The 278098-nt window shown below is 36.1% G+C and overlaps 23 protein-coding genes, 1 non-coding gene and 2 pseudogenes across 39 annotated transcripts; 8 read left to right on the forward strand and 18 right to left on the reverse strand.

The window, feature by feature from the left end:
* The first annotated feature begins 8445 nt into the window (after positions 1-8445).
* Positions 8446-13438, forward strand: LOC108984607 (probable RNA helicase SDE3). 2 transcript variants are annotated; one of them, XM_018956619.2, is made up of 6 exons: positions 8446-8712; positions 8907-9074; positions 9255-10030; positions 10132-10305; positions 10927-12381; positions 12999-13438. In XM_018956619.2, exons 3-6 carry the CDS (start codon positions 9257-9259, stop codon positions 13233-13235), a joined length of 2640 nt encoding a protein of 879 aa, XP_018812164.1. In that variant the 5' UTR covers positions 8446-8712; positions 8907-9074; positions 9255-9256; the 3' UTR covers positions 13236-13438. The 2 variants fall into 2 exon arrangements, with proteins under 2 accessions (XP_018812164.1, XP_018812163.1); XM_018956618.2 differs by lacking the exon at positions 8907-9074.
* On the reverse strand, positions 13255-16015 carry LOC108984608 (protein YLS3). The gene is made up of 3 exons (XM_018956621.2): positions 15578-16015; positions 15327-15392; positions 13255-14027 (listed from the first exon to the last, which is right to left on the reverse strand). The coding sequence occupies exons 1-3, from the start codon at positions 15972-15974 to the stop codon at positions 13810-13812; spliced, it is 681 nt and encodes a 226-aa protein (XP_018812166.2). The 5' UTR covers positions 15975-16015; the 3' UTR covers positions 13255-13809.
* Positions 16016-16422: 407 nt separating this feature from the next.
* On the reverse strand, positions 16423-17680 carry LOC108984605 (non-specific lipid-transfer protein-like protein At2g13820). Its single transcript, XM_018956612.2, has 4 exons — positions 17232-17680; positions 17120-17146; positions 16967-17026; positions 16423-16862 (listed from the first exon to the last, which is right to left on the reverse strand). The coding sequence occupies exons 1-4, from the start codon at positions 17566-17568 to the stop codon at positions 16639-16641; spliced, it is 648 nt and encodes a 215-aa protein (XP_018812157.1). The 5' UTR covers positions 17569-17680; the 3' UTR covers positions 16423-16638.
* Positions 17681-25459: 7779 nt separating this feature from the next.
* Positions 25460-30908, reverse strand: LOC108984606 (stearoyl-[acyl-carrier-protein] 9-desaturase, chloroplastic). Of its 3 annotated transcripts, none has more exons than XM_018956614.2 (3): positions 30616-30908; positions 26813-27317; positions 25460-26230 (listed from the first exon to the last, which is right to left on the reverse strand). In XM_018956614.2, the coding sequence occupies exons 1-3, from the start codon at positions 30738-30740 to the stop codon at positions 25670-25672; spliced, it is 1191 nt and encodes a 396-aa protein (XP_018812159.1). In that variant the 5' UTR covers positions 30741-30908; the 3' UTR covers positions 25460-25669. The 3 variants fall into 3 exon arrangements, with proteins under 3 accessions (XP_018812159.1, XP_018812161.1, XP_018812162.1); XM_018956616.1 differs by having other exon boundaries at positions 25670-26230; positions 26813-27354; positions 30616-30703; XM_018956617.2 differs by lacking the exon at positions 30616-30908 and adding an exon at positions 28103-28123 and having other exon boundaries at positions 25670-26230.
* Positions 30909-34098: 3190 nt separating this feature from the next.
* Positions 34099-34842, reverse strand: LOC108984604 (annotated as a pseudogene).
* Positions 34843-41203: 6361 nt separating this feature from the next.
* Positions 41204-46890, forward strand: LOC108984609 (mitogen-activated protein kinase homolog D5). Its single transcript, XM_018956622.2, has 6 exons — positions 41204-41679; positions 41769-41898; positions 44170-44307; positions 45415-45747; positions 46135-46315; positions 46490-46890. The coding sequence occupies exons 1-6, from the start codon at positions 41435-41437 to the stop codon at positions 46663-46665; spliced, it is 1203 nt and encodes a 400-aa protein (XP_018812167.1). The 5' UTR covers positions 41204-41434; the 3' UTR covers positions 46666-46890.
* Positions 46891-47335: 445 nt separating this feature from the next.
* Positions 47336-52001, reverse strand: LOC108984612 (protein FAM133-like). Its single transcript, XM_018956627.2, has 5 exons — positions 51571-52001; positions 50715-50816; positions 49218-49359; positions 49099-49142; positions 47336-47807 (listed from the first exon to the last, which is right to left on the reverse strand). The coding sequence occupies exons 1-5, from the start codon at positions 51655-51657 to the stop codon at positions 47574-47576; spliced, it is 609 nt and encodes a 202-aa protein (XP_018812172.1). The 5' UTR covers positions 51658-52001; the 3' UTR covers positions 47336-47573.
* Positions 52002-56711: 4710 nt separating this feature from the next.
* Positions 56712-73727, forward strand: LOC118348947. The gene is made up of 7 exons (XM_035691546.1): positions 56712-56912; positions 57336-60221; positions 61254-61524; positions 62030-62108; positions 62720-62840; positions 73524-73592; positions 73641-73727. The coding sequence occupies exons 1-7, from the start codon at positions 56712-56714 to the stop codon at positions 73725-73727; spliced, it is 3714 nt and encodes a 1237-aa protein (XP_035547439.1).
* Positions 73728-87040: 13313 nt separating this feature from the next.
* Positions 87041-93200, forward strand: LOC109006468 (formin-like protein 1). The gene is made up of 4 exons (XM_018985754.2): positions 87041-89430; positions 89829-90034; positions 90953-91197; positions 92037-93200. Exons 1-4 carry the CDS (start codon positions 87905-87907, stop codon positions 92871-92873), a joined length of 2814 nt encoding a protein of 937 aa, XP_018841299.2. The 5' UTR covers positions 87041-87904; the 3' UTR covers positions 92874-93200.
* Positions 93201-93330: 130 nt separating this feature from the next.
* Positions 93331-110699, reverse strand: LOC109006469 (acyl-coenzyme A thioesterase 9, mitochondrial-like). Of its 5 annotated transcripts, XM_018985759.2 has the most exons (6): positions 110354-110699; positions 109768-110275; positions 96805-96982; positions 95430-95899; positions 94059-94187; positions 93332-93683 (listed from the first exon to the last, which is right to left on the reverse strand). In XM_018985759.2, exons 1-6 carry the CDS (start codon positions 110563-110565, stop codon positions 93513-93515), a joined length of 1668 nt encoding a protein of 555 aa, XP_018841304.2. In that variant the 5' UTR covers positions 110566-110699; the 3' UTR covers positions 93332-93512. The 5 variants fall into 5 exon arrangements, 3 of the variants coding, with proteins under 3 accessions (XP_018841300.2, XP_018841304.2, XP_018841302.2); XM_018985755.2 differs by having other exon boundaries at positions 93331-93683; positions 109768-110699; XM_018985757.2 differs by having other exon boundaries at positions 93517-93771; positions 109768-110699.
* Positions 110700-111681: 982 nt separating this feature from the next.
* On the forward strand, positions 111682-113630 carry LOC109006472 (sm-like protein LSM36B). Of its 2 annotated transcripts, none has more exons than XM_018985764.2 (4): positions 111682-111736; positions 112592-112730; positions 113163-113276; positions 113397-113630. In XM_018985764.2, exons 2-4 carry the CDS (start codon positions 112616-112618, stop codon positions 113441-113443), a joined length of 276 nt encoding a protein of 91 aa, XP_018841309.1. In that variant the 5' UTR covers positions 111682-111736; positions 112592-112615; the 3' UTR covers positions 113444-113630. The 2 variants fall into 2 exon arrangements, with proteins under 2 accessions (XP_018841309.1, XP_018841310.1); XM_018985765.2 differs by having other exon boundaries at positions 111695-111788.
* A 411-nt stretch (positions 113631-114041) lies between these two features.
* On the reverse strand, positions 114042-118773 carry LOC109006471 (BTB/POZ and TAZ domain-containing protein 3-like). Of its 2 annotated transcripts, XM_018985763.2 has the most exons (7): positions 118542-118768; positions 118076-118161; positions 116788-117175; positions 116430-116560; positions 116018-116324; positions 114629-114942; positions 114042-114445 (listed from the first exon to the last, which is right to left on the reverse strand). In XM_018985763.2, exons 3-7 carry the CDS (start codon positions 117127-117129, stop codon positions 114307-114309), a joined length of 1233 nt encoding a protein of 410 aa, XP_018841308.2. In that variant the 5' UTR covers positions 117130-117175; positions 118076-118161; positions 118542-118768; the 3' UTR covers positions 114042-114306. The 2 variants fall into 2 exon arrangements, with proteins under 2 accessions (XP_018841308.2, XP_035548589.1); XM_035692696.1 differs by lacking the exon at positions 118076-118161 and having other exon boundaries at positions 114118-114445; positions 118542-118773.
* A 5056-nt stretch (positions 118774-123829) lies between these two features.
* On the reverse strand, positions 123830-141938 carry LOC108991092 (formin-like protein 14). The gene is made up of 18 exons (XM_035692695.1): positions 141780-141938; positions 141196-141317; positions 140366-141075; positions 140065-140286; positions 138136-139799; positions 137200-137326; positions 135826-135897; positions 132415-132513; positions 129875-129916; positions 129711-129791; positions 129567-129617; positions 129401-129482; positions 129217-129311; positions 126957-127028; positions 126709-126825; positions 126020-126088; positions 125868-125934; positions 123830-124441 (listed from the first exon to the last, which is right to left on the reverse strand). The coding sequence occupies exons 2-18, from the start codon at positions 141266-141268 to the stop codon at positions 124287-124289; spliced, it is 3798 nt and encodes a 1265-aa protein (XP_035548588.1). The 5' UTR covers positions 141269-141317; positions 141780-141938; the 3' UTR covers positions 123830-124286.
* Positions 141939-155962: 14024 nt separating this feature from the next.
* Positions 155963-158863, forward strand: LOC109013651 (UDP-glycosyltransferase 74F2-like). The gene is made up of 2 exons (XM_018995805.2): positions 155963-156984; positions 157911-158863. The coding sequence occupies exons 1-2, from the start codon at positions 156331-156333 to the stop codon at positions 158673-158675; spliced, it is 1419 nt and encodes a 472-aa protein (XP_018851350.1). The 5' UTR covers positions 155963-156330; the 3' UTR covers positions 158676-158863.
* Positions 158864-166294: 7431 nt separating this feature from the next.
* On the forward strand, positions 166295-175041 carry LOC109013649 (UDP-glycosyltransferase 74E2-like). Its single transcript, XM_018995800.2, has 2 exons — positions 166295-166984; positions 174163-175041. The coding sequence occupies exons 1-2, from the start codon at positions 166340-166342 to the stop codon at positions 174883-174885; spliced, it is 1368 nt and encodes a 455-aa protein (XP_018851345.2). The 5' UTR covers positions 166295-166339; the 3' UTR covers positions 174886-175041.
* Positions 175042-175407: 366 nt separating this feature from the next.
* On the reverse strand, positions 175408-191760 carry LOC109013648 (mitochondrial proton/calcium exchanger protein). Of its 4 annotated transcripts, XM_035692245.1 has the most exons (16): positions 191642-191760; positions 189733-190394; positions 189325-189637; positions 188292-188438; positions 188120-188208; positions 187880-187987; positions 186911-187037; positions 186416-186480; positions 186156-186330; positions 185534-185728; positions 185372-185419; positions 184611-184757; positions 184413-184495; positions 177571-177686; positions 175588-175673; positions 175408-175491 (listed from the first exon to the last, which is right to left on the reverse strand). In XM_035692245.1, the coding sequence occupies exons 2-15, from the start codon at positions 190323-190325 to the stop codon at positions 175591-175593; spliced, it is 2289 nt and encodes a 762-aa protein (XP_035548138.1). In that variant the 5' UTR covers positions 190326-190394; positions 191642-191760; the 3' UTR covers positions 175408-175491; positions 175588-175590. The 4 variants fall into 4 exon arrangements, with proteins under 4 accessions (XP_035548138.1, XP_035548135.1, XP_035548137.1 ...); XM_035692242.1 differs by having other exon boundaries at positions 175408-175673; XM_035692244.1 differs by lacking the exon at positions 191642-191760 and adding an exon at positions 190899-191069 and having other exon boundaries at positions 175408-175673.
* On the reverse strand, positions 190818-190950 carry LOC118349112. Its single transcript, XR_004802103.1, has one exon. It is a non-coding gene; the product is annotated as a small nucleolar RNA snoR111 (small nucleolar RNA).
* Positions 191761-192592: 832 nt separating the features above from the next.
* On the reverse strand, positions 192593-200948 carry LOC109013646 (integrin-linked protein kinase 1-like). 3 transcript variants are annotated; one of them, XM_018995797.2, is made up of 12 exons: positions 200137-200947; positions 199386-199460; positions 199205-199309; positions 197952-198037; positions 196210-196330; positions 195831-195910; positions 195518-195580; positions 195291-195406; positions 194703-194788; positions 194332-194456; positions 193630-193761; positions 192593-192920 (listed from the first exon to the last, which is right to left on the reverse strand). In XM_018995797.2, the coding sequence occupies exons 1-12, from the start codon at positions 200563-200565 to the stop codon at positions 192914-192916; spliced, it is 1425 nt and encodes a 474-aa protein (XP_018851342.1). In that variant the 5' UTR covers positions 200566-200947; the 3' UTR covers positions 192593-192913. The 3 variants fall into 3 exon arrangements, with proteins under 3 accessions (XP_018851342.1, XP_035548079.1, XP_035548078.1); XM_035692186.1 differs by lacking the exon at positions 192593-192920 and adding an exon at positions 192964-193320 and having other exon boundaries at positions 200137-200948; XM_035692185.1 differs by lacking the exon at positions 192593-192920 and adding an exon at positions 192964-193326.
* Positions 200949-211380: 10432 nt separating this feature from the next.
* Positions 211381-224744, forward strand: LOC109013645 (acetolactate synthase small subunit 2, chloroplastic-like). 2 transcript variants are annotated; one of them, XM_018995792.2, is made up of 12 exons: positions 211381-211730; positions 212589-212802; positions 213396-213479; positions 215811-215879; positions 216576-216659; positions 216838-216984; positions 217211-217297; positions 218274-218378; positions 218507-218629; positions 219260-219412; positions 223900-223965; positions 224276-224744. In XM_018995792.2, exons 1-12 carry the CDS (start codon positions 211489-211491, stop codon positions 224357-224359), a joined length of 1458 nt encoding a protein of 485 aa, XP_018851337.1. In that variant the 5' UTR covers positions 211381-211488; the 3' UTR covers positions 224360-224744. The 2 variants fall into 2 exon arrangements, with proteins under 2 accessions (XP_018851337.1, XP_018851338.1); XM_018995793.2 differs by lacking the exon at positions 213396-213479 and having other exon boundaries at positions 211438-211730.
* Positions 224745-225825: 1081 nt separating this feature from the next.
* On the reverse strand, positions 225826-229784 carry LOC109013644 (2-alkenal reductase (NADP(+)-dependent)-like). Its single transcript, XM_018995791.2, has 5 exons — positions 229355-229784; positions 228653-228830; positions 227720-227886; positions 227004-227086; positions 225826-226616 (listed from the first exon to the last, which is right to left on the reverse strand). Exons 1-5 carry the CDS (start codon positions 229595-229597, stop codon positions 226238-226240), a joined length of 1050 nt encoding a protein of 349 aa, XP_018851336.1. The 5' UTR covers positions 229598-229784; the 3' UTR covers positions 225826-226237.
* Positions 229785-234371: 4587 nt separating this feature from the next.
* LOC109013643 (chitinase-like protein 1) lies at positions 234372-236889 on the reverse strand. Its single transcript, XM_035692315.1, has 4 exons — positions 236236-236889; positions 235527-235686; positions 234707-235144; positions 234372-234575 (listed from the first exon to the last, which is right to left on the reverse strand). Exons 1-3 carry the CDS (start codon positions 236834-236836, stop codon positions 234727-234729), a joined length of 1179 nt encoding a protein of 392 aa, XP_035548208.1. The 5' UTR covers positions 236837-236889; the 3' UTR covers positions 234372-234575; positions 234707-234726.
* A 705-nt stretch (positions 236890-237594) lies between these two features.
* LOC109013642 (2-alkenal reductase (NADP(+)-dependent)-like) lies at positions 237595-240401 on the reverse strand. Its single transcript, XM_018995787.2, has 5 exons — positions 239981-240401; positions 239645-239828; positions 239208-239374; positions 238528-238610; positions 237595-238288 (listed from the first exon to the last, which is right to left on the reverse strand). Exons 1-5 carry the CDS (start codon positions 240215-240217, stop codon positions 237910-237912), a joined length of 1050 nt encoding a protein of 349 aa, XP_018851332.2. The 5' UTR covers positions 240218-240401; the 3' UTR covers positions 237595-237909.
* An 11251-nt stretch (positions 240402-251652) lies between these two features.
* LOC108981303 (2-alkenal reductase (NADP(+)-dependent)-like) lies at positions 251653-254325 on the reverse strand. Its single transcript, XM_018952417.2, has 5 exons — positions 254050-254325; positions 253618-253816; positions 253247-253413; positions 252472-252554; positions 251653-252197 (listed from the first exon to the last, which is right to left on the reverse strand). The coding sequence occupies exons 1-5, from the start codon at positions 254284-254286 to the stop codon at positions 251816-251818; spliced, it is 1068 nt and encodes a 355-aa protein (XP_018807962.1). The 5' UTR covers positions 254287-254325; the 3' UTR covers positions 251653-251815.
* A 2204-nt stretch (positions 254326-256529) lies between these two features.
* LOC108981304 (2-alkenal reductase (NADP(+)-dependent)-like) lies at positions 256530-260204 on the reverse strand. The gene is made up of 5 exons (XM_018952418.1): positions 259882-260204; positions 258947-259124; positions 258550-258716; positions 257845-257927; positions 256530-257041 (listed from the first exon to the last, which is right to left on the reverse strand). The coding sequence occupies exons 1-5, from the start codon at positions 260119-260121 to the stop codon at positions 256663-256665; spliced, it is 1047 nt and encodes a 348-aa protein (XP_018807963.1). The 5' UTR covers positions 260122-260204; the 3' UTR covers positions 256530-256662.
* Positions 260205-260689: 485 nt separating this feature from the next.
* Positions 260690-262992, reverse strand: LOC108981305 (annotated as a pseudogene).
* An 817-nt stretch (positions 262993-263809) lies between these two features.
* Positions 263810-265631, reverse strand: LOC108981302 (polygalacturonase-like). The gene is made up of 4 exons (XM_018952415.2): positions 265176-265631; positions 264641-264930; positions 264203-264431; positions 263810-264041 (listed from the first exon to the last, which is right to left on the reverse strand). The coding sequence occupies exons 1-4, from the start codon at positions 265629-265631 to the stop codon at positions 263823-263825; spliced, it is 1194 nt and encodes a 397-aa protein (XP_018807960.1). The 3' UTR covers positions 263810-263822.
* Positions 265632-278098: the final 12467 nt, after the last annotated feature.

Raw genomic sequence — 278098 nt, forward strand, 5'->3', positions numbered from 1 at the left:
AAATGTGGACTGCTAGGAAAAAAAATTGTTATAGGTCAAATTGTTACAGCAAGTCTATTTGAAGGCGAGAGGTATTATTTGCAAATGTTGCTAAATCATGTAAGAAGTCCTTTGTTGTTTGAAGATCTTATGACAGTTGATGGTGTTGTGGTTCTAACATTTCGTTAAGCAACAACTATGTATTATTTGTTAGAAAGAGATAGTAGTTTAGAAGATTGTTTATACGAAGCATCTATATATCAAATGCCATTCAACTTGAGGCAGTTATTTGCAACTATATTGGTTTATTGTAATCCAACAAATCCAATAGAGCTTTGAGAATGTTTTGAATAAGATATATCAATTGATTTTAAGTCAATGAAGATTCTTCGTTGAATGTAAGAATGCAAGTTTTGCGCTCTATCTATTCTACACTTGAATCAATGAGAAAATACATTAATTCATTCCATCTTGTTGATCAAAAAATTTCTTTTGATGAAGACAAATTCCATTTTAGGGAGATTGATGATGAATTGGTTGTTCAAATTCCAGAAGAAGATATTGCTGCATCACAAGTCCTTAATAGTGAACAACAACATGTCTATGATTCGGTGTTAAAAAAGGTTTTTTCAAATAAAACAGCTACATTCTTTGTTGATAGCTTTGGTGGGACAGGGAAGACATTTCTGTATAAGGCACTTCTCACTGCAGTAAGATCACAAAAATTAGTAGCACTTGCAACTGTTTCGTCTGGTGTGAATAGCACACTCGCGATTTAAGTTTCCGTTGGATACTGACAAAAATAACACATGTTGTGTCAGTAAACAATGTGACCTCGCAAAACTATTACGTGTAACAAGGTTAATTATATGAGATGAAGCTCTTATGTCAAGAAAAGAAGCCATCAAATCATTAGATAAAATGCTTCAAAACATCAATGATTCAGAATTAACATTCGGTGGAAAAGTTGTTATTTTTTGTAAAGATTTTTGCCAGATTTTACCTATGATTTATAAAAGAATAATACAAGAACAAATTGATGTCAGTTTGGTATCTTCCTACTTATGGCCTACATTGATCAATATTCGTTTGACTAAAAATATGCAAACAAGATTGGATCCAGCTTTTTCAGAGTATGTGTTAGAATTAGGCAACGGGATGGCATCAATCACAGTTAATGAAACCATAAAAATCTCTAAGGGCATGCTTATTCCCTATGAAGATGACTGTACTTTTTTGGATTATTTAATAAATTATATTTTTAATAATATTCATGATTATTCAATAAATATTTCAGATATGATGAATCGAGTCATATCAACACCGAATAACAATTATGTTAATGAAATAAATGCATTATTAATTCAATAGTTTCCTGGTGAGTTTAGGTGATATTACAGCTTTGAAGAAGTAATATATGCATCTGAACAAGTAGTTACGGAAGATTTTTTAAATACTTTAACCTCAAATGAACTTTCTCATCATGAATTGTTACTCAAGAAAAACTGTCTCATCATGTTGTTTAGAAAACATTGATTCTTTAGAAGGACCATGCAACAGAACACGTTTAATTTGTCGAAATTTTGATTGAAATGTCATTGATGCAAAAATTGTAATTGGTCACCATAGTGGGAAAAAAGTTTTTATTCCAATGATCTCATTCTTACCAAACGTTGATGAAAATAGTGGTTTCACATTCAAGCGAACTCAATTTCCTATCAGATTAAGCTTTGCAATAAGTATAAATAAGTCACAAGGGCAAACATTAGATTTTGTTAGGATATATTTGCCTCAATCTATTTTTTCGCATGATCAATTATATGTAGCTTTATCAATAGTTAAGACTTCATCTACAGTAAAGATTTTAATATGGCCAGTATCGAATGAACGATTTGAAAAGAACTCCACAACAAATATTGTGTATACAAAATTATTAAGATTAGCATGTTCAAATTAATGATTACATGTAATTAGATTCAATTGTATAATTTAAATTTAATTACTTAAGCACAATTGCATATTTAACTTAATTCTCTTTTCTGTATGTTTAATATTGTGTTTTTTACTTTCTTGTACTCTTTAATTCTATTTGCAATTCTTTACTTTAGCTAGAAGATTTACTATATTTATACATTTAATGTCTTTGTATATGACCATTTTTAAATATGCAGACAATTTATACATCAATAAAACATATCACTCTAAGTACAAAGAATTGAAAAATGAAAATGATTGTGGTAAACAAGTCACCCAAACGAACATACCAACGCTCACAATGAAATACCAAAGTCTAACATTGATTGATCCAGAGGTATAATATTTATTTGTATCTATTGTCTTTTTTTTTTTTTAGAGTCCCATAAACTGTGAAGGAATTAGATTATTCTTTTAAAACTCAAAAATAATTTAAAATAAACAAATTTATTATAATAAATTATTCATTACAATTTTTAATAATAAATTATTCGTTAGAATGTTTTATACTGTACAGAAAAATCGACTGTAAGTTACGATGTTTGATAAAGATATTGACTTGCGAGATAACACTTTGTACATTTTCCGATCATATTGCATTAGTAATGCATATGTGAGATCATTAGATCCAAAACATAGAATTGAAACACATCAATATCAATAGATCTTAAATTCGTTCTAATTGAGGAAGTTCCAGATGATGGAAAACAATTAGAGCCACCAAAGTACCACCTCATCCCATTTAATGAATTAGACGCTTACAAAGACTCAATTGCAGAAATATGTATTTTACTCTTTATTTTACAATCTTTAATTATCAATACATTAAAAATTTAATTCTTATTTATCAAATGTTTTAACTGTTGCAATCCATATTAAGCCATGTAAAGAGATAACCTCAACGTATGGACCAACAACTATTCAAGAAATATATATTATTGATCAAAGGTAAAATATTTTTGAGGTTCTTGGCTCTTTTATAATTACGTTTCAACCTTAATTTCTTGCATATTCTGTTAATTATTTTTTTCTCCAATTTTATAGCTTAAACCTCATATGTTTAACTATGTGGGATCGATTTGTGCAAGATGAATGCCTAAAAATCTCGAAAATAATTGTAGCTAAGCCAATTATACTTGGAACAAGGATAATAGTTGGTTCTTATAATGGTATTTTTAATAATTAACAATCTTATATATACATATATATATATATTATATCATATATGCTTGCATTAGTCGTAATCTATATTTCCAATGAAAGATTATCTCTTTCATCACTTCCAACAAATGTATTTACGATTAGTCCTATTGTTCCTGAGACAACTTCATTGCAAGAGTGGTAATTCTCACAAATCAATCATTATTTATTTATGCATTTATATTATATATACTTCAAATGTAGGTTTTGTGCCGCTTGAATATTGACGTCTTCATATTTTTCTTTCTTATGTTGCATTTTCTTTATGAATTTTAAGGACGGTGATTAATGACTCATTACTTGAAAGTATTATTACAAAATGTTTGAAATACCCATCTACATCTCTATCTTTTGCTGGTATTCGAGAAATAATCAAGAATTGTGATATTGTTGAGTTGATCAAAAGTTTGCAACCCATAGCGGTAAAATCCTATTCTTAGTAATAAATTCATATATGTATACAATCACTTTATCTAAAAAATTGTTTCTAATATAATGTAGAAAATAAAATTTTGGATAAAGGCGAAGATAATTGTGATTAACTTGCGACAGCTAATTTTTTACATGTCATGTATTGGTTCTAACAAAGGAACTGAGTATGAATACAACGAAACTTTAATTTGTTACCATTGCAAAAACTAAAGTATTTCCTAACCATGGTATGTATCTTTCAAATTTTTTGTTTGGTAAATTATGTCACAAATTTAATGTATAGTTCTTATCAATTCTAACTTAAAATGATATTTCCATCATATTTATAGTTGCTGAGCACATGTTGAACTCGACGATGGTACCAGAAGACTATCTGCTATTATGTTTGGTGAAATTATAGAAGAAACATTGGGTTGTTCAGTAATTGAGTTTATAAATCATACTAGTGACGTATGTTTTCTTATTTTTCATTGCTTTATTGTTTGGAATAAAAAAGTCTATCTTATAATCTTGAGATATTTACTACATTTTCTATGAGTACATATAATTGAGGTTTATATTAAAAATAAAACTATTAAAAGCAAATTATAAAAAAAAAAACTCATTTTAATTGATTTTTACATACTTGTGTGTCATGACAGTTTTATTTTTATTTATAACATGCACAATAATTTAATTAAAAACATTGCATTCTAAGATTTGCATTAAATGACTATACTTCAATTTTCAGTATATAACTTCTTTGAGTTCTTATTAATCATGCAAAGCTATTAAAAATTTACTTTGCAAGAACATTTGTTATATATAGAAAATGTTGTGGTACAAGCTTTTCACAAAAAGTTATATAAATTTTTTCTACATTGTAATATATAGAAATATTCAACCAGCAGCAACACAAGAATTTAAATGTCATCTCTATTGATCCCATATAGGATGACACAAAATGATCGATTATAGTAAAAATATCAAGGAACTCATATTTTGAACTAATGTTTTTGTTAGACTTATACTAAACTTGTCGCAAACAAGTTTGCTAAAACTATCGTTGTGATAAATATGTATTGTACTATCTTGCAATTTGAACTCATGTTTTTATCTTGTAATCTATGCAACCATGTTATTATTATTATACTCTACTTAACTATCATTATCCAAAAATATTTGCTAGAATTTACATTTTTTTCCTTATGCATTACATTATTAATTGAAATCAATTTTCTTTATAAAAAATAATCATTTCACCCAACTAGGCAAACGTGCTTTGAACGTTGCTCTATCCTAGTATGTATATATATACTAGCAGTGAGGTTACATCCGAGGCACGTTTGTCCTGTATTATTATTGTTGATGCGGTAGAAATTGCTCAACAAGCCGAAATGGGAGAAAGAGTCACTCTGGGCCCATTGGGGCGACTTGGGCCTCAATCGGCATTGTATAGAGCCCTCGTGCGTGAACTTGTTTCTCGAGTTTAATAAATCCTGTGCAGAGGAGTCCTGAGGAGATCATGAGGTACCGAAGGGGTAACTCCAAAGCAAGTGAGGTCATGAGGTACCGAAGGGGTAACTCCAAAGCAAGTGAGGTGCTGTCTTGAGCTGGTGGGGTGCTGAGCAGGTCATCTCCTGAGCAAGTGGAGGTGGAGGTTCCCAAGTAGAGGTGCAGAGCAGAGGAGGGATCCAGAGTTGAACTTCATTTGTTTCCCGAGCTTAACAAATCCTGGGCAGAGGAGTCTGAGGAGATCATGAGGTACCAAGCGGGTAACTCCAAAGCAAAATGAGGTGCTGTCTTGAGCTGGTGGAGTGTCGAGCAGGTCATCTCCGAGCGGGTGTCTCCCGAGCAATGTGAGGGTCTGTCCTGAGTAGGTGTTTCCCAAGATGCTTCCTGAGCCATGCTTCCCAAGATGGTTCTTGAGTCTTGCTTCCCAAGCTTAGTAAGTCCTGGGCAGAAGAGGTGCCGAGCAGGTGGTTCCCGAGCGGATGGCTCCCAAGCTAGTGGGCTGAGGAGGGATCCCAAGTTGAGGGAGGCTGCGATGGATACTCCCAAGCAGCGTGAGGATTGGTCCCGAGTGAGTTGGCTACCGAGCGGGAGGGGCTGTGATGGAGAGTAGGTCCTGTGTGGTGCACCTGAGCACTGTGCATGCACAGTGGGTGTGCATGGCACTATGCACTTTAAGTGCACCATGCCGGCTTGTGTACTGCAACCTGCTTCGCGGCCACTATGCACTTTTAATTATTTGTCCAACTCGAAAGTGTAAGTGCCCAAGCAGTGTGCTTTTATGCGATAGAGTGATTCAGGTGCAGGGATGAGGAGTTCAGTCAATCCCTCACCTGGGTGAGAAAGATTTTATCTTTCCTCGCCCGCTATCCACCCATTTTTCATAAGCGTAAAATTGGGTGCAGGGGCGAGGAGTTCAGTCAGTCCTTCGCCTGGGCTAGAAAGATTATATTTCCTCACCCGCTATCCTCCCATTTTTCATAAACGTAAAATATGGGTGCAGGGGCGAGGAGTTCAGTTAGTCCCTCGCCTGGGCAAGAAAGATTTTATTTTTTCTCGACTGATAATTGAATTAATGTGGGTGATCTATGTCCAAATAATCGAATTAATTCATAGATGATTATATGCTTGAAGGCCTAATTTGATCACCTGATTTTAATTATCTATTTTAAGTTAGTTTAAATCAGTGTTTAAAACTCTACCGTTGGATCAAATCTGGGAATTCAAGATGAATGGTTGGGATTTAAAACCCAAAACCCTAGCCTTTTCCCCTCTCTCTCTCTCTCTCTCTCTCTCTCTCTCTCTCTCTCTCTCTCTCTCTCTCTCTCTCTCTCTCTCTCTCTCTCTCTCTCTCTCTCTCTCTCCTTCCCCTTAACAGCCGCACGTCTTCCCTCTCTCTCACCCGATCTCCTGAGCTGGATTTCATTTGTTTTCCAAGCTTAACTCTCATGCGTGAACTTGTTTCCCGAGCTTAACAAATCCTGGGCAGAGGAGTCCTGAGGAGATCATGAAGTACCGAGTGGGTAACTCCAGAGCAAAGTGAGAAGCTGTCTCGAGCTAGTGGGGTGTCGAGCAGGTCATCTCCGAGAAGGTGTCTCGAGCAAAGTGAGTTTCTCGAGATGCCTCTCGAGCTATGCTTCCTGAGATGGTTCACGAACCGTGCTTCCCAAGCTTAGTAAGTCCTGGGCAGAAGAGGTGCCGAGCAGGTGACTCCTGACTAGGTGGCTCCGGACCAAGTGGTTCCCAAATGGATGGCTCCCAAGTTGATGTGCTGAGGTGGGATCCCGAGCTAAGGGAGGCTGTGATGGAGACTCTCGAGCAGCGTGAGGATTGGTCTTGAGTGAGTTGCCTACCGAGAGGGAGGGGCTGTGATGGAGAGTAGGTCCCGTGTGGTGCTCTCGAGCACTGTGCATGCACAGTGGGCGTGCATGGCACTGTGCACTTAAGTGCACCATGTCGGCCTGTGTACTGCACCATGTTTCACGGCCACTATGCACTTTTAATTATTTGTCCAACTTGAAAGTGTAAATGCCCGAGCAGTGTGCTTTTATGCGATAGAGTGATGCGGGTGCAAGGGCTAGAAGTTCAGTTAGTCCCTCGTCTGGGCGAGAAAGATTTTATCTTTCCTCACCTGCTATCAGCCCATTTTTCATAAGCATAAAATGTGGGTGCAGGGGCGAGGAGTTCAGTCAGTCCCTCGCCTGGGCGAGAAAGATTATATTTCCTCGCTTGCTATCCGCCCATTTTTCATAAACGTAAAATGTGGGTGCAGGGGAGAGGAGTTCAGTCAATCCATTGCTTGGGCGAGAAAGATTTTATCTTTCCTCGACTAATAATCGAATTAATGTGGGTAATCTATGTCCAAATAATCGAATTAATTCGTAAATGATTATATGCTTGAAGGCCTGATTTGATCACCTGACTTTAATTATTTATTTTAAGTTAGTTTAAATCAATGTTTAAACCTTCACCCTTAGATCAAATTTGGGAATTTAAGATGAAGGGTTAGGATTTAAAACCCTAAACTCTCGTCTTTTCCCCTCACTTTCCCTTTCTCCCTCTCTCTAATTCCCCTTCAGTAGCCGCACATCTTCCCTCTCTCTCACCCGATCTCCTCCCTCAAGCAACCCAGCGCCGCCGTTCGCCACCACCAAGTTTCCCTCACGCCGTGGACCACTTCCATGGAACCCACCACCCATAGCTCATTCGTAGCCCCATGCACGCAACCCCTCTAGACGCATAGATTTCTCCCCGTAGCGTCGCCATTAACCACCCCCACGCCACTGCACCACCACCACCAGCCTATTCCTTCGCCGACGACCCCTCCCCTTCCTTCTTTCCTCCAGCCCATCACCCGCTCCTCTCATGCTCTCTCTCTTCACGGGATCCCAGATCCACTGCCGTAGGACCACCACGACGCTGTCGTATGCCGCCTCTAGCAGCCACCACGAGGTCACCCACAACGCAGCTCCCCGATCTGCCTCCCTCTCTCATGAAGCCTTTCTCTATCTCACGAGTTCTTGTCGTTGCACGGCCTAGATTCATTGCCTACAGCCCTCCACGACACCTCCCCTATTCCTCCATGCCCAACAAAGCCTCTACCTCTCCCTTGCTAGGTTGTGTGGTGATTTTGTGATGATTTATAATGATTTTGTGATAAAGATAATTGTTATGAGATTGTACAGAGGAACATAAGTGGAAGAAGAAAGTGTCAAATAAAATTACTTTTCATTCATATTCATTCCTCTATAGTCTTTTTTAAATATAAAATAAAGGAAAAGAAGAAAACAAAGGAGAAAACGACGCTTCTAACTTAAGACGCAAGTTCACAACAGATTCAAACACCAATATCGCAGACCACACTTTATAACTCATGTAGTAGTACTACTATATGTTGTTCATCGTGTGGACCAAACCATGCATAGTACATAGTACATACTCTTTATATGATTCTTCACCCAGGGGTAGAAAAAGCATAATCCCTAAGATTGTAATGTCATCAACTTGGCTCTCCTTCTCCCCTCTCTTTTTCTCCTCTGAGTTCGGGCAATAGCATTCTTTTCGTCTCCCTTAATCTGCATTCAGCGCTTTTCGTTTTGGCTTTGATAGCTTATTGGGACTGAGCTTTGATCGAAGGTGGGTTCTCTCTATCACTGTCATCGGAAACCTCCTCACCATCTTTTTCGGTTCTCACTTATAACCTAACCCTCCATGTGCCTAAGTATTTGTGGCACCATTTTCTTTTCTTTCTGATTTTTTATATATGTTAATGTGTCCGTATGTGTTTTTGTTGTTGACAACGTTATTGTGTGGTTTTGATTCTTCCTTAGGTTTTGGGATTTGATGTTTGGTTTGTTGAACTTACGATAAGGAATGCCTATCTGGTGGATGACTGTTTGCTAAACTGTCTTTTTGGTTGTTCCTATAATTGGTATGCTTTTCAGCAGCCTAGCAATACGTCTCTTTGGGTTCTGCTGCTTCTGACTGTGGATTCACTGGTTACTCCAAATCTTTTCTTACTGTTGATTTTTCTCAAGTTTGATTTTTTTTCCCCATTTGTTGCCAATGTAATCTCAGAGATTGGGCGTTAAACTACTTAATATTTGAAATTTCATTCTTTTTGGGGTATTGTGAGTAGTATTGAAACTCACAGCTTGTTCATTTTTCCGTCTGCTTAGCGATGGATTCCTTTGGTGATAAGTGGGGTGATGAATGCTCTACTATTGGAGACAAAGGAGAAATCGGGTTTATTGATTACAAGGATGATGAATCCGTGTGTAGTTACAATTCAATTGAAGAGGGTCCTATTGTTATTTCTGCCCCATTCCCTTTCGTAGGGGGGCAGCCTCAATCAGTTCCTGTAGCAGAAACTGCAGCAGATTCAGTTACTATCAAGAATACTACTGGTGATCCCGTGAATCTTTGGTCTGTTACAATTTTCGCCTCAAATCCCGAGAACTCTTTTAAACTTTCTCTGATGAAGCCTCCATCAGCAAATGAAACCTCTAAAGGCTATGTAGATTTTTTCTCCTTGGAAGACAGGATGCTTCAGCCTGGAGAGACTTTGACTGTATGGGTCTCTTGCAAACCAGAGAAAATTGGCTTGCACACTACGGTTGTATATTTTGACGTGGAGAGTGAAAGGATAGAACGAGTAGTTTTTATCTTGGTTGACGATAAGATCTCACAGTCTTTGGCTTCTTCAAGGCCATATTCAAGAGGTAGAAGAAAGAAACAGGTTGTTGTCGATAGTGCATTTGTTGCAGGTGTGCGTCCTGAGAGGAAGATAGAACGGTATTTCAAAAACAGACTTCCTCAATATGGCATTCCAAAGGACGTTAGAGCATTGCTTCAAAGCAAACAGATACCCGATGCTGTCAACGAAGGTCTTACACCAGAGAATTACACTTTTTTCTTCGAAAACCTAATAATGATGGAAGAAATACAACTGGAGGTAAGTTACTAAGTCTCTATTTGTGAAGGAAAGAACATGGATAATGATTGAAGTAGATTATTGTTTTGATTTGTGGTAAAATTTCTGAATTCCGGCTTCAGGAAGACATGAGGAGTTATGGCATGGAACATGTCGCTCTGAGGAAGAGGGGAAAGCAATTTTTGTCTCTAGTGGTCCCAGGCCTTGCAGAGAGACGGCCTTCACTTGTCCAAGGGGATCATATTTTTGTCAAGCTTTCCTCTGAATATGGAAATGACACAACTCCTACATATCAGGTTTGTCTCTACTTGCTCGTGATACTTTATTTTTTGTCATGATAATGGTTATAAGTTTCAGTTTGTATGGTTCCTGCTTTTACCTATAATAAATGTGTCATACTAGTTCCCAAAATGTTGAGGTGTTATTGCAATTAACTGAGGCGTTCTTATCTACTTATCATTAAGAAGAAAAGCTGTTGGAGGTCTGGCTAAAAACATTAGTAAATTATCCTCTTCAGGCATGTTGTGCAGATAAGAAGATATAATGGAAGTTTGGCTTTGTTGGGTGCTCTCAGTATCCGTCTCATCGGTTTTCTGGACTTCAAAGAATTTTATTTTATGTTTTGTTGAAACTGTCGTTATCTTATATTTTAAACCATCGAGTGGTTTTTATTTTTGGCCATAGAACACAATTGGAGGTTTCTTGCGTCCTTGGGTGTGTTACGTGTTTGGCAGTTGACAGTCCAGTGTGAATACTTCTCTTTCGACAATTGTTTCATATTATGTACGAATAAGGCATGCTTCCATCCATATTTGTTAAGTGCCTTGTGTTTTACATGTCTCATCGTGATGTTTAATATGGATTTCTTGTTACCTACTAGTGTTATTTTTTCCAATACTTAATGCAGTGTCTCGCAGGGTTATATCCACCGTGTTGAGGCTGATGAAGTTTATCTGAAGTTTGACTCAGATTTTCACTCTCACCATAGAGATGGGAATCTCTATAATGTACAGTTTACGTACAATCGAATCAACATGAGAAGATTATATCAAGCCATTGAAGCTGCAGAAGAATTAGAGATGGAGTTCCTATTTCCATCTGAGTGCTTTAATGGGAGGCAGATTGAAACCACTCCATTGGTGCCTATATCTTGTAATCTTAATCCTGAACAGATGTGTTCAATTGAGATGATCCTTGGCTGCAAAGGAATGCCACCGTATGTGATTCACGGGCCTCCAGGTACTGGTAAGACTATGACACTAGTGGAAACAATCCTTCAGGTATACACAACTCGGAAGGATGCTCGGATTCTTGTTTGCGCACCTTCAAATAGTGCAGCAGACCACATTCTAGAGAAAATCCTTGGGGAAAAGGCTGCTCACCTTCAGGAGAATGAAATATTCAGGCTCAATGCATCTAGCCGTCCATACGAGGATATCACACCTAATATTATCCGCTTCTGCTTCTTTGATGAGCATATCTTCAAGTGTCCTCCCCTTGGTGCCCTCCTGCTATATAGGATCATCATATCAACTTACATGGGTGCCTCTCTTCTACATGCAGAAGGTGTCAAGCGAGGCCACTTCTCTCATATTTTCTTAGATGAGGCTGGCCAAGCTTCAGAACCAGAAACCATGATTCCTATATCTAAACTCTGTAAGCGAAATGCAGTTGTTGTTCTTGCTGGAGACCCATTGCAATTAGGTCCAGTAATATACTCAAAAGAAGCAGATAGTTTTGGATTGGGGAAATCCTACTTGGAAAGATTGTTTGAATCTGACTTTTACTCCAATGGGGATGAAAATTATGTGACGAAATTGGTTAGAAACTACCGATGTCACCCAGAAATTCTATATCTCCCTTCAACGCTGTTCTATAAGGGAGAATTAATTGCATGTAAAGATGATGTAAGTTCCTTTGTGGATGAGGGGAATCTCCTTCCTAACAAAGATTTCCCTGTTCTTTTCTTTGGCATCCAAGGTTGTGATGAGAGGGAAGGAAATAATCCATCATGGTTTAACCGGATCGAGGCAAGCAAGGTAGTAGAGGTCATAAGGCGACTGACTGCAAGTGGGAATTTGAGCGAGGAACACATTGGGGTAATAACACCTTATAGGCAGCAAGTGCTCAAACTAAAGAAAGCCTTTGATAGTTTGGACATGACTGATATCAAGGTTGGAAGTGTTGAACAATTTCAAGGACAAGAGAGGCAAGTCATTATTATATCCACTGTCCGGTCGACGATCAAACACAATGAATTTGACAGGACATATTGTTTGGGGTTTTTGAGCAATCCAAGAAGGTTTAATGTGGCTATTACTCGTGCTATTTCTTTGCTAGTCATAATTGGGAATCCACACATCATCAGCAAGGTAATTCTTTTTCTCTTCCAAGCTCTTATTTGAGACTAATGGAGCCAAATAGAAGGCAGCCTATACAATGCTAAATGAAACCCGGTAATGACAATGTCTTTTGAAAGATTGCATCTCTGTCTGATTCAAACTCTACACACAAGCTGTTATGGATTTTTTTTTTTTTTTTTGCCTCTTTTCTGATAAAAGCAACAAAAAACTGGGATTTCATTGTAAGTAAAAATGAGGATGGTTAGTAGTCATGAACAAACCTTTGGATATGATTAAGACCAAAATCTGATGTGTAAAACTTAGGCCTCGTTTGGTTACGCAGTTTAGATGAGATGAGATGTTTTGTTGAAAGTTGTAAATAAAATATTGTTATAATATTATTTTTTAATATTATTTTTATTTTGGGATTTGAAAAAGTTGAATTGTTTATTATATATTGTGTGGGAGTTTGGAAAAGTTGTAATGATGAGATGAGATGATTTTGTGTATCCAAACCGGGCCTTACTTACATTAGTATTTTGGGATTTGTTTTATGGAGTAACCAAATCAATTGAGTTTCAACACCAACAAAGCTAAGAGATGGTTGTTTACATTGCTAATGCTCAGTTGTCTGCATTTCTTGGCAGGACTTGTACTGGAACAAGTTATTATGGCGTTGTGCAGACAACAACTCTTATCAGGGTTGTGCACTTCCTGATAGGGAGGAGTTTGTTGATGAGGACCCCGCACAGAAGGATTGCTTGAATTGTGATGAAGAAAATGCTCTCCCCCCTCAAGGAGCTGAATGGGGCCAAGAGTCTTGGCAAGAAGAATATTCTAAACCTGCTAAAGACGAAGATGAATGGTCTGATGGTTGGAAGTAAATCTGCTTAACATCAAGGGTGAGAAAGCAACTGGCATGCCTTTTTTACCGCTGCACACCGGGACTATCTTATATCTTTGTAGAAGTGGTCTTGCATATATCATACAATCATCAATGTTAGGCTAAGACATATATTGCTTTTTGTATGCCGTGAAGCCATGGTTAACATGCAGAAATGCCTGGTAAGATCAAGACTTTCATTTAGTTCAGAGTTGCATCTTTGAAAGTTGATAAATTTTTTTCTTTGCTACGAGAAGCATCACTTTGTTTTAAAGCCCAGCATGCTACCGCGTGCTCAGATTGTGGTGCAAAAACAAAAGTAGGTGGACTTCTAAGATATTATTGTTTGTATGGATTCTGAAAGACAAATTTTTTGTGGCCAAAATTCCACCAGTATATCTAAAGATAGAGCTGGAATATCCCTATTAATTGTTGACGTACATTTAAGGAGTGAAAGAAGTACTTATGCTAACTAGCTTGATGACCTGGGTATTGGGTATAGGCAACAACACGAACTTTTGCCTACAATCTTTTTAATGCCAATATGTGGGAAAAGCTAAACATAAGATGTACGATTAGTATAGATGAGTAGAGGTATGAACAAGGGAAATTAGTACACCAGATGGAAACCAGCTGTAGCTGCTGGAGAGTGGTTCTGTGGCTGATGAACTTGAATCCGGTTCTACAGCCGAGTTCCTTGCTGGGGGTGTTGCCTTAGCAAACTCGGGTGGTGAGCTTGGTGTTGCGGATGAATTCTTCCCAGGCTCCAGTGGAGATGTAACATTATTAGTATCTGCAATAGAGCAATTCGAAACTTGTGAGTTCAAAGATCAGACCGTCTTTCCATTTATGACAAAATGCTCCTATGTTATATGGGAATCTCAGTCTGCTTTGGTCATTATAAGGTTGTGATTGAAGACAAGTCAGTTTTGCCATATCTGAGTAGGTTATGTTAATGTTAACTTTAGATGATAAGATTAATGCCTTTCGTTTGTTTTCATAACTTCACTCAATTCATCTCATCTCATTTAATTATTACAACTTTCTCAAATTTTCAAACAAAATAAAATAAATAATTCAACTTTTTCAAATTTAAAAAAATATATATATTAAAAAAAATATTTTAATAATATTTTATTCAACTTTTTAACTTTAATCTTAATACATCTCATCTCATTTGCGAAAACAAACGAGATCGACTATCTTTTGATGTTGATGTGATTTCAAATGATTTATGAATAATAGTGAAAATGTAGTAAATAGTTTGTGAATAGTAATGACAGACTACTTTACTTATCAAACACAGTTTAAATTAAAATGGCCGCATCTATGCCATGCAATTTAAAAAAAAAAACTCGTGAAAACATGCACTTTCACCCCATTCTCCAAGAGTATTGGCATTGGACTCATCAATGAGTCCAATCTTCAAAATTTGATGAATTTATATTTAAAATCATTGTATTAGATTCACCAAATACTAAAATTTAAAATTTTGAGCTACAGTGCATTTTAATTCATCTTCAAATTTGAAGACTCACTATTTATACCCTATAATTATTATTTTATTTATTTAAATTATTATTTTTCAATTTTGAGTCACAATATATTTAAGTTAGAAAATAATAATTTAAGTATCAAATTAAATTATTAATTAATATATAATTAGTATAATTATAAAATATGAAAAAAATAAATTAAAAATATTATTATTTAAAAAATAATATTATATTATTGTTTAACTAATCTAATAATTAATTCAATATAGAGTTATGGTTAGGAGAATTTTAAATTTATAAAAAATATGTAATTTTCATTAAATTTTAAAAATAAATTTAATAAAACTAATACCAATGCTATAACAATTTTAGGCTATCCAGAACAATTTGAGCATTAATGATTGCTATAAATATAATTTCTGATTACACTTGCATGACTAGGACAAAAAGGTCAGATGAATCAAACCATTCAAAGCCATCAATGCAGCCACATGAAACGTTGCGTGGCAAATGTGTCATTCAAATCTAACTGTGACTTGAGCGAAATAGAAAATTGCAAGAGTTTTTTATTAGGTGAGTGCGCTAAGCCTTTATACCTGAACCGGAAGGATTTGTATGCCCTGAACTTGTTGGGCTCCGGAGAGGAGGCAATGCCGGTGACCCTGTTCCATTATTATGTAAAGAAAGATATTATCTTTGATGTTATTTTCCCTGTAATTAAAGAGACACGAACATCCTCGCAAATCTATCCCAGATATACGCAAAAACTTCCATGGAAAGTAAAGTTTGAGTCAAGGAAATCTCAAGATTCAAGAAACCAATTAGGGCTGGGTTTGGGTTTTCGAACCTGAGCAAAGTGACTCCAAAGATCCAGTCCTGTTAGAACTGTCCTCTTTCGGTAGCGGACAGACCAAAGGTAGAGAGAGCACCCTGGTGCCATTGACCGGAAACCCCAGAATGGATGACTCCCGGACAAGGTAGCAGAGGCAAATTCCATTGTTGCTAGAGTTTAAAGACGATGAGAAGGCGTTGCAACAGTTTTCGGAGGGCGTGCCGGAGAGGTTGTTTGGCGGAGACGAGATGTAGGGCAAGCATGGGGAGAAAAGAACTAGCTCCTGGGTGCAGCTCGAAGGTGGTGGGCCGGCAGCAGCGGCAGCAATGACGAGGGTGATAAGCGGCATTGCGAAGGCGGCGATCACGGATGTGGGGAATTTTGATATCTTTGGGAAAAGTCTGAGAGTCATTTGGTGAGAGAGAGAGAGAGAGAGAGGTTCGGTATTTGGGATCTGGTAATCAGAACGGGTAGGTGGGTGGCGGGAGAGCTGCTGTTAAAAAAGTGGCCAGAATTCCGAGAAGGTCCTTTGGTTTCCGAGTTATTTACGTCAATTTTCCGTATTGTTCAATGACAGTTTCACACAAAGGCCTTCTAGTTCTAGCTCCATTTCCAAAACTGCCCCTTGCTCTTTTCCTTTCCCTTCCATCGCTTTTTGGGGAACAGGTTTGGTCCAATTTTAGTTGAAATTGAACATATTTATTATATGAATTTGCTATTCGTCATCCCCACGTACCATACATCATATTTATTTTTATTTATTTTAATAAAATAAAAAAATTATATATAATGTATCGTGTGAAGATGATGAGTAAAATTTTTCTTTATTATATGAAAATTAAAAGTCATAGCATGTTCGATTTGAACTAAAAATAAACTGAAGCTTATAAACTTGGTCGGTGGACTTTATTTCCACTAACACATGCATGTGTATTACAAAGAATACATTCTCACATAAATAAACAATCACCCAATATTGCTCTCAATTATCAATCCCAACGAGCCCAAATAATAGTGCACACCCTCGCATTAAAAGAAACTCATCAAACAATGTCAAAGCGCAAACATACTGCAAGCTACCAATAATAGTTCAAAACAGAATTAACTCCTAACACAAGTAGCATAAAGGATGGTGAGAGACTGTGAGAGGGCATGGCAGCCGATGGGGTCAGAACCGGGCGGCTTCCAGTGGTTGCAGTCGGAGCTTCAGAATCCACCGTTGGAGATGGCGGAGTTAAGACTGGGGTCGTGTCAGATTGTGGTGCCTGAGCAGGTGTTGTGGGTTCCGGGACTGAAGAAGCTGCACGCTCAAGAAAGCAAAATGATTTGGCATTAACATCAAGTATCACTAGCACCAAAAATGGAAACCATTACAAATATGCCTTTTCATAGTAGTAATAATACCTTTTGGACTAGGAGTTGGAGAGAGTCCAGGGGAAGGTGTTGGCTCAAGCGAGACAGGACCTGCAAATGAATTTGAAACATGAAAGTGTGACGTCCCAAAATTTCATTAAAAATCAGTAAAAACAGGGATATTTCCAAGTAAATGAAAGGTACCTGGAGCAGGAATAGGTGCGCCAGAGGCTGCAAATGTTAAGAAAAGCTTGCATTAGAATCTCAACATACAGCTAATTAAATTCCTATGATGTGTTCTTCATAAAGTTTTTACCTTTGCATTGGAGGGGAACTCCAGGCATATTACAAGCACGAGGAAGAGAGATGGCCAAGGACCGATTGATAGGTACTGGGAAAGGAACATTTCCGGTTACAATGAGGCACAAACAGTCCTTGCCGCCACTTGTGAGGGACTTGAGCGAATTGCAGCAGTTTGCACTTGGTGAGGTACCATTCGCAGTGCTATTTGTTACAAATCTCAGGCAAGGGGTGAAGCTTGAAATCATTGAGGTGTTGCATGGGGTACCAATCTGGCCATAAACAGGAATAATCAAGACCACAACCATGGCCAGTATAGGAACAATGCGTGAACAGGGATAAAACAACTCCATCTGAAGTTTCTTTTAACTTTGAGATTTAGTATAGGAGTCGGGGAAACCAAAGTACTAATGTGTTGAGAAAAGAAAGTACAGAAAACTTAAAAGACTTCGGGACTATGATGTTTTGGGGAGAGAAGGGTTAGGGAGTTTATAGATAGATTTGAGGAGTTCTTCACTACTGGTCAGGCCAGGTAACAGAAGTGGAGGGAAATTAGGTGAACTTGAAGTTGGTCTTGGAGTTCAACTACTTTAACTAATCTCTGTGAAATAAGTAGCAGCTTGCTTGAAGTAGGTGGAATTGGCGTCTTTTTGTTCCATCTGTGTGGTGTAGCCTCTCTTGACGTGCATTTCCGACCCATTTTTTGTGCTGTCTATCATTAAACAATTCCGGAAGTTAGAATTTTCTTTTACAATTCAGCCAATAGGACCCATGCACATCTCAGTTTTAGTTGAACTTTCTGCCCCGGAAAAGAAAAATCCATTGGTCTAGGTTAGCTTATGATGAATACCGTTATTATTAGCGTCTCCCCAATTAAACTTTTCAAGAATATTTGCAAGTCAGTCTCAATTAAATTATACAGTGCCCTCCATATCAGACTTGTAAATATAATTTTTCTTCCAGAAATGGGTGGAAAATAAAATATTGATATCCCCACAACTCTCAAACATTCAACAATTCCAGGTTTTAATTTCTACTGAAAGATTGACAGAACCAGAGTCGCTACCAACTTCTAATCTGACCTGCTGACTAAATGAAGATTATTCTTCACCAGATAAGCTGAAGAATTAACTCGAGAATATGTAAAAGTTGGGGGGCGGGGCAAAAAATGTCATCAATTTGGAGCAAACGAGATTACCATCAGCATTACAATTGCCATAAAGAACGTTTCTTACACTCGAGACAAACTATGGAGGAACAGAGACACGTACGAGATACCTTTAAAGAACACAACATCAAGACTACCCTGTCCCTATCTGCATATCTAATGACCACTACAAGAAATCAGGCCTTTTCCCTTTAATTTCCTCTAGCGGTCTCCTCCCCCCTACCTCCCGTCTCTCCCCAGTCCCTCTTCTCTCCCGATCCCCACTCTTCATGCCTCCATGCAGCAGCCACTGCACACCGTCGTCGACCCACCGTCACTGTCCACCTCCACCGTCGCCGATTTTTTTTTTTTGTTGCAAAACGCACAGACGACTACCCCTCTCTCTCTTTTCCTCTCTCTCTAATCATCTCTCCAGCGTCTCTCTCATCATCTCTCTCTCATCAACGACTCTCTCTCATCTCTCTCTCTCTCTCATCTCCGCTCTCTCTCTCTCATCTTCGCTCTCTCTCTCTCATATCCGCTCTCTCTCTCATCTCGATCTCTCTCTCTCATCTTCGCTCTTTCTCTCTCTCATATCCGCTCTCTCTCTCATCTCGATTCTCTCTTTCATCTCCGCACTCTCTCTCATCTCGCACTCTCTCTCATCTCCGCTCTCTCTCTCATCATCTCAGTCTCTCTCTCATCGTCTCTCTCTCACATCTCAATCTCTCTCTCTCTCTCTCTCTCATATCCGCTCTCTCTCTCTCATCAGCTCTCTCTCTCTCAGTCTATAGTAATTTCAAATTTGGGAGATGAATGTTGTAGGGTGTTTTTCGTTATTTTACTTATGCCACGTAGGGTGTGCAGCGGCTGCCCCCACTACAGACTACAGTGGCTGCTCCTCTGATTTTTTCTTTTTTTAATTGAACTGTTTTTTTGGGTATTAAATAATTACTAGTCTAATGATTGGTGTTGCATTTCTTCTGTGTTTTTTCGCTGAGAAGCTTAGGAAATGCAAAGAAATTAGGGCTTATGAGTTGCTTATAAAGTTTAGGAAATGCAAAGAAATTAGGGCTTATGAGTTGCTTATAAACCTTAGGAAAAGCAGAGAAGTTGATCAAGTATTATTGTTTTCTTTATTACTTTTTGGATTTGCTCTACCCCTAACCCCCTTCATTTTTCCTTTTATATATCTTTTATCTGTTTCATGAGTAAGCATGATTTTTAATGATCATATTGTACCTCTACAGCATTTGTAGCAAAATAAAATTAGAGTCCACAGAAGTGAGCATGGAGCATGATTCATGTACGTACCTTAATTAAGCATGTCATCTCCCCTCTCAATCCCCCCTGCCCAGCACAGATTAGAGATCATCTTAATTAGTTTATCACATATAGGAAATTTACATCTGCATTAACTGTCATCATCTGAGGACAAAAGGACCGAGAATGGCACAAAACAGTGATACTCCTATGAAGGGGAAGGATTACAGTCTTTGTTTCTAATGTTGATGGTATGGCTAGCATATTGGGATGTTAGCCATACCCTTTTTTCTCATGAATTTTAATCTAATGACTTGCATTACATTTTTTAAATGATTTTTTCCTATAAGCAAAATCACTTGGATCATGTTGCATCCCTACCATATTTTCTGGAAAAAGATATCTTGCTTACTTCGTGAATTAACATAAGTTGTGTGTTGTCATTCCTTTCTCTGCTAACAACATATTTATTAGAACTTTGTTCAGCTTGTGTTTTGTGCATTGTACTAGCCTTTGTGACTGCATGCACCACAAACTTCATCTGTTATGTGGTTCTGTTTTAGTGCATAATCTTTTGTTTGTCTTCTTCCTTTTTTTAATCTTTATTTACAACATTTAATATAATTATAGGGAAAAAATAAAGATAATTTTGGTTGCTAGCCTTGTTCTAGGATTAGGATTATCAACATCATATATATAAATAAATAAATATATATATATATATGCCAACATATCTAATAATATGAGAGAGAGCTCTCAAGTAGTACTGCATATGGCTGTCAATGTTTTAGGAATATTTACTTATCAATGTGTTTGTCTTTGTTTTTGTAGGATCCATCTAACGAGCTCCATCGCAAGTCTTTAGAAGTCACAGATGAGGTAACTTTCAAGTTTCAACTTTTATTTCATTTGAACCTTATTAGCGATGATCCTATACTGAACTTTAATCTAATGACTTACATTACATTTTTAAATTACTTTTTTAAATCATCGACCAATGCCCTGGGTATGAATCTATTTAACTGTTATATGATGTCAATGTTGTGTGTCACATTTGCAAGTGTCTATGGATTATCATCTTCTATGCACACCTGTGCAGGCAGACATGCTCTGGGCTTGTTTTTGCCCATGGAAAATTGGGATATATGTTTTGAGAAAATTGGTATCTCAGTTTACTTTTAGTAACTAATGTCAACATGTTACAAGTAGACAATCATGATTTGTATTTAATGTAAGGAAAAATGATATTTATATATCATCTTTAAATGATCAGTACATAAATAAAAGATAGCAAATAGTGAAAGATTACGCAACATGCATGCTATCATAATTTCCGAGATTATAATGTGATCATAGTTTGCTAATTCACTGGAAGAGAAATGCACATAGTGATTATACAATGTCAAAATATTTTTCTTTTTATTTTCTACTTAGGTGTTTCTAATGTCTTCATGTCTATTGGAGTAGCACCCATTTGTTTCTAATGTGGATGGTATGAATTTTAATGTAATGACTTACGTTGCATTTTTAAATGATTTTTTTCTATAAGCAAATTTTTTTTTTAAGATGATGACATTGCATTGTCGCAATATTGCTTGGAAAAATAGAGTATATATGGTTTTGTGTAACACCCGGATCCAAAATTTGTATGGTTGGATTATTAGTATATATATTTATATATTTTCTTTTTTGTTTTGTGTTTCCAACCACCCACGTTTTCACACGTTAACTTCAGTTCACGCATGTCTCATTTCTATTTTCACGCCAACCGTCCTTGTATATAGATAGAACTCGTACGTAGAAGACGGAAGTGATCTCTAACCTAGACTAGAGTGCCGCTACACCATCTAAAACTCAAGCCGCCTCCCCATACAGAATCGACGCAACCCGTGCAGGCACAACATCTCCACAGATCGCAGCTCCACTTCGCCGTTGCACCCCTTCTCAGCCACCGTGGTATAACTCCCACTACCCAGCCACCCTGCCTCCTCCACAGTCAAACAAACATCGAAGATACCTATGTTTTAGTCCCCGAAAACATAGCAGATTTCTTTTATGCTTGCCACCTTTCGACACAGCCCAGCTGTGCTTTACCACTAGCCACTGCCACGATCGAGCCTAGCCCAAAACGTACGGAAACTATAGTTTTCCAAAGAGGTCAGGCCGCTGCATGCTCCTCCATAACGCTACCATAGCCACTGATCTGCACCATAAAACAAGTGCGACATCCACACGAAACCGAAGCTAATCAACGTCTCTGTTTTTGCAGTCCGAAAATAGAGTAGAATCGAGATGGCCATTTTCAATTGATCATCACCTTGGCTCTCTCATCACTCTATCTCTCTGCACTCAGCCACCCAACAGTCGACGTAGCCACTGTCCACCTCCCAGCACTTTGCACAACTCCTTCCTGCGCAGTGAGCTTCCGTTCTCTCTCGCTTTCTCGATTTCTCTTGTCGTGCTCAGTCTCTTTCTCTCATCTATTGGTCTCACCCCCCTGGTGCTCTCTCTCTCTCTCTCTCTCAGTGCTCCGTCGCGATCACCACCTTCCACCACACCTCAGCTGCACCACAACCCCTTTTCCCCCCAGTGAGGCTCGCATACGTATTTCACGTAATATTAGCTTGTTTTACAAATAACCCATATCTCCTTGTAATTATGAAAATGCCATCAAGACTTTATTTATGGTTTATAATTTATACGTAACACAGCTCATACTCCTTCAAGTGTTTTTACAATTTTGCCTAATTTTGCCTTTCCAATTATAAAACTACCAAGAGTTCTAATTACATTTTATCCTTAGTATAAATTCATGGCAGAGTTATATTTTTATGGACTTTGTTTTAAGCCTCAAAAATTTATATTTTGTGTAGATGGTATTTTATTTAGATTAAACTGTGTTTAATTGGATTATATTCCAAATGTACCAATTTCTATATTGGACTACTTTAATAAAGGTTTTCGGTAAATGATATTCTTTTTGTTGGATCTTATTAATATTATGTTAAAGTATAATTGATTGTATTAACTGAGATCGAGGAAATTTAGAGATGTGACGATATTTTAGGATTACGTGAATTTAGGTTTTTGAAGAATTAAAATAGGTTATTTTAGCATCTTAGGCTTAAATATTGAAATACGTGTTCGATTAGAAATTTATGAAAATTATGTGATTATTTTATAGGTGACGACTTTTAGTTGATTTGGCATTTTGAGGAAAATTCTGAAAAGTTAAGAAGTTCAGGTAAGCGGGGTTCCTATGCTAGACTTTGCATTAAAATAAAATGAAATGAGGTTGGCTTTGAAAATAAGCATGTTTGTTTTTGAAAAGAAATGATCTGAAAACAACCTTAGATGTTTATTCTGCATATGCATAAATTCAATATAACAGAAAGTATTTTCTGTCATGACTGGTGTAGACATAAGCTAATTTGTGCATTTTGTTTCTGAACTATGCAAAAAAACGAATATGAAAATCTAAAAGTTTTGTTATGAATAAATAAAAATATTTTGATTCTGTTTATTTCAAACATATGAAGTGATCTAAAACTATTCAGTATTTTGTTTTGATATAATGTGTCATCTGAAAACCCTGGCATGAAGTTCTGATTCTGTATATGATTGTGATCTGATTCCGATGATATCTGTTCTGTTTTCTGTTAAGGCCCAGCTACGGGTATAATGGTGGTTTATAACCCTACCACGGGGGTGAAACATGGAATACGTCCCAGTCACGGGTATAATGGTGGTTTATAACCCTATCACGGGGGTTAAACATGTTATTTGTCCCGATGTGATACTATGAGATGATATGAATATAATGTTTCAGTTTGGATATGCCAAAGGACTTTCTTTTTGGGAACAAGTTTGTTTTTCTGAAAATTTCACTCTAATGTTTTGTAACAAGTTTTGTTTATACATTCTGAAAGAAAATATGTTGTTTCTGCATTATGAAAGTAAATGTCTTGTTCTGCATACCGAACTTTATAAATGCTCATGTTTACATACTAGTATATACTCTCTGCTTACTGTGTTGTTGATAACTCACCTCTTATCTCTACAATATTTTTCAGATATTTTGATGTTTCAGCTGAGGATTAAGATTTTGAGGCTTTGGGTGAGATGATTTAAGTATAGTGGTTTGAATCCAATTTTCTATATAATATTGAGAATTTGGAGTCTTTTTTTTTATATTGTTGAAATGTGAGTTTAAGTGTTACGAAGTAACTCTCCGACCCTTGCGGGACCGGGGCATCACATTTTGTGAGCTTGTGTGGTACTACTAATTATCTAGTAGAGAATTTAGTGTTTCTTTAGTGTTTGGGCGATGGGCCATGCATAAGTGCGGTGGAGAGTGGGACTGTGTTGCCCCTACATCAAATAACCCAACTCTTTAACTCATAAACCAAAGTGTCAATTGATTTTTGTCATTCAGGTCACAAGAGTTATTTCCATCATGCTTTGTGTGTTTATGGGGGTATATTATTGTTTTTTCCTTTGCCTTCTCAATCGATATTTATACTTCTTAATTTTGATTCCCTGGTTGCTAGTGCAGTTTTCCAATGATGGTTTTGTCATGCAATTTATTGCACTTGATGAATATGTATAGGGATGGGATTTGCTTCATTTTGGTGGTTGAAAGTTTGAATCATTATCTTGCATGAACACAACTAGTGATTTTCTTGGATCTTATATCTATTACTTCTCCTAACTTCTTCATTTTCAATATGTTCTGCATGTAATTTTTACTAGGATAGCATTATATAAGAATCCAAGGTTAAGTGATATGTTATATGATAAAATATTTTATAAAATCCATTTTTCATAAATTAAAAATGATTACCCTCTGCTTTTGTCATAATTATTTTTTCTTAACACATCTTTAAATGAATATGCATTGTGTGCACCCTAAGCCACATGGAGTTATTAAGTTAGCTCTTATACCATTTGTCATGAGTTGAGGATGTGTTTAGCCATATTTGTGAAATCTCTCAAGAGAATTAGTTGCAATGGGAGCTTTTTGGGCTAGCTTCATATTGGGAGAATGACTTATAGATATATTTTCAATTTTTTTAATATGATAACTGATGTCTTGCAAACTGGGCAAGAAACAGACTTTGTCATAGTTTCATGCACAAGATTAGGAATAAAACCTACCAAAAGGGAGCAAGTTCTTAAACTCAAGAGGGTTAGTTCATTCATTTCTTTTGTTTCTTTTGCTACTTTAACATATTCTTTTAGGTTTTTAGATTATTTGAAAGTCTGGTTTTGTGCTTCCCACTTGTGTAATTGTTTTTTTGAGCAAGAACATATAATTTGAATGTGTATTATATTTTTTCTGTATTTTGTTTTGTGCAATTTTTTTTTTCTAAAACACCTTTTCTAGCGGATTGGGGATTGGCGAATTTTATTCGTCAGAAATAATTTTTTTCGTGGCATAAACTTTTTTTCGACGATACAATATCACCGGGAAAATACTTTTGTGGCGAAACATCACACTGAAAAATAGTAATTGCGACAATAATTCAAAATTGCTGGAAAAATTTTGAACTATTTGCAACCTTTTTTCAACCTTTTGCGATGAATTATTTCGCCATAATTGACTTTTCTTATCAATTTTAATGATAAACAAAAATGTCATTTCTATCAATTTTTGAGATATTTGTGATAGATTAAAATCATCAGAAATAATAATTTTTTGTGATGATTTTTTTTAAACGCTAAAATTGATCAAAAATGACTTTAAGATTTCATCGAACCTACAGCGATTTATAAATCGCCAAAAATGATCAAATGCATCGATTATTATAGATATTTGTGATGATTTTGAGCGCTGAAAAATTGTGTAGCGATTTGTGACGATTTCGACAGAAAAAAACTGTATCTACAACCAAGTCACCTCCCAACAAATTATCTGCATACTAATGGAACATTATAATGGAATCAGAAACAAAACGCAGCTCGAAAACTTGCGACTCCATTCTATGATTTTATTGAGAAGGGACTTGCAGGAGAGTAGACCTTTTCGTACCATACTGCTGCACTTAGAGCTTCACATTTCTATCAAAAATCCAACTGAACGGAATGGTGGGAGCTTGCTTGGCCCTCCCTTGAGCTCTCTCCTCTAGCTTTCTAATTCTTGGAGGTAACCCACAAACATAATCCTGTGCTTTTTGCCCCTCGGCTGAAAGGCCGGTTAGCTTCTCCACTTTCCATCTGCCGACCAAAAACTCCAATATATCGGCATAGTCCTTGGCAGTGTAAACCCCTAGCCGCTGTGCAACAGCTGAAAAGTGCTCAAAAAGATTATCATCACGGCCATCATACATCAGGTGGGCTGGCATGGAGATTTTCTTCCTCATCATGTCAGCAAATGCCAAGACAGTTCCATCAGGATCAATCTCCAATAGCTTCTCAACTATCTTGGTGTAGGCAGTTTCATGGCGTTTCTCGTCTGATGCAATTGTGCCACATATTTGTGCCAAATTCATGTCCCCATGCTCCTTGGCAAGTCTGGCAGTGTTCCCATGGGAGATAAAGGTTGCCCTTTCTTGGAAAGCAGTATAGATGAATCCAAGGTAGGGACTATTTTCTGTTCGAGGATCCTACGAGGAAGATATAAAGAAAATCAAAGTCAAGGACCAACCAGGGATGGTGATAGATTTAACAAAAAGAAATTTATTAAAACAACTAGATCAGCTACTTATTTTTTGGATGACCTCCACTTTAAAAAGAGACTAGTTTGGAGATGATGCCTTGTCCTCAAGGAAGAACTCATATTTTGCTTTTAAAACAAGATTTTAAGAGGTAAATTACAGGAAAATTGTGTGAATTAAATACAATTCAAAGTACTCATCAAGCTTCAAAAGATGGAACAATAAACCAGAAAAGGTAAAAACAGACATGGAGTGAGCATGCTTGTGATTGTGTGTGAAAGCTTTACATACATTTATGCATAAAAACAAGCGTTGATCCGTGGAAGTTTCATATTTTGGCTTCCAACACACACCAAACACCAAATCCTAGCATGAATAGCAAAGGATCCACCAATCATATGTAATGCAAAGGATCTAACAACTAAATGTATTCTACAAGTCTACATGTGGAACTATGAGTGGTGGTCTGTATGTCTGCAATTGCAAAGATTTGAGAGAAGACTCTCTCAATATATGTGGCAAGGACCTTACCATTCCTGACCCAATCAAATACTGAATTGTCTTCTCAATTTGCCTCATGTCTACTCGTCCGGTAAGGTAGAGATACTTATTGAGTAGGTCCCCGTGCCTGTTTTCTTCAGCTGTCCATGCCCTTGTCCAAATTGCCCAAGAAGTAGGGCTTGCACCTGTTTCATCCCGAACTCCATCCAAGGTATTAATCATTGTTTGATAAGTTGGAAGGGCTTCTTCTGTAATCATATCCCCAACCAAAACAACAAGGTAATCATCTGGAATCTCCTTTACCCTCTCCCTTAATTCCTTGACTTGATCGTGAAAACCATCAGAGGCAGGGTCTGGCAGGAAATCCTGTGGTTGCCAACACTTCTCAACTGGCTTCAGGTGAACCAAAATATTCTGTTCAGCCCAATCTTCCATGGATTTAAAGATCTCAATTTTTTGCGGTGGCATCGAGTGGGTGACTTGAACATGAACCTCCCGAGGTGGTGTAAAAGGCTTCTTTGGATTGTCAACCTCCCTGTGCATTAGATGGAAGAATTTGATATTAGATTGTCCTACCAACCAAAATGGAAACAGTTCAGTATGTGCTTGTCACAAAAATGGCACACCAGTTTACAATGACCCAACAGAAGACAACACCTATGCAATGTCATCATCTGAAGCTCATTCATGCCACATCACATTCATTACGTGAACTGAGGCATGGAGACATAGTTACAGTATATGCCCAGGACCCTAGTCATTAGTTCAACCACATTTGATATGTACATTCAAGTAAAGCAGATATGTTTAAAAGCTTATTTAGTATACTGAGAAAGACAAAAAGTGGATTGGTTACATCACTACCTCCCCACACTTTTCTCCTCCATATGACAGCATTACAGGAACTAAGGAAGTTGAGCTATCAGATGATCTACAAGAAAATACATTGAGTTTGACAAAAGCTTTGGAGAAGTAATGGGTAAAATAAATTGTTTGATTGCATACTTTTTTTTTCTAACAGGCTGCCAATAAAGGATAGGGAAGGTTCTGATTCCCAGACTAAGCCGTTTGATGCAATTCTTCAAACAAGAAATTAGTTAGACCCCTAACAGAACTTCTTTTTGAAGGATTCATCGCATAACATCCATCAAGGATTGCTCCTAAATATGTGGTTTATGATGAACTGAAAAATATTTATTTTTTTGATTGGTACCGTGCTTCCGGGAACTGCTTTCCGACTATTCAAAACCCAAAGGAACAAGGACAGAGAAACATGAAATGACAAGGTAAAATGATTTTCAGCAGAACAGGAGAACATACTGTTATATCCATGGGAACAATATAGATGATTAAGCTAATTCCACAAAGGACTGCAGATGACAAAACGCCAAATTACCATTAAAACCAAGAAAAATGATAATAGAAGTACTGAATTTAAATCATAAAATAAAAAGGATAAAAGGAACCAAAAATGGAGAGAGAAAAATGTCCCAAAGAAAAACTCCATATTCTAATGTAAGAAGAAGTGTCACCAGCATGCCTCCATAGATTGAGATGCTAAAACACATTCTTTTGATGACATGGAACCTTACCATGGTAGGGCCCTGCGGACCCCTAAGGAGTAAACCCCAAATACAGGACCCTCCTGTCATAACCGCGTATCGGGTAATCCAGGGGAACTCCTAATACGGAATTACATCCTAGATGTCTACTAGACAGCTTAGTACCCTGCCGGGCGAGAGACTAAGACAAATTAAAAGAAAAATTATTGAAAATGTATCACATCATGTTAAACCATCAAAAAATTAAGAAGTGATCTGGTAGGAAACATTTTAAGCCTCAATAATGGTATTATGCCAGTGAGTATATTGACTTACGCACAAGTATCACCATTATGAAATTGAAACATGACATGCACAAAGATAAACCAATGGCCAAAAAGTTAAACAATATGAGCTACAGCTGCAAGCTATGATGGAAGTCAATGATTTTCCTCTTATAATGATATGGTAAAAAGAAGGGGAGAAGAGGAAGAAATGAGGAACCTGTGCACAATATATACCCTCACCAGCTTGAATATTCAAATCCAGAGAAAATTAATATTACACAGATAAAACCAAAAAAATACACATACGAAATTCAGATGATTATAAATAAGCATCTCAGCAGGGTTCTTTTCCAAAGTCCTAAAGAGAAACAAACATAAGGGTAGAGAATGGGCTAGTACAAAACAAGCCTACAGTAACACGCTGTCTAGTGTTTTTTTTTTTTTTTGGGGGGGGGGGGGGCCCACAAGTCCAACCATGGACAACTGTAGACATGCATCAAGTAAGCTTCCAGCTGAAGACAAAACCGCTCACAGCCAAAAGCATGAGAAAACAACAGCTGGGCAATCATGCATCCATTAAATTAAACAAATAAATCTAAACTTAAAAACAACCCAAATTCTAAATGATATAGTCCTTAAAAATGAATCAACTCATCAGGGGAAAACTAAAAATTTAGGCATGTAAATTGTTTTCTCAAAGCATAAGTTTCCAACAAGTTTTCCACCAAAGATGAATGAGACATCAGAAACCTACGCATTCATTAACACACACTGCCAACAGAAACAAACCAAAAAGAGGAAAAAAACTAAAGACGACAAAAACTCTAACCAAAATTCTCAATACAATAAAGAAGAAATTAATGCAAAACAAAATAGACCTTCTACGAAATGATAAAATTAATTAATATAATAAATATCCTAACCACCTCCATCCAACTAAGTGAAAAAGACAAACATATAACAAACTAGGCATCAAAATCACAAACCACATAGAAAACTAGGTAATGCAAGAGTATATGCAAACCACGAAACATCACGAAATGAAAATCAAGGTCCATGATACAATTAGATCGAGTCTTGAAAATTTTTGAAGGAAATTGCTTTAAAAAATGAAAGCATACAGGAAAATATTTGATAAGGTTTCTTTGCCAGTGGCCCAGTATCATTGTTTCTTAGATAAGAATTCAGAAAAATTGCAGATAAAACAAACATTTGAGTCTTGTAGAGAAATAAAACATCAGAGCGACTTCTAAAAAACAGCTTTAAAATTGCATGATAGAATACATTTTCTGCATCATTTATAGTTTTCTCTTACTTTCCTGGATTTTGGAGACCACACCAAGCACACATCAAGAAGAACGAGCAAGATCATTCACAACCAAATATAGAATCATCAACCGTATAAGAAGAATGAGCAGAAACAACAAAACCACGATCTCCACATGTTATAGCAAAACAATTGAGAAACTACTACATACAGCACACATACAAGAACAGGAAGATTTCATACATTTCATATTGATTGGTGAAATGGAATTAGAGCCATCAATACAGTCTTAAAAATAGAAGCTTGAAAGCTCAACAACTGTACCAACTAAAACTATCTCAATGATCTCTTGTATCAATGAGTTCAATCTAGAATAAATAAATAAATAAAGGACCCGAGAATGAATGAAAACCTATAAAAATAAATAAATGAAGGACCAAAATGGAATCAACAAAAGCTAGAAAGAAGGGAAATATTAAAAAACATAGAAATATCTCGAAGATCACCAATAATCACTTGAGAAACAAATGCCCTTGTAGGGTAATTAAAAATTAGATATAAGGCAGAAGAGGCATCATCTCACATTCAAAGCAAATAATTTTTTGATCCGTAAAAACAAATAATAAGATCAGAAGATACGCATACAACAAGAAACTATACGAAGATCCATTGATTATTCCACAGATATGAATGCGTGAGAATCTTTAGAAAAACCCAACTGAAGGAAAAATCACTCACTTGGAGCCAGGGCGAAGGGTTGAGGCCATGAAGAACTTGGGAGATCTGAGGCTGGACTTCTGTGGGAGAGCAAAAGAAGGCAGCTTTGGAGGTTGAGAAGGGGAAAAACAGAGTTTGAGAGCCATCGTAATAGGTTTCTCTTAGCTTCTTCCTTTCCGTTTTCCTTCTCCACAGAACAGACACAGAGAGGGAGAGAGATGCGACAATTTATAAGGAAGGAAGGGCAGGGAAGCCGTCCATAGTTGCGTTTCGATTTTGAGTTTACGAATTGAGTTGAGTTATTCATTAATAATAATAAATTAAAATGATAGAGTGAGATTTATTTGAGATAAGTTTAAATGAATTTAGATGTTAAGTTAAGTTTAAATATATTTATAAAAAATATATAAAAAAATTATGAATTTTATATATAAAAAAATTTTGAATTAAAATAAATTTAATAATTTAAAATTTAAATATTTAAATATTAAATTTAACTTAAAATTAAATTAAACTGAAATGAGATCAGTTTAACAATCAAACGGAGAAGGAAAGGAGAGCCACTACTAGTGGCTAAATGCATGGGATGTGTATAAAATGCTAGCAGAATGCCATTGTTTTTACATAAAACTACAATATCACCCTTTTGAATTTATTTCTAGATACTGTACTTTGAATCTATAATCAATTGGTCCTGAGTAATTAATGAGGAACTATATAAATATTTGTCTTATGATAGATGAATATGCAAAAATGACACCTAGAAAATAAATGACATTTCTAAAATATTTCCAAGTGGATTAGAAATTGTGGGTTTAAATTAATTTTTTTTATCTAATATATATATATATAATATATATTATTACCTACAAGTCTTAAATATGACAAAAAACTAGTACACAATAATTCATCATCTTTGACTAATGGGAGTAACAGGAGTGTGTACATTGTACCTTTGTACGTAGGCGCGGTGGCGGTATATTATTCCCTCCTAGGTTGACAAGTGTGCGATCCAGAGCTCTAGAAAATGGGCACGGGTAAAGCAGTAAGAGAAAATAACTTAATGATGAAGTTATAACTTTCCTTTTCTTTGTTGTTATTTATAATTATATTGTTTTGACATCATGAATTAATTAACGAAGCAGAAATAATAATGAGCTAGGGGGGGCGAGCAGAAGTGGAGAGAGACGAGGATGCGGAGGGTACTGCCGATTAGGGTTTTCAATCAGGTTAATAGATCGAGTTCGTATCATGTCAAGATATATATATTATATTATATAAATTAATTTTAATCTGATTTATTAAATTTATTGTATTAAAATTTTAAATCTTAACACGACCCATTAATATAAAGGGTCGCGTCGTATCAATCCGTTTTGATCTGTTTATATAAATGAGTTAAACAGATTTAAAATTAATCTGTTTAATCTTAAATTTAACATAATTTTTATATAAATGTTAAAATCATAATATCTATAAAAAAAATATAAAATTAATTATAAATATAAAATTACAATCTAAATAATAAAAATATCGAAATTAAAATTTTAACAATTTTATTTTTTAGATATAAGGGTATAATTATAATTTTAACTTTATTAACGAGTCAAAACGGGTTGATCCGTTTCAATCCGTTAAGCTATTGTGTCTTAACAGATCAATCCGTTTTGACCTGAATCTGTTAAGATTAAATCTTAATTTACTTTTATCGTATCGTGTTCACGTTAAATTAATGGATTATATTACATATCGAGACTTCTATTGCCGACTGCGTACAGCCAAGCATGGAGGCCAGCAAGGGGATGTCATTATTTTTTATTTTTTTGATAGGTATTATTAATTTTGTGTTGGTTGAACGAGAAAGATCATACACCACTTGTCACGCTTTCTTCCTTGCATGGTTTCCACTTTGGAAAGCAGCACCGTCCACTCGGCCTCTGTTATCTGTTCGCATGCATATATGTCCCTCTCCCAATCCCCGTCAGGTGCGGTACCGGACGTACTACAGCTGCCATGCACGAACCCTGCTGGCCTACCTCGTTTGGATCGATGCACAACTCAGCTGAACTTATACATCCAAACGCATGTTTCATTCCCTTTTAAAGTGATGTTCAAAAGTAGGATTATTGGCTGGGCCCCATATCTAATAAAGTTTAGATTTCAGATTAATACTGGACCCACCAGACAAACTCACGTGAACTTTGGCGGCAAGAGCAGCTCCCGATATTTACCTTTGATTCGTGAACCTACTTTGGTTGCAAGTGAAGCTCCCGTTATTTATCTTTGATTTTTTTTCTTTTGCTTGCAGGTTTGGCGTCGGAAGTGGGATAAAGATGTCAGTTCGGCTCAGCATCCAAATGCAGTTGAAGTTCGTCTTCTTCCTTCCATGTTGACCAGCTTCGATCTAAGGAAGCGCCCCACCTGAGCATGAACAGTGCTGCAACTGCATGCAAGACTAGGTATATTAGTCAGTACTGTAAACCTTGTGGCTATCTAGGGGCCATTAATTCAAGTCCTACTTTCCCATAATATTTTTAAATTAAACTCGATTGAGAATAGATATTCACAGATATATTATATATATATATGGGGTACGTGTTTTTTAATCAGGAAGTTTTGTTTCTTTGAATAATTTATAAATAGTACGTACGTGTGAAAATGATCAGGTACCAGTTTGTAAATAATTCCGTATTAAATTAGAATTATGCCTTGGGTAGTGAATTATTTGTTGGATTCGGTATGGAATTTGGATATAAGGATTCGCATCAGATGAAGCCTGACAACCACCAGCCTATAGTTTTCTACGTCTCCTACTCTATTAGGCTTAAGAAATAACGAAGTACTAAAGCAAGACTATTGTCATGACTACGCTTTCTCTCTCTCTCTATTTTATTAACCCTTTTGCAGACTTTTTAAATGGCATAGACAAATCGTATATAAATACAATAATCCTATATACAATTATGAAATATATAAATATAATATAATCGTTTTAAAAATTAATAAATTTTATTATTAAAAAATTAATTTTTTTATATAAATCTCATATTTTATTTATTTGTTTTTAAATAATTACAAAACAGTTACACAATTCACAATTATAAATATTTCTTTTATATAAATATATATAATTTTTTAAAAACAGCAAATAGTTCCATAGAACAATTCAAGCAATACATGCTCGTGTACGATGGCATCACGTCCAACGTGGCATTAATAAAAAACAACGCCGTTTCGGTGTTCCTTCAAACACAAGTGCAGATGCCTCTCATCCCCACAAGACCTCGTCTATGTTCTTTCTAAAATTCTCAAGTCTTCTCCATCAATGAATGCAACACCCCCACAGTTGCCAAAGACGACGACGTCTGTATTCACATCTCCTTGAAGTTCAATTTGGTGAAAGTGTGAGCTCAGATTTGAGCTAACTCTCAATGAAAAATAGAAGATGAACTCTACAAAAAACTCAAAATAGAAGAAAACTATGAGCAATGGGGATGGAGAAGGCTAAGTTTTTGGAAGTGATGAGGAGTAGTCGAAGCTCTGCAACTTACCACCCACTGGAATCTGACCACACATCCTGTTATAACTCACATTCAAGAATTGCAGATTAAGTGCCGTCATCTCCACAGGAATGCCCCCTTTGATCTTGTTATGGTTAAGATCCAACGAAGTCAAGCTCTTGGGGAACTCCACCTTGAATAGATTGAACTTGAACAAGTTCCTCGACAGGTCGACGATCTGCATGGTCTTGTTCGAGCCGAAAACCATGAACGCATCTCCTTCGAGCATGTTACACGACTGGGCTATGACGTTGAAGTCCATGTTAGCGAACGAGGTTGGGACTGGACCGGATAGTTTGTTGTGAGAGAGGTACAAGTTTGGTACCTTACTAAATGTACCGAAAGAGTAGGGGATCCTTCCGGTGAGTTTGTTACGGTCCAAGTGAAGTGCATTGAGGTTTGGAAGTAGGAAAAGTGAGGGTGGGATAAAACCGGAGAGGTTGTTGAAGGAGAGGTCGAGGAAGGTGAGGTTCTTGAGTTTGCTGAGAAAGTCAAGAATTGGGTTGGAGAGGTTGTTCCAATTGAGCTTGAGAAAAGTGAGGCGTTGGAGCTTGGCAATGGCGGGCGGGATGGGGCCGGTGAGGTTGGGCTATTTGTGGATAACGAGAGTTTCGAGGAAAGGAAGGTCACCCACCGCAGCAGGGATTTGGCCAGAGAGTGAACCTGTGACGACGGAAAGTGAACCAATTGTTCACGAGACGACGAGCAGGTTGTTCAGTTCTTCTAGACCCAAAGACGATGACGCAGAACGAATGATTGTACGGATGTGTTCTTTGGCTTTTGAAATATGAATTCTTCCCTCATTCATGTTTTGTTTGTTTTCATCTGAAATCTGAATGGCAAGGACTCCCCCACAGTTTCTTGGCTCACATTTCGTATCAACCTCTTCGAAAACAAGCAGAAAGAGAACTCTGGCGGCAAACCCATTGTAGGGAAGCATGTGGAGCTGAGAAGGCTCTCGTCTGACGTCTAATTTCAGTCGGAGGGAAGGCTTGTTTCAGTCGGAGGGAGTGCGTGTTTCAATCAGAGGAGGGCTTGTTTTAGTCGCTAGGTTCAGTCGCTTCTCGATTTTCATTTATTTTTATTTTTTCTATCAGATGCCTACGTGTCAGCCAGTTGCACGGCGGTTCCGCTGGTCAGTTGTATATAGCAAAACTGTTTATTTATAGGTTTAAGGCCTAATTTTATATAATAGAAATCTAAGTGAAAGAAATGGTGGATGCTTTTTTAGCCTTGCAAGAGCTCTCTCCTCTAGCCTTCTTATTCTTTGACTAATCCACAGAGATAGTCCTGGGCCTCTTGTCCCTCACTCGAAAGTCCAGTTAACTTTTCCACGTTCCATTTTGCAACCAGATGTTAACCAGATGTTCAACTATTTCTCTATAATTCTTGGTCGTGTACATGATTCCAATGCAAGAGGCGACATTAGCGTAACGATGGAAAAGATAATGGTTGTGTCCATCGTACATTAAGATCCGGTTTGAATAGTGAGTCGAGATGAAATGAATTAATATAAAAGTTGAAATTGAATAAAATATTATTTTAATATTATTTTTTAATATTATATTATTATTTTAAGAATTGAAAAAGTTGAATTGTTTATTATATTTTGTGTAAAAATTTAAAAAAGTTATAATGATGAGATAAAACACTTTAATTATTCAAACTAAGCCTAAATGGGATGACATTAATATTTAAAAAATGATATGTGCAGTGATAGAGTGCACAAACGTCGTGCACTTTAAAAAAAAATGAATAAATATGATATTCATTTAAAAGAACTATTTTTTTAATTATAGATCTTACTCTTTTTTAAAATGAGACATAAAAGTTTAATTTTTTAAATAATATATTCTATTCTTTTTTAAAATGAGTATACAATACTTACACAACTCATGACTATATCTAACATTACTAGTTTTAATATTTTCTTCCTCGTCAAGTCGGTAATTAAGCCCATGACTGTTTCATTTGGATCCAGTTGGAAGAGTTTCTCGACTATATTGGTATAAACAGCTTCGTGGCACTTCTCATTAAGGCAATTGTTTCACATATTTGAGCAAGCATCTTGTCCGCATGCTTCATGGAAAACTTGGCTGTTTTACCATGGGAGATAAATGTTGCCGATCTTCCTTCTAGCCCAATCCTCTGTGGACTTAAATATTTCTACTTTTTATGGTGGCATGGTGCGGGCTCTGCTTTGGGAGCATATATGGCTTTAGTACTACTAGGACGTATAAAGGAAGATGCAAAGATATTCTGGTGATAGCTAAGAGATAACATCAATAGGAATTATGAGCCAATATTTGTGCTAGACGTGATTCTAGGATCGGTTTTGATCTTGTATTAAATACTTTGTTTTTGAAATAGTGTAACATTTGTACTTAAATGTAGGATTGTAAATTCCTAATATAGCTGAGTCAAGTCTGTATAAAAACTTACTATCAATAGAAATGATCGTGTGTCAAATTTTCAAAAACCTTGCAATGTAAATTCTTTACATGGTATCAAGAGAGCCAGCACTCTAACGAGAATTTCTTTCCTTCCAATGGTTGTTATTGTTGGTTCATCCTCAGATAATCCCATCATCACTATCAATGCTGCCACCACCAAAAATGAAAACCTCACCCCTGCAACCTTCCCTCAATAGAGAGCTCAATTTGAAGCACTGCTCATAGGTTATGATTTGATCGATTTTGTCACCGACAAGAGTCAATGTCCTACCATTGATGCAACCCAGTCCGCCTCTTCAAAAGCAACGAATTCCCACTGGATTCATCAAGATAAATTAATTCTTCATGCCATTCTTGCTTCTACCTCCACAACAATCACTCCACTCCTTGCATCTTGCAAAACTTTTCATGAGGCCTGGATAGCTCTCACCTGTCTCTATGCGGGAAAATCTCGAACACGTGCAATGCAACTTAAGGAAGATTTAACCTTAAGTACCCATGGCACTATCTCTGTCACTGAATTCCTTCAAGTTGTGAAGATAATTGCTAATGAACTATCAATCATTGATCATCCTATTTCAGATGACGACTTGACTCTCTACATCTTGAATGGCCTTGGTCTCGAGTTCCGGGATATTGCAGCCCCAATCCGTGCTCGAGACACTTCTTTGAAGTTGAAGAAATACATGGTCTTTTAATTGGTCATGAAAACTATATCCGTCGAATGGAGACTCAATCGGCATCCACTTTGGTTGCTATGGTAAACTACAATCACCGAAATGGAAGCTACACTAGCAATGATGGCTCTGCAACTCAGCGTCGGTCATCTTCAAGCAAAGGGCGTGGACCCAACAAGAGGAACAATTCAGGCTCGGGTCAACATGGCTCTGCAACTCAGCATCGGTCATCTTCAAGCAAAGGGCGTGGACCCAACAAGAGGAACAATTCAGGCTCGGGTCAACATAAGTTCAAGCCAAAATGCCAGTTCTGTGAACAATTGGGCCACACGGCCAAAAGCTGCCCAAAGTTTCACTCCAATGAAATTACAGCTAATTGTGCAACTTCCTCACACGGGAAAAATAAAAAAAAATGCTCGTTGATTCCGCTGCATCGCACAACATGACCACAAATTTCTCTAATCTTTCAATACACTCTGAGTATGATGGTACTGATGAGGTGGTAATTGGTGATGGCTCAGGTTTGCCTGTCTCTCATGTTGGCTCATTATCTTTCATTTCCCCTAATCGTGTCTTTCATTTACGTGATATCCTATGTGTTCCTACCATTCAAAAAAAATCTTGTTTCAATTCATAATTTCATGAAACATAATAATGTTTACTTGGAATTTCATCCATTTTATTTCTTGGTGAAGGATCGGATTATTGAGGCAACACTACTCAAAGGTGAATGTGAAGATGGCATCTATCCTTTACCGGAATCTATGGAAATGGCTTCCAAAAAGGTTGTTGCTTATGTTCATGAGCGTACATCAACTGATGGCTGGCACAAAAGACTTGGTCATCCCTCTTCAAAAATTGTCAATCATCTTATCCATGTTTTTTCATTACCTACTAAAAATGGTACTTCCTCGCTTTGTAATTCATGTTCTCAAAATAAAGCCCACCGTCAACCTTTGCTTAGTTTTTTGAAGAAAGTTCATTAATTTGTTTTTATGAAAAATGCTTTGCACCGGTCTGGCTGTTTTGAAGGGATTACCATCCTCTAATAATAATTTGTCACATAAGTGATTCCACACAATTCACATGGAGGGTCATCACAGCCGAACAACCCAATCCCCCTGCCAAAACTAGATCTCATCTCCAGCCCGTCGAATGCCCCTGTGTCGTCAGCCATGGAAATATAGTGGAGGGTGTAGAGGAGGGGAAGAAAGAGTGGGCCGAAGCGTATTGTCGGACCCAAGAGCATATAAAAGCGATTGAAGACTACAAGAAATCTCTCTCACGGCAATTGCTTGTAATGGACCAATAAAACAATAAAACAAAGTCTAATTTAGTACATTTTTCAGTGCATGTTGCAGCAGAGAGGTAGATACATGACCGCCTTCCCCTCTCCAAACTCTAATGGACCACCAAAGCAGCACACTTTACCCTCCAGTTGGCAGCTACCCTTGTCTTACATTTCTATTGTGGCCTTTCTCTCGCTCTCAGCCAGCACAGTTCGGGGCTATTCCTCTAATTCCAAAAAAAGGGTCTCTAAATTAAAGCTTTTGTGTTTTGGGCGGCTGTATTATGCCCTGCATATTTTAAAGACAGTGATAAAAGTGGGGTGCTACTCTTCCAAATATAAAGCATTTTAGATTTGTGCTGGCATCATGTAGGCTGGAGATGAGAGGGGCAACAACGGGCTCTGGAGATGAGAAGGGCTGCAAGTTTGTGAAGGAGATGAGGGGTCTGTGAAGGAGATGACTCAGAGTTTGGGACAGGCTCTGGAAGGGGCTGCAAGGCTATATCCTCCAATGCAATCACATTCTTGTTCCAATGGACATCTACATGGCTCTCACTTATTGGTGGGCTGATTTTTGGTAGAGAAAAAACATGCCGATTATAAGATTATCTCTTTTTTGATAGGTAAAGAAAGTTCATTAAGTGGGCCTTTAATATTATATATATATCTAATATACATATATTTATATGGAAGGGATATTAGTGTTCTCCATTGGATTGGACCCGACATGGAGGCTAGGGCCCTTCTCAGATCAAGATGGGCCTACATGGAAGGCCCATGGGACCGCTAGCACTTGTAGCTCATGGGTTGTGTGCAAAGAAGGGCGGCAAACCATCCATCGTGCGGGAAAGGTGTCGACATGGATAGGTAGGACCTCACTTGCCTTGACACACTGTAGGGGCACGTCGTGAGAAGTTCACGTCGCATTAAAGGATCATATCCTAGGTGTGGACGAGGATCACGACAAACTCCTCCATCCCTGACAAATATGCACAGAGAGTAGATGCCTCACTCACCTGCCATCAAGGCTTTGCTCAAGAAAGCCACGACGCATTAAAGATTGTTGCATGGCACCTGTTAGCTGGTGACTAAGCCCTGACGCTGAATACGAAATGTCCCTCCCCCCTTCTGATGGGTAGTATAAAAGCTCGACATTAGGAAAGAGCGGGTGTCCTCTCTTTTTTACGTTAACTAATTCTATGAAACTTCTCCAAAATGAATATACTGACTTTGCCATTGGAGGCTTCTCGAAGGCTCCTAAACCCCTCCCCTCCCTCGCCTCGCCCACCCCTAAAAAAAGACTTTCTATGTGGCAAGTAATTGAGCCCAGTATCTAGTGTGCGAAATACATGTTCAACAATATATATATATATATATATATAAATACCATCAATGAATTTGTTTCAAGTATGAATTATTTTGGGTGTTTAAACTATAGTGTCATAAAGCACTATTGTCAAATAGAGTATTTAATTTGAGGCGGACTTATAATTTAAAATAATTAATGATTTTATTATATCCTCTTATTTTCAAATATAAATAAATAAAAAATTAATTTTAAAAAAGGTGAAAAATATGAGAAGTTTTATTACTCCTAATGGGCCGGGTTCCTATTTTGCTTCATGAGCAGGCTTCTGGGCCTCAACATTAGTTGGGCTCAGTACACCTCTTTTGTCTCAAAAACAAAAGCACAAAATGGCAAAATTAAATTGAAAAACACGAAAACATAAGAAGGGAAAATATAAATTTCGTTGTTATGCAGAGCTTAGATATTTTTAAACCAATTTTACTATTCAGTATCTTCATACATCATACTCACAATTTTTTTTTTTACATTTTTAATTAATTTTATTATTCTTAAACTAATTGAATTATTCTATTCATCTTCTATATATCACATATTTGATAAAATAAAAAAATATGATACATGATATGTGAAGATGATAAATCAAACTTTTCTTTTTAAGTACCGTGTGATTGTTTTGAAAAAGAATGAGGTTCATTATTAAAAAATTAATTAATTAATTAATAATTTTTTTTTATATAAATCTCATATATATTATTATTTTTAAAATAATTATGCATCACTTGCACACCCACGATCATTTCTCACGAAAGAACGATGGAATTTTCTTTTTCTTTGAAACAGATTATTAGGATCATGATTAGTCTGTTTCTGTCTGGATGATCTATCGATTCCTTATCGGTTTCGACCGGTTCTAACATTTAACAGCCGATTATGATCGATTCCAACAAGTTTTATTTCTGTCCATTCCTAATAAGTCAAGTCCCAATGGATATATATTATGAACGTAATTGTAACAAATATGTCCAAATATTCTTATCAATAAAAAAATTATGGATTTGAAAATCACTTTACCTTGATTCTTAATAAGAAAATAATTCTATACAATATATTTTAACATAAATTTTTTATTATTATTATATAATTTTTATTATTTAATAATAATAAATATGTCATATTTTACATAATGAAATAAAAATAAAATAAAAATATAGTGTGTATATATATATTTTATAATTGATATATATCATTACTCTTAATAAAAATGATATAAAAAAAAGAAAGAAATAAAGGTTTATATGTACGATTATTCCGTTATATATATTTATTTTAAGAATATAAAGAAATGCTTGGAAACTGGAAACAGTATCAGAGAGAGAGAGAGAGAGAGAGAGGAAAGTTCAGAGAGTTAATGCAGGAAGGTAATAGATCTGTTTAACTAAAGAGATAACAGGAAGAGGCAGGGGCACACAATCATTCGTTAGGGCTTTTATTACTTCTACACCAACTTTGAGAGAGCAAAAAGCTGAGAGAAGGAAAATTAAAGCCAAAAGGAAATGGACGCAGCAGGAGGGCCACCTCCACCGGCCGACGCTGTAATGACGGATGCCCAGCCTGACCCGCAGCCACAGCAACCGCAACCGCAACCGGAACAGGCCATGGGGATGGAGAACATATCGGCGACGTTGAGTCACGGAGGGAGATTCATTCAGTACAACATCTTTGGCAACATCTTTGAGGTTACAGCCAAGTACAAGCCCCCCATCATGCCCATCGGCAAAGGCGCATACGGCATCGTTTGGTCTCTTACTCTCTCTCTCTCTCTCTGAATTTCTGAGAGGTAATCTGTGATTTTGATTTTCTTTATCTTTGGATTGTGAATTTCCCTAGCTCTTTTTTGAACTCGGAGGCGAATGAACACGTGGCTATAAAAAAGATTGCGAATGCGTTCGACAACAAGATCGACGCCAAGAGGACTCTCCGCGAGATCAAGCTGCTTCGCCACATGGATCATGAAAACGTCAGTGAGTGCTTAGTATTTATTCTTTACCAACTTAGAACAAAGTAATTAGTCGTTTTCTTGTAGTTTCTCATTACTCGTTAAAAAAGAAAGAATCTTTAATTTTTTTGATAAGTAAGAATCTTTAATCATTCAGTTATCGCTTTCTTTTACTAAAGAAGAGTGCAATTATGTATGTGATGTTGAGTATGATAGGGCCTAAGTACGCGCAATCTTTATTATAACAATGTGTAGTAGCGTCGAGTCCAAAAATGGTAATAGCTAAAGGAGGAAACCACAAAGAATATTACCTGTTTGATTTATATGGACGTGAATTAAACCACATTTAAAGTAAATTTTAGTTTTGGGTGGCTTTTGGAATATGAAACGTTATTACCATTAACGTTCTTATTCATTAACAAGTACAAACCACACTCCTTTGTATACCTCCAATGTAGTAGAGAATACCCTCTTTTTTCTCCCTCTTCAGGCTATCTGTTTGAAACTTTCTTTTTGATGGGAAAAAAATAAAGAAAGAAAGTTACTAACCGATAGCCTCTAAAAGGGAGCCAAAAAACAGTTCTAATAAGACAATTATCTAATTAGTTTGAATGTGATTAATGACGTATTATAAGTCATCACTTGTTGGCCAGAGCGGGGGCACTCCCAGGTTCCCCCACCCCACCGATCCCTAGGGGCCCATGTCCCTCTTGGTCACATCCCTACTTGTTGGCTTTTTGATGTGACAAGTTACTTTTTTTTTTATACATAATCACAAAATTTTATTCATAGAAGTAAGCAAAACCCAAGTACCCAGGGAGTATACATGAGAATAGCCTAATTAGAGTTTACAATTGAAAAGAGAAGGTCATGAACGTTTAGCCCATTACAAACAATAGCCCCCACCCATAAGAACAAAGTTTTAAAAAAGAAAGCTTTAAGCTCATCCATTGTTCTCTCACGATCTTCAAAGCTTCTATCATTTCTCTCCTACCAAATGCACCAACACATGCATATAGGAACCATTTTCCAAATCACTGCCACTTGTGAGCTTGTGAGTTGCCTCAGAGGCCTCTCCGGGTTGCAAGGAAATCCACCAGTCTAAAAGGCATGACCCATAACAATCCAATTCTCGCGAAAAAATCATCCCACATGGTCTTGGCCACCTCGCAGTGTAAAAACAAATAATCTACTGATTCACCATTCTTCTTACACAACACCAGTCTAACACCATTACCCGAAGTTTCCTTAAATTATCTATGGTGAGGATCTTGTCCAAGATGCTGTCAATATGAAAAAAACTGCTTTTGAAGGAGTTTTCATTTGCCATACGCTCTTCCATGGGAACATGGTCATTCTAGGGCTCGTTAGAACTTGGTAAAACGATTTGACCGGGAATTTACCTTTCTTGGAGGGGCTTCAGTTAATCTTATCTGTGGTACCCTATGTCATGCTTACCGAATACAATGCCTCATAGATCTCTGTGATAGTCTCCATCTCCCAGTCTTGGCTGCCCTAATGAATTCTACATTCCATTGAGGGAAGCCACTAGAAAAGACCAAGAGATCGGCTATCGCTGCATTCTTTTCTCGTGCAATCTCAAAAATGGCAGGGAAAGCGTGACAAGTTGCTTATTAGAATTACTTTTACTGTCACGTTGCATTTTACTTTAATAACTCAGTTGTGATCATTGTGGCTAGGTAGATAATTTTAACATATAACTCGTTGCCATTGTTTTGTCCAGTAGAATCATGGGACCAGATGATAAAATTAAGATTTTCAGCAAAATGAATTATGAACTTTGGGGTTTTCCCCACTTTAGTTAGCTGGACAGATCTCATTATTACACGCAGTTGGGGCTCATTTTTTTTTAGCTCCATTTTGGTTGTTAGGCCTGGTGAAACCATCTCCATTTTTCTAGGCATTTTTACAACCAATTTCATTACAAATTAATTAACTTTGGATTTGGCCAGTTAAGGAAGACTAGGTTATGGGTTCGGAATCCACCTGAGTGCCTGTGTAACTTATGAATAAAAAGAAATGTTTTATTGTCTTGCCTTTGTAATTCATCATGTTTACAGTATATTCTGTAGGCATTCTGTTTAGATGTTTATTTGGTCGTGCTTGCTTATTCTCCTTATTTTCTTAAATCTAAACCCACTAAAGAAAATTTGGTTGGTTTTTGGGGGCAAGGGGGGAGCTAGGAACCTCCTGCAGGAGACATATGAATTTGGCTCTACAGAAGTTTTTATTTTTAATTTTCTGATTAATATTGCTCATATTTTCATGCAGGTTGTTGCAATCAGGGATATAATACCACCCCCACAGAGGGAGGCATTTAACGATGTTTATATTGCCTATGAGCTAATGGACACTGACCTGCACCAGATTATTCGTTCCAATCAAGCGTTGTCAGAGGAGCATTGTCAGGTATTCGAAGCATTTATTTACGTTTAACTTGCTACCATGTCTGCTGTATGATACCTTTACTTGCATTGTCAAAGACCTCTTGGACTTGCAGAAGGTATAATAGAATGAAAGCCTCTTTAAATGGAGTATTTCAATAAGTGAAAAAGGGCATGGTCCAAGTCCAAACAAGCTAGCAAATACTATGAAAAATAAAGGGGCATCATCTCTCAATGAAAAGATTGTTTATAACGATCTTGACGTTGTTCAGCACTGAATCTATTCTGCTAAAAGTTTACCTCTGGTTGAATCTCGTTGTGCATCTACTTCCTCTCGTCAGAAGTCTTCAGTCAACTCAGAAGTCTGCATTGGACTGAAATATCTCGTTACTGTTTGCTACCACTGGAGTGATTTTCACCCTCTTTCTTAAACAGCTTTCACCCATTCATTTCACTGAACCTGAACCCTTCCACCAAGAAGACAAGTGTAGGTGATCAGTGTGATCAAGAATCAAAGTAGCCTCAAAATGATCAGCTTTAAATGATTTCTTGTGGTCTTATATAAGCTACCTGAAAAAGCATTACCGAAGAACATTAATTCCTTAATAGAACGGTTTTGTTGTCAAAAGCCTTATCCAAAGAAGATAATTTTTTTTTTGTTTTTTTTTTTTTTTTGGGCTAAAATCTCTCTTCTTGAGATGGGAGTAGAATTTTTCTGATTTAATACATATGGTACTTAAACCAATTAAAGCAGTTGGATGTTATCCTTATAGAGATGGGTTGTTTAGAAAGCTGTGGAGCCTTGGATCTTTCTTTTCCTGTGATAAAGTGGTTGAATGGAATAATCTAGCATTCAATCAAGATGGGGAATGTAATATAGTGTCCGCTCATCAAGATGGGGAATGTAATATAGCGTGTCCACTCGCAATGCCTGAACTTAGAATTTCAATCACTAGTGGAAGTCCGTATTTTTTTGTACTTTCCAGTTTTTGCTTTGGCTTGTTCAGCTTTTGAAGTTTTGTGCTTCTTTCTCTTCTTCATCTTCTGCTTTTTACTATGATTTCCAAAATTCACCATAGCTATCATGTGGTCACAGATTAAAATAACTACCAGTTTTCTATGTTTTATGCAGTATTTCCTATATCAGATCCTCCGTGGATTGAAATACATACATTCTGCAAATGTTCTGCACAGAGACTTAAAGCCCAGCAATCTTCTTTTAAATGCCAATTGTGACTTGAAAATATGTGATTTTGGTCTAGCTCGTGTCACCTCTGAAACCGATTTTATGACAGAATATGTTGTTACAAGATGGTACCGTGCACCAGAGCTGTTATTGAACTCTTCAGATTACACTGCTGCTATTGATGTATGGTCGGTTGGTTGTATTTTCATGGAGTTGATGGATCGAAAGCCCTTGTTTCCTGGTCGAGATCATGTGCATCAGCTAAGTTTGCTGTTGGAGGTAATTTTAATTTTCCAGGTTTATACTGCTGCACTGTTGTTTTCTGGGGAAAAAAATGATCATTTGAAATTTGTCATTCCAATTACAGTCTCTTATACTTATTGCTTTTTATTCAAGAAGACCTACTTATTCTCCGTACTTAAATTTGGCACCGAATATAATAGCAGATGACTTTTGAAATCGGATTTTAGGATTATTCAACCGCATTATTTTAATGGCATTCTTCCACCTCACCCTTATTTAACTGTATACCGTCATAAATGCACTCGAGCACGTATGACACATTTTCCTCTCTATGGGCATGCAAAAATGCAAAATCCAATCTTTGTGCACTTACAGAGTAAATATGTCCCTTTTTTGTACAATTAATCATGCTTAATATTGCAGCTGATTGGCACCCCGTCAGAGGCTGACTTGGGGTCCTTGAATGAAAATGCTAAAAGGTATATTCGGCAACGTCCTCTTCACCATCGGCAGTCCTTCACCGAAAAGTTTCCTAATGTCCATCCTGCAGCTATTGACCTTGTTGAAAAGATGTTGACATTTGATCCCAGACAGAGGATTACTGGTGAGTTTCTGTTTCCTAATGTTATGTGCATAACAATAAGTTTTGTGCTTTTTCAGGGATTTAATAATAAAAACTTAATCCATCAAGTTTTGTGCTTGGTGCTTTAACAGAGTTATATGGGCATTTAATTTGTGCCATTGAAAACACTGACATGTAATTTCCTATTTCTGACAGTTGAAGGCGCATTGGCTCATCCCTACTTGACATCTCTGCATGACATCAGTGACGAGCCTGTGTGCATGACTCCCTTCAGCTTTGACTTTGAGCAGCATGCACTGAGTGAGGAACAGATGAAGGAGCTGATATATAGGGAGGCTCTTGCATTTAACCCCGAGTATCAGCAACAATGAGAGTCATGCTTTGTTTAGTCATCGTGATTTGATCAGTGTGGTCTCTCTGGTTTATATAACTCGGGCGATTGATTTCTTCCTGTACATATTGTTCCATTCCAAAATGGGGTGGATCTGGAGTTGATTTACTTTGGGCAGAATTCAGGGACTGGAACAAATATAATGGAATCTGCATGGCTGTTTACCCTTTCATTGTTGTTCTATTGATTGGATTAAGCCAACTCCTGATCAACGGCTCTCTCTCTCTCTCTCTCTCTCTGTTTGTTTGTGCACTTTCGCAGATCCAAAAAACCAAATTAAAACTCCCCCTTTTTTGTTTTCGAGTCTCTTGCTTGCATAGGATAAAACATGGTCAATGCTTGCAAATATTTAATTAAAAAATTGTTGACAATGTTTTATTTGCTCAAGAGCTGTACGGAAACCTCATATACTAACCTTGATGAACCTTTGTCTTGTGCTACGTGTAATACCATTTCCAATAGCAAGGATATCAGTATTTAGGGAGAGTGTTTTATGCTAAAATTAGATTGGCGTTGTCCATTTCATGCTGAAACCAGGTTGGAGATGAGGCGCGATTAGTAGTAGGTCTCGTCAAATTTGAAAAATTCAGGGCTAAACAAACTAACGAAAGCAATGACCGTTTGAGAGAGTATAACACCTTCAAATTTTCCTGCTCAACGTTATATAGAATTCTCACATGAAAGTATGTAATAAAGTTCGATTACCTAACAGGATGAATTCTAACGAGCTAGTATCAGAAACTCAATATTATCAGAGAGCTCACCAATCCAGAAGGAAGAAGCAATCCAATCCATATTTGCTAGCAGCTAATTATGAAAGAACGAATTCATATCCTATATTAGAGACATAACTTTGATGAGTACAAAGCAGCATCTTCAACAATGCTGTTAGCTCTTCACACTGTCAAAGAATCTAGAAAGTGGCATGGGACCATCAGCCTCTTCGTCGTCACTGCAAGAGTGCTTGGTTCTTGACTTGTGCTTCTTTTCTTTCTTTGTTCTCTTGGACCTAGATCTACTTGATTTAGATCTACTTGATTCTCTCTCCTCTTCATCACTACTGGAAGAATCGGAGGATGAACTTGAGGAGCTAGAGCCAGAAGATCTCCTCCTCCTTGAATGCTGCATTGACAAATGAGGGGCTCACATTTCACAGTTTTAAATATCTGTAACAACTGAAATGCAAGAGTGCTTTAAGCCTTTAATGCTATCCCCACTCTCTAGTTTGCTTCATTACCGTTCTAATGCTCCTACATAATTAGGGCATTTCAAACTTTGTATTTTGACAGTTGGTGGATTAATGAACTTGTTTTACTTATCAAAAAAAAAGTTTTGCTTCATTACCGAGTTATATTGGCATGTCATCCCTAACAGTCTTTTATTTGAAAAATAAATAACAACAAAATCTTATTTGTAGTATTTGTGATTCTAAGCTTCTTTGTTTTTTTTTTTTTTTATTTGGCACTGGGTGTCTAACTAATCCTGGTGGTGCACAAGCTCTCGGCAAGAGATTTCCTAGAAGTGTACCTTAGGTAATTTAAGGAGAAATTATCCTAGTCCGATCGCCCCAAGAGTGAGAATGTGGAGTTTTGAACCCGGGAAGTCAGGTTTATACGACTAAGCTTCTATGTTTTCAATTAGAAGCAATATATTCTAAACTGAAGTTTTAAACATTATTTTTCTTTGAGTAGTACCTTCAAGCCCTCCCAAACTTGCATGGAGTTGGCATGACTTGAAAGTTTGAAACCATAGTTTAAGTTTACATAGTTATTGTGTGGATTTGAAGGACCCAAAACATAATCTATTCAAACTTATGCATGGCTGTTCAACTGTCCCTAAATTTCTTGATCATAGTTCCACCAGCGCTTCTGATCTTATTACAAATTCATTGGTTCCCCTTGACTCAAAATAAAATGCTCTCTTCCTCTTGATAAAATTAGTTTCTCTCTCATGCTTTGCAATTTATTTCCTCCAAGATCATCACTATCACTGGTCCAACCAGAGCCATGCCAACAAGATATTATACACAAAAAGGATGGTTCCCTTGTGATAGTAACGAATTTAGATAAGTGCTTACCCTATAAGTCTAAAATTTCAAAGGAAGAATGGCCAGGTAACATTGGATTTAGCATCACCTTTCTCATATCAAGTGAGCAAAGGCTTGGCAGGAGTTCCAAAATAGGAAGGCACGCAGGGGCCTTATAATGAGAGTGAAGACTCGATCTTGTAGCTGTTCTAGAGTGTACAAGTGTTGAATCTGAGTAATAACAATTTAATAATTATTTTTTTCTTATGATGGGGGAACTACACCATGGCAGAGCCCCTAGGACTCACCCATGGAACCTAAACTCCCGGGGAGACTAGCAAAGCAAATTAAATAAATTTGCTAAACAATTTAATAAATTGTAGGCACCTTTCTCTTTCTGCTGCTTCGTTTCTTTAATTCTTTGTCCTTATCTGCAATGACACATATAACCTTCAAGAACAAGAACAAGAATAGGAGGAGGAAGAAGAATGCTTTATTGCACATACCTTTTTTGTGATTATATTTACTACTGGAGTTGGTTTTTCCTTGGGCAAGTTTGCGTGCCCTTTCAGCATCCAGTTGAGCTCTGTATTCTCTCATCATTCTATCTTTATCTGCTTCCACTTCCCCCTTTTTCATTTCGTCTTCCTAGTAAAATTTCCCACACATTCAACGGAGGAAAAATTAGCACATACATAGGAGGCATGCAATCAGAGAGTAAAAAATTCATGAACACAATGAGGTATTAAGCATAGTCAAGGAAGTTAACCAACCCCCTCAATGAGCTTCTATTTCCCTCCCGAAAATGCATCAATCAAACATAAACAGCCACTCAAATTAAAATATGAACTCTAAAAAATGGATAATCTATGATCCACTTCCATCTAATTTACCGAAACACCAAAAACTAAGTCTAATCTCTTCCTTGTTTCATTATCCATGGCCTCAATTATGACAAGATTATTCCTTATTTTCCTGCAAGTAAATTTCCCAGAAAACAAAAGAAAGGCATTGTCTGTACATCCCTCCTTGAGCCACTTTACTTTTGAAACTTGTGGCTTCAATTCATTGCTTATATGCACATCGTTTTATTCATTTTAGTTGATGCAAATCTTTTATTGGGACAAGTGTAATAGAATATTAGTCTTTTATCACATAATATATAGACGGTAGTAGAATGCAGTGTCATTCATAATTGGAAAAAGAAAACTGGTACTTTGTCTCTTTGTTGGACAGCTGCCATAAACACATGGCGAGTTCTTTCCTTGTCTTGTCCAAACAACATTCTTTATTCTCATTGGAGAAAACTATCCCACAGTAAGGTTTACACAGAGCCAACATCATTGCAGCTTATATACAATGATAATTTGTTGTTAACGCACACAACATTTTGATAACAATTTTGGGACGGATATTTGTAAATAAATAAGAAAATCAGATTACTTGCATATTTATGACAAGGTATTTTAAAATGTTTGCCCATGTCAACATGTACTAGAAATGATACCAGTTACGTAGCATTTCAGGTTTCTTGAGGTCTTATTATATGGTTTTGTATAAACAATTGAGATTAAAAAAATATGGCGGAATCCATGGTTCCATCAAACTCTTAGCACATTGCCTAGGGGGCAGAAGCACAGCGTAGTTGGCATATAAAATCATCACTGAAAGAAAATGAAAAATACAAATGGAATACTTTCTGTGGATCTTTTTTCTGTGAAAGCATAATATCATTAAGCTAGCATGACATAAATTCTTGATGTTTCTTCGTTACTAGATAACCTGTGACATTGATGAATGAGTATCAGAGCAAGTGCCCATATAAATATATACTTTTACTCTATAGAAACACACATGCATGCACAAGTGTGTGCGCACTTGTGCAAAATGCAACTGGTGTGTTCCATGAAAGGGGGACACAATAAGTTGCAGAGGAGAAACAAATATAAACTCATGCGCACTTGTGATCAAGATAAGCATATTAGCAATACTCAACAAATTACCTTTTGCTTCTTTTTAAACTCTTCCCAGGTGATAGTGTGAGAAGTTTTAAGACTGGCCAAACGAGCAGCATGCCACTCTGGCGAATGAAATGAACCATCCACCTGCGACTGTCCTCATCAGTTGCACTCCAGGAAAAGAAACACCCAACAAAAACTTATATACTGGATTATCGGATAACATTTTCTGATCTAAAGAAAGACAAACTTTCTTAAGATCTCACAAGTCACAATTGTTTGATCGTGAAAGAGAGGAATTCAAAAATAAAGTAAAAAGATTCAGGAAATGAGCTAAAACTTGATATAATCCCCAATTAAAAATAAACTCTTCTATGTATCCTAAAAATAGGGGCACCAATGTACTTAAGGGGGGGCACCAATGTGGTAGATGAAGTGGAGTTCGTGGCCGTGCCCTGTCAGAAAATCAACTTTTAGGACACTATTAGAGCCATCCTAAAGCTCCTATCTTTCCAAGAGGGCAATATTCATGTATAGAAGTCAAATGCGCAGGTTGATTAACAGGTGAATACTTCTCACGTTCAATCTATCAGATAAGACTATGCACCATGAATTGCTCTGTAGCTCGTCACAATTCAAATCAAGAACTTAAAATTCGTATCTTTTGCAGGAAATTTTTGACACCCTACTCAAATTACTGTAAGATTTCATAAAAGTAAAGCTTACCCATTAAAATCAGAGATTTATTCGATAAACAATAAGTATCTAATCAATCATAAGCACAAAATTCAATAATGTAATGGAATAACACAAATTAACAAACAGCCATAAAAACAGAAGAAGGAATGAAATTTAAGAATGAGAAATTCAATGGGGAATGGTAGTATGAAAGGGTACAAACCATGCCGTCTTCAATCTCCTCAGCCGCAGCAGAGCTGGAGCCCAGCCTGGCTCTCTGCATAGCTTTGTAAGCTTGATTTTTGCCCATTTCAAGAGACACCCAGATGAGAAAACTCCACCAAAGAAGGAAACCCAGAAAGAAAAATGAGGGAAAATATGGGAAAGTATTTGATTAAAGCATTAACGGTCAGGAATCCGTGTGGAGGAAGAGAACATGTGGGGGGATTAGTAGGAGAGATAAAAAGAGTTTGGCTTTGGTTGAGACTTGAGAAGATTTTCTTTCCAAAGGGCAAAGGGCTACAAAGGTGAGGCTGTAACGCAGAGATTTTGGCGTCCGGTGAGATCACGAGCACGTGGGTTAAATCGGGTACACCAGCCGTCAGGGCTAGACTTGTTCGGTGCAGCAGATTACGAAAGTGAAGACGACAATATGAATATTAAATTAAATATGTAACCTACATAGTGTGGTATAAATTTTTTTAAATATAATTATTCTATATTTTAATAAATAATGCTATATAATAATTTAGAGTAGGCAAATTCTATCCATTCTTTTTTTTAAAAATGATAAATTTTTGATGCATTATTTTTAACAGAAAACTCTTTTTTTTTTAATAAATAAAATGCAATGAACTTCCACATCTTCTTAAAATTATAAATATCTTCTCTCTTTTGTAACTCATTCCAATTAATTTAGTCTGTTATTTCTTCCTTATCTTAAAAGCACGTATAAAGATGAACAGTAGTGAACAGTGGCACCGTTTTGTTTTTCCCGTTGGCTTTTCTCGTTCCCTTTTGAAATTCAGTTCAAATTTCAGTGTTTCCCTTCCTCTTCCTCTTCGTTCGGTTAGCACCATTTACAGACTAAAAATATCTAATCCTTATGTAAAATATCTAATATTCACATATAAGAGATGAAATATCTCATCTAATCTACACACAATTCACATTTACAGAACAATTCACAAACTCAACTCGAAGAAAAAATTTTCCCGTGCTCCTGAGATTTCTTCTCGCCGTTGGTACGCCGTTCACTTCTATTTCACCTCTAACTTTGTTTTTCTCTTTTCTGGTTCTCGAATATATTTTTCTGTTTGTCCGTGTGCCTTTGAGTGGGGGAGACGGAGGGAGACGAAGGGCTGCGCGTGGGGGACTCCGAAGGTGGGTGTGATGGTCGCCGCCTTGAGGGGAACTCCTCGGTGGTGGCCGTGAGCTTCGGTGGCGACGTACGGCGGCGCGAGATGAAACAAATGGGTGAAACCCATTTTCGTTCGGTTTCCGTGGGGGAGACGGAGGGCTGCGCGTGGCGGCCTTCGAAGGTGGGTGGGATGATCGCCACCTTGAGGGGGACTCCTCGGTGGTGGTCGTGCCCTTCGGTGGCCGCGTACGGCGGCAGAAAACCACATAAATGGGAGAAACCCATTTCGGTTCTCTTTCCACGGAGGAGAAGCATGGCTGCGCGTGGGGAACATTGGTGGTGCCGAGGATGCTCATCGGCGTGAGGGGAACACGCCGGTGTAGGCGGTGATGATGGCCGGCGCTCGCCGGCAACGGGCTTCGCTGGAGGAGAGGAGCCGAGCTCCGGAATCGCGTAGGAGAGAGAGAAACTGTTTTCAAAATAAAATGTTTTCGAAATCAAATGAATTATTAACTATTTATATGTTGTATTATTTACAATTTTCCATCTGAAAATATTAAATAATAGTAAATTTTTTTTTTTTTTTTTTACAACTCTACTTTTGTTCTTACTAGAATTTTATATTGTTGAATTTTTTATATAGGTTGAGCTCCATGAAATTGAAAGTGGAAACAAAATATCTCAACAACTAGCTGCTCATATAAAAATATCAAAAGTATGGATCTTTTAACTTTTTAGTTTCATACTGTGAACTGATAACTGAAATAGTTTATTTTGCTTCTCTGATTTTAGAATCTTTTAAATTAATTATTTAATATCATTTATTCAATATTTATTCTTTTTTGAACTTTGAGCTGTATTAAATTATAATTTCAAATTAAATGTTATTCCAACATATTTAAATGTTATATCTTATTAGTTACATATGCATGTTTATAGAAAAAAAAATTTAAAAATTGTTATAAAATTACTCATAAAATTCTACCGACAAATTTACTTCTATATGTAAATACTTACATCAATATTTACAGTTTTACCCATATAATTATACATAATCAATTAGTACAATATTAAAATTTTTAAAAATCGAAAATTTAATTAAATAATTTGATAAAATAGAGTATACATTCAATAAAATCAATATTGTGCATAAACTTATATTTTAAAATATGCTTCAAGAACAAAATGAAATAAAAATTTTATAATAAATATTATACATATAATAAATATTTGATAAAAAAATAATAAAAATTAAAAATAATATGGAGTGTAGAGTGTTAGAAGGTAATGAAGATTTTTTTATAATAAATACTACTAACCAGTATAAATAGTAATTAACAGTCCTATAGTATGTGATACAATAATAAACAGTACTGAACATTACTCGTGAATAATAATAAACAATTACAGTAATAAATAGTTCTAAACAGTAAAATAAATGATAGAATTTTATAACAGTACTGAACATTACTCGTGAATAATAATAAACAATTACATTAATAAATAGTTCTAAACAGTAAAATAAATGATAGAATTTTATTAAATATTTTAAAAAATTAAAATCATGTAAATAATTAGAGTTTTTAATATAATTTAAATCTTATAATATTTTTAATTAACTAAAATCTTTTTATCTAAATGATTTTCTATCATTATAATATCTTTAGAATTTTCAAAATAAAAGAGATTTACTTTAATAATGAAAAATGTGAGAATAATATAAAAATAAAATATTCTGAATTTTTTCAATGCTCCTTGGGTCATTGAATATTATGATTGAATTTTACAACTTGTATTTTAAACTCTAATTAATAACTGAAATAGTTTATTTTCTTTCTCTGATTTTAGAATCTTTTAAATCATTTATTTAATATCATTTATTCAATATTTATTCTGTTTGAACTTTGAGCTGTATTAAATTATAATTTCAAATTAAATGTTATTCCAACATATTTAAATGTTATATCTTATTTTAGTTACATATGCATGTTTATAGAAAAAAAAATATTTAAAAATTGTTATAAAATTACCCATAAAATTCTACCGACAAATTTACTTCTATATGTAAATACTTACATCAATATTTACAGTTTTACCCATATAATTATACATAATCAATTAGTACAATATTAAAATTTTTAAAAATCGAAAATTTAATTAAATAATTTGATAAAATAAAGTACACATTCAATAAAATTAATATTGTGCATAAACTTGTATTTTAAAATATGCTTCAAGAACATAATGAAATAAAAATTTTATGAATATTAATAATAAAGTTTGTTAAAATATTTTTAAATTATAATTATATAATTATACTTCTTTTACTATTATTTTACTACTAAGCAAATTTTATTTCCTTTTGCTATTTATATCTAAATTAAAAACCTCATAATTTATTCTGATTACAGTTTTACCCATATAATTATACATAATCTATTACTAAAATGTTGAAATTATTAAAAATCAAAAATTTAATTAAATAATTTGACAAAAACTTGAGACAAAAAATATATATAAAAACTTGCAAACAAAATATAACATTTTCATGAATTTCAAAATTTGTTGTTTCCTTTTATTTGTTTAAATATTTAATTTAACTGTAAGTTTTTTATTTCTACTTTCTTCATCAGCAATTCATGCTATAACAATTATATAATTTCTATATCTATTGGTGGTTTATTTCTAATTTTCATTATCTCTTTTTTACAGCTTCGTTAAATTTGCTGAGTTGACTGAGTTTTTTTAGTCTTTTATCAAGACTACCAAGGTAACCAACGATGTTATAAATATATCTTTTTCAATAGGTTGTTTTATTCTGTTGGAATACATACTTAGATTAAAAAAGTTTTTCAATTTGCATCATTATGAGTTTCTCTTTTATCCAGTTATCGAGAAGAATTATTTCATTCCATATATAAATGAAAAGTGGTAAGCTTATATTAATAAATTAGTACAAATTTATCATTATATGATTAATTAATTTTTCGATATTCTTATAACTTTGATTCTTGTTTAAAATGATTCACAAGGTACTACAAAACATTCTAAGATAAACAATTTATATGAGACTCTTTCTTTAAAAGAAATAGAACATATACGACAAAAAAAGAAAGAAAAACATCTACAACAAAGGAATTTTGCGAATGATACTACTCAACATGAAGAACAATTTTTCTCCCAACCAATCGTTGAGGACGAAACAAATGTGTTGGGAGATCATATAGAATCCGTACACAATAATGAAGAAGTCAGGCCATATTGTACAAAAAGACAACGCACTTTTCGTGCCGAAGCTGGAACCAGTGATATATCCTCCGTTGAACAATTCGATTATAGTTCTAATATTGGTAGTTCTAGAGCACTCTATCAGGAAATAAACACAGTTGAAATTACATCAACAAAATCTCTATTTCGGGGTAAGAAAGATATATAAAATTAAATCGTATTTCTTTTCCTTCTTTTCCTTTCTTTTCCTTCTTTACCTCATTTTTATGATTCATTTTTCCTCCATAGGAAATCAACATCAACAATCAGCTGGTCATAGAAAAATATTACAAACAGTGCCATTTGAGGCAACTCTCTTACCATCAATACCATTCTGTAGATTTTGTGAAGCAAAAAGATTTCAACATGAAACAAAAGGTTTTTGTTGTGCCGATGGAACAATCTCTTTAACTACAAATGATGTTCCAGAACAACTTTACCATTTGTTTACTTCCAACACAGTTGAATCAACCAACTTTCTTACGTATGTTCGCACATACAATAACAAATTTGCTTTCACATCATTTGGAGTTAAATTTGATAGAGATTTGTGTAGAAGGAACAAAGGTATTTACACATTTCGAGCTCAAGGTCAAATTTATCATTACATTAATGACTTAATTCCTTTGGATGGACATCCTTCATATCTACAATTATATTTTTATGATACCGAACATGAATTGGACAATCGTGTTTATGACATTGGAAGATTGGATTCATCAACTGTTGCTCAACTTATGGATATTCTTCATGTTAATCCATACTCAACATTCTTTCGAACTCTTGGAGATCTGCCCAATTTGGAAAATCACAAAATTCATATCAGATCAGATGTGGGTTTGGATCAGCGTGTTTTTAACACTCCGTCAGCTTCTCAAGTAGCAGTTATTTGGATTGAAGATGATGATTCAGAACATTTGAGAGGACGAAATATTGTGGTATTCAATCATGCAGGTGGAAGTCATATAGTCCAATACTATTTTGGCTGTTATGATCCACTGCAGTATCCATTGTTATTTCCTTTTGGTGATACTGGTTGGCACCAAGGAATATTAAGAATAAAGAAAGGTGATAGACTACCACAACAAGTAACAAGAGCATCAGTCGACCCTCAACAATCAGTATCAGCAGAACAACTGCTTATAAAGGAACAAGAAGGTTAAAATAATTATTCTTCTTTTAACTTTTAATTGTTCTAATATAACAATGTTATATTTCTAATTTATTAAATTTATTATCTTACAGTGCTGAAAAAAAATAGAAAACAACAGGTTGTCTCATGTCGCGAGTACTACTGCTACAAACTTCAAATTAGGAAAAATACAAAATCTATTTTACTATTCTCGGGCCGTTTACTGCAGCAGTTTGTTGTTGATATGTACGTAAAAATTGAGACGTCAAGATTGGATTATTTTCGTAATAAGCAACAAGAGATTCGATCTGAAGTATATCAAGGAATAGTTGACAGTCTATCAATTGGACAAAGCAATGCTTCTAAAGTTGGTAAACGCATCATTATGCCTTCCTCTTTTATTGGAGGTCCAAGAGATATGCGTAAAAGATATATGGAAGCAATGACTTTAGTCCAACGCTTTGGAAAACCGGACATCTTTTTAACCATGACATGCAACCCAAGTTGGAAAGAAATCTTAGATGAATTAGGTCCACAAGAAGAAGCACAAAATCGTCCTGATTTGATTGCACGTATCTTTAGAGCAAAATTAGAAGAACTAAAGGATGAATTATTCAAACGGGAGATATTTGGGAAAGTTTCAGCATATGTATACGTCATCGAACATCAAAAAAGAGGACTACCACATGCACATTTCTTGATCATACTACAAAGAGATTGGAAAATCTATGCTCCAGAATCTTTTGATGAAATCGTATTAGCAGAAATACCTGACAGAGAAAGAAATCTACATTTGCACAAGACAGTAAAAAGACATATGATGCATGGCCCCTGTGGAGTACTGAATCCGAACAATGTGTGTATGAAAGCAAATGGCAGTTGTAAAAACCACTTTCCAAAAGGTTTTGTACCTAACACAACCGTTGGAATCGATTGTTTCCCACAGTACAAACGTTGTGATAATGGAATGACTGTGAAAGTCAGAGGTAAAGATTTAGATAATCGTTGGGTTGTTCCACATAATCCATATCTCCTCGCAAAATTTGATTGTCACTTGAATGTAGAAATTTGCTCAACAATCAAAGCAGTCAAATACCTTTATAAGTACATTTATAAAAGTCATGATCGTGTTGCTTTCAACTTGATTCCTGGACAAAACATCCAAGATATAGATGAAATCCAACAATTTCAATCAGCCAGATGGATTGCTCCACCAGAAGCTATGTGGAGAATATACGGTTTTATTCTTAATGAAATGCATCCATCAGTTTACAGTTTACATCTACATCTTGAAGATCAACATTTGGTAGCTTTTCATGCACATGACAACCTTAACAATGTTCTGAGATCTGATTTTACGGCAAAATCAATGTTGACTGAATTCTTTTCAACAAATCAAACTAATGAAAATGCACGAAAACTACTGTACAAAGAATTTCTTGAAGCTTTTGTTTGGAACCAGCAACACAAAATATGGACTCCAAGAAAGAAGAAAACTGTTATAGGCCGCATTGTTACAGCAAGTCCATTCGAAGGTGAAATGTATTACTTACGGATATTGTTAAATCATATAAGAGGCCCTTTATCATTTGACCACATCAAAACAGTTGGCAACGTCACTGCACCAACCTTTCGTGAAGCAGCTACATTACATGGTTTGTTACAAAGAGATACCAGTTTGCAAGATTGTATGCAAGAGGCTTCCTTATACCAAATACCACACAGTTTAAGACGGCTATTTGCAACAATTTTAGTATACTGTAATCCAACAAATCCTAGAGAACTTTGGGAATATTTTGAACAAGATATGTCAAGTGATTTCCAAACAAGTGTTGCAACATCAGCAGATATTAGGACAAAAGTCTTACGAAGCATCTCTTCTACACTTGAATCGATGGGAAAAGACATAAACATGTTTCATTTAATAGAACATGATGTCTCTTTTGATCAGAACGAAACTGAAGCTAGAGAAATAAATGATGAATTTGCAGTTTCGATACCAGAAGAAGATCTTATGGCTTCGATGAGTCTTAATTCTGAACAACAACACGCATATGAATCAATTTTGCAGAAAGTCCTTCTAAATGAATCTGCTGCATTTTTCATTGATGGTCCGGGCGGAACAGGGAAAACATTCTTATATAAAGCACTTCTCGCTACAGTAAGATCAAGAAACTTAATTGCTCTTGCAACTGCATCGTCTGGTGTTGCTGCATCTATTTTACCTGGAGGTCGAACAGCCCATTCACGCTTCAAAATTCCATTAGATCTTGACAAAAATAGTACTTGTTGTGTAAGCAAACAAGGTGCTCTTGCCAAATTGTTACGTCTTGCAAAGCTAATCATATGGGATGAAGCACCTATGTCTAGAAAAGAATGTATGCAAGCATTGGATAAAATGTTACGAGACATAACTGATTCAAGATTACCATTTGGTGGAAAAATTATCGTATTCGGTGGAGATTTTCGTCAAGTCTTACCTGTGATTCGGAAAGGCACAAGACAAGAAGAAGTTAATGCCAGTTTAGCATCGTCATATTTGTGGTCTACTTTAACTAAGATTAGGTTGAGTGAGAATATGCGAGCAAGATTCGATCCAAACTTCTCAAATTATTTACTTCAGGTCGGAAATGGAACAACACCAATCACAATTGAGAATAAGATCAAAATTCCCAATGAAATGCTCATTCCTTACAGAAATGATGTGGAGTCTTTAGATGATCTGATCGATGCAGTCTTCCAAGATATTGGCAGCTATTCAGAAAATTTATCCGAAATGACAAATCGAGCTATCTTGACACCAAAGAACAACTCTGTCGATGAGATAAATACAATACTTATTCAAAGATTTCCTGGTACAGTTACACAATACTATAGCTTCGATGAAACGATTGATACATCAGAACAAGGAATCATGGAGGATTTTTTAAATACATTGACACCAAATGGACTTCCACCTCATGAGCTGTTATTAAAAAAAAATTGTCCCATCATGTTACTCAGAAATGTCAATCCTTCAGAAGGTTTATGCAATGGAACACGTCTTATTTGTCGCAACTTTGAACGAAATATCATTGATGCTGAAATTGCAGTTGGTCACCACACCGGAAAAAGAGTTTTCATACCAAGAATTCCTTTCTTGCCAAATGCAGATGACAATAGTGGTTTTCCATTCAAAAGAACACAATTTCCTATCAGATTAAGTTTTGCAATGACAATAAATAAAGCACAAGGACAGACATTAGATTTTGTTGATGTATACTTGCCTCAACCTGTATTTTGTCATGGCCAACTCTATGTAGCACTATCAAGAGCCAAGACTTCTGCTTCAGTAAAAGTTCTTATAAGACCAGTATCAACTCAAGATTGTGAAGAAGCTGAAACAAATAATATTGTTTATAAAGAATTACTAACACTAGCATATCCATCATAAACTTCTGTAAGTAATCAAATTTCAATATATACCTCTCAATTAAATACAATTTGTTTTTCCATTATGTAATTTTCAGAACTTCCTGTTTTTCTATTATTGAAATTGTCTTATTTAAATTCAATTGTTTAAACTAATATTTTTTTTCTCTTCATTTATAAGTAGGCTTCAACATGCGGACTATCTATACATCAATCAAAGACATTACTCAAAGTACAAGAAATTGGAGCATCAAGATGATTGTGTCAGACAAATCTCCCAAACGTACTACACAACATTCACCGACAAAATATCAAAATCTGACATTGATAGACCCTGAGGTAACACATTGATATCATTATCATTCTTGCAAAAATATACTTAATATTTATATTATATTCCTTCACATGATATATCCAAAATAAGAGTAATTCTACATACAACCGTGAAGCGCGTAACCGCCGCGTAATCGCTTTGAAAAAGAGTGGGGTCCACTATTAAAAAATTAATTTTTTTCATATGGATCCCATATTTTATTCATTTTTTTCAAAGCGATTACGCGGCGGTTACGCAATTCACGGTTGTAAGTATATTTTCTCCCAAAATAAATATGTTTTCCCCTTACAACATAGATTCATTCTAACTATATTCTCAGATTAAATCTTATATATATTTAATAAATACTATTTTACAATCAATAGAATAGAAATAACTATTCATTTATACAATATTATACAGGGCAACCGACTACAAGCAACAATTTTCGACAAAGATATAGACCTACGTAATGACATGTTGCACATCTTCCGGTCTTACTACATCAGTAATGCTTATGTTAAGCCTTTAGATCCCAGGCATAGAATTGAAGCGCATGAATACCAGTGGATCTTAAATTCAAGAACAATCATCGAAAACATTCAAGATAACGAAGTGGAATTACAACCACCAGAATATGATATTATCTCATTCACCAATCTGCATGAGTACAAAGACACTGGAACTGAAATAGGTAAATATCACATCGATATATTTAACGTACATCTTGATACTCTTATTCAGTTTTCACAATTTTTTTTTTTAACATAATTGGACAGCTATTCTGGCGATCGCAATATACATGAAACCTCCTAGAGAAATTACCTCAAAACATGGGCCAACAAAAATTCAAGAAATATATGTTATCGACCAGAGGTAAAAAAGATTTCTCAACTATATATGTGATATTAATAAATTCTTTAATTAACTTATTTTCAATACTATTTCATCATGCTACACTTTTAAATATTTTCTCCTAAAATTTACAGCCTAATGCCCATATGGTTGACTATGTGGAGTCGATTTGTGGATGGTGAATGCCGAACAATCTCTGATATTATTGAAGTTAAGCCAACTCTACTCGCAACACGTATAAAAGTTGGTTCATACAATGGTATATCACACAACTTATAATATCAACATTTATTAAAAATAGAATGTTATTATCTACTAACAAATATCTTTTCTTTATAATATAGGTCTCTCTCTTTCGTCTCAACCAACAAGTGTATTTACCTTAAATCCTGTCATCCCTGCTGCAACTCCATTATGTCAATGGTAATTCTTTCTTACTTTATTATATACATATACAATTTGTACCTACTATATCTTTTCCTCCATTATTTCTCTCATTCATTTTAAATTATTCTAAAAATATTTAGGACAATGCTAAACCATGCACTGCTTGAAGAAATCGTCGAAAAAAATCTACATCACACAACGGCATCAGCATCAGCATCGACATCAAATGTTGACATGAAAGACATAATTAAGCTTGATGATCTTGCTGGTTTTCTTAAATCATTACAGCCGATGACGGTACATTTCTAACCTTATCTTAAGACTACATATTATTTACAACCACTAAAAATATATATCTGTTGCAAAATTAATGCAGAAAGCAAAATTTTGGATTAAAGCAACTATTTGTGTGATTGATCTCCATCAAATATTCTTCTACATGTCCTGCATTGGATGTAAAAAGGGGACTGGATATGAACAAAATGAAAAATTTCAATGTTATCATTGCAAATACATGAGTAATGCACAACCACGGTATACATCTTATATTCATATTTTACGTCGTAAATGTTCCTTTAATCAATTTTATATTATATTTAAATTATTGCTTAATCATTCAGACTAAAAAATATAGTTTGTTTATATAGCTGTCGAGCTTACATCGACGTTGACGATGGTAATGGACGACTAGGAGCTGTCATGTCCGGTAAAATCGCAGAAGAAGCTCTAGGTTGCACAGCAATCGAACTAATGGAACATACAGGAGAGGTAACCAACTTATTCAAATTCCAATTTATATTTTAAAAACATTTAATTTTAGATATTCAAATAGGAAGTTATTAAAAATATATTTTACATTAAATTTATTCACCATACAGGAACATTTACCGTATATCCAAAATATTGCAAAATTATGTTCAACAAAAAAATGGATCATACAATTGGGTGCAGATTTAGATCAACTCCAAAAACAACGTCACAAAAACTTCAACGTTCTCTCCATAAATGCTGCGAATGAGGAGAACAATGCTGTGAATGAGGAGAACACACCACTTTGAATCCATTATGTAATATTCAGTTGTTTCAGACTTTACTTTTAGTACCAAAAGAAACAATTATGTAATATTTAGTCGTTTCAGACTTTACTTTATGTAATATTTAGTTGTTTCAGACTTTACTTTTAGTACCAAAAAAACAATTATGTAATATTCACTTTCCTGACTTGCTTAAACATATAGTCTATCTAAATCTATTATCAGAGACTTTAAACAATTATAATTTGCTTAAACAATTAATTATGTTATCTTCATAGACCTTATCATTAATTTCTCTTCTTCTACACTAGATGTTTATATTTTAGAATAATCTAACACAGGGCAAACGTGCATCGCACGTAGATCCACTGCTAGTAAATAAGAGAAATGTCTAACTTGCAAAAGGATTTCATAAATTAATATATTATATTAGATTATAAAAGTATTTTTTATAATGGTGAGAGAGAAGGTGAGAAAGTTTTACTAATAAGGAAAAGCTTCTATACGGATAAGTTTAAATCTCAATTTCACACCCAACGAATAGATGAAAGACATGTATGAACTCCAAGAAAACTCAATTTGAACCCGCGTACACCGAATGCATGCTCTCCCTACCTCCGAATGTCTCTCCCTCTCCATTATTGCACTTCATGATTTGTTCAGAAAGGAAAAAAAAAAACCAGAAAGGTAAACTCGTCTTCAGCTGAATGTCTCTCCCCATTACTGTACTTCTGAATGTCTCTCCCACCACCTGCACTCGTCTTCAGCAGACGGAAGGTAAACTCTGAGAGTTTTTGTTTTTGTTTCTTGTTTATTACTTCTCCTCTCTATGAATTCTGGTTTCTAACATTTTGGGAAAAAAATATATATTTTTACAACAATTTGGAAATAAATAGTCATAAATTTACCTATATTGGGCGTTGATAATCCCAACGAATGTGAAAACAAGTTGAAACCAACATTCACAAAATCAAATAAAAGGAATAAAAGTAAAAGTGAAAAATCGAAATTTACAGTGTTGAAATCGACATTCACAATACCAGATAAAAGGAATAAAAGTAAAAGTGCTTGTCCAAAATTTACAGTGTTGAAATCGACATTCACTCACCACTCGAGTGCGTTGCAGCATGAGTGGAACTCAGTAAAAGTTGAAACACAAACCGAATGAGAGGAAGTGGTGCAAAGATGGTTTTTTTTTTTTTTTTCCTTTTTTCCTTTTTGAACAAATCATAAAGTGCAGTAATGGGGAAGGAGAGACATTCGGAGGGAGGGAGAGCATGCATTCGGTGTACACAGGTTCAAATTGATTTTTTGTGGAGTGCCTATGTGTCGACCATCTATTGGCTGGTATAAAATTAGGTTTTAAACCCATCCAGCTACTAGCTTTTCCCTTACTAATAACGAATAAACAATACACCCACCACTCACACCTGCACCCGCAAACATGCACTCACACACGCACACCTATGCACTTCAAACACACGCAGACACACAGGCCCGCACACACACATACACGAGTGCACCCACACACCCACTCGCACACTCACGTGCGTTAGGGGTTCTATCTGCACCTCTTATATGGGGGCCACCTTGGTCTTGGGAGAGTTTGGGTCCCCCGAGCACGGCCCCACCCCAGTGGGTTGGCACAATGTGTATTTTGGGGGCGGATTGGACCAATGTTTTTAATTTCGTACCGTACTGGCCGGTACGGTCGAAATTTTTCGTTTCGGCCGTCTGGCCGGTACAGGTACTATATATGTTCCGTACCGGCCGTACCAGACTGTACCGGCCGATATTTCGGCCTGTGTTTTTTTTTTTTTTCATTTTTTCAAACTACAAATTTATTTTTTGACCTCCAATTTAGACTAGACTATTTATAATTTATATGTATGTATGTATTTATATATAATTTATTCATATATAAACTATTATTTTAGAATATAATTGTTATATATATTTATATATATAATTTATTCATATATCGACCATCCCGAAACGGTACACGAAACGGTACCGGTACCGAAATATTTCGTTCCAGTGTCTTGACCGGTACGACATCCAGTACGGTATTCAAAACATTGGGTTGGACCCCATGACCCTCCTTCCAACCCATTCAAACTTCGACAAGAACAACGTAGCCTCTACCATAGCCCAAACCACCAGCCAAAACCAACTCAAAAACAAAAAAAGAATCCAAAATCATCTAAAACCAAATTCTGGCAGAGGGTGAGAGACATATCTTGGGCTTGGAGGTGGGGGTCGATAGCGAGAGGAAAAGTGAGAGCGTTGACAGACGGCGGGGGGTTGACACATCGAGGCCACAAGAGAGAGAGAGAGAGAGAGAGAGAGAGAGAGAGAGAGAGAGAGAGAGAGAGAGAGGTTCAGGTTTTAAACAAACCCAAATAAGAAACTCCAAAACGAAGTTGTTTCATTTTAAAAAAACAAAACATAAGATAAATCAATGTTGTTTTGGGGAGGTATTCGTTTTGGGCCACCCAAAACGACGTCGTTTTATTAAAGAAATTTATTTTTCTAAATATATATATGTATATATAGGCTGGGCCAGGTGGGCTAAGGCCCAACTTGAGCTTGCTTCGCTAGTAGCTGAGTGCGGGCATTTGCTTGCACGCCCCCTGTTTGCAAACTTACACACACACACACACAGGAACTCACAGACACACTCACATGCACACACACATGCACGCACACACGCACACGCACACACACATACACATGTGCGTAGTCTCTTACACACAGACACACACACACCCATGGGCACACGCACACACATTAAGGGTTCTACCTACACCCCCAGCGTGGGGACAGCTTGGTCCCGATAGAGTTTGGCCCTCTAAGGCCCTGTCGGTATGTCAGGGGGCTAATTAGTCCCCACGATCATCTTCCTCACTCGCCTAACCTTCAACACCAATAGTTCAGCCTTTACCACAACCCAAACCATCACCAAAACCACTACCCAAAATATTGCCAAAACCACCACTTAAATCCCAGCCAATAAATAAAATAAGTATCCAAAATCATAATCATCCAAAATCAAACTATGGTAGAGGGAGAGAGAGGCATAACTGGACTAGAGAGATAGCGATGGACGGTGGGGTTGAGACACTAAGGCCTAGAGAGGAAGAGAGACTAAAACATCAATAAGAGAGAGGATGCAGCAAGCGAATGGGAATGAGTTCAGGTTTTAAATAAAATCAAATAAGAAATAACCTCATTTTGGGGAGACTAGGATTAGAAGTCTCTCCAAAACGACATTGTTTCATTTTAGAAAAACAAAAGCTAAGATAAAAATAATTTCGTTTTAGGGAGGAACTTGTTTTGAGCCCACAAAAAGATGTCGTCTTATTAATTTTTTAAAATATATATGTATATCTAGGCTAGGTCGGGAGGATTGGGTAAACCCCGGGCGTGGGTAAACCCCACACGCACATGCACTCACACACACACCCACATGCGCAATCACACACACTCAACCACACCCGCATGCGTACTCACAGCTACACCCACTCGCACGCGCGTGTACACCCACACACAAATACGCACCCACATGCGTACTTACACACACATGTGCACTCATGCATGCACATTCACACACAAGCACACACTCAAAACACCAACACCCACTCGCTCGCGCTCGCGCTCGCACTCGCACACACATACACACTCACACATGCTTACCCCCACACACACTCACTTCCACACACACGCACCCACTCGCACATGCCCGCGCGAGCATCGCACGCAATCTCACACACACACACTCACACCCACACGCGCATGCACTTACACAAACGTACATGCAAGCACTCACACACACCTACATGCATACTTACCCACGCAACCGTGCACACCCATACCCACATGTGCACACACACACACACACCTATACCCATTCGCGCACACACACACACATAGTCACTCACACACGTGTAGTCACTCTCTCACACACACAAATGCGCGTGCAAGAGCACGCACGCACACACATACCCACTCATGCACACGCACACACATGCATACTCTCACACAAACACAGTCACACACACACACACACACTCTCTCTCTCTCTCACACACACACGCACGCGCGCACACACCAACACTCACAAACCCACACACACCCATGCATGCACTCACAAATGCTAGGCGGAGTTTGGCCCCCATGGCCCTGTCTATATGCTGGGCGGTTGATTGACCCCCACGGTTGTCCTCCAAAGCCACTCAAGCTTTGACACCAATTGCTCAACATTTACCACAACCCAAACCAACACCAAACTCATACTTGGGATTTGGAAGCCGAGGCTGACGATGAGAGTAAGAGAAAAAGACAGCGATGGATGGTGGGGGTATGAGACACACATACCTACACACACACACACACACACACACACACACACACACACTCACGCTCACTCACACACCCAAGCGCACACGTACAAATACCCACACTCACTTGCACACGCACACATATACACGCACACATGCACGCACACATGCGCACTCACACATGCACTCACACACACACACCCACTCGCACCCACACATACATTGCGAGCACTCAAATACACACCTACACACGCACACACAAGCGCACATACACACACACCACATTCGCACTCACACACACACCGACATGTGTACTCATACACATACGCGGCCATTCCCCACGTTCACTCACACACACATGTCCTCACACAGACACATGCACACCCACACCCACTCTCAAAGACACTTACACACACACACACACACGCCCATGTGCGCACTTACACTCTTCCACACACTCATGCCCATGTGCGCACACACACATATACCCACACCCATTCGCACGTGCGCGCACACACATCCACTCACACGTACACACTTGTACTCTCACACGCATGCTGATACATGCACTCGCCCCCATATAGGCACACGAGCACTCACAAACACTCACCCTTGCACGCATGAAAAACACACACACACACCCACTCAAACATACAAACACGTGTTGCGCGCACTCACACACGCACACCCTTACCCACTCGCGCGCGCGCACACACTCACCCACACATGCGCACTCACTCACTCACACACACACGCACACATACCCACACATGCACTCACACTCTTTTCCCGCCCCTCGCACTCACATGGCAGGGGTGGGGATTTTTTCCAGGCAATCCGCCCCAGTCCATGCGAGGGCGGGGTACGGTGCAGGGGTGGACCTCCATCCATCTGCCCCTAGCTCCCTACTGGGCCTTTGGCCCAGTTCAATTATTTGGGCCCAAAATGGCTCAAAAACACATTCAAACCTATTTTTGAGTCATTTTTAGGTCCAAAATTTAACTACAAAAATAAATATATTTAAAAATTGAAAACAAAAAAAAAAAAAAATTATATGGATAGAAACTATTAACTATATATTAAGTTTCAACTAATACTATTAAGTATTAACTAATAATCATCACTAAGATACTGAGTTATTACAAGTATACAAATTAATAGAACTAATAAACTATTACAGTATTACAAACTCATCTAAAAATAGTAAATATTACAAATTGTCTATTAACTATTGTAGCAACATTACAATTAATTGTAAATTAACAAAATCATAACATTTAAAATTTGATCAATTTGGAAGCGGTGAGTTTATTGAGTTGTGTTAACTGCTATGAGACTGTGAGAATCGAGATCATAAAACCTGCAATATTAATAAATTAGAAATAAAACAAATTAGATTTATAAAGTTATAAACATGAAACAAAAGTTTAAATACAAAATATTAAAAGTACTAACCAATATGAAATTGGGTCATTGGGATGAAAGTGAGCATCGATCATTGGGTCCTTAGGATTAGGGTTAGACATATGTATATTGAAAATATAAAAGCTAAAAGACATACAAGCAAGATAATTAGATACTAAAATATTATATAAAATTATAAATGCAAAAAATAATTAAGGAACAAATTGTGCAAACCATGGCAATGGTGGATTCAATACACACAAAGTCATACTGCGGCGGAGGTAGCAGTAGACGCCGTCTCATGTATCACTACAATAATTAAATTTGAAATTAATACCGATTAAATGAAAATAAACAAATTAAAATAAGAAAATGAAATTCAAGTCCCATGATTACAAGATCCAGGTTGATCACTACTCTCCTCCTCGACTTCGGCCTCCTTATAGTCAAGACATTCCGAAACATGAATTGGAGTCCCCATAATCCAATTCTGCATGCAAATTAAAGCCTCCACAGTGGTAGGAGCTAATTAACTCTGGAATGAATCCAATACGGGCCCTTCGGTGCTAAAGGCCGACTCTGAGGCTACGACGCTAATAGGGATGACCAAAATACTGCGGGTTATCTCTCCAAGGATGAGATACTTCACTGCATTCACTTCCACCAACCTAATATATCAAAGTCTCTACTGCATGATGCCAGAATTTTTCTTTTTAATTAACATATATTATAAATATATAAAATATATATTATATATACATGGGCAGCGGGGCGGGACAAGGTATTTGCAGGAAGGGGATCACCCTCATCCCGCCCTCGCCCCCGCTAGGGGTGCCAGATGCAAGCAGGGCCACCCCTGCCCTGCATCTGGCGGACGAGGGATCCACCCCACCCAAACAGGGTGGGGTGGAAGGGGAGTAGGGCCTACACATGCACACACACCCACACGTGGACTAACACACACACACTCTCCCATGAGCATACTCACATGCGTTACTGGTGCTACTTGCGCTCTATGGACAGGGTCACCCTGGTCTTGGGAGAGTTTGGCCGCATAGGCCAAGGGGCTGATAGGCCCCTATAGTTGTCCTCCCCATCTACCCAAATTTTGACACCAGCAATTCAGCCTCTACCACCGCCCAAACCACTGCAAAACCACCATCGATACCACCGCCCAAAATACTGCCAAAACCACCACTTAAATCCAACTGTAAAACAAAAGAACTATCCATTATCATAGTCATCCAAGTCCAAACTTTAACAAAGAATGAGAGACATAACTAGGGCTAAGAGGCCGGGGTTGACGGCGAGAGGAAGAGAGAGAGAGAATGATGGACGGCAGGGGTTTGAGACGTTGAGGCCGAGGGAGGAAGCGAGACTAACACAAGAAAGAGAGATGGAAAAGAGAGAGAGATGTGATAGGGGGAGGGGGAGGGGTTCAGGTTTTAAACAAAGAAAAATGCTACTTATCATCCCCACACCAAACACCAATATGTGATTTGTCATTTCCGTCTTTCTATTTAAATACACATATTGTCACATGTTGGTATGTGGTGTAAGGAATGACAAGTAGAATTTTTCTTAAACAAAACCTAACAAGAAACGACCTTGTTTTGAGGAGACTGGGGACTGTGAGTCTCTTTGAAATAATATCATTTCATTTTAAAAAAATAAATGTTAAGATAAAACGATGACATTTTGGAGAAGAACTAGTTTTGGCCACTGGGGACCGTTCATATGCCAAGAGGCTGATTGGCCACCATGGTCGTCCTCCCCACTAGCCCAATCTTCGATACCAATAGCTCAGTCTTTACCATAACCCAAACCACCGCAAAGACCACCACTAAAACCATTGCCCAAAATACCGACAAAACCACCGCTTAAATATAAACAAAAAAAAATCCAAAATCATAATTATTCAAAACCAAACACTGGAAAAGAGAGAGAGAGCGAGAGAGTGTGTGTGTGTGTGTGTGTGTGTGTGTGAGTGAGTGAGTGAGTGAGTGTAACAGCCTACTAGAAATTCAATGTTGGAGTTTTTTTACGTTTTGGGAACCTCGTGAAAACTCCATAAGCTTTCACGAATTAACCAATCGCGTAAGTTTTAGTCTGTCAGCATAGTTAGTATTTCCACTCACTATGGTGCCAAAAGTGTGATTTTATTTTTTAGGTTTTAGGAACCTCGTAAAAATTTCATCACATGGTATGCGATATTAGACTTAGTTGATTATTTAGGTTTTTATGGCGCAATAATCACATTTTCAATTTTCAGACGAAACGCTTGTTCGAAAATGCATTTTAATTATTTCGAGGTACTTTGGGATGAATTTCGATAAACGAATTTCACGATTAGTCTAGTATGTATATTTAGGATTTTGTAGTGTAAAGTTTATTGTACACTTTCTCAGAGTTGCAACTAGTGCAATGTTTTCAGAATCACAGTATGGAATATCCAAATTAGGTTGGAAAAGTTTTATTTGGATACTTGGCAAGATCTTAGTTACACTTGGTGAATAGTATTGGACACTTGTCTCCAAGAGGAACCATGAGATGGATTATGAAAAAAATCAAAGTGTGAGATCAAGCCACCTAAGCCAAACCCTAATTGATCCGATTTCTAGCATTGTGTTTAATCACTTGTAAATCACTTACACATGCTATCAATTTCTCAAATTCATGTTATGACATTATTTTCCAACTCTTTAAACTTTCAAATTTGATTGGGCCAAGAAAAATTAGATTTGGGTTTGATAGTATCTCAAACCCTAGTCAAACTCTCTCTAATCCCCAAATGAAGATCATTCGTTTAAGGCCCACAAATTTTGGTCACTTGGCAAAACTTCTTGAGTAAGTTTTCCCTCACCCATGGCAGATCAACCTCTGCCCAAAGCATGCACACACAATCACACACATATACACTGCACACACAATCACACACATATACACGCACACCACACACCCACCCACCCATGTGCATGCACACACAAACACACCTACTTGTGCACTCACACACAACCAATGCATACTCACACACCACATACACACACAAACATGCATGCAATACACACAGACACGTATGCGCGCGTGCACGCGCACGCGCACACACACCGTATGTAGTAGGGTTGATTAGCCCTCGTAGTCGTCCTTCCCACCCACCCAAGCTTCGACCCCAATAGCTCAGCCTCTACGCAGAGTACCCCTACCCCTACCCCTACCTCTGTTCCTACTCCTGGCCCAACACCAACCCCTACGCCTACAGAACCTGGCCCTGCCCCCAAGCCCAGCAAGAAACCTACTTCCTTAGTTTGGTCTCATTTCACCAAACTAGAGAGTGGTGACCCCAATAACCCACAAGCCAAGTGTAACCACTGTGGTAAGATTTATAGATGCCACTATAGGAAACATGGTATCTCACAATTAAATGTGTACTTTGAATAGCAATACAAAAAAAGTCCAATATTATGATCATTACAAGAGAAGAGCCAATCTAGACTAGAGATTGGACTTAAAAAATGGCAGATGGGAGTAGTGGGGGTGCAACGTTGAAGAGGTATACTAAATATGATCCCGATGAGTGTAGGAGACACCTAGCTCGTATAGTCATCATGAACGAGCTACCTTTTCAAGTTGTAGATGGGAAAGGGTTCCAAGCGTATTCTCACTACTTGAAACCAATGTTTAATCTTCCTTCTCGCCACACAGTGTCAAATGATGTAAAAAAATATTATCGGTCTGGAAAATAGAAGTTAATGAGTCAATTGGCGGGTCAATTTGTTTGCCTCACCACCGATACTTGGACATTAGTCCAAAATTTTAATTATATGTCTTTGACTGTGCATTTTGTTAATTTTGATTAGACATTGCACGAGAAAATTATGAAATTTTATCAAATCACCGATCATAAAGGTGAGACGATTAGGAGGGCCTTAGAGGCCGCAATAAAAGAGTAGGGGTTGACACGAGTTGTTACAATCACAGTTAATAATGCATCATCTAACAATGTTGCATTGGGACATCTTAAGACCTATCTTAGAGAGACAAATAAGATAATCATGGGTGGTGAGTGTTTCCATGTGAGATGTGTTGCATATATTCTGAATCTTATTGTCATTGATAGTTTGAGAGATTTTCATGACTCGATTGCTCAAGTTAGGAATGTTGTGAGATGGGTGAGATCTTCTCATTCGAGATTTGAGATATTCAAGATTGCTGCGAGGTTTGAGAGCCTAACATCCAAGAAGGGTCTTTGTAATAATATGTCTACACGATGGAACTCAACATTTATGATGTTGGAGGCAGCCCAAGAATATAAGTTGGCATTAGCATTATTGGTTGATGAAGACATCCAATATGTAAAATATTTTGATGATCACGGGGGATTGGGGCAGCCTATGGATTATGATTGAGAAGTTGTATATATTTTCGTAGATTTTTTTAGTCTTTTCTATGAGGTCACCACGACGCTATCTGGAACTTTTTACCCTACATCCCATCATTTTTGTCAGCAAATATATAAAGTAAAAGAAAAATTAGATGACATGGTCACGGGTGGTCACATTAGGTTACGGGAGATAGCATTGATTATGAGGACGAAGTACAACAAGTATTGGGGAGATTTCACTAGGGCTGATATTTTGTTATATGTAGCTGTTGTTGTTGACCCTTGATTTAAGGTAGATGGCATGGTATATGGATTGGGAATTGAGTACATGAAAGCATGGGTGGAGCATATTGCAACAAGGGTTAGGGAAACCCTTGGTAGATTATTTGATGAGTTTACCGTCTTGTAGGATGAGAAGTTGGAGCAGAACCCCTTAGTCCGGAGTTCTACAGAGGCTCAATCAGAGATAGACAGATACTTGGGTCCAAATAACTAAATTGATGTAGCCAATCACAATAATAAAGTGTGCAAGAAGTATGCAAAAATGACTGCACATGAAATTTTTATTTTAAAAAAAATTGATAAATTTGTGATTAACTTTTTTTAATCGGAAACTCATTTTTTTTTTCAAATAAAATGCACTGGGCTTGCACATCTTCCTAAAATTAAAAATATTATTTCTTTTTTATAATTTATCTCAATTAATTTCGTCTGTTATTTAAATAAGAGAAATGCCTAACTTACAAAAAGATCTAATAAATTGATATATTGTAATGCATTATATTAGATTATAAAGGTTTTTTATAATAAAATAAATTTGATTTACCATGTCAATAAATGTTAGTTTATGAATTGAGAACAGTTATTATACTATCCCAATTATATCGCTTACTATGCCTCGTTAATATAACATCATTACTTGGTACTACATGGTTTATTAAATTATTTAAAATCAAATAGTATCCAAAAATATAAAAAGAGTAAAACTAAACTCTAAGTTCCCTCTACTTTTTTAAGTTTATTTATTTTCTTTTTATAACTGAAACGGTATAATAGCATTTATCTTATGAATTCCCTTTAATAAATATACTGCAATTTATGATTTGAAATCATTTAAATAAAAATGATAAATAAAAATTTCGACATTTATTTACTTGAAAAAATATGGAGGCCAGGCCTTAAGCCCACATAAACACAATTTACTCGTTTTAGGGCAACGAATATGGGCCTAATTTTAACTCCCCCATGAACGGGTTTGGGCAATGGGCATGAGATAATAGTCGTGGTTTTCTTTTTGCCTCCCCCAATTGATTAAAGATTCTCAACCGCATCAAGCATTAAAAGATATGAAATATGTTTTCTTAAAATATATTTTATTTCGAGACAAAAGAAGTTGCGGTGCTTGTAGAAGGAGTAGTCAAGAGTAATGTTAAATATAATTATAATTTATATAAGCATCGTGTATTATTTTTAAAAAAAAATGAAATTTAATATTAAAAAATTAATTTTTTATATCAATCTTATATTTACTCATATTTTTTATAAAAAATACACAATATTTACACATGACTGTAAATATTATTTCTCGTTAATCCTAAGAGCCTGATATTTAATCACATTAGTATTTATTAAGCTCTAGCTAGTCAAGGTTAGGCACATATTTAAGAGTGCCACATTTGTCTATATAATATATCTCCCGAGTATATATAGATACATAAAAGTTGGTGCGCCATTCCGCGGGCCACAATGGGCACGACAACTAAAACACTGACCACTTTTGATCCAAAATTCAAAAGAGTCAGACTATACTGTCCTCTAAAATAGTCTACTCAAATTACTATTCTTTATATTTTGATTTTTTTAAATATTTTTTTAACATATTTAAATATTTTAAAAAATATATCTCAATATAATTAAAATCAATTTTTTAATTATTAAATAAAAAAAAAACAAGCGATCAAATTTAACAGTACAAATAGGAGGAAAAGTAGTTTTTTCCTCCCCCAATTCAATTCAGACCCAAAAGGATAAAATTGCTCCCATCATTGGTCACCGTCGACGTTATTATTATTGTCGTTCTACGCAAATCCCCGGCCAGGATATGATCTTTGACATGCTATCTTTATTAATTTAAATTTCTTGGACCCCACATTAATGTTGCTTAGAAGAGATCTAACTTTTTTTATATGATTTAAATAGTAATAACGAGTATCAATTATTAAGTGATGTAATGTTGCTTTCATGTTATGTTTTAAAATCGCAGGCACTTTTTTCGACACGACACTAGTGCGTACATGATTTTACATCATCACATTAATTTGCAACGTCTTTAACCTAGCTAGTGCATACGTGGAAAAATACAGCCATTTTCATGGCTTAAAAAAATAATAATAAAATAATCGATCCGTACCGTACGTGTGGCATCATGATCAATCAGAACTGTTTTTATCATTACCATGTTATGATGAAGGGATTACGATAGATTCTGGATATTGCATTCGCATGTGATGATCAGGCTTAATTTCTTTCCTTCTTCTCAATGATCGCATCTACGTCCCTCCAAAATATAAGTAAAATTTTTTATAAAATAATGCGTATATATATATATATATATATAGATATATGTATGAGCAGTTCTACTCATCTGCCCACTTACTTCACATATATCACACACGATGATGTGGCATTTAATTTTTTTTTTTTTATAAAATGCATGCGTCACTTTCCTTTCTCCCCATGCTTCTTCTCTCTTCTTTTCAGAAACAATTTTCAGAAACCAACTTCATTTGTACGATGAAACCTACCTCCAAAATTTCTTCACCGAATCACTGCAAAATTCTTCAAATCTTCCAAACATAAATTTACTTTGAAAAAACTAAAAAAACAGAAAAAGAACATGGAGATGTTGTGACCCACCGATTTCTTTCACCAAGGTCAATCTTGAACCTCATCCAAGTGACTTTTTTCTTTCTTATGCATTTTCTTTCTTTTTCTTTTTCTTTTTTTTTTATTTTATTAGATTTTTTATTTGGTTTATTTTTTATCAACTTATGGATTATAATCTCTGTCTCCAATTTCTATTACCTATTCGTGTTTGAAAGGCTCTCAATTTATCTTCATTGTTCTTGTTTCGAATAGACCAAAACAAACGATAGGATATTTCTTTTTTTATATCATTGAGAATCTACAGACAAAAGAGAGAGAGATGTTGTGTTTTGTAAGGGGGTGGGGGGAGGGAGCACAAGGGGTGAGCGATTCGGCTATTGGACCGGATTTGCCACATTATTAAGTGTGTGGTGTGTGGTGTGGGATCCCTGAACCGGCTTAGGAATAGAATTTTTTATATGTATATATATAAATATAGAAAAAATTTACACAACCTCTTACTATTCACACAACCTCTACATACCACACTTTTTTTAATTTTTTTTCTTTTATAAAAAATTTAATATATGAATAATGAATAGAATAATTAAATTAGTTTAAAAAGAATAAACTCAAAAAAGAATTTTAAAAAATATGGTACTAGAGATTAGAGAAGTTGTGTAACTTTACTCATAAATATATGTATGTATGTATTCATTCCTCAGTTTACTAAATTATATAAGCAAGTAAATTTTGATGGTGCCACTGCCATCATCCCATGTGACGTGAATTGTGATAACAATAGAAAGGCATGATTTTTTTTTTTTTTTTTTTCGGTATGATTCATAGACGTTCTCGTAAGCAAGCCATAAAAAAAAAATAGTTGCGGTAATTTAAATACTGATACGAGATGATTTAAGATAAAAGTTAAAATTTAAATAAAATATTATTTTTTAATATTATAATTATTTAAAAATTTTAAAAATTAAATTATTTATTATATTTTGTATAAAAAATTAAAATAATTATAATAATGAAATGAAATTAAACCGGACATAATTTCTAGTAAAATCAAGACGACCAAACAGCACGAAAATATATTGTTGCCTGACTGACAGAATATGTACTGCATGCTCGCTCCAAAATTAAAACTATGATGTTTTTGTTTGAGGAATAATAATTCCCATGGGTGACAATTTATACGCTGAGAAATGATAAAATAACAACTCATTTACAATTTTTCTACAATCTTTTAATAAAATAATATTTTTAAAATATTTATTTTAATTTTGATATTGATTTGATATGTTTAAAATTTTTTAAAAAAATGATTTTAAAATTTTAAAATAATATTTAAAAAATAATTATTTTATCAATAAGTTGTAAATAAAATGTAGTTTAATTTTAACGTACAGGACAAGAAAAGAGACAATTTTTTAACTTTGGAAAAGAAATATCTGTAAGTAATATAATACGTTTAATGATGTATGAGATTCGTACGTACCCTACGCAAAATACTTGTATATGTGAAATGAAAAATACTATAAATACAAATAGATTTTATAAAAATAAATCGATAAATTGACATAATTTAATATGATATATTGATTATAAATCTATTTTTATTGTAAAATAAATTTAAAATATCATATAAAATCATATCAGATGTGGATTTAATTTTATAGAATTTTTTGTAACTTTAACATTTCTAGTATGGAATTGATTGAAAACTATATATTAAATTGCATGATCATGAACTTTCATCCCAACATGAGCTTATATATTATCTATATACAATAGTTATCGCATCTTTCGGCACATCATTTTGTTCCATTACATCAATTAGGCCATGAGATGATGTAACTTTTACTTTGGTAGCAGTCTCGTTTAGATGTTGAGCTAAGTTGAATTTTTTATAAATAATAGTAATCGAGTTGAGATGGTGATATGAGTTTTGTTGGGCCCATCAAAGATGAGTTTAGATGTGTTTGGATATTAAGAAGAGTTTAGATATATTTATGAAAAGTTGAAAAAAGTTGTGGGTCCCACGTGTAAAAAGGTATTGAGTTGAAAAAGGTTGTGAGTCCCACATATAAAGAGATTTTGAGTTGAAATGAGTTTAGTAATTTGAAAGTTAGATATTTATATATTAAACTCAACTTAAAATTAAATTGAACTCAAGTTCATTATGTGAGAATGAAAGCTAATTCTATATATTGTTAGCTAGCAGCTGATCACAAGGTTGCAATTCGACCAGTTGGGTTGTGCTAGGTCAAATATTTCCTTAAGGTTAGGTTTGGATATAAAAAACATTTCAAATTATCTAATTATTAGAATTTTTTTAAATTTTCATACAATATATAATAAATAATTCAATTTTTTCAAATCTCAAAATAATAATATTAAAAAATTATAACAATTAGGGCTGCAACCCGACCAACCCGTTTCGTGTTTGGGTTCGACCCAACCCGACTTCAAAAGAAACCAACCCAATCTAACCCGACCCGACCTGAGATTGGGAGCGCAAGAGGTAAAACTGCAAATCAGCTGCATAACAAAACAAACCCAAATCAGAACAAAACGCCCTTGCCTTTGATGACAACAAATCGGGTTGAAACCATCAAGGAGATACTCTCTAAAACCCCGAAGCCCAAGCCGCCTTGCCGATATTTCATATTTCATATCTCCTTGAAACCATCAAGGAGATACTCTAGGTTTTCAATCTATTGCTACTAAGCTTGTGTTCAACAAAATCAAAGATAATGACAGAGACAGAGACAACGAAGATAACAAGAACAAGATCGACAAGTTTCCCTTGCCGATAAATACCGCTACCCAACGAGATCTCTAAAGATTAAATTTCGACCACTTGTGACGGCATATATTTAGCCGCATGCAATCCAGAGGCAAAAGATCACTTGAATTCGACTTTGTAATTGTGTAGTGGGTCTTGCACTAATCAAAGGGTGTTTTTAGTTTTTTTAAATATATATATATGATTTTCTGGGGGCTTACGTTGTTGACAGGGAGTTCTTCTTTTCTTTTGCTTTGTTTTTAATGGGACATGTAGACTTACAAAGGAGTGAAAAGTTAGAACGGTGTAGTCGGTTTCAATGGGTTCGATCCGCAAGTTACTTCAACATGTTTTTTCAGGTCAAGTGGAATCGAGTCTTACGGATGGACGGGTCTAAACCTTTTTTGTACAGGCCTACTAACAATATTTTATTCAACTTTTATTTCAACTTACTATCTAAACCCCCCATAATATAATCGGGTTGAAGGGCCAAACTTCACTTTATTAAGGCCCATGAGCTCGAAGGCCATACGCCTAGTTAAAAAAACAAATACAACACATATTTTGACTATCACTAAGTTAAGTATCGGAAATATCTCTCACCACACGGAGTCATGCATGCACTTTTCATTCTTTTATTGCAGGTTGCGAATGACTCTTTTACGAGAAATATGAAACACATGATCCGCAACAAGTTGGATCCGGCATTAGCTCATAAACCGACCCGATCCAGCCGATCATGCTAAAGTTTTTTCTGGACTCACCAACTTTCTAGGTGGTAAAAAAGAGGAACAACTTAACACAACAGTACACTGAAAAATGTAAAGGAAATCAAGAAGCAGATAGCCATAAGGTGTACATGATATATGATATGTGAAAATGCTGGTTTCGAGTCAACCTTGGTGGCCGGCGCCATGCCTGACATGTTAGGCCAATACCCACGAGAAGTCAAGCATTGGATAATGAAGCCATCGTTTAGAGATTAACGCATATATATGTTTCATGCGCGCGCGCACACATATATATAATATCTCCTGTATGCAATGCAGTACATGATGCACGATATATTGCGGTGTTGGCTTGAATGAATCAAGGAGCTACTAGGGATATTGGGGAAAGAATAATCTGTTGAAGTGACAGTAGCTCCTGGATCTTGATACGAAATAACATTATCTATCGATAATAATAATAAGGCATCTTATTGGATTGTTTAATTTATACACTCTAGTTGTAGTACGAGTGCCTCTTTACACGTACATGTTTGGCCTAGATCTTTACAATTACTGCCTTTAAAAAAATTGATATATATAGACACATACATGCATGCATACATTCATAACTACGTACATTGATGACTGCATGGGAAAAAGATGCAGTACCGACTAATTACTCGTGAGCAGCTGCAACGTAACCACCAAAGTAGAGTGAGACTGAATTAAACCTTTGATAACCTAATGCTCTCATTTTCAAATGTCATAGCATTTTTGGTCGAAAGCGGCCTTTCCCACAACAACTAAATGCACTTACCGATCGATCAACCCAATAATATTTATTAATCTATAATATATTTATTTAATTTAAATAGGTGTTGTTAATGATTTTCATTTACGAAAGTGATGGATAGAAATTAAACAAATATATATCTCAAAAGAAATAAAGAGAGAGTTCAAGTAATATATATATATATATATATATATATATATAATAAATACTTTAACTACAAAAAGATGATATAAAAATAAATTTATAAATTGACGTGATTTGATGTAATATGTCATATTGTAAAATTATTTTTACTGTAAGTAGATCTAACGCTTCATATAAAGTCACGTCAGTTTGTAAATTTATTTTTATATAATTTATTTGTATTTATAATAGTATTATATATATTATATATATATACTGAGATAATATATGCTTTTTTTAAATAAAATTAGATAAAAATATAAATTGAAGACAAAAAAAAAAAATTATGGCGGAGACACGTCTCCCTATAAAGATAACCCTAGCATTTCAATTTTCAAATTCAAAGGTTAAAGTAGTATAAGATCCTAGTGGAGTACCAAAGAATTAAAAAAGGTGTTTTTTAAAGTCAAAAAAGAAAAAAAGAAAGTTTTTTTTGCTCATATATGTTTATACTCTTTTCGAGAATTCGGACCCACTTGTCAAATCTAAGAGCATTGGCAATGGCCTAGCCATTGCCAAAGCCAAGTGCAAATTTTACCTTTTTTTATCACAAAATTTCTACATTGAACTAGCTATAGCCATATATTTTAGTTTTGAGTTACAGTAATTTTTCCCATCTAGCTATATTTGGCTATACACTATTGAAGGACCAAATGAGTTTTTTATTATTTTTTCTCAATTTCCCTCCCTTTCCCTCCCTTTTTGGTAATTTTTCTTGCCAAATTACTTTTCTTTTATGATAAAGTTTCTAATTGAGGGTACATTTATTTTCTATCATTATTAGCTTAATACACAATATAAAAATATAAATAGCAAAAAAAAAGTTAGCAAAAATTAATTTGTTGGTTTCAAGAATTGTTGTATAATTTTTTTTTATCAAATATTATTAAAATATATGAAGTATATTTACAAAATATGAAAAAAAAAATTTGTCAAATATTATTAAAATATATAATATAATAATATTATTTTGACTTTAAAATAGCTAGTCTAATGTGGACTTAGATAGTCAAAAGTTAATACAATAGCCAAAATGTAAGATTTTAGCCAAATTTTAGACTTGGCAATGGCTAGTCCATTGCCAATGCTCTAATCATGCATAAAGACATAAATCTGGCACTCCAGTCCCCAATATATTCATTGAAAAAAAGATTTACCTTTCTTGATTTCTTTTTCAGCAAAAAAGTAGGAATAAAATCTCTCCCTTTTATTTTTTATTTTTAAATATATTATTTTTGGTTTAATATGGTGTTCCTTTTGTACGGTCTATATATTGCACTTCGCGTGTACAGATCAGCCCAGTACTGAGCGAGTCGGGAGATCGAGTACTTATCCGAGTGTAAAACGGTAAAATTTGTATGGGGTAAGAATCAAGTGGATTGGGTTTTACTGTAGCAGACGCTTTTTATATTTACAGTCTATTTCAATTTATCTCAACTCATCTTATTATTATTTACTATTATTCAATAATTTTAACTCATAAATTTTATTATTATTCATAATTTATTTTATTATTATTCATAATTTATCATAACTCATTTTAATTCATCTTTAAATTCAAACGACACTTTCTCAATTCTGCGAATGACAGAATACGACTGGTTGTGAAGCAACGGGCACGAGCCTCTAGAAAGAGACGGATGTCGTTTTCTCAGGTATTCGTCAATCACGGGCTCACTGGCTGCCGGCCCATATTCCGTCCTTTTCTTCTCAAATTACTTTGTCCGGTCATTCATCACCGACGCTGCCACGACGTCGTATGCGGTATGGGCTCCCCTGTATTTGTCTTCGACCTAAAATTTAGACAAAAAGTTGGCAAAAACTACACATCAGATTTCACACCTCTACCTATATTGGTAAATAATTGCGGGCCCTATTTTTTTTTCACTCAATTTGGCATGACTGTAAGGAGATCACACTCTCACACATTTGAGTAATCTTTGATTTAGTCGTTGTTTTAATGAGATAAACGTTAAAAATTAAATAAAATATATTATAAAATATTTTTTAATATTATTTTTATTTTAAAATTTTAAAAAATTAAATTATTTATTATATTTTATATAAAATTTTAAAATATTATATTAATTATACGAGAAAAAATGGTTTGATTTGTATAACTTAGTCAGGCCAATAATATGTTGCACAGAAGTATTGCACGTTATTTTTAAAAAAGTGAGATTTATTATTAAAAATTTAATTTTTTTATATAAATTTTATATTTATTATTTTTTAAAAAAATGAGTGTGTAATAATTATACACTCTATAATTACAAATATTATTTTTTTTAAAAAAAACTACATGTTATATTTGATAAATGATGTTTGTAATTCTAAGGTGGGTAAGCATCACTCACTTTCTTTAAAACAAAATTGATAAACTTGACACGAAAAAATTATTTTTTAATAATAGATAAACTTATATTTCGAAAAAAATAGAACTAACTTACAGATTATATCCAACACAACTTAATTATTGGAAGAGTAATTTTATATATAATTGTAAAATGCGTAAATACCGCGTAATCATTTTGAAAAAGAGTTAAATTTATTATTAAAAAATTATTATTTTTTTTCATATAAATCATATATTATATTCATTTTTTTAAAGTGATTACATAATAATTATACAATTCACGAATATAAATATATTTTCTCTTGTTCAAATTATATATATATATATAAAGATAGTACGTGTTAGAGTTTTTTTTTTTTTAAGTAAATTAATTTCATTAAACTTAAAAAAGTAATACAGGGTGGAGGTGGGTTTTTTACCCCCCAAAAGCAATAGAAATCGGTTCCTCCGCACGTTTTTTCTCGTTCTTAGCTTTTATGTTTTTGGTGAAGAACGTGTTTTTCTGGTGGATGTCACGACTCACGACAAGTAGGAACGACCCCATCCTCCTTAAAAAAGAGCTTCAGACACGGAAAATATTGGACCACGACCATTATTTATTTCATCGCATTGAACCTAGACAATGTGATGATCAAAGTAAGCCTGATTTAGATCGTTAACTCATCTCAACTATCTCATCTTATTACTATAATTTTTTAAAATTTTTTTATAAAATATAATAATTAATTTAATTTTTTTAAATTTTAAAATAATAATAATATTAAAAAAATAATATTATAATAATATCTTTTACAATTCATTTAAAATTATATCAATCCATATAAAATCATATCAGCTGATATTATCGGATTAATATTCAGCATCTCATGATCAGAATGGAAGTAATCGTGCACCTATATATTTGAGGTACTCATTAGGAGATATTTGGACCAAATTGTTACGATCGAGCGTACTCACGTACCGTACGAAGTGAGAATGCGAGAAGTTCGATCGTATGTATAAAGTTGGCTGTACATCAATGCATATTATATGTTAGTTGCACAACAACTTAGACATGTACAGTCGATTATGGCAATCATTTATCCCATCATTTTGGTACAAATTAAAAGAAGAAATCATCAACCAATTAAGTGTTTTTCTTTGATGGGACCTCTTTCATATAATTCAAATTATATATAGAGAAATCATACTTGCAGTCGTAAATATGCAAACGTCGTGCAGTCACTTTAAAAAAAATGAATAAATACGAGATTCATATGAAAATAAATTAATTTTTTAATAATAAATTATATTCTTTTTTAAAATAACTGCATGACATTTATACATTCTAAGACTGTATGTAACATTACTCTTATATATATTATATATTCAAACAAGTGAACTTTCGGACCGGTTGAAACCAACCGCCATTCAAAACTACAAAAATCCTCCAACTACTTTTTAGATCATATAAAGTGTCGTGAAACTTCTTCATCTGTGAATTGTTGTTTTCAAAAGCTCATTGCTTAATATCATCCAATTACTTACATGTGAGGATTTGTGGATGCGATCGAGCCAAATTGATACCATCTTTGTCCGTGTTTGGTTGGTGAGAAAATTAATAGATGGTCAGAAAATGGATTTAGTCTTTCTCAAAACTAGTATTGCAAGGCTAATTATAGAAAAAACTGGGAATTTATCGCAATCATCATCCTGAATTAATTGTCTTTTATAGCACGTGAGCTGGGTAGACAAAACTTCTGTCCATATCAAGTGAATGGGTAATATCCGCTAGTGTAAAATAAACGGTAATTTAGATATTTCATTTGTCGTATATCATGATATGAAATAATGATTAAGTACTATTCATTGTTTTAGATTAACTGCAGGCTATTCATTTCACTTGAAATTATGAAGATGATTTGTATTGCAATAAATATTTACTGTTGTATATGCATATTTTTTGAGCGGCTTTTTATAAGAATAATATATTGTTATTTTAAGATCTTTACACGACACATCGTTTATATGATATAATTTGATTTTAAAAATAAAAAAAGTATACTTATTACCCCTTACGTCACATATAACTAATATGTGATTTGTCATTTTTATTATTTTATTTGAGCATCTGCATATTAATATGTAAATACTTGTGTTTAAATAAAATGATAAATCAAATATTAGTATGTGGTGTAAAAATAATGAATATCATTTTTTTTGAAAATAAATTTTAAAATTTGTTATAGACTGGTTTGAGAATTTAATAACTATTTTTCTAAATAAGGTTGTCAAATTTGAGATGAATATTCGAGAAGATTCTTATCCATGGGTGACAACATTTCGATAATTTTGCTTTTATTAATAAATTGACAAGATTTAATGAGTACAAAAACAAATTAGCCATTGAATTATGGAGTTTTAAATTTATAAAAACCACCTCTCAAAGCTTTTAAACTCAACATTCTCGGTCTTAAATAAGAAATTTGGACCGAATTCACATTTCATAACCAATAAACGGGACCCTTTGTATACCTCAAAAGATCCTTATTAATCGATCGTGTACGTGGTGATACCAACAAGATTACAAAGTTATAAACTCAAAACACACGAATATTGTTGCATTCACAGCACATGAAGAATGTTCTTCGCTTCGTTTGAATTCAAAATCTAATTCAATTCATCTCATCTCATCATTATAATTTTTTCAAATTTTTACATAAAATATAATAAACAATTTAACTTTTTTAAATTTTAAAATAATTTTTTTAAATTTTTTATATAAAATATAATAAATAATTTTATTTTTTATAAATATCTCAACTCATTTCTAAATACAAATTTCTCCGTAAGGAATGCAAGACTTTGCTTTCAAAGTAATCAATAATGAGGTTTTTTCTTGTTTATTTGAAAAAATAATTAGAAACTAAATTATCGGCCAAAGCACACGTGACTTGCTAAGGTGAAAAAAAAGTCAATATATGTGACTTAAAATAATTTGAAGTAAATTGGATAAGTTATAAATTAATTATTTCTCTAATTTTTAAATGACAACGGGATAAGAAAGAAGTGCTACACCATGTAACTTTATTTTTAAATTTTTTTTTATATAATTTTTTAGCAAATGCTGCACTATGGAACTTAACACCAAGCGAAGAATAAAAACTAAAAGTGAAGAATATATACAATGCTCCAAAACCGGAAAGCGAAGAATATTAAATTTAAGGACAAGAAAGTTGTTAATTTCTAGAGTTATAATTTAGTTAAGAAAAATTATTCTTATCAATCATTATTTATTATTTTATTTTTTATATTTTATAAAAAATATTCTCATATATTATAAAAAGTATTTTTATATTTTATAAAAAAATTATAAATATATAATATGAAAATAAATAATGACTAATATATAATATTTTTTTTACTTAAAAAAAAAAGGAGTGCCAAGAAAAAATAAAAGTAAAAACATGTACTTTCACTGTGCTTTGAGCCAAAGCAGGTACTCTTTCCTCTAAGCGCGTGTTAGTAAAGTAAGGTTGTGTTTGGATATTGAAGTGAGTTGAGTTGAAATGATAAAATATTATTAGAATATTATTTTTTAATATTATTATTATTTTGAGATTTGAAAAAATTGAATTGTTTATTATATTTTGTATTAGAATTTGAAAAAGTTATAATGATGAGTTGAGATGAATTTGGTAACCAAACTCACCCTAAGAGAAAAATTTTATTTATTAGTTTTATATATGAGTAATGTTACTTATTATTTTAATTTTTATTATATTTTATTATTTTATAACTTAATATTAGGTAATTAAAAATTATTTATTATATTTTATTTATAAACGATAAATCTATCATTTAATAATATATCATAAAATGATAAAAACATGATAAAAATTAATATGATGAATAAATTTTTTTTTTATATATATATAATTTTTTTTTTATGATATATAGATAAAAAGTAGAATAAATCAGAAAGAATAAAACAGAAAGAATTAAAAAAAATATAATATATAGTATATGGGAATGATAAGTAAGAGCAAAACAAACCAAAATACCCGCCAGCTCTCACTCACTAAATAAAGCCCTATTCCCATGCCTATGACCAGTAGAACCGGGACAAACCAAAAGTGACCACTTTTCAAACACGTAAGGGTACGAGAGAAAGTTTCTCTGTGATTCCTTTCACTTTCACCTTCCACAGTGTAAACAGCTCATCTACACTAGGGTGACATAATTTGTAGTAAGAAAGAGAGAATCTTGCACTGGGAGGAGAAAGAAATACAAATCCCAATAATGAATATCTGTCTGTCTGTCTCACAGTTCAGAGATTTTAACCTCCTTCGAGATTTCCCTTTCTCTTTCTTTTCTGCAAGGTTTCATGCTTCCCGTTGTTGTCGTGCCTTGTGAGTTTACAGTTGATCTCTTCTCAGGGGGTGAAAAAGGGAAGTACTGTAGTGTGGTTATGGGTTTGCTGAGAAGTCTGAAGTACTCTGAACTACCATTCTCTTTGCTCCTACTGTTCATTGCTTTCTAACACATTCATACCCACCATGTATAGCCTCTTTCTCTCTCTACGAAACACAACATTCTCTTCCTCGCCCCTGCACTCTTATTGGGGTTTCGGTCTGCGCTTTCTTCAACCACCCATTTGAGCCTGAGCTCCATATCTCAACCCCATTCTGGTCACATACACCCGTGTCTGCCTCTGTTTCTCTGCAATACCACCCGTCAAAGAATTAAAGTTTGTCTCTCTAACTTGGTAACTTAGAGCTAAGTTTATCTGTCTGTGTGTGTGGGAAGTACCCATCAAGAATCAAGCTTGGCTATCTGCACTGGCTTCGAGAACAGTCTCTCTGTCTGTCTCTGTTTGGAACATAATCCATCAAAGCATAGTTGGTTTTCTCCGTCTCGCACGCATAGTCAAAGCAGTCCCCACCAGTAACACTACATTCTTTTACTTCTTTAAGCTCTTCAAAAGACCACAATGCCAACCCCCACCGCCACCGCCGCTGCGCTTCTCCTCCTCCTGCTCCTCTCTACCACCGTCATTACAACCTCTTCCACCTTATCTCACAGGAAGCACCGCCGCCACCTCCTCCACCAGCCTTTCTTCCCTCCTATAGACTCCTCCCCTCCAACCCAATCCCCTTCCCCATCTCCCCAACCGCAACCACGACCACAACTTCAACCAAAACTCCCTTCCTCTTCCTCTTCATCCTCCACCCCGCCAAAACCATTCTTCCCATCCTATCCCTCCCCACCACCCCCTCCCTCCCCAATTGCCCTCGCCACCTTCCCAGCAAACATCTCCGAACTTCTCCTTCCCCATCCCACCTCCTCTTCCATCTCCCACCGCCACCTCGTCGCTATCGTTGCATCCGTCACCCTTCTCATCGCCGCTCTCTTATCCGCCTTCGCCGCTTTCTTCTACTGTCGCAAAGGCACATACGTAACAACCACCGCCACCGCCACAGACAAGGCCTCTCACTCGGACAACCTTCGGTTGTACCCTTCTAACATCGCCACCTCCGATGGGAGCCACAAGCATCCTCGCTCCGGCCCATCAAACCCCAGCTCCGAGTTTCTTTACCTTGGTACCTTAGCGGATTCCAGTGGAATCAATGACGAGGACGAACCGATTTCAAGCAATGCCGGCGTCTCGACCTCGACCCAGTATCAGAAACTTGGTTCGCCGGAGCTCAAGCCGCTTCCGCCGCTTCCAAAGCACAGTTTCAAGCAGAGTCATGAAAATGCTGAATTGGGTCCTTGTGAGAACGAGGAAAACGATGAAGAAGAAGAGTTCTTTTCTCCGAGAGGTTCTTCAGGCCGAAAAGATAGTCCGGTTCGTACCGGATCGAGCTCTCGAAGATTGTTTAACGGTGAGAATTTCGGAAGTAGAAGCTTCAATTCGAGAACTGCATCGTACCCATGTTCGTATTCAGCTTCCCCAGCGAATTCTGTATCTAATTCTCCGTCCCCAGCATTAAATTTGAGTCCCACAAGCTTGAAATCGAAATCCCCGGATTCCGTGATCGCTTTCCCGGCTCTTGCCCCAGTTCCTGCTCGGCCGACTATGAGATCGCTGCAGTTGTTTTCTTCTTCTAGGTCTTTATCATCATCATCGGAGAGAGGTTCAGGGAATACCCAGAATTCACCTACAAAAAATTCAGATATCTCGGAGCAGAGTAAGCGGTCTCCGTCGAGAACTGATAGTGTTCCGATAAAACTGCCTCCGCCTCCGCCACCACTGCCTCCTCCACCCAGGTTTTGGGAAACTACGGCCACTCAGATGCCGAACCGGGAGCTGGAGACAGGGCCTCCGATTCTTGTACCACCAACTAGGCCTGTTCTATTACAAAATGTCGCAGTTGAACAATTGCAGAGCAACGGAACTGGGGAGAGAAATGAGGAGACACCGAGGCCAAAATTGAAACCTTTACATTGGGATAAGGTTAGAGCTAGCTCGGATCGAGCTATGGTGTGGGATCAGCTGAAATCTAGCTCTTTCCAGTAAGACAATGACTTTCTAAATTTTTCATTTTTGCGTGTGTTCAAAAAAGCTCTTTCGTTGATTAGGTTCCTTTTTTTTTTGTGTGTATCGTTTAGTCAATCAGAGTCCTCTAGATTTTTTATGATAACTTTGTGGCTTTCTTAAAATCGTAGTTACCATGAACAAAATGATTCGGATTTCCCCCTCGACGTCCAAATTAGGATATTTTAGAATTGGAAAATGCTGAGAGGGCAGAATCTTGAATTATTTAATGAAAAATATTTAAGAGACTACATGGCTGAGTTAACAAGAAAATCTAGAAGTGCTGAGACAAATAACGTAGAAGAGCCGCTTTTGCTTCTTTGAGGAAAGTCATTTTGTCGTCTCTTAAGTTTGTAGGATCTTGTTTGTGTTGCAGACTGAACGAGGAAATGATCGAGACACTTTTTATGATTAATAACAATAGTTCGAATATGTCCCTGAAAGACAGTGGTCGGCGTGTGGTTCTCCCTATGCCAAACCAGGAGAGTCGGGTGCTTGATCCAAAGAAGTCTCAGAATATTGCGATTCTGTTGAGGGCACTAAATGTGACCATCGAGGAAGTCTGTGAAGCCCTTTTGGAAGGTAATCGATCGAATTATGTAGGCTTGCGTGAATTTCTTTTAGTAACTATGATGTTTTTACAGGCAAGTTATTCCTGATTTCACACTTTTGTTGGCAATACCGAATGTAATTTTTGTCTACCTACTGCATGAGCTTATATATACGAGGCATTCAAAACCATCTCAAGCTTGAGGACAGCAGATCTTCTGAATGTGACTCTGTTTTGATAGTTTAAAGTCAAGGCTTTTGGTTCGAGTTTGTTTCGCTTCCGTACTGCCCTGCCAATCTAAAAACAGTTTTGGTCTTGTTCTTACTGCACTGCCTGGATGCACACATTTTTCCTGGACTTTTCAAGTAAAAACCAAAATCTTGCTTTGGATGTACCAATCACAGTGGAACGTGTAGAAAAATTGCATTGGAGTGTTAATCTTTTTAACTCTGTAGTTCATGCTGGTAGCATAGTTCGTCTGAGGAGGTAAAACCAGATTATTATGGTGTAAATGGTTGTTGGTTAAAAGCCTCAAGTTCTTCTGAGAAGGCTGCAAAAGAGGCCCCCTGTTCGTGGTGCTAGGTTTGATGGTTCCAACACCCCTCATTTTCATTTTACAGAAATTGCAGGTTTTTGGTTGCAAGGAGTTGAATATGTTTTCCCCTTTCTGTCATGTCTCACTGCATTTCATTCATATCTTATCAGGCATTGTATTTATTTATTTATTTATTATTTTTTTTTTATGAATAATCCTATCAGGCATTGTTAGTGTTACCATGCCCCGTCTCCTGTCTCAATGTTGTTAGCATGACTACTCCTATTGATCTGTTTATTCCCTCCTCCCTCCCTCTCCTCCCACCCCCTCTCTGTCATTTGTTTGTAATTTATAACCGTTAATCACCTAACCAACTGGAATTCTGAATATTTGAAACCTGTCTACCTGAAAGCAGGCAACTGTGATACATTGGGTTCAGAACTTCTTGAAAGTTTATTAAAGATGGCTCCTACGAAAGAAGAAGAACGTAAACTAAAGGAGTTTAAAGATGAATCACCTTTTAAGCTAGGCCCAGCTGAGAAATTTCTCAAGGCTGTGCTTGATATACCATTTGCATTCAAAAGGGTGGATGCGATGCTCTACATTGCCAATTTTGATTCAGAAGTCGAATACCTTCTAAGGTCCTTTGAAACACTGGAGGTAAATCTAAAGTTCTCATATGCTATTTTGTGTGTGTGGGTCTCTCTCTCTCTCTCAAACAATGAAGATTTTGACGTCGTGTTTTTCAGCCAATCCATTTTGACAAAAGATTATGATATGGTCTGGTTGCTCTTCCATTATTTCCTTGTCTCTTTTCCCCTATATTTACAGTAGTCGTAGATGATATCTTGAACCACATTATGGTTCAACCAATCTAGTTATTGATATTAAGCCCGGTACTCAAGCAAATGCTCCAAAACATCGTGTCATATGCTGTCTTAAAGAACCCCTCAAATGGTATACATAATCGTTTTAATCCAAGCCCCTTATCCCCATCTCCTGCCATTGCCACTGGCTTTCTGAATGAGATATTTTTTCATGATGTTGTACTGATCATAAAATATATATTTTTTTCTAGATGTTCCGTTATGATTACTCCAATCTCTAGCTATGAGGACCAAAACAAGAAAAAAAAATCATTAGTCCTAACTTGCGTATCATTTAGAATGACTTGGATTACTTTGTACTAGATGAGGCTCATTAATTTTGTGCGCAATGGAAGAGATATGAGGTGTATAACTTGTTTGTGAGCATGTGATTTTCGAGAATAGGACATATGTATACCTTCATCAGAAATTCAGCAAAGACAGCTGGCCATGGCTCCAAGTAATTAATTTGGCTTCCCAAATCTTGAATTGCAAAGTGATATAGATGCTGACCTGCCTTTTTTTGTTCTCTGCGTGATAACTTATTGCAATTCATTATCTCATTTACTCGAGAATGTAGATTTAACTTTTTGGATGTATACAACTTACCAGCTGCTGTTTCATTTCCCACAGGCAGGTTCTGAAGAATTGAGAAACAGCAGAATGTTCCAGAAGCTTCTTGAGGCCGTGCTCAAAACTGGGAACCGCATGAATGTCGGAACCAACCGTGGTGATGCCCATGCGTTCAAGCTGGACACACTCCTCAAGCTTGTTGATGTCAAGGGCACTGATGGAAAAACCACTCTCTTGCATTTTGTTGTACAGGAAATCATTAGAGCTGAAGGTTCTCGTCTTTCCGCTACTGATCAGAGTGAACTGGCTGAGAAAAGTCAGCAGTCTGCTTTCCGGGATGATGTTGAATTTAGGAAGCTTGGCTTGCAAGTTGTTTCAGGTTTGAGTGGGGAGCTCACCAATGTAAAGAAAGCCGCGGCAATGGATTCAGATGTGCTCAGCACTGAAGTTGCAAAGCTTGCTGGAGGAATCACCAAAATATCTGAAGTAGTGAAATTGAATGAAGAAATCCCATTGAAGCAGACTAGCAGAAAATTTTCAGAGTCGATGAATGGGTTCTTGAAGAAGGCTGGGGAAGAGATTAAAAGGATCCAAGCCCAAGAGAGAGTTGCTCTCTCTCTGGTGAAGGAAATAACTGAATATTTCCATGGGAACTCAGCTAAAGAAGAAGCTCACCCATTCCGGATTTTCATGGTAGTGAGGGATTTCCTTTCTATTCTCGACCGGGTATGCAAGGAAGTTGGTAGAGTGAACGAGAGAACTATAGTCGGTTCATCCCGTCAATTTCCTATGCCTGTGAATACAGCTCTTCCACAGGCATTTCCTGGATTTAATGGAAGACAGCATTATGATTCGTCGGACGATGAGACTTCATCCTCATCGCATCATAGCACTTGATTGCATTGTCGATCTCTGTTCTTTTTCTGATGAATCTCACTGGATGCCCATTAAATACTGGTGGCATTTGCGGAGGGGCTGCTGGGTTAGAGGCCGCCGAATATCAAGTATATTATCTGCTTTTTGTTTCGCCCTCAACTTTGTACTTATATATATATACACCACTCAATAGGATTTTGGAGCTGTTTATCCTACATGTAATATATAGAAGGGATTGCCTGAAGATAAGTACAAGGAACTGTTGCCATACTAGCTAGCTAGATTTTATTATTTTTGTAAATCTGTTGGATGTTTAAGTTGCTCTTGCTGAGTTATTTATTACCTCGACTCTCTCGTCTCTTTCTTTTCCTTCGCGTCATTGTTCTTTGTTTTTGGAAAATTAAGGACATTCGTCTGGTTAATCACGAGTACTTGGAAAAGGTCCTGAGCAATGTAAAACACAAAGTCTACTGCACCACGAACACAATTCCAATGAGCAAGAGTGGAGCAATCATCTAGAGAGAGAGAGAGAGAGTACATGGGCTTGTGCAAATGAGTAATCAGGTACATAAATATTGACATTCGTTGTGCTACCCCATCGGATGGATTTTGACCTTCAACGTTGAAGCGGTCTTATTATTCTTGTAAACTACATATTCCCTACGGTTTACTTTTCACATCAATAAAACTCTGTAACATCCACCCCATCAGAAGTCTTGATTCCGAGCATATACTTTGCCTATATTCATCGAGAAGAAATAAATCTTCAGGGTTTACCAAACTGGGAGCTCTCTGCATCCATGCGTTCAAGCACTCGTCGTGCTTCCTCTTCTGTACCAGGAACAACATTCCGAATCTTCAAGCCACTTTTCATGGCCTCGGGATGGACAGAGAATGTGAAGTAAAATTTGTTGGACACCAGTTCAAATTGCAAAACATGTAGCAGAATAAGGTTTGGTTTTGATATTATCTCAAAAACTGTCCTATAAAATTCTTGGATTCTTGTTTGGTTTACCTTAAGCCTAATCTATTTAGTTCTCTTTTAACTGGGTGGGAGGGATGGTGCCCACTCTGAAGCGTAGAAAAGGTTTTGTTTTGTTTTGTTTTCATGTTATGTGCAGTAGTCTGCTCAAATAAAAGAAAAGAAAATCACAGTGGTTTACATTATTTTGCAGTGAGGTTTTATATTTTATCTCAGGTGCTCACCTCAGTGGACCTGAGCTCAGGTCTTGTAACATGAGCAACAACTTCCACATTTATCAGAGGTACATCTGGGTTCTCAAGTTCAGTGTAGAGCACACAGGACTTGAATCGAAGGAAATCTCCAACATCCACCTGCAGCAGCAAAATAGATGTTAGTCATTGACTTGCTCTGATTCATACTGCTGGATGCAAGTCGTGAAACCAATAAATATATTTTTCTGCTATTGCAGGGTGATTATCATTGGAGAAACTTTAGTTAAATGGTTTTATTGCCAATGTTACTATCTCCTTCGTTGGACTTCCATAGGTTAATGTGACTTTCACAAGAGATGTTAAGAGTTCATATTTCTTCAAACGGAAATGATCTGGAACAATTAGTTAGTGGAGTTCACTTAAGTTCCAACATTTGCAGAAGTAGCTGCCTATAATTTATCAATCAGTAACGATTTATTTCAATATATAAACATCCATTCCCAATATTATAATCAATGTCAGTAAGAGAGAATTCACAAATGGTCCAATAATAATTTCAAAGGTGAAAATGAATAGTCAAGGGTGGAGGGGAAGGAAAAAAAGAATTAGTTTGTGCATTTGAACAGAAAGAAATTGGGTGGTTGGAAAATATGCTACATGGACACATCTACACCAAACTACACATGCAGATGGCTGTATATTGTTATAGCCTTATAGGTATGACATTTATCCGACATAGCACACTGCCTAACATGTACCCTTCAGGTGTATTTGACTGTCATAATCTTTTCCAGAGTACCTAAAACAGGGAAGTACTTCATAATTTCAGTGTCCCCCGGTGTCCAAGATATAGGGATAAGATGATTTGACACATGGACAACACATCTGAGTCCATATTATTATTTGGGACTTTCAAAATGACTAGTTCGTAATGATATTCAATAAGTCAGCAAACAGAACAAAATGACAAAGACATCTGCTATTGGATAATTTGCATACACAAAAGAAAAACAAGCACTCAATAAAACAGAGCACAAACCACTGGTAGCGCCAAACGCAATATGTAAGAAGCATTTACTATGATTTCCTCTTTTTTCTTTTTTAGCTTGTGAAAGCACTTTCCCTAATTTGTTTTTCAGTGAAAGCACTTTCCCTACATGGTTACCAAATAGGCATAACAGCTCTAAAGCACATCAAAATTTAGTTACCAATCTATACAGCCTTTCAGACGTTTGATTAATGTATTATTCCTCTAGCCACCCCAAGAGAGTATTATTTGAGATGCACACCTAGAGGGATCCCTGAACAGTAAATTCTAAAATCCAGTAAAATAAGTACTATGCACGGTTGCTACTGAAATTGGTATCTTAGCATTTAATAGATGGTGGGGTGGCTACTTACAGGTTTAAAGAAATCAACATGATCAACTTCTAGGAAATGTGGTGCTACACCTGCGAAGGCATAAGTTGTTGAGAAGGCAAGTTCAAACGCTCTGCGCATCAAAAATCCTCCAAAAATCCGGCCATGAATGTTCCTTTGTTGTGGCTGGCAAATAAAAGAGTTCTGAAGGCAGGTATCCCTTATAAGGATGCTATCTCTGTCTGCCAAAGCTGGCAAGTCACAGAAGATTCGTCCTTCGGCCAACAATGCATCAAGCCTATCTGCATCTCCATTCTCAAAATTCTTTTTACGGTTGGCTCTCTTCTCTTTCCTAAGTTTGTTCCTTTCTTCTGCTTCCGTCCAAAGTAGCTTTTCTTGTTCAGTTTCAGGTGAGAGTTGGTTAATTGGTGCTGATTTTCCGGTCTTCGAGTCCCGAGCCACAAAAGTGAAGTTTGCCATAAGAGCAATTGAGTCTGATGCATTTTTGGTCTCTGAAAACCAAATTTACATGACAAAGCAAACTGAGCAGCAATAGATACCAGCTGGGAAATTGTTGTAAAAACATAAATATGTCAAGGGAACATGTGAAATAACTCTTTTATGATTTATGCTCCTACAAGACAGATATTTAAAGCCACATGCTGATAATGATAGACTAGGTCTGATCCCTGCAGGCATCAGATAGATTATAAAAGATCACAAAGTACCAAGAAAAAGAGAAAGAAATGGCAATTGGGAGAAAAACTCTTCCTAAAATGCAGGTGAGTTTTACCCAGCTTTCCATCTAATGTTTGCTCTCAAATGGTTGCTAGGGTGTTCTTTTCCAGAATCCAAGGAAGAGGCAATTAAAAAAAACAACAGAAAGAAAGTTCAGCAAAAAATTGCTGAGCCTATTTGCAGCCTGGATGGGTATTCTCTTGGAAGCGTACAGTGACAAATCTAATAGAGTATAAATTCTTCAGAAGCAAGGTGTAGGGAACTGCCAATCGCAGAACTGCGGACCAGAGTTTAAACATAAATTAGATGGGCATTGATTATTCAAATTTGAAATTTCTGCAGTCAATTTTACTTTTTTTATTTTTCCTTAAGATTCAGATATTAATTACCTTCAGGATTTTTTAGAGTCCAGCGAGTTCAACCTTAACTGCCTAATAATCTCAGACTAGAATCTAAACCATTCCACCACTGGGTTAATCTGTCTGTGTCCAATTGATGAAGCCTTTATAAGAATCTCAAGCTAATTCTTTTCTGTACAATTATGGTACAGAGTGGCAGGATATGCAGATCACTTCAAAAAATCAAAGATATACCATAAGAAACTGTAAGCCTATCCCACTACCAAGGTGATAAAAAAAATCAAACAATCGGTATCTTATAATTTATCTTTCCGCTATACCTCTAGTGGACTGAGACACTTCCAATTGTATCTCCAATGATGACCGCCCAACCCAAGTAACAGCACCACTTATGTTTAAATCAGAGTCAACCTGGATGGGTTTCTTCAGAACCATCTTGTCGACAGAAGCAGTGACTAGTATCAGAGGTCTTGTCATGCCATTGTCATTGCAGCAATGCTGGTCAAACAAGCAAACCATAGGTGCTAGAATAAGATTCAATTACATCAGCAACTATGAAACCGTTAGAACTATACAACAGGGCAGGAATGCCATGTTAAATACACTAACTGATGAAACATACAAGTGAGTGGGTCCAGAAAATTTATTACTGAGTGATGAGCAGATTTAGAAAAAACGATAAATTCCATTGAAAGAGTGCAAAAGGCGCAACCCAGATACACAAGATTTATACAAGAGAAACACCCATCTAAAAGTAGAAAAAAATACAAAAAAATCATGAAAGTTAAGCCTATTAAAGTCTATGGTAGCTTCCCAAAGGAAGAGAGTAATGAAAACAAAGGTTTGGAATTTTTGGTCCTCAAAACAGTTTTTTTTTTATTGGCACCGGGTGTCTGAGAACAAAGTCCTGATTAATCCCAAGGGTGCATAAGCCCTCAGCAAGGAGTTTCCTACAAGTGCATCTCGGATAATTTAGGGGGAAGTTCCCTAGTTCGATAACCCCTAGAAATTGTTTGCACCAAAAAGGATTCAAACCTTAGACCTGGAGGTAGCATACCACCAAGATTAGTTTACCACTTGCTCCTCAAAATTATTGTCATTACTTTCCCTCCAAACACACCATATGAGGCAAATAGAGATCATCTTCCACACCGCTGCAATTTTTGGTCTGCAAGTTAACCTCCAAGCACCACAGAGGTCCACAATTCTTATGGGTACTACCCAAGTCAAACCTATCCAACTGAATAAGTCATTCCACAAAACACTACCAATCTCAAACTAGAGTAAAAGATGATCAACAGACTCTCCAATCCTATTGTACACGCAACACTAATCAATCACAACAACATTTCTTTTCCTTATATTACCTATTGTGATAATCTTCCCTAGAGAGTCTATCCAAGGAAAAAACACAGCTTTCTAAAGGACCTTTGTCTGTCATATGCTCTTTCAAGGAAAGGGATTATCATGAGGAATAATGACCTTATAGAAAGACCAAATATGCATGTATACATATTTACAACTTAAAACTGAACTACAATTCTTTAAAGCGGAAATCCAACCATGAAAGACAGATCCAGCTCCTAGCAATACGTGCAAGTTTAGCAGCACCAATTTTTCTATACCAATGAATATCCAAAATACAATTAATAGGAATTGTGAGTGACTGCTAATTATTCTGGTTTAGCAGTGTGTTTTCTCTCCGTACACTTCTAACTGTTTCGTAAACCCACGTCACCAATGGTGGTTGTGGGCTCTTGACAGTGGGATATCTGGTACTTTTGAAAGGAAATGCCTTCATTTAGTTGTTTAGCTATCGAGTTGAAGGTGTTTTAGGTGAGAAGAGATGGGTGTAATGTGTTCACTAAAGAGAAAGGGTGGAAAGGTGTGAAAAATTTGAGATTGGGGTTAGACACTACCCGATGGGTGGTAAGAATGTTGGAGGAATGTTTGAAGACTGGGAGCAAAGGGTATTACTCTGCTCATTGGGAAGGTGACAGAGGCTTCATTGCCCAGCGTTGTTCAAACTCTCGTGGCTCCTACATGGCTTTGGTGGAGTACGGTGGGGGAGGTTGCCAAAATTTCATTTTCATTCCTGGGGATAGGGCTAGAATGGGGTGGAGGAAGCTCGCGGCGGTGTTGAAGGATATGGGCAGAGAAGGTGGTTAGGGGAGAAATTCACCATCAATGACAGTGGCAGTAACCTTGTCGTCGCGGTGGTACAGGGAGGTCTTGTAGATACCTCGAGCCGCATAACAACCTGCTATGGCAGACCTGCAAAAGGCAGGAGGTGCACCCTTTTTGGTAGCTGTTTAAAGCTGAAGGGGAGATGGCAAGGGGGTTGATGGGCAGAAAGAGGTAAGGCTTCTGAAGGAGTTGCGTGCTATGCAGAGCTCGCTGGATGAGTTACCTCATAAAGTGTTAAGTCTAATACGGTGTGTTGAGGGTAATGGTGAGGTGGGCTTGGGCTTGGGTTGTGATTTGGTATCAGGCCAAATGAAGAAAATGTTGGTTTTAGATGAAATGAAGAAAAGGCTGGAGACGTTGGGCGTGGGTAATGGGCCTAAAGGGAAGGGCCAGGTTAGCCTTGGAAATGGGCTTTAGCCCAAGGAGAGGCTTCAACAGACTGGGAAGTATGACCCATTCTAGAGGAAGAAGCACCAGCACGTTGGTGGCCCATTGGCGAGTGGGCCAGCGCTAGAGCCGCCGACGAAGCCTCAGACGACCTCGCCGAAGGTCGCAGAAGCACCAATGGAGGTTCTGTCGCAGGAGGCAATACCATCGGAGCTTGGAGGTGCATTATTTCTTTTTTTTTTGATAAGTAAAACAAGAATTTATTAATATACCAACTGTCGAATACAGAGAAAATGCCCTAATTATGTAGGCATATTAGAAACTAGGAAAACATGAAGGTCCATGCCATTAAAGTCTATTGCAATGGCCCAAGTACAAAGAGTCCTAAAGAAAAACATTTTAAGCTCCTCTAAAGTTCTCTCTTTGTCCTCAAATGTCCTCTCATTGCGCTCTTGCCATAGACACCACATAATACAAATGGGGATCATCTTCCAAACTGCTTTGATTTGTCTCACCCCATGAATCGAAGCCCAGCAAGCCAATACCTCCAAAACTGTTTGCGGCATAACCCACATTAACTCCATCTTTTTAAACACCTCGTCCCAAAGAGTCCTGGCTATCTCACAGTGTAAAAGTAAATGATTTACCGACTCACCCCCACTTTTACACATACAACACCAGTCTGCAATAATAATCCTCCTCTTTCTTAGATTATCCGTGGTGAGAATCTTACCCAACGATGCTGTCCACACAAAGAAAGAGGCTTTGGGAGGAGCCTTATGACGCCAAAGCTTTTTCCAGGGAAACTGTATCTCTGAAACTTGTGTGAGAACCTTATAAAAAGAGCGAACAGAAAACACCCCATTCCTTGCAGGACACCACCACAACCCATCTTCCTGCTGGATGTTTGGACGAATAGAATAAAGGAGGCTATAAAAATCAACAAAACTCTCCATCTCCCAATCCTGTGCCGCTCGGTTGAAATTGATATTCCAATGGATGTTTCCACCTGAAACTTCCATAACCTCCGCCACTGTGGCATCTTTAGTACTTGCAATTAAGAAAAGAGACGGAAACAGATCTTGAAGAACACTGTTATTACACCACGCATCCTTCCAAAATCTGATCTTAGAACCTGTCCCTAATTGCAATCTAGTGTGACGATGGAAGACTATCCATCCTCTTCTAATATGTTTCCATAGCCCCATACCAGGAGCTCCTCCAACTTCTCTAGTACACCACCCCTTCCCTAAAACACCATATTTGCTCTCGATCACAGTCTTCCATAAGGCTTCTGGTTCCTTAGTATATCGCCACAACCATTTGCCAAGTAATGCCCGGTTAAACAACCTCAAATTTCTGACACCCAAACCTCCATTGGAGATAGGACGACATACCATCTCCCATTTAACTAGGTGGAATTTAAACTCCTCACCTAAGCCCCCCCACAGAAACTCTCTCTATAATTTCTCAAGTCGACCCGCCACACTCGCCGGTAAAGGGAATAATGATAGGTAGTAGGTGGGTAGATTTGAAAGTGTACTTTTGATTAAAATGATCCTGCCCCCTTTAGACAAATACATTCTCTTCCACCCTGATAGTCTCCTCTCTACTTTTTCAATCACTATATCCCAAATTGTGCGTGTCCTCGACGCTATACCAAGCGGCAATCCCAGATAAGTCATAGGAAGAGACGCTATCTTACACCCCAGTATATCAGCCAGCACCCCTATATCCTGAATTTCCCCAATTGGTACCAACTCTGATTTATCATAATTCACTTTTAAACCAGACACTGCTTCAAAACACAGCAGCAGTGCCTTCACAGTCCTCAACTGGCCTTGATCAGCCTCGCACATAATGAGCGTATCATCTGCAAACAGCAAATGAGAGATAATTGTACTACTTCTACTGGACGATCCAATCTGGAAACCACTGATGGAACCATTAGACACTGTGGCTGAAATCATCCTACTTAGTGCCTCCATAATTATGACAAAAAGTAAAGGGGATAACGGATCCCCTTGTCTCAAACCACGAGAGCTTGGGAAGAAACCCTCTGGACTGCAATTAATCAACACCGAGAAACGTACCGTAGATATACACCATCTTATCCAAGACCTCCACCTCTCTCCAAACCCACACCTACCCAGTAAATAGAGAAGAAAATCTCAATTCACATGATCATATGCCTTTTCCATATCTAATTTGCACATAATCCCTGGTTTGCCAGCCTTCACTCTACTGTCAAAACATTCATTGGCTATTAAAACCGCATCAAGGATCTGTCTACCTTTGACAAAAGCATTCTGTGGTTGAGTAACAATCTTCCCCAATACTCCACTTAATCTATTGGCAAGAACTTTAGCAATGATCTTATAAATACCATTTACTAAGCTTATAGGCCGAAAGTCTGTGATCTCAATGGCCCCAACCTTTTTCGGGATCAATGCAAGAAAAGTAGTGTTGAGACTTTTCTCAAATTTACCTATTGTGAAGAATTCTTGAAAAACCTTCAAAAGATCCTCCTTAATCACGTCCCAACACTCTTGGAAAAAACCCATAGAGAACCCATCCGGTCCGGGAGCCTTATCTTTTGCCATCTTCCTTATCACTTCAGAAACCTCTTCCTCTTCAAAAGCCCTCTCTAAACTGGTAACGTCCCCAGGATCAATAGTATCAAAAGCCAATCCATCTAAAGTAGGCCTCCAATCCACCTGCTCAGTAAGAAGCTTTTCAAAGAAAACGACCACATGCTCTTGAATGACTACCTCTTCTCTACTCTCGACACCCTCGATTCTCAGAACTTCGATGTTGTTATTTCTTCTATGTGAGTTTGCCATTCGATGGAAGAACTTCGTACTCCGGTCTCCTTCCTTCAACCAAAGAGCTCTTGATTTTTGACGCCATGAGATTTCTTCCTGTAGGATTATCCTCTCAAGATCTGCCTCCAATACAGTTTTCTGAGCTTGTTCCTCCTCATTAAGTGGCCTCCCTTCTTGCAGTCTTTCTAGCTCCTGAATTTCCAACCACTTTGTATTTTTGTTCTCCTCCACATTACCAAAAGATAGTTTATTCCACTCCTTTAAGTCCTTTTTTAAGGCTTTCAGTTTGTTAGCCAAAATGAAACTGGCTGTACCTTCAAAATGATACGAAGTCCACCATTGTTTAACCCTTTCCACAAAGCCTTCTGAACTCAACCACATGTTTTCGAACTTAAAATACCTTCTACCATTCTGAATACCTCCACAATCCAGCATAATAGGCCAATGGTCCGAGGTTATACGTGCCAAACGCTTTTGCCATACATCTGGGAAATGACATTCAAACTCAGGTGAAATTAAAAAGCGATCCAAGCGGGACCACGTCTGATTATTTGACCATGTGGCTGGACCACCTGCTAGCGGAAGATCTAACAAATTCAAATCAAAAATACATTCTGAGAACTCCAGACTTGCTGGCCTCAATCTCCTACTACTAAGACATTCACTCTGGAACCTAACCACATTGAAATCCCCCCCAATACACCAAGGAAGCTCCCACCAACTCTGTACCCCTGCAAGCTCATCCCACAAAACACTTCTTTCAACGTCTAAGTTAGGCCAAATCATCTGACACACACTTAACGGAACACGCAACCATATATCTCCCTATGTACTCCTCCACTTTCACCACTACCCTTTTATCCCACATTACCACAACTCCTCCCGAAGCCCCTAAAGAAGCCAAATATACCCAGTCTACATAAATATTGCTCCATAAACTCCGAATAATCCTCCTATTAATCATCTTCAACTTCGTTTCCTGTAAACATACTATGTCCGCCTTCCACTCACGGAGTAAACGTCTAACCCGAAGACGCTTCTCAACCTCGTTTAGACCTCGGACATTCCAAGATACTATCTTGGGCTTCATTGGGAAACATTCAGCCCCTTCCCCTTTGCCTTATTCCTGCTGGAACTAGCTTCCGAGTTCATTGACCACATTAATCTTTTTAATTCCTGACTTTTCTTTGTGTTCCCCCTCTTTTTTTGGTGATGTCCAGCTTCCATAGCAGTTAACAAGGCTATGAACTGCTCCTCATACCCATCGCACTCAATTCCCACAACATGTTGAATTTCCTTTGCTTTATGAATGACCCAATCTGATGCTTGATCTGGAAAATAGTAACTTAATGGGATAGGATTTCCCATTTTATTATTCTGAAAATTCTGAAACTCAGTCCCCACTGAAAACTCCTCCAAATTACAAGCCTCTGGGATGAACAATTCGTCTTCCACTGAGTGCATAAAATCATCTGAGTCATCCTCAACCTCAGCCAACTCGAAACCCTCCTCTGGTATCCCATAATCTGTCGCTTGGGCCAAAGAAACCCCAGAAACAGTCTGCGTCAATCTCTGTTTCTCCATAGAAGAAAAATCATTTTCGGCTAACAGAGCCTGTTGCGCACAGACCTCCGGCGAAATCTCACCGGCGGCCCCCACTGCGTCCATCGGCGTCGTCTGTGACCCCGCGGCCTGACCCCTCGCCGTCGGAAGGCTTTCCGGCACAAATCCGAGATTCAGCAGCTCGGTTGAAGACGGGCTAGGGTTCGCGATCACCCTTGGTTCGGGTTCAGACCCGTTATTACGGGTCCTGGGCTTCGACCCGCAACTCTGGGTCATGGGCTGAGACCCACAGTTGGGCTCTGATCCACCAGATGTCCTGGGCTGAGGCCCACAGCTATGGGCCCTGGGCTTAGACCCGCCACTATGGGCCCTGGGCTGAGCCCCACTAATCTGGGCCCTTGGTTGAGACGGCCCAGCCCCATCAGCCTGCTTGTGCCGACGCCATACCCATCTTTTTGCCTTAGTATTTTTCTGCTGCTCGAATCCTTTGCTCGGCCAGCTGCTCTTTACAAAGCCCTTACCCTTAGTTTTATCAGCCACCTCATTATCCTTAAAAGAGCCAACAAAATCAACAATAACGGCCACATCTCTCTGCAGGGCACGCAACTGTCCCTGCATTTCCAGTATTTTGCGCTGCACCTCCCATAAATCCTGACATGCCACAGAGTCCCTACCTAGAGCATGGCTCAACATACCACCACGCCAAGTACCCTTGCCTCTGTCAGAGATCTTTACACCAGCCATCTTCTCCTTCTCAGCTATCGGGAATGATGAAGAAAGAGCCTCCTTATACGACCGCGCATGAAGCTTCATTCCCCCTCTACCATCACTCAGATGACCTCCTCCCTGCATTCCACCGAATTTAAACTCTTTTTTCCTTTGCTCTAACAGTGTCTCCATCATTTTCCTCCAACCCCATCCATTCCCCCCTTCTGGAATACATAAAATATTCCTTCTCCCCCCCTGATTATACTCTGAGATTTCAACATATCTCCCTCTCCTATTGGAACAGCGTTGAGCAATAATGCTACTAAAACCATCACGAGTTGCAGAATATACCTCCTTTTTCCCCCTACTTAGGCTCTTCTCTAGCACCTTCGCAAGCCATTGAATCGAAGAATACCCCAGCATCACTGAGTTCTCTTTTTTCCAGCTACGCTCAGTAACTCTCAAACCACCCCCTCCACATTTTGATAAGATAAAACACTTTGATTCAATAACTACTTCTATAAACTGACCCATCATAACCAATACCACCTCAGAATAACTCAGTAAAAACAGCCATGGTGATACAAAGATGATACAGAAAGCAAACTAAGAAGAAAAAGTGTGCCTGTGTACGGAGAGAAAAATTCTAGAGAGAGAACATTAGAACATTGGGGTGCATTATTTCTATCGTCTCTTTCACCCATGACTTCTCGGTAACTGCACAGAACATTTTGACGGAGGTCGCCGACGCACAGACAACTGAGCTGAGGTCAGAGGAGATGTATGCGAGAAGAGGCAAGGTTGTCGTCCCCGATATCTCGGTTGTCTCGGCCAGTTCTCACGAGGCTGTTTCGGCATTGATCCTCGAGCCAACCATCCAAGGCATAGAAAGTCCCGACAGTTTCTGAGGAAGCTTCGGGAGGGTTAGAGGCGGTGCCCTATGCACCGGCAATCGAGGAAGGGGAAATCGTGGAAATTTCCGTGGGAAAAAAAAGTCTCGTTGGCTTCTATGGGAATGAAGATAAATCTAATGGAGGTGTATGCAGATATTCATATGGAACCTGAGAAAGAGGAGGTAGATTCTGACCTACAGATGGAGTTAGTTGCAACAGATAGTGATGAGGAGGAGATGGGTAGTCCGTCACCCTTACAGATACTTCCCCCTCAGATTTCACCTAAAGTATCAGATTGAGTGTTAAAAAAAGTAGAGGAGATTCAAGGTTGGGTGGGACTATCTTGTGATGTGTATGAAGAACAATTCACGGCTCTCCTAGTAGCCATTGAAGCTGGTCATTCCACGGCCATGAAGTTAGCTGTTAGAAAGGAGAGAGAGTTGAAATGACTGCAATGCTCTATTAACTATGACAATAAGGAGGGAACTTTGGGGAGAGACAGAGTAAAAGGGAGGGACTTTACTTTTGTTAATGAAGCCTAAAATATTGTCTTGGAATGTAAGAGGGATCAATGACGTGAATAAACGTCCTCGCATTAGATCCCTTCTCCGCAGTTGGAAAATTGACATTATTTGCTTACAAGAGACTAAGTTGAGTGGTATTGATAGAAACATAATCCGTAGTTTATGGGGTTGCTCCTTTGTGGGGTGGTGTTATTTAGTTTCGTCGGGGCTTCGGAAGGTGTGTTGGTGATGTGGGATAAGAGAGTGGTGGTAGAGGATTGTATCGGGACTTTTTCAATGGCTATAACTTTTAGGAATATTGAGGATGGGTGGAGGTGGGCATTTGCGGCGTGTATGGGCCCAATGTGGATAGTGATAGAAACTCTTTGTGGGAGGAATTGGTGGGTCTATATTCTTTATGGGATTTACCTTGGGTTTCTTGTGGTGACTTCAACATTGTTCAGTTCCCTAGTGAGGGGGCGGGGGCATCTACGTCGACAAGAACAATGGAATACTTCTCAAAGCTGATTTTTTATTTGAATCTTGTGGATCTTCCTTTTGAGTTGCAAGCATTGGAGGAAGTAGATGTTAATGAGGATTCTTTGTTAAGGAAGAATGTGGTGGTGACCGAAATTGAGAAAGTTTTGTTGATGGAAGAAATATCTTGGAGGCAAAAATCAAAAGCGCTTTGGTTGAAGGAGGGGGATAAATGCACTAAGTTCTTTCACAAGGTGGCCAATTCTCATAGGCCCAACAACGCTATTGAAGTCCTCCATTCAGGTTCAAATGTGTTACATTCTCCCGAAGACATCCAAGATCATATAGTGTAGTATTACGAGGATCTCCTAGCTGAAAAAGTAGAATGACGTCCCAAACTTGACGGTTTAATTTTTGACCAGCTGGATTCGAATGTAGCAAGTTGGTTGGAGAGCCCGTTTGTTGAAGAGGAGGTGCATCTAGTGGTGAGAGGTATGTGCAAAGATAAAGTCCCGGGCCCGGATGGTTTTTCTATGATTTTCTTTCAAGAGTGTTGGGATATAGTGAAGGAGGAAGTGATGCAGATTTTCCAAGCTTTTCATACTAATCTTAAGTTTGAGAAGTCATTAAACGCTACCTTCATTGCTCTTATCTCAAAGATGGTTGGTGCCCATGAATTAAAAGACTTCCGGCCTATTAGTTTGGTAGGTGAGATCTACAAAATCATATCAAAAGTGTGAGCTAATCGTATGAGTTTGGTGATGGACAAACTCATTTCCAAACCTCAAAATGCTTTCGTTCGGGGTCGGCAAATTTTGGATTCAGTTTTAATAGCAAATGAGTATTTGGACAGCCGGTTAAGAGAAGGCATTTCGGGGGTCCTTTGCAAGCTAGACATGGAAAATGCTTATGACCATGTGTGTTGGGACTCCCTCTTGTATATGCTTAGAAGATGTGCTTTCGAACATAGGTGGTGCGAATGGGTTAAACATTGTGTTTCGACTGCTCGGTTTTCGGTTTTAGTCAACGGAAAATCTTGTGGTTTTTTTCAGACTTCGAGGGATTTGCAACAAGGGGATCCGCTATCACCTTTCCTTTTTGTTATAGTAATGGAGGCATTGAGTCGCATGGTGGAAGCTGCGGTAAGGAGGGGGATTTCGTGCTGGTTTTTCAGTGGGCAACAATAGTAATGGTGTCAGTTCTATTTCTCACTTACTATTCACGGATGATACGCTAATCTTTTGTGATGCTGTTAATGACCAGATTCAAGCTCTAAGGGTGGTTTTGTTGTGCTTTGAAGTTGTTTCGAGACTCAAGGTGAACCTGGGGAAGTCGGAGTTGGTATCAGTGGGGGATGCAAGTAATATTGCTTCTCTAGCAGAGTTGTTGGGCTGTAAAATAGCCTCTCTTCCTATGAAATATCTTAGACTTCCCTTGAGGGCATCATTCAAAACAAAGAGTATTTAGGATGGAGTGGTAGAGAAGATTGAAAAAATATTATCGGGGTGAAAGCGGCTATATCTATCAAGGGGGGAGAATAACACTTATCAAAAGCACCCTCTCCAACCTTCTCACTTACTATCTTTCTCTCTTTCCATTATCGGTGGATGTGGCAAATTGGATCGAAAAGTTGTTTAGATTTTTCTTGTGGGGTGACATGGGGGGAAGAAATTAAATTTCACCTTGTGAGTTGGTAAAGGGTGAGTTGTCCGATTGCGAATGGTGGATTAGGGGTATGAAATTTGAGTGTTTTTAACAATGCACTTTTAGGAAAGTGGTTGTGGAGGTATCAAATGGAAGGAAACTCGTTGTGGAGAGAGGTTATTGATCACAAGTATGGTAGTGAGTGGGGGGATGGTGTTCTAAGGAGGGTAGAGGGTCTTATGGAGTAAGCCTATGAAAATTTATTAGAAATGGGTGGAACACTTTTGAAAAACATATTAAGTTTAGGTGGGTGATGGAGTAAGAACTCACTTTTGGTTCAATGTTTGGAGTGGGGAGAGCCCTCTTTCCACTGTTTTTCCAGTTGAATTTAACTTGGCTGGCAATCAGCAAGCTGCAGTTTCAGAATTGCTGAGTTGTGCAAATGGGACGGTAACTTGGAATGTCACTCTTACTAGAAATGCTCAGGATTGGGAACTTGAAGAGCTGGCAGATTTTTATAGTTACTTGTATTCAGCAAAATTAGGAGGCGATGGGGGTGACCATATGTTGTGGATTCCCATGGGGAGAAAAAAATTTTATGCTAAATCTTTTTACAAGGTCTTGACAGTTCAACAATCCACATTTTTTCCGTGGAAGAGCATTTGGAAGGTTTTAGTGCCGTCTAAAATTGCGTTTTTTACTTGGACAGCTGCACTTGGGAAGATTTTGAAGGTTGATAATCTAAGGAAGCGCGGTATGGTGGTCACGGAGTGGTGCTACATGTGTAAAAGGAATGTGGAATTGATAGATCATTTGCTCTTACATTGTAAGGTGACTGGAGAGTTATGGGCTGATATTCTTAGTAGAGCCAGGCTGAGTTGAGTAATGCCTAAAAGTGTGGTGGAACTACGAGCATGCTGGAATAGGAGGCATAATAGCGCTCAACCGGCAGTAGTGTGGTGAATGATACTGTTATGCTATGTGCGGTAGTTATGAACAGTACGTTTAAAAAAAAAAAACTAGGATTTAACATGGTTCGACAGTATGCCTACATCCACAGGAGCAAGGGTTGAATTTTCACTAACTGTCAAAAGTAGGGTTACATCATATGTATTTCGCTCCGTTCCGCTCGGTACGCTACGCTCCCCTCACTCCACTCTGCTTCACTCGCGGTATCAGCCTGCTTTCTCTGTATACGTGTTCCACTCGATATGAGCCACATACTACAACAATTACCTTTGTGCTTAGTGTGGTGTTTATGGTTGGAAATGAATGATATGTGCTTTAACAACAAGGAGCGTGCAGTGGGGGAAATCTGGAATTTATTTGTTTTCTCTCTTTTACAGTGGTTTTCTGCTATTGTATTGAAGGGTGAGAATGTTTATGAGTTTCTTTTCCTTTCCAGCTTACTAGACTGTAACTAGGTGTCTCACTTTGTATACTTTCTATGTACTTAGGCATTGCCTAGTCTCAATATTCTTACTTATATAAAAAAAACAATTAATAGGAAACACTATATTAATGAACTTAAAATGACAATAATGAAGAAAATTGCAACGATTGCATCTTCCAATTCAAATCACAATGCTGGGCCACAAGTCTGAGACTCTGATTAAAGACCAGAAATTTTTGGGAACTACAGCTGGCCAAACTCAGCTTCACTACAAATGACTACCATGAACATGTTGGCCACTGACGAAGGTATACCAACACTTTAGGTGAGTTTTCAAGCGAAACTCCAAAAGGGTCAGAATGACGACGTCCTGTAAAAAGCGAAATACACCAACCCCGCAATGACACAGATCACAACGAGTGCACCTTCCAATTCAAAACCCACAAACACCACATTGTAGGCCATAAATTAAACGACTGGCAACATTGGGTATATCCAGCTAGGCAAACTTGGCTTCATTAGAAATGAATGCCAATTCAAGCATAACACACCACATCTAATCGACATCATTTAGAACCCGTTTCACAAACCCCACTCGCAGCATTTCCCCACGCATCAAACCCAACAAATATTCAACTAGACACGGTATAAATTACATCACAACAACTCATATTGCAGAATTCGGAGGATTTTTCAGAAGTACCTTGAATGCGATGGTTCCAGCCAGAGCATCAAGATCCTCGAGCAACTTCCCCATCCGGATCCCATTCCAGGGGTTCCTATACTGCTCTCTGAGTATATAATCGGACGAGAACTTGTAAACAATAGTGGTCCGGCTTTTTACCGGAGTTTTCATAACCAATTCACCTCGAGAAGGCTCATCGGTTGGGGTATCCACGACCTTCTCGAATATGCTCGACCTCGCTTCCCATAGAGCATTTGTAACAGGTGAATGGTACATTCCGGGCCACAGACTGATCGGTTTTCGAATCGAAGAGCCCGCATCAATAGGCTGCGAAGCCTCTAATGGTGAAATTATGGTGGAAAAAACCGGTATTGCATTTGATGAAGAGAGTCCGGGTTCTGTAGAGTCCAACGACTTGGAATATGGTTCGGATTTTTTGGTAGAAAATGGCCTGGCTCGAGTGAAACTATATGAATTTGGAGAATAAATTTTGCTTCTGAAAACAGGTCGTGCTTGTTCTGATGATCTGGACAAGAAAGCATCATTAGCTTCCCAATTAAATTGGTAATTAGGACGTGGGTCCGGACTTGTATAAGAAAAGTACCTGGTTTGGGAGAGTGTAGGTGAAATCGGACCAGGAAGAGTGGTTTCGGAGGTCGGACTTGGTCCTTGTGCTGAGGCGGGAATGTGGGCGTTGATGAAAAATGCATTTTGGAATCCTGGTGGTGCTTGTATTGGTGATGAAACGAATGCTTGGAGTGGCAGTGGCGAGGACTTGAAGAGGTGGTGGGAAAGTGGTTTTCTCATTGATCGCATTGTTTTGTTTCAGACTGCGAAAAGAAGATGAATCAAAGGAATGGTCCAGTTCAGGGGCAGCCTTTTTGGTTAGCTTTTAACGTTTATGGATCCTCCGCAGGATATGTCGAATATGGCCAGATCATTGAAGAAGGATTCTGATCTGGGTGAATCCTCAGATTCTTTACTTCCAAGGTTATTATTGTATTAAAAAAATAAGATTAAGGATTTATTTATTTTCACAATTCCTCTAAACTCATCTCATCTAATTATTACAATTTTTTTAAAATTTTATACAAAATAAAATAAAAAATTAAACTTTTTTAAATACAAAATAAAATAATATTAAAAATATATTCTAACAATATTTTATTTAACTTTTAAGTTTAATCTCAACTCAACTCATCTCATTTCATCTGTAAAAACCAATGAATTTAAATTATTTAATTAGAATGTGGACGTAATATTTATAGTATAGTTGTACTAACGATTTGTATGCATGCTTATTATTATTATTATTTTGAATCATCAATAAGTATTTCTCATTCATTCATAATCATTAGGTGCAAAATTGCATCTGTTTACAATCTGTCACCAATATGCTGTTACTCTAAATTATTACATAACATTTCTATGATAATTATACTAGCAATCTCGATAGGTCCCTCTTCAATCCAGCAACATTTGCCTTCCATTCTCATAACCCTCTTAGCAAGTTCATGAGCTACACCATTATCTTCTCTATAAATGAACTCCACATACCAATCTCTATGAACCAATCTGCTTCTCATGTCATCAAAAAACTGCCCCATCGATGCATGCTTATTATTTTAGAACTCAGTTTTATGTGTTTTAACTAAATAATTTAAGTTTTATCATTTTAAAAATATCTAAATATTAGTTTATTAATATAAATAACTTTATTAAATTTTATAAAATTTGTGCAGTCGAATTAGACTAGAAGGACCAACCAAGGCCCAAGAAGGAGTATGACTATGGACTCACTGAAACCCAATAAGAAGGCCTAAGAAACAAATGTGGCCCAAACAATAATAGAAAGCCCAACCGGGGGTGGGGGGGGGGGACACGACGTCGTTGTCGCTCTATCGCTTTTTTCACTATATAATCGCTCCGGTAGGGCGTACTGTAGCACAGAGAAAGAAGCCTCGCTATTGCTCAGTTAATCAAACGGGTACGTCCCGGTGATCCTTTGTATCGTTCGATGTTCTTTTGCTTCTTACAATGTGCGTTCAAACTTGAACTCTTCTTTTTCTCTTTTTGGTTCACGGTTAATTATGAATTAGAGTATTGGTTTCAGGACTGCCGTTAGGTTTGAAAGTTTTAATGAGCTGTTTGTTGATGGGCATTTGAATTAGCTTAAACCCATCTAGCAAAATTGTCTTGTGAGTGTGCTTTCTATTGTGGGGGATGCTATAATGGGGTTTTTTTTTTGGGAAAAAAAAGGTACTTGTATGCTTTGGTGATGCATTAATCTGCTTTGCAGCTGTTTCATGTGCCATTATTTTCTTATTTTCTCCAAGCTTCTTCCGAATTTTGGGTTTTTCGTGCTTTGTTGACTTGCGATGATGCTTGGATGCAACTTAAACTTATTGTGTCTAATCAATTGGGTGATTTTTGAGGACCCTTTGTTTATCTTGTGACCTTAGGGGTTCTATATCTTTCCTTGTTCCAAAGTGTGGGGATTTATTGACAACAGGCGAGTGGGTAATGTCATGTTGAAAGAGAGTATAGTTAGTAGCATGTGGCATGCCGAGTAGAGGAGAAGGCTGTCCTGTGTTTTTCATGCCTCTCTGAGAGATGTTGTTTACTTTGACTTCTAAAAGTAAAATAGGGCCACATTCTTTATGTATTATTGTTTGGTGATTTATCCGTTTCGTTAGTACCATACTTTTGTCGACCTATTATGATGTCATGTTGCCTATATCTACTGGAGTTCCCTCGTATGCTTATTAACAACTATAAATAAATTCTAGTTATGATATTGTTCAGATGACCATGTTCTTTACTATTGGCATTCTTTCTTCAGGTAGAAAAGTTCTAGATAAGCAAAATGAGCGGAGGTGGAGAGAAGGGTTCAGCAACTACTAAAACTCCTGGAGATTTTCTCAAATCAATCCGTGGTCGTCCTGTCGTCGTTAAACTGAATTCAGGAGTTGATTATCGAGGTCATTCTATATTTCTCCTTTCCTTTCTTTTAATTCTCCTAAATTTACTATCATTATCATTGGTTTCAATAAGAAATGTGATGCATCCCATGCATGAGAAATTTGCCTTGGGGTATTATGACACGATTTTCTATGGGAGGGGAAAATGCGCATGCAAAGAAAAGAAAAAGGGAACTACTTGGCAAATATAGGTGGCATGCCATGGATGGGACATTTGCCTCTCCCTTTTTCTCCTTTAAATTTGGGAAAGGGGTGAAACACCTAATACCAGTAATGGGTAGAATCAGACCACCTATTGAAGGCAGAGGAATACGACCTGGCCATAAATGCCAATGGTGAATTTTGGGTTGACTGATGGTCGGTGCACCCTGAATTGTTTAATTTTGGTATGGACCATTGAAACAGACATTAATAGATCATCTTCATGTGCAGGCATTCTTGCATGTCTTGATGGGTATATGAATATAGCAATGGAGCAGACAGAAGAATATGTCAATGGGCAGTTGAAAAATAAGTATGGCGATGCTTTCATTCGTGGAAACAATGGTACTTGAAGGATTGACGCGTTAATTTATTTTTATTATACAACATATTTTTACCCCATGCAATTATTATCTGACCAGTATGTTGATGGTTGGGTTTTGGGTTTTCTTTTCGTTGATGCAGTTCTCTACATTAGTACATCAAAGAGGACACTAGCAGATGGGGCTTAAGTACCGAATTTTTATCAAGCCATGTGGAGCCTCTGCAGTCATTTTTTTTTTTTCCTTTAAATGTTTGTATTTGTAATGTAAGATGATGTGGATTTTGGAAATTCGAATTAGAGAAGGCTGCTCGAACTCGGACATGAAACGTTGTTACTATCATATGTAATGGAATAGGCTACCAAATGTCTTCATCTCTCTCTCTCTCTCAACACCTTATTCAACACCTTATTTATATTATGATTTTTGGTTATCATTGTCCCAAGCATGCAAGGAATGTCAATGATGCCGATGTCAATTCTGTTGCCTTCTACTTGGCAATGAACTGTAGATTTTAGTCAACCGGGAGAAGCACATTGGTTTGGTGACAGGTCTTCAGCTTGTTGCACATTGACATTCCTTGCATGCTTGAGGCAATGATATTTTTGGAGGATTTTCTTAATATCTACAATGCAAAGGAAGGAGAATAGATCTCAAGTAGTCAAAAGAGTATTCCTTTTGGGGTGAATTGGATTCGCTTGTAGACCTAATCTTCCTCTTACAATCATTTCGACATAATATATATTTTCTGTTTAGAGGAAAATTAAACAAGAATAAAGGAGCTATGTGATAAGAAATGAGTTCTTTAACCATGGTGAACGTCGGTCATATTCTATTCAGCTTATAATGTACAGCTTGCCAAATCAGACATTACATAAAATTTAACATCATCAAACAGGTACAAAACCGAATCGGACATTTGCGATGCCATCACAAGAATTCATGTCCGTTCATCAATGGTTCAGATTCTCATAAATTGCTACAAAAGGCAGGAGCCTGGGCTCACGTTAATTATTTTCCTCCAATAAAACCGAGGTACTTTATTAACACCCTTACATTCCTACCAATATACCTGTGCGCTGACTTGAGAATGGCCCTAGCGAATTCTTTGCTGCTATCACTTTCCTGACCAACAGTTTCCACCTACCCTCGTCTTTCTTGGTCTGCTGCTGCATCTTTTCCTTGAAATGCCTAGTAGCAGAGAGAACAAAGTATATGTTATTAGCAACACCGATCCAACATCAATAAACTTAAATACGATATATGGTAATTTCTGGGATTTTCACCTTATCAATTTCTTTCCAAATAAGATATCTACTTTTCCCCCCCAAACAATGAAGGAAATGGAGGCCGAAATGGCAGTTTCACACTTACCTACAAAGAGGGACCTTGCAAGAATCAGGCTCACTGCATATCCGAGAATGCAATTCAAGCAGCTGCCACATGCGTTTGCAGTGAACGCAGCCACCAGGAACCCGGGTCTTACAACTAGAGAAATGACGGACTAAAGTCTCAAGCCCTTTGCAAGCTGGGAAACCACAAACAACCTGGCTTCCTTTAAGTACTTTGTCACGAGGTCCTATTGTTCTACACCCATCCCTGCATATGTGAACGAGGGCTTCCATTGCCTCCTGCAATTGCAGGTACACCTTTTTCTCTTCAATTTTCTTCCACCACTCTTCTTTTCTCTGAAATAAACAATTGAAACTAAGATCTTAATTTTCAAATAAATTGAAAAATGATATAAGAGGAACAATCTGATAACTATATCACCTGCTTGACATTCTTATCAATTCTAGGAAGTCTGTGCATCAAATGCTTGTTGATTAGTGCCTTATATGACACTCATATTAACTCATGTCATTCTTTGTCATATTAAAATGAGTATAGAACATGAGAAAATCTTAATTGTAGTAAAAATCTATACCAGTTATTAGACTGACTAGCCAAAGAAAAAATTTAAATGAAGCAAAAGTAAAGTCGATGATTGTCCAGAACATAAAAACGTAATTGTCAACAAGCAGAAAGGTAGAGGGTCTCCAAGGATAGAGAAAAGTCGCAAATAACCTTTTATACTAAAGCATGATGAAACACAGCTCTGGAATAAGATTTATCAATAACTGTTTTCAGGAAAAATAAATAAAGAAAGTGACAGCAACAGAACTTACCAAATTCAATTAAAAAAGTAGAACTAAAAAGCATCAAGATGTATTTATAATGGGAGTGCATTCGAATGTTTTTATTTAGGACTTACCTAACACAAAACCCTAATAAAAGAGGAAAATCTGCTAAATTATATATCCTCAAAAACTACGTCCAAAAGCATAATTAGAAGGTAGATTTAGTTTAGGACTAAATAAATGAATGAATGATTTCTCACACAATGACCAAGTAGATATTCCGCTGCGGGAACATGTTCAGCAGATTCTGACAACTAATAAACAAAAAAAGAGAATCATTTTTTTCTTCCATCATGATAAGCTATATAGATGATAAACCAAGAAGTTATTATACTGCAACCCATTAAATGGTTGTTGAGCAGGCATCTACCACATAACCAATACAAAAATTTTCTATGTTGCCTTGTTTCCAAATTGAATAGATAATTAATTGAGATAAAATTAAGGAAAACAAGGAGAGCACATAAAATTCCATCAATTTTCCATGCTTTCTTAATGACAGGAATATGATGCAACTTTTATTTTCTTTTAATAAGTACAAAAAAAATGAATTGGTTTGAAGAAGGAACAGGAACTGACTTACAGCATCCGCCTCAACAACACACTCCAGAAGCTCTTGTTCAAGTGCAGGATTAACACGTTTCATTACTCTCCAACCTTCAGTTAAAGGTATAGTTTTGAAGTTTCTGATAATTATACGGACACAAATGAAAGTGAGCCGTGGTGCATCACAGTTTCTTGCTAATTGAAGTACATCTATTACGTTTTCTTTGGTCAGCCAGCCCCGCTCCAGAATATATATGCAAACTCTTTTCAGCGATGGAACTGAGTAGCAGTGAGACAAAACCATCAAGTGGAGAACATATCGCTTCATTTCTTCCTCTTCGTAGCTGCATTAGAACATTTAAGAAGAAATATAATTAGGAACTTTAGCCATAATAGCTAACAGAGAGAATGAAGATGCAAACTGATAGAAAGAGACGCCTCCAACATACCAGGATGAGTAAAGAAAACGAATGAAGGTGTAGGCAGCTTGATAAGGCACCCCGGGAATCTTGATGTATCTCATACCATTCTTAACTTTTGCTTGCTGCAGAATATTCCCCAGCACTGGAGATGCAACACTCTGCACAACGAAAAATACAGCTGATAAGCCTTTGGCCCCATCCCTGATGGAATTAATTTCAATGGTCCCATAGCTTCTTTTATACTGCCCCATTGCCCTTTTTAGAATTTGAACGGGCAGCAATTTCTTCAATATAATATTTTCAAGTGAAAACTTCACATTCACACTACTGAGGTTTTGGCCGACAGTCAAATATAAGTAGGAAAAGGGAGGCATGGTTAACTCACCAGAACACTGGAATGAGCCAAAATATATGATTTGTCTGCAGTGATAACGTATACATCTGAACCATATCCTTCCTTGAAAAGCTTTTCCCATGTATCTCTTGTTTCTTTCGGGACAAAGCTACAATCTGAAAGCCTACTGGCATTTTTTACGGTACACAAGGATTTACCAGGGAAAGGTGGTGGTTTAGGAAGATTACATTTAGATATTACAGAAGAGGAGGGAACTTCCTGCACGGTAAAAATATCGGCAGGATTATCATCCTCTAGGTTTATATTAAAAGATCCACAGAACGATTCACCAGTTGAGGACAGCGATGGAGAGTCAATATCCACTGAAGCCATTTACCACTTAAGATTTATGTAGTACTATCAACTTCCAATAAAAGATCTGCGGTAAAGATAAAAAGAGTAATATTAAATAAGTGCTGCTAATTAAACTACAGTCCTAAACGATATTAAAAGAGCCTCAACCAAATAATGAAAACGAGCCCCATGGTATTTATATGATGATATTGTGAATATGTTCGAAGCAACTCTAGATATTCAATACAGTTCGCCTAAATGGTATCGCACCATAATGTGAAACTTTTTCACATTATGGTGCGATACCATTTATGATGCGATACCATTTAGGTGTTCTTAATGGGAACAATGCCCATGACTTCTTGTCCTTAATCCATCATTCCTAGAATATATTTATGTGTTCTTTTGTATACTCCATGTATACACAGGCCATGCCTATTTCATTAGTATCAATAAAATTTACCTTTTACTAAGTAATCCCAAACAGCAAAAGCATCAACTAAGTCCTTTATGACTAGCGAAACGATCACAAAGTCGCTTTGCTCCGAGGTTACAGACCGCTATTATTCCCCAAAATAAACCCCAACACCAAGAAACCTTAAACCCGTCAGTCAGGACAGTTCCCAAGCTACCCAAACCAAGCCGGATACATCACTGAAAACTAAAACAAATGGGTTGAATGCATGAATCTATCGTAAATCTTCCACGTGCCATTCACACGGGCGTCAGTTACAAACAATATCCATAGTCAACGCGTTCAAGGAACTATTCATGAAAGGATCCACCGAAAAAAGACTTAGAAGGATCAAAGCAATTTTTTTGGCTAAGTAAAGCAATTGTTATTTTCATCAACGATTAAACTCGTAAATGATCCGTAATGATTAATAATAGATGAAGAACATCTCGGTCTCTTATACAAGTTATTTCCTTTTGCTTTCATAAGGTTTCTCGGCAATCAGAGAGAGAGAGAGAGAGAGAGAGAGACCTTTAGAAAAGGCCGCAAATCTTTTCAGAAAAAGATCAAGATTTGCGCTATTTTCCGCGAAGTTTGAGTATATGGAGCTAAGGAACCTTTAAAAAAAAAACAATCAAAGAATTAGAATCACAAATAAATCATTTCTATTTTTTTTTTCCAGATGAATCCCACAAAGTATTTCCATTTCTAAACGAAAAAAATAACAATTTTAGGGAAAAGTTGCAAAAGAAAAAGAAAAATCAAAGAGAGAAAATTTGAGTCCAGATTATTTACTTGTTCTTCATCTTGAGTATACTATATCCTTTGCAACAATAATTAAAAATTTAGGAAACAGTGAGAGACAGAGAGAGGGAGATAATCAGAGCTGGAAAACATCGATTAAAACTGCTTCGAAATGAATATATTTAAAATAAAAAACAACAAAAAACAAATCGAACAAATAGTATTTATTTTGACGGAGGAGAATGGGAGGTACCTTTTCTTAACGATATGGAAGAAACGTAGAAACAGCAAGTGAAAAGCGGAAGCTTTTGGATTTTTAAAAAGAAAAATATCTCTTGGTAAGTGCATGAAAAAAGGTTAGGTTGTGAGTATCTGAACTACTTCTTTCAGAGCAAGCAGACCATTTCTAGAGAGAGAAGAGGGTACAGACGAGAGGCAGAGGAGGAGCAGGAGAAGGGAGGGAGAAGTACGAGCGCTTCGAACAGGAGGGAAAACGAGGTACGTTGTTTGTTTTTTATAGTGGGTTGGCAAAGAAAAATAATTAAAAAAACAAAAAAAAAACCCCATCCATCCATCCCTTGGCCCCAATTCCAAAGTCTTGCACGCTGCTTTCTTTAAAAAATATTTTGACGGCAACTTTATTTCATTTTCATTCCCCCATTTAATAATAAATAAATATATCTATCATTTTAACATCACTTAATATACTATTAAATAATAAATTTGTAAATAAAATATAATAAATAATCTATAATTATTTAAAAATACATCATAAAATAATAAAAAGATAATAATAAACAGATGATAAGTGATATTACTTTTTAATAATAAACACTAGTTGATATATTATATTTTTTTAAAAGAGAAATATTTTAATTACAATAATTTTTTTATAAAAATAAATTCATAAATTGACATGATTTAATATAATACGTTAAATTAATAATTTTATTTTTATAATAAAATAGATCTAACTTAAATATAATTTTAATATATCATTTTATTTTTATAGACAATCACTTCTCTTTTTTAAATATAAAATTAACATGGAAATATTGGTTTGACTTCTCTTTTTTAAATATAAAATTAACAAGGAAATATTGGTTTGGCTGTTATAATATTATAATTTATTCATAACCACTCAATAAAATTAACATGGAAATATTGGTTGCATGTAATGATTTTCTTTCTTTTTGTATTAAAAGGCTAGATTGCGTCAAGTGTGATGTAAACTCGGCTATAGATTTTTTTTTTAATATAGAATAATAATTTCAATTTTTCTAAAAAAAAATCATGACCCATCATACTCGTTTGGAAGAAAAAAGCACAGATTTTGTTTTTTTGTGGAATGAGAATTCCTTAAAAGCCAAAGGGTCAGCAAATTGGGATTTGACATGAATTGCTTTTGAAGTTTTGATTTAGTGCATAATGCCATAAACTGAGGTTTTGCTTTGAAGCTTGACCCATGATTAATTTCCTCTGTTTGTTTAATCTGATCGAAAATCGGCAAGAAAATTCCAGGACGGAAAACACGATGTGACCCAATCTTCATAACAAGATATAAAGTGGAGATATGACCTTGATTACACTGAAATTAACTCATCAATGGTAACAACACCACTCAAAGTGAAAACAAAACAACTTGGGTGGGTGGAGACCAGATGGACCTTCACCCAAATTGTACCACACGAGATTAAAGTTAAATAGAGATAAGCAATTTGATTTTATTGAATGGTAGCTTGGAAATTTATATTCACAAGCCGGTGGGTTAACACATACATTCTACGTTATTGATATGTCATAATTTGATTAGTAATTTTAGTCGAAAAACTTGATAAGGATCATAAATCTAAAAATAGAAGGCCAATGAAGTTTAGGCCTTGTTTGGATAATAAAAATGTTTCATCTCATCTCATCTCATTTCATTATTACAATTTTATCAAATTCTCATATAAAATATTAAAAAATAATATTTTATTTAATTTTTAACTTTAATTTCAACTCATCTCATATCAACTTACTATCTAAACGACACCTTAAAGGATCTTCTTCACCATCCAATAGATTCTTTTCAAACATTCAAGATAAATAAAGTTTTTAAATACTATGCTCTCCTAGCTTGAATTAAAGATGGGGTATGTTGATCAAATTATGTCTTAAAAAGGGTGAAGAGAAGAAACGTGCAATACAAAAGGAATTAATTAAGGGACAATCAATGCAGTAACTACTACTCAAACTCCTACACAACTGACCTCCCCAGTCCCTAGTCCATCCAATAGTATCTCTCCATCGTTTGGCAAATCTAGGTATGATTTATATAACCGACACTTTTCCTTTTTTTTTTTTTTCCCCACCAAGCATAAGATTTGTAGGGTACTCTTCACCCTTCACCCCAAAAGTGTGTGATCATTTCAATAAAAAATACACTTTCAAAAATTTTTCTTCTAAATTTTATTATCTTTCAAAAGTCTCCTACCTCTCACTCTATATTATTTCTCTATTATATTAAAATGATATTTTTTTATTCTTTTTTTTAATTTTTTCTACTTATTTATTTGTACATCTTTAAGTACTCATTTTTATGTAATGATTGGAAGAAAACTTTTTTTTTCACATTTTGGTAATTATTTCATTATTTTTTGTATCCATATTTTCGATTTTTCATATGTAACAATTTTTTTAAAGCTACTCATCTCTCTAAATGATAATATTTTTAAAATCAGTGCTTTTGTAATAATAATATTTTAAAAAAATCATATTTTCACAAATGGTCAATTTTTTTAAAAAAAAAAAAAATGGATCATCTCAATAGTGACATTTTTTTCAAATTTCAACTAGATAATTGTAAGAAGAACTTATTTTATTTGTTAGAATAAAAATAAAAAGTGATTTAGGGATGAATAGTAGCTCTCCAAATATAGGGAGCCACTATTCACATCCTAAAAATTTTTTTTATTAAAAAAAAAAAAAAATAGGGAACCGGATAGAGATTTACTTTTGTCAAAAAGTTAAAATTTATTTCCTAAAACTTAGAGATTTGTAGTGTTTAGAAAAGCGGATGAAAATGCTTAGAAGGGAATGAAGCCTATGAATATACATGCTTGTATAAACTGCCAAGACATTGCTGAAAATTGTGTGCATTTTTCAGCACCCTGGCTTTGTTGGTTCTTTGATTCAGATATGTTTCCTACCCAGTACTCGTATTTTGAACTGTAATCGAGTCAAGTCGAGTCGATCTTTGTTCGATCTTGAGTTCGAGTTGAGAGTTTCAAGCTCGACTTTGTAAGCTAAACTCTCAACTCGAACTCAAGTTCGAGCTTATCTCACAAACGAGCTCGAATTGTTTATTTTATTTTTTAATAAGATTTAATAATTAATAAGTTAGATAAATAAAAAATTAATATTAAATTCATACAACTAACAAGTAGAACCTCTATTAAATTATAAGATTTTAAAAATTTATAAATAATTAATATCTAACAAGTTGATATTTATCTATATTAACAATATGTTATATGCATACATATATTATTAATACATACACATAATATGATAGCATATATTTATCGACTAATTATTGTACAAATTATAAAATATAGGTACAAAGTATATTCAATATATAGATATAAATAATTAGGTTATATATTGTATATTTAATTATTAAAGTGATATGCTTATATTATTAACTAATACATATATATATATGTATATATAGGTATATGTATATATTTATCAATATATGAATGAGTTTTAATCGAGTCGACTCAAGTATAAACGAATGGACTTTAACGAACTTTAGCCGAGTTGAGTTTTATTGGGTATGTATCATTTACTAATTGAGCAGGTATTTGTTTTCAAGAGCGAGTATTTTTTTTTTCATGAGTCGAATTCGATTCAAGTTTCGGGCGAGTACCGAGTAAGTTATCGAACAGATTAATTCATTTACATCCCTACTCGTACTTTGATTAATTTAAAGATACGTCCAGTTTTGAAATTTGGCTATATTTTCAAAGGTTTCAAAGCATGCCTTAGTTTTTTTTTTCTTCCCCTGACCCATGCAGGGCAGCAGGTTGAATAATATTGTAATGAAAGGGACGTGAGTCCAATTGCCAAACAGTGTTGGACGTATGGATAATTAATCAACTTTAGTTCTTGGTTACATAATATTGAAAAAGCAGTCGCCAACAAAGTCCGTGGCTTGAAATTATATGTTGTCGAGCAAAAGATTCTTTTGAAAAGTTCAAAACCCTAATATCGTTGACAGATTTATGTACTACTATCAGGTTCGTTCGACGTCATACATAATTCTTGGCCCCAAGCCTTCTCTTTCTTTGTATTTCTTTCCTAAATTCGAGCCATTTGAGCAGGTTGAGTTGTCCCATGTTTTGACTCATGCATGGCAAGGTATTCATGTTTTTGTTCATTAATCTTTGTACATAAACCCACGTTGTCAACCTTGTCCTCCAAAGACTCCCATAATATATATATATATTGCATGTAATTATCTTGCTCAGCAAAAAAAAAAATTCATTGTAATAATTCATGCCTCGAAATAAATTAAAAAATATTATTATTAGATGTTTGTCTCTGATCTCGCAAACCATAGCCATAGGAAGGGTTGAATTAGAACAAACAAAGTCTCGATAAGCATGCACCTTTCATAACCTAGGCCGAAAGTCACGTAATCGTGCGAGTCATAGTAACATTTTTAAGAGACGAGAGGGATGATTGGATAACGAGTTAAGTCAAGATGTCATGAAATAAAAATTAAATAATTAAATAAAATATTATTATACTATAATTTTTATTTTAAAATTTTTAAAAATTGAGTTAATTATTATATTTTATTTGAAATTTTAAAAAAATTATAATAATTAAATAAAATGAGAGTGATTTTTAATCCTAACATCTCCTTACGTATTTCAGGAACATCCTAGTTAAAAAGAGTAATACTGGTTAATTTGTTATATTACCTAAGAATAGTGGCATTATTCAGGCATATTGTTAATTCACGGGACTATTGGGACCAAAAAAAAAAAAGAGAGAGCAAAGAGAGAAAACCAAAAGAGATGACGGTAGAACGGGAGGAGTCGGTGGTCGTGGCGGTGTCGGCCATTACCGTGGGACCACCTTGTACGGCCAAACGGGATCCACGGATGAGAGTAAAGCAAAATCTGAAAACCAACAGTTGATCGACACGTGGAGTAGTTGATAAAACGAGGGGGTGATAGTAAAGTAGGGTAGACTGTAGAGGCGGTTGTGGGAAAAGAGGAAAAAGACAAAGAAAGGGACGGTGGTCTATGACCTTTTCTTTCTATTTATTTTACCAATGGGAAGGGATCTGATGTGTAGGTGGACCCACGTGAGTCTTGTGGGGGCCCAAAATATTTATTTTACCAGCAACAACCGCTGGCCCTGGTGCCGCTAGCACAAATTTTTTTTCTTATTTTTAAATATTTTTAAAAAATATATTAATATATTAAAAATAATTTCTTTAATTATTAAATTAAAAAAATTTAAATAATAAAGAGACAAGCGATATACTAATATTTTCCTAACTCTTTATGGTTGGAAAAACATACATAATGTTTCTAACCACGACCATTGGCAGTTTAGTGTCATGGAAGAAGTTTTGTACATTTCAAGCATGCGGTCTGACAACACTTTAATAATACATACATCTTGTTACATCTATGGGATGATACAATTTTGAACAGGAAATATGATACACGCATCACCGACTTGCATGAAAGGGAGAGGCTGCACTGGAGATAAGAGTAAGATGTTCACTTGCCCTCAAATTACTCAATTTTGTGCAACCGCTCAAGTGATTTTCCAGATAATGAAAGCTCGGAACTCTGTTCTTGGATTGGTGCAGCATGCATGCATGCATGCAAGCAAGAGTCAACCTTCGTCAGATTAATTGTCAGCCCAAAATTATTAATTGTCAACCCGTCTCTTCCATCTTCTTAAGAGCATATGCAAGTTTCATGCCACTCTAATGAACTCCATCTTTCCTTGCGGATAAATTAGTCGTTGTCCGTTCCTTCATGGCTTCCTTTTCCAATTTTTTCTTTTCAGCATCAGCCTGCCTTTCATTCTCTTCTCGTGACTTGTTGAACGTCTTGACAAAGATGGCCAAGATTTGTGTCACTGATGCAAAAGCCAGCAGCACAGTTCCATCATTTAATATCAGTCCAATATGATCAGACTATTACATAGATTTTCTTTTTTCTTTTTTCTTTTTTTATACAAAAACATAATCTCTGTAGATTTAAAGGTGGAGATATCACACTATACACCAAATAGTAACTGCAAATCTCTATTTGCAACTATACACCGAGCAATAACTGCAAAATATCTATTTGCCAACTTCTTACGAATTTTTGAAGTTTTTTTTGGTTGACACCGGGTGTTTGTGAATTAAGTCCTGAATAATCTTGGAAGTGCATAGACCCTCGATAAAGAGTTTTCCGCAAGTGCACCTCGGGTAATTCAAGAGAATTATCTCAAGTTCAATGACCCCTAGAAATCGTTTGCATCCAAAAACCATAAACTTAGAGGGAGCATACCACCAAGACCAAGGCTCTTACCACTTGAGCCAACACCTAAGGGTTTTTTTTTTAAGTTCTTATAAGTTCAATGAGAATCAAACAAGATCCAAGCAATTGTAAAGTTCACTTAGAGAATAACCAAGAATCAGTCTCATCAATTTCCCCACGTACACAAACGTGGACACACAAACATAAGAAAAATCCATTAATCAAAAGATAGGCAGAGAACACCAGAATTCATATCTGAACGTAGCATCAACACAACTCAATTTTTTTTTTTTTATAAGTAAAAGAGGAGGGTAAAAACTCAATTTTATTAGAAGACAAGCACAGTCAGGAAACTGAAACTCAATGAAAGGTTAACCATCTCTATTGACTAACAACTAATGTCTTCTCCAGTTCCTACCAGTTAAATTTAAAGCCTCCCTAGTTTGCAGTGATCTTGATATTGACCTAGAATGAGGAAGCCGTGGGAATTGAGGAGACAGCATGGTGTTTAAAGCATTAGCACTGCTATTCTAGGATTGTATTGATTTCATTTTCGATTTTTAGGGTCTGTTTTATTGTTGAGAATAAAAAGGAGTACAAAGATTAAGGTGGAGGTAGAGGCAGGGGTGGCAATGGGAGGCCATTGAGGGGTGGATTGGGGTGAGGGATGTATGCAGTGGGGAAGAAGGCAGAGGAAGAGAGACATTCTTTTTGATGATTTAATAAAAAACAACAAACAATGTTACAAAAACTCATTCACGCCATTTGGATAACACCATGCCAGCCAATATCGCTTTCCAATTCAATTGGATGGACTGGACCTAATTGCTACATTTTTCTTAATTATTTGGAGACTTCATTGACAATTTTTAGACTTCAGAGATTTGAAATGGAACTTTGTGTATTTTTTAGGAACGAAAACAGGTGTTTGTCCCAAAAAGAGTAACAAAACTATGCATACAAATAACAGATTTAAATTGAATTATCTCAAAGAGGAGTATAAATAAGTGAACCATCTAGAGAAAAACAGAACAGACCTTGCTCAAAAGGGCACCGAGCTGGATCCTCTCCAAAGTACTGGGACAATGAATCAGCACTTCTTCCCTGCAAGAGGATATTTGGGATTACAGTAATAATTTGCACTATAACTATCAATGATTATTATTATTATTTTTTTTCCAGCACTTACCACTTCAGAATACAGGGAGATAAGTGACCTAACTTCAGCTTCTGCAGTATCGAGAAAATTCTTCAGCACCTGAAAATGGGAATTTCTGGTGATCATACCCGCTAAAGGTCTATTTTGAAAGATTCATGATAAACAAAACTTTTCTGTAATATGACGGAAAGACCTATTCACATCCAATGCTCATTATTAACAAGAATATCCCAAGCATCAGTCAAGACGTAGTATCCTTCCAATATATAGAAGCAAATAATGAGAAATCTTATCAAAATTAAGTATCAAGTCATTCCAACAGTTGAAAACACATGCTTATTCAGAAGCATCCCGTTTATTGAGTACTTCGTTGGTATTTTCCAGTACAAGTATGGAGTACTTTAAGCATATTTATGCATTTTGAAGCAAAGCCAGGATGTAGAACTAAAAATTGAGGCCCTAGTCCTACTAGGCAAGTGTGAATGGTATATTTCTTTCTTTGATAAGGCAAATTTTATTCAAAGTGCATAGGGGAGCTGACTTTGCAGCAAAAAAGCCAAATGAATCTTGGATCAAAGTAATATTTCCTCCGCCATAAACAAGAGGTGTAGGTTGAAGTCACAGACATGATCCATAACGTTGGCAATGTTTACCAACAAGAATGAAAGAAAAGAAAAGAAAAGAAAAAACATAAACCACATCTCCTTAGTAATCCTCACCTTTTGGAAGCCTGCAGAGATAGCCCCATCATTTTCTGAAGCAGCGAGTTCTTGTTCAACTTTTTCAAGCCCTTTACTGACAGCTTGCATTTCTTCAGCCAAAGCTTTCAATTGAATCTAGTTGTTTGTGAAGGCCAAGCAGATAATTTCAAGCAAAAAGAACTGCAGTTAAGCTATAGGCTATAGAAGGCACATTGACAAATTACGAAAAAACAAACGACTCAATACTACTAAGACAACAAACAAACCTTTGAGGCGGCTTCTAAATGAACAAGATCCTTATCAAAATCCAGCAACTCTGGCATCTTCTCGGAGAGTAGCTAATGAGGAAGATAGAACAATTCAATACAGCATAAAAGATTATGAAGAAATCCCGACTTTGAAATTTTGAAATTCAAATATTAAAAAAATAAGAAGACAAACACGACAAATATTGGAAAAGCCAGTAAATCTATTCCACCCACAAGGTTGTTGATATATAAAGATACTGCAAAGTTTGAATGTTTTGATCATATGCTGATGGTGTTCAGAACTAAGTTTGCAAACTTGGCACCTCTTCTTGACAATCAGAAGATTCTCTTTGCCAACTCTTAGTATAACAGTTTTTTTTTTTATAAGTAATATTTTATTACTAAAGAATAAGAAACATAGGCATTATTAAGGTACACAGGGATTATACTTTTTTAGTTCACCTAATGAGAGTGGAAAAAGAGGTAAAAAACTCCTGGAAACTAAAAGTAGGGAGTCAAAGGTGGGTTGCATTCTAGTGCCGAAGTAAAAAAAAAAAAAAGCCTCAAGAGTTCTTCCACTAAAGTTGTTTTAATAAAATGGAAAGTTGTCATTTGCAAAAGGCAACATCTAACGAATCTTATAATTTTTTGTCCATTTAATACCAGATGGGATACTTAACACGTTAGCTATAGCAGTGCATGGGTTAATACATACAACACCTAGGACTAATGGGGTACCTAATCCCATTAGCTCCTATAGCTTTCGTCTCTCAGTGTTGGTTTCGGCCCAATAAAGTGCTTTCACTGTTGGTGTTCTATAATTCAAAATGTAAAATGCACATCTGGATCTAAATCACATTTAAGGGGAACAGTGCAGTAAAGGATTCGTCCATGGTAGACTGTAACAAGAAGGAGAAGGCCTCTAAACTCATTCGATGAGAGGGTAGCACAAATATGTTTGGAATCCTTTCCTGATGTTTAGTGGACGGAACTGATGAGGATGACATTTGGAAGGCTCTGATTTCACTTCCTTTCAGACAAGGGATAATTATGGTCAAGCATCTGCCAGCTTTACTACCTGCCAAGTTTGAATCTTCAAAAGAAGAGAACAAGCAGAAACCCCTCCTTTGAAATGAACCTAACCACTTAAGAGAAAGCCTTCGCCAGCATTTATGCAGTTCTGAAGAATAACACGATGAGTTGGGGATTCAAAGAAAGAACCAAGGTAGGCTTCGGAGAGACCTTATTTTGGTGCTGCTTTCATACACTTTTAGGGACTGTGAAGTGTGTAGTTTGCTAGTTTTCTGTTTTTATTGTCCTCTTATTATAAGATAACCCATGCTCTCATGTTGTGAGAACTTGCGTGTAGGATTGTGTATTCTGTGCATAGGAAGTTTAGTTTGTTACTCAAGAATTGGCAAATAGCTTGACCTCTTGGGTACAAGAGGTTTAGCTACTTTTTTTGTGTCCGTGGGCTGGTCAAGGATAAGTCGGATAAGTAGAACATAAGGGTTTGCTTAAAATCATAGCAAAAACCAGTCAAGATAAATATAATGAAAGGCAGCCTAAAAATGAGCCTAACAATAAACTGCCAAAAGTCATTTTGGCAAATATGATCCCATATAGCATCGCAAAATGGTTTGATTTGCTATATCCCTGAATTCTCAATGTAGTAGAACCAAATATAAAAATAGAGAGAGAGAAAAATAGAGGATAGATGAAACCAAGGAAGAGTTGAAAGAAAATTCATGAGAAGGAAAGGATCAAGTAGACATTATGCGAGATTGAAAGTTCCTGAATTCAGAGATTGATAGTACGAAAGAAAAAGACAAATATATGAAGATTAATGAGTAGACTTTTGCCACAATCCTCCTCAACCCTTGAACAGGATACAAAGATAAAATCTGATGGTTAAAAAGAGCCAAAGATCAACTAAGAGAGAGAGAGAGAGAGAGGGGATAGATGAAGCCAAGGATGAGTGGAAAGACCAATAATGAGAAGGGAAAGAAAGAATCAAGAGGAGCTTTATAAGAGTTCTCAAATCCAAAGATTGACGATATGAAAGAAACAAAAGATATATAAAGGTTAATGAGAGGAGAGTTTTGCTACCATCCTACTCAACCTTGAACAGGGTACACTGCAAGAATAAAGGTGCGTCAAAGCCAAAAGTTGCATAAACAGGACCAATTTGCTTGAAAGTGGATATACTTTCCTTTCATGACGAACTCAATATTATTAAATATAAAAAACAAAGCCTTGGAAGTTTCACTATTTCTACCTTGCACAAATAATGCATTAAAGTCATTTTGTTGTTTCTTGCACGGGTATCAGCTAACTTAAGAAGGCTGTCCAATTTGAATCCTATAGCAGATCCTGCAATATAGAAAAATGAAACATCAAGCAAGCAGTATAGCAACAAATCAAATGAATGCTACAGTTAAAAAATACTAATCTGGTGGTACCTCGTGCAGTGCCCTGATTCAAGGCATTTCCCAAAGTAAGAATTGTCTGCATTATTTGGCGCAATTTAACAGATTCTTTCACCTGTAATAGGTGTATTACATTTAAGATGGAGGGAAAACCTTTGTTTGTACATATCAGTTTTAAAACCATTAGTTTTAGTGGTACCTCTCTAGCAGCATTATTAATTGTATTCAAATTCTTCCTTAAATCATTGACCTGAATGAAAACAACCATAAGTGCCAACAGTCAATAAAAGGTATTAGCATGCAAAAGATGATGTTAGAACAAGCATATCCAAGAACAACATACCTGACTAGAAAATGTGATTTTAAAAGCAAATACTCGTAACTTGGATTCTACTCGTGGAACCTTCATCAGCTCCAGGAAAAACTACAATGGTAATCCAATTTAAAGCCCTTAGAAATCAAATTATAACATTTAAATCCATTCACGAACAAGGTATTGGATAGAACCTGTTCACACTTTCCAAGCATTTCCTTGTCACCTGTATAATTCTGAAACCAAAACATTATCAACAAAAAACCTTTTTTAGTAATCAGTGTTGTATACTTCCTGTCAACTTGGGCTACACCTATTTGCTTGCTTTAATAAAATCTCTTATTACTTATTAAAAAAAAAAAGTTATCAGTGCCGTATTATTGACTTATTAACCAGACACAACACCTTACAAACATTATAAAATCCTTACTTTGACCAGATATTTACGATTCAGATTGCAAATGAAGCATATTTATAGACTCTTCACTTAAACCTTCCTTACTAAGAAGAGAAAAATTAGCAAGTGCCCAATAAACACCTAATAGACTAAAACCCCCAAAACATCAAAGGACATGTTAAACATCCAGCTATTACTAGACAACAAAATTTAAGAAAACTATGAAATTCATCAAAGGGTTATTTTAGTTTATTGACCCAAATTTAAGTTGTTTCAGACCCTAAGACACTTGTAATATGGCCTTCAGAATCATATTAGTCTTGCCTTATGAAGACATTGCATGTGGGCCACACATTGAAAATCACTCTTGAGAGAAAAATAGAAAACCACAGCTTTCTAATGTAAAGATACAAGAATTTCAAACTCTGAACTTGCATTGACTTTTATTTGGAATGATGAAATCAAAGGTTTGGATAGTCTCGGAAACATTTCATCCTTGATCTTGAATTGTTCATAAAAAAAAAAAAGAGAGAGAATTGAGGTGTTGTTCCTACTTTGCAATCATAGGTGTTTTTTTCATTCATTGTCAAGTCTATTGGCCTTGTTTGTTTTCAAAGATGAGATGAGATGAGTTAAGATGAAAGTTAAATAAAATATTGTTAGAATATATTTTTTTAATATTATTTTTATTTTGAAATTTGAAAAAGTTGAATTGTTTATTTTATTTTGTGTGAGAATTTGGGAAAGTTGTAATGATTAGATGAGATGAGATAAATGCCCAGTTTGGATTCGAAACTCACCTCAACTCATCATTACCACTTTCCCAAAATTTCACACAAAATATAATAAACAATTCAACTTTTTCAAATCTCAAAACAAAAATAATATTAAAAATAATATTCTAACAATATTTTATTCAATTCATCTAAAATCATATCAACTCATCTCAACTCATCTAGGAATCGAAACGGGGCCTTGAATGAGTTAAGATGAGTTGTAAAAACAAACGAGGCTTGAATCTCTTTCACAACATATTCTTGCAATTTTTCCAACTCAGCTTTGCATCCACAAATTCAGACTTATACCAATCTTCTTTGTTGTTTGCTTCAATGGCTACAGCCTTGGCCGCCATTCCCTCAACAATTGTAAATGGTGATAGACCTATTTAGTCCTACGATGGATGAATATTATGGGTCATTGTGTTCTCTTGTGAGTCCCATGGGAGACGCTGAGGTCAGTATTAATTTGTTTAGAGGGCGGGGGATTAAAGTAGATAGAAGAAGTAGCAACCAAATTTGGAGAAAAGAATCGATTTTTTGTTTTTATTAGTAAAACTTTAATGAAAGTAAAAAGGCATAACCCAAGTACATAGGAAGTATATACAGAATACACCAAATAACCACTAAGCACTAGTGATGGATACAAGCAAATTATGAAAGCTATCCTCATTACAAACAATGGCCGAAGCCCAAGAAAATTGTGTGTTAAAAAAGAATCTCTTCAACTCGTCCAAGGAACGCTCCCAATCTTCAAAGCACCTATCATTTCTCTTTATCCACAAACACCTCAAAATACAATGAGGGATCAATTTCCACACAGTGGCGATGTGAACATTACCCCTAGGACTTGTCCAACACTTGAAAACATCCACTACTCTTCCAAGCATAACCCATGCCACACCAATCTGGTTAAAGATCTCATCCCACAAAAACCTTAGCCACCTCACAATGTAACATTCCATATCTAGAGGTTAGTGCCCGATTGCCTAGTATGATACATGTTTGCAGGTAACTGTATAGAAAATTCTTCATGAAAGAAAAGTTCCAACCTTTAAACTAAAGGAGGAAACTATGTTCTATTCTTTTTTTCTTTTCTTTTTTTGGGGGGGACATCCCTTGCCCTTCTTTCTATTAGCTTAGGTTTTGTATACCTCAAGTCAGCCTCTTTTTTTATTGGCATCGGGGGTCCGGGAAAAAGTCTGAACTCATCTCGGGGGTGCACAGGCCCTCAGTAAGGAACTTCCTACAAGTGCACCTCAGGTAATTCAAACCTCAAGTCAACCTTTATCTTTTAAGATTTATTTCCCCCCCCTAAATTCATCTAACAAACCAAGCATAGGCACTATGTTTCCTAGCTGCAAAAGTATTATGGGCACAACATAAGTTCAGTTACAAGTTAAAATGCAAGCAAAAAAAAAAAAAAGATGAGGAACAGAGATACTGTGCTGAAGACTAACATACTGCTAACAATCAAGATACTAAAGAGAATCACAAAAACGACGACTGTAGCACACATGCACTTGCGAGAGAGAGAGAGAGAGAGAGAGAGAGAAGCCACCTTAAGTGTTTCCATTTCTTCTTTCGTGGGACAGAATTTAATTAGATTTTCAACCTGATCAATGTCTAGAACGGCAGAATCCAAAGCCAGAACTGCTTTCTGGATGCATAGACGACAATAATAGGATCATCAACTAACAAGTAAAAGTATCAAAAACAAGGAGAGCAAAAATGTCCAACATCATTAAATAGGCGCAAAAATGAACATAAAATAACAAGATCAACAGGATGATTGTCAGCTAATACTTATCCAATAAGGAAAACAATAAGACAATGATAGTAGCTTTATTAGAAAATAAAGGATTACCAGTGAGATAATTGTGAAAATGACTAAAATATATCTTCTTACTCCTGATAATTTTTTAGATAAGTATTCTCCCAATAATTCTGTCACTAAGCATTCTCCCCATAAATTTTATAATTTACTAAAAGCTGAAAACAATAAAAATAAAAAAGATGACGCACTCTTTAAGTTTCAACTCGCCATTATACAACTGTAATGGACAACAAGCCTATGCAAAAGCAATAAAGACAAGTCCATTTTATCTGAGAAAATGTTCTTACCTATTATTACATTGTGCTAGTTCCTTATTGACATCTAAACACTCAAACAATCAGGGTCAACTGTATCATGAGGAATAAGACCATGCAATGTTTTCATTTATTGCACCTTTTCTAAGGTTTCCAAATTAGGGCTGACGATATATTTGTTTAGGGCTTGTATTTGTCCCAAATAAGATTCAATTATCAAACCGAACCATATTTGATATCCAAAATGAAATCCCAGTATCATTTTTTTCCGACAAGTTAGAATTTATTAATGAGCAAAAAGGTGCTACCCAAGTACACATCAGGTTGTGTGATACCTCATATGATGTGTAAGTGTAGATGGTGTATGGGATCTCACATTGCTTGAGAATGAGAAGTTACTCTTTATAATGTTCCAATAGAGCTCCAATGGTATTATTGACTAGTTCTTTGGGAGTATAGGTCAAGCGGCTTGAGCCTTTCATTGGAGCGTTACAAATGGTACCATAGCCTATCCCAACCAAAAATGAGGAACTTGAGCCGTGCCACCTACGATGGATTGGCCTGACAAGGATGTCGGGAACTTGAGGGGGGAAAATTTTGATATCTCATATAATGTGTAAGGGTAGGTGGTATATGAGATCCCACATTACTTGGGAATGGGAAGTTCTTGCTCTTTATAATGTTCCAATGAGACTCTAATTGTATCATTGACTAGTCCTTATGGAATATAAGCTATGAGGTTTAGGCCTTCCATTAGGGCGTTACATGTTGACAAGACATACACCTAACCAAAAAAAGTAAAAGGATCAAGCAAATCCAGAAAACTAAAATCAGTAAGACACAAATGTGCCACCATCCATTGGTAAATATATTTGGAAAAACAAAAAAAAAAAAAACCTAAAAGTGCTCCACCATCTTCCCATAATTTTCAAAGCTTTTGTTATTTCCCACTATCAAAACTTGACTAGGAAATAGGGCAGACTTTTCACGGTATGGATCTGTCTTAGTAAACCAACCACCACCAATACCAACCTAACAATTTTGTGTAAGTGAATGTATTCATTTATGTATTCTCTCAGTGTGTGTGTATGCATATATAATTACCTTTGTAATTTTCATATACCTTTCTTTCCTCTCATGGGAATTTTCATGATAGATTTACCCTATGAAAGTCGTGCACATTGTAATATGAATTCCAAAATTACCCTTCTTTTGAAGAGTGAAAATATTAATTATCATCTCATTTGAAAAGTGATAAGAGTAATGCTAGATACAATCATGGATTGTATAAGCGCTGCGCACTCCTTTTGAAAAAGAGTAGTCCACTATTAAAAATTAATTTTTTTTATGTAGATTTCGTATTCTTTCACTTTTTTCAAAATGAGTATGCAGCGCTTGCACACTCTAGGAGTGTAAGTATCTTTAGTGACGTGATAAATAACATGTCCTTGCCCTTTGAAAGCATAGTTTACAGAAGATGGACAAACAAGATAAAGGTCAAGGAGAATACAATCTTTGGTGCAAAAGAATAAAAGAAAAAACTAACTCAATATAACTCCAGTAACCATATGGGTATTAGCCTATGATCTTACCTCCACCTCATATTTATGGGGGAAACTTGTAATTTGGTTCAAAGACAATTTGTTTTTGCCTCATCTGTCTTTCTGCTTATTGTTCATGCATACTGTTCACGGCCTTTCAGCTTTCTTCTGACCTCTTAGCAACCCCAAATTAAACCCTTTGCTTCACCATACCTAAGACCCATTAAATCTACAAGTCTTTACAATCAGGAGTTTTCTTCCATAGAAGGGAACTAAAACCCATTGATATCAAGGCTGTCTACTTTATGTAGCATAGCTCATATCTAGCTTCCTCACAGCTGCAATAAGTTTGGGTTTCGTTCAGACATAGATATACTAGATTTAGATGGAACTGATTGATAGCTTAATGCCAAGGTTCATCAATGAATAATGGGAGGACAAACTCAGGGGCAGGTTGTTTATAGCAACAGTAAACTGATGCAGCCAGCAAGTCTCGCTTCCAAGAGAAGCCATCTATGTTTATGGGTGCCTACATTATTTTATAAAGTTTGTAAGACATTGGGGGCAAATTGAGTATTCTAACATTTCCCTCTAGTACTATAATGATAAGGCATTCTATGAATGGGTAGCCATTAATTCATCATCTGGGAACTTAGCGTATAATCATTATGGTTAGTAAGTTCTAGTACACAATTGACAAGATGTATGGATACTTATAGTTATAATATAACCCATAATCTGACTAGAAAATGTAATCACTATCAGCTGTGTACAATATGGGAGGGGAGACTACTTTCAATAGAAAAGTAATCTTCTGGTATTGTTCCTTTCTCTGCATATTCAAGTTTATCAACTGTTTTGCAAAAAACCACATTAGCAATCTAGTGTTTGCTAGGTGTATTCCATGTATACTCCTTGTGTACTTGGGCTGCCTATTGTTTTTTCGATTATTAAGATTTTACTATTACCTATAAAAAAAAAATACATTACCAAGCACTATTTCCTCGCTGCATCATACAGGAACAAATATCACAGAAAGAAGACATCAATGGTGAAGACAATATTAACACAAATTAGGAGGTCAGTTTTAAAAGTAAATAAATAAATAAATCTTGTTCATCGATAGAGGTAAGAAATTGCTTTCAAACACTAAACCTTCAAGAGCTGGCACAAAAAAATATTGCCCAAAAAAATATTCAGGGGCAACCTAATTCCACATTTCTGGAGTGATCATGCATAAAGAAACCAATGGGAGCTAAAAATCAAAACCCTTTCCCCAAGCAGTCAAATTGTATTGGAGCTAATCGAACATGTAGCATGAGTAGAAGAAAGAGACTTACAATCATATCTGGCAAAGGAATTTTTATTTTTGAGAGCATTATTTCACAATTATATGCTCTGCGCAAGTCAACCTGACAGAGAGACAGTAAAAATAAAACGAGTTTCAATAATATCATCTGACATAACTGATTGTAATAGCATCAGATTCAACACAAACAATTACATGACAAAAGTAGGAAGGAAAAAAATCTTCAGTACACACTCCAGCAATCAACAAAATTAAATCTCTAATGATAAAAGCTGCAGTGCATATGTATAGTATAGTCTGTAGAGATCAAATTCAACTTGTCATGGGGTGCCTAAAAGCAGGCTAACCAAATAGGACCTCCCAAGATTCCAAACAATAATAATACCAACAATAATAGGAATAATAACAATGTCAATGTTCCAAAAATTTTGACGATCATGAGGAGAGTATAAGCCTAAAGTTTTCTTCTTCAACACTTTGTTCCTCTGGGCAGTTGCAATAAACTTTAATGGACTAAATCTCCAAGAGTTCTTGTTTCAACTATAAATCCTTGTTAGGTGTTTCTCTTGTATACATCCTATGTACTTGGGCCATACTTCGTGTTTAATTTATAAAATTCATGATTACTTAAATAAATGTTGCACATAAAATTAGCATAAGAGTAAAATCATATAAGACATTCCAGAAGGTCCTCGCTACCTTGTAGTGTAGTAGTAAATGATCGACGGCTTTCCTGGTAAGTTGTGTACCACCAGTCCTACCATGTTTTTTATTCAGGAAGAAAGAAACTTCAGGTTGCACTAGAATGAGTTATATACTGATTCTTTGAAATAATGGCATGACACTAGTTTAGCTAAAATATGGTTCCTAATGAGGCGGTTTCAGCAAAGGTTCATCAAAATCTAGTGGAGTTAGGTAGTTTAGTTGCTCAAAAGTTCTTCCTCCACCAGAAAAAAATCATAGATTATAAGACGAATCTTTGTTTTTTTTAACAAGTAATTGAAAATCTAATTGAAAACTCAAACGGAAGGTGCTTGGCACTATATGCTGGCTCACCCAGTTAAGCTATTGGCTAACAGATTCTCAAATGAATCTCAATTTACCGTATTTCAAGTTCTGGAATCATGACTAACACATGGTGGATGTAAAGGTTTTCATACATAATCCTTAGCTTATCTCAATTAGACTGTTATTAAATCCTTTCCTAAGGTTTTTGTCAAAATTTTATTTAGACTAATATATAAAAAAGGGTATCACATATTGTCATACATTTCCATAAAATTTAAAAGTGTTTGAGTACCAAACTATTTAAACAATAACTGAACATAAAGATAGAAACAGAGAGAGAGGGAGGGAGGGAGGGAGGGGGAGAGAGAGAGAGGGGGGGGGGGGGGGGGGGGTTCACCAGTTGCACTTTCTCAGGTTTGTTCATGTTAGAACCACGTCGACCTCCACCTTTAGTGCCACTCCCATCTGTCGCAGAGGCCGCCGAAAACAGACTCTCCAGCTCTGATATATCTATCTCTGGGGCCCTAACAAAACCTTTCAAAATTATATCAGGCACAAGAAGAACAGACCCTACCTTCTCAAATCCCCACACCTCCACAGAGAGAGAGAGAGAGAGAGAGAGAGAGAGAGAGAGAGAGAGAGAGAGAGAGAGAGAGAGAGAGAGAGAGAGCAGAGAAGGAAAGATAAGCAAGAGAAAACAAAACAAAAAACAACAAAATGGAAAAATCCGTAAGCAATCAACTTCATATACTGGTGAGCATGGTATCACATTAATAGTAATGTAACTACACTAATATTAATTTTCAATAACATTTATTTATAAGTAACATAAATTACTATCCCGGTACACAAGAACTGTGCATGGATCAAGTCAACAAAGCTGATTTTCAATAACTGGCTTAGCCTTTGGTTAAAATGAATGAACTAAAATTCATATTAATCAGTGCCATTATTGTTCAGTATCGGGAATATGAGATCTGAACATTCTATCAATGCTTATAAAATAGTTCCTTGAAAACACAACTTATTTTTTTTATAAGAGGTAAATTTTATTGATACAAATGAAATAGGCATAGCCCATGTACACAAAAGGTATACAAAAGAACACCTAAATACATTCTAGGATCGATAGATTAAGGACAGGAAGTCATGAGCATTGTTTCCATTAAACACAATGGCTGAAAACCAAAGCAATAATGTGTGTACAAAAAAATTCTAAAGCTCCACCATTCTGAAGCACAGCCATTGTGAAAACACACAACTTATTGTAGCATCTAAAACAAGCTATCAAATGAAAAGATAACATGCGGATACAAGTTCTATACATACACACCTTGACTGGTTTTCCTGCTTTTGGGAATCAGCCCATAAACTCCCTTGTATCGCACGAGTAACTTTTACCCAATGTAGTGGCTTTAGTGAAGTTTTCTTAGGGGCAAGAGTAACCCCACCAGCACCTCGACCTTTTCCAAGATTGGATGTCCCTGAAGAAGTCTTCCCCCTACCAATGGATGGAGGTGGCGGCAATGGTGCATTAGAGCCCTTTGCTCCAGGTGGTGGAGGCGGAGCAGGTGTTGAGCCATGACTTGGCAGTGGAGTACGAGCACCAAGAGGCTTTGGTAATGGTGGTGGAGGTGGCAGGATTGAACCTGGTTGTGCAGGCCTTGAAGGTGGTGGTGGAGGTGGCCGAGGGACATTACTAGGATTCCCACCTGTTGGATGTGGAGGTGGAGGTGGTGGTGGCCGAGATACACTACCAAGGCTACCACCTATTGGAGGTGGAGGTGGAGGTGGTGGTGGCCGAGATACATTGCCAAGGCTACCACCTATTGGAGGTGGAGGTGGAGGTGGAGGTGGTGGTGGCCGAGAAACATTACTAGGGCTACCTCCTATTGGAGGCGGAGGTGGAGGTGGAGGTGGTGGAGGCGGTGACTTGTGAATAGATGCAGCAGTAGGTGCTGAAGTCGATAGGGGCAGTTTTGCCGGCGGTGGTGGCGGCGGTGGAGGTGGTTGAAACTTGTTATTTTTACTTCCCAATGACAAGGGTGGTGGAGGCGGTGGTGGCGGAGGTGGCTGAGCTAAATCTAAAGATTGTTGACTAGATATATAGGGGGCTGGTGGGGCAGCTTTAGAAAAATTGATAGGGGGTGGCGGTGGGGTTGGAGGAGGAGGTGCCATAGAAGGATATTTACCTGAGATATTAGGAGGTGGAGGCAGTGGTGGCGGGGATGGTGGGTAGGCCTTGATGGAGGTGGGAGGGGTACATATTTGAGAATCTCTATCGACACTATAGGAACGAGGTGGTGGGGGTGGTGGGGGTGGAGGGGAAGGCGCAATACTAGAGTTAAGAGAGGGAGGTGGAGGTGGAGGTGGAGGTGGTGGTGGTAGATGGGACATGGATAAAACATTAATGCTAGAAGTTCTGAGTGGAGGTGGAGGATTTGGTAGATTACTTGCAGGAGGAGGTGGAGGTTGAGCCATTGCAGAAGGGGATGAACAAGGTGGAGATCCTTGACTTGGAATAGGTAGTTGTTCATGAAGAGGTGACGGATCATTTTCTACTGCTGCTAGATCAGAAGATTCTGAACCAATATTTACATCATGTGGACCATAACTTTCAAAAGGAAAGGGTGGATCAACGGTATCTTGTATTGGAAATTTGGTTGGAATTGTTGATGACTTGGGAATGGTATCAAATGCTTCATCTGAACTATCAGCAGTGCTAGATGCATTATTGTCTTCTTCAGAATCAGCAGGTGATGAAAATAAACTTGCTTTACTTTGCAACATTGAAAGTTCTTTCACATCACCTAAAACAGAAAGTTGTTTAAGAAACCACAAGGCAGCATCATCACTGCTGTCAACCCACTCCACACCACTGAAAAGTTCTTGAACCCTAGAAAAAGCTTCAATGGGCAATCCACCCTTCTCCTCGCCATTTAAAATAGTGGTCGGGGCTTTCGGAGGAGAGATGCTTTCAACCTCCCCAAACAAAACCTGAATTTACAATTTCATTTGATCAGATAGAAATTTGCATTGCATGGAGTGGAAAGAAAAGAATAGAATCTGATCAAAGTTTTATGCTTGTGTATCTAAAAAATAAATGAACGAAAACCAGAGGCCTAAAATCACTAGATGAGCATAATTTTTTCGGCAGATTTCATCTGTTCTCTCTCTTGTTCTACCCAATATATTCTTTTTATAAGTAAATTTTGGACCATTTCTACCCAATATTCAAAAGGAGGCATAGTGACACACTTACCTCTGCTCTGAAACCTTTTGGATACCGCTCCTTCGAATCCCAAAGAATGTCTAAGTTCTCAGAATTAAGAATCAGTATGTTTGATCGAATAAATGCTGTGTTAAACATTATACGAAACATCATAACTTCCTTTTCAGGATCCAAGTCAAAATGGACACACTCCAAAACAACATCTCCTTGCACCAAGCACTGAATGTCAATCTTAATCACATCACAGTCTGCCTGCAGTAAAGGAGCTATCAAATTGATACTAGTAAAGATTTTATGAGTAATACAAAATCCTAAACGAAAACCCTCTTACCTGGCAGTAATGCCGAAGGGTCTTCTTCTTCTTCTTATTAGTCATGGAGAACAGCATCTCAGTCGAAAGCCCACCCTTACTAAGGAGATTCCTACCAAAGATACGGATAATTGGCCTGCACCCATTCTGAGAATCAAAACTGGGAATGGCTCGAAGAATAATACAATCTAAAGAAAGTGAACGCTCAGGAGGTGGCCACTCGGGAGCTATGTTTCTTCTTGCTACATATTGAAGGTAACGAAGCTGAGATGGGAATGGATTTAAAGGCGACAAGAGCTGCAAGAAACCTTTAGGAGCCTCTCGATGCACTATTTCTAGGGTCCTGCGTTCTCCACTGTGCAGTTTTTGGAAGATCAAAAAACTAGCTAAAAGGAATGCCAAGAGTGGCCAACCCCCCCTCTCACAATGGAGAAGAATAATATTCTGTTGATTCCCAAGTGAAAGCCAACTCTCACAAACACGAAGAAAATGTTGGATCAAAGATAATGGAAGGAGAGGGCAGCCCTCATACTGTCGTGGATAGTCCATGATGGTAACATCATACTCGCATAAAATTTCAGCAAACTGGCTCTGTTTCTCACCCTCGCGGAAATTGAAAGCAAGAAAGGAGGAATCTGGAAATTCCTCGTGTAACTCAGTTATGATTTCATGTATATATATTTGGTACATCCCATCAGGCAAGACTTCGGTGGAAAAGCACGAATCAAAGACTGCACAATTCATCAAACCAAACAATCGCTATGCAATTATAAACATATGGGTTTGAACCCATGACCAACAAAAATGGGTGCAATTATAACAATTCAAGATTAAAGAATGAAGGTCCTTACCATATACTCTTTCAACAAATTCAAGTAGGCCATCTGGGGGTCTTCTGTAAAAGAACCTACTTAGAAGGGACATTTTTGCCAACCGGCATGCGGTTTTTTTACAAAACCAATAAATTCAACACCTGAAGCAAATAGAAATTAAAAACTCAGTTCTATGTTTTAGTTTTCTCCATCGCTATCATCTAATTATTGACATTGAAAGTAACAAAAATACGACGAGGTGATAATAAAAAGGAAAAATTACAAAAATCCCGCCAGAATATCAGAGAGCGGATTCAAATTATAACCAAGGTTTCTAAATGTCGTAACTAAAACTCCATAAATTTCAAAGAGTTTACAATTTCCCCCAACCGTCAGTCTCAGCTCCCCAAAAATGGCATAAACCACTCCACGTACTCGGTACTACCAAGAAAAAGTAGAGCAAATAAGCTCTCAAAATCGCAATCGTAAGAACCGAAACGAAACGCAAAGAAATATCCAAACTCGAAAGTTTGCGCCAACACTTTCCCCATTTCCAAGACCGGTCCTTCAGTGTGCAAACATTAACAAAGAATCTAGATTGGGAGGAGAATTTAGAAACCCACCATAATCTTGATCTATGGGGTTCCAAATCAAGCAGGTAAGCTCTCCGGAATCCGATCGCAGGTGGGAATTGGAACAAAACGACGTCGTTTCTCTGTGGGTCTGTCTGAGACTCTGAGCTTCTTGTAGAGGCTTTGGGTAGAGAGTCGAGACAGACAGGGAGGAAGCAGAGGGAAAATGTGAGATTGAGAACCGTAGGAGATGAAATTTGAATGAAACGATGTCGTTTCAATATGGTCCTTCGTGGGCTGGACTTGACCGTAACTGAGAGAGAAGAGCTCTTTCTTGCCTTTGAAGCCCAAGATTCTCGTTCAATCACCCCAATTTGCCAATGAGCTTAGTGCCGAACAAACGGGCTTTAGAAGCAAAAGAGACGAGGGAGACAAACTGCATGTGAGGGTCCGATGAACATCGATAGTTTTCTCTCTGTTTTACAAAAAGAAAAACTTCATGATTTTTACTGTTTATCGAATGAGTACTACTATATTACATAAAAATAATTTTAAAGATTAATTAATTTCATGTGACCCGTTAAATCTATTTTATAATAAAAATAATTTTATAATTTAATAAATTACATCAAATCACGTCAATTTATAAAATTAATTTTGTATAATCTCTTTAATACTAAAATACTTATCTTATCTAATACATGTAATTGCGCACACGTGTTTCTCATGATATGTTTCCCGTCACTATAGCATTATTCTTTGCCAATATCCAAGAGTATTAATAGCCATAGTTCTGGAAAATTCTTCCTTGAAGTCAATGTACAGAGTACACTTAACTATTTGTTACATCAATGGTGTACTTTTCATACGGCTTGAGAGCAGAATAATTCTGTGTCTTATGCCTATTACACTCAAAACCTATTCTCACGTCAAACTATCCATCTAAATTCGATGTAATAATAAAATATTATTTATTTTTAAATTTTTATTATTTATTATCTAATTTATATTCATCGTATTTTACCGATCATATTTTATTTTTAATCAAATAAATAGATTTTGTGTTAGTTATTATAATTGATAACGTGCACTTTTCTATTGTTTTATATTTAATAACATAATGGTTATTTAGTTCATTCTAATTAAGTTATTAGTTTTACTTATATTTTCAAATATTATTATTTTTAGTCTAACAGTGATATCTAAGATTTGTTGATTACATTTTTCTAAACTTCCATCTAAATGTCTTAATTTACCAACCTTTATCGTATCCATCCGAATATCTATTTATTTTTAGCGAACATTTCTTCTACCCAGCAATAATATTTATAATTTCGTTTAATTTTCTTTTTATCCCAAGCTTTCTTGTATCCTACCACTCATCTTTTTTGTTATACATAACATTCTCGTTGGCTTATTACAAATAGATCAAGTATTCTAACTATTTTCCACTCATCTGAAATCATTCTTAAAGAGAATGTAGTTTACAAAATCAAATAAATAATCATACAAAATTACTAAGAGAAATTAATGATATTTGCAGTTATAGAGTTCCATCGTAAGTGTCGCACATTTTTTTTGAAAAAAATAAGTAAATATATGACCAACATAAAAAAATATATATATAATTATAATTTTTTAATAAGTGACTCGATTTTTTTTAAATGAATGTATGACACTTTTATTTTTTTAATAAGTGACTCAAAATATTAATAATAATATTAAAAAAATAATATTTTATTCAACTTTTAACTTTCATCTCAATTCATCCCGTCTCAACTAACTGTATAAACCACGCCTTAAACAAATTCATTAACCCATGACATCCCATCTTGTTTGGAATACATGCTTCCAAAAACGTCCAAAACAATACACAATAATATCTTTTTGATTGGCCACAACCCTAATACAGGAGTCACATTCCAAATGATAGGTAGAATAATGCCCTTGTAATAACATTAAATATAATTAGTTATGGATGAACGACATCATGCCAAAAAATATAAAGGCAAATTATAGATCATGACGGACCGCTACTTATAGAAGTTTTTAGACCACTATAAATATAAGTGATTAAAGAACTATAATTATAGTCACTTATAATTATGATAAATGATTTGTATAAACCTCAAATAGACTAGTCTTATATAAACTTTAATAAAAAAAAAATAGATCTCACAAAAAAAAAAAATACTTGTATATATGTGACTTGTCTATTTAAAATTTATATCCAACATTATTCATTAATTATTAGTTTTATAAGTAACAATAGAGCATTGCAATTATAATTAGAATGGTATCATTATTGTTAGACCACGGTCCATCGTCTATATATAATTGGCCTTTATATTTTTTGCCATGATGCCACTCATCATCCGTAACTAACTATATTTAGGCTTCTCTTGAGAGCACAAACTATCTCATCTCATTTTATAATTTTCTTTTCAAACATCACTTAAGTACAAACACTTTTTAATTTTAAATCTTTAACATTATTGTGAGCAGTGCTACATATACGTATAATTTTTACTTATATTTTTACCTACAAGACTTATTTTGTTAATTTTGTTTTGAATTTCAAATTTCATAATTTTCAGCATATCAATAACTGACACGTGGATAAATAAATTTTTTGTAAGTTTTTCTTATGTACAAATAGCATTTTATATTTTATCTAATCATTACAAGTTTCTCAAACTTTCAAATAAAATACAAAAAATAATTCAACTTTTTAAAATTCTAAGATAAAAATTATATTAAAAAACTATACTCTAATAATATCTCAACTTTATAAGATTTGTATTCAACATTCTCTCTCATTTTTCAAATTTTAATAAAATATATTACTTTAAACAATCTTATCATTATTCATAAATCATTTCATTATTATTTATATATATTTTTTTATCTCGATGAGGCTATAATATTTTTAAGAGTAATATTAGATACAATCATGAATTGTGCAAGCGTTACACATTCATTTTGAAAAATAGTAAGGCCTACTATTAAAAAATTATTTTTTTCATGCAAGCATTATATTTATTCACTTTTTTTTTAAAAAAAAAGTGATTTTTACACACTTTATGATGGTAAATATTATTTATTTTTAAAGCACATACTCATAGTATCAATTGGTGCGAAGGTGACTCCTGAATTAGGGTTGTCATAGGGCTGTAATTGAGCCGAGTTGGTCTTTGGCTTGTCGAGCTATGCACAACTCAAAATACTTGACTTTGAAATTTTTATTTATTCTTTATTCGAACTTAACTCGTTAATGCATGCAGAGCCTGGTTGGTGAAAAAAGAAGGACATATCAGAAAGTAAAATATTTTTCACATAAGCATATTACGATAATAATTCATCTAAAAAACATATAAAAATTAAGAAATTTTTTTAAATAACAAAACATCATCATCTCATAACAACATGTATCAAAAAGTGTCAAAAAAACTCTTCAAAGGTAGGTTGTGAACAATGTATATAAGGTAAAAGTTTTTTTCAGTTAACAAAACGTTGTAATTTGAGGGAAATATATACCTGAAACTTATGTTATTGATTAAGTTACTGAATGAATGGATAAGACATTAAATCTCTTATGTCGTTGTTTCTACATGAAATTATATATAGTATGCGTCTCAATATTTTTTGCAAATATAGTAAATGTTCTTACAAGAAATAAATTTAAAATTTTAGAAAATCTTGGAGAAAAATATTGCTATCTCAAGTATTCATTTTAAATAAAGTGGATGATTTTTAAATCAAGCCAAGTGTTTGAAAATCTTCCAATTATTTGAAGAGTCCAAACTAAATGGGATATTTGTAGTGCTAATGAACCAAACATATTTTTCAAGTAGGACTCTTTAAATTTTAGAACCCGAAAATAATATAGTGTTAAAATTTTATTTTATTCTTATTAAATTAATTGAGTTGTTTTATTCATTATCTGGAAGAAATAAAATTAAAAGAGATGTAGTTTGTGGTGTAAGGTATGATAAATAATTTTTTTTATTAAAATTAATATTATAAAATTGTTAACTTTCACTGCTATATCCTTCAGAACTTTGAGCATTACTTCATGAGTTGTGTAGCACAAGACATCTGATCGATAAGGTCAAATGAACTTTTATTTTTCATATTTTTTTATACTCTTAAACATTTTTTTAAAAAAAATTACAACATCATTAAAAAATAACTTACTTAACCATTATTGAAAAAACAATAAACAAAAAAATTAATTGGTAGAAATGCTCGAATCCAAAATGGGTACCTCCAAGCATTTCTCTTATTTCATAGCTCGAAGAGAGGACACGTGGACAGTTGCAAACCAATTTTTTTCCCTTCTTTTATACTCTCTCTCTCTCTCTCTCTCTCTCCCCCCCCCCCTCTTCCCCTTCTTCCCCTCCCACACTGAAACTCTTTCTTCCCTTTGTGAGTCGCCGTTGTCTATGTCTTCAAGCTCAAGTACTTTTATTCCTTGTTTCCCTATATCTCTCTCTCTCTCTCTCCTTCCCCTTCTTCCCCACCACGACAGCTCCCGACAATTTCACAAGAACTCAAAGTAAGCATTTTCCTCCCATTTTTTTTCTCCAAAAATTTCATCTATTCTCTTCTCTTTCTCTCTATGTTTTCAGATCTAAGCTCTGTGAGGAAGTTTCTAGGAAAATTGTTCGTCGTGGGTTGGAGTTTGGGAGGAGGTGTTTTGGACTGAACACAAAAAATGAGAAGTTTGGAAAGTTTACATTTTTCTACCATTTATGAGAAAGTTTACTTTTTCTATTTATCTATTAGTCTTTAATGGTTTTTTAGTTCATTTGAAAATAAAAAAAATGGCATCTTCTTCTACCCCATCTGGAAACCACACAAAACAGTGTGTACTATCAACAAAAATGACGCAAGATGCCTACAGTTATAGCTCATGGACATGGTTTACGTTGTTGATCCCTCAAATCTCCTCACGCTCTTGTTTGTTCTACAACTTTTTAGTAAGATAGAATTTTGGGTTAATTGTCTATCCGATTTAAGTGTCGTTACACTAGTTTGGGAGTTGATTCTCTTGTATACGATTTATGTACGTTGGCGTTGCCTAGATTTATACTAAGAAAGTTCTTATAAAAAAAAAATGGGGGTTGATGAAAAGCAAACCAGAGCCAAAAATTGCGAAGAAATTTTTTTGTAGGAGAGAGAGAATTTTCAGATTAATCCATGAAAGAAGTGACACCGCATGAGGGATAAAATTGAAAAGCAAAGAGATAAGTCAGTAAAATGAAGAAAAAACACAAAAGGGAAGGGAATTTCTTGAGAAAACACGGTGTAGAATTGGGAAAAAATGGTGGTGGAAAAAATATTGTTCATTAGTTAGGGGAAAAATCGTAATAATACTTAGTCAAACAGGGGTATGAGAGGAACAAAAAAATTAAATAACTTAGGAACCGGGGGCAAAACCGTAATAAAGATCACTTACAAAAGGCACAAGCAAAAAGTAGAATACAAGAGCCAGGGACAAAACTGTAATAATAACCAGCTACACTGGGGCATAAATGGAAAATAAAGTGTCAAACAAGAGTTACTGTTGATTCATATTCATTTACGGATAGCCACTTTTATAGTATGAGATATATACATAGTGTAAAGGATGTGTTTCACACTACCAGCCGCATGGATGACCTGCGACAATGAAGAGGCAGCATTGATTGCCCTAGGGAGACTCCGATGCTTAAGTTAATAACACAATATGAGAATAAGTGTATGTAAAGATGAAGTGAAATGTTTGTTACCTCTCGTGGGTTATTTATAGACAGGCATGGACTTGACAGTGACTAACTCTAATCAGCATTCATGTGTGCGTATCTTTCATGATTCCTTATTAAATGGAGAAGATATCTCCTGTTTCGTAGGAGTTATCTTGCCTAAAATGATTATATCCAACTGTGATCTCCAACTTTCTAGGAGTTATCTACTACGTGGTTGTGGTCATGGGCTCTTTGGTCGTGGCCCTCTCAATCTTAAACTAAGGCTTTGGGCCGGCTTCCTAGCAATGGGCCTAGTTATCCAGGGGCATCCAAATATCCCTTCCAATTACTCCGCTAATTTTCTTTGTGCTGACACATGAGAAATTAAACTTTTGGATTCTTATAACCACTGCCTACCTCGATGGTCTGTGGGCATGCATATGTACTTTACCCCTTACCTGGCTAGAGTTTATGCTAGTTGGTGTGTTCGAGCCCGTACCCTTTCTTTTGAAAGGACATGGCTTACGTAAATGATAACTGTTCTCACTAATTAAATGATTTTCAAAAGAAATGGCAACCGTTGGCGCAACCAACTTTTCGGATACCCAAAAACCCAAAAGAGGGCGAGATTCTGGTGGGTGGCCAGGACACTATTGGTGATGGAGCCTTTGAAGAATGAGTAGATGAGGAGGTCGGCGCCCAGCATGATGAGCCGTTGGATGAGTAAGTTGGCGCCCAGCATGACGTAGTCCCTATGGGGAAGTGTTTGCACCCAAGCTTGAGGCTGCCATGGCCCCGAACCTAAGTCTGGGGCGGCTAGCGTGGGTTGAAGCTAATGTAATAAGGGACACCAGTTGGGTGGAAGATGCTGGCCCTCGTTGCCCTCCGCCTCCTTTGGTGCTGGAGTGGAGATGGCAAGCGCCTAAGGAGAATATTGTCTTCAGTACAACTGTTTTCCCTATATCTTTTTGCTTGTGTAGCGCCTTGGATAGTGGATGACAGGGTCCACTTGGAGGAGGAAGTTTGTGAACAGCTGAAGTTCTCTTATTTCGCCAAGAAAAAAAATTATTGCCTTAAGGCTGAGAAAGACTATCTATAATACTGCCTGGAGTAGTCGGATGGCTATGTTCACTCCCTGGAGGCAAGCCTTGACTCTCTTCGCTAGGAGTCGTGCGACCTGCGCTCTGAGCTCCTCTGTGTGCAAGCTCTCCATGTTCGTGACAGTTTTGCCTTGCATATGGCAGAGATGGAAAAAGCTGCCATCAGGGCGGAAGTGTTACGCCTGAGTGAGGCGTTGGAATCCTCACATAGGGCCTCAGCCGATGCTGAAAGAAAATGCCAGGAGGTGTTCTGGCAAGAACACCAACAGAAGGAGGTGGTCGTAGCCCTGGCTAACTTTGTGGGTGCATCGCGAGTTTGTACTCGACCTTTGGCAGCTAACCGTTGAGAGGGTTATGGGGTCTTGTGACCTCCTTACCCTTGCTGGTTGCCCCGCGAGTGTATACTTATCCTTTTGTGGCTAACTTGTTGGGTGCACTGTGAGTGTGTACTCGATCTTTGGCAACTAACCATTGAGGGGGTCGTGGGGTCATGTGACCTTCACTCCACTGTTGGTTGCCTCGCAAGTGTATACCCATCCTTTGGTGGCTAACTGTTGGGTGCACCGCGAGTGTGTACTCGACCTTTAGTGGCTAATCATTGAGGGGGTCGTGGGGTCTTGTGACCTCGGCACCCTTATTGGTTGCCCCGTCAGTGTATACTCGTCCTTTGGTGGCTAACTGTTAGGTGCACCGCGAGTATGTACTCAACCTTTGGTGGCTAACAGTTGAGGGGGTCGGGGGGTCTTGTGACCTCTGCGCCCTTGTTGATTGCCTTGCGAGTGTATACTCGTCCTTTGGTGACTATCTGTTGGGTGCACCGTGAGTGTGTACTCGACATTTGGTGGCTAACCATTGAGAGGGCTAACTGTTGAGGGGGTCGTGGGGTCTTGTGACCTCTGCACCCTTGTTGGTTATCCCGTGAGTGTATACTCGTCCTTTGGTAGTTAATTGTTGGGTGCACCGCGAGTGTGTACTTGATCTTTGGTAGCTAACTGTTAAGGAGGCCGTGGAGTCTTGTGACCTTTGCGCCGTTGTTGGTTGCCCCACGAGTGTATACTCATCCTTTGGTGGCTAATTGTTGAGAGGGTCGTGGGGTCTGCTGACCTCCACTCCCTCCTTGGTTGTAGTGGGTTGAGTGCTTACTCGCTTTTTATTGCCTTGAGTCCCGTCAAAATGTACATTTCAAAAACCAAAATTGTCTCTAAAATAAAGGCATAAGAAAATAACTTTTTAAGGATAAAACCTCTTTTAAGTGTTCGACATTTTATGGGTGTTGTAGCTCCCTTCTTTGCTGCCCTACTATTCTCTTGAACACTATGATTGTTGTGGATTAGGTGGCGCCCTTAGTCCTAGTGTGCCAATCGTGTTTATCATCCTGGTGCCCTCAGCTGTTGGCCCTTTTGTCTTTATCTTTGGAATTATTTTGGTTCCTATTCTCCAGTTTGGTTTCCTACTTCCGTGGTTTCAAGAAAGCCTGTAATGTATCATCCTCATTAATGAAGTCATCTGCTCGGTCCATAAACTCCCTTAATGTGGATGAAGTCCTTCTGGCCAATTCAGCCATGAATGGACTTCGAGACCAAATTCTTCCCAAGAGGGCAGTCAAGGTGATCTTTTCATCTTGGTCGTCCGTGATGAGCCTCTCTTTGTTGAAGCGCGCTAGGTAGGTTTTCAGGTTCTCACCCTCCTTTTGTTTTATGGTCAGTAGATAGGCAGCTAGCTTAAGACGCCTTCTACTTTCCATGAACTGCATAAGGAACTGTTTTGCTAGCTCTTTAAAACTGCCAATGGATCTAGGGCATAAGGATCCAAACCAGTCTCGTGCTATCTTCTTTAATGTTAACGGGAATGCGCGACAGGCCACCTCCCTTAAGAAGCCATGGAGGGTCATGTGTGCTTTAAAATTTTCAAGGTGATCAACAGAACCCTTGGATCCATCATATAGGTTGATTTGTGGTACCTTAAATTTGGAGGGTAGTGGAACTGTCATGACCTCCTCGCTGTAAAGGAAGTTCGTCCGGGTAAGAAGCTGCTCCATGGAAGAAGAACCACCCATCCTTTTCGCATTTCCTCGTACTTGTCAACCAAACTATGTAGCTCATTGTGCATTTTTCTCTTTTCCATATCTTTGCTATTTACCCCATCCACACTATGTGCATCTCCTTCAGCCTGCCCATTTCAGGTTGGTGGTTATCCTTCTACCTTTTCAATTTCTCGTTCTCCTTTTGCAGTTGCTCAACAACTGCCATCACCTGCTTCAGCCTCTTTTCTGTTTCTGCTAACCTCGTCTCCACTTCCGTCATGCTTGTTTCTGAGTCTCGATGCATGTGTGATCACGTAACGGTTGCCATGTAAAAATCACATTGATGCCTGTCTCAAAGATCCCATAGACGGCGCCAATGTAAAAGATGTGTTTCATACCACCAATTGCACAGATAACCTGTGACAATAAAGAGACGGCACTAGTTGCCCTAGGGAAATTCTGATGCTTAAGTCAGGAACACAATATGAGAAGAAGTGAATGTAAAGATGAAGTGAAATGTTTGTTACCTCTCATGGGTTATTTATAGATGGCCATGAACTTGATGGTGACTAACTCTAATCACCATTCCCGTATGCATATCCTTCATGATCCTTCATTAAATGGAGATGATATCTCCTGTTTCATAAGAGTTATCTTGCCTAATATGATAGTATCCAACTATGATCTCCAATTTTATGAGAGTTATCTACCATGTAGTTGTGGTCATGGGCTCTTTGGTCGTGACCCTTTCAACCCTAAGCTAAGGCTTTGGGCCAACTATCTAGTAGTGTGCCTGGTCACCTAGGGGATTCAAATATCTCCTCCATATAGGTATATATATATATATATATATATATATATATTATCAATATATAAATTAGTTTTAATCAAATTGAGTTAACAAGTTGATTTAGATAAAAATGAAGGATCTTAACGACGTTTAAAAGTCAAATTTTATCAGATATACTTCATTTACTAATCTAACAGATGTCTAATTTTATAAACCAACATTTTTTTTTTATGGGTCAAATTCAATTTAAATTTATCTGAACGGGATATCGAACAAATTCATTTTGTTGTGGAGGAAGGCAAAATAAAAAAGAGATTTGGTAGGAAGACGGAATGGGTCTCTGTTTTCGGTGGGGCTAAGTGCAACTTTTACCACAACAACGAGAAGGCCTCCCAATCAAGAAGTTTTATTCATTATAATAGGCAAAGCCAAATACTTTCCGCTTTGTAAAAGTTACTGACTTTTACAGCTTCAGCTCCCGTTAGATAAATATTGATCCAGAAAAATTCGGGATTCAAGAAAAGTGAAAGCAAGAAACGGTAGAACAAGCACAAATTTAAAAAAGTGCTACGAAATTAAAATCTGCGAATTTAGTTTCTCTTTTTTTTTTTTCATTTTCTGAAGAATCAAACAGAAAATTCAGGATGAGACTGAATGGTAACGTGTTACCTATGAGAAACGAAAGCGGTGTCGACGGAGACAGGCAAAGCAGTGGGTTGTTTGAGTGGAGCTGCTGTAGGTGCATGATGGTGGCGATGCTGCTGCGGGATGGAGGAGTTGTAGGTCGTCAAATTGGGGGGTAAAGGTTCTAAAAAGATCGAAACGATACGTTTTCATTTTTATTGATAAACGAAGCGTTTTTGGTTTGGCCACATCAGATCCTTTTGCACGGCGACTGCACGAGACGACTGCAGTAAGCATTTTACTTTACTTTCATGTGATAGAAATGATGCTTATTTTTTTTTAAAAAAATATCAACTGACGTGGCATGATATCACGTTAGTCGACTGCACGGCGTTTACCTGCAGAGACTGTGTATAGAAGAGCTGGAAAGTAAAACTTGCACTTAGCCCTACCGAAAATAGAGACCCATTCCGTCTTCCTACCAAATCTCTTTTTTGTTTTGCCTTCCTCCACAACAGAAAGCAAAGTTGTCCAATAAAACCCACCAACGTGATTTTGGTCCCTTCAAATCGCTAGTCCAAAAACTCCAGTTCCTTCAACCTTTCGTTGTCGGCCTGTACCACAACAACGAGAAGGCCTCCAAATCAAGAAGTTTAATTCATTATAATAGGCAAAGCCAAATACTTTCCGCTCTGTAAAAGTTACCGACTTTTACAACTTCAGCTCCCGTGAGATAAATATTGATCCAGAAAAATTTAGGATTCAAGAAAAGTGAAAGCAATAAACGGTAGAACAAACACAAATTTAAAAAAGTCTTACGAAATTAAAATTTGCGAATTTAGTTTTTTTTTTTTTCATTGTCCGGAGAACCAAACAGAAAATTCAAGATGAAACTGAATGGTAACGTGTTACTTATGAGAGACGAAAGCGGTATCAATGGAGACAGGCAAAGCAGTGGGTTGTTTGAGTGGAGCTGCTGCAAGTGCATGACGGTGGCGATGCTGCTGCAGGATGGTGGAGTTGTAGGTCGTCAAATTGGGGGTAAAGGTTCAAAAACGATCGAAACGATGCGTTTTCATTTTTATTAATAAACGGTGTGTTTTTAATTTGGCCACGTCAGATCTATTTGCACGGCGACTGCTCGAGGTGATTGCAATAAATATTTTACTTTATTTTTGTGTGATAAAAAATGATGCTTAATCTTTTTTTTTTTAAATATCAATTGACGTGGTATGATATGACGTTAGTCGATTGGACGCGTTTACCTGGGAAGTATTGTATAGAAGAGCTGAATCAAGGAAAATGCTACTTGCCCCGCTGGGGGCTCCCGCTGGGGCATGTAGCATTTTTTTATATATTTTTTTTAAATTTATTTTTATATAGATATTTTTAATAATTTTAAATATTTTAAAAAATAAATAAAAATTATAATATTATTTAAAAATATTTTCTTAATTACAAAGTAGAATAAAAATTAATATTTAATGATTTGTATTTTAATTTCTGATTAAGGAAGTGTTTTTTAATGATTTTTTTTTTACATTCTGATTAAGGAAGTGTTTTTTAATGATTTTTTTTTTTACTTTCTGACTAAGGAAGTGTTTTTTAATGATTTTTTTTTTACTTTTTGATTAAGGAAATGTTTTTTAATGATATTTTAAATTTATTTTATTTTTTAAAAATATTTATAAGTGTAAAAAAAATCTATATAAAAAATAAATTAAAAAATTACACATAAAAAAGTACATGTTAAGCTCAACGGGAGTCTCCAACGGAGGCTGTAATATGACTATTTTAAATATTTTTAAAAAAAATTATAATATTATTAAAAAATATTTTCTTAATCATGAAGTAAAATAAAAAATTATAAAAAAATTCATAATTAAGAAAATATTTTTTAATATATATTTTTTACTTTTAGATTAAAAAATTATTCTTTTAATAATATTTTAATTTTATTTTATTTTTTAAAATATTAAAAAATCTATATAAAAATTATTTAAATAAAATATATATTAAATAATACTACAACCCAACGGGAGCTGTAGCACTACCCGCTGAATCAATAATCGGCTCAGAAGCCTTTTGAGTTGTACTCTTTCCGGATGACCTCATCAGTGACCTATGTACTGGTGGCCAGCTGGCTGGGTCGACAACATCGCGCAATCAATCAATCCAAAGCACTAATCTTTATAACATAAAATAATCATATGTAAATAGAGTCGTTGCGAATCACTAGCGATGCATTGAACTTTTCCAAATTTTATTATTATTTTAAAATTTAAAAAATTAAATTATTTATTATATTTTATATTAAAATTTAAAAAATTATAATAATAAAATTATATAATATTTCCGTATAAAAAAATCTTAGGCATGTTTGACAAATATAAATATGAAAAGATCTCAAAATCTTTTAAATGTTTTATAATTTTATTCTCTAACATTACTTAAATATAAAATATTTTTTAATTTTTAATTTAACTTATTATGTAATTATTATTTAAACAAAAAAATTAATACATTTTTTTATAAATTTCAAAATAAAAATTAAAAAATATTTATAATTTTATTTATTCACTTTCATAATCTTTAATACAATATCTATTTTAAAATATATTTCTATTTAATATTTTTTTGTCTCATTTTTTAAGACTATATTCATTCAAATTATTTTATTATAACTATTCACAAAATTTTCAAATATTCTAATCTAAAACACGACCTTTATTTTTTAATAAAATAGACTAAATTTCAATTTTATTGATAACAGTCTCTAAGAGAAAATACCTTTTCGAAATGGGGAAGCATTATGACCTTAATTTTGGAATTTCATCACGTGATTTTTTATGTAAATATTGTAATTAGGATATTTTAAGTGAGTGCTACTGACAAACTTTCGATATTATTCTCTTTTGTAAAAAAATAATAAATTTAAAATTATAATTACATTTCAAAAAAACTAGGGGTGAAAACCGACGTCGTCGACGCGGTTTTTGGGCAAAACCGACGCCGACCGACGGCTGGAAAAATGGATGAGGTGCCGACCGTAACCGGTCGATGGCGAGGAGGACACCGATCGAGGCAGTTCTCTGCCGGTTCTCGATCGGCGTCGGTTCTTTGGCGGTTCTAGTGAGATAATTATGAGAGAGAATGAGAGAGGGAGAGATGCATAGGAGAGAGAGAGAGTTACAGAAGAGAGAGAGAGAGAGGGTTACAAAGGAGGGTTCGGGGAAGAAGAAGATCGGGGGAGAAGAAGAACTCTTAACGAAACGACGCCGTTTCACTTAAGTTTAAGTGGAACGGCGTCGTTTCAGACTTATTATTTTGTTCTTACGTCCTTAATAAAACGACGACGTTTGGTTTAATGTCAAACGGCGTCGTTTCCAGTATCATTTGCAGTACTTATTAACTAAAACGGCGCCGTTCAACTTAAACTTAAGTGGAACGACGCCGTTTTGATAAGGGTATATTAAAAAAAAAAAAGATTTTATTATATCGGTCGGTTCAGCGGTCCGGTCTAGCTTCAAATCGAGACCGAACCGCTGAACATCGGTTTCTTGAAATTTCCACCGCACGCCGACCGGTTCTCCACCGGTTCCGGCCGGTTCATGACGCGGCCGATCGGTTCGCGTCGGTGGCGGCCGGTGCTGTCGGTTTCTGTACAGTCCTAAAAAAAACTATAATTTTAAATTAAAAAATTAAAAAATTAATTTAAATTAAAAAATAATTTTATTTTATCTCATTATTATAATTTTTTTAAATTTTAATATAATAATATTATTAAAAAATAATATTTTAAAAATATTTTATTCATATAAAACCATCTGTCACTTATCACATCTCAACTTCTCCCAGCGGACAAACCACCAGCTAAAATATTTGTAAGCTGTGATGATCCTGAAATTGAGCGCAATATGCATACAAAGAATTTAAAACTGAAGACCCGAAATCCAAAGCATTACAGACACAAAAAAGAAAAGATGCCGTAATTAGAATGAATGGATGGTAGTAGAACGGTAGAACCACAGCAAGTTGACACTCCGGTACTAGAAACCTAGCTACCAGTCTACTCCGAGCGGGATCTGCAGAGCGTGGGTAGAACCCTAGCTACCAGTCTACTCCTACTGGGATCTGCAGAGCGTGGACGCACCGGTAGAAACCTAGCTACCAGTCTGCTGCTACTGGGATCTGCAGAGCTCTGTTCCACTACTTTCCTCATGATATGTTCCTATAAATTAATAGTAGTTTTTGCCTGATCAAGTGGAGTGATAGAGAGAGATCAGAAAGAGTGACATATATTGCGAGAGAGAGAGAGTGATCGATCGAGGGAGAGATGGCGGAAAACAAAGCATACAGGGGCCATGTCTTAGCGGTGACTTATCCAAGCCAAGGTCACATAAACCCTCTGCTCCAATTCTCAAAGAGATTAGCCTCCAAAGGGCTTAAGGCAACCATAGCCACCTCTGTTTTCATCCACAACGCCATGGAGCTCCATAAAGCATCGGGCGGCCCCGTCCAATTTGAAACGATATCGGACGGCTATGATGAAGGTGGGTTCGCTCAAGCCGAAAGCATCCATGAGTATCTCACCCGCATGGAAGCCGCCGGCACAAAAACCCTATCCGACCTCATCCTCAAGTACAAAGACACAGCAACCCCTATTGATTGCGTAATATATGACCCTTTTATGCCATGGGCTTTGGAAGTATCCAAAAAGTTTGGCTTGATTGGAGCAGCTTTCTTTACTCAAACTTGTGCTGTTAATTACATATACTATCTAGTGCATCACGGGCACTTGAAGCTCCCGATAACTTCCACACCCATCTCCATTCCTGGTTTCCCGTTGCTTGAGCTTGACGACATGCCATCTTTCATCACTGTGTCCGGGTCCTATCCCGCTTACTTCGCGATGGTGCTAAATCAATTTATTAACACAGACAAAGCCGATTGGGTTCTTGTCAACACTTTCTACGAGCTAGAGCGTGAGGTCAGTACTTATGCTATATATATACATACGACAGTTGTATAGATCATAAGGTTGTACATGAAAAAAATCAACTACAATCATTTATGTTGAACTATTTTTGTCTTATTTTCCTTTCAGTAATTATATGATCAAACTTACGGTTTCGGATGGTATGAATATTTTAAATAATTTAAGAATAGTAGGAAAATAATTTATAAATAATTTATAAATAATAATAATAATTTATAAATAATATTAAACAGTAAATGATTAATATGAGAAAATTTTAGAACAGTAATTTTAGAACAGTCATGTTTTTACAAAATTTTTCAACTCATTTTATCTCATCTAATTATTATAATTTTTTTTAATTTTCATATAAAATAAAATAAATAATTTAATTTTTTAAAATTATAAAATAAAAATAATATTAAAAAATATATTTTAATAATATTTTATTTAACATTTTAATTTTAATCGTAATTAATTTTATCTCAATAATATGAACTATCTTACTATTATTAATAAATTATTTAATATTTTTTTTAATTATTCTTCGTTATTTTTTATTAGTATTCACATGTGGTCTTAAAAATTACTTTTACTATTGAGACCCGTTCTTACCAATGGCACACACAAGCTTTCACAAGTTGTACCTAGCTAACCTTAACTATTTTTCCTTTTCAAATATCGACACATATATTCAATATGCACTTGTGCAAGCTAAGTAGACACTGCTGATCACATGCATGGGATATCTTCTGTAGACATATGATTAATTTTAAAGAAAGAAAAATAATAAATATACAATATTTTTTTCCAATATTGTAATGTTAATATTTGGAAAGTTTTGTGTTATAACATTAATTTGTAGGTTTGTAGTTTGATCTGATAATTTGAAATCAGTTCGTAGTTTTGTTGATCATTTTGTGCTTTATGATCACAAGGTGGCGGATGCCATGTCAAAAGTTTGCAGATTGCTGACGATTGGGCCAACAGTTCCATCTTTCTACCTAGACAACCGTATCGAAAACGATACAGATTATGGGCTTCATGTTTTCGCATCAGATTCTTCTCTTTGCATCAATTGGCTGAACGAGAAACCAGCAGGATCTGTTGTTTACGCGGCATTCGGTAGCATGGCCGGTTTAAGCAAACAGCAACTGGAGGAGGTTGCGTTTGGATTGAAAGGAACCGGTTTCTATTTTTTGTGGGTAGTCAAGGCTTCAGAGGAAGCAAACCTCCCAGAAAACTTTGTGAAAGAGGCAGGCGAGAAGGGCTTGTTTGTGCGTTGGAGCCCTCAACTGGAAGTGCTATCGAATAAGGCAATTGGGTGCTTTCTCACGCACTGTGGGTGGAATTCGACCGTAGAGGCATTGGGCTTGGGAGTACCGATGGTGGGGATGCCACAGTGGACTGACCAAAATCCAAATTCCAAATATATTGAGGATGTCTGGAAGGTGGGACTTAGGGTTAAGGTTGATAAACGTGAGAGTGGCAATATTGCGAGGAGAGAAGAGATTGAGTCTTGCATTAGGGAAGTAATGGAGGGGGAGAGAGGGAAAGAAATGAAGGAGAATGCCAAGAAATGGAGGGCATTGGCTTTAGCAGCAGTCAGTGAGGGTGGCACTTCGGACAAGAATATTGATGAATTCATAACTGAAGTGACCAGGCGTGATGGGCATCAAGATGGATCTAGTCTTAAAAATTGATTATGAATTTAAGAGATTCTATTCCCATAGATTCATATCAAGATGTTAATTACCTGGCCATGCAACATTGTGTAATTTCCTCGATGATCTGTTACCAGCCTTAATGAACGTGATATTTTGATCATTTTCCATAATAAGATCATGCTACTTTGTTTTTTGGAGGAATATTAATTTGACAATTTGGAGTACTCATTTTGTCTTTGCAGTACTTAATTAAGGTGCCCCTCTAATATTTAGATCATATATATATATATATATATATATCATGTTAGTTTTTCAATCTAATTATTTTTATTGATATATATATATATATATATATATATATTTATTATGTTAGTTTTTCAATTAACGTGTCATTTCAAGTAACGATAAATGCATGCATATATGTAAATTATCTGTAATGCTCTAATGGAGGTTCAAACCACATTTAGATCTATATTTTAAAATGAATAGTTAATGATATAATTAGAATCGTATTTTAAAGAATAAAAACTTTTCATTTTTAAGTAATATGAAATCACATATTCTATTCACTATAAAATATTAGAATATCACAAAATGTATTATGCATATTACGTCAATTTAACATAAGCAAAGTTGTCTCTCAACGTGAACATTAGAGGCAAGGGAAAGATTAAGAAGTGATTTGGATTTAAAGATAAATTAAGATGGTTTGTGAATAGTAGAATAAAATATTTTTAAATATTATTATTGTTTTAAGATTTAAAAATATTGAATTATTTATTATATTTTATGTGAAAATTTGAAAAAGTTATTTTGAGATTTGAAAAAATTAAATTGTTTATTATATTATTATAATAACAAAAATGAGATAAGTTGAAGTGAGTTTTGATTTCAAACAGCCCTAATAGAGCCATAAAAAACAACATATAATATATATATATATATATATATATCTTATATATATAATAAGTGCCAATAAGCAGGCAGGTGTCATCCATTATTTTTTTCAATTTTACCCCTATTTTTCTATTCATTTTCCGTTGCTGTCCTTCAATTGCTGCCGTGTCATGCTTTGTTACCAGGATTGCCCTTACTTTTCTATTTGTCTTCCCCCTTTTATCATTGGCTTCTGCAGTCACCTATTGTTATTTTCATTTTTGCCCCCGCTTTTATATTTATTCCCCATTTCTATCATTGATTTATGTTTTCTTCTGTTTCCATTTTTATAGTTTTATCCTTTTCTTTTTTGGCACTCCATATCTTTCGCTTCCATTTTTACCCATTCTTTATTTTTCCCCCTCACGCCCCTATTAAAATTTTATGCCCATATTACCCCTATTTTTCTATTCTTTTTCCGTTGCTGTCCTTCAATTGCTGCCGTGTCATGCTTTGTTGTCAGGATTGCCCTTACTTTTTCTATTTATCTTCCCCCTTCTATCATTGGCTTCTGCAGTCACCTATTGCTATTTTTATTTTTGCCCCTGCTTTTATATTTATTCCCCCTTTCTATCATTTATTTATGTTTTCTTCTGTTTCCATTTTTACAGTTTTATCATTTTTTTTTTGGCCCTCCATATCTTTCGCTTCCATTTTTACCCCTTCTTTATTTTTCCCCCTTACGCCCCTATTACAATATTTGGTCTATTTACGTGTTTCTGCTTAGCTTCTATAAGCTTCTGGATTTTTTCCCTCCCGTCTTCCCACCGTTTATTTTTTCCTCTTATCTTCCTGCCGCTTCCATCTGGATTTTTTTCTTCTGGATTTTTCTTCTCTCATCTTCCCACCGCTTCCAACGCTTTGTATGAGAATAATTTTTTCCTCTAAATTTAACAGTTTCTTTTTTTTTTTTTTACCAGATTTTGATTTTTGCTTTTAGTGTTTTCCATCGCTTCCACCGCTTTCTGCTACGAATAGAAATCATATTCATCTTCTTTATTTGCTATAGTTTTACTCTTTATCAGATTCTGATTTTTTTTTCCTGTTCGCTGCTTTCACCATTTGCCGCTTGGTTACTTACTATAAATAGACTCCTCCCGTTACAACGTTACTCACAAATCTCTTTCTCCACTCTGGGTTTTCAATTTGCCTCTTAGCCTTTCAGTTTCACAAGTATGTCTTCTTATGTTCATTATTTCCTTCTTTTATGTTCATTATTCTGAACTAAATATTTCTGACTATTTCTTCAATTATTTATTTATATGCAATAATTAATTGTTAGAAATAAATAAATAAAAAATAGTCAAAACGAAAGAACAACAATAAAAAGTTACATTAATATTTGGAATAACAAATCAAAATTTAGTTGTGAATTTCGAAATCAACTAGGTATCTTTCAGTCTGTATTTGTGCTCGGTTGACTATGAACTTTTCTATGCTTTAATGAAATAGTACACATGTAATTAAATTTCAAACTAAAAAAAAAAAAAATTAGCTTGGATTATTTTAGACCCAATACTTACAATCTAAAATTATAATGTAAATTCATAACATAGTAGACATTTAAGTGACAAAAAAAGTAGAAATTGCAACTAAAAGAAAATTCTAGGTTCAAATAATAATGTAAAAACTAGAAATTATAGCTACAAAAAGAAAAATAAAAGAAAAAAAAAAGTGGTTTAAAAATAAAATGAGAAATATTATTTTTATAAGAAAAATCCATAATACATGCACGAAAGTTTTATATCATGCATATATGTCCATATATTTATTTATGTTCATTTTTATATGCCTATGATATCTGTTATATGTTGTTTGTTTACTTGTTAAGATTTCTTGAAATCTCACTGTGATGTTTTTTACTACCGGTGCCCATCCGTAATGGTAAAAATTATAACAGGATAAAAAAATCTCAATGGAAAATTACAAAATGATAGCAACTTCTCGTCAAAGGATTGTACCTAAGATGGTTGTAAACTCGCCAAAGCGCTCTATCTGGGAACACCTTGAGACAATTGACAAAGCTATCACAGAGATATTTAACGATATAGAGGATTTCAAACGTCTTCACAATCGAGATAAAGATTCGAATCTAGAGAAAAGAATGAAACCCAAAACTTAAAATATTTTGTCATTTTGTCATACTTACTCTTTGAGAAACAATGTTTTGATAAATTTCATGTTTGTGTTTTAGATTTTAGACTGTGCATATACTTAAATTTTATTACATCAACTATTTTATCACGTGTCAAGTAAAAATTGGAAGAAAGCAACTGAATATGAAAAAAATGAAAACATTTTATGTTATAGTTGCAAAAAAATGGAGACTTCACAATCAAGACAAACATTTTTTTCATATTCTGGAGTTAAAAAGTTTTACATTACAATTAAAATATATCAATTGTTAATATCAATATATAATAATTTATTTACTATTTTTAGATATGAAGTTATTTAGAAATATATGATGATAACCCATTAACTTCAATAGTCACTTTTCAATCTACAATAGAAAATTGTGTAATTGTAAATATGTTCGTGCAAATTTCTATATTATAATCATAGATATTCTGCAGATAATATATATGATTATTTTTATGATCAATGTGAGAATTTTAAAATATAGAGAAAACTATTACATTTCATAATTATATATATATTAATCTATTTTTTATTATTACATATTTTTGCATTTCATAAGTCTTATTTTTAAAAATATATTTCATATCTTTACAACTGGGTACACATGCAATGCACGTGTTTGCTCTTTACTGGTATATATATAGATATATATATCTCCTTATATTTAAAAGTCTCTATCGTCCAATGAACAGTAAGATAAATAGTAATGAACAGTAATCTTATTTTACGCTTTCCTTTTTCATCCTCTCTACATCCTCACAGCACTCATCTTCACAAAATACCACAAATCACCATAACAGATTCCCAAATTACCATAAAAATATCACAAAATACCACAATAGATTACAAATCACCACAAAAATATCACAAAATCACCACAACAGATTACAAAATCATAACACAAAATATCACAAAATCACCGCAACAGAGCATGAGGTAGTCGCCGGAGGAAGGGGAGCTCGATGGTGGTGGTGTGGGGACAACGTATGACGACGATATGTGGAGAAATCTTGTGAGACTCATTCGGGAGAGGGAGTTGCAGGGAGATGAGGGCTGCCATGGGGGCTTCGACGATGGCTTAGTCCATGGGGGTGGTCATCGGAGGAAGAGGAGCTCGATGGTGGTGGTGCAGTGGCGTGGGGATGACGTATGATGGCGCTATGGTGGAGAAAACGTGTGAGACCCATTCGGCAAAGGGAGTTGCGGGGATAATAGGGCTGCCGTGGGGGCTTCGACGGTGGCTTGAGTCCATGAGAGTGGTAATCGGCGTCAGGGGGAGCTGCTGGTGGCCGACGGTGGCTGAGTTGCTCAAAGAGAAAGAAACGGCTAAAGGGGGTTGCACACGGTTAAAAAGGAAAAAATAGAGAAAGAAAGGAAAAGGAAAAGAGAGAGAGAGAGGGAGAGAGAAAGAGACACATGTGGACGGGTAGATATGAAGCGCATCTATGGGATAATAGCTAGCTGTAGGAGAGAGGGCAGGCTAGAAAAGGGCGTCAAGGTCCTCTTTGTCTCTCTTCTTTCTAAGTGACTGATGGCATATACACATACATGCACAGATGATGGTACTTGCTTGTATTTCTACTTATGCTATTCTGAATTTTCTTTTCATTTCTTCCTTTCATATTGATTTGATCTTTGGTGCCGCCATTTTGCTCATTAGATTTTCTCACTCAAAGGCACAAAACGAGGCTGGCTGGGGTCCGTATTCATTGAGTTTGCAAGGCTGTTGTTGTTTGAGTTGATGCGATCCCCCACCCACCAACCATTCACAAGACGTTACACTCTTGAATAATGTCACTATGAGCACTTGTCTGATATTTTTTGAGTTTACCTTTCACTTTTCAGAAATGTTATATGTCTCGAAGGTGTGTTTTGAAAATGTGTTCTGAAATCTTTTTATTTTTTTTATTTAATAATTAAGAAAATATTTTTTAATGATATTATAAATTTTTTATTTATAAATATTTATGATGATTAAAAAAATATATAAAAATAAAAAAATGAAATATATATTTCGGACACTAATTCGAGACAAATCTTCTATAAGTGTAGTATTACTCTTCACTTTTTGCTTTTGCTTTCATGCATCATGGACCAAGCTTTGACCACACCACCCTTATGAACCAAAACAAAAACCCAAAACAAATAAATATATATATATCCACCTTCGAAAAGCCCCCCGAAAAGCCCCCGCTGTTGTTTCATGGACCAAGCTTTAGACCGAAATAAAGAGTGTTATTGCTTTCAATTAGCATATTTTATATACAAATAGTTAAAAAAAAAAGTAAATGAGTGTTTCATCATGCAAATGAGAAAGAATTATTTTATTACACAATATAAAAGTAGAGAAAAATTATTCATCTGATTCAAATACTGAGAGACTGTAGGAGTGAAGAAATATAAATGAAATAACAATAAACATGTTGGTTTTGCAATGAAAATTTGTCTTTGGCATATTAAAAATGAGTCATGCTAGATTGCTGCCCAAAAATGACTATTGAGCATGCCGTCTAATATAAATTTGTATTTATATTTTTTTCTTCTTTTTCTTTTTATATTTTTTTAATATATATTTAAATATTTTTAAAAAATAGAAAAAAAATACATCAATACATTAAAAGCCACTTCCTCAATCATAGTTAAAAAAAAAATTAAATACATGAGCAATCAAAATGAAAGAGTAAACTCAGGCGTTATATTAATATTTTTTATTAAAAATACAAAAAGTACACCATGTAACTGTAGGTTGAAACTTGAATGAACTATATTACTTTCAATTATCTAAGTTTTTTTCTTGTACACTAGATATTTATATTTTTAAACAATTTATTTTATAGTAATACAGAACAAACGTACCTCGCACATAGCACTACCGCTAGTATATATATAAAAATGAAATGAACGGACATTAATTAATTAGTGCTAGCTAGCTCTTTGCAACCATGATTGATAAACATAAACTAGCTAGCGTGCACGCAGCTGCCACATGCATATATAGATATATCATGCATGCATGTGTGATTCTGATGATCTATATCTTCATGGCCAAGTATCATTAATTAAATTTACAAAATAGATCAAGACTTAATTTGTTTTTATAGATGAGATTAGGGGTGTAAATTTAAACCGAAAAATCGGAAAACCGGTCCAGACCGATTTTATCGGTTTCGTATCGGTCCAGTTCGGAACTTATTTTTAGAATGTGAAAACCGATCGGTTTCGATTTAAAGATTTTTTGGACAGGACCGATTGATAAAAAAAATATTTATATTATTATATATATAAGTTTTATAAAAAATATTATATATATTAATATATATAAGTTCTATATATTATGTATAATTATAAATTTTTATGTGAAATTTTATGAAATAATTTCTTATTATAATTTATAAATTATTACATAAAAATGTTAATACTAAATCACCAAAAATTTATAACTAATACTAATAATCTAATATAGACTAATGACTATAGTTATAATTAATACTAGAAGTTTTTACTAAAAGTTTATAACTAATACTAATATTAAATATATAGTTTATAACTAATATTAAACATTTTTAATAACAAACTGTGAAACTTACATTTTAAAAAAATCAGACCGAATCGAACTGGAAATCGGTAAAATCGAAAGTACTAGATTTTGTCTAAAATCGGACAGGTTACACTCTTAGATGAGATGAGATGAGATGAGATAAATTGAAATAAAAGTTGAGAGTTGAATAAAATATTGTTAGAATATATTTTTATAATATTATTTTTATTTTGATATCTGTAAAAATTGAATTGTTTATTTTATGTTTTATGAAAATTAAAAAAAAATTATAATGATTAGATGAGATGAGATGAATTTAAAAATTTTTAAAAAATCAATAAGATCTAAATATATATAAAAAAAAAAATTATTCATTATTCTTATATAATTATAATATGACCACGTGGTTCCTATTGGACCGTGTTCTACTTTCGTGTGGTCCAAGTACTGCTTGCAAGTTGCAACCTCATAATTTTCCTTCGATCACCCGTGATTCAATGGGGAGATAGAATTCCCTTAAAAGGGAGAATGAAGATAAGGCCACCCACTCACTCACTCATTAGTATCGTACCTGTCAAAATGGGCCCACATCTGTCGTTTCCTCTTTATCTCTTGCGGTGATGATCTTGTCCCTTGAAATATTGGAAAAGAAAGATGCGCATCCAACTTTTTACAAAATTAATATTAATATATATGTAGAAGTAGATATACATAAGAAGAATAATAGGATTACTACCTTTTTCATATTTATTTATTATTATTTTTTAATTTTATTTAATAATTAAAAAAATGATTATTAGTAAAATTATATGTTTTTTTTTTAATTTTTTTAATGATTAAAATTGTTAAAAAAATACTTAAAAAATAAAATAAAAAATAAAAAATTTGAAATGAGTAATAATATATACTATGTATAACGTACTCATGCTACGGGTAATAAAAATAAATTTATAATATAATATATCACATGAAATGATTTGCTTGTTAATTATAATAAAATGTTTCCTCTCCGTCAATATATATATCCATATATATAAGTGAGTGCTGCTAACTAGGTAGCTAGGGAGAGAGCAGCTAGAAGAAAATGGAGAGTGGAACGAATATCCTGGTTATTGCCTATCCAGTACAAGGCCACATAAACCCAATGCTCCAATTCTCCAAGCGCCTGGCCTCAAAGGGTCCTAGAGTCACCTTTGTCTCGACCAGCATCATGAGCAAGTCCATATTGCAGACCGAGCAAACCGCGGGCAGCAGTCTCAACTTTGAGACAATTTCTGATGGCTCCGAGGATGTCGATCGTAAGACGGAAAGCATCGATGCGCAGCTCGAGCGTTTCGAATTGGTAGTCTCGCAAAACTTGGAAAAGTTCATCGAGAGACAAAAAAGCTCCAAACACCCTCCGAAAATTCTAGTGTATGACTCAGTGCTGCCATGGGCTCTGAATATAGCCAGGAAACTTGGCATAGATGGAGCTCCTTTTTTCACGCAGTCTTGTGCGGTTAATGCAATATATTATCATGCGCTTCGAGGAACATTTGGCCAGATTCCTGTAGAAGGACCTTCGATATCACTGCCCTCGATGCCATCACTAAGTATCAGTGATATGCCTTCGTTTATTTGCGACACGCACTCCTACCCAGCTCTGCTAAAACTCGTACTGAATCAATTCTCAAACTTCCAGGAAGCTAATTGGCTCTTCTGCAACACTTTCGACAAGCTGGAACATGAGGTACTACCATATATAGTCTCGGCAATCCATACATGCATGTCATGAATATTCATACATACATACATACATCTCTCTCTCTCACATACTGATTTCTATAAAAATTAACTTCATGGTATGAAATTCTACATGCATTTATTAATTGAAAAATGACTTTCGTCCAGTACTACTTCATATTTCATATATATCGATCCATGCATGATCCGGGGAGTACTCGGAGAGTCAGTCACCTTTTCGTAAGTTTGAGCGAGCAAAATTTACAAACATAGTGACATGATGCAAGTGTGTTCCAAGTACTACTTGCAGCTAGCAACCCTTTGACGAATTGTGTTTTGGAAAAGAGTACGTACTATTCAAGTGTGTTCTAAGTACACCCTCTCTCACAGGGAGATTAGATCTGGTTTGGATATATAACAAGAATCTTCTCTCATCTCATCTCTTATCGTATTTTAATATTTAATTACTATAAATATAAATATTTTTTAATTTTTAATTTTTTTATTTAATTATTACTTAATCATTACAATTTTTTATAAATTTATAAATAAAACATAAAAAATAATTCATTTTTTTAAATACCAAAATAAAAATTATATTAAAAAATTATATTATAACAATATTTTAATTTTATAATATTTTTATTTAACTTTTTTTTTTATTTTCCAAAACTCTATAAACATTTTAATTCAAATTATTTTATTACTATTAAAAAATTATCTCATTTCATTTCACTATCCCAACCATAAATACGTGCTAATATTCTCAAGTACTGCACATGTGTACCAATTGTGAAAAAGACTAAGTTCCAGTTCCATATTAGAGATGTAACACAAGTACTCATGTGAGCAGTTAATATATATAACATTTAGATTAGGCCATGTTTGGTTGTTGGAGTGAACGTAACTCATCTTAAACTAATTATTGAGGGGATCTCACTATTTTTTTAATTTTTCATAAAAAAGTTAAACTTATCTCAATCTATTTCATACATTTATACACATATCTCAATCTATTTATATTCAAACATATTTTAATGAGATTTATAAAATATTATTATTCACATATCAACTCAAATCATCTCAACATCTAAACAGAACCAGAGTGCATGAGTGGTACTGTCTTAAAGAGTTGTATTATAATATTTTGGAGTACTCTTGTTTGGTTCCATCCTAGTAATGGTAATTAGCACATAATATATTGCTGGATGCATATATGGGCCGGGGCGGGTAAAATCCAAAGATCTAGCTAGCATGCAGTACCGGCCTTTAGAGTAGTAGTGATCCAAACTAACTACTTAGGTATATATAGCTAGCTAGAGTGTAAAAGCATGCACTAATTGATCTATATAATTAAAACAAAGATAACGATATATCATTCAATGGGAGACAAAGCTGCGCGCTCGCCTCACGGTGAAGATAAACGACTAACGAGCCCACATGACATTCTAGTGCTACAGCTTGCATGGACTTGCTAATGGAGCTGGCCGGCAGGCAGACAAAAAGAGTGCCCTTGCATGTGGAGTTGGATCAGCTAGCATTGCATATATGCGCGAGCGCGCACACACACGTATATGGGTTTATGTGATCACCGATGATCACCAGCTTGTGCATGCATGTGATGTGGGTCAAAAAATTTATAACTAGGATATGTGTTAATTTCCGTCTGCATGTTCTTCCTATGCCATCCGGCCTCTAAATCTCTCTCTAGCGAAGACAGATATCTAGCTAGCTAGGATGAAGAAAGTTAATTACCATGTTGAACTAATTAAAATTTGCCAGATTCCAAACCCATCTCTATTTCCCCAGCTCTCAATGAGTATACTTTCAAGGCCGGCTAGCTTCGAGAAATTCTGACAATTCGGAAAGCATGGATACAGAACTAGCTACCTCGAGCGTTTCAAATCAAGTATGTAGCTAAATAGCATTCTTGCAAAACTAAGTTCCAAACACGCTCTGGAAATTTCTCGTGCATATATGAATTATGAAGAATTGAAGACTCAGGACCCTCAACTACACCACGTGGTCGACTACAAGAAAACTGATTATTTGCGACCAGTTAATTCCAGCGAAATGACTATTTATAACTAAAATTGGTTGCAAATAGTCTTTTGGTTGCAATAAATTGGTCACAAAAGTCTATTTTTCTTATAGTGCGTACTAGCTGCTCACTCAAAACGTTGCCAGAGAACGTATATATTTGGGCCAGGTAGATGAAGCATCCTCAATTTCTTCACTGATCCATCGTGTGCATTAGATAGAGCTAATTGATACCATCATCCCACCCATGTGTGCAAATCTGGGAGAAACTAACTACAGCTAGGGAGAAAGTTGGAGGGATGTTTGATGCTGGAGAACATTTTATGGGAGGTGAATGAAAATGGTCAGTGGATTAGTGTTACGAACCAAACTATAACGGTGTCGTTTGTGGATGAACGATATGAACCTATGTTGCAGCACAACGTTTTATGACTTAGGACATTTGCATTTCATTTCCTTGTAGTCATTTTAATTATGAAGTTTTTTTATTTCACTTGCTATGTGTCAATTGGTTATTTGTTTGGTAGTTATCCCTGCGAGCATATGAGGGGAAGAGGAATTCATTGTAAGGCACTGAACAGTTTGCTTGAAGCTGGAACTATCTGGAGGAATTGGGGGCCTCAAACTTCTCAAGGCATAGCCAACTTATTTGAAGTCCATTTTCTACAATTTATCTCCATTGATGTTTCTACTTGTTCATAATTTTCCATTTATGTGTTCTTTATCTACTCCTCAAGTGAGATCATAACAAATGGTATCTAGAGCCCAACGATCCATCATGAGGGACGGGGTAAGCTTCATCGACATGGAGATTACCTTCGAGCTCTTCCTGTAAGTATTTTTGCTGAAGTACTCAGGTTTCTCTTGTGAGATTGTGGATTTTTTATCCGAGTATTCACACTTGCTATTTTCCCACAAGTAAGGTTCATCCACTGTCCCAAGTGGGAACCCTTACCCAAACCATATCACTCGCTCTCAAACCCGTAAAACAATCAAATGATGTAAGGGAGCTTCTTCTCATTTTCTTGACCTAGCAAAAGCTCGGTAGCTCATCAAATTTTCTCGACACCGTGATCCTTATAGTGGAAGGGCCGCAACTGCTAGTGGCGAAGGCTTCCATTCTCTCTGCTCAGTTGATGCATGGTGGCCTCGTCTTTGACCTCATGGGTGACTCTGCTACTGCAGCCAAGTTGGTCATCCACTCGGATCGTGAAGGTGAAAATGGAGGCAGTCTGAAGGAATTTGCCCTTTTCTTTTCTTTTGGATTTGCTTTCACATGGTTAGAAGGGCCTCAACTGTTTGTGAAAATGTCCAATAGAAGTGGTGTCAAAGTGACCACGTCTACTCCATTAACCCCACCTCGAGGCTATTGATGGCCCTCCAAGCAAGGACTGCAATGGTCGAAGAGATGTTTCTTTCAACATTATTCCCAGCAACATTGGAGCTGCTAAGGCCGTGGGGGAAGTTCTTTCATCACTTCATGGCAAAGTGACAGGAATGGCCATCTGGGTACCCACTGTGGATGTTTCATTTGTTCACCTCATCGTCAGGCTTACGAAGAAGAAAAAAAATGAGAAACTCGACGGTATCCTCAACGATGCTTCGACAGATGGGAAATGGAGCTATAAAATTGGAGACGCCTCGTATATTTTCCTTGGTCAGATTTTGCAAAACTCTCAAAAGTCTTATTGTAGGTGGCTGTCGAGACATCTCGGATTAGTCTTTAAAATTTTTTGATGATTCTTGTAAAAATATTCTAAAGAATTTACGGATGGATTGGGGTACAAATATCTCAGACTCTGCATCGAGCTACATCCTAAATTAATTTGTAGAACTAGAGGCTCTCAACATTGGGTGTTATGAGGAGATCCTGGTGCAGTGCCCATTGTTACGCCTCAAGAAGAAGAGCTTAGGAAACTGGTGAGTCATTTCGGTGCTTATGTTGCACCCATCTATGCCCTTTTGACTTTTTCGTTATTAGTAGTATGTGTTCTGGGAAGTGGTTCTCTTCTCTTTGAGTGGTTCACATGGATGAGTTTCGAGTGTAGAAGAGTAATTGGTTGTTTAGTTGATGCGAGAGAGTTGTTTGAGAAAAAGCCTTAGAGAGGTGTGGCGTCTGGGAATGCTATGGTTTTAGTGTATGTACAAGGAATGGTGTTTAAGTTGTTTGATGAATGGCCACTTAAGGGTGTTTTTGAACCCTTTGATAGAGGAAGAGATTGTCTGGTTGAAGTGGCATCTAATATTGGGGTCAAGATTGTACTTACAAAGAGGGGCTTTGAACAACAATGGATTTCAACTACAATTTCTAAGACAATATTTCTTGGAAATATATTAGTTGCTATTGCATGCTTGCTAACAATTAGCTTGGCAACTATAACATCATCATGGAGTGAATTGACAAGAATATGGGATCCGGGCGATGCACTTATTGCATTTGGTGGTGGTCGCAGGTAGGTCACAATCGATTGTAGTGAGAACAGTTGGGAATCAGTTGAAGAGAGTGGGAATTAGTGGGCATATTTGCTTTCACAGATTGAGGAGAATCTCGATCTTACGCGAAATGACCGAGGAATGGTTTTGCATGCTTATGAATCTTACAGGGAATCTAAAAGTGAATTTCAATGGATTTTTTAACCTTTTGATAGAGGAAGAAAACTTCATTGCAATATAGTTATCTACATAGGCGTTCTACCTTCGCTCTTAATTTTGTGGCCAATGGTTGGCGTTATTGCGAGTATCATATGTGGAGTAGTGTATGGCTTTCTTTCACCAATATTTGCTACCTTCGATGCTATGGTAGAAGAAAAGACTAATAAACTATTCCATTGTTTTTATAATGGGACTTGGGGAACTATTGAAGGGAGCCTCACTATTGTCACAGATTTTGGGCACGTTTGTTACCATTTCTACTTCTCGTATATGACTGACCTTCGAAGAAATGAGCCTTCAGACATGAACTATTATGATATTAGATTGCTTTATCTTCCTGTTGCAGTTATGGCTGGAGTTATTGGTTTCATCATTGATTTGCCCTTAATCTCACTCATTGTTATTTGCAAAGGCCCTTACCTGCTCTTAAAGGGATGGCATTGTTTGTTTCTAGACCTTATTGGTCATGAAGGCCCTTTCTCGGAGACAATATGTGTACCTTTTGTTAGTTTTGATATCCTACTTTGCCCATTGGTTGTTGTTGGGGCGGTGTTAAGCTATATGGCAACCACTATCTTTCGTGGATGTTCATCAAGATTCCTCCATTTAGTTTGGGCTTTGCTACGTTGTTGCATCCTTGTCCATATATGATGAATACATCAATGATGTTCTCGACATGCCAGAAGGATCCATCGTGCCAGGCCACATTTCTGAAAGAAGGATGTGTTGTCTCGTACTAGCCCTCTTGCGCCTTCTTTTCTAAGGCCCAACTCTTCCCTTAATGCTTTCATGCTCTCTGGTGAGTTAGGACAATAATCACTACTCTGAACCTTGAGGATAAGGTTATTTAAAGGGAGGGGATTTGTTATGAACCTGACTATAACATTGTCATTTGTGGATGAACGATATGAACCTATGTTGCAACGCAATATTTTATGACTTTGTAAGGCATTGAACATAATCACTATCTGGAGGAATGGAGGAATTGGGAGCCTCGAACTTCCCAAGGCGTAGCCTACTTATTTGAAGTCTATTTTCTACAATTTATCTCTGTTGTTGTTTCTATTTGTTCGTATTTTTCCATTTCTATGTTCTTCATTTACTCCTCAAGTGGGATCATAACAATTAGGAGGTGGTATAGATACTATAGTACATGAAAGGAAAATTAAAAATTTATATTGGATATGCAAGTTGTTGGAAAAAAATTAAATCTCGGGATTTTTTTTAATAGAGTTGATTTTTTTTTTTTTAAAGAACTTGTATGAAACTTATACACTCTAGACTTGGATAAATCATTTTTCAATTAATTAGAAGAAAGACTGATTCAATATTAAAGAGGTGTTGCTGTATTCAAATCATGATCTTGCTGATCTTTTTGTGCATATATATCCTAATCCTTTAGACCAATTTTCTTTCTTCTGCAAAGCCACCCAACAAAACGAGTCCAAATCCGCTTTTACTTCCTCCTATTTATTGGTTTGGGAAGTGGGAACCAAATGCATGCATCTAATGCGTGGAAAAACGATGCTAATTTGTATATATGTCATGATACGTAATCAGACAATCTGCAACCTCACCCATGAATTATCTTCTTCAAATATCAGACAATTATCTCTTTTGACTTCAAATACTTCATCATCTTTTTCCTGCTGCATCTCCTCCGAGAGAGAGAGAGAGAGGTCAATGGAGAAGGAGATTCATATCCTAGTATTGCCTTACCCCGTGGTAGGTCACATAAATCCTATGCTTCAATTCTCCAAGCGCCTAGCCTCAAAGGGTCCCAAGGTTACTTTGGTCACCACCATGTCTACTAGCTATAAATCCATGCAAACCCAAGCCAGATCCGTAGCAATCGAGCCCATCTCCGATGGCTCCGACGAAGCCAAAAGCTTGGGAAATTGGGATCACGATCGTTTTAAAGCGATGGTTTCAGAGAGTTTGGCGAAGCTCATTGAGAAACTGGGAAAGAGCTCCAAATACCCACCAAAATGCCTGGTGTATGACTCGGTTATGCCTTGGGCAATAGACGTGGCCCGACAATATGGCCTGGCCGGAGCTGCATTTTTCACCCAGTCATGTGCGGTGAAGGCCATCTATTATCATGCCCATGTGGGATCAATATTAAGGATGCCCTTAGAGGGGCCTCCTACAGTATCTCTGCCCTCGTTGCCATTGCTAGGGATCAATGATCTACCTTCCTTCCTTTGTGACGCAGGCTCCTACCCAGCTTTTCTCACCCTCGTATTGAACCAATTCTCCAATATCCAGGAAGCAAATTGGATATTGTGCAACACTTTTGATATGTTGGAAGATGAGGTAGCTAGCTTCACAAATATTTCCCTCATATATGCATATGTTCGATATCTAATACTGTTTGTACATGCATAAGTGCATACATTTGGCAATACATCCATCGATTCATTTGTTTGAGCAATTTCATAATTATTTTTTTTCCCCCGAATCTGTTTAAAACATGCTTTTAAATTTCATTAGGTACTGACTTGGATGGCAAGCCGATGGCCTGTTAAAACAATTGGACCAGCTATTCCATCAATGTACTTGGACAAGAGGTTGGAAGATGACAAAGAGTACGGCCTCAACCTATTTAAGCCTGATGTGGACGCTTGCATGAAGTGGCTAGATACCAAGGAAACTGGCTCGGTCATTTATGCATCATTCGGAAGCTTGGCCGCCCTGGGAGAAGAGCAAATGGAGGAGCTAGCATGGGGCCTAAAGAATAGCAATTGCTACTTCTTGTGGGTAGTCAGAGAATCAGAAGAGAAAAAGCTTCCCAGTAATTTTCTACAGGAAACAGCCGAGAAGGGGCTGGTTGTGAGTTGGAGCCCGCAATTAGATGTGCTGGCTCACAGGGCAGCTGGTTGCTTCATGACTCACTGCGGGTGGAACTCGACACTCGAGGCATTGAGCTTGGGAGTGCCGCTGGTTGCGATACCACAATGGACGGATCAAACAACTAATGCCAAGTTCATTGTGGATGTCTGGAAGGTAGGAGTGAGGATTAAACTGGATGAAAAAGGCATTGCTACCAAAGAAGAAATAGAGATGTGTATAAAGGAAGTTATGGAGGGAGAGAGAGGAAAGGAGATGAAAAAGAATTCAATGAGATGGAAGGAATTGGCTAAAGAGGCAGTAGATGAAGGTGGAAGTTCAGATAAAAACATTGTGGAGTTTGTAGCAAAACTTGCACACTCCTAATGTTTATGCAAGTGATAGCTTATTGGTGAAAAAATAAATAAAAAAGAAGTGTATGGCAAATCTTTAGAATAGTGATCGAGAAATGTTCCGACAAGCAATAAAGGCAACTTCTAAACTTCTATATTCAAACTCATTCATCAACAAATTCGTCGTCAATTCCAAATTTGATTCAGACTATTTTTAGAGAAATACTTTAACTACAAAGTGATTACAAACAAAAATAAATCCACAAATTAACATAACTTGATGCAGTATGTCATATTGTAAATTTACTTTTAATGTAAAGTAGATCTAATGCATCACGTGAAACCACGTCAGATTGTAGATTTACTTTTGTGTAATCTCTTTGTATATATAACAATTCTCATTTTTTTAAAACTTCTGAAGCTTCCTCAGTTCAACATCATAAACATTATTTCAACATAACACATAGATTTAGTATACGGGTATATATTGCTCTCAACTCATGCAATTGTCTGGTACAAAAATGTTTTTACGGTGCCCTGCAATACATGCATCATATTTTTTATTTTATTTTTTGTCAGCTTTAATTTTTACTGCACTAGCAAGCATGTATGTTCCATCAGGAAGATTAACCATCGAAACCTGATGCAAGACGAAATTGCTCAACAACCATTTTAGAGCTTACTGGACAGCATCTATAAAGAACTACGAATAGGAAGGGCACAGCTGGAATATTACCCTCTACACACGGCCATCTTCACCTGTATTTGCATCCTCTGCCCTGCTACCCAGCTTGACGATGTCTTCTACAAGAATCTTTCCATCTGTTGGATTGAAGTTGACAATGATCCAGTTACTTCATTAATTAATGCCCCCTTAATTGACTATAAGCTTTAATAAATAATGACAGCATTATCAGACTAGGCTAACTTATTGGGGTGCAGAATCTCTTCTTTGCCTTTGAGGTATCTTGGGCTTCCTTTGAGAGCTTCTTTTAAAGCTGTTAGTATATGGGATGGGGTGATTGAAAAAATAGAAATAACTCTTATAAAGAGTACTTTGTCCAACCTGCCCACCTATTTCCTTTCTCTTTTTCCTCTTCCGGCAAGGGTTGAAAAGAAAATTGAGAGTTTATTTCGAAACCTCTTATGGGGAGGCAAAGGTGAGGAAAAGAAGTTTCATTTGGTTAGTTGGAAGAAGGTTTGTCAACCATTGGATCGTGGTGGTTTGGGGATTAAAGATTTAAGGGTTTTTAATAGAGCTTTACTTGGGAAATGGCTTTGAAGATTTCGAAGATTTCAAATGGAGAGTAAAGCCCTTTGGAAAAATGTGATAGAAGTGAAATATGGAAGTTTGAGGGGAGGTTGGTGTACTAAAGAAGCTAGGGGAGCTTATAGGGTTAGTTTGTGGAAATTTATTAGAAAAGGATGGGATTCCTTCTCCAATAATTTCAGATTGAAGGTGGGAGATGGAAAGATGATTCTCTTTTGGCATGATCTGTGGTGTGGAGATACTGCTCTTAAGCTGGAATTTCCTACCCTTTTCAGAATTGCTAGGGATCATAATGCAACTATTTATGATTCTTACTGTAATAGTAACAAGAAGGTTGAATGGAATATCATTTTTAAAAGGGCGCTAATGATTGGGAAGTGGATGAAGTTAAGGCTCTGCTGGTTAAACTCTACAGCTCAAAGTTGGTGCTAGAAAGAGAGGATAGCATGGTGTGGATTCCTGCTGGAAATGCTAAGTTTTCAGTTTCTACTTATTGCAGAATTTTGTCAAGCCAAAGTAGTTGTGTTTTTCCTTGGAAAAGTATATGGAAAGTGAAAGTTCCCTCTAAGGTTGCTTTTTTCTGTTGGGTGGTTTCTTTGGGCAAATTATTGACTACTGATAATCTTATAAGGAGAGGTATGTTTATTGCTGATTGGTATGTCATGCGTAAAAGGGATGGAGAATCTGTAAATCACCTTTTTCTTCACTGTGAAGTGACAAGATTCTTGTGGAATGAGGTTTTGAGTTGGACAGGATTACATTGGGTAATGCCTAGAGAAGTGGTAGATTTATTGGTAGGGTGGAAGGGTTTGAAGGGCTGCAAGAAGGCGGCGAGAGTTTGGAAGATGATTCCTCCTTGTCTTATGAGGTGCATTTAGCTTGAAGAAATGGGAGATGCTTCGAAGATAAAGAACACTCTTTGAGAGATCTTAGGGATTTTTTCTTGAGTACATTGAGTTCTTGGGCAAAAGCTTTTGTAATGGCGGATAATTTTCTGCATCTGTTTTAGTTTTCTGGCAACAGTTTCTTTTTGTTTTTGGAAGTTGTAGGTGTTTCCTTTGTATACATCCTGTGTACTTTGGCTTATGCCTATTTCCTTGAATAAAATTATTACTTATAAAAAAAAAAAAAAACATTGTAAGACCAAAACTTTATTATTTGGAAATGCATCCGTGAGTGGCCTTCAAAACTGTTGACCAATAAAAGAGAAAAGAACACAAATGTCAAAAATTGTACACAATATCATGATGGAGAAAAGGACTGGCTACAACGAAGTAAGCGTATTTGGGTCCTTCGAAGATGCTTCCAGCAAAAAATGAAAAATGAGATTAAAAAAGAGAAGAAGTTATCACCAATGAAAGCGCACAGAAAACATTTGATATCCTTAAAAAATGAAGTACACACATCATTATAACATAACTATCAAGAGAAAGAATAAAAGAAACTGACCAATGTCTTTGGAGAGATTGCTGATGAGTTCTTGGACACCATCCTTTCCCAGTGTATCCTTCAAGTACATAGCAGCAGATGCAACCTCCTCCGGAGTAACTTTTCCATCATAATCTCTGCACACATACAGCAACAGTGATATTTTACCACATATAGTAAGCATTAAACATTACAAAGGAGTTCTTGATTTGACATATTACGATGTTACTATACTGTGGAGTGAGTATTTCCGAGTGTTTAGAATCCAATTATAACTAAATAAACAAAAAGGAAATGCCATGGTTTGTTGTACAAAATAATGAAAAGCTACCATGACCAACTGAATCTAAACAGGCTGAATCTAGGAAGGCTGAGCTGAGTACTACAAACTATTATACTGATGCTGTAATCCAATCAAGTCAAACTTCAATAGCTACATAGAGTATCTTGCTTCCCAATTAAAGGAGGTCTTCATGCATTGCTAAATATTCTCTCTCTACTAAAAATAGATACATTTCTAAATATGGTTATCAATATATAAAATAGAGTGCACAATCATGACAACACTAACAAAAAATAATTGAACATATATGTAACTGATAAAGAAAATTAAGCATATATACTTCCAGCTGCCAAATCATTAGTTAAAAATATAATAACGCATGCTTTGAGTTGCTTCAGCTTTTCACCAGTACTAATTATATGCATGTAGGTGAACAACCATAGAGGAGGTCAAAGTTACAAAGGTAGCAAGAACAATGTCATAGCTTTTGCATTGATAGGACCCACATGCTGGTCCCTAGATTTTCACGAGGCTGAATCCAAGTTTGAGATCAAGTTTTGCTTTTGGGATGTCGGAATATTAGTTCATTGTAAAAGCTCTTTGCAGAATCATGAAATGATGCTGATTCTAAGCAAAACATCCCTCATTCTCCTGTATTTATTTTAATTTATATATTCTCTGAGGCTGAAGCATTCAGTTACTCTCCAATCCATAATAAGTAACTTACCTCTGGAACACAAATTGTGGTCATCAGTAACTAGACCATCCAAAAAATTTTTTTTTGATAAGTAATCAAAGATATTGTATTCATAGAACTAGGCAAGGCCCAGGTACACAGGAAGTATACATGAAAAAGCCTAGCTAGAGGTTACAATAGAAAGGAGAAGATCATGGACACTAGATCCGTTACAAACTATAGCCCCCGCCCATAGGAACAATGACTTAAAGAAGAAAGCTTTAAGCTCAGCCAAAGTTCTCTCATGATCATCAAAACATCTAGCATTTCTCTCACTCCAGATACACCAACACATGCATATTGGTACCAATCTCCAAATTGCCGCTACCTGAGAATCACCATGGAGGCCTCTCCAACTTGCTAGAAAGTCCACCAATCTACTAGGCATAACCCAAGACAGGCTGACTCTAAAGAAGACATCATCCCATATAGCCTTGACTACCTCGCAGTGTAGAAGCAGGTGATCAACTGACTCTCCATTCTTTTTACACATATAACACCAATCTAAGACAATAACCCGACGTTTTCTCAAATTATCAGTAGTGAAAATCTTGTCCAAAGAAGCTGTCCAGACAAAGAAAGCTACTTTTGAAGGAGCTTTCGTCTTCCATATGCTCTTCCACGGAAACATTGACAAACCGGGGTTCGTGAGCTTATGGTAAAAAGAACTGACAGAGAAAGTACCTTTCTTAGTAAGATTCCAAAGCATCTTGTCTCCGGAACCGCCTGAAATACTTACGGAATATAAAGCCGCAAAGAACTCCGTAAAAGACTCCAGTTCCCAATCATGAGCTGCCCTAATGAAATCCACATTCCACTGAGGGGCGCCATTTGAAAAGATCAAGATATCAGCAATCGAAGCCTCCTTAACTCTAGCAAGAGCAAAGATGGCAGGGAAGGTATCTCGTAAACAGTGGTTGCCACACCATATATCAAGCCAAAAACGGACACGCGAACCATCACCTACCACAAAATGCTCATGATCCCGGAAGGTCCCCCAACAGCTTCTGATGTTTTCCACAAACCCACTCCGTGAGAACCTCGTACCTCATTCGAGCACCAGCCTCCCCAAGCTTCCCCAAACTGAGAATCTATAACGGACTTCCAAAGTGCCTCCCTTTCATTTTGGTACCTCCACAACCACTTACCCAAAAGAGCTTGATTGAATTTCATCAAGTGGCGAATCCCCAACCCTCCCCCCGATATTGGGTTACAAATTGTAGACCAATTAACCAGGTGGAATTTGAACTCTTCCCCCAAGCCACTCCATAAGAAATCCCTTTGAATCTTCTCAATGCGATTAGCCACCTTTACAGGAAGCGGGAACAAAGACAAGCAATAGGTGGGTAAGTTAGAGAGAGTGCTTTTAATCAAAGTCAGCCTACCACCTTTCGACAAGTAAAGCCTCTTCCAAGCAGCCAATCTACACTCCACCCTTCGACTACATCGTTCCAAATCCTTTCAGATTTAAAAGACGCACCCAACGGTAAGCCGAGATACTTCAAAGGAAGTGATGATATCTTACAACCCAAGGTGGAAGCTAAAATCTCCACATCAGGGGCAGCCCCCACTGGCACTATTTCAGACTTTGCAAGGTTAATGCTCAAACCTGACACAGCAGCAAAGCAAAGGAGAAGCGCCCTCAAGACTTGAACTTGTCCAAGATGAGCACCACAAAAGATGAGCGTGTCATCAGCAAATAATAAATGAGAAATGTGGAGATTGCCATTCCCCACCGAGAAACCATGGAGCAACCCACCATCCACCAGACCCTCAATCATCTTACTGAGAGCTTCCATGACAAAAAGGAAGAGAAGAGGAGAAAGCGGATCTCCCTGTCTCAGACCACGAGAGGAGTTGAAGAAACCCACTGGCGATCCATTAACCAAAACAGAGAAACGAGCTGAAGAGATACAAAATTCTATCCAATTCTGCCATTTCTCCCCAAAACCGCATCTTTCTAGAATGTAAAGGAGGAACTTCCAATTTACATGGTCATAAGCTTTCTCCATGTCTAACTTGCATACAGCCCAGGTTCTCTAGACTTCAATCGACTATCCAAAACTTCATTTGCAATAAGAACCGAGTCAAGAATTTGTCTACCTTTGACAAACGCATTTTGCGGTTTCGAAATAAGTCTTTCCACCACCGAGGTTAGTCTATTAGCTAACACTTTGGAAAGAATCTTATACATCCCATTCACAAGACTAATGGGGCGAAAGTCTCTCACATCCGTAGACCCCACCTTTTTAGGAATGAGGGCTAAAAATGTGGCATTGAGACTCTTTTCAAATCTAGCGTTAGAATGAAAATCAATAAATACTTGCATAATATCCTCCTTGACTACCTCCCAACAAACTTGAAAGAAACCCAAAGTAAAACCATCCGGACCAGGAGCCTTATCGCTTGCCATACCTTTGATAACACTGCCCACTTCCTCTTCTGTAAAAGGCCTTTTTAGCCACCCTGCGCACTGCTGGTCTAATGTGGAAAAAGACAAACCATCCACTCTCGGTCTCCAATTATGCTCTTCAGATAATAGTTGATGAAAGTAATGTTCAATATGATTTTTGATAACCGTCTGATCCGAAGAAGCTACCCCATCTACCAACAGTGTATCAATAGCGTTGTTCCTCCTGTGAGAGTTAGCCATCCTATGGAAGAATTTCGTGCATTTATCCCCTTCCTTAAGCCAGAGAACCCTTGATTTCTGCCTCCAAGAAATCTCCTCCATCAAAGTAACCCTTTCAAGATCAGCAACTACCTGGCTTTTACGCAATTTCTCAGGTTCAGAGAGGATTCTAGCCTCCTCTTCACCTTCCAGACCCCGTAATTCCTCCATAAGAGAGCGCTTTTGCTGAAATACATTGCCAAAAACTTGCTCATTCCACTGCTTCAGGTCCTGTTTCAGCGCTTTCAACTTTTTTGCCATAATAAAACTTGGAGAGCCTTGGAAACTGTATGAAGTCCACCATTGTCTGACCCTGTCTACAAAGCCGTCAGTTTTAAGCCACATATGTTCAAATTTGAAATACCTTCTACTCCCTTGGATACCTCCACAATCTAAAATGATGGGGAAGTGATCGGAATATAAACGGGGTAATCTTCTTTGAGCTACATCCGGAAAATGATACTCCCAATCGGAGGTAAGTAGGAATCTATCGATCCTCGACCAAGAAGGAACATCACGGTTATTGGACCAGGTAAACGTGCCTCCTGATAGAGGAATATCCATAAGCTCCTGTTCTGAAATGAAATCAGAAAAATCCCTCATAGCAGCAGTGATGTGGGAAGCTCCCGACCTTTCGCTAGGAAAGCGTGACGAGTTAAAGTCCCCCCCCAATGCAACTTGGTAGATCCCACCAACTAATGATCCCCGCCAGTTCTTCCCACAAAAATCTTCTCTCAGAATCAAAATTTGGACCGTACACACCTACAAAGGCCCATTTGAAGCCGTCTTCAAGATCAACGAAGGAGCATGCAATCAAGTAATTACCCACACCCTCTTCCACCCTTTCCACCACCCTTGTATCAAACATAATTAGAACTCCCCCGGAAGCTCCTCTTGAAGGTAGATAAGACCACCCAACATGTTGCCCTCTCCATAAGCTTCGAACTACTTGTCTTGAGATAACTTCCAACTTAGTCTCTTGTAAGCAAATAATATCCCCTTTCCATTGGCGAAGTAAATTTCTAACTTGGAGTCGCTTATTAGGATCATGAAGTCCCCTCACATTCCATGATATTATTTTCGGCTTCATGGGACAACCGGTATACCCCTCCCCTTACTACGCTCTCGAGTAAAGCTCTTTTCACCCCCATCCTCTTTCATAGCCCAATCTAGCCTTCTGAGCTCTCTGTCCCTTTTTTTTTCCGAAGCCACAAATTGATCTGACTTGGATTGGGCATTTGCAGCCTCTGTAGCTGTAAGAAGGGCCAAAAATTCAGCTTCAAAATTCCCATAAGAAATTCCTATCATATGCTTAATGTCCATTGCTCTCTGAACAACCCAGTCAGACACATTGGGATGAATAGAGAAAATTGGAGTTGGTTCGACCTCCCCCTCCCTGTTGTCAGAAAACAAGACCATGGTACCAGCATCATCTACCAATTTCAAACCTGAAGAACCAGCCAACTCCACTAAAGAATCAGGCATAGGGACAGGGGGTACCGGTTCCTGAGCCACCACACAAGGTGGAGGCCCATCCAAGAGCACCCAAAGTTCCAACAAACTCTGCACAGGGCAGTTGACAACCTTGGGAGTTGCCGAAACTTGGGATAGCAACTCTGTGGTTGCCGTCTCCCCCACAGAGTCCACAGAGGGTACCGGCGGCGTTATCTGTGCCACCACAAAGGGTGCTGGCCCATCTGAGAACTCCTCGAGTTCAACCGAAGGTTGCGCAGGGCCAAACGCGACCTCGGGGGAAGGCTCATCTTGGGAAGTCGAAACTGAGGGTTCCATCGCATGATTCTCCGGCGTCAGGGAGATCGAAAAATTCTGCTTCTCGGACGATTCCGGCGAAGGAACGACTCTGAACAGCTTCGGCGAGTTATTTTCCTCCTCCTCCGACACTAACTCCGTCGCCCCAGAACTTTCCGACAGACCCACTACCACCTCCGACGAGATCTCCACCCTCGCCGTCGACCCCTGACCCGCCGCCGATAGAGAAACTTTGGAGGGGGCGTCGCTGCAAGGAACCCTGCGTCTCCATGCCATCGACGGACCCTGATCCTGAGAACAGGCCTGACCCGAAACGAAGGGCCGAAAGGCCACTGGGCCGCTGGTCTCATGAGGCCCAACAGAAGGCCTCTGGGTCTCAGGGATGCAGGCCCGCGAAGGAGACCCACCAGAAATCTTTTGGGCTGCTTTATGGGAGGCCTGCAATTGTGGCCCAACAGAAACCACTCCTTTGCCCTTAGGCCCAGCAAAGTGAAACGGCCCATAAGAGGGGCCTTCTCCCTGGCCTTTTGCAGAAACCCACTCCCTTTGTAGTGTCTCCTCAACACTGCGTTTTATCAATTCCATATTAAGAAGTAAACCCCCCACTTGCACCTCCATTTCAGCCATGGCCTGCTGCAGCGTTGACAAACTCGACCCCGACAAGTACCTGCCCACAGACACCTCCTCACTGTGCCACACCTTCTCCAGACTTGACCCCACTGCATATTTTGGAGCTCGAGACAAAGCCTCTTTGTACGAAGAGCACACGTGATGTCCCTGCGAAGGAGGAGGAAGCGGCATCCATCCTCTGTTTTTGCTTCCCAGGACAGAGGATGTTGCAGAGACCTCCTTCAGCAACCCTCCAAGGTTCCTCCAACCAGTCCCTTCCCTCCCTTCCGGGATCACTAAGTAACCACGCCGTTTCTCTTGGCCAAACTCCGACACAGAGAAAAATCTCCCGTGGGAGTTCTGTTGCCTCTGCAAAACCAACACTTGGGAGCCATTTCTACGTGTTCTAATGAACTCAGAGAAGCCCACACAAGCTAACCCTTCCTCCACCATGGCAGCCAACCATCTCAAAGAGTCTTGATCAATGGAGATGTGATTCACAGCGCGACAACTGCTCTCAGTGATTCTCCACCACCTTGAGTTCAACTTTTTGAATTCGAAACACTTCTGATCAATAACAACATTCCTACACGACCCCATCAAAAACTATCCAATGATCCAAAAAATAAAAAATGTTATTTCAACCTCTAACTATAAACCATTAGGAGTTAATCGACCTTACTGCTGAAACTATATAAAAGAACAAATTTGCCAAGTACCACCTAAGATTCATCATGATCTTGCTCATCGAAAAGAATGATAAGAGAAAGCAAGACCCATAAACAATTACAAACCTGTCAAGTACTTGCCAACGATCGCCGATCTTGGCATCCACATCATCAATTTCCTTTTCAAGATTTTGGAGCATGGCATCAACCTGAAGTATTCAAACAAGAGACACGCGTTGGTATCATGTTGCACCTACCAATAATGCTCATGCTAGGTACAGACAAACAAGATAAAAAATCAAACTCAGGATTGAAAATTCTTACCCTGTCTATGAGTGCTGATGAAACCTCATTACCTTCAGTCACTTCAGCAGCATTTTCACTTTCCTCTCGGGCAGCTCTATATGCCTTCAAAGCACCTTTTTCACCACCGGTACCCTCTTTTTCTACCATGCTATTATAAAGTTCTATCTGGAAGCATCAAGGCAATCACAGTGAGCAAAAACATAAATAACTATTCTCTCATACATGATCATCAGCAAACACTGATATAAAGCCAAAAATACATAATAGGATTGCCTAATTAGGAACATCAGCTGATAAATCATTCTGGTTGTCAGTAACAGAAAAGACCAAATAATCCTATCTGTAACAACTTCTTATGCACCCTTGGAACAAACCAAAGAAGAACATAATATTACTTAGAAGCACATATAAAGTGGCTCTTTTTTATGAGCATATAAATCAATTAGGAAGATAGTTACAAATCTTACAAGAAAACATAGTATACAGAATAAAGAAAGGATTGAACAGCATTAAACAAAAAGACTAAAATCAAGAGATATGAAAGTATGGGTGTTTCCTGTGGATGAAATAAGCTTTTCTCATACTGGTTTATTCTCCTCTACGCAATTCATCTGATGATTTTACTTGCAGTCTTATGCTACTCAGAAAAATCCTTAATAATGACCAGGAATCAAGGAATCAAGCGTCGAAGCCGGCATACAATACAAGTGCTGAAAAGTGTTTACCAAATCTTGATCAAGATTCACAATCAAAGTATATAAAGGGGAACAAAGGACTACCTCCTTATTTACAAGTCTCAGAAACTCTTCACGTTCTCTACTAACTGACTGCAGAAAAAGAATTTACACTTTAGACAAGAGTACAAGAAGTTGTTAAGAAAATAAAACTAGCCAAAACTATCTTAATAATTCAAAGCTTTTAATGAAATATCTGGTCCTTACAGATGCAGAAGCTAAAACAGCCAATGCACGACTAAGTTCACAAAGGTATTCTTGTTTTTCAAGTGCTCTTTCTCTGGCTTGTTCTTGTGCTTCTCTAGCTATAGGGTTGATCGTCTCTTTCAGCGCCAGATCCCCTTGACTGGCTTTAGATTCCTTCATTCTGGCTTGCTCTTCTTCCTCTTTCTCTTCCTCCTCCTACAATTTAATTTGAAAAAAAAAATTGAGTAATTAAATATAAGTACTTGAAGCTCAACAAATTGCTTAGGCAGCCAAGAGAATAAAGTCTTGCAATGTACAGGGCAGCCTTTAGATTTAAAGCTTAAACTTCATTTGCTACAAGATTCAGATCCCACGCACAGTACTGACACTTAAATTACTATTTTCTCATTCATTCTTAAGTATCCATTTACTTATTATAACCTTCAAAACCAGCCAACAAAAAAAAAAAAAAAAAACTACCTAATTTTAAAAAATCAAATAAAAAGAGACATTTTAATCATTACAGCATTCTCCTCGCGATAGAACTAGTAGTAATAAGCATTTCAATAGTCAAGTTCCCAGAGCAGCAAATTGGCCTGTGAATTAGGTAAGCATGTGTTGAAAAACATTAGTGACTAACAACCTTGATTAGTTCTTCCTGCATCTCAAGGTATTCCAGTTTCCTTCTCCATCCTGACACAGAATCTTCAGATGGCAAAGCTGTAACACCAACAGTATCTGTAACCTCATCTGGCAGAGAAGAAATTGTAGCTTGGAGAGCTTCCTCTAGTCTCAATTTCCCGGACACAACAAACGCCCTACATATACATCAACTGAATAAAGAGGCCATAGAGTCAAACATGCAAAAAGTTGAGTGGGAAGACTCGTGGGGCATTTAAGTACCTGGAAAGGATCAAAAGAGACGATGGCAGAGAATGATTGAGGGACAAATCCAACCAATCACGAAGCTGCATGAGAAGTTCGCAGTTCAAACTACATAATTAATGAAATGACATTTTATTTTTTTTCTTTTTTATTTTGATTTAATGAAAAAAAAGTAAGAGGTACTATCTTCTTTGGATGATTGACAATAAATCTGAGGGATCACGTATAGCTATCACATTAGTTTGCTTTAAGCAACTTAGCCATTTTTTAACATACCAACTCCCCCTTCTTTTCCAAAAACCTTCTTTTCTTTCAGTGCAAAAATTAGATGGTGGGAGGGTGGATGCAGCTTGAATTTTTTCAGTGAGTCAGTTCCATTTGGCACAACAACTTATAGGTGATGCCTGATGGTGCAAACATAATTCACACTCAAGTTTGCGAACCCCATACAATGCTTCAGCCACTTACGTTGAGACGGATAAAATAATTACACATGTTTGAAAGGGGAAAAACCTGTTGACGCATTTCTTCCACAGAAAGATCTCCAAGCATGCCTCGCTCCCTACAATCCTCACGAAGTTCAGCTTCTGAAAGGGACTCCACACCCTCCGCTTGAATCAGTCTATCATCAGCCTTAATCCTATAGAGAGAGAGAAGGGGAAGGAGGGAGGGATTCAATCATTTCACTGTTGTATTTTTTTTTTATATAAGTAACCAATTCACTCTTGTATTTAGTATTTTAAGTACAATATTTGGCACATAAGGTTGAAGATTCTTGTGATGAGTATCAGTACCAATCAGAATATTAATATTAAGAGATCAGAATATAAATTTTTACAGTTTTACCGATGATTCAGATATCAATCGTGCGAAGACAGAATGAAAACGAGGTAACAACTATGAATATACTCTGGAAAAGGATTTTGAAGGCCTTTCCCCTGGGGGGTAGGGAAATCATGAAAAATACTTAACAATAATGCCAAAGAAAAAAATGATGACCATCTCTAAAACATTATCAACACACATTATACGTATATGAGATACCTTTAGCACACAAAGTGACAACTTCACATTGCAAAAACTTTAGAAAGTAAAAAATTTCGAGTAGAAAAGAGTCTTCGTTGCCAGTGGAAAGTGACCGACTTCAAGTATCTCTATAATTTACAAGAGGTAAAGGGTGAGTTTGTGAACTCCCGATCAATGACATTAGCCACTCTCTAAGTAATCTGACGTCAAAATCAACCAAACAAAATAGTATCTCACACATGCTCAGAACCGTTTATTCCATTGACTTGCATCAAAAGTCACCATGTAAAATTCCAAACCACTTAAAAGCTGACCACGAAACAACTGAGAACCTACTATATAACTTTCAGATAGGCAGCACAATACTCCTACACTCGTGTTTCATAAAGAAATGATGAAATCATTGCAAAAGTAAAAAATAAAAAATTGCTAATGATGTCAAAGCATGTGTCTCACCGGTGGAGTCTTTTCCGGAGCATGTAACGTAAGTGTGCATCCGTAAAACTAAATTTGAATAATTTTGTGTCGATTCCCATGTATTTGCACATACTAAGTAACCGAGGCCTGATAGCAGCAAAAGAGGCATAAGCAGAGAAATTATGATTGCAATCCAGGTGGCAGCCTAATGTTATTTGATATCACTGAAAAAGTGGGGAAGAAAAATTCTTCATGTATCCCAGCAATCATGATGACAACCTGCTGATATTATCTAGAGTAAGTTCATCATTAAACAACTTAGCGAAGCCCAAAATTTCTTCGTTAGAAACAAGGGTGCCCCTTCTAACCTGCATATGAATAAAAGGCATATATGTTAAATAAAGAAAGAAATGAGGAAAACCATGGAGGACCATGAAACTGAAATCCTAACCCTGTTCAAAAACTCATCAAGATCTTCTGCTGTTTTTCTAATTTCTCCACTCCGTGAGTTCTGAACTTCCTTTGCCATTTCTTTTGCAGTGTCCTGAAGGAACTTGGCGTATTCCATTCTTGCATTTAGCCTCCTTTTCAATGCTTCCTACATATTGAGCCATTGAGGTTAAGCCAAGAATTCAGCTTTGAGGATATATCACAAGAACCTTTTTTTTTATGAGTAAAAGAAGAACTTAAGAGAGGATATATTGCAAGAAACTGACTGCACAAACAGAGAAACAGACTACTTGTAAAAAAAAAAAAAAACCAAACAGACTGCATGAGAGAGAGAGATTGTCACTTCTTTTTTATGAGTAAAAAATTATTAATAGGCGTAACCAAGTACACTGGGTGTATACAAGAGAAAACTCCTAGCTAGGAAGCAGAAATAGATACAAGGAACCATTAAGCCCAGGACAGAAAAATGATCCAAACAACACCAAGTCCCACTGTTATGGGAAATACATTTTTTTCTTCCTTCCCACAAGCAATGGCTCAAAATTATGGTCAGCAATGTAATACCCATCATTCATCTAGAGGCTTTATATTATGCAGCAATCATGGTCAGGACTGTTATACTCATCATTTAAAGGCTGACTTTCTAACTTTATTCCATGATTAGTTGCTCAATTCTGCTGCAATGGGGTCATAGTTATAAAAAAAATTATAGCATATCCATCTTTCCACTAAAAATCACCACAAGACCTTTACCAGAGTTAGCGAAGGCTCCTGTCTAAAAGCAACATCTCCCAGAGCGAAAGGTTTAATCTAGAAGGGTACATCCTCCAGGTACTAAGGTGTTGATGACCTGGGAATGAAAATGTTCTACTTCATAACCAAACCCAACCATTACTTTAGTTCCAGAAGAGACATTCCAGACAGGAACATCATGACAACAGCAAGAAAAAAATAGGGGTGAAATTTATAGCATCATTCAAATTATTAAGTGAAAAAGAAGATAGAATTCTAGCAACACCCATTGCAACCAGTACCTGCTCCTTCATCTTATCTTGAAAAGTTGATGGCAACATGTTGGGAAATAATTTCAGAAATACTGGCAATAGAAGTTCCATGAATGGAACAATGATAAAAACTGCAAAAGGAACTAGCCTAAAAATATCTGCTGTGGTTCGTGTTAGTTGTTGTCTCTCCCTTCTAGAGAGATTCTTTCCACCAGCAAGTTTTAACAGCAATCTTGAACTGATCCTCATGTCAACCCAGAGTAGCTTAGTACCCAACCAATAATGTTGCAATGTTGATATAAATTCATCTTTCCAGTAAACAAGTTTCTTGGCCCAGTCTGCCCTGCAGGAAGTATTAGCAAACCAAACAAGCATAACATGTAAGATTCTGTTATGTTTTTCCTCGGAATATAAATCCATCATTTGGAGGAGTATAACCTGCTCATAGAAGATACAGCTCGCAAAGCAGGACCAATCCCCAAAAATGTGGCCCAGACTCTATGCAAACCTGATTTAGCGACCCTCTGAGGCTCTTGCAACCGTTTGGCCTTCGCTTTGGCTTTTGCACTACTCAAACCTTCGACAGCTTGATCACATTCCTCTGGAGATGCTTCCTTTCTGTTTTTAGCCACCATTTCTTCATTTTCCTCATCATCACTGCCCCTTTCAGGCTGTTTGGCTGTAGCTGTTGAAGCATTTCGAATTGACTGTGGCATCAATCCCATGTCCATTAGAGAAACGTATTCAGACCTTCCATTCCCAAAACCTGAAATTGTATTTCTATAACAGCTATGCCTAAGTTTTCCAAGAACCGACAAGCTTAATAATCCCTCTCTTGCCAACGAAACTTTATCCCTATCCTTCACACAGCTAAAATAAGTAGCGGGGTCACCAGACCAAGAACTCCGTGAATCGAAATTATGCATAGTATGCCTGTGACTGATACATGGGAAACTTTGAATTGAGCAAGTGGAGGCATTCACATAATCAGAAATGAACCTCTTCCTTCTCAATATTGCTCTGGAAGCCATTATCCAACTCCTCTATCTTCACCAACAGAAACTCATTCACACTTCTCAATAAACCACCAAGGTAAGCAGCTATATAGTCACGTTCACAAAATTACAAATCAAGACCACGATATAAAAACAAAAGGCAAACAGAATGACATTAACACAGCGTCTTCATAAGAAAAAATCAACGCGCTGCAATAAAACCTCATATAACATATTTCTTCATCAGATTGAATCAAGTAAAAAAAACTATATAAGATCACTGACAAGAATACCAGGTTTAAGATCATCAATCTGTTTGCTATGACACATAGAAAATGACATTTGTTATGCGAATTATTACGGGCTCATTTGTACACTTTATGCATTCTAAAATTTTTGTAGTTACAAACAGAACGAGAATATATATATATGTATATTGATAAAACCGTATTGACACAAGGAGGAGAAGTAAAAGAAAGATTACGTCTAGTATTTATTTTGATAGGTAAGAAACAATGAAAGTTACAAATGTGGACGAGCAACAATCGAATCGCGAATATAAAGAGATACGACTGAAAGGATATCTTGGCCATTGATTTTTTGCTTTACCTCAATGTTCTTCTCAACCCAGGAGACACAGAACTGTCTCCCTTTTTCTCTTACCCCAAACAGAGGCTTTGATTTGAAAACAACAAAATCCCAAATATGAGCGATTATCAGACGAGTTTAAGTAATACCAAACGCCCAAAGGAAAACCTAGCCCTTACATTTCAATCGGCTGTAGAGAAGATCGGAAGCGCAAAAATGCAATTCATTATGAAAAATAAATATTAAAATATGAAACGGTAACCAGTCTACACGATATTAATAAAATTGTTAAAACTTGTAATCGTTTTTTCCTTGGATTGAAATACAACAAAAAGAGCGAAACTCAAATAAATACTTCCAAGCGATGATAAAACTAATAATATAATTTTAGAGGGAATTTGATCAGGGAAAAAACTAAAAGGAACTCCAGATATCTAATTATCAACCTCAAATTTTCAGAATTAGGCGACGAAAACATAAATATTAGACACTTAATAATAAAAAGAAATTCAATACAACAACATCAGCTCCCGAAATCGAAGATCAAAATCTTTATCATACGCAAGAAACTTGTTACGTAAAAAACATCGACAAGACTCGTATTAAGTTGAATAAAATTGGTTCTCATAGAACTCAAAAGGTCTATGAACCTATAACTAGAGAAATCGAATCGTAAATCACTTTTCAGGAAAAAAAAATCTTGCAATCTTCAAACGGACAGTTCGGTTCAGAATTGTGACGAAGATGACGGCGCATACACTTACATTGTTTTGAGAAAAATCAAAACCGGAGGTCGAAGAAATCAACGGCTCTTAGAGAGGGAGTTCCGGGGAGGGCGACAGAGAGAAGGTCTTAAGCAGGCAGGAAATGAGAGGGGTTTTAGAGGGGGTTATGAAGCTAGTAGTAGGTAGTCAGAGAAGTTCCATGCGGCTGCTTCGTAGGATAGCTTACACGACGTCGTATGGATGATCTTATTTATAGTAGGGCCCAAAAGAATCGGTGGGAACGTTTGGGAAATGTTCGCTCAAGGAGAACTCGCTTCTCAGATTCTGCCACCTGTCCTTCATGAACGTAAATTCTTGATCTGCAAGAAAGATGGACTTTCTTCTTTCCTCTTGTTGGTCTGAATTGTGTGTCCATTAAAAAACAATAAATTAAACTCTGTCTATATTATTTAATTCATTGTTTCGTTCGCATGTCTAACTGTGCATCACTCAGTTATGTCATGAGAGTTCACAACATCTGAACCAAATATTAGAGTTATTTTCTTAAATTTTGATCCAAAATTATTTGGAGGCGATTCTAAAGTCTAAAATATTTAGGTGTCGCTTGGATATTGAATTGAGATAAAATGAGTTAAGATGAAAGTCAAATAAAATATTATTTTTTAATATTATTATTATTTTAAAATTTGAAAATAAATTATTTATTATATTTTATGTAAAAATTTAAGAAAGTTATAATGATAAGATGAAATGAAAGACTTCTTATATCCGAACTAGGCCTAATTCGTTTTTTTTCACAGATGAGTCGAGATGAATTGAGATAGAAATTGAAAATTAAATAAAATATTATTAGAATATTTTTTTTTAATATTATTTTTGTTTAGGAATTTGAAAAAGTTAAATTGTTTATTTTATTTTGTATCGGAATTTGAAAAAGTTATAATGATTAAATGAGTTGAAAAGTGTTGTGAAAATAAACGAGCTTCTCACTTCCTAAAATCTGGGTATTAATCTTCTTGGACCAACTCTTGTTATAATGTTAATTATCCCCAAGTTGATATGCTAAACCAAAGCTCTTCCTCACATTATACATGGAAAGGGACTCTGCCCGCTCCAAAAGAGGACAGAGATATACATATACTTTGTTCACTCTGGCATTGTTTCACCATATTAATTACACAATATGAAACTCCAAAACCTGGATTCGAAGAAAATCCCTTGATATCTCTCTTTTCCTTTTTCCAGTGGTACTGAGTGCTTGTCTCGTTCCTCTTTGTTATTATTATTATCATGATTTGCCGAGACCTCCTCTTAAATCCTGAACATAATTGCATCATTCCCCCCATTAGGCGAAGAGATCAAAAGAGAAGAACATTACATTTAGTATTAGAATTATTAGTAACCCAGAGTGCATTGAAGAATCTACAATAATTGACATTCTACATGAATTTAGTGCACAATGCATATTCCCCACGCTATGAATAAGCTATTATGGCACAATGCAGATTCTTTTCAGCTAGGATTTGTTGAAGTTTGAGATCTCCGGGCGTGGTAAGTTTCGGAATATGTCGCAGATATCCATCTTACCGACCGTACTCTATTGCACAATCATCTAGATGCATCAGGTGAACTCAGATTCAACTGCATTCGTTGCTTTTCTTGTGCTTTCACATTGTCACCTGGAAACTTGTCAACATATCTTTGGGAGCCTCTTTCAACTTTACCTAGTAAAAGTTTTTCATGAGGAATTGGTACCAGTGTTTCAATTTATCACTTAAATGAAGAAACATCCTCAACTTGGTTTTACTTAGGACAGTTAAGTCTAGTCTATTGATTATAAGCTAAACCCACACATTGAGGATGTGCAAGATTGCTTCCCTAATCGCAGGTATGCAAGGATAATTTTACTTATCAGGCTATGAGCTCAAGAATGGTTATCAAGGTATATTCCAAGTTTCTTATATGGATTTCTTCATGTCAATCAAGTACAACAAATAACATAGAGATAATTGGTAAGAGAAACATACCAAGGAAGCTTAAAAGTGTCTTTCCACCATCCTTGTTTTGAACAAGTTGATACTATTCTGTCTAGCCGGACAATTATTTCATAAAAGGTTGGCCTAACAACTGCTTCTTCATCCCAACATTCGTCAACCAACCTGCATATAGGTTCAAAAAGCAGATTTCCTTTTCAAATCTAACAAGAAAATATTTAGCATGGAATGTCGTCAGAGATTGGTCATTACTTTCTTGAAAAAATATATACATGGAAAAAAGCTTTACAGTCGAGTTTTGATGAACTTTTTCTATTGGGAAGTTACACTCATACCATGTGGGTGTTTCACTCTCCTTCCCATTCTGATCCTAGAGGAAGGCTACTTGAGCTAGACTTCATTTGTTATATTTGATGATGTTAAACTTAAGTATGGCTAGCACTTGAAACACATGTACACTTGTTATATTCAGGAAGTCAAATTAAAAGAAAACTTGAATATTTGCCAAGCAGGCAGTGATCATACTAACTACATATTTTTCATCCATGATAAAATAAACCCACACCAAACCTGGATTTTTAAGCAACTATGCACACGATTTGAAAATTTATCCTAATGACAAAGGGTTATCTAAAAAATTACCCTTGCTGGTTTCAAGTCAGCATCCCAACCATGAAAGTTAAACATCTTCAATCTATAATAAGTTTGACGAGTTTTCTCAAAAATCAAACTTACTCTTTTAGATCTGGAGGATAACTTTTAGCTTTGATCTTGAATGGCGGTCTCTTTCCTTCTAAACACATCATTTGTGCAGCTTCCTCAGGAGACTTGGGATGGAAAGGTTGTACACCCTCAATCATCTAGGCATACAAAACAAATCAAAGAAATAGTGGTTAAGACAGATTACCTGCAAATTAATAACTGTGAGTTAAATTTCCTACTGTATGTTCAACCATAGAAAAGAAGAAGAATCAACCATAGTCCCCAATATGGTAATATTAAACCCACGAAAGTGGAGGTTGTCTCAAGATATTAAGGAATTATAAGTAATTAAACATGATAAAAGATTAATCATGTAGAATACAAGAATTTGTGAAAAGATATACCTCGTATAAAATGAGACCAAAAGAATAGGAATCCACACTCCTGTCAAATATCTCATCTCTGTAAACCTCGGGTGCCATATATAAGTCTACAATCATTAAAGAAAACAACTAATTGAGCCCACAGCAATGGTATATTCTGTGTAGCAACTAATCACAAGTAGTTAATCTGTATAATCATTATCCTGTATATAAACTGCTTCAATCTACCAGACTGCAGCTGAATAAAGGTCAAAAGTTTAGAGCCTCCACTCTTGAGCTATAGCCGGATGAACAAGGAATATCAAACTCCAAGAGACCACCCAGCTTTTTAACAATCAGAAATATATTTTTAGTTACAAATTCCCATTAGAAAACTAAAAGCCAACAGTACCTAGCAATTATCACTTCTTTCTGCACGCTAAAAACTCATACTGTCAAACTGAAGTGAGAATTAAAAGAATGTTTCCCGTTTTTGAGTTGGTACATTATATATATGTTTATACTGTCAAAAGCAAATATAATTTTCTGTCGAGGTGCATGCTGTGTCCACTAAAATATATCATAGATCCAATGCAAGAGTTAAGATATATGGTGTACACAACAACATACTTGAACGGTCAGCCCCTGGCTGTGCTAGTTTTGCTTTGCCTGGTGAAAGCTTAGACAATCTTGTCAAACCAAATCCAGCCACTTTCAAATGACCTCCACTGTCCAGAAAAATATTTCTGGCACCTTACCAAGATTGTAAATATTAGCATACATCCCAACAGAAGAAATCATATTAAGTTTGAAATTGCTGTACACATCAGATCAACTTTTGCATTTGGTTGTCTTACTTTGGCTTTAAGTCACAGTGGATAATTGGGTCTGGTTTACATTCATGAAGATAATTCATGCCCCTGATAAGATGAAATTGATCAAGAGATCAGAACATAGAAACTCTGGATACATATGGCAGGAATATGAGAAATTATAAGCACTTTGAGTCATTTCATTGATATAATACATATGCCAATTACAAAGACCAAAAGCATGCTTAGAAAATTAATACGAGTGTATGGACAATGTGTGCAAGAAGCAGGGATCACTATTCTATTAAAAAATAGTGTCCACAGTCTTTCAAATAGGATTCCAGCAAGATAGACATGCCTAGCAATATCAAGAGCAAATATTAGAGCTTTGGATGGAGACAGGCGTCCTTTCTTTTGAATATAATTTCCCAAGTCACCCTGAAAAATCACCAGTATAGGCAATGTCAAGTTGGGATTAAAACATTTCAATGATGAAAAATCAAAGTGGCATTCCTTAATGTTTTCAAAGAAAGCTAAAGGTGTTCCTGGGTAGAGAAAATTTAATTAACCCAAGAAAACCGTCCTTATAAGCATCCCCATGCCAATCAGCATGTTCATCTTCTACTAGAACTAGAAGAGTCTTTATGAATACTCGCACAGATATGTCTATTGCTTGCACACACAGGGGAAAGAAGAAGGGAAAGGAAGGAGGGGGAGAGGGAGAGATGCATGCTTACTTTTGGATGATACTCTGAAACAATCATCATGGGTATATTTTGGGTAACTGCTCCAACAAACTGAAGCACATTAGGATGCCGGACCTTTTCTAGCAACGTTAGCTCGTGTTTGAATGCGTTTCTGTTAAAATAAAGGAAACTAAATAATTATGAAAACAGGAGTGGGTGTTATAGCTATGTGCTAAACTCTATGAACCAACGGACTCAACAATCATCCTGAACCAAAAAACAAAGAAATGACCACTGAGCAAGTTTAACAGCAATGGTATTTTGGCCACAGAATCTAAGCATTATAATCTTAGAAATGTCCCACAAGTGAAGGCTCCGACAATCCAAACAATAAAATAAGGGAAAATAAACATCAACTCGAGTCTGAAACTGACTCCTAAAAGGACATTCGGTGCCATTATCGCACATTCTTAGATGCCTAGAGGAGACTAAAGTACTATAAACTTCCCTTCAGATTATTGCCCCCATAGGATTTTTCATATTCATTTGGAGGAGAAAAGGAAGGGCAAGAAAGATTAAGGCCCCGTTTGGATTGCAAGATGGTCTCATTTTATCCCATCCCATCTCATCTCAGCATCCAAACACTACAAACACAAACATTTTTTAATTTCAAATCTTCAACTTTTTTATCTAATCATTACAATTCTCCCAAACTTCCAAACAAAACACAAAAAACAATTCAACATTTTTCAAATCCCAAAACAAAAATAATATTAAAAAATAATATTTTAACAATATTTAAACTTTATAATATTTTTATTCAACTTTTTCTCTCTCATTTCCCAAAATCCAGAAAACATCTTAATTCAAACTATTTCACTACTATTCACAAACTATTTCATTACTATTCACAAATTTCTCATCTCATCTCAACTCAACATCCAAACGAGGCCTAAATTGCTTTCTTCTACTGCCTCTTGGAAATTCATACAAATAAGGGAAAACTGTGACTTGAAATAACCAGTATTTGATTGGTGTAAATTGAAAAAAGAAAAAATGGAAAACTGAGTTTATCTGCACTCCGGGTGTATGTAATCACCATGCATATCATGAGCAGTTATCTAGGTATGAACATAAACAAGGCACCCAAGTGGAATCAAGAATCAGGAGGACATGCAAAAAAGCAGCAGTAGTCCATGCATATGAGACAGGCAAAAAAAAGTAAAGATTAGGTCAAGTAGCTTCCGATATGAGGCTCTCAAAAATGCAAACTACAATTCAACTCAACTTCATTTTGTTGATTAGGTGAATCTCCAGTATACACCTTGTGTATTTGGTAGCACCTTCATAGTTTGTATTTAATAATATTATTAACTGTATAAAAATAAAGTTAATAATATCATTAACTTATGAAAAAAACCTGAGATTCAATTCAACTAAAACTTTCTTTTAAACGATCATGGCAAGCCATGTGAGACCTTTTTCAACTAACTATGTTTCACTACTTGAATTATTTTTCACCACTCAACTCTATATAATGTCAGTACTCTAGATTACATCTCTAATGACTATTCATTCCTCATTAGGTTTTCTTTTATTTATCGGTAAATAATAATTTTATTGATGATAGAAAGTAGGCATGGTGAAGTATACAGGGCGTATACAAGAGGAACACGTATAGTTGTTTGACTAGGGATACAAGGAAGTCATAATATATTTTGGATGAGTTACCATAAAAACTGTTCTAACATACATAAAGAAAAAAAAAATGTCAAATTGAGATGAGCACATACATGCTATCAGGGTCTGAATAACTGTCCTTGTCAAGTATCTTTAAGGAAACCTTTGTACCGTTCCATTTAGCCACTTGATATGATCCCTGTAATAGGTAAACGAACAAAGACATCTATCAAATAACAAAATATATTTGAGAAAGCATCAACGATTCAACAGTTTGCTCAGTGCCGACAAAAAAAAAAAAAAAGATGAAATTACAACAACAAATAGAGAAGAAGGAGGTGAGGAATCAAAGAGCTCAAACCAACCATAATTGCAAATGCACAATTATGTCCGGAGTTTCATCAGGATGAAAGGCATTCTCAATTTATGGTAACAAAGATGATGATGATGATAATAATAATAAACCTCAGAAAAAATAGATAATATTAATCTGAACTAACAAGTACATCACGACAGTATACAATAGATGACTGGAAAATGAAGAACTACGTTGCCTATACAAAGGAGATTTCTCTGGCAACTTTGCAGTGCTTCATATATCGAACTAAAAAAGCTCAAACATCATCACTGGTATAGTGGTCTCCAAAGAAACAACAAAATACACACCAAGTCAAATAGGCATATACTTCTTAACGTTTATTCAAATAAAAAAAACAAAAAACACGATTGCAGGTTATCGTGCACAAATTATTTCCTACATGATTAAAGCAAACAATAACTATCACTTTCTATGTCTAAAAAGACAGATCATTACTGGCATATGAAAAATAATGCATAGGTTAAGATTGCGTTTGGATAGTGAAGTAATATCAAATATTCTGTAAATAGTAGTGAAAAAATAATGATAAAATATTGAATAGTAGTGAAAAGTACATTAAAAGTAATAATAAAATAATAAATAGTAGTGGAGTACCCAAACTAACCCTAAAACAATACCATATCTCAAGCTTCCAATTAATAGATGATTTCTCAACATATACCATACTATGCAACTTGTTAATTACTTGACAAACATACAAGAATACATATGCAAAGAGTCAAATGCATGACATATAAAAGCTTATTCTTTTCAAACTATAAAGCCAAATCATTGCTAAGAAAGTTAAAAGCAGATACAAGGCTCTTTAGTACTGCCATCACAGTTGAAAACTGAAAAACAAGAACAAAACAAAAGCGCGCTTCATTATTTGAGCAGCCTGGATGCATCGTTGGTTTATTTACTATTTCTGAGTGAAGGGGAATCTATACGCGCGTTTTTAAACAGTACGAATCTACAGAGCTGCTAGTGAAGGGAACAGGATCATGCCTGAGAGATTTGAGAACCCTTCCGAATCTGGAGCTCCAGTGGATTAAGCTCGTACTCTGGTACTTCTCGAGGATTTGCAACAACCATTGGCGTCTTCCTGGTTTTCTGTAAGAATACAGAATAATCAGCTAAGTCCGTTTACAGATTTTTTTTAAAAAACGAGGAAACGTTCATATCGAACCGGAACTTTGGCTCCGCGGGCCTTTAGAATATTGTAAACTTCAGTGTGTCCGTAATATTTGGCGTCAGCAGCTGCCTGTCCAGATAGAGAGAAGTAATACATGTAAAGGTCATATCGAAGGTGAAGACCGCAGAGAATTGTGTTTGGTTTAACCAAATTTTACTTCTCTCAAATCAATTATGACATCACTGTTTTGTCTGCTTTTAACTTTTTATTAAAAAAAAAATATTAAATTCTTCTTAACCTAACCTGCTTCATAAATTTTAATTTAAAATTTTAAACTCATCTTTAACTTTAAAAAAAATTAAATCCATCTTAATAAATCTTACAAAATAAATTTATTCACAATTAATATAACTCATCACAACCTCCAAACGTAACCTAAATTAATTTGCTAAATTGGATAGTAATGACTGCAATAGAGTATGGCTGACACAGGATGAGCTTCCTTATCTCCTCATGGGGATTCTTAGAACAGATCGCACAGATTTACCTTATTAAAAAAGTCTATAGATGAATCTTGGCTTAGGTTCTTCAGTAGTAGTTTTTACACGTCTTATGGGTTTCTTCGGTTTTGGGCTTGTCTGTGACTCTGTCGTCATATGATGTTTCTTGCATTGGAGGTTTTGTAGAAAAGTGAGGATATTAATGACAAGGAGACCTGATCTCCAGTTCGTTTTATAAAAAATAAAAACAAATGTAGAATATTTATTTTGAAACAAATCTAACAAACAAACAGGTAGTGCCGTACCGTGCTCCCCCAGCGATCACGAGCATCGAGGTTGGCCTTCCTGCTGAGCAAGAGTTCGACGACCTCGACATGGCCTTCGCACGCGGCGATGTGCAGCGCGGTCCTCCCATCCAAGTCGATGCTGTTGACGTCGATCCCCTCGTTGAGGAGATCCTCCACTCCCTTGACGTCCCCTCTGCACGCCATGAACAGGAGGTGCATCGTGGCGTCGAGATTCTCAGGCACCGTGAGATCGACGGCGTCGTCTTGGTCGGGGCTCCGGTGTATCGGGTCCAGAGACGACTGCCTCCCGAAGCTGAACCTTTGTTTGTTCCTCCTTGGGTCCAGCGACGACTGCCGCGTGAATTGCCTGCTCAGCGTCCGCCCCAGCGTCCCAGTTGAGAGCTGCCGGGATATTCCCCGCCTCAGTTGCGCCGCTATTTTCTGCATTTTCTTCCTTGATCAATTAGCAGAGTTTTGTTCTTTCGAATACCAGATGGAAGAAGAAGAATACCACGACGACTACATGCAGTTGTGATTGAGTTGGGTTGGAATCGTTGGATCGGATCGAGAGCTTGAGGGACGGGCTCGGAAGCTCTCGATACCGGGCTATGTAGGGGGTCTCTCCGGGACAGTTGTACAAATACGAAAGTCAATTTAAAGAACCGAGGGAAGCGCGAGGGAGAGAGACAGAGAGTTCTCGTTTTCCACTCGATGTAGCGGAAAAAAAGCCGTTAATAATTTTTGTACGCCTGAACCCGTCGTGTAGAACGCGGCAGCAATCCCCTCCGGTCTTCCACGTTACAATTCCACCTCTGCATTATCTGTCAACATATTTTGATTATATTTTGTCGTAATATATGTGTTTGATCTACATAAAAATCAAAATCAATCGAGCGTACAAAATAAGCCCATCTATCCTTTTTTTTATAAATAAAATAAAATAAAATAAATTATCATGCACCTTTTAAGCATCCGAAAATATAATTTTTTAATAATTTAAACCCCACGAGTATATTATTAATGATAAATATTTTAATCATAAAAATATTTTATAGAATTAAATTCACAAACTGAAGTGATTTTATGTGATATCTTAGATACTTAAATTGTAATTTATAAATTTATTTTTATAAAATTTTTTTATGATTGTAGTACTTCTTTTTTAAATAAAAATTTATGTAAATAATCATAATTTTAAATATGTCATACCACCAAAAAGATAATTATATTGGTGATTTTCACTTTTTAGAAACAAAATTTTGAATTAAGATGTACGTCGGAAGAGAGCCTAGTGTGATTGTTTGAGATAAGAACATGGTAACTTCAAAGAAAAAAAATCTTGGTAAGTTTGGATAAAGGGGAAACATTTAATTGGATGTAAGTCCTCCGCGAATGTGTGGAAATCCATAGGACCTTATCTCTCTTTGTCTCTTCTATCTCCATAAATTTCTAGTGAAATTGCCGACATTTAAATTCTCTGTTTATTTATAAAAAAAAATCTTCTTGTAAATAATTTTGTGCATCAAATCGCATATCAATGTTAAATATAAAGCATTTTTGTTATTTTTAATAAAAAAAATTATGTAAATGTTAGTACACTGTTTGATACACCAAACCGTTTGTACTTAACAAATCTTTTATTTATATAAGTAAAATGAGGTGGGATCAGAAAAAAAATTAAAAAAATATATTATAATTATTAAAAAAATATATTATAATTATTTTATATACAAATTTTAAAAAAATTATAAAAATTATATAAAATGAAATAATTAAAAAAAAAAAAAAAACAAGGCTACAAAAGTAAGAATTGTGATGTTAGGTGGATTGTTGGGTGAAGACAAGGTAGAGTCGGCCCTGCGCATAAAAGTAGACAATCCCAAGTCTAAAAAACGAAAATAAAGGGGTAGAGTGGGGGCCAATTAAAAAGTCGGGAGACCCCCCACAATTATTGATTTTAACTTTGAAAAAATAATTCCCAAAAGTTCAAATGCGGGTGCAGGAAATTTCATAGAGGAGGCGACCGCCCTAACCGCGTACCAACGCGTGGAATACCATGATCGGCAACATTCCTATCAGACCATTATTTTACGCAAGAGAAATAGTCCAGTTTAGAATTTGAATTGAATTAAAATCATATCATTTCTGTTTAATTTTAAGTTGATTTTAATATTCTAACATTCAATCTTTAAATTATTAAATTAATCGTAATTCAAAATTTTTTTACACGTAAAATTCATAACTTTTTTAAACTCAATATATATTTACATACATGACTCACAATTATTTTCAAGATTCTCATAAATACATCTAAACTCATATTAGGCGAGCCTTATAAAATTATAATGATTAGATGAAAAAATAAAAAATTTAAAATTTTAAAATATTTGTATTTAAATGATGTTTTAATGTTAAGATTAGATGAAATAGTTTCAAAATTTTATGAAATCAAATCGGAGCTAGTCATAAAGTGATGACACAAAAATAATTTTATAAACTGATATAATTTGATGTGGTACGTTAAATTGTAAAATTATTTTTATTATAAAATAAATCTAATAGATCATTTAAAATCATATCAATTTATAAATTTATTTTTTTGAAATTCCTGTGTCTGTACTCGTCGGTTTATGAAGCTTGAGTCTATATAGTCTGCTGTCGGAAAGTGATTTTCAAGAGTATGATAATTTCTTGATAATTTCGGGAAAACAACATAGCTTCTCCTATCGTTGCTAAATATTCTCAACTGAGACCTAACCTTCAGCTAGCATCTTTTCTTTGTCAACTGATTAATTGTGACTTTTTTTCATGAGAACAAATTAGTATGAGTGATTGACACCTGTAATATACGAAGTGGTCCTTCTGCTTCTGCATGTTATAAGAGTGGCAACCTTTTACTTTCGAATTAATGCTACTTATCATCTTAATTTTTATCATTCACCTACTATTTTATAATGTATCATTACATAATTAGATATTATTTATTATATTTTATTTATAAATCTATCATCTGATGATGGAAGGATAATAAAAGTTAAATTGATAAATAGATTTTTTCTTACTCTCGACCTCTAAAATTCTCATGCATCTAAAGCATTATATTCCTTTTGACTTCTTCCAATCCTTATTCAAATCTTTATCATTTCATAATTAGTAAAGGAAAAACGTATTTCTCATTTTTTTTAGTCACTATATTCTCAATATTTATTTATGTGATATTAAATAATAAGTCTACAAGTAAAATATAATAAATAAATTACAATCATTTAAAATCACATTATAAAATGATGAAATGATGATGATAAAATAAGTGATGAGTAACATGACTCGTGAGTAAAATTCTTTGATCTCATCTATCAAATGATCTTGTCAACACATAATCCCTTAATCAAGAATAAATTAATCATGCCCTTTCACAATTCACACCAACATTACATATCATTTGAATGTCTATTAGTGCTAGAATAGCTTCCATATGTGTCATCCACTCCATGTATCCAACTTGCTCGTCGCCATTGCAACATTCCCCATGTGATCTCAAAGTACAGCTCCAACTCCCTTTTTTTTGCATTCACGTGGACAAGGTTTCATCAACAATATTAAAGCTTTGAAAAAATAGTAATGCTATATATAATCGTTAAATACGTAAATATCGTACAGTCGTTTTAAAAAAGAGTATAATTTACTATTAAAAAATTAATTTATTTTCATTTAAATTTCATATTTATTCACTTTTTTCAAAATAACTGCACAACGTTTACACACTCACGACTGTAAATATCATTTCTCTTAAAAAAATCTAAACAAAACCTCACACTCGGCACACCCTCTTCCACATAAGCAAAATATGAATTGTCATTTTTGACCTCAAAATTACAAACAGCAGCTCCTTTCCTCCTGTAATCGAACGCATTCTTCTTCTCCTCCCTCCAGCGTCTCCTTCTCCCAGCTCCTTCAAGTTCATTCCATGGACAGGTTAAATGCAAGATGATAAATTATCTATATCCCCATATATTTACCAAAAAAAAAAAATCAAAGAGAGTCGAATTTTCCAAAACATCAATACCACAAGTAATAAAACAAAAATGAATAACCCCACTTGCCTCCCCAATTTTTCTGGAAAAAAAACTCCCTTGGTCCTTCTGAAAATTTCTAACAAAATTTAGCCTACAGATACATGAAAAGAAAAACTCATCCAACAAAGATCTAAAAAAAATCCGAGTTTATCCAAGTTGTCTTCTATCCTCCTTGTGTGCTTCAAGCCCTCATACCTAAATTACAAACTATATCAAATGCTTGAAGAAGAATTACATTGTGCCAAAGAAAAGAGATGGATCTATGGAAATAAATCGAACCAACGAAGCCGATGGGTCCGTGGGAAGAATAAAATAAAATGTACGCATTATACCTTCTTGTTATACACCACAGAAGGCATCAAAGGAGCATGGTAGAAGGCAAAGGCGTGAGAGATCGTGAGGAAGGTAGCGGCTAAAGGAAACCCTAAGTCATAAGCAGAAGAAGATGGAGTAAAGGCTTAAGGGCTGGCATCGTGGGTCAAGCTGCATATGGGCGAGGGCCTGACTTAAGGAACCAAAGCAATGGGCTGAAGACCATAGGCCCTATCTATCTAGTATTTCTTTTAATATTTCCATATCTGTAATAAATATCTTAGGCCCATTACCGAAGGGCAGTTCAGTATTTTACGTATTAGTATATAGCGTAACTGACTCCTCTATGAGAAGGATCTGGAAGATTTGCTCTGTGTAATTCAGTTACAATTTGGAGGTGCTCTCCCTCGAAGAGAGTTTATCAATTTTACAATACTATTTCCATCAATTTTCATCTTAATTCATCTCTATTACAAGTAAACTGTTACACTTCTTCTCTTGTATGTGCTTCACCAGCGCCGAAGGTCACATTCTCAGCCGGTTCTTCCTTCACGTTCTCAGCGGAAGGTCAGATGATGGGTTTGAGTCGGGTCTTCGATGGGTTCTCAACCAGTTCTATTTGTGCAAGGTTCCTACAAAGGTGGTTTTGGTTTTGGAGAAATAAATACCTTAGATGAGTGAAATAAATATATATATATATATATATATAAATGATCTGTATAATTTTATAGGTATTTTGTTATTTACAAGTAAATTTGCGTGTCAATCTGCGTATTAATGTTGTTGTATTTATATTATAAATTTAAATTAGTACTGTTTTTAATTAAATCTACTTTTTGACTAATCATATTAAATCAGTGCCCATATTAATATATAGAATCGCTTACAATTATATTTTTCCATTTTATAGTAAGTAGGTCTTACATAATCCATTCGAAAAAATTGGAGCATACCTAATACATATGAAAGAAAATTTTTGATGGTAGGTTTTAATTTTTTCAATTAAACCACGCATAACTTGCACACTCAAATTCGATATCTAACATTAGTTATAAAAATTTAGTGTATAATATTTGTCAGAGTTTAATACATTGACACCCAAACGAGTAGGCAGAAATTAATTAGGACTTCTCTCCATACCCGTTGGACCAAAAGAACAAGCATGCAAACAATTTTCAACCTCTCCGCAACAAACTCAAGTGTCCGTCTTTCTATCAAATAGATTTTTTTCTAGTTGGCAGTAACTCTTTACACAATGTAATGTAATTTTATATCTATTTGCACCAATGTTTTGAATACCGTACCGGACGTCGTACCGGTCAAGGCACTGGAACGAAATATTTCGATACCGGTATTGTTTCGAAATAGCGTTTCGAGATAACGTTTCGGAATAATCGATATATAAATAAATTATATATATAAATATATATAAAAATTATATTCCAAAATAATAGTCTATATATAAATAAATTATATATAAATACGTATATATAAATTATAAATAATCTAGTATGAATTAGGGGTTAAAAAATAAGTTTGTAGTTTGAAAAAACGAAAAAAAAAAAAACACACAGGCCGAAATATCGGCCCGTACAGGCCAAAATTTAGTCCGGTATGGCCGGTACCGGCCGGTATTTTAGCCGGTACGGAACATATACAGTATCTGTACCAGCCGAACGATCGAAACGAAAAATTTCGACCGTATCGGCCGGTACGGTACGAAATTTAAAACACTGATTTGCACACCAGTAATTCTCCGCCATTGTTTTATGTTGTGTCGACCTTTGTATAAGTTGTTTATGATATTCAAGTGTAACACCCCGCTTAAAAATCACTTTAGGATTCGAGTTTAGCACCTAATATACTAACTAGTTTAAGATGTGATTTTTTTTTTTTAGAGTTTAATTTGCAAGAGATTCACGCATTGGGTTTAGTTAGAATTATTAGAATAATTTAGTATTTTTTTATATTCTTTTTAGGATGACCACCAAAAGGCCAATAGTGGTAGGACACATGACATATTGATGGGTTAGGCTAAAAGGTTTAGTGTGGATGGATTTAGAAGTAGTCCAAGCATGTTTTATTTAGAGTCCTAATTCATTAAGAATGATATAGGCTAAGAATAGGTACCATAAGCCCTAGACCCATTTGAGAATTATAAGGTTTTAAGTCTTTCTTGAAGAACCTTAGAAATTAGGCCCAATATATGATGGGCATGAAGTTATTGTGCCTAACTTAATGAGAGTAAAGGTCATTGGTCCAACCTAAGAAAGACTTAAGATTGCGACCTAACTTAGTAGGCCTTTGAGTCCATAGATAAGCTCCACAAATATGGACATAAGGCCCATAGAATAACCCACACCAAAGCTCACATCCAATACTTACACAAATGGCCCAACAAGCTCAACCCATAAAGCTCAAAAAAGTTGTCTTTCATTTTAGCTTTTCAAATGAGACTCACTTACACATATCATTAGTTTCTCTCAAGCCCAAGTTGAACCACACACCCCTAGTGTTTCCTCCTAACCATTGTTAAGCTTCTAACTTGAGTTAAGAAACATCATTCATCTCACACGTGATTAGTAACCTCAAATCTTGATTTTTGAATGGTTTTTTTTTTTTTTAAATGTTTTCTTCACATTTATGATTTGAAATTTTTTATTTTTATTTTTAATTTGCATTGTTTTTAGATGAACCTATAAGGTTAGGATTGACCCACCACATGTCAATTGGAACCAAGCCATGTCAATATCCAACTAGCCACCAATCGGTACTTAGGTTCACCACCATGTGCACTTCATCAAACCAACCCCTAGCCCATGCCATTTCTACCAAATTTTAAAGGGCAATTTGACTATTCACACCTCACCACATCACTCAAGGTTCAGACTTGGCATTGAGTGAAATGGCTCCAAGAAACCGAACCAAAATCTAACTATTCCCTTAGGAGGTGTAGTTGAGACCCAACCGAATGACCTGGGTGACTTCATGAATTTTTTGCCCTCCACATGCCACCACCACTTCCCTTCAATCCCTAAGAGGTCCCTCAAGCACTCACGAGCTTATTGACCAATTTTTCCCCAAAGAAATGCCAAAACTGATTGGCATTGGCACAAGGTGCCACTCGGCAACCACCTCCATTTCACTCCCTTCCATGACATGCTCCTAAATGATCACTTGGTAGCCAATCCCTCCACTTTCCACCACTTGAAAAAGCCATCAAAATGAGCCATCATACCTCCAAAACAAAGCCATGGAGATAGGACAAAGAGGTGATGAAAACTGGTAAGCCTTTAAAGAACCCTACTCGATGGCATCTAGCATGACCTCACTTGCAATCCATTGCATTTTGTTTTGATTTTTTGAACCATGGTAACACCTGCACCCTTACACACAATGCAACACCTAGTCTTGAAGAAATATTCAGAGTTTGAATACTATTCACCTACACAAAAATGTCACAAACTGAATTTTTTCACCTCCACACTCCTTTGCCCATTTCCACCAATCCCAAGCCGAGACCTTCATTCAAACCCACACCCATCACCCTCCATGAAGCCCTATAAATACCTCATTCACCTTTTCCTTCCTCATACCACTCCTAAATGATCATTTGGCAGCCAATCCCTCCATCTTCCACCATTTGAAAATGCCATCAAAATGAGCCATCATACTTGCAAAACAAAGTCATGGAGATAGGACAAATAGGTGAAGAAAGCTGGCCAGCCTTTGAAGAACCCTACCCGATGGCATCTAGCATGACCTCACTTGCAATCCATTGCATTTTGTTTTGATTTTCTGAACCATGGTAGCACTTTCACCCTTACACACAATGCAACACTTGGGTCTTCAAGAAATATTGAGAATTTGAATACTATTCACCTACACAAAAATGCCACAAACTGAATTTTTTCACCTCCATTGTCCACTTCCACCAATCCCAAGCCGAGACCTTCATCCAAACCCACGCCCCTTACCCTCCATGAAGCCCTTTAAATACCCATTCACCTCCTCCTTCCTCACACCACTCCTTGAGAGCCATCTCCTCTTAGTGTGAAGATATAGTGAAATCGAGTATGTTTGAGAGTGTTCTTGAAGTGAGTTGCGTTGGGAGCTCAAGGGCCACGATTTTTGTAAGTAATCTTGCCCTATCCTTTGTTTAGTGTTGGCATAGCATGTTAGGTTTTAATTTATGGCATGAGAATGAAATTCTAATTGATTTTAATTAAGGTTTACCATGCTAAGTGCAGACCGGGTCAATTTGGAAGTATTGAATGAATAAATTGCTTTGAGTCGAATTTTTAGCCATGATATGTCTTAATAGGATTTTATATGATTCACTAATGTCTTGCAATAATTCTTGAAGGTTTAAATTTGAGGTTGAAAGCATGCCACGATAGGTTATAAATTCATATATTGTGTTGATCATCTAGCATGCATCGATTTTTGCTTGATTTAAGTTTCATTCATAAAGTTTTGATTAATTTGCCTAGGTTTGAATAATGAGAATTTAGAAAAGTCTTATGATTGTGATAAGAATGAAAATGCATGATTTAGTTAGGTTTTAAACTTAAACATCTTGAGGTAAAAGAAAGCTACAAACATCATGCACATGCTTAATGGATGTTTTAGTAGTAATTTGGCCTTAATCCATATTTAAGTATTGGGAGGAATTTGTATGACCTGAAGCTAGGTTTTCAAATTGTCCCTAAAGTTATATTTATAGTTGCCACTTGATGAAATTTGAGCACATATGCATCCATAGAGGTTTTAAACTTGAAATCACATATAAACCCATGAGAGATGCATGCCACAGGTTGGGTAAGTTTGACATAGTTATGATTTGAATCTTGTAATTTTAAGGGCTTAGACGACTTTAGAACATAGAAAACGCGAGGTTAGTGAAGTTTGGTCACATTTGGGGTCAAATTGCAAATAGTGAGAATTTATGGCCTTATTGTTATTTTGGAAAGTTTAAGGCAGTTTTGTAAATACCAATTTTGAACCATTTTGATTACGAACATCTTTTTTAGTGATTTAAATCCTAACTTAGAATAACATTGATTATAGCCACATTGATTCTCTAATTTCGAAAAGTTTGTAAGTTAGTTTCTAACTTACACTTTGATAATTTATTTATGATTTATTAATAAATGCCACATTATGATATAAATGTCATTTTGAGCTTTAAACATATAATTGTGCATTTGATTATTTGTTTACATGATATGTGTAATTTTTGCATTTGAGCATATTATATGAACTGCCAATTTCATACTTCACAAACACGTGTCATGAAATACATTTTCAAGCATAGCATGAGAATATAAATTTTTGTCACAATCCTAAAGGCTAAGATGTGGAATTATTCTAGTGTGACTTCTCTGTCCATTATGGAGTGAGTAAAAATGAAGTGGCAATCTTTGGGTTGATGAAGAACAGTCAACGAGTTTCGAATAGATTCTTTTTAAATAATACCATAACGAAGTCAAATTTATAGCACCTAAGGCTGGTGGGTGCATATGTATGATATTAGGATGTTATGATAATGATGTTATGATGAAATGTTATGTTACCAATGCATTGAGAACGAGTTTGCAGACACTATAGTTTCAACATGAGTTGTACTACGATCATTAGTAGGTACTCATAGTGCATATGAGGAACTGTGATGATACTATATGTTATGATGTAATGTTAATATTAATGATGACTTTAATGATGATGATATGTTATATTTTTGAATGATGAATTGGAAAATGCTATATGTAAGAAAATGTGTATCAAAATATTTTTTGTATGGCTTGATAGAATTTCTCAATGGGAGAATAATATAGATTTTCTTGCATGCATATATCATATTTATTATTAATCATGCATAATTTATCTTTGTGCACGTTGGCTATTAACTTAACAAGAAATCTCACTGTGGTAGTCCAATTACCATTCTCTCCAGAATGGTAGAAGTTGTATCAAGACAGTAAGAGACATTTTAGGATGGACCAATGGATACAATTGGTCTAGGAGGAGCCGGACCCGGAGTGGAGATTAGATTTGATTATGATATTCATAACACTAACCCTTCATACCTTAGAGCGTATAGAAGAGTTGATCTAATTATTGAGACTTAGTTTTAAGTACTTGTATTAAGGATGTGCTATCTTTAAGTTTGAACTTATGATGTTTATTAATGCAATTGGGATGTTTAGTTCATTTTGGCATGAATTTTATTTTAGTCATCTTTATTCTGTTATAATTATTATATACTGCTAATTACATATTAGAATGCATTATATATTAACTATGATGAACGAAATATGTAAGCATGTATTGAGAGTTCAAATCTCTGTTACGTGCAAGCGAGGGTGTCACATTATATTCAAATACTCTTGAAAAAAGAGCCGTGCTTTAGCCACCTAAAAAGTGGTCCGAATGAGTTCACCGAATAATGCATTTCACTTTTTTATTTTTTTAAAATTGTTTTTCATGTATTTTTTAATCATCATAAATATTTTTTTAAAAAAATAAAAAATTCACAATATCATTAAAAAATAATTTCTTAATCATTAAGTAAAAAAAAATCATTCGGGACATTTTTTGGGTCTCGAATTTGGGAGAATCAGATGCTACATCCATCGAAAAAGTGGTCCGAATGAGTTCATCGAATAGTGCATTTTACTTTTTTATTTTTTTAATGTATTTTTTTAATATTATAAATATTTAAAAAAAAATTTTAATATCATTAAAATTTTTTTTTTTAATCAATAAGTATAAAAAAAAAAAATTATTTTTGGATACTTTTTAAGTCGAATATGAGACCCAAAGCATTTCTGCTGTAAAAAAGGGACCTTTACGTTTACCCGAATCCAAAGTGGATTACCTGACCCACCTGGCCACCCCATACGAGATATCTATATATTCTTGCAGGGAGCTCCAACAGTCTCATCATTTGTCGTTTTTGCCTCTCTTTCTCCAATCAGCCATGGCGGCCATTTCAACTCGCACCCAACCGATTCTCGCTCTCAAGCCACGCTCAGCCTCTTCTATCACTTTGAGGTTTTCTAGAACCCTAAATTTTCCTTCGAAGCTTTCTGGGTTTACGTCGAAAGCCCTTAATTATAAGTCCGTGAGGAGGCTGGTGCTCTCTGCAAGACACGCGGACGAGAAGATCTCCGGCACAGCGTTTTCCTCCAGTGGCTCATCCCCTTCCTCAACCAGATCAAAGTTAGTGAATGGACACACATTCAAAATTTCGGTTATTTCTTTCGGTTTCATGGTCGTGATCGTATGCGTGATTGTTCATCTTGTTTTTTTTTTTCTCGTCTGGGTTGTTCTTTCTTTTTTTCTTTTTTTGTTGTTGTTAAACTTTGCTCGTTTCTTGTATCAGTGCTGATTTGGTCATTTGGTTGTGACCATACTGATGTGATTGCTCGGCCTGGTCGAGCTAAATTCTGTTGAATTGTGATATATTTGCTATTATTATCAATAAATTCACACGAGTGTAGTGATTGGTTGTGAATTATCTATTAATGTTTAAATTTTAGGAAAACATAGAACACACGCACACAACTTTGGTGTTTTGGTTTTACAAACATGTTTGGACTTGTAATTTAGCTGGTGGATCGTACTTGATTGTTTCTGTGTTGTTACACATTGTTTCTTCGAATTTTATTGTCCAACTATATATCGTTTATATTTCACGAGTGCACCATCTCATATATGAAATGAAAGGGGCTAGGAAGTAGGAAGATATGATTCATTTACTACATTGATTGAATAATTTTAGTATATCTGAGTTACGGTAGCACAAATGTATATTGCTTTTTACCTTGTAAGATAACGGGTTTATCTTGCATTTATTCTGGTTTAGTTTATTTTTTGATAGATGAAAACACATTAATGCCTTTGAATACATGCCTTTTTGCACGTCTTTGAACTTTTCTCCCTATATAATCAGATTAATTATAATTTCACGTTTTGGGTGAAATGAAGTAATTGGGAAATCTGGTTCTGACTTTGACGTAGTGTGCTGGACCTGATATCCTTTCTTGGTTATGCTACTTCCTTCTGTTATGTATCCAGGGTGAGACGGCACACGATTTCAGTGTTTGTTGGGGATGAAAGTGGAATGATAAATCGGATTGCAGGGGTCTTTGCCAGGAGGGGATATAACATTGAGTCCCTTGCTGTTGGTCTAAACAAGGACAAAGCACTCTTTACAATTGTTGTCTCTGGGACTGAAATAGTTATACAACAAGTTGTGGAGCAGCTCGAGAAGCTTGTGAATGTTTTAAAGGTTATAACATTGCTCTTGTATTTTGTTTAGCGGGTTATATGTATATGTTCATATTTGTAACGGGACATTCATAGCAGTCCATATGGTATATACACACATAGACACATATAATCTTCATTGCATGTATGTTTATGTGTGTATGTATGACTTCTTCCCTACATAAGTTTTTTTATATATTGGAAATTCTAGATATGCACTCATATACATGATATTTGAAATTCTCCATCGGCATTATGCTTAAAAACTGGCTTAATGAGGTGTAAAATATGACTAGCATGATCAAGCCCTGATATTTTCAATATTTTCTGCAGGTACCTGTATCTGCTTTTCCATTTATTCTTACGCCATCATCCCTTGCCTCATTTTTGTTTTTCACTCCATAATTGGGTGCCTTCTCTTGTATACACCCCATATACTTGGGTTTGCCTGCGCCTTGACGATATTAATACAATTGACTTGTCATAAATTTTTTTGTTTTGCATGTCATCTTACTTTTTCTTTTTTCTTTATTTTTTCATTTTTTTGGTCTTTCAAGATTATTTCTTGAATAAGTTCCAAAATCTTTAACTTATCACTTTTGATCTAATAACTAGGTTGAAGATATATCGAATGAGCCACAGGTAGAACGTGAACTAATGCTTATAAAAATCAATGCAGGTCCAGAGTACCGTCCCGAGGTAATTGCATAGTAAATCTTTACATGTTCAACATTGTTCTTGAATCTATTTAAAGATTCATTTCTTTACTTTTTTCCACGTTCTTCATTACTTTTTTTTTTTTTTTTATAAGTAATCAAAGATGTATTAATAAAGATAGGCAAAGCCCAAGTACACAAGATGGTATACAAGAGATGAAACCTATCTAGATCGTAGTAATGGAAACTAGAAAGTCATGAAAATTCAGGCCATTAAAATCTAAAGCAATGGCCCATAGAAATAAAGTATGGAAAAATAGCGTTCTAAGTTCCTACGGGGACCGCTCTTTCTTTTCAAAAGTCCGATCGTTGCGCTCTTGCTATATACACCACATAATACAGATTGTGATCATATTCCACACCGCCTTGATTTGTTGCGCTCCTCTCGGAAGTGTCCAGCTAGCCAATAGATCTACCACCGTTGCAGGCATAATAAAAGCTAACTCTATCCGGCTAAATACTTCGATCCACAAGACTCTAGTAGTCTCACAATGTAGCAAAAGGTGTTCCACTGTCTCGCCAGATCTCTTGCACATGCAATAGCAGTATAGTATAACTACTCGGCACTTCCTCAGATTGTCGGTAGTCAGAATCTTCCCCAATGCTACTGTCCAAGTAAAGAAGATTGCTTTCGGAGGCGCTTTATTTCTCCAGATTCTCCTCCATAGGAACGGGGTGGTGGCGGCCTGGGAAAGGGACTTATAAAAGGATCGAACTGAGAAAATGTCCTTACCCGCTGGAGTCCACCACAGCCTATCAACTTGCTGGCTATTTGGCTTCACAAAATAAAGAAAGCTGAAAAAAGCCTCAAAGATGTCCACTTCTCAGTCTTGCGCCGCTCTACTAAATGTGACGTTCCATTGAACTTGGTCCCCTGTTAGAAGCATAAGGTCCTCTATCGAAGCTTCCTGGTTGCATGCCAACTGGAAAATAGCTGAAAATGTATCCTTTAGGGCCTCATTCCCACACCATATGTCCTTCCAAAACTTAATACGAGAACCTCTCCCCAACACCAATTTAGAATGGCTACTGACGGCAAAGGAGCCGCTGTCGGTTCTGTAGCCGTCGAGCTACCGGCCTCTATCGCACACGCGGAAGGATCTTGATACGAATCGCACACTCCATTTCTCGCCGGAGTAGATTCCAGCAACCTAGCCTTAGTCGGCGGTGTCGCCACCTTCGCCGGGGCCACCTAGCTCTTCGCCGGCAACGATGGCTGAGGCCCACCCCCCGATGGGCCTGAAGCAAACGCAGTGCGTCTCCTCCACACGGGCCTCTTTGGTTTCGGCTGAAAACCCCAAGGCCCAACATCCATTCCTTTTCCTGAGGCCTGCATGAAACTCCTGGGCCCATTCTGAAGACCTTGGTCCACACCCATGTCCACCCCTGCTTCATCTTCAATGCACCGTTTCAATAAATATAAATCAGCCTGCACATCTTCTATTTTCCTCTGCATTTCCATCACGACCCGCAAAAGATTTGCCTTATTAATTCCGACAATTCCACTGCCAGCCCCTTCCCTCTTCTGCACCTCTACTGAAGAAGCGACGTCTCCAGCCTGCAACAGCGCACCTCCTCTCAAACTGACAAATTGATAGGGTGGGTAAACAACCTTCAGTTTTTTTAGAGCCTCCAGATACGATGTCGAGGGTTGGGCTGTCGTCGCCACTACCACCAATGGAGGAGACGACTTCGTTACACGGCCATTGCCTGCCACCCTCAAGACTTCCACCAGCTTACTCCACCCCCTCCCATCTGTCCCTTCAGGAATGAGAAGATTATTTCTCCGACCCCCCTGTCTGAACTCCACCAACGCCATGAATGCCCCTTGGGAGTTAACACACCTCTGGGCTATGTAGCCCCTGTCCCCTTCTCTATGAGCCAAATAAAACTCCCTTCTTCCCACCTTTGAGCAGTCCTCCAAAGCTTTTGTGAACCAACAAGCCGAGCTTAACTCCAAATGCAGACTTCTCACTAACTTCCAGCCCCTCTCTGTAATGTTCACCCATTGCCCAACTCTAACTACCTCAAATACCTTACGATCAATAACAACATCATTCCTACTCATACTTGCAGTAAATAGTCGCTCAACCTCCCATGAAGAGCAGCATCAACCAAACAAACAAAAAGTGTATGGAGAGAAAATAAGGAGGAGAGAGAAAAATAAGGTGGTAAAACTTCACGTTCTTCATTACCGAACCTTGTTTCTCGGCTGATCTTTAAATGTTGATTTTTCTTGTATCTATTGAAATATTTGTGTTTCTATTTACTATTTTTCTTCATTACCAAGCCTTTTTTCTTGGCTCATCTTCAGATCATGTGGCTAGTGAACACCTTTCGAGCAAGAATCGTGGATATCTCAGAATATATGTTTACCGTTGAGGTGATTATTGGAAATATTTTACAGTTTCTCTTTTTACATGTCATTTATCCATTGTATGAGTAGTTGAACCTTTGCAAAATTAGTTAGGAATTCCTAATTTTTTGTATTTTTTCAGGAAGTTGGGTACGTGCGTGTAGAACTTAGGTGGAAAATTATTTCTACATATAATTTGAAGATGCATGGGGAGTTCTTAAATTGAACTTCCCCAAAAATCTGAGAGGTTATGATTTATGGTTTCGGAAACGTTCATCAAATCACCTTGTGAGACAGCTTTTATGTTTTGTAGTGCACATCAACTTAGCATAACAAGAATAGCGTGGATTTCTATTACATCTGTAAATGCTAGCCACCTAAATGTATGCCTATATCGTAATTGTAAGAATGCCTATTAGACACTTGGTTGCAATTTTTCTTCATAATTAGAAATATCAAATCCTTGTTATCTCCAATCTCACCTTTCTTCTAAAATTACATTTTTAATTTATCAGATCGGTTCACATCATGAATTCCATTTGGAATTCACAGTTCAATGTGTTACTGAAGTGAATTGTTTGGTTTTAAAATTCGTTTAATTTGAAATACACCCCCCCCCCCCCTCCCCACCCCACCTTCCCTGTATGGTCATTAAGAAAACTTATCTAACTTATCCAAAAAGAAGTCCTAAAATACAAGTTAGATTCTTCTGAATTGATATAGGTAACTGGAGATCCAGGGAAGATGGTTGCCATGCAAAGAAATTTAAGCAAGTTTGGGATCAAAGAAATTGCCAGAACAGGAAAGGTTCACAACTTCCCTCGAACTGCTTGATAGATTTTCATAGTTATTGTTCTCTTCTCTTCTCTTTGCTTATTGCTGTTTTCTCCTTCCTTATGATACATTGGTATGTCACAAGAAAGTTATTTTGTTATTTGAATGTGTATTCCGCATGTTAATGTCTGAAAGTGGGTATACCTGGTAGATTGCATTGAGAAGGGAAAGAAAGGGTGCATCTGCTCCATTTCAGCGATTCTCAGCAGCTTCATATCCAGATCTTGAAGGAAAAATAGCTGTTGGTGCTCCTCCAGAGGATACAAAACTCAATGACAGAACTGATATGTCTGCAGGGGTATGAGCTTCAACCTTTGCCTTCTTGTTGGCCGGGTCTATTGATAAATACCCAAATTTCAGGGAAAAGTAATGGGTATTGTGGGAAAGTAGAGATGTTAATGTTTAACTTTTGGATTTGGACATATGTAGTGAAAAAATGCAAATCAGCCTCTAATCATGGATAGGGAGAGCACATATAAAGTAACATATTGAGAATTGATTTCTTCTTTATAATTTTCATGAAGGGAGATGTTTATCCTGTAGAACCATTTGATGGATTTGCAACCAGTCAAGTTCTTGATGCTCACTGGGGTGTGCTCAATGATGAAGATGTAAGATTACTTATCATTTCTTATTATCTTCTTCCTCTTCTTATTGCTCAGATCACGGTCCACCATGACTGATATCTTGGTTGAGTAATCAATTCCTATTGTTTTATTTGGAGGAAAATGGGAGGAAATAAAATCCTTTTTAATTGTTGCAGTTCCTACTGATATCTCGGTTCACACATTTTTTGAGTTTGAATAAAATTTTACTTCATTATAAAAAAAAACACCTAATTGTTGAAGTTTTTGATAAAAGCTATTGATTTTTTTAGTGTTCAAACCACCTTTGGTTTTGTCTGACATAAAGTAAGTAGTGTATTTGAACTCATGTGGAAGCCACTACAGATCATCTCATTTTTAACTGCTGCACGACATTCCATGAATGTGGAAATAGTTGTAGATCTAGCCAAACAGGGTCTTGTGCTTCCCATAAAATTTCTAAGAAAAGATAATTATGGCTCACCTTAGTATAACATTTTCATGCTATTGCGTTGTATACCATTTCATTCTTGGGACGGACAAGAAATCTCCTGGGGGATTCTGAAATCTTGCTGCTGATGCTTGTTGTATGTTCTTGCAGAGGTGATGTCAACTATCAAATTGCTTTCTATTTATCTATTTTGATGGCTAACATCTAATTGTTTCTTTAGTTTCTTTTACCTATCCATTTCTAAGGAACCTTGACTGACATGGGTAATTCGATTCATGTACAATCTAACATGAAGAAAGGGGTCTAAGTTCTAGTCAGACACTCATAAGGGATTATATTTGGCATCTTACTCAACATCCCTCAAGGCTAAAACCCAAGATGGAAAATAAATTTAGTTGATGTCAAGGGCCTATATCTAAGCACAGTTTTTGCCTTAATGCATTATGACTGAATTATAGCCATGTGGCAATTGGTCAGATGGTGACTGTGAAACAAAATGGTTAAATAAAGTTAGTTGTTTTGTGATGCAAATTAATGCCGGGTTATTTTCAGACAAGTGGACTTCAATCTCACACTTTATCCATGCTTGTAAATGACTCTCCCGGAGTTCTCAATATTGTTACAGGGGTTTTTTCTCGAAGGGGTTATAACATTCAGGTACTTACCTTTTTTTTGTTGTTGTCGTTTTTCCTCTTTCCTTTTTCTTTGTCTTCTACAATTAATGAAGCTTTTGTTTAGAAGGTTTCTTCATCTGCTAACCTACTTTCTTTATTTCATTTTATTAGAGTTTAGCTGTTGGAAATGCTGAAGTTGAGGGGCTCTCCCGCATTACAACTGTTGTTCCTGGAACAGATGAATCAATTAACAAGTTGGTGCAGCAACTTCATAAGCTAGTAGATCTTCATGAGGTAAGAAAGTTCAATTAGGAGGAAGGATGTATTACATCAAATAAATAAATAGCATTTTTAAAACCCCATATTTTTAACATAGGGAAAAGGCTAGATAGACTATACTTCCATCTCATTCTTATCCTACTCTGTTGATGTGGCATTCTCCTAACTCTTGAATTTATTGTTTTAAAAAATAAGATCTGATCTAAGGGTTGATGGGCGGTACAAAGTCAACACAATGGGTGAGAGTGGGATGAGTGTAGTATATAACACAACCTCTTTAACATAGATAGAAGAATTGGACGCCGTGCCACCTTCCCATTACCTTGATTTTTTTTTTTCTACTTAAAAAATCTCTCGTCTTTGGATTTTCACCATTATGTAGATGGTAATGTTAATGAGTTGGTGCATAAACATTTGATAATTATAGATCCTCACTCAATAGTGTGTATATATGTTAATTATCCGTTGCTTCCTGTTCGATGGCAGTCATGGTGGATCACTCTAAATTCCTTTGGAACCTTCATGCTGATACTTTCTTGAGTATTTACAAGTCAAGTTCTGTTGATAATTTGTTGGCTGCAAGGAAATCTCCTTATAGAGCTCTTAGGTTTGAGTTTTTGAACTCTTATGTCATGATTCATTCAGGTTCGTGATATCACTCACTTGCCATTTGCTGAGCGAGAATTGATGTTGATAAAGATTGCGGCGAATGCTGCTGCTCGAAGGGATGTCCTTGACATTGCCCACATTTTTAGGGCTAAAGCAGTTGACGTGTCTGATTACACAATCACCCTTGAGGTACTTTTTATTTTCCAAGATTTCACTAGAAATCTCTATTCGAGTGTTATATATTGCACCTACTGTGCACTAATTTTTATGTCATAGTCTGATGGAAATGTGGGTTTTCTTTGTTTAGCTTGAGTTACACTGATCACAAAGATTCCGTAAATATCATCATTTTTTATAAGTCCATAAATATCATCATGATGTTATGGATCGACAAGGCCGTCAAGATATATATTAGAAGTTACAAATGCAATGTCATATGGTCTTATCCACCCCACCCCCCCGGCCCCCCCCACAAAAAAAAAAAAACACGTCTTTGCTAGAAGGCATAATTATGGTAATATTTGTGTGCTCTTTATCTGCCCAGTTAGAAATTATATGCACTTTATTTCAGAGTGTGTTGTATAAAAATGAAGTTGTCTTTTATTCCAGTTTACTTATAAAAAAAGAAATTCTTTTATTCCAGTCAAAACTTGGTCTTCTAATTGTTATATGAAAGTCCTGTGATAATCCTTGGAAAACGGTACTTAGAAATTGTACGTCAAACTCTTTTTTCTGTCTGGCTTCTTTGGTAATGCAAAGTTGCAGCTTTTCTAGAGCTGTAATGATGAACTGTCTTCTTCTTTTTTTTTTTTCCTGAACACATTCAAAAATACCCTCATAGTCGACCTCTACCAGAAATAGAGCAGTTTACTTGTTCATGTCATGGCCTCTACTCAAGTTCTACTATTCCACCTTGCAACAATATCATTTCACCAAAGAAGCACTCATTTAGAGCACTCTGCAGTTTGTTCATCCATGGCCTGATCTATATAACTCAAAATACGAGGAGAAGCGCAAGACATTATTATTTCTAGTGCATCAAATGCCTTTCCATGCTTTTCTTTTGCTTTCTATATTTTTTGTGGAGTGTTAAATAACTCTAATGGATATTTTTAAGCATTACTACGTGGTAAAAGTGATTGATGCATGTTTCTTCAAAAAGGTATTTAGGGTTATTATTTTCCTGCTGTTACTGCAAAACGAACTTTCTTGCTTTCTTCTAGTATTTTCATGCCTTTTTAACTGTTGATATCAATAAAAATGCTGGTGGGAGCTCCCTTGGTGTATTGGGGGGGACTTCAATGTGGTTCGTTTCCAAAGTGAATGTTTTGGAAGTAGAAGAGTGAGGCCAGCAAGTTTGAAGTTCTCAGAGTGTATTTTTGACTTGAATTTGATCGACCTTCCACTTGCAGGAGGTTTAGCCACATGGTCGAATAATCAGACTTGGTCCCGCTTGGATCGTTTCTTAATCTCACCTGAGCTGGAAAATCATTTTCCGGACGTCTGGCAAACACGTTTGGTACGCCTAGCCTCAGATCATTGGCCTATTTTGCTTGATTGTGGAGGTATTCGCAGCGGTAGAAGGTATTTTAAGTTTGAGAATATGTGGTTGAAGTCTGAAGGTTTTGTGGAAATGGTCAAACAATGGTGGGTTTCGTACCATTTCGAAGGTACTCCTAGTTTCATTTTTGCAAATAAATTGAAAAGCTTTAAAAAGAGACTTAAAAGGAGTGGAATCAAGAGTCTTTCGGCAATTTAGAGGAAAATAAAAATACTAAGTGGAGGGAAATACAAGATTTAGAAAGACTACAAGAAGGGAGACCACTCACTGGAGAGGAGCAAGCACATAAAACTTTGATGGTTACAAATCTTGAGAGAATAATTCTACAAGAAGAGATGTCGTGGCGCCATAAATCAAGAGCTCTTTGGCTAAAGGAAGGGGACCGGAGCACGAACTTTTTCCATAAAATTGCAAACTCTCATAGACGAAATAACACCATTGAGATGCTGAAAATTATGGGGGGTCGAGTGTAGAGAAGAAGAGGTAATAAAAGACCACGTGGTTGATTTCTTTGGAGAGCTCCTCACTAAGCAGGTGGGGTGGAGGCCTACTCTGAATGGATTGGTTTTTGACACTATTGAGCCGGGGGAAGTTGCTAGAATGGAGAGGGCTTTCGAAGAGGAAAATGTTTATGATGTAGTAAGGAAGATGGCAAAAGATTAGGCCCCTGGCCCTGATGGGTTCTCTATGGGTTTTTACCAAGACTGTTGGGAGGTGATAAAAAGGGATTTTTTGAAAGTGTTTCAGGAGTTTTTCTCAGTAAGAAAATTTGAGAAAAGCCTCAATACCACCTTTCTTGCTTTAATCCCTAAAAAGGTAGGGGTCATGGAGATTACAGATTTTCGGTCTATTTGCCTAGTGAATGAGACTTACAAGATCATCGTAAAAGTGTTTGCTAATCGTTTAAGTGGGGTCTTGGGGAAGATTGTTACTAAGTCTCAAAATGTCTTTGTGAAGGGTAGATAGATCCTTGATGCGGCTTTAATTGCTAATGAATGTCTGGACAGTAGATTGAAGGCTGACAGCTCATGGCTTATGTGTAAGTTAGATATGGAAAAGGCGTATGATCATGTTAATTGAGATTTTCTTCTATATCTATTGGGCAGGTGTGGTTTTGGAGAAAGATGGAGGTCTTGGATCAGATGGTGTATATCCACGGTAGGATTCTCAGTGTTAATCAACAGCAACCCAGAGGGTTTCTTCCCGAGCTCTCGTGGTTTGAGACAAGGGGATCCATTATCTCCTTTACTTTTTGTTATTGTTATGGAGGCACTAAGCAGGATGATCTCGGCTTTAGTGACTAATGGTTTTATTAGTGGTTTCCAGATTGGATTGCCGAGTAGGGGTATCACTAACATTTTGCATTTATTGTTTGCTGACGATACGCTTATTATGTGTGATGCCGATCCAGATCAGTTGAGGGCTATGAAGGTGTTGCTGCTTTGTTTTGAAGTAGTGTCTGATTTTAAAGTGAATTATGTTAAATCTGAGTTGGTGCCTGTTGGAGAAGTTTAGAATATGAAGGAGTTGGCTGGCACGCTGGGTTGTAAGATTTCGGCTTTCCCTATGAGTTATTTGGGACTACCACTGGGTATAGCCTCGAGGGTGTGCTCTATTTGGGATACAGTGATTGAGAAAGTTGAGAGGAGACTGACAGGTTGGAAGAGAATGTATTTGTCAAAAGGGGGCCGGATTACGCTTATTAAAAGTACGCTCTCTAATCTACCCACTTATTTCTTATCCTTATTCTCTATACCGGCAAGTGTGACGGGTCGTCTTGAGAAGCGACAAAGAGACTTTCTGGGGGGGGCTTAGGCGACGAGTTTAAATTCCATTTAGTTAAGTGGGAGATGGTGTGCTGTCCCATTTCCAATGGCGGTTTGGGCATCAGAAATTTGGGGATGTTCAATCGGGCGTTACTTGGCAAATGATTGTGGCAATATATCAAGGAACAAGAAGCCTTATGGAAGATTGTGATTGAGAACAAATATGGTGGTTTAGGGGAGAGTTGGTGTACTAAAGAAGTTAGAGGGGCTGCTGGAATGGGGCTATGGAAACAGAGTGGGAGGTTTTCCATCGACACACAAAATTGCAATTGGGTACCAAGATCAGATTTTGGAAGGATGTTTGGTGTATCAATAGTGCTATACAAGACTTGTTTCCTACACTTTTCTTGATTGCAAATGCTAAAGATGCCATGGTGGCGGAGGTTTTGGAAGTCGTAGGAAGGAACATCCACTGGAATATCAATTTCAATCGGACGGCACAAGATTGGGAGATGGAGAGTTTTGTAGATTTTTATAATCTCTTGTATTCTTGTTGCCCAAATCTCCAGCATGCAGATGATCTGTGGTGGTATCCAGCAAGAAAATGGGTGTTCACTATTCGCTCTTTCTACAAGGTACTCACACAAGTCCTTGAAATACAGTTTCCCTGGAGAAAGCTTTGGCGCAATAAGGCTCCTCCCAAAGTTTCTTTCTTTGTGTGGACAACGTCTTTGGGAAAGATTCTCACTATGGATAAACTGAGAAAAAGAAGCATAATTATAGGAGACTGGTGTTGCATGTGTAAAAAAGGAGGTGAGTCGGTGAATAATTTACTTTTACATTACGAGGTAGCCAGGAATATATGGGATGAGGTGTTTAACAGAATGGGCATAGCGTGGGTTATGTCGAGAACTGTGTTAGATGTTTTGGCTTGCTGGGCTAGGAATATATGGGATGAGGTGTTTAACAGAATGGACATAGCGTGGGTTATGTCGAGAACCGTGTTAGATGTTTTGGCCTGCTGGACCTCAATTTGAGGAGTGCGACATATCAAAGCAGTTTGAAAGATGATTTCTATCTGTATTATGTGGTGCTTGTGGCAGGAGTGCAATGAGAGGATTTTCGAAGACAGAGAGAGATCTATGGTGGAGTTAAAAATGTTATTTTTTAGGATTCTTTGTACTTGGGCCATTGCTGTGGACTTTAATGGCATGGATTTTAATGAGTTTTTAGTTTCTAATGCTCCTACATAAATAGGGCATATTCTGATTTTGTAATTGACAATTGATTGGATGAATAAATACTTATTTTACTTATAAAAAATAAAAATGCTGGTGTTTGAATATCAGCTTACAGGGGATTTGCACAAGATGGTTGCGCTGCAGAGATTATTAGAGCCCTATGGCATTTGTGAGGTTTGTCTTGCTATTTAACTTTCAGTTGTATTTTTTAAATGTAGCTCAGATGCTAGTATTTTAGGAGCCTTAATTTTTAATTTTTTCCTGAACCAGTTCTGTTTTAAGCCCCAAGATGGATTCTATTATGACTACTATGTAAAAGTTCAATTTCATATGGGTTACCAATTTGAAATAATTTTTTTTCGTAGCTTCAGAAGCATTGCGCTATTTCAGTCTCGTTGCCTTTCTTGTTTTATTTTTATAGTGTGCTGTCCAGTCATTGCAACACTTTGATGACAATTTTTATGTTTATTCGCCTTTTATGTAGGTGGCACGAACTGGGCGAGTAGCATTGGTGCGCGAGTTGGGTGTGGATTCCAAGTACCTTCGTGGATATTCATTTCCTTTATAATTTTACGACTTGGGGAAGCTTCTCTTGCTATGTTGGAGAAAATTGGGGGAGTTTATAAGTGTGTTGTGCATATGCAGTACCAAAATATGGTTGCCCGAATAAAGGAGGGCAAAATGGAATGAACGTTTGGGCCAAAGGAATTTCATCCATGAGACACTGGTATCAAGCTTATGTTCCTTTTTTTCTTTTCTTTTTTTGGGTGGGGGGTGGGGGGAGGCATGTGACTTTCTATGGTTAGGTTCATTTTTGGTCATGTTGAGAGCGTTCATTGCCCTGGCTTTTCAACAGAATGTTTGGTTAGAACAGGCTTTGGAAATGGAGAAATGGAACAGCAATAGAACCATTCGCAAAATTTCGTTTAAAGTATTTGATCAGAAAATGCATACAACATCTGTGTAAGGATTTTTTTTTTTTCCGCATAAAACTAAGCAATATTTAGCATTGTCAGATTAGTACGCAGGTATGATGAAGGTTGTAGTTGGGAATTAAGGTATTGTTTGTTTTTACAGATGATATGAGATGAGTTGAGATAAAAGTTGAAAGTTGAATAAAAATATTATTAGAATATATATTTTTTAATATTATTTTGTTTTGAGATTTGAAAAAATTGAATTGTTTATTTTATTTTGAATGAGAATTTGAAAAAGTTGTAATGATTAGATTAGATGAGATGAATTGAGATAGGTTATGAAACAAACTAAACTTGTTTTCCAATTTTTAGATCTGTAAAAGAGTCCAACAACAGCTGCTGGTCCATCTCAACATCTTCCGCTATGTCTTCACATGCACACTACAGTCCTCCCTCCCTCCCTCCCCCCTCTTTGATGTCATGGCAGAACTTGTTATGAATTCACTAGGTAGAACTCACCCTTAAAAATTAGCATATGAGGGAAGGGTATATAGAGGCTTATAAACCATCAACTAATTCCATACTTAGTCGATGTGAGATCGTAACAACTATCACGCTCCGTAACCGACGTTCACGATGGTCCTAGTGCTCACATGGGCTGGCTGTGCGCTATGTCTTTATCTAACTTCGGGCGAACACTGCCATGCCAGCATCACCTTCTGTCCGTCACAACATGGCCTTAGATGTGAGGTGGTTCTGATACCATTTGTTATGATCCCACTAGGTATAACTCATCCTTGAAAACTAGCTTACAAGGGAAGGATGCATAGGAGCTTATAAACCATCAACCAATCACATACTTAGTCGATGTGGGATCGTAACATAACCCAACTCCAGAAACTTGAGATAAAGGTGAAGCATGCCTTCTCCTTCAACCAATCGGACGTTGTAACGTGAGAGAGATCATCCCATGTAAAGGCGAACAATATTTTTTTATGCATAAATTGTTGCACATTGCATGAGATAGACATCCCATATCAAGTTATAACGACCAAAAATTGTCACTGTTTATGTTCATTTTCCGAAGCTGTATTGCGACGATGACCTGCAAATAAAAAAAAAAAAATGGTTGGAGCGGAAGCCTTGGCCCATTCCCATGTTTAAGGCAGTAATGATTCGCAAAGAAAATCTCTGGAGCAATCAATGCTGTTTTTTAACTACATATTAATTGCATAATTATTCATGCTATCAGTGGTGTCAGTCTATTAGAGGCAGTACTGGATGTATCATCGCGCCATGGCAGTCGTGTTTCGCTAACATTTTCTCCAAAACGTCACCAATGGTGGAGATGATGACCGAGGGAGGGAGGAACAATGGGTGTTTCCACGTTACACAGCGCGCAGACGTCCTTTCCTCACTTCAATAACATAAGCATTGATCAAGGAAACACAACTCCTGTTAACAAACACCAACATCTAAACACAACAGGACCTAAAGCTTCTGGGTTATGAAGTTGAATTCAAAGTCATTCATTCACGAGCAACTGCCACTAGCTGTTTTCCAACATTGCGGCCAGTGAAGAGCCCTACCAGAGCTGCCGGACCACTCTCGAGGCCTTCAGCTATGTCTTCCACGTATGTTATCTTCCCTTGTTTGATGTAAGGCAGCACCAACTCTAGAAACTGTGGGTACTTGTGATAGTAATCGGGAACTAGAAATCCTCCAATTCTGGCCTGTTTTGTAATCAGATTCATTAAATTGTGGACACCTTCGTGCTCTTCAAGGTTGTACTGTGAGATCATCCCACAGGCAGCGATGCGGCAATGGTTCCTCATGTTGAGTAGCACCGCATCTAGCATCTTTCCACCAACATTCTCAAAATAAATATCAATACCTTCTGGAAAATATCTGCAAGGAGAACACAACAAGGCGCTATTTATTTAAGTAGCAGCAAATCGCAGATTACAAGATCACACCCTCTATTGGATTACATAATCACATAAGAGTAAAACTTAAATTTTATTATACCATTTTCCATCGTTTTCCCAATCACACAGATGGTACTTAGATGGTGTATCGCCAATAAGGATACTCAAACTCCCAAGTTTGGGACAAATAATCAGGAATGTAAACCTTTTTTCTTTACTATAATAATTTCTAAAGAATAAAAGTAGGGATATCCTCCTTGTTGAAAACGATGATGTCGTCCAATGCTTGCTCCATTATCAAACCAGAGGCCTTCAATCAAAGCCTAGAGGATATTTTACACTCATTTTAGAACACACTACCACGCACCTTTTCAGAGCTGCATCCAAGTCAGTCTCTTCTTTGTAGTTGAAAGCCTCGTCGAACCCAAACTTGTTCTTCAGCATATCAACCTTATATTGCAGGAAGGGCAAAGGAAAGCAACAAAAGACAGAAAGATCCTTGTTAATGAGTTTGACCACTCTGGTCAAGTATACTGATCCCAAATATTATAATTTTTGGAGTATGACAAATTGAACAATAGGTTAATTATCTGCTATGACTAGTGGAAAGGGGATACAAAGTCAATTTTGACATGAATATTATGCATCAGAATGACTGCTCCCTTCTATTTAAACATGACAAGAGTTAATTATATATATGCATATATATATATATATATATGTGCCCACAATATATTTTTTTCTTTAATTAACAAAAAATCAAGAATCGCACAACACCTTGATAGCTCTGAACTGATTGTTGGGTAAATAAAGGAAAAATTTTCAAGTCTTGAAATGAGTTGTGGGAATGAGTGGACAAGAGATCTGTATCCACTTGTGTCCGATATGACAAAAATCATTTGCTCTAGCCATTAAGAGGATGGGAGTTCTTTAATTTAGGAGTTCAAGATACAGACAATGATAGATTAGAACGACTGTGTATTCATAACAGATAATTTAAATGATACTAATAGCTAGATCAAGCACAACCATAATAAGCTACATTAGATTGACACGTCGAACACCTATAATCAGCAGACTCACCTTATCTTTGCTTCCAGCACTTCCAACAACATAGCAGCCCAAAAGCTTCGCAAACTGCCCAACAAGCTGACCAACTGCCCCAGAAGCCGCTGAAATGAAGACATACTCTCCTTTTTTAGGAGAGCAAACCTCATAAAATCCAGCATAAGCAGTCATACCAGGCATTCCTGCATATAATAAGTACATTAGATGACCTTTATCAAGCAAGATGCAGCATAACAAATGCTCACCAAAATAAAGTCAGCTTAGTCAGCCAGTAATGCCAGAGATCCTGCAAGGTAATTGTAAGTGTCCAGACAGTTATTACCATATCGCCAAATATTCTATATTTTTTTTTTATAAGTCAAATATTCTAGATTAAATAGGTCATCTTTTAGAGAAACATCTAACCATTTAATAACGGGCTCATAAAAAAAGAGGGCCATAGAAATGGATAAATTCATCATATATTTCACAAGAGCATAATAATCTATAATATATATATATATATATATTTAGAGAGAGAGAGAGAGAGAGAGGTGTCTTTACTTTGTTCCTGAGCAAGAGGGAGAAAGGCGGCTTAACTAAGAATGTGACCACCATCGGGGGAGCAATTGAGGTGCATTTGATTGTTGGTTAAGATCACAATTCAAGAGAGAACTAGATCATATAAACAGCTAAATATTGCACCTATTTACCCATTTTCAGATCAGCATGGCCACAAAATTAACATTCACGATCAGGATGCTGATATTACTATTTGAGTTTTTAAACTTCTTCTCTTATAACAGCTCCCATGGGGGTTAGGGGCCCTACCCGTTGTAGTGGTAAATGAAACCAATTAACAAAATGCTAGCAATTCCTACATGTCAATCTTACATCTATACAAAGAAAATTTATCCAAACATATACAAAACAAAATTAGACGTGAAAACCCAAAAACATTGAACTTACCAAGAATTCCAGTATAGTGGGAGAGAGGAACATCAGTGTGTTGAATCTTAAAAAGGGCCTTAGTTGCCGAGAGGAGACTATATTCTTCCCACCCAGTTATCCCCCAAACCAAATCGCCTTTCTTGAAGTTTGGATGCCCAGAATCCAAAACTTTAGCCACTCCATATCCGCTAATGGGCTGCATAGTTTCAATACGGAGGTCGCAAACCAATCAGACAGTCACATCACTTGTGACTTTATTAGAAAAGTAATAATTTAATTTAAGCTTCCAGTTGACTAAAGATCTCCAATACTTAAGAAACTCCTTATTTTATATATATATCTTTTTATCAGTAGGCAAACTCCTTATTTATATTTAATTCATTTCTTCCATGGTTTTAGAATTCGACGATCACTTTGTAAATAACCATTGCAAAAATTGGATCTTCTTACTGGGTTCCAAAATTCAAGGTTATGTAATATTCAAGTGCATGGTGAAAAATTAAGGCCATAAAGATTCACAACATATGGCTAGCTACTTCGGTGTATGTACGAACACACACCCCAATATAAATTGCAACTTCGATGAACAAGACAAGACTAAAATTATGTGAAAGAAATTTGGACTTGATCGAACCCCCAGTCCGTGCAACATCCAGAGAGAGAGAGAGAGAGAGAGAGAGAAATCAGAAATTAAATGATAAAAGGGTCGGAGAAACTGACCGAACCGGGGTTGAAGGAGTCGATGTAACTGGCATAAATGGGCGGGTTCATACGGTTACGCATGTAGGGATCGCAAGAAAGGTAGAGGTTCTTCACGAGAACACCATTAGAACCTTCGGGGACCTGCAACTTTATGGTACTAGCGGTCACGTACATGTCCGACTCCTTGGGAAAACCCTTGACATAGTCCCTGAATATCACCTGCTTGTTTCTCACTTCCTCACCAACGCCATCACTCGCCATTGCTTTTCCCTCTGTGTAACGCTTATTCGGTGAAGGTGGGAGGGAGTGGATGAGGAGCAGTGACGGGGGAGTCAGGGAGACCGAGAAACAAAGCGAAAGATGTTACTGAAAGTAGCAATGTCGTCCGACACATTGACACGAGGGAGCAAAGAGAGAACCCCGTTGTGGCAGTGGAACTGTGGAACACCTTTTCCATTTTGTGTATGCGAAGGGTCGTTTATGAACTGTTCTTTTTTGTATACTATTTAGTTCGGATATACTAAAAATTAAATAAAATATTATTAAATTTTTTTATTATATTTTATATAAAAATTTAAAAAATTTATAATAATAATATGAAATAAAATAAAATCTATGGTAAAGAAATACATATATGATACAATTCTCGACGTAGCAAAGCATATACTTCTTTTCCAATTCGTAACCCAAACTTTCTAAAAAAATAAACAAGTTAGGATTTTTGAAAAAATATAATTGAGACGTATTTTATACCTAATTTTGTCAAAGTGAGTAGATAGAATGATAATTAATTTGGATAATAATATTTTGATATAAACTTTGAGTAATCTTACAAGTCTCAAGTACTCGTCTCCGAATAAAAAAGTAAAATCTATCATTCAAAATTGAGTTTTTTCATACGATAAATACACAATTAAAAGTAGGAGTGCAACTCCCACTCTCTTTTATAGTTTGTTTAAGTGAAATGTTTTAGAAAAAATCTATACAATCTCTTATTATTGACACAACTTTCACACACTGCATTTTTTTTAATTTTTTTCTCTTTTATTAAATATTTAATAGATGAATAATAAATAGAAGAATTAAATTAATTTGAAAAGAATAAATTCAAAAAAATTTAAAATTAAAAAAATATGATGTGTGGAGGTTAAAGAAGTTGTGTAATATTACTCATTATAAAATTATTTTATTATAAAATAAAATAATATATAATATATAATATGAATTTATGTTAATTTATAAATTTATTTTTATAAACTGTTACAAAATAAATTTTCTGACACATCAAAGGAAATTAGATAACAACTAATAAGACATTTGAATGTCATGGAATCTACAAAACTTTTGAAAACTTTCCACTTTTAACATTTCGATAATGGCAAAAAAAAAAAAAACGCCTAACTTGCTTAATAGATTTTTGGAAGTGGCACTTCCCGAGAGTTTTGGCTACCTGATATGAAGGAGGTATGTATAGGCAGTGGTGATTAAATTTTCTGGTAAATTAAATGATAATTTAATTCTATATATTATGTTTGGTTCGCGAAAACAAAGTCTTATCAAAGAGTTTTGAGATGTAATCTTTCATCAGTTTTTAAGATATGGCAATAATAAATAAAAAGTAATCAATTACTGTGAAATAGTCTCAAAATGATTTGTGCACATTTGATAGAATAAGTGATCAACTCATCTCATTTCATCTAATCATTACAATTTTCTTAAACTTTCAAATAAGATATAATAAACAATTCAATATTTTTAAATCTTAAAATAAAAATAATATTAAAAAATAATATTTTAATAATATTTTATTTAATTTTCAAATATTATCTCAATTCAATTCACTATCTAAACCTCTCCTTTGAGGAGCAATAATAGTTTCAGACTATTATGATTGGGAACAAGATTGTAGTCTACTGTGGGTTCCAATGGAGTTGAGAAAAGTATCTTATTATGTAGTCATGTCATTCAATCTTATATTACATTATCATGAATTTCCTCTTATTTTATTTTATTGAAAAGGACAACACCTCTACATTTTATTAAAAAAATCCTCATTAAGCGGATGAATCGCCATAATTATATTAATAAAAATGTCCCAAAAAATAAATTCCCAACAAACCTCCCAATTTTCCTAACGTTTAATATAAGGTAAACTCATTCTATTCATATGTATAAGACCCTTAAGTCTCTTCGGACCAAACTCCTCCCCAACAAAATCCCAAGTGATGTCACTCTCCCATGTTTTGATAAAAAATCAACAACCATATTAGCTTCCCTAAATACATGTTTAAAATGAACATTTAGAGAAGAAATAATAAATTGTGCTTCCTCTCAAAAATCCCACATATACCAATATTTACACGTCCCTGTGCTAAACCAACCCACCACAACACTGGAGTCCAACTCAACCAACACATCTCTCAGTCCCAACTGTTGACAAAGATGAAGACCATCCACAAACACTCTACATTCAGCAATGGTATTTGTCGCTTGGCCATAGCAATGGTCAAAACCCCCAAGCACCCTCCCTTGTACATTCCGAGTCACGCCCCTCCCCCCAAAACCAGCCATCCTAGGACTGCCAAGTGAACAATCATCCACATTGAGTTTGGCGAACCCCCTTGAAGGAGGATTCCAAGTAACTAATGTCGGCAGCCTTACTACAATGGGTACCACTGGCCAATTAAAGCTCTCAAAATTCTCAAATCATTTTCACCCACTGATTTAAAAGATCTCAAGCCCCCTGAAATCTCCAAAATAAAGCATTTAATCATCCGAATGATACTCTTCCAATCATACATTACATCTTCCATACGTGCCTCACATCTAGCTCTCCAAAGAGCCCATGAAATGAGAATGAGAATAATACCACGGAGCCAACGTACTTGCAAGGATAAACAAGCCCGACACCACCACACATTCACAACATCCGTCCACACTCGAATATTTGGTAAATGGACAATAAACAAAGCCGCAAAAAAATCCCAAACTTTTCTTGGTCCCTCTCCATCACAAAGAACATGATCTAAGATCTCAATCTTATTAGCAACATAGCATTGGCTCTTAGAAACAACCAGGATACCAAGTTGTTGAATAACATCATCAACCGAAACCGCATTTTGACGTGTCCGCCAACACAAAAAAGACATCTTCTTCGGAGCATGATCCTGCCATAGCCATTTCTTCCAAGGACACGTACTTTCACAAGATCGAATAAGTTGCCAAGTCGAGTTTGTAGTAAAGATTCCATCCACCATATGCTGCCAAACCAGTACATCCCTCCCCTCCCTAACCCACACGTTTGAATGTAGAAATTTCTGCACCATTTCTTCATCCACTAACTGCTGAGCCACCTCCAGGTTCCATCCCAAACCCTCCCATAAATTATGTACAAGCAAATTTGGATCACCCACAATAGGTAAGCAAGCTGCAATCGGCCCCTTCTCGAACTATCCACTTCGAGCACCTAAGCATCAACGACAATACTTCCATAACATTTTTCCAATAACCAGAACCTTGTACTGACAATCCAGGTGCAGCAATATGACCATCCCCAATGCACTTTTTCTTGAAAAAATCAGCCCATAAGGAACCTACCAAAATTAATTTCCAAGCAAATTTCAAAAATAGAGATTTCCAGACCTCCGCAAGATCCCGAATACCTAGCCCTCCTTCATCCACCAAAAAACAAACACAACGCCATGAGACCCCTTTCCTTTTCTTTGTTTCCACACTTAACCCCCAAAGAAGATTAAAAAAAATACTCTTCAACTTAGCAAAAATCCATTTAGGCAAATTCATCACCAACAACAAATGTATAGGCATACTATTGAGAACATGCTTAATAAGTATTAATTTTCCGCCAAAAGAAAGTAATTTACTCTTTTAACCCGCCAATTTTTTTAAAACTTTTGCCAATAAAGGATCAAACATATTCAAAGTCTTCTCCCAACGTAAAGTGGCATCCCCAAATACACACAAGGCCAAGCCCCTTCTACAAATCCGAAAAGTTGCATCAGCTGTCTCTTCCTACTATAGGCAAAATTCTTTGAGAAAAAAGAAGACTTACTCGGGTTTACAAGCTGGCCCGATACACTCTCATATTTTCAAATGACTCCCATCAAATTTCGAATAGAATCCTTACCACCATTTGCAAAAATCAGAAGATCATATGCGTAAAGCAAATGAGATACCCGAACTCCCCCATTCGAATTAAACGCCTTTACTTTCCCCACCTGAAATTCATATTAAAGCATACAAGAGAGCAATTCTTCTAAAAAAATAAATAAATATGGGAAAAGAGGGTCCCCCTGACGTAGCCCACGAGATGGCTTGAAGAAGCCCTTACTAAAACCATTCAACATGACAGAAAAAACTAGAGAAGAAATGGAGTTAAAAATTAGAGACCTATTTTTCTGAAAAGCTCAAGCACCGTAGCCCCTCCAACAAAATCTCCAATTAACTTGATTATAAGTCTTCTCCATATCAATCTTCATCATAATATTACCCCCTCTTGTCTTCCGATTCATACCATGAACAAGTTCTTGAACAATAACCATATTTTTAAAAATACTACGATCCCGAATAAATGTAGCCTGCTCTGATGAAACAATTTCCTTAATAATTGGTGCCAATCTAAAAACCATGAATTTTGCCATGAATTTCCTTCTTTAATTGAGTTTAACCCGACGACTATCTTACTCCTTTTGTATCCTCTCTTTGACTAGGTTAATGTCCTTGTCAAGAATGGTAGAAGATGGTTAACATGTGAACCATCGTGTTGAAGTTAGTGGGTTGGTAGGAATTAAAGTAGGGTCGTGGTCCATGGCTGAAACAGAGTAATGGCTATGCGTTTTAGAAAAGGGGAAAGGAATAGGTATGATAATTCTCGTATAGGCTCAAGTTGGGCTTGTATGGTTGTGATATTCATGTTCCTAAGGTTGGACAAGGAGCAAGCAACAAATGAAGGAATGAAAAGAAGAAAGAAAAAGGGATTGCAAGAAAGGTGTTTACAACTAGTTACCATCGCTGGTAATTCAAAATCAAGGTACATGCTCTGATTAATCAAAACAACGTAAATTTGCCAAAGGAAGACTGAATTGGGACAAGAGAAGAGATCTATCATAAATACAAAACATTTCTTCACTTTACACATTTGTAATTGAACACATAACGAGAAGATTGTTCATATACATATATTGCACACCATCATGCTCCATAAAGACGACGGGTCTCAACCCTACAAGGCAATAACAAAGTGCAGTGACAAATCAATCCACACAATACATCTGACCCGGGTATAACATCATCTTTGCAAAACTCTTATTAAACGGTTCCCCTTTGGAGAGGATCAACAACAGAATAGGCTACCTGGTAACATCATGTAGAGCTCAAGAAGATGCGGTTGTGGCAGAGGAAGATGGATTAAATGCAACCTGCTCGGCACAAGACAGAACCTCATGAGGCCCTGCCTCCTCACGGCCAACACCCATAAGGTCAAGGTAATACAGGTAATGGGAAATGATGTTGTTCATGGAATCAATATCACCCTTGCCGCAAACAAAGTCCCCATAAAGAATGTTCATTGTGGTGCCAAAACCAGGAACACGTTTAGCCAAAGTGTCATTCTTGGTCGGCTTCCAGTTGCCAATAAAGGCATCATGGGCTGAAGGCTGCGACTTCTTGACTGGGGTCATCCACCTCCAAATTGCAGCCTGGAAAGCAAGGGTAGCATTCTGCTCAACGTATTCTGGATGATTCAACAGGTCTGCTTTCAAAGCCTCCGCAGCTGCACCATAGTTGTAGTTCCTGCAACCAAAAATATTTAAAGCATCATTTTAGTAAGAGAACGTCAAAAATACGACCAATTACTCTTCGTTTTTCTATGAATTAGTCCATAAATCTATGTGAAAGGGGCAAATATAAAATGATTCCAACTGGTGCATGAGTCAGTTATTCCTTGAAGATGCTTAGTGTTACGATCTGAAAACTTATGTAAGAGACAAGTAGGTTATTTTTCATCTAGTTCTGTTACATATTTGGTAATTTTCATCGCATGACACAGATCCTTTAGTAACAAGAAAAAACAGTGTGATAAACTGAAAGATTGAGGCGAACAACAGGAAATAATAGTCAGAAAAGAAAAAGGAAAAGGAAACAGTTAGGTTTGATTATGAACATATATACCGACCAGTAGATAGGCAAGGCACCACGGCCATAGTATTCAGCTCCTGGAGCACAAGGGTAGGTGAATTTGTAGGAGTCGTCGCAGTATGACTGGCTGGGACTCATTTCCTTGTTGAAGCAAAGCCCCCAAGCGAAGGGTCCTCCTGTCGCCACTCCATAACCACCTGGATATAGAACCCAATTCAGTATATTCACATCTCAACATGGTGGTTAGTCGTCAATGAAATTATAGGAACAACTAAAGAAGTCCTAGTAAATTAATACCAGTTCCTCCAATCCAATAAATCGAATCAAGCATCCAGGTAATCAAAATCCACTCTACAATTTCTATTTCTATTTATTAAGTAAATTCCGTTGTTTAATCTAATTGCCAATAGCTTGTACGTACCCCAGCACTCGATATAACGAAACACAGGCATTTAAGGATAAAGATCCTAAATTTCTTATAACCATTTTTTTATAGGAAAACAATAGTTAGGAAAAGCAAAATTCGTCTAACCATTATTTTCTTCAATCTTTTATGTTCTATAAATCATTGTATTTCATTCAGTTCTATGCCGAGCGGTAAGTTCTGAACCATTTCATAGAAATAATTGTCAGGACACAACCGTAGTGAGGAAGCTTAGAAAATCAGCAACTCAGATAACTGAATCCCATAAAAAACCATTATCTATAAGCAGAGAAAGTGGAAAAAAGAGTGTAACAGTACGTACAAGAAGTCTTGCTGCCTACATGGGCGAGGAAGGCGGCGATTTCCTTCATCTTCAAAACCTTGAGGCCGGTGGTGCCGAAGCCGATGGGCTCATAAATTGCGGCGGCTGTGATGAAGGACTGGTAGTCCCAGAAGCCGACGGCGTGAGCTAAGGGAGAGTTCCTCTTGGAGAATAGATTCTCAAACTGGTAGGTCTGGAAGTAGTCGGTGATGGTTTCGTTACAACAGTAAATGGACCACCCCTTGCACTCCCACCCTTTGTCGCACATTTTCTTCCCATTCACAGTCTTCACCTTCGTCACCGTGTCCGCATCGCATTCTGCCACATTCACTACCACCACCAACATCAATCCCAGAACCACGACAATGTCCCTTCCCTTCATCTTCGCTGCGAAACTCTTGAGTCGTGCTGTGTTACGTCGGGTCGTATCGTATCGTATCGTATCGTATTCTTTGGGTGCAACGCAAGGAAGATAAAGACCAAAGGAAGGAAGCAGAAGAAGGAAAGGGTGTGGCGTCGGCTTGGCGGTCTTTTTCTCTTCCTCTGCCAGCAGATACTGTGTAGAGAAGAAAGGTGGACCCGAGGAGTACTTAAAGAGCATGCAACTTTGAGGGTTGGACGGTGGATCCTGGAAGAAGATGCTCGTAGTTTAAGTAGAGAGCAACAGGCTGTATTTGTTGGGACGGCTAGAAGCTGCTCCCAGCCTTCAACCAAACTGCTCCACCGACAAAAAGCAACGGATGGAGTTTCTACTTGGGCCTTTTGGGGAAACCTGTTAGGCCCATCAACAATGAAAGTTTTTTTTTTATTTAATTTTTTTTAAAAAAAAAGAAACAATAGGATAATTGAATTTCAAAATTGGGAAGGTTCTAATTAACATAAATCATCCTTGTAAAAAAGCCTATAAGGTTGATAAAAAGTCCTTTAAAGAGTAGAATGTTGCGGGCTTGTTTAAGAACTAAAAATCGCTAAAATATATACATATAAGTGTGAAATATACACGTGCGAGTGTGAGTAGTTAAGTCTTCAAATAATAGTTATCAGATATACACATACAGAAATCATCGATTTCAAACTCATAGAATTAAGTTTTTCTTTTTGTGTTAAATGGAGTTCTAACATGTCATCTTCAAGCGTCTATCAGAGACTTTTAAACCTTGATTCCTCAACATAGGGATCGACAGTTTCTTCTAACGATGGAAGTAGCTTTGCTTAATGTTTGTATGCCAAGCAATTTTCTGAATTCAAGTTTTAATATTGGCCCCAACGCTTTGCTACCTTGATGAGATGCTTCAGATCGATGCAACATTTTCCATGCAGTTTCTGTCCAGCATATATACTTGATGCTACACAGTTTTAGATGTAATCGGTATAAACATAAGAAAGATACTACACTCGATCTTTGTCCATATTAGAAAAGAAAGTATGATACAGAGTTCATATAGATGAAAAAATGGCTCAAGTTAAAAGCAAGTCTCTTGACTTGAACGGGTATGGAGATTGTTATGTGCATCTAGCCACAAAGCATTAAACAAATGTATTCCTTATTACATATCATCTCTCTCTCTCTCTCTCTCTCTCTCTCTCTCTCATGCATGTAAAAACAGTGGCATACTGGCATTAGAAAATTAACCCGCAAAACACAAAGATAGGAGGAGGCTGAATGGAGGTCGGTCACTCGCGGGCAACCAAAACTACTTGTTTTCCAGCACTACGGCCACTGAACATTCCAACCAGAGCTGCAGGGCCACTCTCGAGGCCTTCAGCTGTGTCTTCTTCATACACTATCTTTCCTTCTCTAATGTAAGGCAGCACAAGTTCTAAGAACTTGGGAAACAGGTGATAGTAATCGTACACCGTGAATCCTTCTATTCGGATCTGCTTATATACAACTTTCAACAAATGCTTTATGCCATCAGGCTCCTCAAGATTGTACTGCGAGATCATTCCAGCAACAGAAATGCGGCCGTGGGGTCTCAAGTTGAGAAGAACTGCATCAAGTATTTTCCCCCCAACATTATCGAAATAAATATCAATGCCTTCAGGGAAGTATCTACAGCATTCAGGAAAAAATCATCGTTATTGACATATATAAAGTTGATAGCTATGCAAACTTCTTGGTCAGGTCCCTTTATTGAGTGGAGAAAATTGTAGTTTCGGGTGCTTCTCCACTTGACAACTGAGACAAATATGCAGCTTGTTGCAATAATTAATCTTTTAAAATGGAAAAACTGGTATTCTGGGCCATTGATTTGTTTCTGACTGCTGGTTAGATGCAAATTGTATACTGACCTTTTCAGAGCTGCATCCAAGTCATGCTCTTCTTTATAATTGAAAGCCTCATCGAATCCAAGCTTGTTCTTTAGTATATCAACCTTGTTCAAAAACAAAAATGAGGCACAATTTGATGTTTCATGTTAACAAGAGACTCATTCAAGCAGCAAAAAAACAATAGAAAATATAAAGGCAAACACTTGAGCAACAAGGAGCATCCGGTAGGGTTCGTCTGCAAATAGTTTCTAGAATCATTGGTCAATCTTTACTAACATGTCTCAACTTTTACATCCCCTGTTCTTTAAAACAGAGGTCCAGGCTCGCATGCAACAAAAAGATTGGATCCCAGCAATGTGAAGCCATAAGACCAAGTTAGGAGTCATGGGACTAGTGGAGTTTAAAGCTTCATGTTTTATGAATTGTGTAAATTTCTGAAACGTTAACTGGAGATAGAAACGACACTTCATTCAGGGTCAAGAAAACAATGTACAATGAGTAGAACTGGAAAAATCAGTTCACGGTCAGACAGAATATATGCTGTTCGTCAGATTTTAAGATTATACACACGAAACGATTGGCAGCTTAATCAGAAAGACTGGCAGAATAGTACTGGAAGCGTGCATCAAACAAGGAATAGTTAATCTTTTATCCTTTTCTTTCTAATTTAATAGATGACATGACACCAATAGAGGTGATACCTTTTCCTGGCTTCCAGCACTTCCAACAACATAACAACCCATCAGTTTAGCAAACTGTCCAACGAGCTGACCAACTGCGCCATATGCTGATGAGATAAAGACATATTCTCCTTTCTTGGGTGAAGAAACCTCATAGAAACCAGCATAAGCAGTCATACCAGGCATACCTATGCGCAAAAGCAAATGCAATTAAATGGCTCATTGAACATACAAGGAAGCCACATGAACTCAATGGAAGTATCTGTAGCTGCCACTAATATTAGCATTACTAATTTATCTTTGGCTATTTATTTATTTTCAATGGAATTTCCAAGCCTATATACAATATTTATATGATGGAAAAAGTAACATGAAAAAAAAAAAAAAAAAAAACGGTTTCTTTTGAAACTGAGCCCAAATTCATCGAAATTTCATCATCCAGTGAGCAAACGACTTACCAAGAAGTCCAGTATAGTAGGAAAGGGGAAGATCAGTGTGCTCGATTTTAAAGAGGCTTTCGATCAGTTTATTTGTGATCAGACTGTATTCTTCCCATTTGGTTACTCCCCAAACCAAGTCTCCTTTCTTGAAATCTGGGTGCCCGGAATCCACAACTTTAGCCACTCCATACCCAACTATTGGCTGCAGCAGGTTTCAACAAGAAGAAAACATGTTAAACCAGTTTTCAACCAAAAGATCAGAGCATGCAGTAAATACGAATATTAAATCTATTTGAAGATGATGTGTATACATGCAAGAGAAAAAAGAGAGACCAACATAAGGGCGGGGCTTACTGAATCAGGGGCGAAGGAATTAAAGAGGCGATCTGGGTTTTTTTCCTTTGTGCCTCGCATGTAGGGATCGCAGGAGAGGTAAAGGTTCTTCACCAGAACTGCGTTCGAACCATCTGGGACCTTCAAGCGTATGGTATTAGTGCTAAAGTACATGTCCGATTCTTTAGGATTGCCATCTATGTAGTCTCTAGCCAGCACCTGTTTGTTCTTCACTTCTTCACCATGATAATCCGCCATGGTTACTTACGTCTCTCTTGCTCGATTTTTTCTCTTCAAACTCGTGTGGTAGTGATGTGCAAGAGGTTATCCTTTTATAGGCGAGAAAGCCATCATGTCCAGGTTCATAAACAGAGAAATTACGTAATTTGTTTGTGTATGTTCAATTGATTTAAGTGGGTGTCTCGTTCAGAGGTGGATGAGTGTCCTCCTGTGCAGAAGGATAATGCTATATTTATAGAACATTTAAGATAAATGGGGTTGCTCAATTATTAATCATATAATTCAGTAAGGTGTTTTGATTAGGCTTCCTTTGTTTAATACAATATGAAAATTAAAAGTTAAATAAAATATTATTAAAATATAATTTTTATTTTAAAATTTAATAAGTTGAAGTATTTATTGTAATTTTTATAAAAATTTTAAAAAAATTATAATAATAAAATAAAATAAAATGGTTTGTAAACAAACGAAAGTATTCCAATTCGATTTGGGGAAATGCTATGATTAGATGGGGTTTTATCCCAAATTATATTTATATTATAAGAAATTGAGTTGGAAAGAGTAGTTGTGACAGACGTAACAGCTCACTTCATCGTATGTGTAATTTTAATGGAAAACTATAAATGCGTGATAATATGCCCTTGCACCGTCGAATTGATCAACGATACACGATATGTACTGCATGCTATACCACCGTACCACGTCATTATTTAGTCAAAGGAAAAAACTATTTTGCCTTTCAAGTTGTACGGCTTAAATGTATTGTTTGACAAATTTTTTTTTTTTTTTTGCTTAGAGGGCTAGTTTGGATTAAACTCATCTCAACTCATCATTATAATTCTTTTTAAATTTTAACAAAAAATATAATAAATAATTTAATTTTTTTAAATTTTAAAATAATAATAATATTAAAAAATAATATTCTAACCAGGGATGGTTTAATGTATTTTGTGGCCTAAGACGACTATTAATTACATGATATTTTAATTTAAAAATGATAAAAATATTTAAATATTAAATAATAAAATTTTATTAAAATTTTTTGAAATGCAAAACAAATATGAATATTGATTTGATTAGTAATATCTACAAATACTATAACAATTTGAAAGAAAATTTAATTTTTTTGTAAATAAAGTATTATCCGTTATTTGTATATATATATATATTTAATACTTCATTATGAAAACAAATAAGGCCATCAATATCAAAATAAACATCATATTTTATAAAATATTCAAGAGTAATATATCATCAGTTTGCTATTTCTATTCTAATTTTACTATTGTCTGAAATTTTTGTATGTTTTGAATAAGATTTTTTTAGTAAAACTTCTATATTTACTGGTTTTATTTTTTTTTTACCAAATTTTACCATTTAAGATTGATTTTATTTTAGGCAAACAAATTTTCATCTTTTATGCTAACCAATATTTTTTTTATAATTTATTTTTTAGGGTCACAATAATTATTTTTTTTCCCCTTTTGGGGGCCTTCTCAAGGTGGGGGGCCTTAAGCAGTGGCCTTAGTTGCCTACCTCTTGAGCCGGCCCTGATTCTAATAATATTTTATTCAACTTTCATCTTAACTCAATTCAACTTAGTTTAACATCTAAACGTATCTAAGAAAGTAATTTTAAGTGTATTGGTGTATTAGTATATATTTTTTTTATTTTTTTAAAATATTTAAATATATTAAAAATTATAAAATGAAAAATGAAAAAAAAATTACAAAAGTAACCAGTGGTAATAATGAGCATACTACTCAGGCGGCAGAATAGCACCACTCTTAGTCAAAATAAGTACAGTTATTCTAGAACTTTTATAGTATATACTGCTTAGATAATATAATATAATTTATAAGATAAATTTTAAATTTTATAAATTAAATCTTACCATTTAAGTTATGGGAATGAAATTCTCAATAAACAAATTTAAAAATATAACAATTCAGTCAAAATAATATTTTATTCAACTTTCAACTTTTATCTTAACTCAACTCAACTTAATTTAACATTCAAACGCATCTAAAAAAGTAATTTTAAGTGTATTGGTATATTGATATATTTTTTTATTTTTTTTATTTTTTTAAAATATTAAAATATATTAAAAATTATAAAATGAAAAATGAAAAAAAATTACAAAAACAATTAGTGGTAATAATGAGTGATGCTACTCAAGCGGCAGAGTAGCACCGCTCTTAGTCAAAATGAGTACAAGTTATTCTAGAACTTCAACAATATATACTGCATAGATAATATAATTTAATTTATAAGATAAATTTTAAATTTTAAAAAATTAAATTTTATCATTTAAGTGATGGGAATGAAATCCTCAATAAACAAATTTAAAAATATAACAATTCAGTCAAAATTACGTTGATGCGAGCTTAATTGTCAATGTGATCACCTCGTGCATATAACACGATTCAAATTTAATTGACAAGGTAAATTAGATAACGCATGAATGTCAGTCAGATAAATTCCCAACGTGTAAAATTGCATTCAATACACAATTAAAATGATCCTACAATAATAAAAAGTGTTAACATTTTAATTTGCTTATTATTATAATGATTTCACAAGAAGTGTGTAAATATATTAGATCTGTAAATAGAAAAATTCTAATAAAATTAATTGAAGTGCATTTAATATAAAATGATAGTGATGATGGATGTAATTAATTTATAGTTTTCGTTAAACAACATTAATACTGTCTTTACCTCTGTCTAATTAATGACCCGTTGAAGCCATACAAGAAAAATGGCCTTTTCCAGCGCTCAAAATCGTCGCAAATACCCTTCAGAATCGCTACATTTGATCAATTGTGGCGATTTATAAATCGCTGCAGGTTCGCCACTATTCTAAAGCCATTTTTGATCAATTACGGCGATTGGAAAAAATCGTCAGAAAATCTACTATTTTCGACGATTTTAGTTTGTCGAAAATGTTCAAAAAATTCGATAGAAATGGCCTTCTGATTCACCTTTAAAATCGCTGAAAACAACTATTTCCGGCGATATATCGCCACAAAAACTTAATAAAATTGCTGCAAATAACTTATTATTTTTCTCAACGATTTGAAATTATCGCCCTTAGGAAGTATTTCCAGTGGGTAGGTTTCGCCGGAAAAAATTTATTGTGGCGACTTATTGTCGCCGGAAATAAATTTCTGTTATGAAAAATTATTTCCGGCGATAAAAAATCGCCGGAAAAGATGTTTCACAAAATAAAAAAAAAAATTGCACAAAACAGTATAGATATGCAGTCTACATATGTAATTACCTAAGACTGATTCCAAACAGATATTTGGCATTATTGTAATGTGAAATGGCTTGTCAATGACCCATCTACTTAAATTTTATGCATCTATAATGGAAAAGGAGAACAAAAGGATATAATAAAAATAATAATAATAATAATCTATCCTGCAGATGAGGGACAATTAAAACTGAGAAATTAAAAAAACTGAAACTGAGATGTGCATGTTTTACTTCTGAAACTGAATACCTTCTCAACTCAATAGAATAGAAAAAGATTACTCCTTGGAATAGTGAAGATATAATGGTAGTTTGAATGAAGATGTTGACTTAAATTAGAAAGACATCTTCTCAAATATTAGAAAGCTTGACAAACTATCATATGCGAAAGACAATATCAAGTTAATAGAAATATAGGAATTGACAAGCATCATTGCAAAAGAGACGAATTCTAACAAAGCACTATTTATAATTGAGGAAAAACTTAAAACAAAAAGATCAACACATCCAACATATGATCCTAATGATCTTAATAATAAAACATATGTGGGGTTTGGATTGATCCTAATGATCAAAACATTGAACTCTTCAAATAATAAAACTGCCATTTATGTTTAACCACTACCTATAGAAGTATATAGTTGCAATGACCCTCTCCTACTTTGATAAACGTATTATGGAACAACTTGGATTACCTCTTGGGAAGTCAAAAAACCAGCTGTTAAACTTTAATATGAGCATTAAGTAATTCGGTTCTGCATGGTGGTACAAGAATCCTTCCTGCACATATCAAAACCATGAAATAAGGCTTAATGGAGTACATGATATCATGTAATTTGATCTTAATACTCCATGATCCAGCTTCTTAATTCTGAGAAGTCACTGAAAACTAGGGGGAAAAAAACTGACCTTAACAGCACAAATAATAGGGCTCAACTAAGAGCAGTTGCTTTCTCTTTCTTGCATGCAACTAAACCATCTACTGGTAGAGATTAATTCAGATTCCCAAGTGGTGGTCCGATGGATTCAGAATATAGAGCATTGTCTGTAGTATTTGAGGGACTTATGTGAGTAGTTTGAGGAACTGAAAAGTAAAAGTAATGTTATTGTCCAATATATTTACAGGGGTCAATCAAGTTGACGACAGTTTTTTTTTTTTTTAAATTAGAAAGAGTTATCACATAAATCTTTACAGTCTCATTTGCATTTGGATGAAGCATATGTATTCCTCATCCAAAAAAAAAAAAACGAGAACAAAAAATAAAGACTATTTCCTTGGCAGGTTTTATACAGAGAATGAAGGGGAATTCTTTTCATACATATCCCTTCAAAATAATTCCAAATACACACTGATTTCAATTCCAACATCTTCAAATTCTCTATTTGGGTTTACAGAGAATTTTTTCTTGCTGTGTAGGCACATAAAAAGCAATTTCCATTTTCAAAGTAAGAGAGAGATGCTAAGAACATATTGCTAGAAACCTATGACTAACTTGGGATAAGAAAGCTGGCTGGATATGTACATAACAAACAGAACTACGTGAGTTTACAACTCTGTATTCAAACACATTATGTAACTACAATGGCGAATGGAAGAACAAGCTCTGCATTGTGGAAAAAAATATGATCAATCACTAATTAAAGGAGTCGGCTAAAACTAAATACATTCAAGCAGCATATACAAACAGTAATCGCAAGTAACATCATAAAAGGTAAAAGACAAGATAAGGCACTCACCTGGTTTTTATACACAAGGTAAGCAAGTGAAAAGTAAATCAGCAAGAAGGGCAACATTAAGGGTGCCAAGATGGAACATGTGAAACCAAGGAATCCAAATAAGAGGACTCGTGGGACTTCTGTATGGTAGGGAAAAGAAAAAGCATAATTTGGACGAATCATCCTTGATTCTGAGTACGAATCTCTTGACTAGATTGCAGAAAAGAGCAAGAAATTGCATCACTTCACACGACAAACTTGCCCAACCATATGTTAAAACATAAGTCATGAAGAAGCTAGCCTGTAACAATTTGAAAACCAAAATCACAGTAATAAGTTATTGAAAAAACTTCTACATTTCCACAAGAGAAGAATAAAGGTTTTCCCCAATTTCTCTACTAGTTGTAATTTCCAGTTATCATGGCAAGAATTTCATCTCTATGTCCGTCTCCACAAATAATAATTTTTTTCCCACAGGATCATGATGTGGTCTACAGGATTGCAGCTCTCTTTATTTCATGAAAATCTAATAACCAAACTTGAACTAGTTTAAGTTGTTTCATGAAAATCTAATAACCAAACATAGTAATGATAGATGACAGTTTTTTTGTTTTTCACCTCAAAAAAAACTTATGTTAATTCACAAAGTAAACGGGATACCTTTTCCAGAAAATATGGTAAGGATGTTCTACTAAATATGATACCTTGTTCTACTAAATGAGTAGCTCTAGATAGTAATAGTTTTTGGAAGCATAATAAAAGTAGAATCAAGAAAGAGACTTTTAAGTGTAAGAAAGAAAGAGATAGCTTAAACTATGATTTTTAACTTTGGGGAAGTTCTACTAAATATCTTTTTTCCCTTTGATCCAAGTGAAAGCTGAAAGTAGAAGCATCACTTTACGTTAAACAAAGAGGCAAAACCATTTCGCCCCTACATAGAAGCCAAGAAATCAGAATATTATTTCAAAATCCCCATTAAAAGCTATTAAAAGATCTCACTTGGAAATTTATGCAAAACCAGCCACTCATTAAATAGTGTCAAACATAAAGATAAATATTGCTTTCTCTTTATGGATCACAATCTAAGTAGTTTCTCCAGAATCAGTGATTCTACCTCACTATTCTGTTGCGCACAATCACCATACGACTTTTATCTTGATGGTATTCAAGGTGATAGCCTATGAGTTTTAGATATTACTTCCTATATCTCTAGATAGATTGAGCTGGTTAAAGTACTAACATTAATATGATATCCTTGTTTATAAAAAATAAAAACAAAAAGATGCCTAACATTACTGCAGAAGACAACTTTGTGAAATTGTAAACTATATCAGGAAAGAAATACCTGCATATATATATTCATGGCAGCCTCGGCCATTTATACTTTTTCAGCGACACAGAGGTTGAAACTTTTTTATATAATCTGAAAGGAAAATGGGTTATCAGATTTGGGTTATGGGGATGTGCCTCTGGATGTATCTGTTTAGCTACGGCTTCATTTCCGTATACTCGCAGGGTGCCAAGGGTGGAGAGGGGACTGTTTTCATTGATGGGAAAGCAGCCATTGGGAGGATTGATGATGATTTTGTTTGTGCAACCTTGGATTGGTGGCCTCCTGAGAAATGCGACTATGGAACATGCAGCTGGGGTCGTGTTTCTCTCCTCAATTTGGTATGTTTCTGCAATGTATACACTTGTTAATAACATAACGAGTATTTATGAGGAAAGTATGATGATTGATAGTTGCAATGAGTATCAGACCTTCATGGTAATATCTCTCTGTTTCTTCTCTAATTTGTTGTTGCTGTTGCTGTTGCTGTTGTTGCTGCTGCTGCTGCTGCATTGGTAGTGTTTCTTTGTGTAATTGTTTGATATGAGGCATACCCGCATACATGTTCCAACCACATTTCTTGGCCATTTGATGCGGTTGATTCGTTTTTCACTTTTTCGGATTTATTTATCTTCCTTTCTCTTCTTGCATCAGTTTTAATGTGCAGTCATATTGTTTTTGCTTTTTCATCGGTTTCTATTAAATTCTCATCATGTTTTTCTGTATTTTAAATTATCTTCGGTTGGTGGGCTCGATGTAGTTCAGGAAGTTTTTTTAATACAACACAACCATTTCTTTTCTGGAGGAATTTATATCCAGAAATTTTTGAAAAATGATGCACTTTTAGTTGACCACTATAAATATGTAATGCAGAAATTTATAGTTTTCGTTTGAGCTGAAAACCTGTTCCTATTCAATATGAAAAAGGAAAATCTGTCAAATTGGTGATGTTGTTTGCATCATTGTCGTGTGCAGGATCTTGGCAACAATATTCTGTTGAATGCCATAAAAGGTGAGAACACCTAAACATCTGGAGATTTTTATTTATCACATGATTTTTCTTCATGGCATACTCATTTGTTTTCTCTAATGGTTCTATTGGAATCTAAAACTTTCCTTCCAATCTTGCTGCAGCCTTTTCCCCCTTGAAACTTAGACTAGGTGGCAGTTTGCAAGATAAGGTCATATATGGTACTGAAGATAATCAGCAACCTTGTATTCCTTTTGTTAAAAATACTTCAGAGATGTTTGGTTTCACTCAAGGTTGCTTACCCATGCATAGATGGGATGAATTAAACACCCTTTTCGAGAAAGCCGGATGAATTAACCTATATATGTACTCACTAATCATTCAGCTAATCATGTATTAAACTACTAATGTTTGAAGTTTCATATATATATATATATATATATATATTCAAACCAGCCATTAATCTAAGTACCACATGTATACTGCACTACTACTACTAGGATTTATAAGAGAATTATTAACCAAATATAGATATATATATTTTGGCAACATTAATAAAGTCATGAGTCCTGGCTTAGTGATTATACGCATTAATGGATACACACACATGACATACTTAACTCCCACACTCTAGAGTTCAAGCCGCCCGAATGAATTCCCATGACATACATAACCCATGGTGCTCAAGTAAAATGCAATTCCCCTAGCTGGCTAGAGGTCAGCTATATACATCTCTTTCATACCAAATGATCCAAAAGTTAAAAGTAAAAAAATCAATATACTTTGATATCATGGATGAAAACCCTAAAATATTGTCCAAAGCAATATATAAAGACAGAAAATTAATAAATATTTTCCAATGCAATATATAAAGACAGAAAATACCCAATAAAATTGGCAAGCCTCAGTTGCCTCATCTGCCCTACTCCCCGCGCCTCCTCCTCATTTGGTCGCAGTGGGTTGCAAACAGAGCAAGGGAGGGCCTCGGGCTGCTGGGCTAGGCGTAGAGGAGAAGGGGCTCCGACGGAAGACTGGCAACGGCGTCGCGGTGTGGGTGGTTGCGAACGGCGCCCCCAGCGACGGCGATATAGAGAAATCCGAGAGAGAGAGAGAGAGAGAGAGAGGTGAGGCCAGAAAGAAATTGGCGTGGGGGCTGGGGGAGAAGGAGGGGGTGGCCGTCGAGGTGAGGTCGCGGAGGCGTGCTGGGGCCGTTGGCGACGGGCTGTGCGCGGCGGAGGCTTGAGGGAGAAGAGGGACTGGGTAGAGAGAGGGTGAAGGGGGAGAGACGGCTGCAGGAGGGAACGAAATGAGCGGAAAACCTAAGGCGGGGGTTTTAAATTTAATGATCTTTTCTGGCGCTTTCGACTTGCCGCAAATAAGTTTAAACGGGCGCAATCTTTTTTACAGCGACAATGTTCGCCGCAAAAAATAGTTATTATGGCAATTTTATTTAATCGACGGAAATTTAATGAGCTACAGTTAATAGAACATTATTGTGACGACACAAATCGCCGCAACAGGTACAAATTTCGCCGTAAAAAATAATTTGCACATTTTCCCTCCATGATTTCCCATCATCGCATCGAAATTAAGTGGCGACTTAAAAATCGCCAGAAATAGCCTATATTTGCGGCGATTTTTGTTGCGACGATTTTAAAATCGCTGGAAAAGGCCAGATTTCTTGTAGTGGCAAAGACCCACTCTCCTCAACTATAAGGTTCTCGATGTAAAGTTTGAAACGTTAGGAGTCTTAGAACATTGACATTGGTATCTGTATATACAAATGCAAAGATATATTTGTATAATATGACTTTTAGGACAGGTTTGGGAGTGGGATGAGACACAAAATTTTTATCTCATCTCATCTCATCATTATACATTTTTCAAATCTCCATACAAAATATAATAAACAATTTAACTTTTTCAAATCTCAATACAATAATAATACTAAAACATAATATTTTAAACATTAAAACAAAACACAAAATTCTCATCTCACCCCTCAAGCCTGCCCTTAATTTGATTGTATTAGATTATACATTTCTAAAATTTTATATAGTAATGAACAGTATTTCAACATCTTTAGAGATGCCCTCAAATATTATTTTATTAATTTTTTTATCTCTCCTCTCTCTTTCTTTCTCACTCGAGTAATGCTATACACTACACTCTAATCCTATTTTGATCATACTAAATATTATATGACACATTTATCACCATTAAATGATAAAGAAGCATACAATAAATGATCATTTAATAGTGATAAACATGCCATATTATATTTAGTAGAATAAAAATGAGATGATTGTATGATGTATAAAATTTTTTTTTTTACAAACCTTTCCCTCTTCTCCCTTCTCCAACAATATAAGAGAACCTTCACCTTCATATTTATTTTATTATTATAATATATTATATTTTTTTATCATTTTTTTATATTTTTAATATAATATATAAAAAAATTAATACAGCCTTTACGTGTTCGAGTTCATTTTCATGAAAAATTACGTGCCGCCGCACAGCATTGTACGTTTTGTCGTACGTTGACCTTTGATTTTCACGTACGTACACGTCTGTCTGTCTAAGTTTGTTGCACACAGATTCGAGGATTTGTTTCGGGTGAAGTGATACCAAACAACTCAGTCATAATTTATAATTTATAGATAATTTTAAATATAATAATATTTTTTATTATATTTAAATCGAAATAGCTTAATATAAATTAAATTTTAAAATAAAATTTAAATAAATCATTCGTAATTATAATATAATAAAATATAAATTATTATATAAAATATTTTTAAAATTTTTAATAAAATATAATTTTATTTCAAATCTTTAAATATAATTTTTGTAAATTTATATTTACAACAACAATTTAAAATGAGGTCTTAATGTATATTTTGTGTCTCAATTTAACAATATCTTAAAAAAATTATATAAAATAAAAATAATTCATTACATTACTTATAAAAAAAACTCATTGTATTAAATATTAAATTTAGTATTATGGACCTTTCAAACACTGAAAATTATAAAAATTATTTAAAATTTTATTCAATGAAATGGTTTTTAATTTTTAATTTAAAAAAAAAACACCTTATTTTTTATTTTGGAGCCTTACATAGAGTGGGGGAGCCGGCCCTGATTTAAACACATCAAATCAAAAGTAAAAGTTAAAATTAAATTTAAAATAATATTATTTTATTACATTGTTGTATACAAATTGTTATTTAACAGTAACTTTATCATTTTCCTTGTGTTAGTGCTTGCATGCGTATTAAATCATAGTTCGTATCGCAGTGGTCATTGTACAACAACAATTCATTGACCTTTCGGCCCCGACTTCTGCAGTCGCACCATGGGTTTGAAACTCTCGGCAATCATGGAAGAGGCCACGCACCAAAAAAAAAACCGATTATGAGTCAGTCTAGGCTATTTATTAGTGCGGAAATATTACAACCTCGTTTGTGAGGATTGTTGCGTATGGATCGTTTGAAAATTCATTTTATTAGAGAGAAATGAGCTAGCCTTGTAGTAAAAAAGAAAGAAATTGAAAGGGGTCAACTGGGTCGATTGAGGCAGAATTTTCATCTAGAGTTTATCTTTTGGAGTTAATGCTCAAGTTTGATGTTGGTGTTGGCGTTGCGCATTGGTTTCACGTTGGTGCGGGAAATGATTCACGGTTCTTTCGTGAGTCATTATACAGATTCTTTTGCTTTAGTTTGGGTATTGGTTATTTTTATGTGTTTTTGGGTTTTTGACTCATGGGATGTTGGTATGTTGCCATGATATTCCTTCATGACAAGTGAGATTATATTTTTCGAATAAATGTGGGCCAAGATTATTCTTAGACATGTGACCTCGTCTCTTTAAAATAAAAATCAATCTAGGTTAGCTGTATGAAAGTTTTACACTGATTACATGTTTAACTGCAAAGATTAGTATTAGGTACAGTATTAAGATATGCAAGTTTCGCGCACTTATTTTGAAAAAAAATCAGAGTCTATTATTAGAAAAATAATTTTTTCATATGAGTCTAAGATTTATTTATTTATTTCAAAATAAATGTGCAATATTTTCACATCTTTAAGACTGTAAATATTATTTCCTCAAGCTGCAAAAGTACTTGCAAAACACCAAAGAATGAAATACTAGGCAACGATGGAGGACTGGATCTCCTAATAGCTATAGATATTTATTGAATTTGCCACAAGACATGCACTGGGCGCACCCAACGGTGCAACACACAGCACTGCGCGCACACAATATAAGTAATAGAGTGAATATGATAGATCATCCAAGAAACAACCCAACCAGGTAACAACAGATGGGGCTAAAAATCATTCGCGAGCAACGACAACTACTTTCTTTCCAACATTGCGACCACTAAAAAGGCCAACAAGAGCAGCTGGACCACTCTCAAGGCCTTCAACCATGTCTTCCACATACACTATCTTCCCTTCTTTGATGTAAGGCAGCACAGTTTCTATGAACTTGGGATAGAGTTGATGATGATCCAAAACTGAGAATCCTACCATGTGGATTCGCTTGAATAGGAGACACGTCAAATTTTGCACACCTTCAGGCTGCTGATGAACATTGTACTGCGATATCATTCCACATACAGCAATGCGGCCATGGACTCTCATGTTTAAAAGTACTGCATCGAGTGTTTTGCCTCCAACATTGTCGAAGTAAATGTCGATGCCTTCTGGGAAATACCTGGTTATAAATTAACATAAACCAACAGTGAGTGTGTGATATATAGATATATTTCATTAAAAGAACATAAAATATCAGTCGAGCATGGTTATCTGAATCCATTATGCCTAAAAATAAGTCATCTGCATTAGAAAGAAATGTTGTGTTTGCTGTCATTTATGACATGTTATATAGCTTAAAGCAAACAACTAAATCTACAGAGGAACTAGGAAATGCATAAAGGTTTAGAGCACAACTTTTAAGTTCCTTTTATGTAAATAAATACTACACTGACCTTTTCAAAGCTGCATCCAAGTCATGCTCTTCCTTATAATTGAAAGCATCATCATAACCCAACTTGTTCTTCAACAGATCAACCTAATTTACAACAGAAGAAAACAAGTTTTTTTCATACTACAAGCAAAAAGTGTTTTCAGGTAATGGTAACTACATCCCACCAGGCTCTCGCTACAGTAAAAAAAGAAAAAATGAAAAAGAGTTTTGGGGGGCAGGGCAGGAGGAACTAGGAAGAGGGGGAGGCCCACGTCTCAGTTATCTTGGCTCGCCCCTATACATGTTTCATCTTTACTGCTTTTACAGAGAGAGTCAGGGGCACTGGCAGCCAAATTCCACAAAAGCAAAACCAGCAGGTGACAAGTATGGGAATTAGGGATCGGTTCTATGCTAGAATTTACCAGAAAATTAGTGTGAGTATCTTGAAAACAGAGGCAAATGATAATACCATGAACTTTGATTTAGGTAGTTAAAAAGGGTACTCTACAAGAACATCTCAAAGCTTTCCTTCCTTGTAAACAAATACAAAGAAATCTCTCTTAAATTACCACTTGTTAAGCTGATAGGAAAATATCAAATTAATCATTTAATGGATATTCTAACAATCTCTACGTTCATTTGAAAACAAATAAGACTTCGAAGTTCTCCTTGTAACTTTGCCCCAAAAATAATGAAAATACCAATAGTACTTGCTAAGCTTGACCGTTGCCACAGATTCCTACCTAAACGATTGTGGGACACACAGACAAGTATATACTTAAATACATATATATTACCTTTTCTTTACTCCCAGCACTTCCAACAACATAACAGCCCAACAATTTTGCAAATTGTCCAACAAGCTGACCAACTGCACCAGATGCTGCTGAAACGAAGACATATTCTCCTTTCTTAGGAGAACAGAGCTCATAGAAACCAGCATAAGCAGTCATACCAGGCATCCCTGTTTGTGAAAAGGAACTTTTTAAGATTTACACATGTACATGAGGGTGAATTCAACATGGTGCTCAAACAAGCACGCAAAGTATATATATTTTCAAGAAACTACTCTTGATACCTGCGCGCAGCTCAGAAGGCTTTGTAGCATAATCATCTGCTTCTAAATCTCAATACAGTTCAAACTTCATAAAATGAGTAAACAACTTACCAAGAAGTCCAGTATAGTAGGAAAGGGGTACATCAGTGTGCTGAATCTTTTTCAGGCCTTGCTCGAGACTTTTCAGGCCTTCGGTTGGGGTGATTAGGCTGTACTCTTCCCATCCAGTAATCCCCCAAACTAAGTCACCTGCCTTGTAGTCTGGGTGCCCAGAATCCAAAACTTTAGCCACCCCATACCCAGTTAACGGCTGCAAGTGTCCACCGGGAGATCACAATTGCAAGCTCAAAAATGTAAACTATATAAAAAACTTCAACTCGCAAGCACACATGCATAAAAAAATGTTTTCTCCGTTATCTTTTCCTTTCTTATAAAACATTTGTCCATTATTTTAGTCAGGTTAGGCCTTTGCAAATATCAATTATATCTTATAACTATTTTATATGAAAATTTGAATTCTTAAAATAATGGTTAGATACGCACAGCACCAGGAGTATAAGAACTACTGTATCCATTAAGAGTGACTCGTGGCATTCGAAGTCGCATGAAGGGGTCGCAGGACAAGTAGAGGTTCTTTACAAGGACACCATGGAAACCTTCGGGAACCTTCAACTTTATGGTACTAGTCGTCACGTACATGTCCGATTCCTTGGGAAGACCGGTGACATAGTCCCTGAATATTAGCTGTTTGTTGCTCGCTTCGTCTCCAACCTTCGGCATTGTTTCGCTACACTCTCCCAGAGTCTCTCTCCGTCTTTATGCGTGTTTGTGGGCGAGGCTTTTCCGATGCAAATGGCAAAAGAAGATTGTATATTTATACGTTTTCTTGTTGGAGGAGCGACTGCACCGTACGTCCTTTGAACGATCAAACAAAGAAAAAAGGGTAAACCAATGTGATCATGATATAAGTGCTTACGTAGCGACATGAACTTTGCATCACAGTATACGTCAGTGATGAAAGTTGGCTAGCTAGCTAGGAGGATCAGTCAGCAGCAACAATCCTGCTGGAGAAGTCAGGATGCTCTAACTTTTGCCACTGCTGTTAAAAATTAAAATGCTTTCCTGTAGTAGTTTTGAATTTAGAGGAAGTTTGGAAATTTTTTTGTTCTCTCTAATTTCATTTCATTTCCTTTTATCTTATTTTATTTTTAAATATTAATTAAATATAAATTTTTTCAAACTAATCATTACAACTTTTTTAAATAAAAAATAATTTAATTTTTTTAAATATAAAAATAAATATAATATTAAAAAAAAATATTTTAACAATATTTTAATTTTATAATACTTTTTATTCAACTTTTTATCTCCTTTTCCAAAACTTCATAAAACATTAAGGTCTCGTTTATTTTCATAATTCCTCTCAATTCAACTTATTTTATCTAATTATTACAATTTTTTCATATTTTCACATAAAATAAAATAAATAATTTAACTTTTTTAAATCTTAAAATAAAAATAATATTACAAAAATATATTCTAATAATATTTTATTCAATTTTTAACTTTAATCTTAACTCATTTAATTTAATATTATCTCATTTTTGAAAATAAATAAACTAAAATTATCTTATTATTATTCACAAAATTTTCATTTCATCCTGTGTGTATGTTTTGGCAGTGGACAAGGATAATACATATGTAACAGCGATGATTACCAATAGGGAAATGTTTTGAGTCCCGAATTCGGGATTCAAAAAGTGTCTCGAATGGAAATTTTTTTTTATTTAATGATTAAAAAATATTTTTTAATTATATTGTGAATTTTTTATTTTTTTAAAAAATATTTATGATAATTAAAAAAATATATAAAAAAAAAACCTCTATTAGGGACAATTTTTAAATCTCAAATTCGGGACTATAGCAGTACTCTAGCAATAAGTTATTGCTAGGTCATGATGAGGAGGGACTAGCGACTACTAGTGAAACCCAGACATATAGAAGACTGCGATTGGTGCAATTATCTCATAGTAATGATACACATGATATTTTTTACGATATATAATATAAAATGAGAATATTTTTTAAAGTAATATTACTTTTATGAGTAGTGATAGACCTACAACACATTTTACAACACATTGTACAACAATGTGTTAAATGAGGGACATTATTGTAAAATCATCTTATTTTTATAAGATGATTTTACAATAATGCCCCTCATTTAACACATTGTTGTACAATGTGTTGTAAAATGTGTTGTAGATAAATCATTTTCCTTTCATTATTCCCTAGCGCTCTCTCTCGGGGCTGGTTCCCCCGCCCACCTTTAGAAGGAAAAAACAACATTCCTCCCGGAATCCTTCATTTTCCAACTCCCCAATTAAGCACCAGAACTTGCAGAGCCATCCGAGCTCAAAATCTCATTTTGAGTGACACTAGCTCGATGCTTCGTCGATCTCAACCGATAAAATCGTCTTCACAAATGTTTTCTCAATCGACAAGTCAGAAATATGACCGAATCATTAGATTTCATTAGTCCCAAGAACAATGCCGATAATCGTTGTGGGCAAGCTTGGTTCAACTACTCTTGCGTACTCGATCTAATTTGTTCTTGGAGCTTTTTTTTTTTTTTTTACTTTCCTTGTGAGAGTTGTAAAAAGAGTACTACTTGAGGTGCTCCAAATTCTGAAATAGACAAGTTAACTCAGATAGGGATATGTGTTTTGAGGATTCAATTCTGAACTTTTTCTCTAGGTTGAAACATGCTTTTGAATTCTTTATTAATAGGTGCAGGGCTGTAGTTACAAGTTTGAATTGCAGGAACTTAACGCAGAACATGAATATGGCGTTGTCTGTAACGCTGATGATACCTTTTCGCATGCATGTACGCTCCTCAACGAGCCAATTGCTTAAATGGTTGTACCTGGGATTTCATTTGTTTCTAAACTGCTACATTTCTAATTCAGTTGTTATATTTTAAGTCTTCTTTCTGTCATTTTACAGCAGTAAACAAGAAAGTAGAATACCATATGAAAATTTTTATTTCTTTCCATCTTTTGCAGAGTATACACTCATTTCATTCTTTATAAGTATTTCTTTAACCACGAGAAGGAACACACTGCACGCAGTAGTACTACAGAAATAATGGCCGGATTATTCGCGAGCAACTACAACAACTTGTTTTCCAACATTGCGGCCACTAAATAGTCCAACCAGGGCTGCTGGAGCACTCTCAAGGCCTTCAGCTCTGTCTTCCACATACACCACCTTCCCCTCTCTGATGTAAGGCATCACAGTCTCTAAGAACTTTGGATAGAGGTGATAGTAATCACGAACTGTAAATCCGCGCATATGGATTCGCTTGTATATGAGACACGTCAAATTTTTCACGCCTTCGGTCTCATCAAGATTGTACTGTGAGATCATTCCACATACAGCAATGCGGCCATGGACTCTCATGTTTAAGAGTACTACATCAAGTGTTTTACCCCCAACATTCTCAAAGTATATGTCAATGCCTTCTGGGAAATATCTGATGATGAACAGTACCCCATTAATATGTGCTTTGCAGATCAAAATACTAGTGTCTCGCACAGATAGGATTATAAATTCTACAGGCTCTGGTGGATGGGGCACTAATTAAGAATGGTAAAATTTCTTATTATTGGAACATGAAAGTAAAACAACTCATTGCAGCCATATAAAATTAAATCTCTGGCCTCACACTCCACCCATAATTTAAAGGGGGAGTAGTCATTATCTAATCTAGAGATCGTTGATTCTGTCCTCTTTTGTTAAACAATTGTCTAAATGTTCGTTACAATAGTCATATCCCCATACCGAATACAAATTTACATGCAACAAAAATGAGATCCGTGTGAAATGAGCAAAGTTTTCTGAATCAATCATGTCCAAAAATAAGTCATTTATATGGCAACAAATTGAAAATTTTTTATTCCATCGTTATGAATAGGGCTATTAAAGATTAAGGACTGACTACCGCAACTAACATCATCAAATCAATTGAAGGAACTGATCAAATGGAGAACTTGAAACTCTATCATCTTTTTTGTTTCCACTTATTAATTTATCTATACCTGAGCCTTAATACATAACCCTGTAATAAACCCAACCTTAACGGTACTAGAAGGCCAAAGATTTTCTTCAAGCAAATGTCATTTATTATAATAAGTGCGGTGTCAAGTAATGACCCCATCCAGTTTGTTAAAAAATTATACAACTCAAACCAAACAACTAAATCTAACAACAAACTAGGAAATGCTTAAAACTTTAGAGAAAAATTTTAAGTTCCAGTTATGTAAATGCCATACTAACCTTTTCAAAGCTGCATCCAAGTCATGCTCTTCCTTATAATTGAATGCATCATCAAAACCCAACTTACTCTTCAATAGGTCAACCTAATTTATAACAGAAGAAAAATGAGATTTTTTTTAATTAACTGGTTTTTATTCATGAACAACTTGAATAGTAAAAGAAAAAAGAGATCTTTTCATGTTATGGGAATAAAGATAAATATCTGCTGACATGCCCTTATGTTTCATCTTCCTGCTTTTACAAAGAGAATTGAGGGACACGTGGCAGCAATCTTGTGTCCACACAAGCAAAACCATGCAGCAGGCGACAACTACGAAAACTAGGGAATGCTAAAATTCCATGAAATCCATGTTTGATTAGAATTTACTTGGCAAATATTTTTAAATTCTAAAAGAGGCAAATGATAGTACAGAAAAAATTTCTTATGATAGTTCAGGTAGTTAAAGAAGGTAAAATCAAGAGCACTTCCACCATTAAAAATCTATCCACAAGCGAACATATGAGTTTCCTTATACTTGTTAAAGATACTTCACAATCCTTCATTATAACTTTGCCATAAAAGGAAGCAATTTTAATGAAATTATCATCCTGCCTAAGTAATACCATTGTCACATATCTAAATCAACGATTTGGAATAAATCTAGATGGAAGCCACCAAATAAAGGACTAGAGAACAGAAAATTACTCATAAAAATAGTAAGGTACCTTTTCTTTACTTCCGGCACTTCCAACAACATAACAGCCCAGCAATTTTGCAAATTGCCCAACAAGCTGACCAACTGCGCCAGATGCTGCTGAAATGAAGACATATTCTCCAGACTTGGGAGTACAAACTTCATAGAAACCAGCATAAGCAGTCATACCAGGCATACCTATTTTGCAAAAAAAAGAGGTTAAGATATTCAAACATATTTACCACAGAATTTAGCACAGCGCCCAGAGAAGCACAGAAAGTCTTGAATTCAAAAAGCAATCAAAATGCAACTCGAAAGGGTATGTAGCATAATCATCTTGTAAATCTCAAAATCAATCCAAACTTCATATAATAGAAAATTTCTTTTACTTTTAAAAAAAGAAAAGAAAAGAAAAGCAAACAACTTACCAAGAAGTCCAGTATAGTAGGAAAGTGGTGCATCAGTATGCTGGATCTTACGCAGGCTTTCAATTCCAGAGAGTAGGCTGTACTCTTCCCATCCGGTAACCCCCCAAACTAAGTCACCTGCCTTGAAGTCTGGGTGCCCAGAATCCAAAACCTTAGCCACTCCCAACCCAGTTAATGGCTGCAAGTTTCTCGGGAGAAAATCACAATTGCAACCTCAAAAATGTACACGATATCAAATTCGCTCCTCTCCAGGTCTCCAGAAACCAAAAAGAAATACCGGTATTTTTCTTTGAGTCAGGAGCCCGCTCAAGTTACCGCTTTTGGTTTTTTTTTTTAATATTTAAATATAAAAAAAATCTAAATACAGTTAAAATCACTTCCTTAATTACTATCGGTTTGTTTTTGCAGATAAAATGAGTTAAAATTAAAGTTAAAAAATTGAATAAAATATTGTTAGAATATAATTTTTAATATTATTTTTATTTTAAAATTTGAAAAAATTTAATTATTTATTTTATTTTGTATTAAAAGTTGAAAAAATTATAACGATTAAATGAAATATTTTCTGAAAACCTATGTAAAAAGTTTTAAAAAGTGTTTTTTTTCATTCCCAAGCGTTAATTATATCTTAAAAGTGTTTTTTTTTAGTTTTTAAATAATTAAAGCGCGGATGTTCCAAAAATTCCTTAGACAAAACAATCCCCCCCAAAAAAAAAAAAAAAAAAACCCACATCTTATGATCTAAATTCCTAATTTCAATTTCAATACCGAGAAAGAGAAGGGGAAAAGAAATAGCACAAAAGATCAATCTCATCCAGCTATGCTATCAGTATTATGGCTCTTCAAAATTATAAAGAACCCTACTTGAAATAATTCATCAATCAGTAACCATTTCCCATGTAATTTTCGCAGAAACCAAACAGAAATATACTCACAGAGCCGGGGGTGTACGAACTGAAACCGCTGAAAGTGACTCGTGCCATCCGAACACGCATGACAGGATCGCAGGACAAGTAGAGGTTCTTTACAAGAACGGAATTGGAACCTTCGGGGACCCTCAAATTTATGGTACCGGTGGTAACGTACATGTCCGATTCCTTTGGAAAACCAGTGACATAGTCCCTGAATAGCACCTGCTTGTTCCTCACTTCCTCACCTACGCCACCATTCGCCATTGCTACTGAGAACGCTCGCACTTTCTCTGTGCGTGTTTTGTGTGTGTGTGTTACTGTGTTCCGGTTTTCTCGCCAAAAGTTCTCGCAATATGTAACTTTGCGAATGACATTATATACGTCATCATTACTGTCACTTTATTTTTAAAATCTTATATTTTTTTTTTTTTAATTTTTAAAATAAAATTATAAAAAAAAAATTAGATTAGATTTAGTCACACAATTCAATGAGATGATTTGTTTTGAATAATAATTAAATAAAATATTATTAAATATAATTTTTTAGTATTATTTTTATTTTAAAATTAAAAAAAATTAAATTATTTATTATATTTTTATATAAAAATTTGATAAATTATAATAATAAAATAAAATGAGAAGAGAATTTGCGTAGCCTTAATATCATTTCTTAACGTTTTAATACACAACTTTGAAATATTATCATGACTAGTTATAAAATTAGTACATTATTTATACAAAGAGCCGGCCTGCTCTGAATTGTACAAAATCTGAATTGTAAATTATTAATTTTTAACTAATTCAACGAGAGCTCTAAGTAGTCATCAGCTAACAAAGGGCAAACCAGTGTCTTTATCTTTCTGTCATTTACAAGGGCAAACACAAAAGCTACATGCACAGGGACAACGATGCATACATGGCCACAAGACCAACTGTCTTTTCTTTCATCTGTTGTGAAAAACAACGAACCAAAAAATCGACCCTGGCATTAGATAGACACATACTAGCTAGGCTTCCTTATTTCACAAAGCATTTGACGTTAACCCCAACACAACAGTAGTAATTAAAAAGATATACAAACAGAAGATTAGATCGATATCGATCGACGACCGATCACTCGCGAGCAACAACAACAACTTGTTTTCCGACATTACGGCAGCTGAAAAGTCCGACCAGAGCCGCAGGGCCATTCTCAAGCCCTTCAACTATGTCTTCCATGTAAACAATCTTCCCTTCTCTGATGTAAAGCAGCACTTGGTCCAAGAACTTAGGAAATAGATTGAAGTAATCCAAGACAAGAAATCCTTGCATTCGGATCCTCTTAGAGATAACATATATCAAGTTATGAACACCTTCAGGTTGATCAAGATGGTATTGTGAGATCATTCCGCACACAGAAATCCTGCCATGGGCTCTCATGTTAAGCAACACGGCATCAAGCATTTTGCCCCCAACATTCTCAAAGTAGATGTCAATGCCTTCTGGGAAGTACCTGATGATCATCATGACTCAGAAATAGTAAAGCCTCTAGTAAGTGATCATCCAAATAGCATTAGATGCAAACAACTCTCAAGGTCCAATCATTATTGCAATCAGGATTTACCCCGATTACTAGTATTAATCATAATCCGAGAAAATAATAATTATAAGACAATCTCTAGAATTTCCGTTATCATCTTAATCTTCTTTTGTTATTAGGAATTTCAACGAATATGTTCTGGTCGCATTTATATACCCCCGAGAATGAATCTAGGAGATAATTTTTTCAAACCATGTCATGCATGGTCTCTCCATCAGAGGTACATTTTCATGAAGCATGAATAATGGAATAACCTTATCCCCATATGACGTCCAAACATGATTAATAAAATGTTATATGCAATGGGTATACAACTGAACTGACCTTTATAAAGCAGCATCCAAATCATTTTCTTCCTTATAATTGAAAGCCTCGGCAAACCCTAACTTATTCTTCAGTAAATCAACCTGCACAATTGATTTCAAAGCATCCAAAGAGAATAAGAAGATTGAACTTTGCCTGACCAGTTTCTTCTAAAGCAGAGGAGTCTAGAGGATCGGAGGAGAAAGGAAGACAATGCAGAGACAACAACTCCACCAATAATACTATATTCTTCCCAAACCAATTCCAAGGACTTTGATGTGCCGCATGTTTCCCATCCAAAGTTTTCATGAAGAAAATTAGGTAAGCATTGAGGTCCATAAACCATACGGCCATTCCATGGAAAGAGAAAATTAAAATTTATCAATCATTGCTAAGAATTCTGGAATCTTAAAAAAAGAAAGAAAGAAAGAAATCAGATCGAGTATGAAGAAGTAAGATTCAGGCAAAAAAAAAATGTTGTCATTAAGAAGGGACTAGTCGACAAATTGCAGAAAAATCTACAACAATTCATGTCGAATATTTGTGTATGCAAAGCATAAACACATGACATCTGCAGCATTCATTGTCATTAAGCACCCGATTGACTGAATGAGCGTATCACAACTTACCAAGAATCCCAGTATAGTAGGTAAGGGGCACGTCGGTGTGCTCGATTTTGAAGAGGCCTTGTGTTTCCGTGATGAGACTGTACTCTTCCCAGCTGGTTGTACCCCAAACCAAGTCACCTTTCCTGAACTCTGGTTGCATGGAATCCAATACTTTGGCGACCCCAAACCCAGTTAATGGCTGCACTTTATGATCAACACAAAAAACTAAATAAAATCCGTAATTGCAAGTTTGGTATTACAAGACTGATTGGCATATTATCTACTGGAAACGCCCTGATAATTAGTAAGAAACTGCTTCTTTTCACAAGACTCTCGATCGAATCTGGCCTGTCATATTTAAGAAGAAAAAAGCGAGAGAGAAGAGAGAGGAGTGCAAACGGAGCCAGGGGTAAAGGAACCAAAAAGATTAGGACCCTCAACTTTCTTCATCTTGATAAGCATGTTGGGGTCACAGGACAAGTAAAGATTCTTCACCAATATCCTATTGGAGCCCTCCGGAACCTTCAGCTTCATAGTTAAAGTTCTCACACACATGTCCGATTCCTTGGGAAAACCAGATACGTAGTCCCTCAGTACCACCTGCTTGTTCCTCACTTCCTCACCACCACCACCACCACTCGCCATTTTTAGTCTCTGTCTCTCTCAGAGCTTTCTGGATTCTGTCTATCTGTTTGTGCCTGCATGTTTCGATCAGTTTCGATTTATACCAAGTTGTGGTTTAGGTTCTGGAAGTTTGTGGGCTTAATTAGTACAGATGAAACGTGTCCGTCCATGGCTTGGACAAGTACAATATCCATGCATGCTTAGATAATTAGTAGAAAGCTGTTCTTGTGCAGCCAGTTATCATATATATGTTGGACTTTTTTGCAACTGTCTTTGGAATTGAGTTTCAAAAAGACGGAAGAGGCCTAAATTCTAGGAAACGCCCCGTTTGATTTGAGCAATTAAGACTGCACCTAAAGTAATTAAGACAAAAAAATTATATTCTTGTGATTTCGATATATGGAAGATAAATTTCATTGAGCACTCGATGAAATTAACTATAATTTCATTCTCTAATTAATCCAACTTTCAAAATCCCACAAATCTTCAACCAATCCATATAACATAATCACACCATCTCTTACAACAATTCATCGTACAAACTACAAACACCCCGAGAAAGGGGGTTTGAACTTTAATTCGGACTATACTATATAGTATATAATATGATGGTTGCGAGGCCAGGCTCCAAGAAAGCCCAATGGGCTAACAACGCCGCAGGCTTAAGCAACAAAGTTACTTCGACATCCAATGACCTGCCAGACTAACGATATTATCTATCCCAACTACAAATTATAAATTTTTTGTCCCAGAAATCATGCAAGTTGATGGACAAACACATCAATTCATGATTTTCCATCCCATATTTATTCTAACATATATATGGGTTTGTATCTTTCCCCCGGCCACTACTACAAGCAGCCCGAGGGCTGGACTAAACCAGATGATGTTCCAGCAGCATGAACGCATGAAGCTTCGGCAACTTGATTCTTGTAAGTTAGCTTTACATTCTCCAATCTTATTCTGGAACATGGGTTCTTGGAACTGCAATCCAATTTCACAGCAACTTCTGTGGCCGATGTTCCATGTATGTCTTGGTATGTTACATCACTAATTTTTACGCCAGAAACCTGTTAAGAAAAATGATCAAACAAAACCCAAAATGTCAACCATATTAATCTGGTAGTTTTAATTTCAAGAGCTAGCAAACAGCTAGCTAGCTGCATGGTACTGATCCAGTTTAAATTTGAAATATATCGACATATATATATATATATATATATTATCGTACCTGACCGGGGCAATCTTTGTTGTCGGGACAGTAATTTTGATCGATCAGGACGGGATTCTGGACATTCACCATAACAATATGTTGGAAAAGAATGTTCCTAGCAAATCCATTGCTGGGCCTTCCCCAAGACTTAATCCTCGCCCCATTTTGAGTACCGGTAAAAGTAACTGTTTTAACTGTCACATTCTGCACACCGTCCTCTTTCAGGTCCTTTCCTAGACTCCCAATGCTGAACCAATTAAAACAACCAAAGCCATGACCAATTTAGCATCATGCAATCATATAATATACTATTTAATTAATCATGTGAATGTGTGTACATTAATAATAATGCATGAATTCATTATCTATACATTAATATTAATGTGAATGCGATATATTAATTAAATTTGGTCATGACTTAGAATGATTATTATTATTATTTTAATTAATCAGTACCTGATTCCATGGCCAGGTCCACATGCAACGTTCTCAATCCACAAGTTAGTGGTACCGGGGCCAATTGAGATGCAATCATCACCGGTCCCGATCTTGGTGTTGAGGATCGTGACGCCCGAAGAAGATTGTACGTGAATGCCGTCGGTGTTTGGACTGTCGCCGGAGGCGATGACCTTGACTGCTTGCATTTTCACGTTTTGGCAGCCATTGACGGCGATGTGGAACATCTGGCTGTTTAGGGAGGTTAATCCGCTGACCACGATGTTGTTCGAGTTGCTAAATTGCAGCGTCTGCTTGCATACACACGCAAGAAAAGGAAATTCCAATTATTAAATAATTACGAAAACCAAAGATAAGGGGAATTATATTAATTGTGGTTGATCAGGTTTTGTGGACTGCTTAAGTTAATGCATAAGCACATGCTAATTAGCTTTTGGCATTCCCGTAATTAGTTCTAAAGCATGCCAATTAATTAATTTACTGATATTAAAAAACAAGAAAGAAACGGGCAAAATTGTCCTTCAAACATACGTACCGTTGCTCCGCTGGGGCAAGTACTCTTGCCTGAGGATTTGCAAGCCCACAAACTTGTGCCTTTGGCATCAAGAGTCCCACCAGATACGGTAACTCCATTAACGTGCTTGAACAATATCCAGTTAGCGCCATTTCCGAGGACCCTATAGTCGGATGGTGCCACGAGCGTGCCATCGATGCGGACCCTTACGGCATTATTCCTGCATGGCCCGTTGAAAATCACCCCGCGCAGATAGAATCTCCCGACCGGCACGTAAATGGTGGCTGGATTTGCCGAGGCACAAGCTCTTGTCCATGCAGTAACGAAAGCCTTGGTTGAGTCTGTCTTGCCGTCTGGTTTGGCTCCCAAACTTACCACGTTGTACGTCACGGGAGCAGCGGACAAGACCACCGAGGAGTAGAAGAAGACTAAGAGAAGTGCAAGAACAAGAGGGCAGCTAATTCTGTGGTTTGCCATTTCGGTTTGGATATAAAAAAAAAAAAAATGTCCAGGTGTTTGAATGTTTGTGTCTGTCTGTGTGAGAGAGCTAGAAAGAAATTAGACAGCAAGAGAGAGAGAAAGATAGTGGTTTAGGGAGTTGGATTAGGAGTTGAGGGATGTGGTGATTGGGGGAGTTGAACGGTTTGAGATGTATTTATAGGATTTGAAATGCATGTTATTTTTCATGTACAACATCGATCATCAAAGCCGCGGTACACGCAAAGCTGCGCCGAACTTTGGAAAAATATAACTAAACTGTTTACGTTAAAACTTTTTTTGTAATCCCTTCTTTTCCAAAATACGCACGATTACGTGGGAACATATATAGCTTGCATTTATGGATTTTGAATGCTGCAATTGTTTAAGAGTTATGTTACATAGAAGCTCCACATCCTTACATACCACTTAAAAATATATGATTTTATTTTTTTATCCTTATATTTCATACTTCAATTTAATATGAAATATGAGGGTAAAAATGTAAAATCATATATTTTTAAATAGTTAGCAGGGTGTGAAATTTATGTCTAAAATTTTTCATTGTTTAATAGGCCAAGGCCGGAGCATCCAACAAGTAAAAAATAGACAAACCTTTCTTTTAAAATATGCCTTTATTTATACATATTGTCTATGATTGATATATGTTGTGCCACATAGCCCCCATGTTTCAACTCTAGTTTATGTTGTTTTACTCTATTCTTTGAATTGTGCAAGAATCTAGTACTACTGTCTTAGGCCTAGTTTGGGTAATTATACTTTACTATTATTTATTATTTTATTATTATTTTTCATGTAATTTTTATTATTATTTAATATTCTATCATTATTTTTTCACTATTAATCACAGAATATCTGAAAATTCATCACTATCTAAACGCAACGTCCTTATTAGTACTGCAGTTTGAAGCAAATTAATCATCAAACAAAACGGAAGCGAAAGTCTTCACAATTGGCTGCATCATGCATGCATGTACGTATTCTTTTTATAAGCGTATGGGTTAATCATGTTCTTAAAAGTGAGGGAGGTTGGTTTGGGGAAGACTCAATTTCTGGCGATCGAGGGAGCTGGATGAAGAAAACCGACAGACAAAAGGGGATATATGGCTAGCTGGCTAGGCTTTTCAGTGAATTCTCATGCCCGGCCTGATGGAGCTCAAAGAGTTGGAAATTATTAAGGAGTACTGCAGACTGCATGTACGTACGTCGATCGTACGTGTAACGTGGAGCTAGGTTGCTTGAGATGTGAGAATTCAAAAGGTTTGTTACATTAATTAAATTAGGCAATAATAAGGGAATGAATGAAAGCAGTGCATGACCGTCAACGTGACATAGCTACCAAAAAACATCCCCCAAGCCATGCACCGGCCTTCTCAATTCTTGTTTTCGGGTGCTGTGTTCTGCACCTCTCTTTGCTTTAAGCACACGATGATCAACACCTCCTCCAAGATTTCTTATATATCACTCTCCAAGTTATCCCCATATCCATGTTCTTTTTTGTTTTTTTCGTTCTCTTCCGTGTTTTCATTGAGCTGTTTTTTGTTAATTCCCCTGAAAAACCTCGAGAATTTTTCATATAATTGATATTATATGATGGCGATGAGGTTGAATAACTATGTAATTATTCATGGTATTTTAGTTATTTACATTTACAGACATTCATGAGCGAATAGCTAGAATGTTAAAATCGCAAACTAAAAAAAAAAAAAAAAACAGAACAAAGAGCACAAAAAACAATATATATATATATAGAAAATATATTTACAATCGTGATTTGTATAATCTTCGTGTAATCATTTTGAAAAAAGTGAGTAAAATATGGGTAATTTTTTAATAGTGGATCTCATTCTTTTTTAAAGCGATTATATGATATTTACGTATTTCATGGTTGTATGTAGAATTACTCATATATATATATATGTTAATAATTATTCTTATAAGCTATTATTCATTATCACACATCTCACGCCTTATGAAAAAAAAAATATCAGGTGTAAGGGGATAAATAGTTGCTAATGAGTATCGATCCTCATATATATTATATATATGAATAGGAATTATTGAATTAATTAGAACAAACCCCAATCTTGTTAATGTAATTGGAAGATCTCCTCGAAAGGGTAGTACGTACTAGCTAGTTTTAGATCAGAAAGCAACATTTTGCATGCAGCAACGTGGGCATGAACGTGACATGTGGAGGAGAAGACGGAGAAAAAATCGGCGCCCCCCTTTCTAATGCACTAAAGATCGTGGCCCCCCAGAATTAAATTAAATTAATTAATTACCAGATGATGATCTTTGCAGGCCTGGCCTGATCATCATTTAATTAGTTAGTTTGCAATTAATATCGTTATGCGGTTACGGTTTAATACTTTAACCATCCATTAATTTTCTAATACCTGAACTTCTGTTTCAAAAAATAAAAAAAAGAGGCTATCTTTTCCTTACTGTTCAACAATAATAAACAGTAAAGAGACTTGTTTTTTTTTTTTTTCTGATTTTTATGTTTCTTTTTGAGTTTGTCCATGCTAATGTATCTTCTTATTACTGTTCATTAATCAATAGTAATGAACAATAAATATTTTTTTTTCTCGCATGTTTGTTTGGTTTTTCTGTTTCTTTTTGGGTTCATCCGTGTGAATACCAATGTGCGACGTAATACCACAATCTGTGTCCCTCTCTACATCATCACAATAAAACCACGGCAAAATCACCACAAAATAAAAAAACCATCACACAAGTCATCACATAACTTACCAAATCAACACACAGGTTTTTACGCAAATCGCAAATCATAATTTAAGAAATTAAAACCATATAAATAATTAGAATTGTAACATAATTTAAGTATGATAATATCATTTATTAACAAAATAAATAGCATATCATACATAAACTATCAAATTTAATTTATAAAATACTAATCTTCCATCATTAAATAAATAATAAAATTTTATTAAATATTTTTAAGAAATTAAAACCATATAAATAATTACAGTTTTAACATAATTTAAATATGATAATATTCTTATTTAACTAAATTAGGCAAACGTGCGTGGGGAATGAGAGAGAGGGAGAAAGGAAAAGTGGGAAAAAATGTTGATTTTTGGGTTTTAAATTTCAACCATTCATCTTTAATCTTCAGATTTAATCTAACGGTAGAAATTTAAATATTGATTTAAACTAACATAAAATAGATAATTAAAATATAAATATTCTATCATACACTTAAAATTAACTTCAATTTATAAAATACTAATTTTTCATCATTAAATAAAAGATAAAGTTTTACTGAACATTTGTAAGAGAATAATATTATATCATACACTAAAAATCAACTTTAATTTATAAAATACTAATTTTTCATCATTAAATAAATAATAAAATTTTACTATACAGTTTTAAGAGAAAAAAACTATCTAATTAATTTGAATTTTAATATAATTTAAATTTCATAATAAATGATGAACATAAATAAATAATAATTTTATTTTTATACATTAGACTATTTTAATATTCGAAGTTATATTTTATTTTATTTTTCAATTTGGCAGATGTGGTAAACTTGACTGCTAGTATATATATATATATATATATATATGTCCAATATAATTAAGTTTTAGCGGTACGTTCGTACAACCCCGACCATCTTTTGGAATATACAGATCAAAGAAAAACACAATTAGCCAACCGGCCGGCCCTTGTTTTTAGGCCTTGTTTGTTTTTTAAAAACATCTCATCTCATCTCACCTCATCATTACAACTTTTTTAAATCTCCACACAAAATAAAATAAACAATTCAACTTTTTCAAATCTCAAAACAACAATAATATTAAAAAATATATTTTAACAATATTTTATTCAACTTTTTAACTTTAATCTCAACTCATCTCATCTCATCTCTGAAAACAAACGGCCCTTAGTCATTTAGGATTAATAAGTTATAGATTAGTACTGTTATTATTGGGTAATATAAAACTTACCGTTTAGACGTACAGAAGTTTATTAAAAACAAATAAAGTCATAAAAAAATATATTAAAAAGGAGTAAGACAACTGACCATCTACCCTTTATCCTTTTTATGTTTATGTTTTTAATTTTTTAATTATAAACCGCGTGCATGGCATCACATCCATGGTACTGATCATACCACGTACGTCAAAAACTAGACCATGATCAACGTCTAAATGGTAATTAAGTTCAGATGGTCATTATTCTTTTCATTTCTTATTGTTAATTAATTATAATTTGATGGCAGTACGTACTACTCTAGCAGTACCATGGAGACGGGGCCTTATATATTTATATATATATATATATGTATGTTATTGAATATACCCGCGCCCCTTAATTTAATTCCATGACTTGCGGGCAGATTTAGGGGGACTTTTTTGGCTTCCGGCCAGGTGGCATAACTAGATTAATGTTAAGCAATCAGAGAATTATAAATTAAGGCGGGCAGGCAGGCATGTGAACGGCCGGATAAACATATATATAGTCATGACTGAATGGTCAAAAGTGCGTCATCATGTACGTACGTACATAGTCATGAATAACACATTGATCTTTATGATCATAGCCTAATTTCATATATATATAGACATGCCATGTGAACTTATAAGGCATGACATGATGCAGAGTCGTGAATTAACGCTAGCTCCTCAAAATGCCCGGCCCCTAGCTATTTCATTGCCATTGATGACGGGATAACACAAGCTTAATTATAATTGTGTGGAATTAATTATTGCGCAGCCACTTCATGATGGAGGAAAATTAAACAAACGTCGATCCGTATGTACATATATATAGATTGGTAAATTTGATTTTCCTTTATTATTATAGTACGTAATTGAGCAGGAAGTAGTAATCAACATGATTAAAGATGATGATTATGGAAAATAAAAGTATTCTAAAATGAAGATAGCTAGCTCTGTGTGATCAACAAGATCAGGTTATTTTAAGGCTTCAAGTACTATTAATATATAATTTTATGTGCGTACGTATAGCCTTTTTTCCAGCCATAGTGCATGCATTAGATCATGATTAACTTTCAAAGTTTGAAAAATATTTTAATGCATGTACGTACATGACGTATAATTCCACATATATATATATATATGCATGCATGCTATCTATTATATATATATATATATATATATGGATCAATAATGCCGGGATATATATATAATCGTGGCACGCTAGCTAGCTTCGAATGCACGCTCAATTATGAGTATTTTCGTCAACCACTAATTGCTTAGATTGAAATAAAACGAAAAATAATAATAATAATTAGTATGTTAATGATCATGTCATTATAAACTACTAATTATTAATCTACATGCATGAATCCCATGTGTGATCGATGATCATATTGTGGAGAGAACCGGCCTGCCTGCATGATCATGCCCTCAACGACGATGTTGATCATGATCAAGAGATCATATTATTGCATTAAACTATTAACCATATTTGTTATTATTTCAACGAGATCTATATATATGCATGTACGGTGCCTGAAGCCTCTTCGATAAGGTATTGATCTGCAGTACTAGATGCTACGTACTTTGGATCAGGTTGACCAAAAAACTTGGTGTACGTGTGTGTGTGCATGTGTATAATATTTATATATATATATATATATATATATATTTATATGTGTGTGTGTGTATTTTTTAAAAACTCTTTATTCAATGATTGCATATATATATATATAATTGAAATCCTTGAAAATGAGTGACAAATAAGAGAATGATTTTTATTTTTATCTTGTTTTCTTTAACTCATGAGGTGCTTCTGCATTAAACATATTATTGTTGTCTGTGAAATCATTACTTGTCTAAAAAATTTAAATTAATAAGAAGAAATAGATTTTATTATTTATTTTATATAGTCTAACTTGTCAACATTGGCTTGATCCATCACATGCATGCATGTTCATGATGAGCAACCAAATGACAAACCTGCAGCATGCACTTCCGCGACACACATGATTTAGAATGAACCCAAAACTCCTGGCTAGCTGTTGTACTTGCATTGCTAGATAGGCTTGCCCAATGAACAGACAAGGATGGCCTTTTATAAAGAAAATATATTGTTGTCTTATAAATTAATTATGTCTCGCATCGTTCAATATATAATTGATCGATCAATACCACAGCAAATAACACAAGCTGCCATAATTCTCACTGTTTTGGGCCTTTTAATTTTCAGGGTTTCCCTGTTGCATGCAATATTAATTAATTAATTAATTTGCGGATCAGTTAGCCATGCATGCATGCACGTGACGTGCGTTGACATTCACCCACATCATCGATTGCCACATGCACTGTCTTCAAAATTCAAATATTTTCTGATAATGAACTGTACATCATGTTCTACCAAAAAAAGTACTTGGTTTTTTTTTTTTTTTCAAACGTCAGAATTAAAGCATATAATATATATATATATATATAGAGAGAGAGAGAGAGAGAGAGAGAGAGAGAGAGAGAGGGAGGGTACTGGTTAATTAGTTAGGTCCATATGCATGAAATTTTATGTACCGCCGAAAGAACATGATGACTTTGGGGTCAAGCCAATTAGGACCCTGATCATCGTGATCAACCTGATTTTAATATGATATCTGGAGTCAATTTTCACACTAATTAATTAGATTAAACTATGTATATATAATAGGACCCTAGCTAGCTAGCTAGTAATATTTCCAAGTAATTAAAAATTAAGCATTAACACTAGTGATGAGGGCTTTCCTTTAATTGCGGACCAACCCTTTCACCACATGCATGTGGTCATGATGCATATTATTTTCTTCGTCATGAATCTCTTAATTAATTGATTAATATTGAAATATTAGGGTAAGTTGGGGCAATTGACTATCTGCGCGCATGGCCGGGATTTAATTATTTGACTTTCAAATCAATTTTCTTGTACATAAAATTATATAATTTTAAGGCTCAATATATATCGGAATCTTCTCTCGAAACCTTTATAAACTGGAATTAAAGGCAATTAACTAACGACGCCGACGGGGCCATACTTGTCTATGTTCGGTCAAAGAATATAAAAACAAGAGCTTAGCCGGGGTTTGGTTAAGCTCCTATAATGGTTGGGCTTCACCCTGGCCTGGAATAGAGATGTTATAAATTAGGAGAACCATTACTGTATGGTCAAAACTTCTGGGCTTACTTTTATTATTATTATTATTATTATTATTATTGGTGGCTAGCAAACTAGTCGGCAAAATCTTTGGGCTTCTAGACAGGTTTATGACCAGATTGATGACCCCCCGCCACCAATGCATGCTAACCAATTGTGGGGTTTAACTGCCATCCATGCATGCTATACATGCATTCCTACGTAAGCTTGGATCTTCACCTTTTTTGGCTGCCTGTGATGCTGTACAGTATGTGTATATATATATATATATATATATAAAGGGTTAAATTTCCAAAATAAGCTTGTGTTTACAATCTGGCTTATTTCATGTGAGCGCATATATATGATGAAAAATGTCATTATTCATTCTAAATTATATTATCCTTAATACATTCGTTACATGGAATATTTTAGAATTGAGACATGTACTTGTTAAGAGATGGTTTGAATCATGTTGAATAAGCGCCTCTCTAGATTGTTCACTCAGGCGGTGTCTCCACCACTCGAGCGAAGCTTCAACCCAAGAGTTTGCTCATCAATTGCTCGACACTCAGTTTGAGCCAAACGCCAGCCCTAATGTTCACTCAAGCATCGCTCTACACGCCGCTCGAGCGAATGTCCATGTTTAGGGCTTCTCGTGCCGTGGACTATCAATACATGTTATTCTTCATGTATTATTAACTTTGAAGTACCCATAGGGGTGAAAGTTGGTCGGTCCGAACAGGAGAAACTGATCAGACGGGTTGGTTCGGTTCAGACTGGACCGACCCTAGACCAAAACCAGTTAGTCTTAGTCCCTGAAATAGAGGACCGAGACTCTTCGGTCCGATCCCAGTCTAGGGGTTTCCCACCTCGAATAGGACCAGACTGACCGAATTTAAAATATATATTATTTATATAATTACTTATGTAATTTTTATCTAACCTATCGCCATTAAAAATATAAAACTTTAAATATGTTATTAACAAATTAACATTCTATCAATTTACTAATTTATAATATCAATTAACTAATTATATAGTAATTATAGAAGTTAAGAATGTAATTTTCATCTAATTTATTATTATTGATCATATAAAATAATTTTTTATTGAGTTAGTTATATAATCCACATTAATAATTCACTTAATTTTAATTTAGTATTTTAAATATTTTTTAATAATTTAGTTTAAAAAATAAATAAAAAATAATTGGAGCTGACCAAACGGACTAGATCGGACTGATAACTACCGGTTTGGTTCGGTCCCTAAGGATGTTCAGTCTGGTCCAGTTTGGGAAAAATGATAGACCAAAAATTTCAGTTCATCACCCCTCCGGACCGGTCCGGACCAATTTACACCCCTAAGTAGCCATATGATACACACACACACACACACACACACACACACACACATATATATAGAGAGAGAGAGAGAGAGAGAGAGAGAGAGAGAGAGAGAGAGAGATAATCCTTTTGTAAAGAATCTTGAGAGTTCATTGGGTATATTTGGGGCTTTGGGATTTGGGATTATATGATTGATCTCTTATACTCCACCTTTGTTAATAGTAAATTCATTAAGACCAACCCTGCCAATAAACGTAGGCTCACATTGAGCCGAACCACTTAAATATTGGTGTTCTATGTGTAATTGTCGAATTTTCTTTTATTTTTTCTGCTATTTCACTTTAACTTAACCTTTGATGACCAGTTAATCCAAACAGTACTAGTTGAACTAATTTCTGTATAAAGTAACTTAACAATATTTTAGATTATGCTAATATTCTAGGATCCATAATGAATAGCAGTATTTGTTTCTCGAAAATCCTACTTAATCTATTTTCCGTTAAAAACAAATAATTCTATGTATGAAATGATGATCATGTGCAGCTAACTCATGTATAGATATATTTGATCACCACAATTCAAAGTGTGCACGTGTGTGTATATATATCTATTTAATTATATTAAAACCAAGTTTTAACTTGAATTGGCATTCAGTCAGCAAAAATCGGCCTAACAATCCATAAATTATCAGCACATCTTACAAACCAGCGAATCATTTATTTGTAAAGGTTCAAGCGGTGCAATGAACTAGCAAAGTTGTAAACTGTTTATTCGCAAAGAGTCAAGAGATGCAATGATTCAACATATTTACAAATGGTCAAGTGGTGCAATTGTCAACGTGCTCTATAGTTTATTTGCAAAGTTCGTCGAGGTAGTTAAAAACAAATGGCCAAGCACTCTATTTTGCACCACTGAAACAAAGTAACATTTCCCCCACAACCAAGCCACCCCACGGCGACAGACTTCGAAGAACCCAACGTCAATCAGTGGAAAAGATTTAAAGCACCGCCTAGACGTCAATCGGTGTAAAAAAAATAAAAGCGCCGCTTAGAAGAATCTGATTTTTAGGACTACAGTTCAACATAATTCCGTTTATTTACAAACAAGAGGTGCAATGATTCAGCATATTTACAAAGGGTCAAACGGTGCAATTGTCAATGTTCTCTATAGTTTATTTACAAAGTTCGACAAGATAGTTAAAAATAAATGGCCACGCACTCCTATGCAAAGAAACAAGAATCAGAGAAACCACTCCCAAGTACACTTCCAGGCCTAAACCCATGCCAAAGATAGGAGAGTTCCTTATCGAGAGATCATTACATGCGGCGACGGCCTGGGTGACTATCGACGACAGCCCGACTGGGAGTGGTGGCAGAGCACGGGGATAAAATGAGGGAGAGCAAACTATCATTCACGAGAGAGAGAGAGAGAGAGAGAGAGAGAGAGAGAGAGAGAAGCGGCAGCTTGGGGGTGGTGTAGGGTGCCCAGTGGCGCTGCCTATGCAAATGGTAACGTTAAGGTGGGGTTGGCAACGTGGCTCAAGGTGGGGAGATTTTTTTTTTTGTTTTTGGTGGGGTAAAATAGAGCACCCCTTCCAAAGTTTTGTAGTGGCTGACATGGTGGTGTGGGCAGTTTTGTGGAGTATGTTGTCATTGCACGGTGGCTGATCAGGCTTGGCGATTTCCGTCATGCATGAGACTATGGTCACTGTGGTGGGGGGTTGCGACGTAGAATCTAGCTTGGTTGTGGGGCTTGTGGTGGTGAGGCTTGGCAGTGGTGTGAGCCTTTGGTCATTGCAACGAGGGAAAAATTGCGATGAGACTAGCATTTGCGATGAGTTTGCGATAAACTCATGCCCGCCCACAAGTTGATTCCTCTCTCTTTTCTCAACCGTTCTTGAGCCTAACGAATCCTAAATTATTTTATGCTACACAGATGCCTTCGCCATGGTAGCCTCAGTCTAGCCACCAATTTTGTTGCATTCTCTCCTTCCTCTTGGTGAGTCTGTCACATGGCTTTTCGCTCAAGTAAATATGTTTTTACCTCTCGGTGAGATATGCAGCTAAAAGCATCCCTCTTCTTCGTGATATAAAATTAAAATGCATAAAAGCAACCGTATGTAAAGCATAAAAGCAAATCTGACTTGCTTTTACTTCTTTATGGCTAAATTATGTTCCAACCCTTTATTTATTTTTTTTAAAAGTGAATACTTTATTCTTTTGAAGACCTTATTATTTATTGCTCTCGAATTCAAAATCATGACAAAAAGTGATTGCTTATATACGAGATTAATTTGGGTTTGGTTTCACTTGAATTTGTTTTAGTTTGGATTACTGTAGTAAATTGCAAAGGATTTTATTTAAGCATTTTGTTACTTATTTTAATAGATTTATATAAAATATAACTATTCACTAAGTTATAATTTGAAAATAAGATATATTAAGAATATTTAAATAATATTATTATTAGTTCTATATAAAAAACTCAAAAATTTTTAAATTATTTTCTACAATATAATTAGTTAGTGACATGTCTTTTTAGAAATTTAGTGACATAAAGATCATGTTTAAATATTTGTTTTTTGGGATCTTGAGCTAAGTTGGGTTTTTTGTGAATCAAGTTTGGGATTACACACCTCGGACTTTAGAAAGTTCTTATAGCTATCAATTTCAGGTTAATAGTTCATAGTTTTATTCGTTTCTCTTTACCCTTCCGATTTGAGAGATGGGTAGAATACATTTCATGGTGATCGATCATTGTCATCATTGACAAGACGACACCTGTAATAAATTGTTACACTTTTTTTAAGTACCCCATTATTAATGAATTTATTATTTTAATTAAGACTTTACGATCTCCATTATAGTTGAATAAATTGTTAGGTAGGTGCAACCCTCGCACACCCCAATGAATAAAATGGTTAAATTTGAGTAATTGAAAGTAGTGAATACGCAAATATTTGATTGATGATTTTGTTTTACTTCTTGATTTGGTTGGTAGGTTTGCTGGCTTTAATGCCCATCTTTTGTGGGTTGTACAAGATTTCAATATTAGATGGATGCGTATGTTTTAGTAAACTCAAGCTAAGCAGGAGATGGTGGCCTGAGGACAAAAGCTAGCTGTGGAGAGTGGATCGGCTCTGTAATGTTTTGGTTAGAAAGAAATTTGTATTCGAATATATACTAAATCTCATTTTATAATCTACATATTCAGATATATTTTACAGTCACTTTTTTATTTTAATTACGACAATTCATGTATTACGGGAGTTATAGGCTCGTATATATAACTTGGATAAATGAAATTAACAGTACTAAAAAGATACGTACAAATTAACAAAAGCGATGGCTAAGAAAAAAAAATTAAAAAACCATGCACTGAGGTCATCAGTCACTTAATACGTACAATATTGACTAGCCTTTTACTGTATATATAGCACATTAAAACTAATTAACGCAGGTTGTTTATAATGTTCCCGGCGATTGCCTGATCTCAATCGCTATATTTCCGCCCGGTTCTCCGCCAATACTGCTTGCCCTGCATGCGTTTCACATGCATGAGTGCATTAAGGCTTCGACTGTTACGTACACTCAATATATATTCTGCCCCACTGTCACCCACCCCTAGCTTGCACAATATTGATCGATCCCTCTGTCAACGTACAGCTAGCAAGGATTTACATGCTGTCCTTTCCGACCACTCCCATTCTAAAACACGTGATATTGGGAGCCTAACAAAGTCTACGTACGGCCTGATGGGGGAAGTTTCTCTGCGGTTCACTTATGCCCGTACAATATTAGTTAGACCTCCAATTAAAAAGTGCCAACTCAAACAGTATCAAAAGAATGAAAAACTGAAAATGGTTATAAATATTCATGAGTTGAGTTTTACGTTAATATTTTGATATAATGTTGTAATTTTTTTAAAATTTTTATATAAAATATAATAAATAATTTAATTTTTTTAAAT

Source organism: Juglans regia, chromosome 7, assembly GCF_001411555.2.
Source record: "Juglans regia cultivar Chandler chromosome 7, Walnut 2.0, whole genome shotgun sequence".
Classification (NCBI taxonomy): domain Eukaryota; kingdom Viridiplantae; phylum Streptophyta; class Magnoliopsida; order Fagales; family Juglandaceae; genus Juglans; species Juglans regia.

What these genes read in the sequence shown, in the direction of transcription:
- LOC108991092 (XM_035692695.1), bottom strand. Translation starts at nt 141,268, where the DNA reads ATGTCCCTTCTAAGTAGGTTCTTTTACAGAAGACCCCCAGATGGCCTA. An exon ending in CCCTTCGGCATTACTGCCAG is followed by an intron (nt 140,287 to 140,365) that starts GTAAGAGGGTTT and finishes CCTTTACTGCAG; the next exon opens with GCAGACTGTGATGTGATTAA. An exon ending in AACCTGAGAAAGTGCAACTG is followed by an intron (nt 135,898 to 137,199) that starts GTGAACCCCCCC and finishes TCTCTCTGTCAG; the next exon opens with GTTGACTTGCGCAGAGCATA.
- LOC109013642 (XM_018995787.2), bottom strand. Translation starts at nt 240,217, where the DNA reads ATGGCGGATTATCATGGTGAAGAAGTGAAGAACAAACAGGTGCTGGCT. An exon ending in CTACTATACTGGACTTCTTG is followed by an intron (nt 239,375 to 239,644) that starts GTAAGTCGTTTG and finishes TTTTGCGCATAG; the next exon opens with GTATGCCTGGTATGACTGCT. An exon ending in GTGCTGGAAGCCAGGAAAAG is followed by an intron (nt 238,611 to 239,207) that starts GTATCACCTCTA and finishes TTTTTGAACAAG; the next exon opens with GTTGATATACTAAAGAACAA.
- LOC109006468 (XM_018985754.2), top strand. Translation starts at nt 87,905, where the DNA reads ATGCCAACCCCCACCGCCACCGCCGCTGCGCTTCTCCTCCTCCTGCTC. An exon ending in CTGTGAAGCCCTTTTGGAAG is followed by an intron (nt 90,035 to 90,952) that starts GTAATCGATCGA and finishes ACCTGAAAGCAG; the next exon opens with GCAACTGTGATACATTGGGT. An exon ending in GGTCCTTTGAAACACTGGAG is followed by an intron (nt 91,198 to 92,036) that starts GTAAATCTAAAG and finishes CATTTCCCACAG; the next exon opens with GCAGGTTCTGAAGAATTGAG.
- LOC109006472 (XM_018985764.2), top strand. Translation starts at nt 112,616, where the DNA reads ATGAGCGGAGGTGGAGAGAAGGGTTCAGCAACTACTAAAACTCCTGGA. An exon ending in TTCAGGAGTTGATTATCGAG is followed by an intron (nt 112,731 to 113,162) that starts GTCATTCTATAT and finishes CTTCATGTGCAG; the next exon opens with GCATTCTTGCATGTCTTGAT. An exon ending in TTTCATTCGTGGAAACAATG is followed by an intron (nt 113,277 to 113,396) that starts GTACTTGAAGGA and finishes TCGTTGATGCAG; the next exon opens with TTCTCTACATTAGTACATCA.
- LOC108981302 (XM_018952415.2), bottom strand. Translation starts at nt 265,631, where the DNA reads ATGGCAAACCACAGAATTAGCTGCCCTCTTGTTCTTGCACTTCTCTTA. An exon ending in GGACCTGGCCATGGAATCAG is followed by an intron (nt 264,432 to 264,640) that starts GTACTGATTAAT and finishes TAATTGGTTCAG; the next exon opens with CATTGGGAGTCTAGGAAAGG. An exon ending in ACAAAGATTGCCCCGGTCAG is followed by an intron (nt 264,042 to 264,202) that starts GTACGATAATAT and finishes TTTTCTTAACAG; the next exon opens with GTTTCTGGCGTAAAAATTAG.
- LOC109013646 (XM_018995797.2), bottom strand. Translation starts at nt 200,565, where the DNA reads ATGCAGAAAATAGCGGCGCAACTGAGGCGGGGAATATCCCGGCAGCTC. An exon ending in CACTGTGACTTAAAGCCAAA is followed by an intron (nt 195,407 to 195,517) that starts GTAAGACAACCA and finishes GTAAGGTGCCAG; the next exon opens with AAATATTTTTCTGGACAGTG. An exon ending in TATCCTCCAGATCTAAAAGA is followed by an intron (nt 193,762 to 194,331) that starts GTAAGTTTGATT and finishes ACCTATATGCAG; the next exon opens with GTTGGTTGACGAATGTTGGG.
- LOC109006469 (XM_018985755.2), bottom strand. Translation starts at nt 110,565, where the DNA reads ATGCGATCAATGAGAAAACCACTTTCCCACCACCTCTTCAAGTCCTCG. An exon ending in AGTGTCTCAGTCCACTAGAG is followed by an intron (nt 95,900 to 96,804) that starts GTATAGCGGAAA and finishes TTTGGTTTTCAG; the next exon opens with AGACCAAAAATGCATCAGAC. An exon ending in CTGAGCTCAGGTCCACTGAG is followed by an intron (nt 93,684 to 94,058) that starts GTGAGCACCTGA and finishes TTCCTGGTACAG; the next exon opens with AAGAGGAAGCACGACGAGTG.
- LOC109013649 (XM_018995800.2), top strand. Translation starts at nt 166,340, where the DNA reads ATGGAGAGTGGAACGAATATCCTGGTTATTGCCTATCCAGTACAAGGC. An exon ending in TCGACAAGCTGGAACATGAG is followed by an intron (nt 166,985 to 174,162) that starts GTACTACCATAT and finishes AAATTTCATTAG; the next exon opens with GTACTGACTTGGATGGCAAG.
- LOC108984608 (XM_018956621.2), bottom strand. Translation starts at nt 15,974, where the DNA reads ATGACTCTCAGACTTTTCCCAAAGATATCAAAATTCCCCACATCCGTG. An exon ending in TTTGGAGTCACTTTGCTCAG is followed by an intron (nt 15,393 to 15,577) that starts GTTCGAAAACCC and finishes ATAATGGAACAG; the next exon opens with GGTCACCGGCATTGCCTCCT. An exon ending in TACAAATCCTTCCGGTTCAG is followed by an intron (nt 14,028 to 15,326) that starts GTATAAAGGCTT and finishes GCTCTATTGCAG; the next exon opens with ATACTAATAATGTTACATCT.
- LOC109013648 (XM_035692245.1), bottom strand. Translation starts at nt 190,325, where the DNA reads ATGGCTTCCAGAGCAATATTGAGAAGGAAGAGGTTCATTTCTGATTAT. An exon ending in TGAGACTTGTAAATAAGGAG is followed by an intron (nt 184,758 to 185,371) that starts GTAGTCCTTTGT and finishes TGATGCTTCCAG; the next exon opens with ATAGAACTTTATAATAGCAT. An exon ending in CATCAGCACTCATAGACAGG is followed by an intron (nt 184,496 to 184,610) that starts GTAAGAATTTTC and finishes TGAATACTTCAG; the next exon opens with GTTGATGCCATGCTCCAAAA.
- LOC108981303 (XM_018952417.2), bottom strand. Translation starts at nt 254,286, where the DNA reads ATGCCGAAGGTTGGAGACGAAGCGAGCAACAAACAGCTAATATTCAGG. An exon ending in GTTCTTATACTCCTGGTGCT is followed by an intron (nt 253,817 to 254,049) that starts GTGCGTATCTAA and finishes GGACACTTGCAG; the next exon opens with CCGTTAACTGGGTATGGGGT. An exon ending in TTGGATGCAGCTTTGAAAAG is followed by an intron (nt 252,198 to 252,471) that starts GTCAGTGTAGTA and finishes ATTTATAACCAG; the next exon opens with GTATTTCCCAGAAGGCATCG.
- LOC108984607 (XM_018956619.2), top strand. Translation starts at nt 9,257, where the DNA reads ATGGATTCCTTTGGTGATAAGTGGGGTGATGAATGCTCTACTATTGGA. An exon ending in TGGAAGAAATACAACTGGAG is followed by an intron (nt 10,031 to 10,131) that starts GTAAGTTACTAA and finishes TTCCGGCTTCAG; the next exon opens with GAAGACATGAGGAGTTATGG. An exon ending in ACACAACTCCTACATATCAG is followed by an intron (nt 10,306 to 10,926) that starts GTTTGTCTCTAC and finishes AGTGTCTCGCAG; the next exon opens with GGTTATATCCACCGTGTTGA.
- LOC109013643 (XM_035692315.1), bottom strand. Translation starts at nt 236,836, where the DNA reads ATGCTCTTTAAGTACTCCTCGGGTCCACCTTTCTTCTCTACACAGTAT. An exon ending in TGTAGGCAGCAAGACTTCTT is followed by an intron (nt 235,687 to 236,235) that starts GTACGTACTGTT and finishes TTCTATATCCAG; the next exon opens with GTGGTTATGGAGTGGCGACA. An exon ending in GGTGCCTTGCCTATCTACTG is followed by an intron (nt 235,145 to 235,526) that starts GTCGGTATATAT and finishes TTTTGGTTGCAG; the next exon opens with GAACTACAACTATGGTGCAG.
- LOC108984612 (XM_018956627.2), bottom strand. Translation starts at nt 51,657, where the DNA reads ATGGGCAAAAATCAAGCTTACAAAGCTATGCAGAGAGCCAGGCTGGGC. An exon ending in AGGAGATTGAAGACGGCATG is followed by an intron (nt 50,817 to 51,570) that starts GTTTGTACCCTT and finishes GGACAGTCGCAG; the next exon opens with GTGGATGGTTCATTTCATTC. An exon ending in TAAATATAATCACAAAAAAG is followed by an intron (nt 49,143 to 49,217) that starts GTATGTGCAATA and finishes GTGTCATTGCAG; the next exon opens with ATAAGGACAAAGAATTAAAG.
- LOC109013651 (XM_018995805.2), top strand. Translation starts at nt 156,331, where the DNA reads ATGGCGGAAAACAAAGCATACAGGGGCCATGTCTTAGCGGTGACTTAT. An exon ending in TCTACGAGCTAGAGCGTGAG is followed by an intron (nt 156,985 to 157,910) that starts GTCAGTACTTAT and finishes TATGATCACAAG; the next exon opens with GTGGCGGATGCCATGTCAAA.
- LOC109006471 (XM_018985763.2), bottom strand. Translation starts at nt 117,129, where the DNA reads ATGGCTTCAGTGGATATTGACTCTCCATCGCTGTCCTCAACTGGTGAA. An exon ending in TGGCTCATTCCAGTGTTCTG is followed by an intron (nt 116,561 to 116,787) that starts GTGAGTTAACCA and finishes TTCGTTGTGCAG; the next exon opens with AGTGTTGCATCTCCAGTGCT. An exon ending in GTGTTGTTGAGGCGGATGCT is followed by an intron (nt 114,943 to 116,017) that starts GTAAGTCAGTTC and finishes TGTTTATTTCAG; the next exon opens with AGAAAAGAAGAGTGGTGGAA.
- LOC108984606 (XM_018956614.2), bottom strand. Translation starts at nt 30,740, where the DNA reads ATGGCTCTCAAACTCTGTTTTTCCCCTTCTCAACCTCCAAAGCTGCCT. An exon ending in ACCCTTCGCCCTGGCTCCAA is followed by an intron (nt 27,318 to 30,615) that starts GTGAGTGATTTT and finishes TCTAATGCACAG; the next exon opens with GGAGGTTGACAATCCAAAGA. An exon ending in ATTTGATTGGGTCAGGAATG is followed by an intron (nt 26,231 to 26,812) that starts GTAAGGTCCTTG and finishes TCTTCCTCGTAG; the next exon opens with GATCCTCGAACAGAAAATAG.
- LOC118348947 (XM_035691546.1), top strand. Translation starts at nt 56,712, where the DNA reads ATGGATATTCTTCATGTTAATCCATACTCAACATTCTTTCGAACTCTT. An exon ending in GTCACCACACCGGAAAAAGA is followed by an intron (nt 60,222 to 61,253) that starts GTTTTCATACCA and finishes AATATTATACAG; the next exon opens with GGCAACCGACTACAAGCAAC. An exon ending in AGACACTGGAACTGAAATAG is followed by an intron (nt 61,525 to 62,029) that starts GTAAATATCACA and finishes TTTATAATATAG; the next exon opens with GTCTCTCTCTTTCGTCTCAA.
- LOC109013645 (XM_018995792.2), top strand. Translation starts at nt 211,489, where the DNA reads ATGGCGGCCATTTCAACTCGCACCCAACCGATTCTCGCTCTCAAGCCA. An exon ending in AATATATGTTTACCGTTGAG is followed by an intron (nt 215,880 to 216,575) that starts GTGATTATTGGA and finishes GAATTGATATAG; the next exon opens with GTAACTGGAGATCCAGGGAA. An exon ending in GAAGGGGTTATAACATTCAG is followed by an intron (nt 218,379 to 218,506) that starts GTACTTACCTTT and finishes TCATTTTATTAG; the next exon opens with AGTTTAGCTGTTGGAAATGC.
- LOC108984609 (XM_018956622.2), top strand. Translation starts at nt 41,435, where the DNA reads ATGGACGCAGCAGGAGGGCCACCTCCACCGGCCGACGCTGTAATGACG. An exon ending in TGTCAGAGGAGCATTGTCAG is followed by an intron (nt 44,308 to 45,414) that starts GTATTCGAAGCA and finishes TGTTTTATGCAG; the next exon opens with TATTTCCTATATCAGATCCT. An exon ending in AGCTAAGTTTGCTGTTGGAG is followed by an intron (nt 45,748 to 46,134) that starts GTAATTTTAATT and finishes TTAATATTGCAG; the next exon opens with CTGATTGGCACCCCGTCAGA.
- LOC109013644 (XM_018995791.2), bottom strand. Translation starts at nt 229,597, where the DNA reads ATGGCGAGTGATGGCGTTGGTGAGGAAGTGAGAAACAAGCAGGTGATA. An exon ending in ACTCCTTCAACCCCGGTTCG is followed by an intron (nt 228,831 to 229,354) that starts GTCAGTTTCTCC and finishes GAAACTATGCAG; the next exon opens with CCCATTAGCGGATATGGAGT. An exon ending in GTGCTGGAAGCAAAGATAAG is followed by an intron (nt 227,087 to 227,719) that starts GTGAGTCTGCTG and finishes CTGCAATATAAG; the next exon opens with GTTGATATGCTGAAGAACAA.
- LOC108984605 (XM_018956612.2), bottom strand. Translation starts at nt 17,568, where the DNA reads ATGGAGTTGTTTTATCCCTGTTCACGCATTGTTCCTATACTGGCCATG. An exon ending in AGTTCCCCTCCAATGCAAAG is followed by an intron (nt 17,147 to 17,231) that starts GTAAAAACTTTA and finishes TAACATTTGCAG; the next exon opens with CCTCTGGCGCACCTATTCCT. An exon ending in TCCAACTCCTAGTCCAAAAG is followed by an intron (nt 16,863 to 16,966) that starts GTATTATTACTA and finishes TTGAGCGTGCAG; the next exon opens with CTTCTTCAGTCCCGGAACCC.
- LOC108981304 (XM_018952418.1), bottom strand. Translation starts at nt 260,121, where the DNA reads ATGGCGAATGGTGGCGTAGGTGAGGAAGTGAGGAACAAGCAGGTGCTA. An exon ending in CTACTATACTGGACTTCTTG is followed by an intron (nt 258,717 to 258,946) that starts GTAAGTTGTTTG and finishes TTTGCAAAATAG; the next exon opens with GTATGCCTGGTATGACTGCT. An exon ending in TTGGATGCAGCTTTGAAAAG is followed by an intron (nt 257,042 to 257,844) that starts GTTAGTATGGCA and finishes GTTCATCATCAG; the next exon opens with ATATTTCCCAGAAGGCATTG.